Source organism: Macaca nemestrina, chromosome 20 (genome assembly GCF_043159975.1).
Source record: "Macaca nemestrina isolate mMacNem1 chromosome 20, mMacNem.hap1, whole genome shotgun sequence".
NCBI classification, from domain to species: domain Eukaryota; kingdom Metazoa; phylum Chordata; class Mammalia; order Primates; family Cercopithecidae; genus Macaca; species Macaca nemestrina.
In genome coordinates, this window is record NC_092144.1 from 8,301,375 (window position 1) to 8,589,732 (window position 288,358).

The window sequence follows — 288,358 nt, forward strand, 5'->3', positions numbered from 1 at the left end:
GCTGCTTGGGAGGCTAAGGCAGGAGAATCACTTGAGCCCGGGAAGCAGAGTTTGCAGTGAGCCAAGATCGCACCACTGCATTCCAGCCTGGGTGACAGAGTGAGACCCTGTCTCGAAACAAACAAACAAAAAGTAAAGAAAAGAAAAGCAAAAAAGATATCTGCTACCATGTAGATGAACCTTGAAAATATTCTACTAAATGAAAGAAGCCTGCCACAGTAGAGAGCATGTGGTATAAATTCGTTTATATAAAGTATCTGGAATAGTTAAATCCATAGAAAGAGAAAGCAGATTGATGATGGCTGGTTGTGGTGGCTCATGCCTGTAATGCCAGGAGACCGAGGTGGGTGGATCACCTGAGGTCAGGGGTTCGAGACCAGCCTGGCCAACATGGAGAAACCTTGTCTCTCCTACAAATAAAAAAATACAAAAATTAGCCGGGCATGGTGGTGCATGCCTGTACTCCCAGCTACTCGGGAATCTCAAGAGAATCACTTGAACTGGGAGGCGGAGGTTGCAGGGAGCCGAGATCACGCCATTGCACTGCAGCCTGGGTGACAGAGTCAGGCTCTGTCTAAAAAAAGAAAGAAAGCAGATTGATGGCTGTATGATCTTAGAGGTGGGTGCAGAGGGGATTTGGGGTTGATTACTTAATGGGCAAGAGTCTGATTTTGGGTGGCAAAAATGGCTTGGAACTAGAGAGAGGTGACAGCTGAGGCATCACTTCATGAATGTACCAGATGCCGCTGATTTGTTCACTTTAAAATAATTAATTTTTTATTATGTCAATTCCACCTCAATACAAAACATTATTTGATATTAGAAAAATAAAACTTAGAGCAAAAGCAGTAACACAAAGCAGTAAATTGATGGAGGAACATTTGTTTTTAGAATCATTTCTCTCCCGAAAACCTAGTGTGTGATAAGGATAGAATTTCAAAACAGCTCAACAATGATGATTTAATAAGAGGCTTGTGGACAATAGATCACACATGTGTAAAAGAATTTTGCTCAACTAACTTTTGCGTTTAGGAAAACTCCTAAATATATTAGAAATATTAATATATCATCAAGCTAATATTTAAACATTATAAAACTAACAAAACTCTGAGGAAGCAAGAAGAAAACAGAAACTAAATCATGGGCAACTTAGATATTTGATCAAAATATGCACATTTACAGTGTCTATCAAGTGATAAGTAAAATATAGAAATTAATTCAAAATACAGAAGGAGCTCAAACAACTCATTAGGACACAATCTTTTTTTTTTCTTTTTTGTGAGACTGAATCTGTTGCCCAGGCTGGAGTGCAGTGGCACAATCTCGGCTCACCCCAATCGCCACCTCCCAGGTTCAATTGATTCTCCTGCCTTAGCCTCTCGAGTAGCTGGAACTACAAGCACCTGCCACCATGCCCGGCTATTTGTGTATTTTTAGTAGAGACAGAGTTTCGCCATGTTGGCCAGGCTGGTCTTAGACTCCTGACCTCAGGTAATCTGCCCACCTCAGCCCCGCAAAGTGCTAGGATTACAGGTTTACAACACTGTGCTTGGCCCAATAGGACAAAATCTAATAATCTTATTTTTTAAGTGGGCAAAAGATCTGAATAGACCTTTTTTTTTTTTTTTTTTTTTTTGAGATGGAGTCTCACTCTGTCACCCAGGCTGGAATGCAATGGCACGATCTCAGCTCACTGCAAACTTCGCCTCCCAGGTTAAAGTAATTCTCCTGCCTCAGCCTCCCAAGTGGATAGGATTACAGGCACCCACCACCATGCCCGACTAATTTTTGTACTTTTAGTAGAGACCTGATTTCGCCATGTTGGCCAGGCTGATCTCAAACTCCTGACCTCAGGTGATCCACCCACCTCGGCCTCCCAAAGTGCTGGGATTACAGACACGAGCCACTGTGCCCAGCCTCTGAATAGATATTTTTCAAAACAAGACATACAAATGGCAAACGGGCATGTGAAAAGGTGCTCAACTTCATTGATCATCAGAGAAATGCAAATCAAAACTATGATGAGCTATCATCTTACCCCAGTTAAAACAGCTTACATCCAAAAGACAGGCAATAATACCTGCTGGCGAGGATGTGGAGAAAATGGAACGCTTGTACAGTATTGGTGGGAATGTGAGTTAGTTCAACCACTATGGAGAGCAGTAAGGGCCACATAGTGAGACACTGTTTCTAAAAAAAGAATTTAAAAAAGAAGCCTGGCGCCATGGCTCACACCTGTAATCCCAGCACTTTGGGAGGCACAGGCAGGAAGATCTCCTGAGCTCAAGTGTTCAAAACCAGCCTGGGCAACTTGGCGAAACTGAGTCTCTATTACAGCTAATGTAATATACAAACATTAGCTGAGTGTGGTGGAGCACGCCTGTAATCCCAGCTACTTGGGTGGCTGAGGCACACGAATCGCTTGAGCCTGGGTTGCCGAGGTTGTAGAGAGTCAAGATCGCACCACTGCACTGCAGCCTGGGTGCCAGGGTGAGACTGTGTGTAAAAAAAATAAATAAATAAAAAAATTGGTGAATAGAAGAATAATTGAATAACTGCCTCAGACATTTATACAGTTCTCATCTCATTCTGGCCACACAGAAGACCCTGCTGGCCTCATCTCCTTGATTTTAAAAGTAGCCATACTAAAATCAAGGAGACTAGATGTATCACTCCTAGGCCAAATCATGAAAGAAAATGTGTAAGAGTTTCATGTGCGGGTCGTCTCTGTGATCCGAATTGAAGAAGGCATGAGTTTTAGATGCTGCATCAGTGAGATCGTGGTGATTCCATCATCGTTACCTTTATAACTTGTGAGCATTTTTACTGCCAGTAATCATTATTAGATATACAATCTGAGATAGGAATTAATATTTACTGTTTTAATATCCTGGGCTGGGAGTGGTGGCTCATGCCTGTAATCCCAGTGCTTTGGGAGGCAGAGGCAGGAGACTCACTTGAGCCCAGTTTGAGACCAGCCAGGACAACATAGCGAGACCCCTATCTCTACAAAAAATTTAAAAAATCAGCCAAGTGTGGTGGTAAGTGCCTGTAGTCCCAGCTATTTGGGAGACTGAGGTGGAAGGATGGTTTGAGCCCAGGATTTCAAGGCTGCAGTGAGCTGAGATTGTGCCACTGAACTTCAGCCTGGGCAACAGATCAAGACTCTGTCTCAAAAATAAAATGTTTTTTCCTTTAGGCTTAAATTCTAACCCTCAAACCTCCAATGTGAAGGTGTTAGGAGGTGGGGCCTTGGGAGATGATGAGGTTACAAAGGTGGAACCCTTGCAGATGGGATTAGTGGCCTTCTGAAAGTGACAGAAGAGAGCTCGCCAGCACCTTCCATGTGAGGAGACAGGGAGGATATGCCAGTCTCCAACCTGGAAGAGGGTCCTCATCAGACCGGGATCATGCTGGCACCCTCGTCTTGGACTTCCAGCCTCCAGAACTGTGATAAACAAATGTCTGTTCTTAAAAAAAAAAAAAAAAAAAATGTGTGGAAAGCAATGTTAATGTTCCCAATCACTTTTAGTACATTCTTTCCTTAACTATGTCTTAATGCATAGTTGTGTTGGATGGCCTAGTTTGTAATGTTAGAATATGCATGTTAGTGAATTAATAAATACAGCAGTAAAGAATACTGTTCAGGTCGGGGGTGGTGGCTCACGCCTGTAACCCCAGCACTTTGGGAGGCCGAGGCGGGCCAATCACCTGAAGTCAGGAGTTCGAGACCAGCCTGACCAACATGGAGAAACCCCGACTCTACTAAAAACACAAATCAGCCGGTCGTAGTGGCACATGCCTTTAATCCTGGCTACTCAGAAGGCAGAGGCAGGAGAATCACTTGAACCTGGGAGGCAGAGGTTGTGGTGAACCGAGATCATGCTATTGCACTCCAGCCTGGGCAACAAAAGCTAAACTCCATCTCAAAAAATTAAAAAAAAAAAAAAAAAAAAGAATGCTGTTTGTTGACCATTTGATAGACTAGTCTTGGTGCTTCCTGGTGGGCGAGGTGAGCCCTGCCCCACCCTCCACCCCTTCCAGTAGACATGGCATAAGAGCGATTCTCACTTTCTGCTATAGCCTTTTATCCATTGGCTGAAATGATTTTTGTTTATGTCTTATAAATGTTTCCATAGTAAAAAAATGAATTGACTTTTATAGTGACTCTTTTGGGGATTGTTACCCATAATTTGTCTGAACTCCTAAAAAATGGAAGTAGGCCAAGCACAGTGGCTCATGCCTGTAATCCCAGCACTTTGGGAGGCCGAGGCGGGTGGATCACCTGATGTCAGGAGTTCAAGACCAGCCTGACCAATGTGGTGAGACCCCAACTCTACTAAAAATACAAAAATTAGCTGAGCACGGTGGTATACACCTGTAGTCCCAGCTACTTGGGAGGCTGAGACAGGATAATTGCTTGAACCCAGGAGGCAGAAGTTGCAGTGAGCTGAGATGGTGCCATTGCACTCTAACCTGGATGACATAGGGAAAGTCTGTCTCAAAAAATAAATAAATAAATAAATAAATAAAAGGAAGTGAAGGTAAATATGCAAGATGTTGTGAGAGAGTTTCTAATTGTGATTCCTCCATAATTGTCCAGACAGACCACCCCTGGGGGTCTATTCACAAAAGACTCTTTAGAAGTTCTAACTCATGCATTTGAGAAACACTGAGGGAAATTTGAAGATGACCTGTTGTGGGGGTATAAATGGATTCGTAAATGTGTTTTGTTATTGTGTGGGTCTGTGTGTGTGTGTGTGTGTGTGTGTGCTGTCATCTGTGGAGTGGGGGATACTCTTTTGCCTTAAGAAAGCTCATGTCTATCCACTTAGTGTGAGCTGTACCATCTGTGCCTTTTACCCAATAGAAATAAAACAATGTGCTGTAGAAATGGAGTTTTATTTTATTTTACTTTATTTTTTATTATTATTATTTTTAGACCGGGTCTCACTCTGTCACTCAGGCTGGAGTGCAATAGCACGATCTCAGATCATGGCAACCTCTGCCTCCTGGACTCAAGCCATCCTCCCACCTCAGCCTCTCGAGTGGGGAGATCCCACGTCTGCCTAATTTTTGCATTTTTTCTAGAGATGGCGTTTCCTCATGCTGCCCAGGCTGGTTTCCAACTCCTGGGCTCAAGTGATCCACTGGCCTCAAGCCTCCTAAAAAGCTGGGATTACAGGTGTGACCAATACTGCCAGGAGGAAATGGAGATTTCTTTTCTTTTCTTTTTTTTTTTTTTTTTGAGATGGAGTCTTGCAATGTCACCCAGGCTGGAGTGCAAGCCTCAGCTCACTGCAAGCTCTGCCTCCTGGGTTTACACCATTCTCCTGCCTCCCGAGTAGCTGGGACTACAGGCGCCTGCCACCACGGCCAGCGAATTTTTTTTTTTTTTTTTTTTTCAGTACAGACAGGGTTTCACTGTGTTAGCCAGGATGGTCTCGATCTCCTGACCTCATGATCCACCCACCTCGGCCTCCCAAAGTGCTGGGATTATAGGCATAAGCCACCAGGCAAGACCCAGAAATGGAGATTTTTGAGCAAACACATTAAAGAAAATAAACACAAATAGATGAAACTCATTTTAACATGTTTATTTCACCCAAGAAATACAGATATAATCAACACCAATACAATCTACATCACAATGATGAATAAGATACATGCTACAATGCTTCATTCTCAGTTGCAAAATCTAGTATGTGTTTTACAGCAAACCTCAATTGGAAACTGAATTTTGATCACACATGCTTGACGTACATGTCAATTTCATGAGAGTTACAATCTCAGGATAAGTCTCACATAGCCTAAGAGTCCAAACATACCTTCAAGTGTTGCAACAACTTATTCACTACTTATTCTTAGAACTGAATTTACAAACAAAAATCCCATCCCATTTATTGCTGAATTGCATCCCATTGAAAGAATGGGTCACAGTTTCTGTTTCTGTTCATAGTTGAATGAGGTTAAAGTCCCATCCATCTATTGGCGATGGTGAGGACAGATGCTAGAAGCCTCTGACCTCAGCCTTGTCAACATGAGTTCTAATTTCTTTAGAACAATTATCTCAGGGTGGGAAAGATGGTTCCAATGCTAAGTGCCTATTGTATTGATTATGAATCAATGAAACTCTCCTGGAGGTTGTCCCATTTGGATTCCAACCAGCACTGTCAGAGTGTTCCAGCTTCTCCACAAGCTCTGCAACCCTTGGGATGGTCAGTCATTGTCATGGTGGCTTTTCTAAGAGCTTCCTGGTTGTATTTCAAGGTGTATTTGATGTCTATTTCCCCAGTGGAGGGATGTTGAACACTTTTTGAAGTGGTTCTTTACATCCCCTTGGAGGAAATGTCTGTTCAAGTCTTTTGCTGGGTTTTGAACAGAATCATTTGTTTGTTCTCTTGGAGTTTTGACAGCTCTTTGTGTATTCTGAGTATGAGCAGTCCTTGCATGTATATGAGATTTGCAAATATTTTCTGCCCCAGTCTCAAGGTTGCTCTTCTATAGAAATCAAGAGCATCTGAGGCAGAGCAAAGGTTCAGGTGGAGGACGGAGCATTTCTCCACCTGTCCAGCATGCACAGCGCCTCTCTCCTCGGAGGTGCAGGGACGTCTGTGCAGGGAGACACCCTGAAAAAGCAGGTGTGCTTAATTCTGAACAGAGCATCTCTGATTTCCGTCTGGCGCCTGAGGGTTCATGGCCCATCAGCCTTAGAAGAGACGTCTTCGGGCCTTGCACATTGGCCTCCATAGAACCTTGTGGCAAATTCTGGGCTCTGGACTGGGTGAGGGAGGTAGAGGTCTGAGGGCAGAGCTGGGCAGGGGCTCCAGGACATGGAGATCCAACTTGAATTCTTCAGGCAGAGCCTGTCTCCAGGAATCAGGCTTGGGCATCTGGGATGAGCCCTGGGGGACAGCCGCTCTGTAGTAAGGTTTGAGGTAGAGGATGCGCCAGGAAGAAGGGCTGATTCCATGCACGAGGTTGGATGGGGGTCCCATCAGGGGCAGGAAGCCTTGGGGAGCCTCACCCTCTTGTACTGAAGGCGCCACGCACACATTCTCTGCTCTCTGGGCTCTCACAGATCCATTTCCAATGTCAATCTCCCAGACAGTCTCTGTACTCGTGAGCAGGAGCCAGCGGGCATGGGCAGGGAACAAGAGATCCTTCAAGGACATCAAGACTTGCTCAGGGACCACCAGGAGGAGCACATTCAGGAGGCTGAGTCGCAGGGCTCCCTGTGGATCCAGCACCAGGACCTCCTCTCCCAGGCGCAGGTACAGGACCATTCCTGGTTCCAACACCATGATGATCACCTTCGTCTGGGGAAGCTGTGGGTCCTGGGGGAGAAAAGCCATGGGTCAGTCATTGTCCTGTCAGGGAGGCTCCAACAGGGACAGACCAAGGCAGGGAGCTGCCAGCAACTTCCCCAAGCATAAATTAAACTCTGCAGGGACACCCAGAATTTGCACTTGTATTGACACCCCTTGGGACAGTCATTTCCTGGAAGTCCCCTAGGGCCTGGAGCTCAGGCAGACCTGTCTCCCCCACGCCCACCTAGGTGGTGTCATCTTACCTGGGGCAGCTCCAGGGGCAGCTGTGCAGGGTGGTGGGGACCTGGCTGCGCTCGAGCTGGTTCTGCACCTGTGGAGAGAGCAGAGTGTGCAGGTGAAAGCCCTTGTCATGCAGGATGCCCTCGAGGGTTAAAGGTGCCACCGTGAAAAGACCAAATGCAGAAGAAGCCAGGTACAGGACACCTGCCCACGGGGCTGCAGGAGGAAGCTCCAGACACTCTGGACAGCACAGCTGCTCGTCTCATGATGTGATGGGACACTGGCTTCCTAGCAGGGGACTCAGGATGAAAAAGACAAGATGCCTCACCTGGCTGAGGACCCAGCTCCTCCACTTTCTGGCGTTTTGGGGCATTTGATTGCGTGCTGGTGGAGCTGTAAGACAGAGGGACACAGTCAGATTTCGGGCAGTTACCTAATGTCCAATTCCCCGAATCCCCACAAATTCACTCCACTTCCCCCCGTTTCATTCAAGGTCACAGACTAGTCATCCACTTCCTGTGAGACCTGCTCCTAATCCGTTCTAACTCCCAGCTGTTCTTGCTCTCACCCCATCTACCTGAGCTTCCCTGGGTGAGAAAAAGGCAGGGAATGAGGGTCGGTGCCCTCAGGGACCAGTTTACCCTTTCAGGAGTTCATGCAGATGAGAGTTAGAAACCTCTCCTTGAGTGTGAGGACTTGGAGAAAGATGTTGAGATGCCAGAAATGTGGCACCTCTGTCTATACAGGTTAACATAGGAATGGGGTCTTAGGATTCTAATTAAAGCAAGAAAAAAGGAAGGAATTTGTCAGGTGTGGTGGCTCACGCCTATAATCCCAGCACTTTGGGAGGCCAAGGTAGGAGGATTGCTTGGGTCCAGGAGTTTGAGAGCAGCCTGGGCAACATGGTGAAACCTAGTCTCTACTAAAAATACAAAACATTAGCGGGGCATGGTGGTGCACGCCTGTGCTCCCACCTATTCAGGAGGCTCGGGCGGGAGGATCACCTGAGACTCAGAGGTGGAGCCTGCAGTCAGCTAAAATCACACCACTGCAATCCAGCATGGACGATCACAGTGAGATGCTGTCTCAATAAAATAAATAAGTAAATAATACAAATATATAAATCAGAAATTAAAAAAGGAAGAAACTGCTTTTTTTTTCTTAGTAGATCATGAACTCCTCACATCACATCCTACAATCTCCCTTCTTGCAGACCACAGAGCCCCTTCTCCGTGGAGCTGGTTGGGTGGATTGAAAGCGGGGCTGCCCTGAGATATGTGTGTGGTTGGGTTGTAGAAGCCTTCCCAGCACCTCGTGATCACTTACCCGCACCTCACTTCCTTCTTGCCCCAAATTCCAAACATCCAATCTCATGGCAGGTTCATGCATCTCTTTTCCTTTCCCCTCTCTCCAACACACACCCACACAGCCCACAGGCAGGTCACCCTGCAGGCGTCCCCGGCACACAGCACAGCTCACCCGCTCTCTCTCGCCTGGTCGCTCTTGGATCCTGTGCAGGAATCACTGGGGCTTCTTGGGCGCCGGGAACCTTTCATGGTGAAAATTTCCAGGGTTCTCCAAGTCAGCCAATGCCAGTGTTTGTCTGTGTCCTGCAAAGATTTCTTTTTGGCCTCTGGATCCTTTACTTCCTTTGAGACAGAGGTGTCAGCCCCAAAGCTGTGGAGCGGCGGGGCTGTGGCCAGCGGCAGGTGGATCAGGCTCTGACAACTGAGCTCTTGGGGGATTCCTTTATACCGTCAGCAGGGGGTGGAGCCAGGGGATTTATCACCAGGAACGGATGTGATTGGTTGTTCCTGGTATGACAGTGGGAGGGGCCCTCAAGGAGGATTGGGCATAAATCAATCAATAGATGAGCAATCAGTAGAACCTGCTTAATCCAGTCAACAGACAACCTGTTTCCTGCCCGCTCCCATCCTCTAGGTCTTGCCTAATCATGATAGACACTTTCTGTAATACCCAATTCATCTATCGCTGAAATAGTTTTTAATGTGTACCTGTTATGTTTTCATGCAATAAAAATATGTTAATTTTCATAGTGGCTATCCTGGGGAATGGTATGTATATGAAATGAAGCGTCAAGGGAACAGAAGCAGAAGGAAATTCCCAAGCATCTCTGAGTGTCTCTGCTTGAATTCCTGCCATGTTTTCTTTTTTTTTTTTTTTTTGAGACGGAGTCTCGCTCTGTCACCCGGGCTGGAGTGCAGTGGCCGGATATCAGCTCACTGCAAGCTCCGCCTCCCGGGTTCACGCCATTCTCCTGCCTCAGCCTCCCGAGTAGCTGGGACTACAGGCGCCCGCCACCTCGCCCGGCTAGTTTTTTGTATTTTTTAGTAGAGACGGGGTTTCACTGTGTTAGCCAGGATGGTCTCGATCTCCTGACCTCGTGATCCATCCGTCTCGGCCTCCCAAAGTGCTGGGATTACAGGCTTGAGCCACCGCGCCCGGCCTCCTGCCATGTTTTCTAAATAAGCTGGCTTCCTTCTTTCTATCTAAGTAAGAAGCTGTTTCAGAAGTTCAGTCTTACAGCATTTGACAAATACTGCTGAGAATTTCAGGATGCCGGGAGGAAATTTTGATTGGATTTGTGGATGTGCCTCTGAAAGCGTGTGTGTGTGTGTGTGTGTGTGTGTGTGTGTGTATCCAAGATGAAGTGGCTCTTCCTGGGGTGCAGACCCTTCTTTGTCTTGAGAAAGTTCATTGCTGTTAACTCATTGTGGGTTTTGCGGACATTTTCCTTTTTTTTTGAAATTGAGTCTCGCTCTGTCACCCAGGCTGGAGTGCAGTGGCACAATCTCAGGTCACTGCAACCTCGGTCTCCTGGGTTCAAGCAATTCTCCTGCCTCAGCCTCCTGACTAGCTGAGAGTACAGACGCCCGCCACCACTCCTGCTTATTATTATTATCATTTTTTGTATTTTTAGTAGAGACCGGGTTTCACCATGATGGCCTTGCTGGTGTTGAACTCTTGACTTCAAGTGATCGACCTGCTTCAGCCTCCCAAAGTGCTGGAATTTTAGGTGTGAGCTACCGCACTCGGCCTGTGGACATTTTCTGATATTTACACGAAGATATCCACTGTACATAACCATGTTTAAAGAACATCAGTTATTGCAGTCCTTGTTTTTTTCCACTTACCTTCTGCATCTTCCCTGCTCCTATTTCCGCTCAATAAATCTCTTCAAACTGCAAACCTAATCAGTGCACCTTTCCCCTCAAAATACTTTGTTTCCATGTCTAACAAATATTTATTGAAAACGATATGGTCCATGCCATTCACTCTTTTTTTTTTTTAACCTTTTTATTTTTATTTATTTATTTGTATATCTGTTGATTGATTGAATGATTAATTTGAGACAGAGTCTCACTCTGTCACCCAGACTGGAGTGCAGTAGTATGATGTCGGCTCACTGTAACCTCCATCTCCCAGGTTCAAATGATTCTCTTGCCTCAGCCTCCCAAGTAGCTGGGACTACAGGCGCACGCCACCATGCCTGGCTAATTTGTATATTTTTAGTAGAGATAGGGTTTCTCCACGCTGGCCAGGCTGCTCTCGAACTCCTGACCTCAAATGATCCCCCCGCCTCGGCCTCCCAAAATGCTGGGATTACAGACGTGAGCCACCATGCCCAGCCTCTTTTAAATTTCCTTTTGTTCTTCACTTTAGTTCTTAAAACAAAATAACTTTAATTACAAAAAGCGAGTCACTTCACAGTCTGATAATATTTGTCTCTTGGTGCAATACAACTTTGAATATAAAGAAGAAAATGATAACCTTCATCATACCAAGATTTATTTATTAGGAGCTACAATTCATCAAAATTCACCACTGAGAGAGGGAGTGGAAACCTCCAGAGTGGGCAAGTTATTTGCGTTAAATTTATTTGTTAAAGTACATCAAACCAGAATGTATATGACTTTTATCGAATTGTTAGCAAATATTGCAAACAATTAAAAATAGGTAGAAAACTTGAATAGGGTGTGCCACAAAGGGAATAAACAAATAGTCGGTAAAAAAAAAAATGTGAAAATAAATTATTTAATTTCTCTAGCTTCAGGGCAATGCTAATAAAAATCACCATGAGATACTCTTATACACCCATTGGTTTGGCCAACATGGAGAAGACAGCAACGCTACATCCTGCCAACAAACCAAATGCCCATCAAGAGGGATGAACGCTGTGGTATCTGCAACCACTGGAACTCTACACAGTGATAAGAATTCAACAATAACAGTTGACTCAAGAGTAAAGATGTATCTCACAAATCTAATGCTGAGCTGCAGACCACAGAGGGGTTTTTTGGGGTTTTTGCTGTTGTTGTTGTTGTTTTTTAGACAGTGTTTCATTCCTGTCACCCAGGCTGGAGTGCAATGGCATGATCTGGGCTCACTGCAACCTCCACTTCCTGGGCTCCAGTGATTCTCCTCCCTCAGTCTCCCCAGTAGCTGAGACTACAAGAAAAAATGCATATACAAGATCTCGCACTGTCACCTAGGGTGGAATGCAGTGGCACAATCCCAGCTCACTGTAGCCTTGAAATCCTGGGCTCAAGCGATCCTCCCACCTCAGCCTCCCAAGTAGTTGGGGCTACTGGTGTGGACCACCATACCCAGCTAACTTTCTTATTTATTTATTTATTTATTTATTTATTTATTTATTTATTTATTTATGTAAAGACGGGTCTCACTATGTTACCCAGGCTGTTCTTGAACTCCTGGCCTCAAGTGATCCTCCTGCCTCAGTCTCCCAAAGCACCGGGGTTACAGGTGTGAGCCACTGCACCTGGTCTTTAGTGTTTTATATCTTCAAGGAAATATATTTGCATTGTAGAAAATGATGAATCTTGGCTGAAGATGAAGAAATCCATTAGGTAGCTTCTATTTTTTGAGATGGGTCATTGAGGGGGGTTGTGGTGGGTGGTCTCACTATGTTGCCCAGGCTAGTCTCGAACGCCTTAGGGCTCAAGAAATCCTCCTGCCTCAGCTTTTCAAGTAGCTGGGATTACAGTCAGGAACCACCACGCCCAGCTCCATTAGGTAGATATTGAAGTAGTGTGTGGGAGCCAGAACTGAGGCATTAACCAGGAGAAATGACTTCATCCAAATTGTTTCAGGATCGACTGATTAGTGATACAGGAGCTAGAAAAAAAATTATTAAGGCAGATAGTGAGGGCAAGAGAGTCCAAGGAAAGGTTTTCCTTTTAACAAAAAGCAGCCCCCAAATCACTTATTTTCTAATAAAAAGCAGCCTCAAAAATTAAGCTGCAAACATAAATAGGCAAGCTAGAAGCTTACATAGGTAAATGCTAGCAGCTGTGCCAATAGAAAAGGGATACCTGGAAGGCAGGTATATCCAACATGGAGGCTCCCTTGTCCCTTTTCTTTGTCAACCACTGGTACAGTAAGGGGGCAGGCAACATGGCACCGGCCAGGTGGAGAACCATCTGCATAATAAAAGACTAGGGTGGGGCGGCCAGCGTCTTCACATGCTATGCAAATGACACACCGGGTCCAACCAGTCTTGTGTGCCCTATGTAAATCAGACTCCGCCTCCCCAAGCTCATCTATAAAACCTTCTGCATCTCTTGGCGACCCCAGAAACCTGTTCGGGACCCCTTCCTCTATTCGAGGAAGCTGTGTTTTTTCTTTCACCTATTAAGCTTCTGTTTTATTTATTTATTTATTTCGAGACAGAGTCTTGCTCTGTCGCTCAGGCTGTAGTGCAGTGGCGCGATCTTGAGTAGCTTGGACTACAGGCCCATCCCACCATGCCTGGCTAATTTTTGTAAAATTAGTAGAGACAAGTTTTCACCATATTGGTCAGGCTGGTCTCGAACTCCAGACCTCAGGTGATCCATCCATCTTGGCCTCTCAAAGTGTTGGGATTACAGGCGTTAGCCACTGTGCCCAGCCTAAACTTCTGGGTTTTATTTTTGTTTTTTTGAGACAGAGTTTCACTCTTGTTGCTCAGGCTGGTGTGCAATGGCGTGATCTCGGCTCACTGAAACCTCCGCCTCTCGGGTTCAAGTGATTCTCCTCCCTCAGCCTCCCGGGTAGCTGGGATTACAGGCGCCCGCCATCACGCCCAGCTAATCTTGTATTTTCAGTAGAGACAGGGTTTCTCCATGTTGGTCAGGCTGGTCTCGAACTCCTGACCTCAGGTGATCCACCTACCTGGGCCTCCCAAAGTGCTGGGATTATAGGCATGAGCCACTGTGCCTGGCTATGAGATACTTTTATACACCTATCAGTTAGCTAAAATGAAGAAGACAGCATACCAAGTCCTGACAGGACTATGGAGGAATCAGTCACTCATGTAAGAATAGTGGGAGTCTAAACTGGAATAGCCACTTTGGAAAACTGGCAGAATCTAATAAATCTCTGTGCACTTCTATCCTACTCCCCTGCCGACAAATAATTCCAAAGTTGAGTTGTGGACAGGTTACTTTTTTTTTTTTTTTACTACGACATACCTTCATCTATTTTAAATTAAAGCTATTTATTGGGTTTTATGTTGAGAACTGAAATTGAAAACATTAGAAACTTGAGGAGTGGACCGGAAGCAGTGGCTCACACCTGTAATCCCTGCACTCTGGGAGGCTGATGCAGGCAGATCACTTGAGGTCAAGAGTTCGAGACCAGCCTGACCAACATGGCGAAGCCCCATCTGTACTAAAAATAAAAAATTAGCGAGCAGTGGTGGCAGGCACCTCTAATCCCAGCTACTTAGGAGGCTGAAGCACGATAATCGCTTGACCCTGGGAGGTGGAGGCTGAACTGAGCCAAGATGGTACTACTGCACTCCAATCTGGGCAACAGAGCAAGACTCTGTCGAAAGAAAGAAAGAAGGAAAGAAAGAAACAAGGAAAGAAAGAAAAAGAAAGAAAGAAAGAAAGAAAGGAAGGAAGGAAGGAAGGAAGGAAGGAAGGAAGGAAGGAAAGAAAGAAACAAGGAAGGAAAGAAAGAAAAGAAAGAAGAGAGGGAGGGAGGGAAGGAAGGAAGGATGGAAGGGAAGAAGGGAAGGAAGGAAGGAGGGAGAGAGGGAGGGAGGAGAAAATGTCTGAAAGAAAGAAAGAAAGAGAAAGAAAGAAAGAAAAGAAAAGAAAGAAAATGTTCACAAAACCCACAATGAGTTAACAGCAATGAACTTTCTCAAGAGAAAGAAGGGTCCGCACCCTAGGAACAGCCACTTCATCCTTGCTACACACACACACACACACACACACACACACACACACACACACACACAAAATTTCATAGGCACATCCACAAATCCAGTCAAAGTTTCCTTTGGGTCATCCTGTAATTTCTCAGCAGTATTTGTCAAACACTCTAAGATTGAACTTCTGAAACACCTTCTTACTTGGATAGGAAGAAGGAAGCCAGTTTATTTAGAAAACATGGCAGGAATTCAAGCAGAGACACTCAGAGATGCTTGGGAATTTCCTTCTGCTTCTGTTCCCTTGACGCTTCATTTCATATACATACCATTCCCCAGGATAGCCACTATGAAAATTAACATATTTTTATTGCATGAAAATATAACAGGTACACATTAAAAACTATTTCAGCGATAGATGAATTGGGTATTACAGAAAGTGTCTATCATGATTAGGCAAGACCTAGAGGATGGGAGCGGGCAGGAAACAGGTTGTCTGTTGACTGGATTAAGCAGGTTCTACTGATTGGTCATCTATTGATTGATTTATGCCCAATCCTCCTTGAGGGCCCCTCCCACTGTCATACCAGGAACAACCAATCACATCCGTTCCTGGTGATAAATCCCCTGGCTCCACCCCCTGCTGACGGTATAAAGGATTCCCCCAAGAGCTCAGTTGTCAGAGCCTGATCCACCTGCCGCTGGCCACAGCCCCGCCGCTCCACAGCTTTGGGGCTGACACCTCTGTCTCAAAGGAAGTAAAGGATCCAGAGGCCAAAAAGAAATCTTTGCAGGACACAGACAAACACTGGCATTGGCTGACTTGGAGAACCCTGGAAATTTTCACCATGAAAGGTTCCCGGCGCCCAAGAAGCCCCAGTGATTCCTGCACAGGATCCAAGAGCGACCAGGCGGGAGAGAGCGGGTGAGTTGTGCTGTGTGCCGGGGACGCCTGCAGGGTGACCTGCCTGTGGGCTGTGTGGGTGTGTGTTGGAGAGAGGGGAAAGGAAAAGAGATGCATGAACCTGCCATGAGATTGGATGTTTGGAATTTGGGGCAAGAAGGAAGTGAGGTGCGGCTAAGTGATCACGAGGTGCTGGGAAGGCTTCTACAACCCAACCACACACATATCTCAGGGCAGCCCCGCTTTCAATCCACCCAACCAGCTCCACGGAGAAGGGGCTCTGTGGTCTGCAAGAAGGGAGATTGTAGGATGTGATGTGAGGAGTTCATGATCTACTAAGAGAAAAAACCAGTTTCTTCCTTTTTTAATTTCTAATTTTTATATTTGTATTATTTATTTATTTATTTTATTGAGACAGCATCTCACTGTGATCGTCCATGCTGGATTGCAGTGGTGTGATTTTAGCTGACTGCAGGCTCCACCTCTGAGTCTCAGGTGATCCTCCCGCCCGAGCCTCCTGAATAGGTGGGAGCACAGGCGTGCACCACCATGCCCCGCTAATGTTTTGTGTTTTTAGTAGAGACTAAGTTTCACCATGTTGCCCAGGCTGCTCTCAAACTCCTGGACCCAAGCAATCCTCCTACCTTGGCCTCCCAAAGTGCTAGGAATATAGGCGTGAGCCACCACGCCCGACAAATTCCTTCCTTTTTTCTTGCTTTAATTAGAATCCTAACACCCCATTCCTATGTTACCTGTATAGACAGAGGTGCCACATTTCTGGCATCTCAACATCTTTCTCCAAGTCCTCACACTCAAGGAGAGGTTTCTAACTCTCATCTGCATGAACTCCTGAAAGGGTAAACTGGTCCCTGAGGGCACCGACCCTCCTTCCCTGCCTTTTCCTAACCCAGGGAAGCTCAGGTAGATGGGGTGAGAACAAGATCTTAGCTGGGAGTTAGGACAGATTAGGAGCAGGTCTCACAGGAAGTGGATGACTAGTCTGTGACCTTGAATGAAAGGGGGGGAAGTGGAGTGAATTTGTGGGGATTCGGGGAATTGGACATTAGGTAACTGCCCGAAATCTGACTGTGTCCCTCTGTCTTACAGCTCCACCAGCACGCAATCAAATGCCCCAAAACGCCAGAAAGTGGAGGAGCTGGGTCCTCAGCCAGGTGAGGCATCTTGTCTTTTTCATCCTGAGTCCCCTGCTAGGAAGACAGTGTCCCATCATGTCGTGAGACGAGCAGCTGTGCTGTCCAGAGTGTCTGGAGCTTCCTCCTGCAGCCCCGTGGGCAGGTGTCCTGTACCTGGCTTCTTCTGCATTTGGTCTTTTCACGGTGGCACCTTTAACCCTCGAGGGCATCCTGCATGACAAGGGCTTTCACCTGCACACTCTGCTCTCTCCACAGGTGCAGAACCAGCTCGAGCGCAGCCAGGTCCCCACCACCCTGCACAGCTGCCCCTGGAGCTGCCCCAGGTAAGATGACACCACCTAGGTGGGCGTGGGGGAGACAGGTCTGCCTGAGCTCCAGGCCCTAGGGGACTTCCAGGAAATGACTGTCCCAAGGGGTGTCAATACAAGTGCAAATTCTGGGTGTCCCTGCAGAGTTTAATTTATGCTTGGGGAAGTTGCTGGAAGCTCCCTGCCTTGGTCTGTCCCTGTTGGAGCCTCCCTGACAGGACAATGACTGACCCACGGCTTTTCTCCCCCAGGACCCACAGCTTCCCCAGACGAAGGTGATCATCATGGTGTTGGAACCAGGAATGGTCCTGTACCTGCGCCTCGGAGAGGAGGTCCTGGTGCTGGATCCACAGGGAGCCCTGCGACTCAGCCTCCTGAATGTGCTCCTCCTGGTGGTCCCTGAGCAAGTCTTGATGTCCTTGAAGGATCTCTTGTTCCCTGCCCATGCCCGCTGGCTCCTGCTCACGAGTACAGAGACTGTCTGGGAGATTGACATTGGAAATGGATCTGTGAGAGCCCAGAGAGCAGAGAATGTGTGCGTGGCGCCTTCAGTACAAGAGGGTGAGGCTCCCCAAGGCTTCCTGCCCCTGATGGGACCCCCATCAAACCTCGTGCATGGAATCAGCCCTTCTTCCTGGCGCATCCTCTACCTCAAACCTTACTACAGAGCGACTGTCCCCCAGGGCTCATCCCAGATGCCCAAGCCTGATTCCTGGAGACAGGCTCTGCCTGAAGAATTCAAGTTGGATCTCCATGTCCTGGAGCCCCTGCCCAGCTCTGCCCTCAGACCTCTACCTCCCTCACCCAGTCCAGAGCCCAGAATTTGCCACAAGGTTCTATGGAGGCCAATGTGCAAGGCCCGAAGACGTCTCTTCTAAGGCTGATGGGCCATGAACCCTCAGGCGCCAGACGGAAATCAGAGATGCTCTGTTCAGAATTAAGTACACCTGCTTTTTCAGGGTGTCTCCCTGCACAGACGTCCCTGCACCTCCGAGGAGAGAGGCGCTGTGCATGCTGGACAGGTGGAGAAATGCTCCGTCCTCCACCTGAACTTTTGCTCTGCCTCAGATGCTCTTGATTTCTATAGAAGAGCAACCTTGAGACTGGGGCAGAAAATATTTGCAAATCTCATATACATGCAAGGACTGTTCATACTCAGAATACACAAAGAGCTGTCAAAACTCCAAGAGAACAAACAAATGATTCTGTTCAAAACCCAGCAAAAGACTTGAACAGACATTTCCTCCAAGGGGATGTAAAGAACCACTTCAAAAAGTGTTCAACATCCCTCCACTGGGGAAATAGACATCAAATACACCTTGAAATACAACCAGGAAGCTCTTAGAAAAGCCACCATGACAATGACTGACCATCCCAAGGGTTGCAGAGCTTGTGGAGAAACTGGAACACTCTGACAGTGCTGGTTGGAATCCAAATGGGACAACCTCCAGGAGAGTTTCATTGATTCATAATCAATACAATAGGCACTTAGCATTGGAACCATCTTTCCCATCCTGAGATAGTTGTTCTAAAGAAATTAGAACTCATGTTGACAAGGCTGAGGTCAGAGGCTTCTAGCATCTGTCCTCACCATCGCCAATAGATGGATGGGACTTTAACCTCATTCAACTATGAACAGCAGAAACTGTGACCCATTCTTTCAATGGGATGCAATTCAGCAATAAATGGGATGGGATTTTTGTTTGTAAATTCAGTTCTAAGAATGAGTAGTGAATAATTTGTTGGAACACTTGAAGGTATGTTTGGACTCTTAGGCTATGTGAGACTTATCCTGAGATTGTAAGTCTCATGAAATTGACATGCACGTCAAGCATGTGTGATCGAAATTCAGTTTTTAATTGAGGTTTGCTGTAAAACGCATACTAAATTTTGCATCTGAGAATGAAGCATTGTAGCATGTATCTTATTCATCATTGTGATGTAGATTGTATTGGTGTTGATTATATCTGTATTTCTTGGGTGAAATAAACATGTTAAAATGAGTTTCATCTATTTGTGTTTATTTTCTTTAATGTGTTTGCTCAAAAATCTCCATTTCTGGGCTGTGGGTGGTGGCTTACGCCTGTAATCCCAGCACTTTGGGAGGGCGAGGCAGGTGGATCACGTGGTCAGGAGATCGACACCATCCTGGCTAACACAGTGAAACCCTGTCTCCACTAAAATTACAAAAAAAATTAGCCGGGCGGGATGGCGGGTGCCTGTAGCCCCAGCTACTCGGGAGGTAGGAGAATGGCATGAACCCAGGAGGTGGAGCTTGCAGTGAGCTGTGGCTTGCACTCCAGCCTGGGTGATAGTGCGAGATTACATCTCAAAAAAAAAAAAAAAGAAAAAGAAAAAAATCTCCATTTCCGGCCCAGCACTGTAGCTCACACCTGTGATCTCAGCATTTTGGGAGGCTAGTGGCTCATTTGAGCCCGGGAGTTGGAAACCAGCCTGGACAACATGAGGAAACCCCATCTCTAGAAAAAATGCAAAAATTAGGCAGGTGTGAGATCTCCCCACTCGAGAGGCTGAGGTGGGAGGATAGCTTGAGTCCAGGAGGCAGAGGTTGCAGTGATCTGAGATTGTGCCATTGCACTCCAGCCTGAGTGACAGAGTGAGACCTGGTCTAAAAATAATAATAAAAAATAAAGTAAAATAAAATAAAACTCCATTTCTACAGCACATTGTTTTATTTCTGTTGGGTACAAGGCACAGATGGTACAGCTCACACTAAGTGGATAGAGATGAGCTTTCTCAAGGCAAAAGAGTATCCCCCACTCCACAGATGACAGCACACACGCACAATCACAAAACACATTTATGAATCCATTTATACCCCCACCACAGGTCATCTTCAAATTTCCCTCAGTGTTTCTCAAATGCATGAGTTTGCACTTCTAAAGAGTCTTTCGTGAATAGACCCCCACAGGTGGTCTGTTTGGACAACTATGGAGAATCACAATTAGAAACTCTCTCACAACACCTTGCATATTTCCCTTCACTTCCCCTTTTTTTTTTTGAGACGGAACGGAATCTCCCTCTGTCATCCAGGCTGGAGTGCAATGGCACCATCTCAGCTCACTGCAACTTCTGCCTCCAGGGTTCAAGCAATTCTCCTGTCTCAGCCTCCCAAGTAGCTGGGACTACAGGTGTACACCACCATGCTTAGCTAATTTTTGTATTTTTAGTAGAGTTCGGGTTTCACCACATTGGTCAGGCTGGTCTTGAACTCCTGATGTCAGGTAATACACCCGCCTCGGCCTCCCAAATGGCTGGGATTACAGGCATGAGCCACTGTGCTTGGCCTACTTCCATTTTTTAGGAGTTCAAACAAATTACGGATCACAGTCCCCAAAAGAGTCACTATAAAAGTCAATTCATTTTTTTACTATGGAAACACTTATAAGACACATAAAAATACTCATTTCAGCCAATGGATAAAAGGCTATAGCAGAAAGTGAGAATCACTCTTATGCCATGTCTACTGGAAGGGGTGGGGGGTGGGGCAGGGCTCATCTCGCCCACCAGGAAGCACCAAGACTAGTCCATCAAATGGTCAACAAATAGCATTCTTTTTTTTTTTTATTTTTTTTTTATTTTTTAATTTTTTGAGATGGAGTTTAGCTTTTGTTGCCCAGGCTGGAGTGCAATGGTGTGATCTCAGCTCACTGCAACCTCTGCCTCCCGGGTTTAAGTGATTCTCCTGCCTCAGCCTCCCTAGTAGCTGGGATTAAAGGCATGTGCCACTACAACCGGCTGATTTGTGTTTTTAGTAGAGTCAGGGTTTCTCCATGTTGGTCAGGCTGGTCTCGAACTCCTGACTTCAGGTGATCCACCCTCCTCGGCCTCCCAAAGTGTTGGGATTACAGGCGTGAGCCACCACACCCAACCTGATCAGTATTCTTTACTGCTGTATTTACTAATTCACTAATGAGCATATTCTAACATTATCAACTAGGCCATCCAACACAACTATGCATTAAGACATAGTTAAGGAAAGAATGTACTGAAAGTGATTGGGAACGTTAACATTGCTTTCTCCACCTTTTTTTTTTTTTTTTTTTTAACAACTGACATTTGTTTATCACGGTTCTGGAGGCTGGAAGTCCAAGACGAGAGTGCCAGCATGATCCCGGTCTGATGAGGACCCTCTTCCAGGTTGGAGACTGTCATATCCTCCCTGTCTCCTCACATGGAAGGTGCTGGCGAGCTCTCTTCTGTCACTTTCAGAAGGCCACTAATCCCATCTGCAAGGGTTCCACCTTTGTAACCTCATCATCTCCCAAGGTCCCACCTCCTAACACCTTCACATTGGAGGTTTGAGGGTTAGAATTTAAGCCTAAAGGAAAAATATTTTATTTTTGAGACAGAGTCTTGATCTGTTGCCCAGGCTAAATTTCAGGGGCATGATCTTAGCTCACTGCAGCCTTGAAATCCCGGGCTCAAGCGATCCTCCCACCTCAGCCTCCCAAATAGCTGGGACTACAGGCACTTACCACCACACTTATGGCTGAGTTTTAAATTTTTTGTAGAGATGGGGTCTCACTATGTTGTCCTGGCTGGTCTCGAACTCCTGGGCTCAAGTGAGTCTCCTGCCTCTGCCTCCCAAAGCACTGGGATTACAGGCATGAGCCACCACTCCCAGCCCAGGATATTAATACAGTAAATATTAACTCCTATCTCAGATTGTATATCTAATAATGATTACTGGCAGTAAGAATGCTCACAAGTTACAAGGGTAATGATAACGGAATCACCACGATCTTTGTGATGCAGCATCCAAAACTCATGCCTTCTTCAATTCTGGTCACAGAGACGACCCGCACATGAAACTCTTACACATTTTCTTTCATGATTTGGTCTAGAAGTGATACATCTAGTCTTCTTGATTTTAGAATGTCCATTTTTAAAATCAAGGAGATGAGGCCAGCAGGGTCTTCTGTGTGCCCAGAATGAGATGAGAACTGTATAAATGTCTGAGGCAGTTACTCAATTATTCTTTTATTTACTATTTTCTTTCTTTCCTTCTTTTTTTTTTTTTTTTTTTTTTTTTTTACACACAATCTCACCCTGGCACCCAGGCTGGACTGCAGTCGTGCGATCTTGACTCTCTGCAATCTCTGCGTCCCAGGCTCAAGCGATTCTCGTGCCTCAGCCACCCAAGTAGCTGGGATCACAGGCGTGCTCCACCACATCCAGCTAATTTTTGTATTTTTAGTAGAGACGGGGTTTCTCGATGTTGGCCAGGCTGGTCTTAAACTCCTGACCTTGTGATCCACCTGCCTCAGCCTCCCAAAGTGCTGGGATTACATGCATGAGCCACCGTACCTGGCCCAGGCCTGTTTTTAAAAGTTTTTTTTTTTAGAAACAGGGTCTCACTATGTGGCCCTTAGTACTCTCCATAGTGGTTGAACTAACTTACATTCCCATCAATACTGTACAAGCGTTCCCTTTTCTCCACATCCTCGCCAGCAGGTATTATTGCCTGTCTTTTGGATGTAAGCTGTTTTAACTAGGGTATGATGATATCTCATCATAGTTTTGACTTGCATTTCTCTGATGATCAATTATGTTGAGCACCTTTTCATACGCCTGTTTACCATTTGTATGCCTTCTTTTGAAAAACGTCTATTCAGAGGCTGGGCGTGGTGGCTCATGCCTGTAATCCCAGCACTTTGGGAGGCCGAGGTGGGCAGATCCCCTGAGGTCAGGAGTTTGAGACCAGCCTGGCCTACATGGTGAAACCCTGTGTCTACTGAAAGTACAAAAATTAGCCAGGCATGGTGGTGGGTGCCTGTAATCCCATCTACTTGGGAGGCTGAGGCAGGAGAATCACTTGAACCTGGGAGGCGGGAGGCAGAGATTGCAGTTAGTTGAGATCGTGCCATTGCACTCCAGTCTGGGTGACACAGTGAGACTCCATCTCAAAAAAATCAAATTATTAGATTTTGTCCTAATGGGCCAAGCATGGTATCTCACGCCTGTAATGCCAGCACTTTGAGGGGCTGGGGTGGGAGGATTACCAGAGGTCAAGCGTTCAAGACCAGCCTGGCCAATATGGTGAAACCCAGTCTCTACTAAAAATACACAAATTAGCTGGGCATGGTGGCAGGTGCCTGTAGTGCCACCTACTCAGGAGGCTGAGGCAGGAGAATTGCTTGAACCTGGGAGGTGGAGGTTGGGGTGAGCCGAGATTGTTCCACTGCACTTCAGACTGGGCAACAGACTCTGTCTCAGAAAAAAAAAAAAAAAAGATTGTGTCCTATTGAGTTGTTTAAGCTCCTTCTGTATTTTAAATTAATTTCTATATTTTACTTATCACCTGATAGACACTGCAAATGTGCATATTTTGATCAAATATCTAAGTTGCACATGATTTAGTTTCTGTTTTCTTCTTGCTTCCTTAGTTTTGTTAGCTTTATATTGTCTAAATATTAGCTTGATGATATATTAATATTTCTAATATATTTAGGAGTTTTCCTAAATTTAAAAGTTAGTAGAGCAAAATTCTTTTACACATGTGTAATCTATTGTCCACAAGCCTCTTATTAAATCATCATTGTTGAGCTGTTTTGAAATTCTATCCTTATCACACACTAGGTTTTCAGGACAGAAATGATTCTAAAAACAAATGTTCCTCCGTCGATTTACTGCTTTGTGTTATTGCTTTTGTTTTAAGTTTTCTTTTTCTGATATCAAATTGAGAATAATTTTTTGTATCAAGGTGGAATTGACATAATAAGAAATTATTTTAAAGTGAACAAATCAGCGGCATCTGGTACATACATTCATGAAGCGATGCCTCAGCTGTCACCTGTCTCTAGTTACAAGTCATTTTTGCCATCCCCAAATCAGACTCTTACCCATTAAGTAATCAACCCCAAATCCCCTCTGCACCCACCTCTAAGATCATGCAGCCATCAATCTCCTTCCCTTCCCTCCCTCCCTCCCTCCATTCCTTCTTTCCCTTCCCTCCCTCTCTCCCTCCCTCCCTCCTTCTTTCTTCTTCTTCTTTTTTTTTTTTTTTTTTTTTGAGGCAGAGTCTGGCTCTGTCATCCAGGCTGGAGTGCAATGGCACAATCTCAGCTCACTGCAACCTCCACCTCCTGGTTAAAGTGATTCTCTTGAGATTTCCGAGTAGCTGGGAGTACAGGCATGCACCACCACGTCCTGCTAATTTTTGTATTTTTTTATTTTTAGGAGAGATAAGGTTTCAACATGTTGGCCAGGCTGGTCTCTAACCCTTGACCTCAGGTGATCCACCCACCTCAGTTTCCCAAAATGCTGATTACAGGCATGAGCCACCACAACCGGCCATCATCAATCTTCTTTGTCTTTCTGTGGATTTAACTGTTCTAGATATTTTATATAAATGAATTTATACCACATGCTACCTACTGTGTCAGCCTTCTTTCATTTAGTATGTGTTTAAGGTTCATCTACATGGTAGCAGATAACTTTTTCTTTTTTTTGAGACAGGGTTTCATTCTATCACCCAGGCTGGAATGCAGTGGCATGATCTTGGCTCACTGCAACCTCTGCCTCCCGGGTTCAAGCAATTGTCCTGCCTCAGCCTCCCAAGTAGCTGGGATTACAGGCACGTGCTGCCACGCCCAGGTAATTTTTGTATTTTTAGTAGAGATGGCATTTCACCATGTTGGCCAGGATGGTTTTGATCTCCTGACCTTGTGATCTGCCCACCTCGGCCTCCCAAAGTGCTGGGATTACAGGCATGAGCCACCACGCCCGGCCAGCAGTCACAGTTTAATGTCTGATGGGACTCTCACTGTGTTTCTTGGTGGAAGTGTCCCCTCTGGAAACCAGGCCTTTTAGATGAATTATTTCTTCTGCTTTCCCCCCAACAGCCCTATCCCCCATCCTATACGGAGAACACTGGTGTTGCCAACTATTTTAGACTTCAGGTGGGAGTATCAATGCATTGATAGCACCCCAGGGTAGCACAGCAGCTGATGGAATTCCTGGGCAAAGATACGAACCTTCCTGCCAAGTGATGGGCAAAAGTAGATTCTGAGAAGCAAAGGGGTGACCAATACTGAGTATCTTCCATTGTCTCAATAAATCTACCTCCTCTATGAATGACATTGATAGGCTTCCTTGCCTTATGGCTTTTGCTTTGGTTTGGCTAATGGGGAGGCCGGGCATGAGATCAGAAGCATAAAGGAGAGTGAGGTCTGACCCTGGCTGTTTGCTGCAGGAGGACCTGGGGCTGGATGCTATGCCTGACTGACCTACCCTCAGCTCCTGGAATGCAGCCCTCTTCTCTCCTCTCCAGATTCAATTGTTCCCTCCCTTCATCCCTTCAAGCTCTGGGGTGTTAAAAGAGCTCTGCCCTGCTCAGCTACTGGGTGCTTTACAATCTTTTGTGGTTTCCCTGGATCCTGTCCACAGCACTGTGCGTAGACCCTTTATGAAACCTCTACGTGAATTGTCCTAGTCTGTGGGTGCCAACCCGAGTTCCTGCTGGGACTCTGACTGCTATGCCAACTCACTGAAATAAGGAAAAGTCCTAACAACGTCTCAGAAAACCCAACAAGATCAGGATCCACCATGTCTCTGACCACATCATCTTCTACTGCTCCCAATCACCTGCTTTGTTCCACTCCAGCTGTATTGGCCTCCTTGCTGTGGGCCTTTGCATGCCAACACGACTCGTGCAAGACAAATTCTTATGACTCACTGTCCCAACTTGTTGAGATCTCTGCTCAAATACTCCTTACCAAGAGGCTTTCTTTTCCTCATCTATATAAAATTATTCCCAACCCCCCTTAACTCTCTTAAAATGCTTTTTTTCATAACTCTGTAATACCATACTTTCTTGATTTTTCTATAATCTGTTCCTCCTCCATAAGGATGAAGTATTTCAATGGCAAAACTTTGCCTGGCACATAGAACATACTCTGTAAACAGAGCAGTGGTTAAGTGCATGGACTGTCTGGGTTCAGATCTTGGCTCTACCATTTACCAGTCAGTGAATGCAGACAAGTAACTTAAGTGTATCATACCAGTTTTCTCATCTGTAAACTGGAGATAATAACATTACATACTTATGTTTATAATGCATACTCAGTTAATATTTATATGGCATTTAGAAGGGGCCCTGACCTATGGAAAGTACTATATCAGGAGTTCAAGACCAACCTGGCCAACATGGTGAAACCCTGTCTCTACTAAAAATACAAAAAAATTAGCCAGGCGTGGTGGTGGGCACCTGTAATCCCAGCTACTCAGGAGCTGAGGCAGGAGAATCACTTGAACCTGGGAGGCGGAGGTTGCAGTGAGCCAAGATCGTACCATTGCACTCCACCCTTGGTGACAAGACCAAAACTCTATCTCAATAAATAAATAAATAAATGTTTGACCATTTATTATTAATGCATTACAATACTTTGCCATGTAAAAATATCATCTCCACGTAAAAAGGAACAATACAGAAGAAAATACATAATCCTTATGCATCTAGTTACGTAACATCAAAATATATAAAAATCACAAAATTACAATGTTAATACATAAACATAATGGAAGAGTTTACCACACCTCTATCACTAAATAAGGTTAGAAAAAGAAATCTGAACATATGTACTGTACTTGGAAATACAATTAAGTTGCATTAATGTGCATATACCCTATATCCAAATATTAGAGAATATACATTGTTTTCAAAGAAACAACATGGGTAAAATTTGACCAATTTATAGGTTTACCAGTTAGATTCTGCATCCTGCTGGAAGTTAACAGAACACCACCTCATAAACAAACAACAGATCATGTTGGCTTCAATCAGTTGTGTCTTTTTTTTTTTTTTTTTTTTTTTTTTTTTTTGAGACGGAGTCTTGCTCTGCCATCAGGCTGTAGTACAGTAGCGCGATTTCGGCTCACTGCAACCTCCGCCTCCTAGGTTCAAGCAATTCTCCTGCCTCAGTTTCCCAAGTAGCTGGGACCACAGGTGCGTGCTGCCATGCTGTGCTAATTTTTTTTGTATTTTTAGTAGAGACAGGGTTTCACCATGTTGGCCAGGATGGTCTTGATCTCCTGACCTCATGATCGTTAGGGGTTTCTTTTAGTCACTAAGAAGTGTAACAATAAGGAGTTCAGAGCAGATGCAGCCAATCGGAGGCTCTTGGAGAGTCCAGAGCATTGTGATTTTTGGCTGCACTTTTGGTTTCTGTCATCATGGTCATAAAGAAGTTCTTCAAACTCTAGACCTTGAGGCCACCTTCCAAGAGACAGAATGGGTGAGATGAATGGAAAATAAGCGAGAACGAGCCAGGAGATGTTCCCCACAGTGACTTCTACTTACTTCTCATTGCCAGGTGAGTGGGAAAAAACTTGCCTGGGCTTCAAGAAAAACTCTAAGATTGAGAACATTCGATACCATTCACAGACAACTTGAACATGTTTCTTTCTTTAAGCAAATAAATGGAGGAGAATGGACACTGGGAAAGAAGCCAACATATTTGGCATATCAAGAGAGAAAATAATCAGTATCATGAAGCTCATGTGCTCTGACAAAAACACCATTAAATTAGAAAAACGTGTATTACAAATACTAATTTCCATTATGATAAACCGAATCACTCAGAAGGTATTTGGAAATAACTTTTTGAATATGCAATATGTCTTTAACAAGCAAATTATAATAAATACATTGCATTAAAATTACGAAATATAAGTTAATGTTTATTTTAGGGAACAGCTATACACATGTTTATGTTAAAAGAAAAAAGACTAAAAAGTTAATGAGCTAGCAGTCCAATCTATAGATGAGACACTGATGTAGGAAATCCCACACTCAAAACAGTTATCATACTTTTTGTTCCCAGTGAAAATTGTGGCCACTCAGTGAAGAGTTGAGGCTGAGGCATCCTAATACTGATTGCATTCCTAGGGGTTTCTCCATGTAAGTTCTCTCATATACAAGAAAGAGAAGAATCACTGAAAAATGTTCCAATATTAATATACTCATAGGTTTTGCATCCAGGGCGAAGTTCCATATTTTCCATAACACAGAGGCATCACTGAAGGCTTTTTCTTTTTCTTTATATTTGCAAGTTTCTCTGCAGTGTGAATGCTCACAAGTTTCCTAACAAATGTGGAAAACCGGAAAGCTCTCCAATATTGATGATGTTCAATGGGGCATTCACCCCAGAATTAATCCGCAAGTCCCTTAAAAACTGAGAGAACATTCAAGGCTTTCCCATAGTCACTGCGGAATACCACATTACAGTTTGCTCAGAAATGTGAACACTTTTGCTGTAGGATATTCCGCATTTCTGAGTGTTGTTCCATTGTGTGATTTCTAATGTGTGTCTTAAGGGATGACTGTCCCTGAAGGCTTCTGCACTCTGATGACCTTCACAGGTTTTCTCTCTTAGTGTCAGCTGTCACACGAATCCCTGCTGATAGCACTGAAGGCTTTCCTACAGCTGTTCCATTCTTCAGGATTCTCTCAGTACATAACCTTCCGGGCCCATGAGGGTGAGAGTTTGAGCTGAGAGCTTTACCACACAGATTGTCCTCAAAAGGTTTCTCTTCAGAGTGAATTAATAGGAGTTATTGAATGCTATTTCATATTGATTAGATTAAAAGGATGATGTGCTGAGGGCTTTACTTCATTAATTCCATGGCAAGTTTCCCAGATGTTTCTGAGTGATCTGTTTCCTTCTGTAGTCTCTCACATTGTATCAGGATTGGTGTGTTGAGACCAACACAATAGGAAATAAGTGAAAGCTTAGCAGTCCTCCTGAGGATAGGTCATAAAAGTCATTTTGGCCTCTGTACTGGTCGCCTCTTGGATCACTAACCTTCGGGAGAACTTATTGCCAAATCAGAAAGGAACTCGGCCTTGTAAAGAGGCCTATGTGGAGAGGCCTGCATGGTAATGACTGAACGTCCCCTGACAACAACCAACACCAACTTTCCAGGCATGTGAATGAGTCATCTTGGAAGTGGACTGTTCATCAGTAAAGATGTTAGATGGCCACAGCTTTGGCTGACATCTTGACTGTAAGTAAGGGCATGAGAGATCCTGCCATGTAACTACAGAGATAAGCTGTTCCTGAATTCCTAACCTGTAGAAATTGTGAGATAATAAATGTTTGGTGTTTGTGGCCACAGAGTTTTGGGGGATCATTTGTTATGCTGCAACAAATAACTTATACATCCAGTGTGAGCTCTCTCAAACTATCTTAGGGATGAAAGATCAATGAGTGCTTTCCCCCAGAAGTTCCCGCAGTTAATTCATATCCACCTATTATGTATTCTCTTGTGTACAGAAAGGTAGGAGTTACTTGTGAAGGATTTCCCACAATGATTACATTCATAGGGTTTTTCTCCAGTGTGAGTTCTTAAGTGTTTCTTCACAGCTGAGAGATTATTAAAGGCTTTTCCACAGTCACTGCACTCATAGGGTTTCTCTCCGGTATGTATTCTCTTGTGCACAGTCAGAGAAAAGCTACTGCTGAAGGATTTCCCACACTCATTACATTCATAGGGTTTTTCTCCAGTATGAGTTCTTACGTGCTGTGTCAGATAGGAACTCTTCCTGAAGGTTTTCCCACAATCGTGACATTCGTAAGGTTTCTCCCCTGTATGAATGCTATTGTGCCCAGTGAGGGAGGACCTTGTGCTGAAAGCTTTTCCACACTGATTACATTCATGGTGATTCTCCCCCGTGTGAATCCTCTTGTGGCTTTTGAGGTTACAACTGGTGCGGAAGACGTGAAAACACTGGTTACATTCGTAGGGTTTTTCTCCGGTGTGAATTCTCACATGCAGTCTAAGGGATGAGGGATCACTAAATGCTTTCCCGCAGTGATTGCATTCATAGGGTTTCTCCCCATTGTGGATTCTCTTATGAATAGTAAGGTAAGATCTGCTACTGAAGGACTTCCCACACTGATTACAGTCATAGGGTTTTTCTCCAGTATGAATTCTCTTGTGCTGAGTTAGATTAGATTTTGTGCTAAAGACTTTAAAACACTGATTACATTCATTGAGTTTCACTCCACGATGACTTCTTTCCTGTGGATTAAGAGACGAATGATAACTATAATTTATAATATTTGAAATACTTAACGTTCTCATAGGAATTTTCTCTCCCAGGAATTCTGTTACATTATTATAATCGATATTTTGGCTACTTTCAGTGGTTGTATATGGTTTCTGTCCAGTTTTAGTGCTAAGCAAGTTAAAAAACATAGATGCTTTGCCACAAGTCCTTATCAGATTCACAAAACATTTTCTGATAACTTCTGGATGAAGTTTTGTTCCCAACAGTCAATATCTGAGCCACAGATAGGAAATATTTACTTGTGGGAACTCTCAGTGAAGAAATAAGTTTGAAGCTAACTCACACTTCTCTAAATATTTACAATTTTCACAGTGTCTCTCCAGGGACATGGCATTCTCAATTATAAATGACACTCTCCTTTAATCCCTCTCCTGGTTATTTTGTGCCCTTTCTAAACTTAGGGCATTCTCCTACTGTAGAGAACCAGAAATCACCCATGTTAGTCTTACCGTTTTTACACCTTTAGACTGTTCTTTTCTGAAAACATGCTTCTTAGGAGTTAACCATTTGACTTTAAGTAGAGTCTCCAAATCTGAAACAAAATGAAAAGAAATTTAGGTTGATGGAGAAAATAAATGGAAAAGTACACACATGAGTAAAGGCAGATTCTGAGGGATCAAGGTTTTTGAGGATGTTTTGCAACAAAGAGGATTTGGTTATGAAAATTTTAGGTATTAATTTTAAAAAAGATTCTAGACAAATTGAGATTGATCACAGATTGGCAAAAGGAGGAGTGATCAGGAATGCAAAGTGGGAAGGAACTTAACGGAAATTTTCAAAAGAGTTGCATCTTTGTTTCTTCCCTGAGCCCGAAGGGAAGTATGAGATGATGATGAGAGAGTCAGAGAGAAAAGAAGGGACATGAGGAAGCTCATACCAAATGTTCTTGTGCATCTTTGGCAGGAACAGGGTATTTTACGAAGTTCCCTGATTGACATTAACTAATGTAATACTCCCAACCCCCAAGTCACTGGCCAGAGGTATTTCTCACAAGGGCTCATATCTGCCTGGTGCTCACCTGGACAGGTGCTTGGTAGAATTCCTCTTTCTTCTGTCATCACCTTCTTGTCTTGTTCCAACTGGGATATTAGACTGGGTTTATTAACACGACATCCTATTTATGGAAAACGTACACATGATATAGGGAATGGTGCTGGGGACAACCAACTCCATGAAACAAATGCCAACATTTCTGAAGATGGAAAAGTGTGACTTTAGGAACGGTGAAATAAATAATCACTTTTTTTTTTTCTTTTTTTTTGAGATGGAGTCTTGCTCTGTGCAGCGGCATGATCTCGGCCCACCGCAACCTCCGCCTCCCAGGTTCAAGTGATTCTCCTGCCTCAGCCTCCTGGGTAGCTGGGACTATAGACGCACGCCACCACGCCTGGCTAATTTTTATATTTTTAGTAGAGATGGGGTTTCACCATGTTGGCCAGGCGGGTCTCCATCTCCTGACCTTGTGACCCACCCACGTTGGCCTCCCAAAGTGCTGGGATTACAGGTGTAAGCCACTGCTCCCTGCCAATTACACCTTAATTCTAGTGCATACGGTAACTCTCACAGGGAACAAAAATGCAAGCATATTCAACTAGATATTCAGGGTGACAGGGCATAAGCAGCTCCAGAAGCCCATGCCTGAGTTCAAATGCACACTTCGGAGGCCCCGACACTTTTAACCATGAAGAATATAAAGTCAGGACAAGAAACAGATCTTCAGTTCGTAAGGCAGGAATTAGAGACAGCCCATGAGGGTGTCTTCATCAGTGTCATTCATCACTGTACTCCCAAGCCCCTGCACAGACCTAGGAACACAGAGGTGCTTAAGAAAACTTGAGAGAAGTGATGACGGTGACAGTGGTGGAGGAGGGAGTTCCAGACGTTCATCCCTCCACAAAAACAGTGAGGAAACTGGCAAAAGCGGTCAGAATCAACTTTATTGGAATTGTGGAAAAGTATCCAAAGTCCATAGCCATCAGGAGCATGCCTTCTCAGAAAACCCAGCTGAATCGGGTAAGAGAGCTTTACGATACTTTAAATGGACCTCTTTCCCCCTGCTTTGTCTACAGCCTTGAAGACAACAGCCTGGATTCCTAGTACTCGCAGGGAGCAGAATAGACCTTACTCCGTGGTTGCTTTTCCTGGCCTAGCTGGTGGTTTCCCGAAGGACTGGCTCAAAGGGTTGCCTTTATTTATCTAACTCCAAATTCTTTCAGGGACTGAGCTGGTTACCTGGAACACATGTGATCAACACATGTGAAGGCAAATGTATTAGTCAGTACTGCCTGAGGCAAGAGAAGACAGTAGAAGCAAACAAAAGACTAACCAAAAAACCTGAAAGGAAAAATGGGGAAAAAGATGTTTGGGGAGTAGGACTTTGAAAATCTTCCTCATATTCTTAAGAACCTGTAATTCCAAGCACATACTCAGGGCTGGGAGCATGCCCAGAAAATACTTAGAAGGCACAAAAACCTCACCTTTTGGTGACCTTCAGGCTCTGCACATGCCAGAAATGAAGGTCAAGGCAGAGTTAACTGCCTATCTAAGTATTAAAGGCATGTCCCTATGTACACGTAGAGCCCGTGTAAAAAGACTGGAAGTTTTTTCCTTTCTTGTTCCAGGCCGTCAAATCACTATATGACCATTACGCTATCAGTGGCCACACAGGGCAGATACAGACATTACAAAGTTAGTTCTGAAATAGAACTACTGTATATCCTAACAAGAGTTTACAATATATAATATTCTAGAACTTTAGAATATATCAGAGTTCTATTTCAGAACTAACTTTAGAACTGTCATATGTTCTATAGATACATACAATACCAACAACAACAAGCAAAACAAACACTGGAGATGAGGAAAAGTCTCATTCCCAAATTGCTATATTATAATATTCCAAATGTGTAGTTTCCACAAAATAATTATGAGGCAAGCAAGGAAACAAACGTTGGGCCCATTACAAGACAAATGAAGCTGGTAGAAATTGTCCCTTCAGAAGTTCAAATACTGGACTTCACTAGACAAGTAAAATAAGTCAACCATTTTAAATCTGCTAAAAGATGTACAAGAAGTATGTATAAAGAACTAAAGGAAACCATGAGTACAAATTTTCATCAAATGAAAAACAGCAAAATAGGTACAACTATGGCATATGAAAAAAATACAAAAAAAATGGAAAACATAAAGAGAAACTGTGGAAGGCAAATAAAAAAATTTGAGTTGAAAAGTGTAATAGCTGAAATGAAACATTCAGAACATATCTGAGCAAGCAGAAGACAAAATTGGTGACCATGAAGATAGGACAACTGATATTATCCAGTCTGAGGAGCAGAAAAAAGAGAGAGGCCAGGCACAGTGGCTCATAGCTGTAATCCCAGCATTTTGGGAGGCCAAGGCAGGAGGACTGCTTGCATCCAGGAGCTGAAGACCAGCCTGGGAAATATAGTGAGATCCTGACTCTACAAAAAATAAAAAAATTAGCTGGGCATGGTGATACACGTCTATGGTCATGCCTCCCTGTTTGGGAGGCTGAGATGGGAGGATCACTTGAGCCCAGGAGGTCAAGGCTGCAGTAAGCCACAATCACTCTGCTGCACTCCAGCCTGACAGAGTGAGTGAGAACCTGTCTCAAAGATACAGACAGAGAGAGAGAAAGAGAGAGAGAGAATTTAAAAAAAGATGAACAGAGCCTGAGACCTGTAGGATACCATCAAACATATATATGATGCGGAGAAGACAGAGATGTGAAGAGAGAGAAAGGGGTGAGAAGGTTGAAGAAATGATGGCTAGAAACTTCCTAAAATGGGATGAAAGGCACAAATGTACAAATCCAAGAAGCTCAAGAAACTCAAGTAGAATAAATTTGAAAAAATAGAGATTCATACTGAAACACACACACACACACACACACGCACACACACACACATTTTTTGAGCCAGGGTCTTATTCCGTCACCCAGGCGAGAGTACAGTGGTGTGATCATGGCTCACAGAAGCCTTCATCTCCTGGAGTCAAGCAATCCTTCCACCTCAGCCTTCCAAGAAGCTGGGACCACAGGTGTGCACCAGCACATCTGGCTAATTTTTAAATATTTTGTAGAGACAGGGTCTCTTTACGTTGCCCAGGCTGGTCTCATATTCCTGGCCTCAAGGGGTCTTCCTGCCTCAGCCTCACAAAGTGTTGGGATTACTGGCGTGAGCCATTGCACCCGGCATCAAACACATATTAATCAAGCTGTTGAAAGACAAAGGCAGCATCCTAAAAACAGCAAGAGGGAGGTGAACTATCACGTTACACAGGATCCTCGGTAAGATTAACAGCCAATTTCTCAACAGAAACCATGGAAACCACCAAGCACTGGAGTGGTATATTCAAAGTGTTGAGAAAAAAGGGCAACCAAGAATTCTATGTCTGGCAAAACTCCCCTTCAGAAACAAAGAAATGAAGACCTTCCCAGAAACAAAGACTGAGTGTTTGTCACTATTACATCTACCCTACAAAAAATGATTGAGGGTGACTTCAGGACAAAATGAAAAGATAATAGATAGTAACTTGAATCCACAGAGAGAGGTGAAGAACACTGGTAAAGGTAAATACAGAGGTGAATATCAAAGTCACGGACAATGTGTTTTTGGTTTGTAACTTCTCTTTTATTACTACATAATTTAAAGACAAAAGCATAAATGATTATACATCTACATTAATGGGCACATAATGCATACAGATGTAATTTGTGACAAAATTACTAAACAAAACAGCTACAGTAAAACAAAGTTTTTATATACTATTGAAACTAAGTTGCTATTAAACTAGATTGTTGTAAATTAAAGTGCTTATTAAAATTCTCAGGGCAACCACTAAGAAAATAACTAAAAAGGATAAAAAGAAATGAGAAGGGAATCAAAATGGCCCGCTAGAAAATATCTAACACAAAACAACAATGAAAGAACTGAGGAACAAAAATGATATGACACATAGAAAAAAGTAAATAGCTATCTATAGCAAATAGTAAATAGGCAGAAGTAGCTCCTTCCTTATCAGTAATTACATCATTGCGAGGTGGATTTTGGCAGAATGGATTTAAAAAATAACCCAATTACAGATGGTTCCCAGCTTACAATGGTATGATTTTTTAACTTTATGATGGTGCAAAGGTCATACGCATTCAGGAGAAACCACACTTCAAGTACCCTACAACCATTCTATGTTTCACTTTCAGTACCATACTCAATACATAATTTATAATTGTTGAGCTATTCAATACTGTATTTAAAATACCCTGTTATGTTAGATGATTTTGCCCAACTGTAGGCTAATGTAAGTGTTCTGAGCATATGTAGGCTAGGCTAACTGATGATGTTCAGTGGGTTAGGTGAATTAAATGCATTTTTGACTTTTCTTTTTTCTTTTTTCATTGTTTTGCATTTTTGACTTATAGTATTTTTAACTTACAATGGCTTTACTGGGACATAACCTCATCAAAGTTGTGGAGCATCTGTACATACTGTCTATAAGAGACTTACTTTACATTCAAAGACACAAATATGGTTGATAGTGAAAGAATGGAAAAAGATTTCATTCAATAAATATTGTTATAAAACATAGAGAAAGACATTATAGATGTATAAAGCATCAATTTATGGAGAAAATGTAACAATTATAAACACATATGTGCCTAATAAGAACTCCAAAATGTATGAAGTAAAAACTGGCATAATGGAAGGAAGATATAGAAAGTTCTACAATAATCACTTGAGACTTCAATACTCCACTTTCAATAATGGGTAGAACAACATATTAGAAGATAAAAAGGAAACAGAGAGCTTAAACAATAAACTAACTAGACCTAACAGATACATAAAGAACACATCACCCAACAAGAAAACGCATATTCATCTCAAATGCACATGGAACATTCTCCAGGATAGATGATATGTTAGGCTATAAAAAAAGTCTCACTAAATTTAAAAACAATGAATTCCTACAAAGTATCTTCCTTAACGACAATGGAATGAAATTAAAAATGAGTAACAGGGCTGGGCATGATGGCTTACACCTGTAATCCCAGCACTTTGAGAGGTAGAGGTGGGTGGATCACAATGTCAAGAGATTGAGACCATCCTGGCCAACATGGTGGAACTCCGTCTCTACTAAAAATACAAAAATTAGCTGGGCGTGGTGGTGCGCGCCTGTAGTCCCAGCTACTTGGGAGGCTGAGGCAGGAGAATCACTTGAGCCTGGGTGGCAGAGGTTGCAGTGAGCTGAGATTGTGCCACAGCACTCCAGCCTGGCAACAGAGTAAGACTCCGTCTCAAAAAAAATTAAAAGGTTATGTATTGGAAGCCTTAACATGGTTAAGGTGACAACACTACCCAAAATTATCTACAGAGGTAAAACAATCATTATCAAAATTCTGATAGTTTTTTTTCCTTTCAGAAATGCACAAACTGATCTGAAAATTCATGGTGCTGCAAGGGATCTTGAACAGACAAGTGCTGAATAAGAAGAACAAAGTAGAAAGATTTACACTTCCTGTTATCAAAACTTACTACAATGTAACAATCATCAAAGCAGTGTGGTACTGACCCAAGGATGGATATACAGACCAATGAATCCAGGAGCGGTGGCTCACGCCTGTAATCTCAGCACTTTGGGAGGCCCAGGCAGGCGGATCACGGTCAGGAGTTTGAGATATATAGACCAATGGAACAGAACTGAGAGTGCGTAAATAAACTCCAGTGTGCATGGCCACAGAATTTCAATAAGGATGCCAAGGTCATTTGATGGGGAAAGAACAATATCTTCTATAAAGGTGGTGAGACAACTGGATATACACATGCAAAGAGTGAAGCTGGCCCTTTCTCTACATCATATGCAAAATTCACTCAAAATCTATCAAACAGCTAAGTGGAAGAGTTAACACTAGAAAATTCTTAGAAGAAAACAGGGGTAAATCTTCATGACCTTTTTTTTTTTTTTTTTTTTTTTTTTTTGAGACGGAGTCTCACGCTGTTGCCCAGGCTAGAGTGCAGTGGCGCGATCTCGGCTCACTGCAAGCTCCGCCTCCCGGGTTCCCGCCATTCTCCTGCCTCAGCCTCCTGAGTAGCTGGGACTACAGGCGCCCGCCACCGCGCCCGGCTAATTTTTTGTATTTTTAGTAGAGACGGGGTTTCACTGTGGTCTCGATCTCCTGACCTTGTGATCCGCCCGCCTCGGCCTCCCAAAGTGCTGGAATTACAGGCTTGACCCACCGCGCCCGGCCATCTTCATGACCTTGAGTTGAGCCATGGTTTCTTAGGTATCACACCAAGAGCACAAGCAAAAAAGAAAAACTAGATACAACGGACTTCATCACAACTAAAACTTTTTTTGTTGTTTGAGACGGAGTCTTGCTCTGTTGCCCAGGCTGGAGCACAGTGGATCTCAGCTCACTACAACCTCTGCCTCCCAGGTTCAAGCGATTCTCCTGCCTCAGCCTCCCGAGTAGCTGGGATTACAGGCACCTGCCACTATGCCCGGCTAGTTTTTGCATTTTCAGTAGAGATAGGGCTTCACCAAGTTGGCCAGGCTGGTCTTGAACTCCTGACCTCAGGTGATCCGTCCGTCTCGGCCTCCCAAAGTGCTGGGATTACAGGCATGAGCCACCGTGCCTGGTCACAATTAAAACTTTTGTGCATCAAAGGACACTATCAAGAAAATGAAAAGATACCCAAATAATAGAGAAATCACTTATGCATTGTATTTTGAATAAGGATTTGGTATCCGGAATATAAAATGAACTTTTAAAATCCGACAACAAAAATAAACAACTCAAATAAAACATGGGCAGAGGGTTGGGAGCGGTAGTTCACACCTGTAATCCCAGCACTTTGGGAGGCCAAGGCAGGCAGATCACTTGAGGCCAGGAGTTTGAGACCAGCCTGATCAACACAACGAAACCATGTCTATAAAAAATACAAAAAAATTCAGCCAGGCATGGTGGCGCATGCCTGTAATTCCAGCTACTTGGGAGGCTGAGGAATGAGAATCACTTGAACCTGGAAGGCGGAGGTTGCAGTGAGCTGAGATCACGCTGCACCATTGCACTCCAGCCTGGATGACAGAGGGAGACTCTGTGTCAAAACAAGCAAACAAACAAACAAACAAACAAACAACAATAACAAAAATGGGCAAAGGACTTGAATAGACACTTTTCCAAAGAAAAATACTCAGGAAGTACATGAAAAGATGTTCATGTCATTTGTCATTACAAAACTGCAAATCAAAACACGAGATAGCACTTCACACCTACTGGTATGACTATAACCAAAAAGGCAAGTGCTGGACAGATGTGGAGAAGCTGGAACCCTCATGCATTGGTGGGAATGTGCAGTGGTGCAGCTGCTGTGGAAAAGTCTGGCAGTTCCTAAAGAAGCTAAACACAGACCTAGCCTTCCACTCCTAGTATATACCCAAGAAAATGCGAAGTGGGCGTTTAAACGAAAGCTTGTACACAAAAATTCATAGTATTATAGCATTATTCCTGATAGTCAAAAAGTGGAAACAACTGAAATGTTTATTAATAGAAAAATGGATTGGGCAAAATGTGGTATGTCCATACAATGCAATATTATTCAGTCATAAGGAATGAAGCGCTGGGACAACATACAACATAGCTAAGCTTTTTTTTTTTTTTTTTTTTTTTTTTGAGACACAGTCGTGCTCTGTTGCCCAGGCTGCAGTGCAATGATGCGATCTTGCCTCACTGCAACCTCTGCCTCCTGGTTCAAGCAATTCTCCTGCCTCAGCCTCCTGACTAGCTGGGATTACAGGAGTGCACCACCATGTCCGGCTAATTTTTGTATTTTTAGTAGAGACGGGGTTTCACCGTGTTGGTCAGACTGGTCTTGAACTCCTGACCTCGTGATCCGCCCGCCTCGGCCTCCCAAATTGCTGGGATTACAGGTGTGAGCCATCGCGCCCGGCCCATAGCTAAGCTTTTAAAACACTGTGCTACATGAAAGAAGTCAGACACAAAAGGTAACGTATTTTATAATTCCATTTATATGATATATTCTGGATAGGCAAATTCCTAAAGACAGAAACCACATGAGTGGTTACCAGCAGCAGTAGGTAGGGATTGGCTGCTTCACAGGGACGAGGTTTCTTTGAGGGTGATGAAAATGTTGTGATATTAGATAGTGTTGATGGTTGCACAATACTATGAATATATTAAAAACCACTGGACTGGACATCTTCGAATGGTTAAAATGGTGACTTTTATGTTGTATGGATTTTACCACAATAAAAAAAACAAGAAAAGCCGGCAAGTCTTGCCACCGGAGCCATTAAATAAATGCAGGAATGATGTCAGGCTTACCCAGCGAGGCCAGGTTCCTGCAGTTCTCCAGCATCACGTCCCTGTACAGTGTCCTTTGGGCAGGGTCCAGCAATGCCCACTCCTCCTGGGTGAACTCCACGGCCACATCCTCGAAGGTCACCAAGCCCTAAAGCATTGCAAACATCACAGCTTAGCCAAGGACTACCCGCACCAACATGCACAGGAATAGGGCCCAGAAGAACACAGCCACGGCTAGGGAAACCTGAGCACGAGATGTGGGGTGGGGTTCCGAGCTCCCCTCCCTGGCTTCTGAGCTCAGCCCTCAATGCTTGTCTCCTTAGGCCACTCCCAGGCCCAGTGCCCAGTACCACAGAGCAGCCGTCTTTTCTCTCAGGCTGGGCGCTCCTGTGACCTCGTTTCCCTCAGTCTCCAGGGGAGCACGGGCCCGTGACACAGCAGAAATCGGAGAAATACTTGGTAAGTGAATGAATGATTTCCGTACGGCCTTCATTCATCGCTTGGGCTTAGAACATTGTCATGTCTTTACCTGGCTTTCCCTTAAAACTCGCAGGAGCACGTGATGTACTTAGGGACCCTGGAGGGGGCTCTGAACCTGTAGTAAACGTTGACACACACTGACATTTTCTGGGCAGCCCTCACCCTCCATCAGATGCCTGGAAATCCTGGGATGCCTGAGGACCTGGTTTGGCCATGAGGCTCCAAGCTGCTGGAAGGTACCAAATCTAACCTTCTAGTCAAAGGAGTAATGACTTGGGAAAAGGAGCATCCGACTCACCCGTAGCCAGCTTGTCAGGAGCTCATCAACCAGCTCTCCGCTCTCTGTGTGTCCTTTTTGCTGAGAGGCTGGGAACGGGGAAGATGGAGCTGGAGGAGGAGAAACGAGTCCCAGGGATTCAGGCTTGTCTAATGCCCACAGATCTGCCCATGATCAACCATATCCACCTCCCACACACACATGGATGAGGCACCCACACAGCGCCGACCCACACTCCACACAAACACCTACCCACAGCTCTCCTAAGATACCCGAACACAGCTCTGTCTCACCAACCAAAAACAGGGCTCAAGGTCTGACTGCACTTGGGGAAGGGATTATTCCCACTTCACAGATGAGGAAACCGAAGTTCCAAGGGTGTCACTGTGTTTTTATCAGGTTCACAGAAAGAACTAAAAGGAGAATTCAAAAGTTCCAGCACATTCACCACAGAGGCGACATCCATAGACATCCAAACGCCTAAGTCCCAAATCCCAAGAGCCGCCCGATCAGACACCGAGGACCTCTGGGCCCTGGGGCTCCACTCCTGCCTCACCTGCTCTGCCCAACCCTCTCCCGTCCCATGCTGTGGGTCAGAGCCTTTCAAGCCTGGACTCTGAGAAATGCCAGGACCCCACGACTCACCAGCAGTGGGGGGCAGGACGACGGCTGCCATCCTGTGACTCCCACAGCAACAGGGCAGCCGGGAAGCAGGACGCTCCTCCCTTATTCCACAGCGCTCTCAGGACGGAGCTCTGGAAGAAACGGGACCGCTCCAAGTCTCCATGGCCACCTCCCTCTCCGGCTGCTGCTGATGGGCCCTCCTCAGCCCATCCTTCCCATCCTCCTTCAAATGCAAGTTCTGGCTTCCACAATGGGCCTTTATTTTGCTGAGCAGGCAATCATTCAGGGCCACCTGATGGAAAACTTGCCTTCCTCTGTCCCCAACACAATGACCGGTACCTCCCTGCCCCACCCACTTTGAGAACCTTGGCTTCGCACAGTCTCACGGCACGTTCTTCCTATCCACAAACGCAATCCCGGCTACTTCCTCCTTCCCTGGGGACTCCGGTGCCTCCATCACTCCTCCCACCTCCAGTCCCAGTTGCTGGAGGATGTCAGAGACCCCCAGAGTCTCAGGAGTTCCTCAGTTCCAGGGCCCTTTGACCCTTCTCTCCTCATCAGCCACACGTTTCCACACGCCCCCTCAGCCTTGATCAGCACCGGGCACTGTCCCATCACCCAGAACAACGTTCAGAAACTCCCCTCTCTCGGAACCCACCTCCCTCCTCAACTTCCACCGCGTTCACTAATTTTTTCTGTCACTGCATGTCCTCTGACAACACACAGGCCTCAGTCACCTCCCCCACCTCAGTCACCCGCCTCCTGCCTCAGTCACCCCGATCCTGCCTCGGTCACCCCGATCCTGCCTCGGTCACCCCCTCCTGCCCATGCTCTGCCTCAGTTACCCCCTCTCCTGCCCTTGGTCACCCCCCTCCTGCCTGTGCTCGGCCTCAGTCACCCCCCTCCTGCCGCACTCAGCCCCTCTCCTACCCATGCTCTGCCTTGGTCACCCCCTCTCCTGCCTCAGCCACCCCATCTCTTGATTTCATCCTCACCCAGCTTGGATGTCACTGTCCCTCATTTCAGCTGATTTCCTCCTCCCCACCCCACACCGTCATGCCAGCCCAGGCATGACTCCAAACATCCACCGGCTCCAGGGGACATTTGGGCAGACCACCCTGTGCAAGGGCTGTGACGCTGCCACTCTGGAGTAACACGGTCACCAATGTGAAAAGAACCCTCAGCCTGCAGGGCGATCCCACAGGTCAGCGTGGCTTCCCACTCGTCAAACCTCCTCTTCCTCTTTAAACCTCACACCTTCTCCCCTGTCCTCTCTGTGGTAACTGCTTCCTAACGAGCCCCTGACGATCCCAGCCTCCCGGTGCCCACACCCTGTGTAGAAGACCTGACACACACACAGGATTAGGGCTGACCTGTGTGACCAGCAGAATATGGCTGAGGAGATAGCGGGGATGGGTACAGGGTTGACTTCCAGGGCCCAGGTCCTAGAAGGCACTGAAGCTGCTTCCGCCTTGGTCTCCTGGATGCTGCTCTAGGGGATGCCAGTTGCCATGCTGGGAAGATGCTCAAGTGGCCCTGTGTAGAGGCCTATGTGGAGAGGAACTGAGGCCTCCCACCGACAGCCAGCTCTGACTCGCAGGCCATGGAGTGGCCCCCGGTACCGGTTGAGCCTTCGGATGATACGAACTCAGCTGACAGCCTTCTGCAAGTTTCCAGCCAGAGCCTTCCAGCCAAGCCGCTCCTGAATTCCTGAAACACAAAAGCAGAGACAGACGATACACGGTCATTTTTTCAAGTGACTAAGGTTTGAGATCATTTGTTAGGCAGCAGGAGATGACACATCATCTCATTTTCAGCAGATAGTCCCAATCCCACTTCTCAGGGTAATGATCACGAGGATCTACTTTCCTGTGTTGCTGTCAGCACTGCAACCTGCACCCCGCTCTCCCGCCTCCTCCCATTGCAGACAAGGAGCTGCCTGCCTTCCCCACAGGACCTGCTGGGCAGTTCTGGCCTGGGATCCACCCGCCTGCTTTTGAGGAGCTGTCTGTGCTCGAAGCTCTCTCCTCCGCTAATTTTTGTAGTTTTAGTAGTCAGGGTTTCACCATATTGGCCATGCTGGTCTCAACCTCCTGACCTCAGGTGATCCACCCGCATCGGCCTCCCAAAGTGCCGGGATTACAGGCGTGAGCCACCACGCCCAGCCCGAAAATGAATTTTCAGTTGTGTTTCATTCTCATTGGTTTAACTGAAATAGCTCCATGTGGCTAGTGGCTACCATGCTGGACAGCGCCTAGACAAGCACAGGCCTGACTTCCTTGAGGATGCAGAGGCGAGGCCCTGTGAGTGGCAGAGTGAGGGTGGGCACATGGCCCTGGGCCAAGGAGGCTGCCTGCAGGTTTGCACAGACAGGAGCTGGGGCACAGAGAGTGCTCTGAGCCCTCTGACCAATGCATGGAGGAAAGCGAGCAGCATCACATTTTCTCAGCTCTAAATTCCCAGGTCTTTTCTTTCTACGTCCTTCCTACTCCGGGACCATTACTCAGGCTTAGGCCACAATCATCTGATTCCTAAATTACCTCCGAACACCTTCTCTTTTGCCTCTTAAATGTCCTCCTTCTGAATCCTGAAGTTCTTGTTATCTACACGCTTACACTACATGCAAATCGCATCACTCTCCGGCCCACAACTCTTCAGTGTATTCCCACTGGCCTGAGAACAGAGTCTGAAGTGAGGCCTCGCCTGGTTCTGCCTCTCTCTCGGTCTTGGTCACACCTCTTTCCCTGTTTTGTTTTTGTTTTTGTTTTTTGAGGAGTCTCACTCTGACGCTCTGGAGTGCTGTGGCGCGATCTTGGCTCACTGCAACTTTCGCCTCCCAGGTTCAAGCAATTCTCCTGCCTCGGCCTCCCAAGCAGCCGGGACTACAGGCGTGCGCCACCACACCCAGCTAATTTTCGTAATTTTAGTAGAGACGGGGTTTCACCATGTTGGCCAGGCTGGTCTAGAACTTCTGGTATCAGGTGATCCACTCACCTTGGTCTCCCAAAGTGCTGGGATTACAGGCGTGACCACCACGCCCGGCTTCTTTCCCTGTTCTTGTCTCAGCTTCAGCCATCCCTGTGTTCCCAGTGCAGGGAGCATGGCAGCCTCTCTCCTGCTGCGGGGGCTTTCCTTACGCAGCTTCCTTGACAGGCAGTGCTCTCTTGGACATATCCCTGTCCCCTCACTCCAGTCAAGCCCTATGACTAGCTACATCTGACCCCGACTTGGAGATGGAGCAGCAATTCCCTTTTTTAGGGGCCTGTGAACCCCAAATGGAAAAATAAAGGAAAATCTTGAAGTTCCTTTAAGGGAAATTCCAGGCAGCCAGCTAGCCCCAAAAGTAAATAAGGAACTTGTTAAACAAGAAGGTAACAGTAACCTAAACCAACAGCCAAAGAAGTTAAGGTTCCAGAGATGTTTGCTTTCCCCATGAAAACTAAAGATAATGCCTTAACATGCGTCCCTGAGTTGCCTTTCAGAGGCTGGGACTCCCACTGAGGACCCCCACCAAACGGAGCTGCTGGCTCAGAGACCCCAGATGAGGGGGGCGTGAAGGCTGAGCTTCAGCATCCTTTGGGCTAAGTTTCTTGCTGAGGGGCTTGGAGAAAGTCACTTCCCTCAGCCCGTTCACATTTTCCTACTGACTCTAAATTTTTAAACAAAGCTTCTTTTCCTTAACCAATTACAAATCAGAAAATCTTTGAATCTACCGTACGCTCCTGCTTCAAGACATCCTTGCCCTTTTAGGTCTAAACCAGCGTCTAACCTCCATGTATTGCTTTATGATTTTGCCTGTAGCTTCTGCTTTTCTGTAATTTACCGTTGCCTTCAGAAATCCTTGCCTAGCTGGGCGCGGTGGCTCACGCCTGTAACCCCAGTACTTCGGGAGGCCTAGGCGGGCAGATCACCTGAGGTCAGGAGTTTGAGGCCAACCTGGCTAACATGGTGAAACTCTGCCTCTACTAAAAATACAAAACATTTGCCGGGTGTGGTGGTATGTGCCTGTAATCACAGGGACTCGGGAGGCTAAGGCAGAAAAATCACTTGAACCTGGGAGGTGGAGGTTGTAGTGAGCTGAGATCGCACCATTGCACTCCAGCCTGGGCGACCAATAGAGATTCTGTCTGATAAAAAAAAAAAAAAAAAAAAAAAAAAAAAAGGCCGGGTGTGGTGGCTCATGCCTGTACCATCTCAGCACTTTGGGAGGCTGAGGGGGGTGGATCATGAGGTCAGGAGATCAAGACCAGCTGGGCCAACATGGTGAAACCCTGTCTCTACTAAAAATACACAAATTAGCCAGGTGTGGTGGTGGGCGCTTGTAATCCCAGCTACTCAGGAGGCTGAGGCAGGAGAATTGGTTGAATCTGGGAGGCGGGGATTGCAGTGAGCTGAGATTGCGACACTGCACTCCAACCTGGGTGACAGAGCAAGACTCCGTCTCCAAAAAAAAAAGAAAAAAAAAAATTCCTTGCCTAACAGCCACTTGGGAAGGCCAGGATTTGAACAATGAATGGTCTGGTCCTCTTTGCTTAGTGTTCTGCAATAAAAGCTTTTCTATCTGATGCAGCAACCCTCAACATAGACATCTGGTTTCACTGTACCACCAGGTGACAAGACCCCAGTTCGGTTCTATAACAACTTAAGCTCTCAAGCTAAATATCCTTCCCAAGAAAGCTTCCCTGTTCCCTCTGATCAAGTTCACTTGTGCCAAGCTCCCACACCACTCCTGTCATTCATTGTTTAATATTCATCTTCCCTGTTAGAAGGTAAATTTTACGGAGGTAGGACAGGGGCCATTTCAGGTCCTCTAGGGTCCCCGTGCATCTGACCCAGGACCTGACTCATGGAGGTGACCTGGTTTGCCAAGGATTGTCCTGGTTTGAACACTGGATGTCCTGTGCCCTAGCAAATCCCTTGGTACTGAATAAATGAGGATGGTTGGTCTCCATAAACTGTGTACGCAAATAATATCTATTGCAGGGTAAGTAAACATTCCCTCAAGAGTGTTGCAGGAAAGCTAGAATGGAAAAGGTACACACACACACACACACACACACACACACACACACACACAATCAGTAAAAACCCCACCATTTAATACAAGATTACTTAACATGATTCTCTGCAATATGAATCACCACACTGTTATTTCACAGAAGTTTTAAGAAACAAAGTTAATTCCTATTAGGAGGTGACATGGTTTGGTTCTGTCTCTCCCACCCAGGTCTCATCTCCAGTTGTAATAATCCCCACATGTCAGAGGAGGGGCCAGGAAGGAGGTGACTGAATCATGGGGTTGGACTTCCCTCTTGCTGTTCTGACAGTAAGTTCTCATGAGATTTGATGGTTTAAAAGTCTGACGCTTACCTCTTCTCTCTCTCTCCTGCAGCCATGTAAGACGTGCCTTGCTTTCCCTTTGCTTTCCACCATGATTGTAAGTTTCCTGAGGCCTGCCCCGCCACGCAGAACTGTGAGTCAATTAAACTTCTTTCCTTTATACATCACCCAGTCTCAGGAAGTTATTTAAAGTAGTGTGAAAACTCTCAGGTAGTTCTTTATAGCAGTGTGAAAATGGACTAATACAGGAGGCAAGGTGCAGAGGACAATCGTTTTGGAAACCAGTGCCCTACCCTTCAATTTATAAGTTGTTGCTTAATATTCTTCCAAATGGGGGAAAACAATCCCACTGCTCAAAACACATCTGGTTGCCAGTCAATTTAATTTTAAATTTGTTACTAATGTAAGAAACCTCAAATCATCCTTTTTATAAATGTCCTCATATTTTGAAGTTTGGTGAAGGCTGATATGCCTTTAGAAATAAAATCGACAGCCGGGCACAGTGGCTCATGCCTGTAATCCCAGCACTTTGGGAGGTTGAGGCAGGCGGATCACTTGAGGTCAGGAGTTCAAGATCAGCCTGGCCAACATGGCAAAAATCCGTCTCTACTAAAAATACAAACAAAATTAGCTGGGCGTGGTGGTACTTGCCTGTAGTCCCAGCTACGCAGGAAACTGAGGCAGGAGAATTGCTTGAATCTGGAAGGTGGAGGTTGAAGTGAGACAAGATTGCTCCATTGCACTCCAGCCTGGGCAACAGAGTGAGACTTGGTCTCAAGAAAAAAAAAAAAGTCAAATCAAACAGGCCTGAAGAATGTTGCTGAGTAGTCCTGCTAGTTGTTAGTGGGAAGACTTGTAACACTACATATACATGTAAAATTTTCTACATTTATACTTATATAAAATCCAGAAACTTTTAGCATTATAGCATATCAGAAAATCTGCATTTAGCTACAGTTACACATCTTTACATTATTTGTATGTCTGTTTTGTAGATACTTATTTGCATGTGACTGTATTTACTTATTTATACACATATAACCAAAAATACCTCTGTCTTTTTACCTTGAACTTTCCTTAAGATACCTTCACTCTTAGTGACTTCCATGTGGTTACAACCCCAGCACAGGAAAAGCCCGTGAGCAGTTCTTCTACACAGCAGAGCCTGCTGGAACCTTGTTGTAGGTTCCACACTGTACTCACCTGGTCACACACAAATCCACAACGACAGGTGGACCTTGCGGCAGGCTTCAACACGAATCTGAGCTTGAATGATGTTTTTCTCATCTGAAAAAAAAAAAAGAGGCACAAAGCTTTCTTTCCAGGATTTGTATAGGTTGTACAGTTGTTGGACACAGCTGTTGGAAACACCATCCCATTCACTTTTTTGGGTACTCAATGATTAAACGTGTAATAAGGGCCCAGCCTGTGGGCCGGGACTGGATTTACCTGATTCCTACCCGGCCATCTGCTCCTTAAGAGGGGAGAAAGCAGCTTAATGCTGTGTGCATTTGACTTGCTCAACTTATTAGACTGGAGAGAGCTTCTATGGTGACTCCAGAGGCTTTAAAAATATCTTGTCACTTAGAGGCCCTAGTAAGTGACTAAGCTGAATTTTTAACAATGTATACGGTTTATTCAGAACTGTAGGTATTTTTTTTTTTAAGGCCCTAGAGCAGGGTTTCCAAACCTGGCACTACTGATAATTCCTTGTTGTGGGGGACTGTCCCGTACAACGTAGAATCTTTAAGAGCGAGCAGAGTCCCTCTTCCCCGGCCTCCACCCTCTAGGTGACAGTAGCAGCCTCCCCTCCCCACAATTTGTGACAACCACAGCCGTCTCCAGCTACAGTCAAAAGTCCCCCGGGGCGCAGAATCGCCCTGGATGAGGGCGACTGGGGCTCTCTGAGGAGGTGACAACGGCGCGGGCCCCGATCCAGGGGCAAGCAGCAGCTTCGCGCTGACCTGCTTGCACACAGCCGGAGGCCTCATGGACAGAAACACGGCTACCGGGAGGGACGCAGGGCCCACGGCTGGCGGTGTCCGCGGCCCACGTCGCCCCCTGGACTCGGACCCGAGGCCCCGCCAGTCGCTCACCAAGCCCGGCCCCTCCCGCGGGGGCCAAAAGCGCCGACTCGCGGGGACCGAGGGACTCGCTCTCCGGTGCCCCACGCGCAGCCCCTCCCACGGCACCGCCCCGCGCTTCCGCTTCCGGCCTGGGAAGAGCCGCGCTACATGTTCGCTTCCGGCTCACACGGGCAGCCTCGCAGAGTCGAGCGTGTTGGGGGTTCGGCGCTTAGGCGGCAGGCGCGGCGGGCGGGAGCGGCGGCCGCGCACCCCAGCCTCGGGCAGAGGTGTTCTAGTTTGCTTAGTGGGCACAAAGTTGGGCCCCGGCCTGCGGCAGTAGTGTGGGCAGGGTTGGCCCTGGGGGCGGAGCCAGGCTGATTGTGGGCGGAGATTAGTTCCGGGGCGGGGCTGAAGGCGGGGAACCGGCTGCGGCCGTACCAGGCCTGGAGGGCGAGGCTGATTGAGCAGACACCAGTTCCAGGGGCGGGGCTGTGGGTGGGGCCCAGTTCTCGGGGCGGATGGTACAAGACTTGCAGAGCTGGGGTGACTGAGCAGAGACCAGTTACAGGGGCGGAGACCTCCATTTCCTGGGCGGGGCTGAGCGGGAACCAGGCGGTGGTGGTGCCAGCCCTGGAAAATGGGGCTGGCTGTGGGCGGAGATCAGTTCCGGGCAAGGCAGAGGGCGGGGACTAGGCTGTGGGTGTACCGGCCCTGGAGGGCAGTGCTGATTGGCAGAGATCAGTTCTGGGGCGGAGCTATGGGTGGCACCAAGCCTGGGGGCGGGGCTGGCTGTGGGCGGAGACCAGTTCTGGGGGCGGGACTGTGGGCTGCACCAGGCCTAGGGATGGGGCAGTGGGTGGAGACCAGTTCCAGGGGCAGGGATCTGGGTATGAATAAAACGGTGTCTGATGTGGGTGGGTTGGGATAGGCCTAGGAGCCGGGATTGTGGGAGATAAGATTCAGGGGCAGGGCTTTCCTTGTATCCCTAGATTTTGATACAGTTACTTCGCCATGTGCATACAACCCGATAGAATCAGATTATATATGCACATTTGTCTATAATTTGCTTTCCCAAGGCAGAACATAGTGATTTAACACTAAGAGTTTTGGGGAGCAGGAGAGGACTGAGTCATAGATACACATATAGGAAAACTTAAGAGTGGTACAAAGTCAGTCAAATATTCTCCCACCACTGTCTTCCAGTTCTTTTGCTCACAGGCAAACATAATTTTTATCTTTATCTTTCCAGATATAGTGTGGACATGTATGTGTGTGTATGTGTGTATGCTGTAGTCATATTCATGGAATAAATGCTATTACTCCCCCTCCTACACACACACACAAGTCACTGTTTTATACACCATGGATATGGACTGAACAAAATAGGTAAACGTACTTGCCCTCGGAGAACGTGCATTTTAGTTGTCGGGTGGGCAGGAGGAGTGAACAGTGAATGTGATAAATAGAATACATGGTATGTTGGTGTGTTAGATACTGGTAAGTGCTGGTTGGGCGTGGTGGCTCACGCTTGTAATCTCAACACTGTGGGAGGCCGAGGTGGGCGGATCTCCTGAGGTCAGGAGTTCGAGACCAGCTTGGCCAACATGGTGAAACCCCGTCTCTACTAAAAATACAAAATTAGCCAGGCATGGTGGCGGATTCCTTGTAATCCCAGCTACTCGGGTGGCTGAGGCAGGAGAATCGCTTGAACTCTGGAGGTGGAGGTTGCAGTGAGCCGAGATTGCAGCCACTGCACTCCAGCCTGGGTGACAAGAGCAAGACTCCACCTCAAAAAAAAAAAATAAATAAATAAATAAATAAAAACCAAAAACAAAAAAAAGATACTGGTAAGTGCAAACGGAAAAAAATGAGGGGAATGGTCTTGAGTGATCTTTCTGCTAGACAGTGAAGACTTTCTGCTGCCCCAGTTTGCCATGCCCTTGCAGACAGGCCACCAACGACATCCTTTTCCTCTTTCAGTACACAGGGTTTACCCTGATGATGGAAGTGGGGCTGTGGGGCTGTGGTGGTCCTGGCTGGGAAGCTTCAACAGCTGCAGATGTGAGTGATTGCTCATTTTCACAGAGATCTGGCTGTGATCTGCTGTTTTTCAGAAAGTTAGGTGTGCCATGAATGGATGTCCAGGAAGATAAGCAGCTGCTGATTGGAACTGTGTGAATTTTTCAATTTAGATTAAATTGGGAGAGAATGAACATTTAATTCTTTCCATCTTTGAAAGTGGCATAGCTTTTTGTTGACGTAGTTCTTTCCTTAAGCCATGATAATTTTAATTCTAGTGAAATGTTAGGCATTCTTATTGGGGTTGTTTTTAGACATGGTACATAGCTCTTTTTTGTTTTTCTGTTTTGTTTTAAAATTATTTTGATAAGATTCCAAATTTACAGAAAAGCTGCAAGAATGGCACAAAGAACTCCTTTATATCTGTATTTTGTGCGTGTGTCACCAAAAGTTAACATTTTACCCCGTTTGCTTTATCATGAACTCTGTCTCTCTTTACATACATTACAATTTTTTTTTTTAACCATTTGAGAGTAAGTGACAGACGTTGTGCCCATTTACCACCAAATCAGGGTGTATTTCTTAATAACAAGGACCTTTTCTTTCAGAACTACAGTAATTAGCAAAATCAGGGAATTGAACACTGCATGGGGCTGTTATCTAATAACATAATCCATATTCAGAATTGTCAATTGTCACAATAATGTTTTCCATGGCGTTTTTTTCTTTCTTTTAATTTTTTAGTTTTGTGACAGAGTCTCACTCTGTTGCCCAGGTTGGAGTGCAGTGGCACCATTTTGGCTCACTGCAGCATATGCCTCCTAGGTTCAAACAATTCTCATGCCTCAGCCTCCAGAGTAGCTGGGATTACAGGCACGTGCCTCCACGCCGGCTTATTTATTTATTTATTTTTTTGGTATTTCTAGTAGAGATGGTGTTTCACCATGTGGCTCACACATGTGTCTGGGGACCTCACAGTTCCATGTGACTAGGGAGGCCTCACAATCATGGTGGAAGGCGAAAGGCACGGTCTTATATGGCGGCAGACAAGAGAGAGCCTGTGCAGGGAAAATCCCCTTTATAAAACCATCATATCTCGTGAGACTTACTCGCTATCACGGGAATAGCACGGGAAAGACCTGTCCCCATGATTCAGTTACCTCCCGCCGGGTCCCTCCCATAACATATGGGAATTGTGGGAGCTACAGTTCAAGATGAGATTTGGGTGGGGACACAGCCACACCATATTAGATGTCCTATATTGGGCCACATTGGAGTCCTTCTTAAACTAAACCAAAGAAACAACAACAAAAAATAAAATAATATTATTTGAAAATACACCTAGGAATACCTGACATAATTTAAAGACATCAAACCATTTACACATAAAAGTAAGATCTTTTACAAATTACTCTTGCATCAAAGAGGAACACTAACTTCCACTAAAGACTATTTAGAATAAGGCATTTTTTTTTTTCACATTTCTTTTGGGAGACTTTTTATTAAAAAAAAATTGTAGGGTCAGGGGTACATGTACAGGTTTGTTACACAGATATACTGCCTGTCATGGAGGTTTGGTATACAGATTATTTAATCACCCAGGTAATAAGCGTAGTACCTGATAGGTAGTTTTTCAATCCTTGCCCTCCTCCCACCCTCCACCCTCAGACAGGCTTCAGTGTCTCTTGTTCCGTCTTTGTGTTAGAATAAGGAAAAAATTTGTACATGACACATAAATGTCTCTGAGAGGAGATCTGTAGCTTGATATGCTAGTAATCCCAAAGTGATGTATTCAAATGATTTATGCTTTTAATTTAACATGGGATGTGAGAAAGAAACTAAAACCCAGGGGTCTAGTAAGAAAGAAATAGAATATAAAATCAGAATAAAATGTAGCAAAGTTTTTTTTTTTTAATTTTTTTTAAAATTTTTTTTAAAAAATTTTAAAATGTAGCAAAGTTTTTTTTTAAATTTTTTTTTAAATTTTTTTTTTAAATTTTAAATTTAAAAAAAAATTTAAACCTTTTTTTTAGAATAAAGGTTTATTCTGAAAAAGCGGAGAATATCCAGAAATTGACATGGACTATTTACAGAAATTTTATATAAGAGAGTGGTAACATTTAAAATCAGCCAGGAAGAAATAATTTCAGTGAATGATATTGTTTCACACACCCATCCTTTCAGGAAAAAAGTTAGATCCCTACTTCCCAAAAATATCCCTAATCATTCTCAGATGGCTGAAGGAAGTTTAAGCAAAAATGGACACGTTCAAAATTCAATATACTAGGAAAGTTCACTGTGGAAAGAATGTTCTCTTCAACAAATTGTGCTGGGACAACTAGGTGCCAATATGCAAAAGAGTGAAATTGGCCTGGGCGTGGTGGCTCACGCCTGTAACCCCAGCACTTTGGGAGGCCGAGGCGGGCAGATCATGAGGTCAAGAGATCGAGACCATCCTGGCCAACGTGGTGAAACCCCGTCTCTACTAAAAATACAAAAATTAACTGGGTGTGGTTGTGGGCACCTGTGGTCCCAGCTGCTCGGGAGGCTGAGGCAGGAGAATCGCTTGAACCCAGAAGGTGGGGTTTGCAGTGAGCCGAGGTTGTGCCACTGCACTCCAGCCTGGGAACAGAGCGAGACTGTCTAAAAGAAAAAAAAAAGAAAAAGAAAAAAAAAAGAAATTGGACCTCTATTTTATACTGTGTATAAAAGTGAGCTCAAAATAGATCATAGAGCTACAGGTAGCAGCTAAAACTGTAAAGTTTTTGGAAGAAAACATAGGAGTCAAACTTTATGATCTTGGTTTAGGCAATTGTTTCTTAGATATGACATCAAAAACAGGTGACAAAAGAAAAAATAGATAAATTGGACTTAACATTAAAAAATGTTGATGCTTCAAAGGACACCATCAAGAAAAAAGACAACCATGGACTGGGTGAAAACATTTACAAATGATTTATCTGATATGTGACTTGTATTCAAAATATACAAAGCCTTGCAACTCAGCAGTATAAAGATACCCAATTAAAAGTGGACAAAGAGGTTTTTTTTGTTGAGATGGAGTCTCCCTCTGTCACCCAGGCTGGAGTGCGGTGGCACCGTTTTGGCTCACTGCAACCTCTGCCTCCTGGATTCAAGCGATTCTCCCGTCTCAGCCTTCCAAGTAGCTGGGACCACAGGCACTCGCCACCACGCCTGGCTAAAATTTTTGTATTTTTAGCAGAGATAGGGTTTTGCCACGTTGGCCAGGCTGGTCTTGAACTCCTGACCTCGACTGATCTGCCCTCTTTGGTCTCCCAAAGTGCTGGGATTACAGGTGTGAGCCCCTGCACACAGCCTGAAAAATGAACAAAGAGTTTGAATAGTCATGTCTTTTTTTTTTTTTTTTTTTGAGACGGAGTCTCGCTCTGTCGCCCAGGCTGGAGTGCAGTGGCTGGATCTCAGCTCACTGCAAGCTCTGCCTCCTGGGTTCACGCCATTCTCCTGCCTCAGCCTCGCGAGTAGCTGGGACTACAGGCGCCCACCACCTCGCCCGGCTAGTTTTTTGTATTTTTTAGTAGAGGCGGGGTTTCACCGTATTAGCCAGGATGGTCTCGATCTCCTGACCTCGTGATCTGCCTGTCTCGGCCCCCCAAAGTGCTGGGATTACAGGCTTGAGCCACCGCGCCCGGCCCCCTTGAATAGTCATTTCTACAAAAAAGATATACAAATGGCAAATATGTACATGAAAAGATGCTCAGCCTCTTTAATCATTAGGGAAGTTAATATCAAAACTTCCATAAAATATCACTTCACACCCATTGGGATAATTTAAAAGACAGCCAATAACAAGAGATACTAAATGTTTTGAAGGCTATGCAACTGTGCAAACAACCAAGCATGCACAGAACACAGGCTGTCTGGTGATAACTCCTAGGTAAGCACCGGTATAGCACCTCAGCCATAGATGGCATGCCACACACAATGAATTCTAAAAGTCTCTTTTAACCCATGGTAGCCAACATAATTCTCATTTGTGCATGCAATCAATGTAAAAAAATTATTGAGACGTTGTCGTTGTGACCGGCTGGGGCTGGCGTTGTGGGCAGTAAAATAATTTCCCAAGACAGTCGTAGGTAAAGAAAGATTTATTAGAGAAGGTATGAAGGTAGGTTGCGAGGATGCAACAGGCAGCACAGAAGAGAAGGGGCTGTTTGCAAACAGGAAGAGGTTGGAGGGAATTTTATAGGGTCGTGCTGGAGGTGGCCACGTGCATGTAAGGTGTGCAGATAAGGTCATGTTGCTGGGACTACGTGCAGACCGAGGTCTTTTGGAACAGGATGTCATACCAGTGTGTTGTTGGCAGTTAGCCATCTCTCAGAACAATTGTTCTCCCCCAGCCAGGGGCCCCTTCCTTGTTGTTGGTTACTTATTAGGACTCCACATGAGATCTTTGAAATGATTTTTGTTTTTTTGTAATGAGTTCCAGAAATCCAGTTTGTACTTTCCACTGATGGCACATCTCAATTTGCGAGTTGAATGTTATCAGTTGTACCTGCTCCATATTTAGATTTTTTTTTTCTTTTCTTTTTTTTTTTTTTTTTGAGACAGAGTCTCGCACTGTCGCCCAGGCTGGAGTGCAGTGGCGCGATCTCAGCTCACTGCAAGATCCGCGTCCCGGGTTCATGCCATTCTCCTGCCTCAGTCTTCCGAGTAGCTGGGACTATAGGTGTGCACCACCACACCCACCTGTATTAATATCATGGCTAATATTTTGTATTTTTAGTAGAGATGGGGTTTCACCGTGTTAGCCAGGATGGTCTCGATCTCCTGACCTCGTGATCTGCCTGCCTCGGCCTCCAAAAGTGCTGGGATTACAGGTGTGAGCCACCGTGCCTGGCCGTGTTTAGATTTTCTGGGGTTCACAGCTGTAAAGTAAGATTCACATGTCCAGGTTGTTCCAAGCATACTTCAAAGCTTTCCACTTCAAGAGTCATGTCAGATGAATAATGAGAATTTCTTTGGAATCTAACAACAAAGGGGTCATTGTGGCGTTAGCAACAGAAGCAGCTGTAGAATGGTGAAGGAAAACAGAAGTTTGGAGTGGCCTGAGGAGTTAGCTGGAGGTGAGGAGATAGGAGACATAGATATAGATGATCTTTTCTCAGTGGTTCATAGCTAAGGGGAAGGGATAGAGAGTAGTGGTGAAGGAGGGGATCCCAGGAAGTTTAGGAGAGGATTGTCTGTGTAGCTAGGAGAAACTTGAACATGTTTAAATGCCGAAGAAGGGATTCAGTAGAAAAACAGAAGTTAAAGATACGGAGTCGCCTGTAATCCCAGCACTTTGGGAGGTTAAGGCAGGCAGATCATGAGGTCAGGAGTTCGAGGCCACTCTCGCCAACATGGCGAAACCCCATCTCTACTAAAAATACCAAAAAATTAGCTGGGCATATAGGTGTGTGCCTGTAATCCCAGCTACTTGGGAGGCTGAGGCAAGATAATTGCTTGAACCCGGGCAGCAGAGCTTGCAGTGAGCCCAGATCATCCCACTGTACTCCAGCCTGGGCTACAGAGTGGGACTCTGTCTCAAAAAAAAAAAAAAAAAAAAAAGATGATACAAGGGTTACGTTGCAATATTGGAAGCATAAAATTAACAAGAAGCAGGAATGAGGCTCAGATCACTCTTGGTGGATAAAGGAAATATATTTATTTATTTAAGAGACAGGGTCTTGCTCTTTGGCCAAGGCTAGAGTGCAGTGGCCTGATCACCACTCACTGCAACCTCGACCTTCTGGGCTCAAGCTATCCTCCTCGCTCAGCCTCTCTCGTTCAACTAGGACCTCAGACGTGTATCATCACCCCCAGCTAACTCTTTAATTTTTAGTAGAGATGGGGTTCTCCCTATGTTGCCCTGACTGGTCTCAAACTCCTGGGTTCAAGTGGCCCTCACGCCTCAGCCTACCACAGTGCTGGGATTACATGCGTGAGCCACCATGCCTGGCAGGAAATCTCTTTAAATACAATTAAAGGAAATTTGGAAACATTCGATGCTTATCAGGGATATTTGCAGATTTGGCAACTCACGTCTTTGGGAACCATCGGGTAAGTTAAGGAAAATTAAATATCTATGAGGAAAAAAGAAATCTGGAGAAAATTTTGCAACAGGTTTTGGGGAAAATCAAGGGGTAAACATAACAATGCATACACAGAAAATAAAGTTTCTATGCATGATGGATTCTCCCCAGTTGATGGAGAATATTTTGTATTTACAGTGGCACTAAGACGTCATGTCATGTGATTCTTTTTTCAGCAGTGGTCATATGACGGTGGTAGCCATGGCGTCACAGATAATAGGGACCGTCCAAGCTTGAAGTTTTACAAGGTGGATATGATAAGTGGTAAGGAATTTTGGATTAATCTAAATGAATTTTTTTTAGATAGGGTCTCATTCTGTGCTCAGGCTGGAGTGCAGCCATGTGATCTCCGCTCACCACAGCCTCCACCTCCTGGGTTCAAGAGATTCTCCCACCTCAGCCCCCTGAGTAGCTGGGACTACAGGTGTGCACCACCATGCCTGGCTAATTTTTTTTTTTTTTTTTGGTAGGGATGGGGTTTCACCATGTTGGCCAGGCTGGTCTTGAACTCCTGGCCTCAAGTGATCCACCCACCTCGGCCTCCCAAAGTGCTGAGATTACAGGCGTGAGCCACCGTGCCTGGCCTCTAAGGGAAATATTGAGGTCACAGACTACAGAATCCAAGAGTGCTAGGAATCAGAGGAGGGAGAGGAAGGTGAAGATACGGAGGTCTGGAGTGATTCAAATATCCAAATCATAGATACCTGTTCCTCAAGGTGTGTTCTTCAAGAACAGGTGTCTATGGTATGGGTATTTGAATTAAAAAACCTGGAAATCAGAAATTTATAGTGAGTGAATAAGTTTTCTGGTTTATTTATTTATTTATTTATTTAGAGACAGTCTCGCTCTGTCACCCAGACTGGAGTGCAGTGGTGAGATCTCGGCTCACTGCAACCTCCAGCTCCTGGGTTCAAGCGATTCTCCTGCCTCAGCCTCCCGAGTAGCTGGGATTACAGATGCGCACCACCACACCCAGCTAATGTTTGTATTTTTTGTACAGATGCGCACCACCATGTTGGCCAGGCTGGTCTTGAACTCCTGACCTCAAGCGATTTGCCTGCCTCGGCCTTCCAAAGTGCTGGGATTACAGGCATAAACTGCTGTGCCGGGCCTGAATTATTTATTTTTGAGCATGGCCGTTTGGGTTGCTGAAAATGTCTGGGGTGTAGGATTAAGGCTCGAAGAGCAGAGCAGTTGATAATTTCATTATTGATTTACAAGCTGCAGGAACTGTGCAAACCAAGAGGTCAATTGTTAACCAGATGAATAGTCAAGTAATGCATAAGAATGGCAGGATTTGGGCTGGGCATGGTGGCCCATGCCTGTAATCCCAGCACTTTGGGAGGTCGAGGTGGGAGGATCATTGAGTTCAGGAGTTCCAGACCAGCCTGGACAAGGTGGTGAAACCTTGTCTCTACAAAAACCACAATTAGCCAGGCATGGTGATGCACGCCTGTAATCCCAGCTACTCGGGAGGCTCAGGCGGGTGGATCACTTGAGCCTGGGGAGGTAAAGGCTGCAGTGAGCTGTGATTGCACCGCTGCACTCCAGCCCGAGTGACGGAGTGGGACCAAAAAGAAAAGAAAACAAAACAAAACAAAAGGCAAGATTTGAGATTTAGTAAAAGACTGCCATGTGTGTCATGAGAGGGAGTATCAGGACTTGAGCATTTAAGAGTGACAAGGGCAGAAAGAGAATAAAATAGTACTCAAACAAGGAGGGGGTTTGCAGGATGATGAAGGAGAGTTTTGACCTTGAACTCTCTGTGCTTGACTCAAATCTGCCTGATGATGTCCCCGGAAGCAGGTCAGACCTATCTCCAGAGGGAGAGAGGAAGGATGAAAGTCCAAAACAGCTGAGATCCTTGTCCTGAGAAGGCAGGCTTCACTGATCAATTTCACCCCGTTTCATGGTTTATTTTAATAGTGTAAGAGGAAAAGAAGCGTGATGGGCAAGAGTTCACAGAGGAAGCAACGTGACTGTGTAAACCAATGCAAATCAAAGCCTGGCTTGAACACCTCAATCCCTCTGAGAATGTCCAATTACACATTCAAGAGGCCAGTTACGAGAATTACACCCCATCCTGGCAATGAGGTCAGATACCATCAATGGGAGGAGAGCTTGGAGAAGCCTCAGCAGGTGTGCTGGCAGAAGAGACTGCAAGGACTGCAGGCTTACAGCAGCGCAGGGGAACTTTTAAGTGCTTTGGATCTTGCCAATACTTTGCAAAAACTAGTCCCTAGTTACACAGGTGGATCTCTGCTGGGGGATCTTGCCGGTGGTCTGGAGCACTCCTGCCCCATGCCCCACCTTGCCTGCTCTTCAGATGTGGTGGAGATAATTCCCAGAGAGGGAGTGGGTATCTCGCAGCTCCTCTGCCAACAATTTCTGGTCACCGAGGAAGATATCAGGAAACAGGAATGGAAAGTGAAGACAGTAAGAGAGCGACTCGCAATAGCATTGATTGCGGATGGACTCGCTAATGAGGCGGAGAAAGTGAGAGGCCAAGAAGGCTGTCCTGAAAAAAGCTATGAAAAAAAGAGAAGATAGTGCAGATGAAATGAAGCGTAATCCTTTATTAACATCTCTTTACAGTGTTCACAATGAGGTTTTTTTTTTTTTTTTTTTTTTTTTTTTTTGCTTTAAGCTCTTGAAACTTTAAAATATGCCAATACTTAAAAAAGAAAAAAAAAATTAGGCTGGGTGAGCACCTAAGAGCACCTAAGTAAGTAAGCTCAGAACAGGGCGCAGTGGCTCATGCCTGTAATCCCAGCACTGTGGGAGGCTGAGGTGGGCGATCACTTGTGGCCAGGAGTTCAAGACCAGCCTGGCCAACATGGTGAAACCGCAGTCTCTACTAAAAATAAAAAAATTAGCTGGATGTGGTGGCAGGCACCTGTAATGCCAGCTACTTGGGAGGCTGAGGCAGGAGAATCGCTTGAACCTGGGAGGCAGAGGCTGCAGTGAGCCAAGATCGTGGCACTCCACTCCAGCCTGGGTGACAGATCGAGACTCTATTTCAAAAACAAAACAAAACAAAACAAATTTAAACTCCTTTGTGTGACACAGGGGACTAAAGACAGTAATTTCTTTTTCAGGTGAGAGATCGGGTTTCAGGTGGGCAGGGAAAGGAGATTTTTCTTTTTCATGTTATACTGATATTTATTTACTATGTATGTATGTATGTAGTCCAGGTTGGAGTGTGGTGGTGCCATCATAACTCACTGCAGATCAGGTATGGGGCCTCAAGCCTGTAATCCCAGCACTTTGGGAGGCTGGGATGGGCAGATTGCTTGAGATCAGGAGTTCAAGACCAGCCTGGCCAACATGGTGAAACCCTGTCTCTACAAAAAATACAAAACTTAGCTGGGTGTGGTGATATACACCTGTAGTCCCAATTATTTGGGAGGCTGAGGCAGGGGAATCGCTGGAACCCAGGAGGCCAGAGGTTGCAGTGAGCCGAGATAATGCCACTGCACTCCAGCCTGGGCAACAGAGCAAGACTCTGTCTCAAAAACAAAAAACAAAAAACAAACCCATAAAACAAAACAAACAAAAAACAAACCAGACAAACAAAAAATCACAAACAAACAAAACCTCACTGTAGTCTTGAACTCCTGGGCTCAGGTGATCCTCCTGCCTCAGCCTCCTGAGTAACTGGGACTATAGGCACATGCCATTACACTTGGCTAATTTTTTTTTTTTTTTTTTTTTTTTTTGAGACGGAATCTCGCTCTGTCACCCAGGCTGGAGTGCAGTGGCCGGATCTCAGCTCACTGCAAGCTCCGCCTCCCGGATTTACGCCATTCTCCTGCCTCAGCCTCCCGAGTAGCTGGGACTACAGGCGCCCGCCACCTCGCCCAGCTATTTTTTTGTATTTTTTAGTAGAGATGGGGTTTCACCGTGTTAGCCAGGATGGTCTCAATCTCCTGACCTCGTGATCTGTCCGTCTCGGCCTCCCAGAGTGCTAGGATTACAGGCTTGAGCCACCACGCCCGGCCTCGGCTAATTTTTTTCTATTCTTTGCAGAGACAAGGTCTCATTCTGTTGCCCAGGCTGGTCTCAAACCCCTAGACTCAAGCAATACTCCCACCTCAGCCTCCCAATATGCTGGGATTACAGGTGTGGGCCACCATGCCTGGCCAGTATTCTATCATTTTTAACACATCAATCTCAGAAACTGGTAAATCCATCAAACAAAAGCAAATAATGATAAAAAGCACTGGAATAATTCAATAAGCTTGATCAGCCAAGTAGACAAATAGACTTTAACTCTTAATCCCAATAAGCAGAACGATGGTACACTGTTAGATTTCATAACACTGAAAAGTCTCTCTGTCTTTTTTCTTTTTTTGAGACAGGGGTCTTACTCTGTCCCCCTGGCGTAATCCCAGCTACTCGGGAGGCTGAGGCAGGAGAATCGCTTGAATCTGGGAGGTGGTGGTTGCAGTGAGCTGAGGGCAACAGAGTGAGACTCCATCTCAAAAAACAAAACAAAAACAAAAAAATCCCCACATTCTAGGATTCAGATGATTACCACGTGGAAGCACAGAGCAGAAAAGATGAAATTTTAAGATAATAAATTTTTAGGGAAGCTATACATAATATAGATACTGCATTCTATATTTTTTTAGAGATGGGGTCTCTGTTGCCCGGGCTTGGAGTGCAGTGGTGCGATCATACTGCAGCCTCAACCTCCTGGGCTCGAGGGATCTTCCTGCCTCAGCCTCCCTAGTAGCTGGGACTATAGGTACATGCCACCACATCCAGCTATTTTTCCCTTTTAGTAGAGATGGGGGTCGCATTATGTTGCCAAGACTGGTCTCTAATTCCTGGCCTCAAGCAATCCTCCTGCTATGGTCTCCCAACATGCTGAGATTACAAGTGTGAGCCACTGTGCCTGGCCCAAAGAACCATTTCTGACCCGTGTATGCCTTCTTGGTCTACTTTCCATCGTAGAGGACCTGTGAAAGGGGTAAGATGCCACCCAGGGAACACTAATCTGGAAACTCTGGTGCATTCAAGTTTCAGAGAATGAAATAATAGAAGAGAAACTTGCAACTGCCAGGGTTTCTTGGGGGCGGGGGTATGGGAATATAAAGGAACAGGATGGTTGTGATGGCTGGTATAGGAGTCAAGGGTGGGCAAGTACTGAGTGACAAAGGATGGAGACCTCACACTGAAGTGGAATGTTGATTTTCCACCATGGCAATTTCTTTTTTCTTTTCTTTTTTTTGAAATGCATTCTTGCTCTGTCACCCAGGCTGGAGTGCAGTGGTGCAATCTTAGCTCACTGCAACCTCCACCTCTCAGGTTCAAGTGTTTCTCCTGCCTCAGCCTCCCGAGTAGCTGGGATTACAGGCACCCACCACCACACCCAGCTAATTTTTTGTATTTTTAGTAGAGATGAAGTTTCATCATGTTGGTCAGGCTGTTCTTGAACTCCTGACCTCAGGTGATCTGCCTGCCTTGGTCTCCCAAAGTGCTGGGATTACAGGTGTGAGTCACCATGCCCAGCCTCCACGATGGCAATTTCTATATCAGTGAAACAAGAGGATTCCCTGAGCTCCCTTGCAGGACATGAGACAGGGGTGTGGCTCATCTGTTTGGCTGCTGGGTGCACTGAAACTCCTTATGGGATGGCGAACACACAGACAGGCAGGTGCAGGAGCCGGGGCGAGTGCCCCTGGGCTCTGGCCCCACGGCAGTGTCCAGGGGTGTGTGTGTTACGGTGTGCTCCTTTAGCCTTGCTGTCTGTAGATGGCTTAAGTGTTAACCAGCTCAGTGCCCTCTTGGTACCCAGGTCCTTGTCCAGCATCCAGGAAGAATCAGGTCACACACAGACTTGAAGGATGAATGTGGGGTTTTATTGAATGGGGGAGGTGACTCTCAGTGGGATGGATGGGGAGCTGGAAGGGGGATGGAGTGGGAAGATGATCTTCCCCTGGAGTTTGGCCGTCCGGTGGCTGGTCTGCTCTCCAACTGTCCCCAGCTGAACTCCTCTTGGCATTCAGATGCTCCTTCTCTTCTCTCTGCTGTGTCGTTCTGCCATTCCTCTGCTTGTGGAGCCGGGTGTTTGGGGTTCATACGGGTACAGGATAGGGGAGCATGGTGGGCCAAAAGGTGACAAAAGGCATGAAAACAGGAATTGCCTGTTCCCATTTAGGGCCATGGGTCTCCCGGCTTGAGGGTGGGGTCTTTGCTGGGGAACCACCCTCTTCTACCCAGTATTCCCCTGTCTCCTGTCATCAGTAATGCAGTTTGGATATGTGTTCCCACCAAATCTGATGTTGACTTGCAATCCCCAGTGTTGGAGGTGGACCCTGGAAGGAGATGCTTAGGTCACAGAGGCAGATCCTTCGTGGTTTGATGCTGCCTTTGCAGCAGGGAGTCTGTACTTGTGAGATCTGGTTAAGTGTGTGGCACCTTTGCTCCCCCCAACTCTTTCTTGCTCCTGCTCTGGCCATGTGACATGCTGGCCCTCTCTTGTGACATGCTGGCCCTCCCTTGGTCTTCACCATGATTGGAAGCTTCCTGAGACCTCCCCAGAAGCTGATCAGATGCTGGCATCATGCTTTCTGTACAGCCCGCAGAACTGTGGGCCAATTAAACCTCTTTTCTTTAAAAATGACCCAGTCTCAGGTATTTTTTTTTTTTCTTTCTTTCTTTTCTTTCTTTTTTTTTTTTTGAGACAGGTTCTCTCTCTGTCATGCAGGCTGGAGTGCAGTGGTGCCATCACAGTTCACTGCAGCCTTGACCTCCCAGGCTCAGTTGATCCTCCCACCTCTGCCTCCTGGGTAGATGGGACTATAGGCACGCACCACCATGCCTATTTTTAAAAATCTTTTGTAGAGACAGCATTTTGCCATGTTTCCCAGGCTGGTCTTGAACTCCTGGGCTCAAGCAACCTGCCTGCCTAGGCCTTCCATAGTGTTAGGATTACAGGCGTGAGCCACCGAGCCCGGCCAGGTACTTTTTTTTTCTCTTTTTTTGAGACAGAGTCTTGCTCTGTCGCCCAGGCTGGAGTGCAGTGGCGTGATCTTGGCTCACTGCAACCTCTGCTTCCTGGGTTCAAGTGATTCTCGTGCTTCAGCCTCCTAAGTAGCTGGCATTACAGGCGTGCACCACCACGCCTGGCTAATTATTGTATTTTTTGTAGAGACAGGGTTTCACCAAGTTGGCCAGGCTGGTCTCGAACTCCTGACCTCAAGTGATCCATCCGCCTAGGCCTCCCAAAGTGCTGGGATTACAGGCATGAGCCACCGTTCCCGGCCAGGTATTTCTTTATCACAGTGCAAGAACAGCCTAATACAACCATTTTCACCAATTCTGGTGTTCCCAAGGGATGACATGGTGCGAAACCACAAAACACAACTGAGAGTTGCCTTCAGGACTTCACGAAAGGGGAAGATTGTTCTCTTAGTCCAACATGAACCAGTCAGGGGTCACGTCAAGGAAGGCTCAGAGACTGTGTCCGACCAATATGGTTTATTTCTGCCCCAGCCAAGCTACTTTGGACCCTGGCTGGGGAAAAGAGACCCCGGGCACCGGCAAGTTCCAGTCATTGCAGATCCTCCAGGTCTAGGTGTGACCGGTAGTAGCCTGGGCACTGTTGCCGGAAGCTGCATTCTTCCTTCTTCCGCCAGCGAGTGGTCGCCTATGAGGGTGAGGAGAAGGTGTGAGAATGGACTGGTCAGCCGTCCAGGGAGGGGAGGCCACAGGGGTGAGAATATGGCCAAAGCCAGAGGCCTGATGCTTCCTCTGTCTCCCTTCATTGTTTCATTTAATTTCTCCCTCAGTTCTTTTCCTCTTTTCACCACTTTCTTTTCTTCTCTCTCCTTGTTTCACTCTCGGTTTAAAAAAATTTTTCCCCCTCCGATATCCTCTTCATTTCTCTCTCCCCTTGCCCCAAATTTCTTTATCAATATATCACATATCTACCGATGAGTTATTTATCTATCATCTAGCTATCAATATTTATCTATCTGTGAATCAATTATCTATCTACCAATCAATAACTATCAATTTTCTCTCACCTGTCAATCATCTATTTATAATCTATCAATCATCTATCAATCACCTGTCATCCACCAGTCATCTATTTATCATCTACTTATCAATATCTATCAACTACCTGTTACCTATCAATTTATCTATCAATTATCTATCAAAAATCATCTATTTATCATCTATTTATCATCTACTTATCAATATCTATCAAATACGTTACCTATCAATTTATCAATTATCTATCAAAAATCATCTATTTATCATCTACCTATCAGCTATCCACCAATCATCTATCAACTATCAATCATCTATCTCCTATCTTCTGTCTAAATATCATTTCTCTCTCATCTCATTCTCAGTCTCTTTCTCTGGCTTTTGGTCCTGATCTCAGCCTCTCCCTCTCTCTCCCTCCCTTCCTCCTCTACACCTGTCTGGCTTAACTGAGGCATAACTGACATAAAATAAACTGCACAGATTTAAAGTGAATGTTTTGAATAAGTTCTGATCATAACTTACTGAACTATCACCACAGTCAACATAAGGAACGTCCATCCATCGTTCCTAAAACTTTCTTCCTGGCCAGGCACGGTGGCTCACACCTGTAATCCCAGCACTTTGGGAAGCCGAGGCGGGTGGATCACCAGAGGTCAGGAGTTCGAGACCAGCCTGGCCTACATGGTAAAACCCCGTCTCTACTAAAAATACAAAAATTAGCTGGGTGTGGTGGTGTGTGTCTGTAATCCCAGCTACTTGGGAGGCTGAGGCAGGAAAAACACTTGAACCTGAGAGGCAGAGGTTGCAATGAACCAAGATCATGCCATTGTGCTCCAGCCTGGGCGACAGAGTGAGACTCCGTCTCAAGAAAAAAGAAAACACACACACACACACACACACACACAACTTTCCTCCTGCTCTTTTACAGTTCCTTTTTCCCTGCCACTGCAAACAATTTTCATTGCCAGGCAACCGCTAATCTGATTCCTGTCCTTAGAGATTAGTTTGTCCTTCCTTCCTTCCTTCCTTCCTTCCTTCCTTCCTTCCTTCCTTCCTTCCTTCCTTCCTTCCTTCCTTCCTTCCTTCCTCCCTCCCTCCCTCCCTCCCTCCCTCCCTTCCTCCCTTCCTTCCTTCCTTCCGACAAACTTTCACTCTTGTTGCCCAGGCTGGAGTGCAATGGTGCAATCTCGGTTCACCACAACCTCTGCCTCCTGGTTTCAAGCGATTCTCCTGCCTCAGCCTTCCGAGTAGTTGGGGTTACAGGCATGTGCCACCAAGCCCGGCTAATTTTGTATTTTTAGTAGAGATGGGGGGTCTCTCTCCATGTTGGTCAGGCTGGTCTTGAACTCTCGACCTCAGGTGATCTGCCCACCTCGGCCTCCCAAATTGCTGGGATTACAGGCGTGAGCCACTGAGCCCAGCGATTAGTTTGTATTTTCTAGAATTTGTCTATAAAGGGAATCATATGGCATGTACTCTTTTCTTTGTCTGGATTCTTTCACTAGGCATAATTATCTTGCAATTTATACATGTTGCTGTATACTTTATTAATGTATTAATAATTAATTCCTTTTCATTGCTGAATAATATTCCATTGTCAGGATATATTTGTTAATGAACGTTAGGGTTGTTTTCAGAGTTTGGCTATTACAAACAAAGCTGTTATGAACATTTATTTATGTACAAGTCTTCATATAGACATATGTTTTTATTTCTTTTAAATAAATTACTAGGAGTGGGATGGTAGGGTCTTATGGTAGGTGTGTGTAATTTTCAAAGAAACGGCCAAGCTATTTTCCACTAGCACTTTATGAGAGTTCCAGTTCTGTCACATTTTCATCAACACTTGTTATAGTCAATCTTTTCAATTTTATCCATTCTTGTGCAAAGTGGCCTCTCATTGTGCCTTCCATGTATATCTCCCTAATGACTAATGTTGTTACATTTTTCTCTTATATTCTTTTGTTTACACTCTTTGCAATCACTTTTTCACTCAATATCTTGTAATCAGCATATAGGTTGTGAAGTTTTTGAGATGTGCACAACATAGTAACTATAGTTAATAATAACGTAGATTTCAAAATTGCTAAGAGTATAGGTTGCCAATGTTCACACCACGAAGAAATAATAACTATGAGAGGTGAGGGACATATTAATTAGCTTGATTGAGTCATTCCATAATTGTACATATACCAAAGCATCACATTGTATCCCCTAAATATATGCATCCATTATTTGTCAATTAATTAAAAATAAAATTATAGAAAGAAAATAGGAAAGCCACTGCATGAACTGGGAGAAAATATTTGCAAAACATATATCCAGCAAAGGACTTGTGTATAGCATAGTATGGTTTTGTAATATATTAAGCACTCTTACAACCCAATAGTAAGAAGACAAGCAACCCTTCCTTGCTCACCAGGAAGCCGCAGATCAGGCATGTGATGAGTCCCAGGAGTACTGCCAAGCAGATGAGGATGATGGCCCAGAAGGGAAGGTCTGGGGAGACAAGGGCTGGGGTGAGCCACCTCCTGCCATGTCCTAGGGCTCCTTCTTGGACCCTATGTGGCCTGAGGATGGGCACAGCCCTGGGGAGGAGGGCTTAGTGGCTCAACACCTCAAGCCTCTGATGCCCCCCAAAAAGTGGGTCCCCAGCAAGCCAGGATCCCTGCTATCCCTTCACGATGCCTCAATAGTCTTTGCCATGAGTTCGTCAACTTTGATCCTCATCCAAGACTCTGTGTGCCTGGTGCTCTTGGACAAGGCAAAGCACCATCAGGTTACCCCCTCCCTACCCTGGGCTGGGGCTTCTTTGAGACTTACCAGAATTCCCAGTTAAGGGCTCATTTCTGTTGGGAGAATACCCTAGAAATGAAAGAAATGGAGGGTGCATGTGAGTATGTCTTATTCTTTTCTTTTTTTTTTTTTTTTTTGGAGATGGAGTCTTGCTCTGTTGCCCAGGCTAGATTGCAGTGGCATGATCTTGGCTCACTGCAACCTCCACTTCCCGGGTTCAAGCAATTCTCCTGCCTCAACCTCCCAAGTAGCTGGGATTACAGGCACCTGCCAAAACGCCCGGCTAATTTTTGTATTTTTTTTTTAGTAGTGATGGGGTTTTACCATGTTAGACAGGCTGGTCTCAAACTCCTGACCTCGTGATCCACCCACCTCGGCCTCCCAAAGTGCTGGGATTACAGGTGTGAGCCACCATGCCTGGCCGAGTGTGTCTTATTCTTTTAAATACAATTTTACAAGCATACAAAAAAGCAGAGAGAAGAGTACAATAAATATTCATCACCTAGATTTAGTGATTTATATTTCCTCCAACTAAAACATATACATCCAATTTATGATTTATTAACATTTCAGTGAAAGTAAATGTTTTTGCTGAAGTTTTAGAGTTGAGTGGACATCATGACATCTCACCCCAAATATTTCAATTTGTATCTCTAAAAAAATGAGGACGTGTGGCTACATAAGCCCAAAGCCATTATCCCACTACAAGAGTGTCATAAGTTAAATTCATGCCTCTGGGCATGGTGGACCTAAATTGGGCTGGGCCCAATGGCGGTGGCGGTGAGAATGGATCATCGCAGTTGGAAACTCATGGGATCTCTCTAGGTTTATAAATTCTTACCCAAAAGCTTTTTCTTCTGCCTAAAAACACATTTAAGCTCTCCTTCACTTGGTGGTTTTATTGTCATCTTTTAGAATTTACCTTCAATGTCATTTCCTCCAGGAAGCCTTCCCTGATGACCACACCCATGTATGAATAGGTTCACATCAAATAATTTATAATTGACAACTGCCTGTTCTTGTTATTCCTCACTACAGCGCAAACTCCATGAAGATAGGGATGTAAAGCCACCATCAGGCATGGGGAGAAGGGTTACTGATTCCTCGACTTCTACAACTCTGTTATAGCCAACTTCTTTTTTTTTTCTCAAGATGGAGTCTTGCTCTGTCACCCAGGCTGGAGTGCAATGATGTGATCTCATCTTACTGCAACCTCCGCCTCCTGGGTTCAAGAGATTCTCCTGCCTCAGCCTCCCAAGTAGCTGGGATTACAGGCGTGCACCACCATGCCTGGCTAATTTTTTGTATTTTTAGTAGAGACAGGGTTTCACCATGTTGGCCAGGCTGGTTTTGAACTCCTGACCTTGTGATCTGCCTGCTTTGGCCTCCCAAAGTGCTGGGATTACGAGTGTGAGCCACCACGCCCAGCCTATGGTCAACTTCTTAAAGATGTGGAGTACATACCAATGACTAACAAGTATATGAAAAAATGCTCAACATCACTAATAATCAGAGACATGCAGGTTAAAACCATGATGAGATACTGCCTTACACCAGTCAGAATGGCTATTACTAAAAAGACAAAAAATAACAGATGTTGGAAAGGATGCCAGAAAAGCGAACTCTTACACAGTGTTGGTGGGAATGTAATTTAGTACAATCTCTACGAAAAACGTATGGAGATTTCTCAAAGAACTAAAAATGGAACTACCATTTGACCCACGAATCCCACAACTGGGTGTCTACACAAAGGAAAATAAGTAATTGTGTCAAGAAGACACCTGCAGCTGTGTGTTCATCACAGAACTATTCACCATAGCAAAGATATGGACCCAACCTAAGTGTCCATCAATGGAGGAGTGTATAAAGAAAATGTGATATATCTCTCTCTCTCTCCACACACACACACACACACACACACACACACACACACACAATGCAATACCACTCAGGCATAAAAAAGAAGGAAATAATGTCTTTTGCAGCAACATGGAAGGAAGTGAAGGTCAAACAACTCATATACAGGAAGTCAAATAGCACATGTATTTGACTAAATAATGCATAGACATGTCAGTGCCAAATAATGCATAGGCATGGACGTAAAGAGTGGAATAATAGAGAGTGGAGACTTGGAAGGGTTGGGGAGTGGAGGAGAGTGGATGATGAGAAATTACTCAATGGCTACAATGTACATTATTCAGGTAATGGATACCCTAAAAGCCCAGACTTTCCCACTGGGCAATAGATCCACGCGACAAAATTGCACTTGTATCCCTTAAATATATACAAATAATAATTTTAAAAAGTAGTGTGCAGTATGGAGCAGCCACAAGTGGCTTTTAAATTAAAATTAAATAAAATTAAAACTTCACTATCTCAGTTACATTAACCACACTTCAAGCACTTAGTAATCACACGTGGCTCTGTGCTGAAGTGCCCAGATAGAAACATTTTCTATCACTGCAGAAAGTTCTATTGGATGGGCTGATTCAAGGCAAGGTTTGGCAAACTACAGCCCTGCTGGGTCCATGGCCTGGTTTTAGAAAGCCTGTGAGCTGACGACAATTTTTATTTTTAAAAAGCAAATTGGTAAAACAAGAAAAAGGCATGTGAAAGGCCTGTTGATTCTGAAGAATCAACAGTGCTCTGTTGCACAACAATAAATCAGAACCAAGGACAGGGCACACAGGCATTGGAAGGTCCTAATACGTTGTTCACATTTGACTTGAAAAGAACCTCGTATGAAATCTAGTTATTTCTTCTGTAAATATGAGTTGAGTGTTTATTATGTGCCAGGCGGAATATGGGGTTCTTGGAATATAGTGGTGAAAAAGCAGACAGTTACTCTCTGTTATATTCCTGATACATGGTACAATGTGTGTAACTATTCTTTGAATGGGTAAATTTAGATATGGAAAGTTGAGTCACCTTGAAGCCATCCCTGGAGTTGGAAAATAGGTCCATCCTACCACATATGTTGAGGATGAATCACATACAACTTGAAACTGGAAGCCCTAATTGACCTGCTGAAGCAAGAGGATCACTTGTGGCCAGGATTTAGAGACCAGTCTGGGCAACATAGTGAGACCCTCTCTCTACACAAAATTTAGAAATTAGCAAGGTGTGATGACAAGTGCCTGTAGTCCCAGCAACTTGGGAGGCTGAGGTGGGAGGCTCGCTGGAGCCTGGGAGTTCAAGACTGCAGTGAGCTATGATTGCACCACTGCACTTCATTCTGGGTAACAGAGCGAGACCCTGCCTCTAAAAGAAAAAAACCAACACAAACAAACCAGAGCCAGGTGCAGTGGTGCATGCCTGCCTGTAATCCCAGCACTTTGGGAGGCTGAAGCAGGTGACATGCTTGAGCTCAGGAGTTCAAGACCAGCCTGGGCAACATCGCCAAACCCCATCTCTAGAAAAAATACAAAAATTATCCGGGTATGGTGGCACATGGCTATAGTCCCAGCTATCTGGGAGGCTGAGATGGGTGGATTGCTTGAGCCCAGGGGTTGAGGCTGCAGTGAGCTGAGATCATGTCACTGCACTCCAGCCTAGGTGACAGAGTGAGACCCTCTCTCAAAAACAAACAAATGAATAAACAACACAACAACAACTAATCAGGGTAATTGTTTAACACTGCAGCTGCCTGGGGGTGGAGGAGCAATACCATCTAGGGCAGGCAAGAAGGGAACCAAAAACCGAGTGACTTGCTAAGTACAGAGATAAGAAGTCCAGAGAGGAGATGTGACTAGCCTGAGGTCACAGAGCTGGCCAGAAGAGGGCAAATGCCTCCCGTATCCCTCGGGCATCCTTTTCTTTCCTTCAATGATGGGTAACGCCTAGGAGAACTAAGCCACTTTCTCCCAGTCTGAGAAAGTTCGATGATGAATCATCCCCAAGCCTTCAGATTCCCAGGGAAGGACCCAGGTGAGGAAGTGGGAGTTGCCACCCCAGCCCCAATGACCCAGGGAGCTTTACCATCCACAAGGACACTGCTCCTGTCCAGGGTGAAGTTCTGCAACTGGCTACCATTCCGGGTCATCCGCAGGAATTCCTCATAGATGGCAACTCTGTCTACTCTCCGAGCCAGTGGCGAGAAGTTACACAGGGAATCCACCCCCGTGTGGTGGTTGTTGGGGACAGACCTGGAAGGGGACAAGGGATAAGGAAAGATATCTGCAATTTTATCATGATTCTAGGCTTTCTCCTTCTAGAGTCTTCCTGTAAGAACTTTCTGCAATGATGTAAACATTCCATGTCGGCCAGGCACAGTGGCTCACGCCTGTAATCCCAAAACTTTGGGAGGCTCAGGCAGGCGGATCACGAGGTCAGGAGATCAAGACCATCCATACAAATATTAGCTGCATGTGGTGGCGTGTGCCTGTAATCCCAGCTACTAGGGAGACTGAGGCAGGAGAATCGCTCGAACCAGGGAGTAGAGATTGCAGTGAGCCGAGACCGTGCCCCTGCTCTCCAGCCTGGTGACAGAGCAAGACTCCATCTCAAAAACAAAACAAAAAACAAACAAAAGAATTCCACATCTACACTACACAATGCAGCCATTAGTAGCTTCATGTTGTTATTAAACACTTAAAATGCAGCTAGTGTGGGAGAAGAACTGAATTTCTAATTTTATTCTACTTAATTCATTTAAAAATAGCTATAGGGAGGCCAGGCATGATGGCTCATGCCTGTTATCCCAGCACTTTGGGAGGCCAAGGTGGGTGGATCACTCAAGATCAGGAGTTTGAGACCAGCCTGGCCAACACAGTGAAACCCTATCTCTACTAAAAACACAAAAATTAGCCGGGTGTGGTGGCACACGCCCATAATCCCAGCTACTTGGGAGGCTGAGGCAGGAGAATTGCTTGAACCTGGGAAGTGGAGTTTGCAGTGAGCTGAGATTGTGCCACTGCACTCCAGCCCGGGCAACAGAGGGAGACTCTATCTCAAATAAATCAATAAAATAAATAATTTTTTAATTTTTAAAATAATTATTTTAAAAATAATTATTTTTAATGTTGGGGTAACATTGGAATGTTGGGGTAATGACTTCTGAATACCCATAAAATCAATGAGAACAATGGCCAAAATAGTCCAAATCAATTTTTCCAGAAGTCTAGAAGTGAACCAAAGGCTTGCAAAACTTCAAGGGGTGTTTAGTAAAGGAAGGTGTTAAATCTCAATAAAAAGAGCAAGCTTTGTGGCATTTTAACTTGCATTATTTCCACAGTGCTCTTTCAAGATCCTCAGTATTTTATTATTATTATTATTATTGTTATTGTTATTATTGAGACAGGCCCTGGCTCTGTTGCCCAGGCTGGAGTGCATGGCCCAATATCAGCTCACTGCAACCTCTGCCTCCTGGGCTCAAGCCATCCTCCCACCTCAGCCTCCTAAGTAACTGGGGCTAAAGCGCACACCACTATGCTCAGCTGATTTTTGTTATTTTTTGTGGAGATGGGTTTTCACCATATTGCACAGGCTGGTCTCAAACTCCTGAGCTCAAGCGGTCCACCCACCTTGGCCTCCCAAAGTGCTGGGATTATAGTTGCGAGCCACTGCATCCAGCAAGATCCTCGGTCATTTTGAAAACCAGTAGCCTCACAATCATGATAGCTGCGAAAACCAGCCGCCTAGCAGTCAAAATAGCTTGAGAGTGCTGCAGACATCAATCCGCGGAACCTTGTCACTATCTGATCTGCTTGGCAGCTCCTTGAAAAAGGAGCCCTATTCTCAGGGCTTATCTTTATTTGTTCTGACTCAGAATTTGTTTAGTGAAGAAAGCCTGTTCTCAGGGCAGTTGTCAAAAAAAAAAAAAAAAAAAAAATCGTTGGTATTTCCCCATTGGAATTGATACCTCTCATTGAAAAGCACAGTTAGGGCCGGGCGCGGTGGCTCACGCCTGTAATCCCAGCACTTTGGGAGGCCGAGACGGGCGGATCACGAGGTCAGGAGATCGAGACCATCCTGGTTAACATGGTGAAACCCCGTCTCTACTAAAAAATACAAAAAACTATCCGGGCGAGGTGGCGGGCGCCTGTAGTCCCAGCTACTCGGGAGGCTGAGCCAGGAGAATGGTGTAAACCCAGGAGGCAGAGCTTGCAGTGAGCTGAGATCCGGCCACTGCACTCCAACCTGGGCGACAGAGCGAGACTCTGTCTCAAAAAAAAAAAAAAAAAAAAAAAAAAAAGAAAAGAAAAGCAGTTAGGCTGCTGGGATCTAAGTAATCTGGTTTTAGTTCCCTCCTTTCCCCCATCTTCCATGGGTCCTGATTTCAGTGGCCGATGTCTTAATGTAGTCGATTCTACACTCTAGAGTCCATGGCCTCAGCACCAGGTAGCTTTATGTCTGCTGAGATTTACACCAGCACTCTTGAGTGTTGGAGCCAGCTGGGTTCCAGCTTTAGGAAAAAGCTGGTTTTTAGTTAACAGCTCTCTATGTCTAGGGCTCTCTTCCATCAAAGCTATGGCTTGGGAACACTTCTATTTAAAGGACAGCAGAAGTTCCTAGAGTCATTAGGTCCTGAGTTAGAACTCACCTGAATGTTGAAACTTGACAGTCAGAAAAATAGCTCTTGATGCTGCTATTTCGGAAGAGTTGGTTGAGCTGAAAGACAGGGCGATGTTTCTTAGGTCAGAATCCTGGTCCTGGTAGCATCAGAGAATTTTCAGCCACTGAGCACACTTCTCTATCTATTTTGTTTCTTGTCATGACACCCACTTGCCCAGGTATGTATATCAAAGGACATGCTCTTCTAGGGTATGACTTAGCTGTGTGACCTTGGGTCAGCTACTGAACCTCTCTGTGCTTGCATCTTAAATGGGAATAAGAACCTGTCTTTGTGGATTGTTATAAAAAGTCACCCTGTGGCTACCCAGAATGCATAAGTCGATTTCTGCATGCAATAGAGTGGACACACCACCCCCCTCTCACCGCATCCTCAATATTCCTTTTGTTCCTCTGGTAATTGGTGGTGCTTGGCTGGGATATGTCCTGGGAATATGGTAGGTTGGTGATGGTGAAATTCAGGTAGAAGTGCTGGGTACTGGAACTGCTTGTTGGTTTTGTTGGTTGATAAACTGATGGCTCCATCTCTAGAATTTTAAAAAAAGGATGTAAAAATTCACTCTTAAGGCAGGGTTTTAAGAAAGAGATTATTCCAGCTAGCTTAACTTATTTCTGGCATTGTGAGCTGAGCTAGGTTTGTTTTTTTTTTTTTTCTGGAGGGGAGGTTGTTTGTTTTGTTTTGTTTTTTTGAGACAGTTTAACTCTCTTTGCCCAGGCTGGAGTGCAATGGCGAGATCTTGGCTCACTGCAAGCTCCACCTCCTGGGTTCAAGCCATTCTCCTGCCTCAGCCTCCTGAGTAGCTGGGATTACAGGTATGCACCACCACGCCTGGCTAATTTTTTTTTTTTTTTTGTATTTTTAGTAGAGACATGGTTTCTCCATGTTGGTCAGGCTGGTCTCAAACTCCCGACCTCAGGTGATCCACCCGCGTTGGCCTCCCAAAGTGCTGGGATTACAGGTGTGAGCCACTGTGCCTGGCTGAGCTAGGATTTTAAAGGTGGGATAGAGGGTTTTAGGTAACAGCTCTATATTGGATGGAGGATCTTCCTCCATCCATCTGTCCAACTTGCATCCATCCACCCATCTACCTGTCCAACTCTCTTTCTACCAAGCATTGTAAGAATTGCCTACAACCTGGGATGAAAGAGACTGGGTTTCTCTGGGGGTGTAGTCAGCAAGCGTAGGTGCTGAGCAACCCAGAGTCTTCTAACTGATGATCTTTGTTCGTAAAGGGTCTTCCTGACTCTGCTCTGCTCTCCCTGCACCCTCCATTCTGCACACAGCACCCAGAGGATAAGCAGAATTCATGTCACTTTCTTTCTAAAGCAGAGCTCATGAGTGTGTCAATTTCCTCCCCAAGCCATTCCAGTACCCAACGAAGTCTCTGCCCACATCTTTGCCTTCAACTGTCACCTCTCCAATATCAAAGTGGATGCTGCAGCTACACCAATCTTCTGAAACTTCCCCCAAAATGCCATATTCTTTTTTTTTTTTTTTTTTGAGATGCAGTTTCGCTCTTGTTGCCCAGGCCGGAGTGCAATGGCACGATCTCGGCTCACTGCAACATCTGCCTCCCGGGTTCAAGCCAGTCTCCTGTCTCAGGCTCCCAAGTAGCTGGGATTACAGGCACGCACCACCGTGTCTGGCTAATTTTTGTATTTTTAGTAGAGATGGGGTTTCATCATATTGGTCAGGCTGGTCTCGAACTCCTGACCTCGGGTGATCCACCCGCCTTGGCCTCTGAAAGTGCTAGGATTACAGGTGTGAGCCACCATGCCCAGGCAAATGCCATATTCTTTTTATCTTCTAGGTTATAGATGCATGGAGCTCTGTTCTCCATCTATTACCCCTGGCTAGGTCCCATTCTCTGTCAGATCTCAGCTTCTTCACCCCTTCCTACACAAAACTTTCCAAGACAAGGTTGTGTGTTCCTCCTTGGGGCTCCCACAGGCTCCTGAAATTCCCTTATCATAGCAATGATCACACTGTATCATCAGTATGTGTTTACTTCCATTGTTTATTGAATGAATGAATGACTTCTTCATTGATTGATTCATTCATTTAATTAATCAGCCATTTTAATTGATCAGTTACTCAATTAAATCAATACTCAAATCAATTAATCAATTATTAGTCAATTAAATCAATTAATCAATTAATTAATCACTTTTTAATGAATCACTTATTCTTTAATTAAAAGAATCAATAAATTGATTCAAAAAATGATTTATTGATTCATTCATTCAACACAATTTTTTTAATATGTAAAAATAGCTATTCTCTTAGGTGCAATGACTGAGTGTTCTGTTCCTGCCTCGTTGGATAATCTCCTGCCAGAGATCATCTACAAGGGTCTCCAGAAAGCCTCCCTTTCTCTCTCTGGAGCCTCCACCAATTTCACTGGTACCGAGAAGCCCCATCTTTCCTCATAACCCTACCTCTTCCAGTTATGAAACCAGCCACCCCAGCTTGTACCTGTCACATGGATGTCCACCAGCTGGTAGGTGGAGCCCAGCCAATGGGATGAGGCATTCAGGGTCTTATCCAGAAAGACTTGCTCCAGCAGGCTGGGGTCCAGATCGGAGGAGAACAATGCCTTGACAGTGACCAACATGGAGTCCATCCTAGGGACAGAGACCACAGGAATTCAGCCAGTACTCAGCATCAGCAGGGTCATGGGTTGCCATCTTTAAAGAGCCAAAGATCTAGAGGCAAGGTGGTGGTGGGGTGCCTAGCTGCCCCCACCCCCAGTCTAGAGAAGGGTCCTGATCAAAATGGGAGGCCTTCGGCTGGATGCAGTGGCTTACGCCTATAATCCCAGCACTTTGGGAGGCCGAGGCGGGCAAACTGCCTGAGGTCAGGAGTTTGAGACCAGCCTGACCAACATGGCAAAACCCCGTCTCTAATAAAAATACAAAACTTCACCGGGAGTGGTGGCACCTGCCTGTAGTCCCTGCTACATGGGGGAGCTGAGGTAGGAGAATTTCTTGAACCCAGGAGGCAGTTGCAGTGAGCCGAGGTCACACCACAGCACTCCAGCCTGAGCAACAGAGCGAGACTCCATCTCAAAAAAAAAAAAAAAAAAAAAAAAAAAAAAAAAGGAAGGCTTCTAGGAATTACATCTAGAAGCAATAACAGTAACAATAATCAACTTTTTTTTATAGATCAAGACCCCTAAGAAGTGACTTATGCATTCTTCATCATCACTCTGATGGTAGGTATTGTTAAAATTATCCCAATTTCTCCCACTTTTTCCCTCTTGATTTCTACTTTTTATTATATTTTATTTTATTTGTTTGAGATAGGGTCTCACTCTGTTACCCAGGCTGGAGTGCAGCCTCCTAGGGTCAGGTGATCCTCCCACCTCAGCTTCCCAAGTGGCTGGGACTACAGGTGTGTGCCACCATGCCTGGCTAATTTTTGTATTTTTTTGTAGAGACTAGGTCTCCCTATGTTGCCTAGGCTAGTCCTGAACTTCTGGGCTCAAGAGATCCGCCTGCCCTGGCCTCCCAAAGTGCTGGAATTACAGGCATGAGCCACTGTGCCCAGCCTACTTTTGATTTTATTTGTTTGTAATTTTTGTGGGTGCATAGTAGTTGTTTTTATATTTATGGGGTACTTGAGATGTTTTGATACAAGCATATAATACATAATAATCATCAGAGTAAATGGGGTATCCATCCCCTCAAGCATATATCCTTTGTGTTACAAACAATCCAAGCATACACCTTAGTTATAGATTTAAAATGTTTAAAATGTACAATCAAATTATTTTTGACTATAGTCACCCTGCTGTGCTAGCAAATACTAGGTCTTATTCATTCTTTCTAGTTTTTTGTTCCCATTAACCATCTCCATATCCCCAACAAATACAAAATCCTTGAAGTTTAGAAATATGCAAAGTCAGCCCTGTGTCCTGTAATCCTCCTCTTCCCAAGTATAGATATCTTTATTCCTTCATTCAGTCATCAGAGACCTGGGTTCAAATCCCAACTTTGACAGTTCTTGGGAAGTTCACTTTTCTGACCTTCAATTTTCCCATCTGCACCACAGGGATGATCTTTGCACTCAACTCATAGAGACTGTTGTCAGAATTAAATGAGAGGAGGCTGGTTGATGTTAAATATTATTATCGGGCTAATATTTTGAGTTCTACATCAGAACGTTACCTTTTCCCAAGTGTCCAGAAAAAAAAGAAGAAGGTGGATGTGGGGAGTTGGTGGCTCCATGAGGTTAATCCTCACTCCCTACCTTGAGGATTTATGGGAGGAGATGGTAGGATTAGCTAACAGGGATATAGGGGAGAATGGGTACCCCACTGGGGATGTCTAGTTCAAGGATGCTCAGAGACACAGCCACAAGCTTGGCCACTGCTTGTGACCTTCAGAACTTACGTCAAGTTGGTGACCAGGCAGTAGCGAAACATGTCATGTAGTCGGCTGCCTTTGTAGAGTGTGGTGACCTAGAAGGATAGGTAGGGAGAGTGGGTGAGATGGAGATCTCTTGGGGGTGGAGGGGCCGCTGATGCCAGTGGAAAAAAACACAGTACTTGGAGCAAAGGGGACCACAGTTCAAATCCTAACTCTGCTTCTAAAGTACTGTGTGACCCTAGGCACACCACGCCCCATTCTGAGCCTCAGTTTGCCCATCTGGGAAATGGGAACGGTAGTCAAGAGAGCACTTTTGGAAACTGAGAGAGAACTCAGAATACGTAGTGAAGTGAAGCATTTGAAATGATCACTTAATAGACAAATCAGGTAGAAGAGGCAGAGAAGCACACAGGGCAGGGAAGACGGGAGGGGTGAGAGATGCCCTACCTTGTCCTGGATGTCCCTCAGCAGGGCGATGTACTCTGAGGACGTGGGGTCTGGATTACTGAGGTTCCAGTTGACAATATGGAAATGTATCTGGTACTTGCCCTGGATTGATAAATTCTGGGGTGCATAGCCTGGAGCCACAGAGAAGAAGAAAATACAACATATAGTGAGGAAATGCTGATCACAAAATGCAGAGCCAGAATGGTCCAAGGGTCCCCTGCCTACCGTCAGAATCAGTCAATTTCAGATCCACATGCTGGGCATTGCAGGAGCTCTTAGACGGAAAGTTGTCCCAAAGAGAGGGAAAACTGGAATTTTACACAGATTCTCCTGAGCTGAGCTTTCCTGCATGTGCTATGCAGTTCCCGCTTCTAGGAATGCATCCTTTTCATTTCCTGCAAAACGCTTGAAGCTCACACTTCAAGAGCCCAATGAGAGGGAGCTCCAGCACAGCAGGGGCCCATGTCTGTCTTATTCATTACTGTGTCCCGGCACAGGGCCGGGTACATAACACCCTCCTCCAGGAAGCCCTCCTTGATTTACTGCTCCTCTCAGCTCCCTTAGTATCCTGTTAGTAATAGCAGTGGGGTCTTTATTGTACCCTTAATTTGTTGTTCACCTGAGTATGAGTTTTTCAGAGACAGAAAAATGTGTCTTCCATCTCCAGACCCAGCACAAGGCTTGGGGCAGAACAGCCACCCATATATGTTTGCTGAATGAATGAATGAATGAATGAATGAATGAATGAATGAATGTGAGTTACAGCAGAGACTCTAATCTTTCATTTGCTCACTCACGCAATGATTCTTTCCATACCACGAGGTGCTGATATACTGAGAACCGAGGGTACGGTGGCACTCGTAAAAGACTGTAATTTTGTTGAGCTCACAAGGTAAGGGGGAATCAGAAAATTTAATAAATAATTACAGTAGAGTGTGATAAATGTCAGCCTTGTGCCCACCTGGGAACTTTGGGACCATGTACAACAGGATTTCTCACCCTTGAATTTATTGGCATCTGGGGCTGGATCATTCCCTGGGGTGGGCGTCTCCTGTGCACTGGAAAATGGGCTACTGAACCACTAGATGCCAGTTGCACCCTCCTTCTCTGTCTGAGTTGTGATACCCAAAAATGTTTCCGTATATTGCCTAGAGTCTCCCGGTTGTGGGGGGCGGGGCGGAAGTGCAGAAGTGTCCCCTGGTAATAATCACTGACATAGAGGATCCTCATATAGAAGGCCCTGCTATCCTGTCCCAAAGGATGCCACGGCTCAGCCACTCGAGTTTTGAATTGAAATTCATTATGGATGAAACTGGGGAGGGGGGCGGGAATTATGCTAAGTGAAATAAACCAGGCAGAGAAAGACAAATACTGCATGACCTCACTTATATGTGGGATCTGAAGAAGTCAAACTTACAGAAGCAGAGAGTGGCATGGTGGTTATCAGGGGCTGGGGGCATGGGAGTGGTGATAGAGAAAATGGGGAGATGTTGGTCACAAAATACAAACTTTTAGTTATAAGATGAATAAGTTCTGGGGATTGAGTATAAAGCTTGGTGATTATAGTTAATAATACCGTATTGGCCGGGCGCGGTGGCTCAAGCCTGTAATCCCAGCACTTTGGGAGGCCGAGACGGGTGGATCACGAGGTCAGGAGATCGAGACCATCCTGGCTAACACGGTGAAACCCCGTCTCTACTAAAAAATACAAAAAACTAGCCTGGCGTGGTGGCGGGCGCCTGTAGTCCCAGCTAGCGGGAGGCTGAGGCAGGAGAATGGCGTGAACCTGGGAGGCAGAGCTTGCAGTGAGCTGAGATCCGGCCACTGCACTCCAGCCTGGGCGACAGAGCGAGACTCCGTCTCAAAAAAAAAAAAAAAAAAAAAAAATACTGTATTGTAAACCTGAAATTTTCTGTGAGAGTAGATCTTAAGTGTTCTCTCTCTCGCTCTCTTTCACACAGACGCACAAAAACGCACAGTAACTACATGACATAATAGCAGTGTTAACTAATTTGATCATGCTAATCATTTCATAAGCTACACATATATTCAATCACCACATTATACATCTTAAATAGATATAATTGTATTTGATAGTTATACCGCAACCAAGCTGGAAACAAAAGTGAAGGAGAAAGAGACAATGTATGACATTAATTTGGTCAAAGAATTTCATGCTATTTACTCAAAATAATAGGAAAGATTCTCCCCTTGATGGTTTGGGGAAGGGTGGCCCCCAGCCAAGCCTTGGGCTGTTTTTTTTAGAGAGGAAAGGGAATACAACAGGGAAAAATAATAGTCATGGTAGGCTAGGCACGGTGGCTCATGCCTGTAATCCCAGCACTTTGGGAGGCCAAGGCAGGTGGATCACCTGAAGTGAGGGGTTCGAGACCAGCCTGGGCAACACGGTGAAACCCTGTCTCTACTAAAAATGCAAAAATTAGCTGGGCATGGTGGCATGCACCTGTAATCCCAGCTACTTGGGAGGCTGAGGCAGGAGAATTGCTTGAACCTGGGAGGCAGAGGTTGCAGAGCCGAGATTGCACTATTGCACTCCAGCCTGGGTGACAGAGTGAGACTCCATCTCAAAAACAAAACAACCCACCAACCCCCAAAAAGTCACTGTAAATCCCAGTTCAGCCTGACACTCACCGTTGATGAAGAGGCTATCCCTGTCCAGGACATAGAAGCCCAGTTGGGTGACACCATGGGTCAGCTGACTCAGCTCCCAGTAAAGCTGCTGTATGTCCAGCCCAGGGCCCACAGGGTCAGTGTGGTAGGTGCAGGTGGTGTCCACGCCAGTGGCTGCTCCATTCTTCTCAGGCCTGGGGAGAGAGGCATTTGAGGACTCTAGAGAGGTCCTGGGACCTCTGCAGGTAGAGGGCAGAGGAGGGAGGAGCAGGGGAGGGCTGAGAAAGGGGTGGTCATTACTGGCAAATGGCCAGGAAGTGGTCTCACCTGAGGGAGATCAGTTGGCAACCCAAGTAGAAGGGACCCATGCTGCTCTTCTGGAACAAGGCTCTGAGCTTGAGAGGAAGGAGGAAGAGGGTAAGCCGAGGAACAGAGGTTGGGGGTAGGATTTATCCCACTGGGAGCTGCTGGGACCAGGGTCTCACCAGGTGCTTCAGGACCCTCTCGGTGGAGTTGAAGGCAGCTGAGCCATTGCCCATGTCTGGTGAATACTGGAGATTGGAGATGGTGAAGTTGAGTGTGAGGGTCTTCAGGTGGTACCCCATGGCTGCAGGAGGAGGGGAGGAGAGATGTCTGCAACTGAGGGCTGGTCTGAGACTAGATCAGACTGCACTCATTATTAACCAGTGTGGCCATCCAAGTCAGAAGCTACGTATCTTCTCCCCTCCAAGTCACACCAATTCCCTTGGCTGCATATTCATCACATATATCCTCTAACTCCTCCCCTATCCCCGTTAAGGTCTTATTTTTTCTCACCCTGATTAGCACCCTGGCAGACTCACTGGATGCCCTATCTAAAGGACATTCTCTATACTGAACACGAGAAGAATCTTTCTGAAATGACGATCTCACTACGGCTGCCCCTGCTCTAGTACCATCCACAGCTCCTTATGGCCTTCAGTATGAAGTTCAAATTTCTTGACTTGGCATTCAAGGTCCTTCCCAATCTGGCTCCTGCTGACCTTTCAGTCTCACTTATCCATCTACTCTGGGTTAAGCTGTATGTTTCATGCAAACCAAATTCCTCTCACTTCTCCCTATACTCTATGCTGTTTCTGGCCACTGAGGCTTTGTTCATGGACTCCCCTCTTTCAGTTATACTATTCATACCCTATTTGCCTGAATCACTCTTACTCATCCTTAAAGACTCAGTTCAGGTGAAACTTTCTCCAGAAAGCCCTCCTCCTTTCCAATTATGCCAGGTGTCTCACCCCAAAACATCTGATATTATGATGGTCTATTTATTTCATAAAATTGGGGGGCTCTACGAGGGCAGGTGTCTGATTGAACTGCTAGTCTAATCTTTGAGGAGGAAAAATGGACCCCAGATACCTGTTGTGGCTCCTGACAGAGGAGGCAGGAATGTGGTGGCTGGCTTGGGAGCTGTGGAAGGAACAGTCCATCAGAGAGGAACAAAGCCCATCACCTAGTGGAAGAAGCTCCCCTGGGCTTCATCAGTAGTCCTAGCCAGGACAACCATTCACAGGTGGGCCATAAATGAGACTGAGGGAAGGAGTGACTGTGTGAGTGGAGGAGTGAACAAGACTGTGAGTGAAATTAACCCGAGAGTGGGGGTGGGGGTGAACAAGAGAAAGGTTAAACAAAGAGGATAGGTGGATGGGTGGGCAGGAAAATGGAAGGGATCAATGAATGGGCAGAAGGTGCAATGTACAACTGGAGGGTCAAAAGAGAAGGCAAGATAGATAAGAACGAGGAAGAGAAGTTGGAGAGATGAAAGAAGGAAGGAAAGGAAGAAGAACAAACAGGTTAATTGGGCAGGAGGATGGGTAGACATATGAATGGATAGATGGATAGATGGATGGATGGATGGATGGATAAGTGAATGGGTAGAAGGATGAATTAACTGAAGGACAGAAGGAAGGAAGGACAATTGGGTGAGTGAGAAGAAGGGTGAGCAGAGAGATGGCTGGGTGGATAGATGGGTGGATGAAAGGACGGAAAGAAGGAAACAGGTGAATGAATACGAGGATGGATGGATGGTTAGAAGGATAGAGAGAAGGACAAACAGGTGAATGGGGAGAAGGATGAATGGATGGAAGATGGATGGATGGATAAAAGGACAGGTGGAAGGAAGGACAAGCAGGTGAATGGGCAAGAGGTTGAGTGGGTGGATGGGCAGATGGATGAATGGATGGAAGGACAGAAGGAAGGAGAGACAAGCAGATGAATAGGCAGGAGGATGGATGGAGAGATAGATGGATGGTTGGAAGGACAGAAAGAAGGACAAACAGGTGAATGGGGAGAAGGACAGATGGATGGATGATGGATGGATGGATGGTTGGAAGGAGAGAAAGAAGGACAAACATGTGAATGGGGAGAAGGATAGATGGATGGATGATGGATGGATGGATGGGTGGATGGATGGATAAAAGGACAGATGGAAGGAAGGACAATTGAGTGAATGGAGAGGAGAATGGCTGGAGAGATGGCTGGCTGGGTAGAAGGATGGATGGAAAGACAGAAGGAAACAGGTGAATGAAGAGGAGGATGAATGGAAAGATGGATGGATGGTTGGAAGGACAGAAAGAAGGACAAACAGGTGAATAGGGAGAAGGGTGGATGGATGGTGGATGGATGCAGAGATGGATAAAAGAGCAGACAGAAGGAAAGACAAGCAGGTGAATGGGCAGGAAGATGGGTGAATGGATGGACAGAAGGAGAGAAGGAAGGAGGGGCTAGCAAGTGAATGGGCATGATGGGTGGGTGGTGGATGAGTGGATGGATGGATGGATGGATGGATGGATAGATGTATAGAAGGACAGAAGAAAGGAGGAACAAGCAGGTGAATGGGCAGGATGATGGGTGATGGATGAATAGATGGATAAAAGGACAGATGGAAGAAGGATGAGGAGGTAAATGGTCAGGAAAATGGGGTGGATAGGTGGATGGATGGATGGGTGAATGGATGGATGGATAGAAGGAAGGATGGTGTCTGAGAGATGACTGGAAGGATAGAAAAATGGATGGCTGGAAAGATAGATGAGTGGATCACTGGATGAGGCAATGGGCAAATTTAGCCAAATTCACTTGAGTAGCCAGCAGAGTTTGCAGCTTGACCATGAAGCCCCTGCTGGGGCACTTGGAGGAGATTTTGTTATCAGGAGGTATGGACTAACAAGGTCATCATCTGACCTTAACCTCGATCCCTGTAGGGAATGCTTGTTCAAACTTCTTCTTCTAACCCAGAGGGGCGTGGAAAATTCACAAAGCCAAGACTATGGCTGCAGGTCTAAAAACAGGCCAAGGACTCAGCATTCTTCCTCCCACTGAGACGTTGCCCCTCACCACCTCAGGGGACCAGCCCGAATTTGGGGCAAGCTTCCTTTATGAATGAGGAGAAAAGCTTGAACCAAGACCCATGGAGATTGAAATGGGCACTGGATTCAAAGACACGTACTTGTAGGAGGCTCATCTGGACCAGGTTCATTGTAACCTAGAAACAAAGAGGTCACACATAAGAGGAGGTGGTCGAGCCGACCCAGACACTCCATGCCTTTGTCCATAAGGGGCGCCTGCCTGGATGCCTTTCCCTTTGTGTATCTAGAGATGATGGATACATTTATGTATCATCTAATATTTGACTTAAATGTGTTCACCACTAGAAAGAATTTCCTGATATTTCAATTAGCACTGACCTTCCCTACTCACGTCTCTAGCATGCCTCCAGTGAGAGGCTGTCATTATCTTTGTGTTCACAAGTCTATCCTCCTGTCCATCCACGCCCCCCGCCTCCCCTTCCAGGCCTCCTCCAATCTATTCCTCCACCCAGTGAATGTTTATTAAGGGTTTTCTATGTGCGAGCCTCCCTTTACATTTGGGGAATAAAGGGTAGAATAAAACAATCTCTGCCCCTCTGGAGATTACATTAGGACAGGATGCACACGTAACCTATCTCTGTCCCTGGGGCCAGGCACAAGACCTGGTTAATAGTAGCTGCTTGGTAAATCTAAATGAAGGAACAAAATGAAGCATAGAAGCTGTGCAGTTTACAAGGGGGAACAGCTCCCAGGAACAGCCAAGTCGAAGGGACTGTGTGTCAACTCAGATCATCAAGACGCAACCTGCACCTGTGTGTTTATCACAGCACTATTCACAATAGCAAAGATGTGGAATTAACCTACGTGTCCATCAACAGATGAATCGATACAGGAAATGTGGCATGTATGCACAATGGAACACTATTCAGCCATAAAGAGAAATAAAACCACGCTGGTGAGGTTGCAGAGAAAAAGGAGTGCTTATACACTGTTGGTGGGGGTGTAAATTAGTTCATCCACTGTGGAAAGCAGCGGGGCGATTCCTCAGAGAGCTAAAAACGGAACTACCATTCGACCCAGCAATCCCATCACTGGGTATATGCCCAAAGGAATATACATTTTTCTATCACAAAGACACATGTTCATTGCAGTACTATCCACAATAGCAAAGACGTGGAATCTACTTAAATGCCCATCAATGATAGACTGGATAAAGAAAATGTGGTACATATACACCATGGAATACTATGCAGCTATAAAAAAGAATGAGATCATTTCCTTTGCAGGAACATGGATGGAGCTGGAGGTCATTATCCTTAGCAAACTAATGCAGGAACAGAAAATCACTTATAAGTGGGAGCTAAATGATGAGAACACATGGACACATAAAGGGGAACAACACACACTGGGGCCTACCTGAGGGTGGAGGGTGGGAGGAGGGAGAGGATCAGAGAAAATAACTAATGGGTACTGGGCTTAATACTTGGGTGATGAAATAATCTGTACAACAAACCCCTGTGACACGAGTTTAACTATATAGAAAGCCTGCGCCTGTATGCCTGAACTTAAAAGTTAGAAAAAAAGAATGAATCCATGTCTTTTGCAGCAACATGGATGAAACTGAAGTTACCTTAAGTGAAACAAGTCAGACACAGACAGGCAAATATCACATGTTCTCACTCATAAGTGGGAGCTAAACAATGTGTGGACAAGAACTCAGAGAGGGGAATGACAGATAAAGGAGGCTTGGAAGGGTGAGGGGGTAGGAGAGGGGTGGGTGATGAGAAACGACTTAATGGATACAATGTATGTTATTGGAGTGGTGGATACTCTGAAAGCCCTGACTTCCTTACTATGCAATCTATACATGTAACAAAATTGCACTTGTACCCCAGAAATGTACACAGACAATGAGGATGATGATGATGATGATAGTAATTATAACAATAAAGAACATCAAGAACCAGACCAGCCAAGAACTTAGCATGGGCATGAGCAAGTCCCTTCCCCTCTCTGTGCCTCAGTTTCCCTCTTTGCTAAAATAAGAGTAATGAAAGTCCAGGATGTCTCTCCACATCCTGGTTCCTACCTAAAGGTACCTCATATAAGTGATATGGGGTGCCCACCTCATGGGGTCATGATGAGCACTGTTCTTGGGTTGGTGGTGGAGGGGATGAAAGGGGAGCTATTTTATCAATTCTCCATGGTCATGCTTTGCCTCTCAGAACCCCAGTTAGGGGATGCCTTCTTAAATGTCTTTTCCTGAGTTCTAGACCAGTGCTGAGGCCCAGTGTGCCTGAAGCTTAGATCCCCTAGATCTTCCTGGTATAGGGGCCTCACGTAGGAGAGAAGCCCATCCTTCCTCAATGGTAAGGAGAAAACAGGGAGGGGGCCGGGCGCGGTGGCTCATGCCTGTAATCCCAGCACTTTGGGAGGCCGAGGCGGGCAGATCACAAGGTCAGGAGATCGAGACCACGGTGAAACTCCGTCTCTACTAAAAATACAAAAAATTAGCCAGGCGTGGTGGCAGGCGCCTGTAGTCCCAGCTACTCAAGAGGCTGAGGCAGGAGAATGGCGTGAACCCGGGAGGCGGAGCTTGCAGTGAGCCAAGATCGCACCACTGCACTCCAGCCTGGGCAACTGAGTGAGACTCCATCTCAAAAAAAAAAAAAAAAAAAAAAAAGAGAAAACAGGGAGGGAAAATGTGTTTGTTGTTTTGTTTTGTTTTGAGACAGTCTTGCTCTGTCACCAGGCTGGAGTGCAATGGTGCAATCTCGGCTCACTGCAACCTCCGCCTCCTAGGTTCAAGCGATTCTCCTGCCTCAGCCTCCCGAGCAGCTGGGACTACAGGCGTGTACCACCACACCCAGCTAATTTTTGTATTTTTAGTAGAGACAGGGTTTCACCATGTTGGCCAGGGTGGTCTCAATCTCTTGACCTTGTGATCTGCCTGCCTTGGCTTCACAAAGTGTTGGGATTACAGGTGTGAGCCACTGTGCCCAGTGGTAAATGTGTTTTTTGTCCCCCAAGTGCCCCCACCAGGAAGACTCTTCTGTGAGTTAAACATGTAGAGTGGATCATAGCACTGAATGCTGACAAGTGGAGCTCATATCCTGGTTCCATCACCATCAAGGTAAATTGCTTAACCTGTCTAAGCCTCAGTTTCTTCATCTGTAAAATGGGATTAATCAAAGTCCAACCTTGTACGGTGGTTATGGGAGGGTCAGTGGTAACACCAAGACTTGAACCCCAAGTCTTTCCCTAGAGAACCGGCAAACAGACACCCTCCTGGGCTGCAGCGGGGGTTGGGGGTTGAGGCAGGGAGATGGGGCTGTGAGATGCTCACCGTTAAGGTAGAGGCTGTCTTTGTCCAGAAAGTAGGGGCCCAGCCGGGTGATGCCGTGGGTCTGCTGGCTCAGCTCATGGAACACCTGCTTGATAGGCAGACCTGGGCCACTGAGGGGCTGCAGGTAGGCGCAGAGGATGTCCACCTGTGTCTTAGCGCCGTTCTTCACAGACCTGAGGAGGGAGAGGTGCACCTTTTGGGGATGAAGGTCACCTGGCACCTCTCCACTTGTGGTCACTGTCACTGCACAACTCACAGTCCATATTTTGGTCTCATTGACAATTTGCAGTTTCTCCACCTGGCCTTATCTATCATCTCAGGATCTCTGCACTTGCTGTTACTTTTATCTGGAAGCTTCTCCCCATTTCTCCTTACCTGGATAACTTCCCGGTCATCCTCCAGGTCTCAGCTTAGAGGACTCCCTCCTCCTCCTCCTCTTCCTTCTCCTTCTCCTCTTCTTCCTCCTCCCCCTCTTCGTCCTCCTCCCCCTCCTCCTCCTCCTCCTCTTCCTCCTCCTCCTATCTTCCTAGGCAATTCCTAGGCAAGGTCAGGAGCCTCCTCTGGGTCCCACAATCCTCCACTCTTCCCCTGTCACTGCCCTGATCACCCTCTATGTAATCATAAATTATTTGTTCCTGTATCTACCAGAACATGGTCTCCACGAAGGAGGAAAAGAACCAGCTTAGCTTACTCTTATTGTATCGAAGCCCCAGAACCTAGCACCCCTTGACAACTCCCTGCAAAAATCGAAGTCCTAATGAATGGAGAAACAAAATATAGCATTTACATACAAGTGGAATATTATTCAGCCCTGAAAAGGAAGGGAATTCTGACACATGCTACGACATGGATGAACTTTGAGGACATTATACTTGATGAAATAAGCCAGTCATACAGTATAAACCGGGACATATACCATATGATTCCTCCATTCATATAAGGTCCTTAGAATCATCAGATTCACAGAGACAGAAAGTAGAACGGTAGGTGCCAGAGGCTTGAGGAGGGGGATGAGGAGTGAGTACTTCATGGGGATGGAGTTTCAGTTTGGGAAGATGAGAAAGTTCTGGAGATGGATGATAGTGGTGATGGCTGCACAGTAATGTGAATGTGCTTGATGCCACTGAACGGGAAATATGGCTAAAATGGTAAATTTAATGTGATGTGTATGTTACCACAATTTAGAAAAAAAAAATCCAGGCTGGGCACAGGGGCTCACACCTATAATCCCAGCACTTCGGGAGGCTGAGGCGGGCGGATCATCTGAGGTCGGGAGTTTGAGACCAGCCTGACCAACATGGAGAAGTCCCATTTCTACTAAAAATACAAAATTAGCCGGATGTGGTGGCGCAAGCCTGTAATCCCAGCTACTCAGGAGGCTGAGGCAGGGGAATCGCTTGAACACAGGAGGCAGAGGTTGGCATGAGCCGAGATCATGCCTGGGCAACAAGAGCAAAGCTCCATCTTAAAAAAAAAAAAAATCTAAGTCCTCCAAGGCCCTTAAACCCTGCTGATGTCTTGGGTCTCATCCTCTCTCTCTTTCCTTCTTGCTTTCTCTCTGCTCCAGCCACACTGGCCTCTTTGCTGCTTGTAGAACGTGCCAAGTTCATTTGCACCTCAAGACCTTTTCTCATGCTGTTCTCCCTGCCTGGAACAGTTTTCATGGCCATTTCGGACACAGCCCAAGATTCATCCTGGGTAAAGTTGCTCTTCCCATCACTCGCTATTTATTTATGCTTCGTATCACTTTACCCCATTTGAAGCCACTTTACTTAGACATTTATGTTCCTGTTTAGCATCTGTTCTCCACTGGGTGAGGGCAGGGATGGCATTTGTCTTATAACTCTAGTACCCAGCACCTGCCTCAGAGGAGCAGTGCCATGGGCATCAGTTGAATAAAAATATAAATGGAGAAGTAAATAGTAAATACCAAGAGAGTGCAAACTGACCCAAAGAAGTCAAGTTGGCAAGGATGCAAGAAAAGGAAACTCTTATACATGGTTGGTGGGAATGGTAGAGGAGTGGTGCCATGGGCATGGGTTGAGTAAAAATATGAATGGAGAAGTATCTAGTGAATACTAAGAGAGTGCAAAGTGACCCAGAAAAGTCAAGTTGGCAAGGATGCACGAAAAGGAAACTCTTATATACTGTTGGTGGGAATGTAAATTAGTACAACCTTGAATGAAAAACAGTATGGAGAGTTCTCAAAGAACAAAAAAAATTAGAACTACCATTTGACCCAGCAATCCCACTGTTGGAGATCTACCCAATGGAAAAGTTTTGGAAATAAACAGTGGTGATGGCTGCATGACATTGTGAATATAATCGACGTCACTGAATTGTACATTTAAAAATGGTTAAAATGGCAGATTTTATGTTACATGTATTTTTGCCACAATATAAAAAATTAATAATGTGATTTAAAAAAATAGATGCAGAAAAGGACCCTCTGAGAATAGCTCAACCTATATATAGCTAAAGGAAATGAGTCCAGATGTGGTGGTTCATGCCTGTAAAATCCCAGCACTTCGGGAGGCCGAGGCAGGTGGATCACTTAAGGCCAGGAATTAGAGACTAGCCTGGATAACATGGCAAAACCCCTTCTCTACTAAAAATGCAAAAAAATTGGCCGGGCGCGGTGGCTCAAGCCTGTAATCCCAGCACTTTGGGAGGCCAAGGTGGGTGGATCACGAGGTCAGGAGATCGAGACCATCCTGGCTAACACGTGAAACCCCGTCTCTACTAAAAAAAATACAAAAATTAGCCGGGAGTGGTGGCGGGCGCCTGTAGTCCCAGCTACTCGGGAGGCTGAGGCAGGAGAATGGCGTGAACCCGGGAGGTGGAGCTTGCAGTGAGCTGAGATCCGGCCACTGCACTCCAGCCTGGGGGACAGAGCGAGACTCCGTCTCAAAAAAAAAAAAAAAAAAAATTTAGCCTGGTTTGGTATTGGGCACCTGTAATACTTGCTACCTGGGAGGCTGAGGCAGGAGAATCACTTGAACCCGGGAGGCAGAGGTTGTGGTAAGTCGAGATCGCACTGCTGCACTCCAGCCTGGGTAGCAAAAGCAAAACTCCTTGGGAGGTTGAGGTACAAGAATTGCTTGAACTCAGGAGGCAGAGTTTGCAGTGAGCCGAGATTGCACCACTGCACTCCAGCTTGGGTGACAGAGTCTCACTGTGTCTCAAAAAGAAAAAAAAAAAAAAAGAAAAGAAAAGAAAAAGAAATGAAACCTGTATCTTAAAGAGATAGCTGCACTCCTATGTTCATTGTAGCACTATTCAAAATAGCCAAGATATAGAAACAAGCTAAATGACCTTCAGTGGATGAATGGATAAAGAAAATGTGGCATACACATATACAATGAAATATTACTTGGTCTTTAAAAAGAAGAAAATTCTGCCCCTTGGGATAACATAGATGGAACTGGAGGACATTAGGCTAAGTGAAATAAGCCAGGCACAGAAAGACAAATACCGCACGATCTAACTTACAGGTGGAATCTAAAATTGTCAAACTCATAGAAGCAGAGAGTAGGATGGTGGTTGCCAGGGGCTGGGAGGAGGAGCAAATGGGGTGATATTGGTCAAAGGGTACAAACATGATAACTATGTAGAGGTAATAGATATATTAATTAGCTGAAATGTGGCCATCGTTTTATAATGTATACCAAAATATCAAGTTGTACATTTTAAATGCAAGCAATTTTTATATGTCAAAAAATCAAATTGTCAGGAATAAATAAAAAAGTTATTTATACCAGTCAGAATAACAATCACTAAAAATACAAAAACCAACCAACCCACCAACCAGACCAACACCAAACAACCAGATGCTGGCAAGAATAAAAAAAAAAAAGGGAACTCTTATACACTGTTGGTGGGAGAGCGAATTAGTACAATCTCTATGGAAAACAGTATGAGGATTTCTCAAAGAACAAAAATATAAAACTACCATTTGATCCAGCAGTCCCACTATTGGGGATCTACCCAATGGAAAAGAAATCATTATATCAAAGAGACACCTGCACATGTTTGTTTATTGTAGCACTATTCACAATAGCAAAGATATGGACCTAACCTAAGTGTCCATCAACAGAAGACTGGATAAAGAAAATGTGATATATATATATACCACGAAATACTATTCAGCCATAAAAAGAGTGAAATCATGTCTTTTGCAGAAACATGGATGGAATGGGAGTCCATTATCTTAAGTGAAACAACTCAGAAATAGAAAGTACAATACCGCATGTTCTCACTTATAAGTGGGAGCCAATGGACTCCATGTCCATTAGCTCATGGTCAAATACCATACGTTTTCACTTATACGTGGGAGCATGGACTCCAGGTCCATGTAAACATGGACATGGAGTGTGGAATAATAGACACTGGATACTCAGAAAGGTGGGAGAGTGAGAGAAGGGTGGGGAACCTCACTTAATGGGTACAATGTACACTATTTGGGTGATGCGTACACTAAAAGCTACTGTCTGAAAGTCTACTGTCTGCAGACTTCACTATGCAATATATGCATGTAACAAAAACTGCACTTGCACTCCTTAAATCCATTTTAAAAAAAGAATGGGGCTGGATGTGGTGGCTCACGCCTGTAATCCCAGCACTCTGGGAGGCTGAGGAGACCAGATCACCTGGGGTCAGGAGTTCGAGATCAGCCTGACCAACATGGAGAAACCCCATCTCTACTACAAATACAAACAAACAAACAACAACAACAAAAAATAGCCAGGCATGGTGGTACACGCCTGTAATCCCAGCTACTCTGGAGGCTGAGGCAGGAGAATCACTTGAACCCAGGAGGCGGAGGTTGCAGCGAGCCAAGATCGTGCCATTGCACTCCAGCCTGGGCAACGAGAGCAAAACTTCATCTCATTAAAAAAAAAAAAAAAAAAAAAAAAAAAAGAAAGATGAAAAGACAAAAAAAATATAGCCCACCCCAACCCAAGAAGGCCCTCCCAGTCAGAACCCTAACTTCTTGGTGGTGGGCTGTGAGTGGGGGAGTTTCTCACCTTAGTGCAATGACCCTGCAGCCTGTGTACCGTGCACCCACGCTGCTCCTCTGGAACAAAGGGCTGAGCTGCAGAGGGAGAAGGGAGCCGTGGCTGGTCAGAGGCAGGCAGGCAACAGCCCTAGGATGGGCATGGCAGGGCTGCAGAGGGAGGCAGGCCTCTCACCAGGTGCTGCATGACATTGTCTGTGATGTTGAACTTGAGGGAGCCGGGTTGACCCATGTCCGCCATGTAGCGCAGGTTGTTGATGGTGAAGTTCAGTGTGAAGGGCTCCTCGCTGACCATCCCGGCTAGGGCAGGGGGAAGAGAGAGAGAGAGAGAGACAGAGAGAGAGATGAAGCTCTTGGGGAGGATGATGGGTGGGTAGGGGGTGGTGTGGGACAAGGTGGGGGCAGTGTGTTCCAAAGACCCTGGGTCCACCTCTCAATAAGCCCAAGGCTGACTTTTAATGGAGACATCTCCAGCAGCCAGTAAGGGTGTGCTTAATGATTTGGGATGTCCAGATGGGGTCCTATCCAAATGCAAGAAGGGAGGATTCTGTAAAAAGTGCCAGTGATTCTGATCTTTCCCAGGGGAAAGGCTCCGTATAACCACACTGATGCAGAAGTCATGCATGACTCCAGACATTTTTAAAAAAATGTATTCTCTCTCTCTCTCTTCCTGTCTCCCCCTTGATCCTTCTCTGCCTTTCTCCCATTTCTCTCTCTCCTTCACTCACAACCAGGTATGCTAATCTTCTATGCATTGGTTAACATGGCCAACAATCTTTGCAGCCATAACCAACCTCTCTGCACCTCAGTTTACTCATCTGTAAAATGAGATGACAATGGTTCACAATGATGATTCCTGCCTCAACAGTTGTTATAAAGCTTAAACAAGTTAATCATTGTAAAGCATGTAAGCACTGCTGGGCACACAGGTCAATATGGTGTACATGTTTATTATATAAAATATATCACAAATGCTTTCTAATCACTTCCTCTGTGTGGAACTTTATGGAAGTATGAGCTAAGGATTCTTTTTTACTTTTTTTCTTTTCTTTTTTTTTGTTTTGAGATGGAGTCTCACTCTGTCGCCCAGGCTGGAGAGCAGTGGTGCGATCTCGGTTCACTGTAAGCTCCACCTCCCAGGTTTTACGCCATTCTCCTGCCTCAGCCTCCTGAGTAGCTGGGACCACAGGTGTGCACCACCACGCCTGGCTAATTTTTTTTTTTTTTTTTTTTTTTTTTTTTTTTAGTAGAGATGGGGTTTCACCGTGTTAGCCAGGATGGTCTTGATCTCCTGACTTTGTGATCCACCCGCGTCAGCCTCCCAAAGTGCTGGGATTACAGGCATGAGTCACTGTGCCCAGCCAAGCTAAGATTTAAGATAAACCGCTAGAAGAAAAGTTTACCTCTCCTTCTCTCCCTGCCTTTCTTCTTTTCATCACTCTTGAATTTCCTTCTGTTCATTCTTCCTTCTCTCCTTCTCTGTTTCCATCCTTTCTTCTTCCCTTCCATCTTTCATTCTATTAATGCATCCTTTCTTTCTTGCTGACTTTTTTCCTTTCATTGTACCTTCTATCATTTATTTATCCTTCCTCTTCCTTCTCTCACTTTTTTCCTTCTTTTCACCCATCCATCCATCCATCCATCCATCCATTCATTTATCCATCCATCTATCTATCTATCTATCCACCTACCCACTCATCTGTCCATCCATCCATCCATCCATCCATCCATCCATCCACCTACCCATTAATCCATCCATCCATCCATCCATCCACCCATCCATCCATCCACCCATCCACCCACCCACCCATCCGTTCATCCATCTGTCCATCTATCCATTCATCCATTCACTCACTCACCCACCCATCTGTTCATCCATCCATCCATCCACCCATTCATCCACCCACCCATCCACCCATCCATCCATCATCTATCTTTCCTTCCTTACACCTCTCTTTTCTTCCTTCCATCCACTTATCCACCTTTCCTCCTCCTTTTCTTCTTTCATCCATTTTTTTATTTCTTCAATCCACTCATCCATCCTCTATCCCTTCCTCCTTCCATTCATCACGTCTTCCTTCCATCTATCCACTTTGCCTTCCTTCCATATATATGGAATTTGTCCTACACTGCTCCAGGAACATTTGAAGGGGAGCAGGGGGTGGGGTAAAGAAATATTCTGGCCCTTCAATAGCCCCGCCCACCATTGTCCCACCAATGCCTCTTATTGGCTGAACCTAAAGGCAGCTAGTTAGCATGGGAACCTGGGAAATGAAGTTTTCATGAGTCAGAACTCTATCCCACAGAGCACAGGAAGGTTGGAGAATGGATCCGAGGACAAAAACAAAACAAAACAAAACAAAAACCCACAAGTGGTATAATAGAGAAAGCCCATAAGAAGTTACATTCCTATAAAAGAGAAGCAGACAACAGAATATAAACCAATAAGTTCAAAAAAGTGAGAGAAGTATTGTGAAGGATTAACAGAAAACAAACAAACAAACAAAAAAACCCAGGATCTCATTTGGAAGTATGAGTGACACAAATTAGTGTAAGAAATTGACTTTTCCTTCACAGTCCACAGATTGAACAGACAACCCAGAGAGTGGGAGAAAATCTTCACAATCTATATATCCAACAAAGGACTAATATCTAGAATCTACAACGAACTCAAACAAAATAGCAAGAAAAAAACAAACAATCCCATCAAAAAGTGGGCTAAGGACATGAATAGACAAATTCTCAAAAGAAGATACACAAATGGCCAATGAACATATGAAAAAATGTTCAACATCACTAATGACCAGGGAAATGAAAATCAAAACCATAATGTGATACCACCTTACTTCTACAAGAATTGCCATAATCAAAAAATAAAAAAATAATTGATGTGGCTCTGGAGGCCAAGACGGTCGGCTAGAAGCAGCAGTGCTTGGAAGCTCCCATTGAAAAAAACCACAATAAGCATGTGAATCCTTCCCTGGCAACCAAGATATCCAGGTTCCCTCATCAAAATTTACTAGAAGGCTGGCAGTGACCCACGGACAGAAGGAAGAGCAGTGTGGTGTGGTGGCCCACCTGAGAGACACAAGGGGAAGGGGAACCCCTTCCCCCTAGCCAAGGAAGGTGGTGAGTGAGCGGGGTATCCAATCTGGAGAAACTGTGCTTTTTCCACGGAACTGTGCGACCCACAGATTGGAAGATCCCATTCGCGAACCCATGCCACTGGGACCTAGTGTCCCAACCCCAGAACGCGCAGATTCTTACAGCTGGAATCTACCTAAGCCTACGGAACTCCCCGGGGGAGGGGCAACCAGCACTGGCTGCAGCTGCCTGCTGTCTAAGTCTTTTGAGTTCCTTGGGGGAGGGGCAACAGCCAGCACTGGGACTCACAACTGCCTAACATGCTAAGCTCCCTGGGTGGGGGAAGGGCAGCACCCCTTTCTGTAGCTCCAGGCTGTGCTTTTTCCCTGCTGGAGCCAGTAAGGCTGAATGGCTTCGTCCCAAGGTTTGTCCCCACAGTCCAACACACTGGCTGTGGCAGTCTGCAGCCAAAGTGACTCTTCAGGGCTTACCCTTACCCAACCTTCCTCAGTGGGCAGGGCTTTCCTGTAGGATCTCCAATAATTCCAGCCAGAGGCTCAGGGACAGAATTCAGACTCCCTGGGCTTGAGCCCCTAGTGGGAGGGGTGGCTGCAGTCTCTGCAGACCAGCAGAGTTAGCCTCTCCTCCTGGTAGTTCTGAGGAATTCAGGCAGCCCAGATGTGTGGGTTTCCCCCCAGTGAAGCACCCCCTCTCCACCAGGGACAAAGGGCTTCATTAAATGGGTCCTGTTCCCCATGCCAGTCAACTGGGTGAGACCCTCCAACAATAGTTGTCAGACACCCTATACAGGAGCGATCCTCCTGGCATCAGGTTGGTGCCCCTCAAGATCAGAGGTCCCAGAAGAAGCAGGCACCTATCTTTGCTGCTCTCCAGCCTCCCTGTGTGACATCTCCAGGCATGGGAGTGAATCAGATGAATAGGACCTGAAGTGAACCCCTAGCAAACTGCAGCAGCCCTACAGAAGAGGGACCTGACTATTGACAGAAAAACAAGCAGAAAGTGACAACAACAGCATCAACAACAACTACAACAACAAAAAGTCCTCCACAAAAACCCCTCCAAGGATCAGCATCCTCAAAGCCTGAAACTAAAACTCACAAAGATAAGAAAGAATCAACAAAAATATGCTGAAAACCCAAAAGACCAGAGTGCCTCTTCTCCTCCAAATGACCACAACATCTCTCCATTAAGGGTGCAGAACTGGATGAAGGATTAGATGGATGAATTGACAGAAATAGGCTTCAGAAGATGGACAATAAAAAAGTACAATGAGCTAAGGGAGCATGTCCTAATGCAATGCAAAGAAGCCAAGAACCTTGATGAAAGGTTAAAGGAATTGCTAACTAGAATAAACAGTTTAGAGAGGAACATAAACAACCCTATGGAGCTGAAAAACAGCACAAAAACTTCGTGAAGCATACACAAGTATCAACAGCCAAATCGATCAAGTGGAAGAAAGGATATCAGCAATGACCAAGCTGAGCCTGAGTTGAGCCTTCTAGGAAAACCAAAGAGTCAACTACACATCATCAAGGAACCTAATTCTCTCGAATTCAGCCCCATAATCCTGAGTCAGCTCCAACTGGATTGGTAGCAACTGATTTTTTTTTTTTTGATAACCATTCTGAAGCTGTTTTGAACTGAGAGAAAATGAACGCTATTATCAATTGGTGATGTCTGCCATGAATGCTGCAATCAATTAATGATGTCTGTCATGGATGAGGGAGTGCAGCAGATGCCATATAGTTTTCCAGTGTAAACTCTGGCAGACACTAAAGTTGAACCAAGGCAGAAGAGGAAATTTTCCATACATTATAAGAAAGCATACTTCATTCTTTCCTTCCCCGGGAAAATCCATGTTTTCCTGTAGATCTAAATCTGTCAATCTACCATGTACAAGGTCCTGAAGTAGATACTAGGGAAGCACAAGGGAGTAAGACACAGTTGCTCCAATCAGCAGGTTTATGCACTATTGGGGTGACTGGATATAAACACAATGTTCAAAGCAGAGAAAATGTGTTTGCAATTGACTTAAAAAATATGCAACAGGACTTAGAATGAGTGACAAAATAAAAGGTTCCCATAATTCTTTTGCCTATAATAATTCAAGTTTTTTTTTCCTTTTTAGAAATCATATTAAATAGTACCAGTTAAACACTGAGCATAGCACTTTGGTGCATATTCAGGACCCAATAAGTTCATATATTATCTATTACCTTTGTTATCACCACCACCATCATAATTATCACCATCCCTGTCACCATCACCATCATTATTGTCATAATCACCACCATCATTACCACCATCACCATCATCATCATTACCATCATCACCACCACCATCACCATTGTCATCATGATCATCATAATCACCATCACCATCGTCATCATCATTGCCACCATCAGTATCATCATAAAAACAGCTCTTTGAGAGGAGAGATTATTAATTGTTTCATGATCCATGCCATATCCCCAGGATTTGGCAGAGCCCCAGGGCTTGGCACAGTACTCAATAAAGTTTGTTGGTTGGCTCATCATCACTAGATTTATAAAGAATTTCCATCTTTATTTGACTGAATAATGGAAGAGATGTTTACGCTCATCAGCCATGCTCTAACAGAGGTGCCATTGGCACATACTTATTCAAGGGACCAGTAGAAGGGATGGAGCCCCAGAATTTCCCAGGTCCACTGTGGTAGTCCCAAGAGCTACAGAGAAGCCCTCTTCAGCAGAAGCATCCAACCCTCTCATGGCAGAAAGGTCAGCAAATACAACTATTTACAGGCCTTGCTGCATATGAGGCCTGAGTTGAGTCTCTCTCTGGAGTTGGCCAGAAGGGAAAGGGAATAACTTGTGCCCTCCCAGCCCCTTTCCTTATGAAGAGGACATAGGGGCATAGGAAGAGGGGACAGCTCCTGCCCTGCTTGGCATATAATTGGGGCCACTGGAGCATCGGTTGAATACTCACTGCTGGTGGTGGGCACAGAGCTCCGATGGGTGAAACCTGCATAGAGAAGGAGGGAGGAGAGTGGGTAAGGGTTAAGGGAGAGGTGGGCAATCAAATAGGGGTCACAGATACCCTAGTGGAATGGAAGAAGTTTCAAGGAACAGAGGCCTTTGAAGATTCTCTATCAGTACTCTCAGATCAGGGAAGAAGGTACTTGGGATGAACTCAGTCCAAGATGAAGAAACTATGAAGTTCAGACATCAGTCATCACACAAAGACAACATAGCCAAGGCTTCAATGGCCAGGCAGGGAGTGTGACCTCAAGTCAGAGAGTAAGAGGCTGCCTAGCAAAGAGGAAGACTCTCCAACCACATCACAGTTGCTCACCATTGACAAAGAGGCTGTCATTGTCCAGGGTATAGGGGCCCAGCTCAGTGATGCTGTGGGTCAGCTGGCTCAGCTCCAAATACAGCTGCTCTCTGTCCAGCCCAGGGCCTGTGGGGTCAGGGCGGTGGGTGCAGATGACATCCACTCCGGTGGCTTCCCCATCCTTCTCTGGCCTAGGGAGGGCAGATAAGGGGAATGACATTAAATAGACTGCCTACAGGGAGGCATTATGAGATTCCTGAGGGCAGGACAGGAAGGGGACAGAGGAAATGAGACTCCTGGTGGACAGGTGAGAAGCCATACTAAGATTTTCTGAATGTGCTGACTTCCAGGCAGCCTGGGAATGTGAGTAGGGTCAGGAATACAAGAATTTTATAAAACTGCATTCTCATGGCATGGGGACAGGACAGCCCAGACTTGAGAAACATTAAGAGCTGGAATTGGGGATAAAAGCAAGTGGGTGGGGGATGTTTATCCTGAGAGAAACCTTGGAAGATAATTTAACACCTGAAGGAGAGGGAGGTGGGGAGAAGTAAGAAATTCAGAGGGATCACCAAGGTAGAAGCCTGATCTGGCTGATGGGCCCTGCAAGTTCTCTCGGTTGACGGGGGAGGTGGTCGGATCAGAAGATATGTTGGTCCTGGAGCCACCAATGCCTGAATTCCACTTGTGCTGAGGACTTCCATAGGGAGGGAAGGAAGAAAGCTGACCAAACTCCTTGGGCCTGGGAACACTTGGGGCAGCCAGACTGGTTATTCTCAGTTCTCACCTGAGCAAGGTCAGCCTGCAGCCAGAGTACAGAGGGCCAACACTGGTGTTCTTGAACAAGGGCCTTAGCTGTGGTGGAGGAAGAGGGAGGTGAGTAGGACAGCTGAGGACATAGGAGCAAGGAAGATGTAAGGTGGGAGGGGCTGTAATCAGGGGGTGAGAATTGCATCTCTCAGGTGAGGGGAGGTGGGTGAGATCTTCTTCCATGCCTTGGAATGGGTGATGTAGATGGAACGAGACAAGGTGGGCAGGGCAGAGTGAGGTGGGCAGGGCTCTCACCAGACCCTGAAGGACCCTCTCTGTAGTGTTGAACTTCCTGGAGCCAGGCCACATGTTCTCCTCATACTGCAGGTTAGTGATGGTGAAGTTGAGGGTGAATAGTATCAGGAGATGGCTGGCAGCTGTAGTGTAGGTGGGAAATAAACACTATGTTCAAAAGCAGAGAACATTTAAGAGTTTGTAATAGACTTATCTCTAAACATATGCAACCAGATTTAAAGAGAGTGATAAAATAGGTTTTCATGCCTCCCTTGACTATAATGATCAAAGTTTTTCATATAGCATGCTAAATAATAATAGTTAGATGCTGAGCACAACCTTTCACGCATATTCAGTGTTCCATAATACTAGATACTATCTATTACCTTTGTTATCACCACCATCATCATCATCACCAACACTGCGGCCATCACTTTCATTATTGTCATCACCACCACCATCAGGACCAAAACCAAGATCATCATAATCCCTATCATCCCCATCACCATCATCATCATCATCCACATCATCACCTGCACTATCACCACCAGGAACGCGGTCACCAGCACCATCACTATTTCATCCTTACCATCATAACGATCACCACCACCACCATCATCATCACAATCACCACCACCACCGCCACACAGCCATCATGATCCACATCACCACCACTGGTACCATGATCACCAACACCCTCATCACATCATCCTTAACCATCATAACCACCACCACCACCACCACCACTATCATCATCATCCTCATTGTCAGTATCACCATCACATTGTCAATCACCGCCACAATCACCACCATCACCACCACTGTCATCCTTCCTATAATCACCACCAACACTATCATCATCATCCTCATTGTCAGTATCACCATCACATTGTCAATCACCGCCACAATCACCACCATCACCACCACTGTCATCCTTCCTATAATCACCACCAACACGATCATCATCATCATCATCACATCATCATTACTGTCAAAACCACTACCATCATCAGTATCATCATCATCATCATCTTCATATTCACCATTATCATCACATCATGGTCATCAGCATCACCATCATCTCCAGCAACATCATCATCACCACTATCCCACCTCATCCTCAAAATAAAATAAGCTCTCTGAGGGCAGAGATTTTTAATCTCTTTTGTGTTCCCTGCTTTATCTCTAGGGCCTGGCAGAGAGTGGGTGCTCATAGAAGTTTGTTAGGTGACTCATCATCAGTAAATTTGCTAAGATTTTTAATCTTTATTTAAGTAAAAAGAACAGAGATGTTGACACTCATCATGCATACTCTAATAGAAGTGTCATTGACTGGAACTTACCTGAAGGGCCAAGTATCGAGGTTGGAGTCCTAGATACTCCCAGATACACTGTGGGGATCCCAGGAGCTGAGGAGAAGCTCGCATTAGTTAGAGCAGCAAGCTCTTTCATGGCAGAAATGCCAGCAGATAGGAGTATTTCTGCATACAGGGCTTGAGATTAGTGTCTCTCTGGAGCTGGGCCAGAGGGAAAGGGAATCATTTATACCCTTTCAGATCCTTCCCTCATGAAGAAGATATAGGGGCATAGGAAAAGCAGGTCAGCTCCTGTCCTGCTTGGAGTAGGATTTGGGCCACTGGAATGTTAGTAGAATACTCACTGCTGGTGGTGGGCACAGAGCTCCGATGGGTGAAACCTGCATAAACAGGGAGGAAGGAGAGTGGGTAAGGGTTAAGGGAAATGTAGGGGACTAAAAGGGGTCAGTGCTACCATGGTGCAATTGAAGGAGTTTCAGGGAACATGGGCTTTGAGGATTCTCTATAAGCACCCTCAGATCAGGGAAGAAGGTCCTGAGGATGAAGGTCTCCAGTACAAGATGAAGAAGAAACCATGAAGTTCGGATTAGTCATCAAACACAGACAACATGGCCAAGACTTTAATGGCCAGGTAGGGAGTGTGACCTCAAGACAGAGAGTAGAGGCCTGCTCAACAAGGAAGAAGAAACTCCAACCACATCACAGTTGCTCACCATTGACAAAGAGGCTGTCGTTGTCCAGGGTATAGGGGCCCAGCTCAGTGATGCTGTGGGTCAGCTGGCTCAGCTCCCAATACAACTGCTCTCTGTCCAGCCTAGGGCTTTTGGGGTCAGGGTGGTGGGTGCAGATGGCGTCTACTCCAGTGGCTGCCCCATCCTTCTCAGGCCTGGAGAGGGCGGGTGAGGGGAATAATAATAAAGTTTTGTCTAGGGAGGAGTCCCAAGATTGCTGAGTGAAGGACAGGAAGGGGCCACAGGAAATGAGAAGCCTGGTACACAGATGAGAAGCCACACTTAGATTCTCTGAGTGCACTGACTACTGTCCAGCTTGGGACAGTGAGCATACTTGTGGATACAAGAATTTTTCTAACATTGCCGTGTGGCTCTTGCATTCTCATGGCATGGGGACAGGACAGCTTAGACTTGAGACAGGTGAAGAGCTGGAATTGAGAATTAAACAAGTGAATGAGGCATGTTTGTCTTGAGAGAAATCCTAGTTAGAGAATTTAACACCTAAAGGCAGAGGAGGTGGGGAAAAAAGAGGGAATTCAGAGGGATGGCCAGGGTGAAAGTCCAATCTTTCTGATGGACCCTGTGGAAATTTTCAGTTGATTTGGGTGGGATGGCAGGGGGCAGTGGTAATATTGGGAGACACATTAGTCTTGGAGCCACTGTTCCTTGAGTTCCATCTTTGATGAGAATAACCACAGAGAGGGCAGGCAAAAAGAAGTGCAAACTCATGGAGACTGGAAACAATTGGGGCAACAAAGGTTGGCAATTCTAAGGTCTCACCTGAGCAAGGTCAGTCTGCAGCCAGAGTACAGAGGGCCAACACTGGTGCTCTTGAACAGGGGCCTGAGCTGTGGGGGAGGGAGAGGGAGGTGAGTAGGATGGCTGAGGGGGTAGGGGCAGGGGACTAGTAATTGGGGCTGGCACCAGTAGGTGGGCCTGGCATCAGTGGATGGGGGCTCATGTCTCTGGGTGTGAGGGGAGGTGGGGGAGATCTTCTTCTGTGCCCTGCCATGAGTGAGAGAGGTGGGGCTAGACAAGGTGAACTGGGCAGAGTGAGATGCTTGGGGCTCTTACCAGGCCCTGAAGGACCCTCTCCGTGGTGTTGAACTTCCTGGAGCCAGGGTGCTGCATGTTCTCCTCATACCGCAGGTTGGTGATGGTGAAGTTGAGAGTGAACGGCACCAGGAGAGGGCTGGCAGCTGCCATGGAGGTGGGAAAGAAATGACATGTTCAAGAGTAGAGAATTTTATACATTTCCAAAAGGCCTGCTTCTAAACATATGCAACGGGATTTAAAGAGAGAATAAAATAAAAAGTTTCCATGCGTCCCTTGACTATAACGATAGAAGTTTCTAACCAAGCCTACTAAATAATAGTAGTAGCTAGCATACCTCTTGGTGCATATTCAGAGTTCTATAATACTAAATATTATCTGTTACTTTTATTATCAGCATTGTCATCATCAATGTCACCAACACTGTGACCCTCACTATTATTATTGTCATCACCACCAGCATCAGCACCACTCACATCAGCACCAAAATCATGACCAAAACTGTGGTGATGGTCATGGGGATGCTAGAATCATCCCCACTACCATCATCATCATCATCACCACCACCACCACAATCATCATCATTTGCATCATCATCACCAGCACCATGATTACCAATGCCATTATCATATCATCATTACTCTCATCACCACCACCACCACCATCACAACCATCATCATTATAATCATCATTATCTTCATTGTAACCATCACAATCACTATTGTCAATCACTACCACAACCACCATCATCCTTACCACCATCATTCTTCCCGTAATCACCCCTACAACTATCCTCCTCATCATCACATGATTACCATCATAACCACCACCACCATCATCATCATTATTATCATTGTCAACATCATCATTAATATTGTCAATCACTACCAAAACCACCACCATCACCAACACCACTATCATCCTTCCCGTAATCACCACCACCATTGTCATCATCACAGCATCACCATTATAACCCCTGCCACCAACATCATCATCACCACCACCATCTTCATAATTATCATCCTTATCGCCATCATTATCACTAGCATCACCATTTTTATTGTCGTCATCTCCAGTAACCTCAGCACCAACAATCTCCATCACCCTCACAATAAAATAAGCTTCCTTGCAGCAGAGATTTTTAACTCTTTTGTGTCCCCTTCCTTATCCCTAGAACCCTGCAGAAACTAGGCACTCAAGTTTGTTAGATGACTCCTCATCCATAGATTCGCTAGGATATTTTATTTAAGCGAAAATGGCAGAGATGTTGACAGTCATCAGGCATACTCTAACAGAGATGCAATTGATTTGTATTTATCCGAGGGACCAGGTTTAGAAGCTGGAGTCCCAGATGTTCCCAGGTCCACTGTGGAGGTCCCAGGAGCTGAGGAGAAGGCCTCTTTAGTGAAAGTGTCAAACCCTCTCATGGCAGAAATGCCAGCAGGTAGGAGTATTCATGGACCTTGCTGCATGTGGGGCTTGAGCTGGGTCTCTCTCTGAAGAGACTTGGGCCAGAAGGGAAAGGGAATAACTTGTGCTGTCCCAGCTCCTTTGCTCATAGAGGACATAGGGGCATGTGAGGAGGGTTCAGTTCTTGCTCTGCATGGTGTAGGATCAGGCGCACTGGAACATCAGTGGAATACTCACTGCTGGTGGTGGGTACAGAGCTCCATTGTGTGAAACCTGCATAGAGACGGAGGGAGGAGGGTAGGTAAGGGTTAAAGGAGTGGTGGGGCACTATATAGGGGTGAGGGTACCCTGTTGCAATGGAAGGAATTTCCCAGAACACGAGCCATTGAAGATTCTCTATCAGCACCCTCAGATCCAGAAAGCAGATCCCCAGGAAGAACTCAGTCCAAGGTGAAATAGAAACCATGAAGTTCCAACCTTAGCTGTCACATACAGACAACATGGCCGAGCATTCAATAGCCAGGCAGGGAGTGTGACCTCAAGGCAGAGAGTAGAGGCTTCCCAGCAAGGAGGAAGAGACTCCAACCACATCACAGCTACTCACCATTGACATAGAGACTGTCCCTGTCCAGGGTGTAGGGGCCCAGCTCAGTGATGCCATGGGTCAGCTGGCTCAGTTCCCAGTATAGCTGCTCTCTGTCCAGTCCAGGGCTTTTGGGGTCAGGGCGGTAGGTGCAGATGGCATCCACTTTGGTGGCTGCCCCATCCTTCTTGGGCCTGGGGAGGGCAAGATTGGGGGAAGACAATACATGGATTGCCTAGGGAGGGGTCCTGAGATCCCATGGGGCAGGACAGGATGGGGCCAGAGGAAATGAGAAGACTGGTAGAGAAGTGAGAAGCCACACTTCCATTCTCTGAGTACACTGACTCTCAGCGACTATAAGCAGAATCATGGATGCAAGGATTTTTATAAAATTGCAAAGTGGAAACTTTTTAATAAAATTGCAAGAGGAGAACTCATACTTGAGACAGGTAAAGAGTTGGGATGAAAGCAAGTGGACAAGGCATGTTTTTCTTGGGAGAAATCCTGGGAACAGCATTTAACAGAATTTAACCACTTGTGGAAAGGCAGGTAGGGCAAAGGAGGGAATTCAGAGGGATGACCAAGGTAGAAGCCCAGTCGTGCTGATGGGCTCTGCATCTCTCAGTTGAGGTGGGAGGTGGTAGGATCAGGAAGCACATTGGTCTTGGAGCCACTGCCTGCTGGATTCCACCTGTGCTGTGGACATCTCCAGGGAGTGCAGAAAGGAAGCAGGTCAGACTTCTCAGATCAGTCAGACTGGCTGTTCTCAGTTCTCACCTGAGTAAGGTCAGTCTGCAGCCAGAGTACAGAGGGCCAACACTGGTGTTCTTGAACAAAGGCCTGAGCTGTGGAGGAGGGAGAAAGAGGTGAATGGGAGGACTGAAGTCATAGGGATGTGGTAGAAGGGAGGTGGGCAGGGCGGGCAACAGTTGGTGGGGCTGGCATCAGTGGTTGGGGCATGCATATCTGGGGGCAAGATGAGGTAGGTGAGCTCTTCCATGCTCTGCAACAGGTGAGGTGGGCAGGACTGAACATGGTGAGTGGGGTAGAATGAGGTGTGTGGGGCTCTTACCAGACCCTGAAGGACTCTCTCTGTGGTGTTAAACTTTCCAGAGCCAGGGTGATGCATGCTCTCCTCATACCACAGGTTAGTGATGGTGAAGTTAAGTGTGAATAGCACCAGGAGAGGGCTGGCGGCTATAGTGAAGATGGGAAATAAAGTGTTTAAAAGTAGACTAACATGTAAGAATTTGTGATAGAGGCTGGGCGCGGTGGCTCACGCCTGTAATCCCAGCACTTTGGGAGGCCGAGGTGGGTGGATCATGAGGTCAGGAGATTGAGACCATCCCAGTTAACAGAGTGAAATCCTGTCTCTACTAAAAATACAAAAAAATTGCCGGGCATGGTGGCGGGCTCCTGTAGTCCCAGCTATTCGGGAAACTGAGGCAGGAGAATGGCATGAATCCAGGAGGCGGAGCTTGCAGTGAGCCAAGATCGTGCCACTGGACCAGATCTAGCCTGGGTGATGGAGACTCCGTTTCAAAAAAAAAAAAAAAAAAGAATTTGTGATAGAATTGTTTCTAAACATATGCAACATGATTTAAAGTGACAAAATAAAAGGTTTTCAGGCCTCTCTTGACTATAATGATAGATAGTTTTCATAGAGCATACTAAATAATAGTAGTTAGATGCTGAGCATAGCTCTTGGTGCATATTCAGTATTCCATACTACTAGACATTATCTAATACTTTGTCAACATCACGATCATCAGCAACATCAGCAACACTGTGACCATCACTATCATTATTGTCATCACCACCAGCATCAGCACAAAACCATGACCATCACAATTCCTATCATCCCCACCCATTGCCATCATCACACCACCAGCACCCCAACCATCATCATCCATATAATCACCACTAGCACATGGTCACTAACACCATTATCATATCATTCTTACCGTCATAACCACCATCACCACCACCACCACCATCATCATCATTATCACCATCATCACCACTATCATTATCCTTTTTGTCAACATCACGATCACATTGTCAATTACCTTCAAAACCATCACATCACCACCACCACTGTCATCCTTCCCATAATCATCACCACCACTATCGTCATCATCACCGTCAAAACCACTACCACCACCATCATCATCACCATCATCATCAGCAATGCCATCATTGTTGTCATCATGTCCACCACCATCATCACCACCACCCCTATCATTATCATCATCATCATCACAATAATATAACCTTCCTGAGGACAGAGATTTGTATTTCTTTGGTGTTCCCTGCCTTATCCCTAGGGCCCTGAAGCAGCCAGACTCTCAATAAAATTTGTTGGTTGACTTCTCATCACTACATTCACTAGGACTTTTCATCTTTATTTGAGTGAAAATGGCGGAGTTGTAGGCCAGGTGCGGTGGCTCACGCCTGTCATCCCAGCACTTTGGGGGACCAAGGCAGACAGATCACGAGGTCAGGAGTTCAAGATAAGCTTGACCAACATGGTGAAGCCCCATCTCTAATAAAAATATAAAAATTAGCTGGGCTAATTTGGTGGCATGCACCTGTAATCCCAGCTATCCAGGAGGCAGAGGCAGGAGAATTGCTTGAACCCAGGAGGCCGAGGTTGCAGTGGGCCAAGATCACGCCATTGCATTCCAGCCTGGGCGACAGAGTAAGACTCCATCTCAAAAAAGGAAAGAAAAAGAAAAGAAAATAGCAGAGATGTTGACACTCCTCAGGCATGCTGTAATAGAGATGGCACTGAATGGTACTCACTCGCGGGTCCAGACAGGGAGGCTGGAGTTCTCGAGGTTCCCAGGTACATTGTGGAGGTATCAGGAGCTGAGGAGAAGGTTTGCTGTATTAGTGAAAGCAGCAAACCCTCTCACGGCAGAAACACCAGCAGGTAGGAGTATTTATGGCCCCTGCTGCATGTGGGGCTTGAGCAGGATCTCCATCTGGAGATGGGCCAGAGGGAAAGGGGAATAACTTGTGCTCTCTCAGTTCCTTCCCTCATGAAGAGGATATAGGGGCATAGAAGGAGTGGAAAGCTCCTGCCCTTTATGGTGTAGGATCAGGAGCACTGGAACATCAGTTAATACTCACTTCTGGTGGTCATCATGGAGCTCTGATGGGTGAAACCTGCATTGAGATGGAGGGAGGAGAGTGGGTAAGTGTTAACGGAGTGGTGGGGTACCCTGGTGCAACAGAAGGAATTTCCCAGAACATGGGACATTGAAGATTCTCTATCAGCACCCTCAGATTTAGAAAGCAGATCCTGAGGGTAAACTCAGTCCCAGATGAAGAAGAAACCACGAGGTTTTGACCTTGGCCACCACATACAGACAACATGGCTGAGCCTTCAATAGCCAGACAGGGAGTGTGACCTCAGGCCAGAGAATAGAGGCTGCCCAGCAAGGCAGAAGAGACTCCAGCCACATCAAAGTTGCCCACCATTGACATAGAGACTGTGTCTGTCCAGGGTGTAGGGGCCCAGCTCAGTGATGCCATGGGTCAGCTGGCTCAGCTTCCAGTACAGCCGCTCTCTGTCCAGTCCAGGGCTTTGGGGGTCAGGACGGTGGGTGCAGACAGCATCCACTCTGGTGGCTGCCCCATCCTTCTCAGGCCTGGGGAGGGCAGATGAAGCAAATAACAATTTAAAACTTGCCTCAGGGGGAGTTCTGAGATTTCCTGAGGCCAGACAGGAAGGGACCAGAGGAAATGAGAAGCCTGGGAAAGAGGTCATAAGTCACATTTAGATTCTCTGAGTGTCCCAGCTGCCAGCCAGCCCAGGACTGTGAACAGAGTCATAGATGCAAGAACTTTTTATAAAATTGCAAGGTGAAGCCTGCATTCTCATGGCGTGGAGACAAGAGTACTCAGACATGAGACAGATGAAGAGCTGGAATTGGGGATGAAAGCAAGTGGATGAGACATGTTTGTCTTACGAGAAATCCTGGGGACAGAATTTAACAACTGGAGGAAAGGGAGGTGGGTGGAAAGGAGGGAATTCAGAGGGATGACCAAGGTAGAAGCCCAATTCTCCTGATGGACTCTGCAGAATCTCTCTGTTGATTGGGGCGGTGCCGATGGTATCGAGAGACAGATTAGTTTTGAAGCCACTGCTTCCTGAATTCCATCTTTTGTGAGGACATTCACAGGGATGGCAGGAAAAAAAAAAACCAATCCAAACTCTTTGAGTCTAGGAACAATTGGGGCAGCTAGGCTAGCTCTTCTAAAGTCTCACCTGAGCAAGGTCAGTCTGCAACCAGGGTACAGAGCGCCAACACTGGTGTTCTTGAACAAGGGCCTAAGCTGTGGAAGAGGGAGAGGGAGGTGACTAGGAGGGCTGGGGACATAGTGGTGGGGCACAAGTGTGGCGGACGCAGCTGGCACCAGTGGGCAGGGCTTGTGTCTATGGGGTAGGTGGATGAGATTTTCTTCCATGGCCCTGGCATGGGTAATGTTGTTGGGACCAGGTAAGGTGAGTGGGGCAGAGTAAGGTGGGCAGATGTCTCACCAGACCCTGAAGGACCCTCTCCGTGGTGCTGAACTTCCTGGAGCCAGGGCGACCCATGTCCTCCTCGTACCGCAGGTTATTGATGGTAAAATTGAGGGTGAATGGCAGCAGGAGAGGGCCAGTGCCTGTAGTAAAAGGTGGGAAACAAACACTATTGCGTTTGTATTTTTAATCAGTTGCATATAGTTAAAATAAGTCTATTGAAAACTCCTCAAGGTTCTCGACTTTTGCAATAGACTTGAAGAGTGCAATAAATTTATTTTTAATCATATGCAACAGAATTTAAAATGAATGAAAAATAAAAGGTTGCTGTGCCCTTCTTGATATAAATTATTTTTTTAAAAAACATATTAAATAATACTTGTTAGATTCTGAGCTCAGCTTTTGGTGCATATTCAGTGCTGAAAAATATCAGATATTACCTGTTACCTTTGTCATCACCATTATCATCATCATAATCATGATCATCATCATCATTATTGTCAGCATCAGCACCACCACTATCACCACCATGACAATCCCCATCAATGCTATCACAAACATCATTATCACCATTGTCATCTCATCATTACCATCATAATCACCATCACTGTCATCATCTAAATAATCATCATCATCACGATCATTGTCATCATAATCACCATCGTCATCATTATTGTCATCCTCAGTAACACCACCATCACCAACGTCATAATCTACATCAACAACACCACAAACATCACCATCATCATCACCATAATCACATCATCATTACCATCATAACCAGCAACATTACTGTCATCATCCAAACAGCCATCATCATCTTTACCATCATCATCACCATTGTTATCATCATCACCACTCCAACATCATCCCCACAGTCAATACAACTGTCATCATCATCATTGTTATTATAATTATTGCCAACATCCCCATAATTATTGTCAATTGTAATCCCCACCACCACCACCACCATCATTCTTCCCATGATTACCCCCACCATAATCATCATTATCCTTACCATCATCACCACCACCACCACCACCACCACCACTGCAGTCATCATCACCGCCACCCCCATCAACATCATCACAATAATATAAGCTCATTGAGGGCAGTGTTTTTTCTTTTTTTGTTCCCTGATGTATATCCAGGTCCTGATACACAGGCAGTGCTCAATGAACTTAGTTGGTTGACCTATGGTTACTAGATTTACTATGAATTCCCATCTTTAGTTGAGTGAATAATGACAGAGATGTTTACACTCATCAACCATGCTCTAAATATCATTGACTGGTATTTACCTGTGGGGCCAGGGAGGGATGATGGAGTCTCAGAGGTTTCCAGCTGTACTGTGAAAGTCCCAGGAGCTGAGGAGAAGCCCTCATCAGTGAAAGGAGCAAGTGCTCTCATGGAAGTAATGCCAGCAGGAGGGACTATTCATGGGGATTTTTGCCTGTAGGGCTTCAGCTGGGATTCTGGTTAGCTGGGGCAGTGGGGATGGGGAATAATTTTTGCCCTCTATGTTCCTTTCCATATGGAAAGAACGTAAGGGCTTATGAATAGGGGTCAGCTCCTGCTAAGTTTGGTGTAGGATTGGGGCCACTGGAACATCAGTAGAATACTCACTGCTGGTGGCAGGCACAGAGCTCCGCTGGGTGAAACCTGCATAGAGAGGGAGGGAGGAATGTGAATAAGAGTCAAGTGGGAGGTAGGGAATCAAACAAAAGTCAGGACTACCCTGATGGAATTAAAGGAGTTTCATGGAACAGGGACATTTGGAGATTCTCTGTCAGAATCTGAGTATCAGGGAAGAAGGTACTAAGGATGAAATCAGTTCAAGATAAAGAAGAAATCATGAAATTGTGACATCAATCACCACATACAGACATGTCCTAGCCTTCAGTGTCCAGGCAGGGCATGTGACCTCAAGTCAGAGAGTAGAGGCTGCCCAGCTAGGAGAAAGAGACTCTAACCACATAACAGCTGCTTACCATTGACATAGAGACTATCCCTGTCCAGGGTGTAGGGGCCCAGCTCAGTGATGCTGTGGGTCAGCTGGCTCAGCTCCCAGTATAGCCGCTCTCTGTCTAGCCCAGGGATTTTGGGGTCAGGGCGGTGGGTACAGATGGCGTCCACTCTGGTGGCTGCTCCATCCTTCTCAGGCCTAGGGAGAGGTGGTGAGGGGAATGGCAATAAATGAATTGCCTAAGGAGAGATCCTGAGATGGCAGAGTGAAGGACAAAAAGGACAGAGGAAGTAAAAAGTCTATTACAGAGGTGGGAAGCATTACTTAGATTCTCTGAGTGCACTGGCCGGCCTGGGACTGTGAGCATAGTTGTGGATATAATAGTTTTCCCAAAATGGCAGGGCGGATCCTGCATTCTTAAAGCCTGGAAACAGGAGAGCTCAGATTTGAGACAGGTGAAGAGCTGGAATTGGGGATGAAAGCAAGTGGTTGAGGCATGTTTGTCTTGAGAGAAATCCTGGTTACAGAATTTAACACCTAAAGTCAATGCAGGTGGGGGGAAAACAGGGAATTCAGAGGGATGGCCAGGGTAGAAGTCCAGACCTGTTGATGGACTCTGGAATTTCTCAGTCTGTTTGGAAGTGGGGGCGGGGGCACTGCTAATAGCAGGAGACAGGTTAGTCCTGGAGCTACTGTTTCCTGAATTCCATCTTTGATAAGAATAATCACAAAGAGGACAGGAAAAAAGAAGTCCAAACTCATTGAGACTAGGAACAATTGGGGCAGCCAGGCAGGAAATTCTAAGGTCTCACCTGAGCAAGGTCAGTCTGCAGCCAGAATACAGAGGGCCAACACCCGTGCTCTTGAACAAGTGCTTGAGCTGTGGAGGAGGGAGAGAGAGGTCAGTGGCAGGGCTGAGGAGGCAGGGGCAGGGCAGAAGTGAGGTGGGTGGGGCTGGCTCTAGTTGGTAGAGCTGACATCAGTAGGTTGGATGGGGCTTTTATCTCTTGGGGTGAGGGGAGGTGGGTGAGATCTTCTGTGGCCATATAGATACATAGGTGGGACTAGGTAAGATGGGTAGGGCAGAGTGAGATAGGTGGGGCTCTCACCAGACCCTGCAGAACCCTCTCCGTGGTGTTGAACTTCCTGGAGCCAGGGTGACCCATGTTCTCCTCATACTGTAGGTTAGTGATGGTGAAGTTGAGTGTGAATGGCACCAGGAGAGGGCTGGTGGCTATAGTGAAGGTGAGAAATAAACACTATGTTTGAAAGTAGAGAACATTTAAGAGTTTGCAATAGACTTATTTCTAAATATATGCAACAGGATTTAAAATGAGTAATAAAACATAATGTTTTCATGCCTCCTTTGACTATTATGATAGATGTTTTTGATAGAGCACATTAAATAACTGTAGTGAGATGCTGAGCATAGGTCTTGGTGCATATTCAGTGTTCCATAGTGCCAGATACTATCTAGTGCCATTGTTAACACCAACTTCATTTTCAATATCACCATGATTATCTCCATGAGTATTACTGTCATCATCATCACCATTAGCACCAACCCCGCCACTACCAGCACCACCATCATCATCATCATCATTACCACCACAACCATCATCATCCTAATCATCACCTCCATCACCATTTTCATCATCACCATCATCATTGTCAATATCACCATGCTTATCACCATCAGTAGTATTATTGTCATCATCACCACCACCATCATCATTATCCTCATCATCCCCATCACCAGCAGTGCTATCATCATCGCCATCTTCATTACCATCAGTGTCAACATCACCATCATTTTTGTCAATCACCACCACCATAATTATTACTGTCTTCACATAATTATTATCATCATAACCACTACCCCCACCATTGTCATCATCCTCATCATTGTCATAATAATTAGCATCATCACCACCATCATCTATATCATGATCATTATCATCATCATCATCATCACCATCACCACCATCATCATCACCACCACTTACATCATCATCATCATCACAGGAATATAAGCTATCTTAAGCAGAGATTGCTATCTATTTCTATGTTCCCTGCTGTATCTTCAGGGCCTGGCACATAGTAGGTGCTCAATAAAGTTTACAGGTTAACTCCTCATCACTAGATTTACTATGACTTTTATCTTTATTTAAGTGCATAATGGCAGAAATGTTTATATTCATCAGGAATGCTCTAACGGAGATGCCACTGGCTGATACTTACCTGTAGTTTCAGGGAGGGAAGACAGGATCCCAGAGGTTTCCAGGTTCACTGTGGAGGTCCCAGGAGCTAAGGAGAAGCCCTTATCAGTGAAAGCAGCAAGCATTCTCATGGCAGAAATGCCAGCAGGTAGGACTAGTATGAGGCTTGCTGCATGTGGGTCTTGAACTGTGTTTCTCTTTGGGCACAAGGGAGAAGGAATAACTTGTGCTCTCCCAGCACCTTCTCTCATGAAGAGGACATAAGTGTGTATGAGGAGAGCTCAGCACCTGCCCTGCTTGGAGTAGAATTGGGGGTACTGGAACATCAGTTGAATACTCACTGTTGGTGGTTGGTATGGAGCTCCAATGAGTGAAACCTGCAGAGAGCGGGAAGGAGGATAGTGGGTAAGGGTTAAGGAGAGGTGGGGGGATGAAATAGGAATCAAGGCTACCCTGGTGGATTAGAAGGGGTTTCATGGAACAGGAGCCATTAAAGGTTCTCTATCAGCACATTCACTTCAGGGTCCAAGGTCTGGAGGATGAACACAGTACAAGATGCAGAAAAAAAATAATGAAGTTCTAACATCAATCATCACATGCAGACAACATGGCAGAGATTTCAACGTCCAGACAGGAAGTGTGACCTCAAGCCAGAAAGGAGGGGCTGCCCAGCAAGAAGGACGAGAATCCAACCACATCAAAGCTGCTCACCATTGACATAGAGACTGTCCCTGTCCAGGGTGTAGGGGTCCAGCTCAGTGATGCCATGGGTCAACTGGCTCAGCTCCCAGTACAGCTGCTCTCTGTCCAGTCCAGGGCTTTGAGGGTCAGGGCGGTAGGTACAGATGGCATCCACTCTGGTGGCTGCCTTGTCCTTCTCTGGCCTGAGGAGGTTAAGTGGGTGGAGGGGGTGACAATGAAAGGATTGCCCAGGCAGGGGTTCTGAGATTCCTGAGGGAAGGACAGGGAGGGGACAGAGGAAATGAGAAGCCAGGGAGAGAGGTGAGAAGCCACAATTAATTTCTCTAAATGCACCAACTCCTAGCCAGCCCTGGATTGGGAGCAGAGTCATGGACACAAGAATATTTATGAAATTGCAAGGTGAAACTTCCAGTTTTATAGCACGAAGACAGGAGAGCTCAGACTTGAGACAAGTGAAGAGCTAGAATCAGAGATAAAAGCAAGTGGAAAACCCACCTTTCTCTTAAGGGAGACCTTGGGAACAGAATTTTAAAACTTAAGGGAAGGGATAAGGAGGAATGGAAGGTATTAAGAAGGATGAGTGGAGTAAGAACCCAATCTTGATGATGGGCTCTGCAGAATCTGTCACTTGAGTGGGGAAGTGCTAGGATCAGGAGACACATTCTTTCTTGAAGCCACTGCCAACTGAATCCCACTTCTGCTGAGGACGCTCACAGGGAGGGCAAGAAGGATGCTGCTGGGGCCTGGGAACACTTGGGTAAGCCCTGATTGGCTATTCTAAGGTCTCACCTGAGCAAGGTCAGTCTGCAGCTGGAGTACAAAGGGCTGATACTGGTATTCTTGAACAAGGGCCCCAGCTGTGGAGGAGGGAGAGAGAGGTGATTGGGAGGGGTGATGAGGAGGGGCAGGGCAGAAATGAGACAGGTGGGGCTGACACCAGTGGGTACGGCTTGTGATTTGGGGTCAAAGGTGATTCACATGGGATCTTCTTGTACATCCCTGGCATGGGTGATGCAGGTAGAATCTGGTAAGGTGGGCCAGGCAGTTAGATGGGTTGGACTCTCACCAGACCCTGTAGGACCCTCTCCGTGGTGTTGAACTTCCTGGAGCCAGGGTGTCGCATGGCCTCCTCATACTGCAAGTTGGTGATGGTGAAGTTGAGGGTGAATGGCAGGAGGAGAGGACCAGGCACTGTAGTGTGGGTAAGAAACAAACACTATGTTCAGAAGCACAGAAATTATGGATTTGCAATAAAATTATTTTTAAATATACACAGCATTAAACGGGATGGACAAAATGAAGATTTTTGATCCCTCCCTTAACTATAACGATAGAATTTAAAAAGACACATAGCATATCATATCAGTTGGATGCTGAGCCTAGCTTCCATTGTATGTTCATTGCTCAATAATGTCATACCTCATCCCTTACCTTTGTTACCACCATCATAATCACCATCATTGTCACCTACAGCATCATTATTGTCATCATCATTGCCATCACCACCACCGTAATAATCCCCATAATCACCACCAGCACAACCATCACCACCACCATCATCATCATCACCGTCATTACTGCCATCATCACTGCCACCACCATCACCATAATCCCCATTGTCATCATCATCATTGTCACCCACACCATAATAATTGTCATCACTGCCACCAACACCACCACCATAACAATCTCCATCATCGCCACCAGCACCAGAACCACCATCATCATCATCACCATCACTGTCACCCACACCATCCTTGTCACCACCACTGCCATGACCACCACCGTGATCATCTCCATCACGACCACCAGCACTATCATTTATCACACTCAACACATCATCATCATCATAACCCCCACCATTGTCATCATCCTCACCACCTTCATCATTATTATCATCATTGCTACCATAAGCATCACCATCATCATCAAAACTGCCACCACTATCATCATCACCACCCGCCACAGTCATCATCACAAGAATATAAGCTCTCTGATGGCAGAGATTTTTATATGTTTTGTGTACCTGCTGTATCCCCAGGGTCTGGCACAGAGGAGGTGATCAATCACATTTGTAGGTTGACTTATCATCACTAGATTTACTATGATTTTTACCTTTATTTGAGTAAATAATGGCAGACATGTTTCTGCTCATCAGTCATGCTCTAATAGAGGTGCCATTGACTGGTGCTCACCTGTGTGGCCAGGGAGGGAGGCTGGAGTCCCAGAGGTTTCCAAGTGCACTGCAGAGGTCCCAGGAACTGAGAAGAAGCCCTCATTACTGAAAGCAGCAAACCCTCTCATGGTGGAAATGCCAGCAGGTAAAACTATTATGGGCCCTGCTGCATTTGAGGTTTGAGCTGAGCGTCTCTATGGAGCTAGGGCCCAGGGGAAAGGGAATAGACTGTGCCCTTGAAGCCTTTTCCCTCATGAAGAGGACATAAAGGGATAAGAGGTAATGCTAGCTCCTGCCCTGCTTGGTGTAGGACTGGGGGGACTGGAACATCAGTAAAATACTCACTTCTGGTGGTTGGCACAGAGCTCTGATGGGTGAAGCCTGCAGAGAGAGGCAGGGAGGAGAGTGGGTAAGGGTTAAGGAGAGGTCAGACCAAATAGGGGTCAGGGTTACCCTAGTGCAATGAGGAAAGTTTCATGAAGCATGGTCATTGAGAATCTTCACCAGCACCCTCATATGGGGGAAGAAGGCCTTGAGGGTAAAATCCGTGCAAGATGAAGATGAAACCGTGAAGTTCAAACCTCAATCATCACATATAGAGCACATCATCAAACCCTCAATGGTCAGACAGGGCATGTGACCCCAGGACAGACAGTAGGGTCTACCCAGCTAGGAGGAAGAGCCTCCAGTCACATCATGGCTGCTCACCATTGACACAGAGACTGTCTCTGTCCAGGGTGTAGGGGCCCAGCTCTGTGATGCTGTTGGTCAGCTGGCTCAGCTCCCAGTATAGCCGCTCTCTGTCCAGTCCAGGGCTGGTGGGATCAAAGCGGTGGGTGCAGATGGCGTCCACTCCAGTGGCTGTCCCATCCTTCTCAGGTCTGGGGAGGGCAAGAGTGGGGAATGGCAATTAATGGATTGCCTAGGGAGGGGTCTTGAGCTTGCTGGGTGAAGGACAGGAAGGGGTCAGAGGAATTGAGAAGCCTGGTACAGACGTGAGAGAAGTCACACTTTGATTCTCTAAGTGCTTTGACTCCCTGCCAGCCTGGGATTGTGAACAAAGTCATGGATGAGAGGATTTTTATGAAATCACAAGGTGCAACCTGCATTCTCACAGCAATGGGGAAAGAAGAGCTGAATCCTGAGACAGGAGAAGAACAGGAATTAGGGGTGAAATCAAGTGGATGAGGCATGTTTGGCAGAAATTCTGGGGACAGACTTTAACAACTGAAGGAAAGGGAGGTGGAGGGAATTTAGAGGGGTGATGAGGGTAAGGGCTCAATCCTGCTGATGGACTCCGAAGAATGTGTCAGTTGAGGTGGGAGGTGGTAGAATCAGGAGACAAACTGGTTCTGGAGCCATTGCCTCCTGAATTCCATCTGTGCTGAGGCCATCCCACGGTAGGGCAGGAAGGAAGGTGACCAAACTTTTTGGGCCTGGGAACAATTGGGGAAACCAGGCTGGAAATTCTAAGGTCTCACCTGAGCAAGGTCAGTCTGCAGCCAGAATACAGAGGGCCGACACTGGTGCTCTTGAACAAGGGCTTGAGCTGTGGAGGAAGGGGAAGGAAGTGAGTGGGTGGGCTGAGGTGTAGGGATGGGGCAGACATGAGGTAGGAGGGGCTGGCATCACCAGTTGGGGCTTGCGTCTCTGGGGCCAAGGAGTGGTGGGTGAGACCTTCCGTGGCCCTGGCACGGGTGATATAAGCAGGACTGGTAAGGTGGTGGAGCTCTTACCAGACCCTGCAGAACCCTCTCCGTGGTGTTGAACTTTCTGGAGCCAGGGTGTTGCATGTTTTCCTCATAATGCAGGTTAGTGATGGTAAAGTTGAGGGTGAATGGTATCAGGAGAGGGCCAGTGGCTGTAAAGGGGTTGGGAAATAAACACGATGTTCAAAAGTAGAGAAATATATAACAGTTTGCAATAGACTTATTTTTAAACATATGCAGCAGCATTTCATGTGGATAAAAAATAAAAGATTTTCATGCCTCTCTTGACTACAATAATAGAAGTTTTTCATAAATAAGCATATTATATAATTGTAATGAGATGGTGAACATAGTGCTTGGTGCATATTTAGTGCTCAGTAATGTCAGATGCTATTTTTTACCTCTGTTATTGCCATCTTCGTCATCAACATAACCATAGTTGTTGCCATGGCTATCATCGCTTTCATCACTATCAACGTCAGCACCACCACTACCACCATCCTCATCACCATCACCACCACAGAGATCATAATCAGCATCATCACCACCAGCACCATCATAATATTATTATTACCAGGATAATCACCAACACAATCATCATCATCATCATCATCATCATCTTCATTATCCTCATTGTCAACATCACAATCATCATTGGCACTCGTCATCACCACCATCATCATCACCACCACAATCACCTCAAATATCACCAGTATCACCACAATCATCCCAAACATCACCACCATCACATCATCATTCCTGTTATAATAAGCACCACTATTATCACCATCATCTTCATCACCATCTCCATAATCATCACCATCACCAACATCATCAGCAGCATTGCCATCTTTATAGTCATCTCCATGATATTATCATCATCTCCATCCCCCCCACTATCATCATCACTGCCACCCTTATCATCCTCATCATCACAAGAATATAAGCTCTCTGAAGGAAGATATTTTTATCTCTTTTGTATCCCCTGCCACATTCCACAGGTCTGGCACAGAGTAAGTGCTCAATAAAGTGTGTTGGTTGCATCAGCTGCACTAGATTTGATTTGCTATGATGTTTCATCTTAATTTGCATGAAAATGACAGAGATGAAGACACTTACCATTGACTGGTATCATTGACTGGTGCTCACCTGTGTGGCTGGAGAGGGAGGATGGAGTCCCAGAGGTTGCCAGGTACACTGTGGGGGTCCCAGGAGCTGAGAAGAAGCTCTCATCAGTGAAATTAGCAAGTACCCCCATGGCAGAAAGGCCAGCAGGTAAGACTATTATGAAACTTGATGCATATGGGGTTTGACCTAGATCAGTCTGTAGCTGGGGCAGAAGGGAGGATGAATCCCTTCTGCCTTCCCAGCTCCTTCTCTTAAGAAGAGGAGCTATGGTTTTATATGGAGAAGGGTCAGCTCCTGCTCTGCTTTGTGTAGAACCAGGGGCATGAGATTATCAGTTGAATACTCACTACTGGTAGTGGGCACAGATTTCCGATGGGTGAAACCTGCAGAGAGAGAGGGATTAACCTGAGTAAGGTTAAGGTAGAGGTGGATAACCAAATAGGGGTCAGGGCTACCCTGGTGAAATGGAACCGGGGCTGCTGGAGGTTTTCTATCAGTATCCTCACATCAGGGAAGAAAACCCTGAGGGTAAACCCAGTCTTCAACATAAAGAAGAAACCATGATGTTCTGACATCAACTATCAAATATAGACAACATTGTCAAGCTTTCAATGGCCAGGCAGTGAGTGTGACTTCAAGCCAGGGAGTAGAGGTTGCCCATCAGAGAGGAAGAGCCTCCAACCACATCACAGCTGCTCACCATTGACATACAGACTGTCTCTGTCCAGGGTGTAGGGGCCCAGTTCAGTGATGCTGTGGGTCAGTTGGCTCAGCTCCCAGTAGAGCTGCTCTCTGTCCAGCCCAGGTCTTTTGGGATCAGGGTGGTAGAGGCAGACAGCGTCCACTCCAGTGGCTGCTCCATCCTTCTCGGTCCTGGGGAAAGGAGGTGGGGAGAATGACAATGAAAAGATTACCTAGGACAGGTCTTGAGATTGCTGATGGAAGGACAGCAAAGGAGAAGGGAAAATGAGAAACCTGGGAAAGAGGTGAGAAGCCACACTTAGATTCTCTGAGTGCACGGACTACCAGCTTGCTTGGGACCATAAACAGAGTCAAGGATACAACAATTCTTATAAAAGTGCAAGGGTGAAATTTGCATTCTCATGGCATGGGAAAAAAGAGCCCAGACTTGAGACCACTGAAGACCTTGAAATGGGGATGAAAGCACATGGGTGAGGCATGATTGTCTTGAGAGAAATTCTGGGGACAGAATTTAACACCTAAAGGAAAGGGAGAGAGAGGGAAAGGTAGGGGCTCAATCCTGATGATGGACCACGCAGATTCTCTCTGTTGAGGTGAGGTGTGGGGGTGTTACTATCAGGAAACACACCGGTCCTGAAGCCAGTGACTCCTGAATTCCACCTTTGGTGAGGATATCCCTAGGAAGTGTATAAAGGAAGATGTGCAAAGTCTATTGGAGTGAGAATAGTTGGGACAGCCAGGCTGGCTATTCTAGCCTCACCTGAGAGAAGTCAGTCTGCAGCCAGAGTACAGAGGGCCAACACTGGAGTTCTTGAATATGGGACTAAGCTGTGGAGGAGGGAGAGAGAGGTGAGTAGGAGGGTTAAGGTCCCTGTGTGGGGGCAAAAGTGAGGTGGGTGGGGCAGGGCGCAGTGGGCATGGCTGGCCTCAGTGGGTGAGGCTTGCATCTCTGGGGATGAGGGCAAGGTGGGTGTGATCTTCTTCCATGGCCCTGGCACAGATGTTGTATGAGGGGCTGGGTATCTGGAGTCGGGGAGAGTGAAGAGGTCAGGGTACTAACCAGACCCTGCAGGACCCTCTCTGTGGTGTTGAACTTCCTTGAGCCAGGGTGATGCATGTCCTCCTCATACTGCAGGTTGGTGATGGTGAAGTTGAGGGTGAACGGCACCAGGAGAGGGCCAGCAGCTGTAGTGGGAGGGGGAAACAAACATTACGTTTAAAGTGGAGAAAATAGGAATTTGCAACAGACTTATCTTTAAACATGTGCAACATTTAAATTGAATGACTAAATAAATATTTACCATGCATCCCTTTCCTATAATGACAGAATTTATTTACTTATTTTTTTGAGATGGAGTCTCACTCTGTCACTAGGCTGGAGTGCAGTGGCACCATCTTGGCTCACTGCAACCTCTGCCTCACGGATTTAAGCAATTCTCCTGCCTCAGCCTCCCAAGTAGCTGGGACTACAGGCATGCACCACCACGCCCGGCTAATTTTTGTATTTTTAGTAGAGATGGGGTTTCGCCATGTTGGCCAGGATAGTCTCGATCTCTTGACCTCGTGATCCACCCACCTCGGCCTTCCAAAATGCTGAGATTATGGATGTGAGCCACCGCACCTGGCCTGACATAATTTATTTTTTAAAGGATGCTTTATAATAATAGTTAGATGCCGAGCATAGCTCTTGGTGCATATTCAGAGCTTAATATTGTCTGATGTTATCTGTTATCTTTTTTATTGCCATCATTATTGTTGCTATCATTGTCACCATCACCATCATTATTATCATCATCACCACCATGATAATCCCAAGCATGACCACCACAAACATCATCATCACCACAGACAACACATCACCATTATCAAAACCCCACGACCATCACTGGCATCATCCTCATCACCATCATTGTCATTTTCATCAACATCACCAGTCTCATCATCACCATCTCAAACAGCACCCCAAAAAAGAAAAAATAAAAATAAATAAACAGCACTACCATCACCATCATCATCATCACACTCAACACATCATCACAAATATCATAACTGTTACTGACATCCTCATGTCCATCATCATCATGGTCAGCACCACCACCACCATTATCACCAACAGCATCACTATCATCATTGTCATCATAATCATCATAAATAGCACCACCACCACCATCATCATCACACTCAACATATCATAATTAATATCATAACCACCACCACGATCATCATTATCATCACATAAACAGAAGCTCACTGAGGGCAGACATGTTTTTATTGGTTTTATTTTCCTTGTTGTATCCCTAGGGTCTAGTACACTATAGGTGGCCAATTAATTTTTTTGGTTCACTCACTATCACTAGACTTACTATGATTTTCTATCTTTATTTGAATGAAAATGGCACAGATGTTTACATTCATCAGGCATGCTCTAACAGAGATGCCATTGACTGGTACTTACTTGTGGGGCTGGGGACGGGGGATGGTGTCCCTGAGATTCCAAGGTCCACTGTGGAAGTCCAAGGAGCTGAGAAAAAGTCCTCATCAGTGAAAGCAGGAAGTACTCTCATGACAGAAATGGCAAGAGGGGAGACTATGGGGTCTGCTGCCTGTGTGACTAGAGATGGGTCTTTCTTTGGAGCTGGGGCAGAGCAGAGCTTGAGTAACTGCTGTCCTCCTATCTCCTTTGCTGAAGAAGAGGACCTATGGGTTTACGAGGAGGGGTAGCTCCTGTTCTGCTTGGTATAGAATCAGGGGCATGTGGACATGACTTGAATACTCACTGCTGGTGGTGGGCACAGAGCTCCGATAGGTGAAACCTGCATAGAGAAGGAGGCAGGAGAGTGCGTAAGGGTTAAGGAGACGTTGGCGACCAAATAGGGGTCAAGGCTACCCTGGTGCAAAGGAATGAATTTCATGGTACAGGGGCATTTGAAGATTTCCTATCAGCATCCTCACATCAGGAAAGAATGCCCTGAGGGAATACGTCCACAGTGATAAAGAAACTATGAAGTCCAGACCTTAGTCATCCCATGTAAAACACATGACAGAATTTTCAATTGCCAGGCAGGAAGCGTGACCTCTAGTTAGAGATTAGAGGCTGCCCAGCAAGAAGGAAGAGACTTCAACCACATCACAGCCACTCACCATTGACATAGAGACTGTTCCTGTCCAGGGTGTAGGGGCCCAGCTCTTTGATGCCATTGGTCATCTGGCTCAGCTCCCAGTACAGCTGCTCCCTGTCCAGTCCAGGGCTTTGAGGGGTAAGGCGGTGGGTACAGATGGCATCCACTCCAGTGGCTGCCCCATCCTTCTCAGACCTGGGGAAGGTAGGTGGGGAGAATGACAATGAAAGGATTACCTAGGACGGGTCTTGAGATTGCTGAGAGAAGGATGGCAAGTAACCAGAGGAAATGAGAAACCTGGGAAACAGGTGAGAAGCCACACTTAGATTCTCTGAGTGTGCAGACTACTGGCTTGTTGGGACTCTGAGCAGAGTCATGAGCACAACAGTTTTGATAAAAGTGCAAGGTGAGGCTGGGCACGGTGGCTCATGCCTGTAATCCCAGCACTTTGGGAGGCCGAGGTGGGTGGATCACCTGAGGTCAGGAGTTCGAGACCAGCCTGACCAACATGGAGAAACCCTGTCTCTGCTAAAAATACAAAATTAGCCGGGTGTGGTGGCCCGTGCCTGTAATTCCAGCTACTCGGGAGGCTGAGGCAGGAGAATCGCTTGAACCTGGGAGACACAGGTTGCGGTGAGCCGAGATCGTGCAATTGCACTCCAGCCTGGGCAACAAGAATGAAACTCTGTCTCAAAAAAAAAAAAAAAAAAAAAAGCAAAGTGAATCCTGCATTCTCACGGCATGGGGACAGGACAGCCCAGATTTGAGGCCAGTGAAGAGCTGGAAATGAGGATGAAAGCACGTGGCTGAGGCATGATTGTCTTGAGAGAAATCCTGGAGACAGAATTTAAGAACTAAATGAAAGGGAGGGGCAGGGAAAGGAGGAAATTCAGAGGGATGACTGGGGTAGGGGCTCAATCCTGATGATGGATCATGCAGATTCTCTCTGTTGAGGTGGGGTGTGGGGGTGTTACTATCAGGAGATACAGTGGTCCTGAAGCCAGTGACTCCTGAATCCCATCCTTGGTGAGGATATCCCTAGGAAGTGCAGCAAGGAAGCAGTGCAAAGTCTTTTGGAGTGAGAATAATTGGGACAGCCAGGCTGGCTATTCTAGCCTCACCTGAGGGAGATCAGTCTGCAGCCAGAGTACAGAGGGCCGACACTGGAGTTCTTGAACAACGGACCAAGCTATGGAAGAGGGAGAGAGAGGTGAGTAGGAGGGCTAAGGTCCCCATGTGTGGGTGCAGAAATAAGGTGAGCGAGGCATGGCCCAGTGGGTGAGGCTGGCTTCAGTGGGCATGGCTGGCCTCAGTGGGCGAGTCTTGCATCTCTTGGGGCAAGGACGAAGTGGGTACATTCTTCTCCCATTACCCTGGCTTGGATGTTGTAGGAGGCACCGAGTATCTGGGTCAGGGCAGAGTGAGGAGGACAGGGCACTAACCAGACCCTGCAGGACCCTCTCTGTGGTGTTGAACTTCCTGGAGCCAGGGTGATGCATGTCCTCCCCATACTGCAGATTAGTGATGATGAAGTTGAGGGTGAATGGCACCAGGAGAGGAACAGCTGCTGTAGTGGGAATTGAAAATAAATACTGTGTTCAAATTAGACAAAATAGGAGTTTGCAATATACTTATCTTTAAATATAGGCAGCATTTCAATTGACTGACAAAGTAAATATTTACCATGCCTCCCTTGTCTTCAATGACAGAATTTATTTTTTAAAGGATATTATATAAAATAGTAGTTAGATGCTGAGCATAGCTCTTGGTTCATATTCAGTGCTCAATATTGTCTGATGTTACCTGTTATCTTTATTATTGCCATTATTATCCTTGCTATCATTGTCACAATCACAATCATTATTATTATCGCCACCACCATAATAGTCCCCACCATGACCACGACAAACATCATCATCACCACACTCAATATGTCACTATTATCATCATAACCCCATGACCATCTCTGGCATCATCCTCATCACCATCATTGTTATTGTCATCAACATCACCAGTTTCTTCATCGCCATCATCAACAGCACCACCACCACCACCATCATCCTCACTAACATCATAACCGTCACTGACATCATCCTCATATCCATCATCATCGTGGTCGGCAACATCAACACCATTATCATCAGCATCACTATCATCATCATCATCATCATCATCATCATCAACAGCATCACTACCACCATCATTAGCAGCATTACCATCATGATCATCATCATGATCATCATCATCGTCATCAACAACTAGCACCACCACCGCTATCATCAACACATGAATAAAAAAGCTCACTGAGGGCAGAGACACTTTTATTGGTTTTGTTTTCCTTGCTGTATCCCTTGGGTGTGGTACACAGTAGGTGGCCAACAAGTATTTTTGGTCCACTCACTATTACCAGATGTACTGTACTTTTCCATCTTTATTTGAGTGAAAATGGCAGAGATGTTCACACTCATCAGGCATGCTATAATAGAGATGTCATTGACTGGTACTTACCTGTGGGGCTGAGGAGGAAGGATGGAGTCCCTGAGGTTCCAAGCTCCACTGTGGAAGTCCCAGGAGCTGAGGAAAAGTCCTCATCAGTGAAAGCAGAAAATACTCTCATGGCAGAAATGGCAAGACAGGGGACTATTATGAGGTCTGCTGCCTGTGGGCTTCAGCTGGGTCTGTCTTTGGAGCTGAGGCAGAGGGAAGCTTTAATAGCTTCAGCCTTCCCAGCTCCTTTGCTCATGAGGAGGACTTATGGGTTTATGAGGAGGGGCAGCTCCTGCTTTGCTTGGTGTAGTATCAGGGGCATGTGGACATGAGTTGAATACTCACTGCTGGTGGGGGCCACAGAGCTCCAATGGGTGAAACCTGCATAGAGAAGGAGGGAAGAAATTGTGTAAGGATTCAGGAGATGTGGGGGACGCAATAGGGTTCATGGCTATCCTGGTGCCATAGGACAGGGACCATTAAAGATTTCCTATCAGCATCCTCAAAACAGAGAAGAATGCCCTGAGGGAATGCAGTTCACGATGACGAAGAAACCATGAAGTCCAGAACTCAGTCACCCCATATAGAGCACATAACAGAATTTTCAACAGCCAGGCAGAGAGTGTGCCCGGAAGCCAGAGATTAGAGTCCTCCCAGCAGGGAGGAAGAGACTCCAACCACACCACATCTGCTCACCATTGACATAGAGACTGTTCCTGTCCAGGGTGTAGGGGCCCAGCTCTTTGATGCCATGGGTCAGCTGGCTCAGGTCCCAGTACAGCTGCTCTCTGTTGAGTCCAGGGCTTTTGGGGTCAAGACGGTGGGTGCAGATGGCATCCACTCCAGTGGCTGCCCCATTCTTCTCAGGCCTGGGGAAGGTAGGTGGGAGGAATGCAATCAAAAGATTAACTACGAAGGGTTTTGAGATTGCTGAGGGAAGGACAGCAAGGGACCAGAGGAAATGAGAAGCCTGGGAAAGAGGTGAGAAATCACAGTTTCTCTGAGTGCACCAACCACTGGTTTGCTTTGAACTGCAAGCAGGGTAATGGATACAAGAATTTTTATAAAAGTGCAAAGTGGCCTGGCACAGTGGCTCACACCTGCAATCCCAGCACTTTGGGAGGCCAAGGCGGGCAGATCACTTGAGGTCAGGAGTTCAAGACTAGCCTGGTCAACATGGTGAAACCCAGTCTCTATGAAAAACACAAAAATTAGCTGGGTATAGTAGCGGGTGCCTGTAATCCCAGCTACTCGGGAGGCTAAGGCAGGAGAATCACTTGAACATGGAAAGCAGAGGTTGCAGTGAGCTGAGACCAGTCTGGTGTGTAGTGAGACTACGTTTCAACAATGAAATAATAAAATAAAATAAAATAAAATAGTGCAAGTTGAAACCTGCATTCTCATGGCATGGGGACAGAGACGCCAGACTTGAGACCAATGAAGAGCTGGAAATGGAGATGAAAGCCTGTGGATGAGGCACGATCGTCTTGAGAGAAATCCTGGGGACAGAATTTAAGGCCTAAAGGAAAGGGAGGTGCAGGGACAGGAGGGAATTCAGAGGGATGATCAAGGTAGAGGCTCAATCCTGATGATGGACTATGCGGATTCTCCCTGTTGAGGTGGGGTGTGGAGGTGTTACTATCAGAAAACACATTGGTCATGAAGCCAGTGACTCCTGAATTCCACCTCTGGTGAGGATATCCCTAGAAACTGCAGAAAGGAAGCAGTGCCAAGTCTACTGGAGTGAGAACAAGTGGGGCACCCAGGCTTGATCTTCTAACGTCTCACCTAAGCAAGGTCAGTCTGCAGCCAGAGTACAGAGGGCCGACACTGGTGTTGTTGAACACGGGACCAAGCTGTGGAGGAGGGAGAGGGAGGTGAGTAGGAGGGCTAAGTTGCATGCTGGCTTCAATGGGCATAGCTTGCATCTCCTGGGGCAAGGGTGAGGTGGGTGTGATCTTCTTCCATTGCCTGGCATGGATGATGTAGGAGGTACTGACTGTCTGGGGTGGGGCACAGTGAGGAGGGTGAGGCACTAACCAGACCCTGCAGGACCCTCTCTGTGGTGTTGAACTTCCTGGACCCTGGGTGATGCATGTCCTCCTCGTACTGCAGGTTGGTGATGGTGAAGTTGAGGGTGAATGGCACCAGGAGAGGGCCAGCAGCTGTAGTGGAGGTGGGAAGCAAACACTATGTTCAAAGTAGAGAAAATAGGAGTTTGCAATAGACTTATCTTTAAACATATGCAGAATTTAAATTAAGTGACAAAATATTTACCATGCTTCCCTTGCCTATAACCATGCAATTTACTTTTACAAACATATATTATATAATAGTATTTAGTTGCTGAGCACTGCTCCTGGTGCATATTCAGTGCTCAATATTGTCTGATGTTATCTATTATCTTTATTGCCATCTTCATCCTTGCTATCATTGTCACTGTCACCATCATTATTATGATCATCACTGCCATAATAATCCCCATCATAACCACCACAAACATTATCATCACCACACTCAATGCATCATCATTATCATCATAACCCCGCAACAATCACTGGCATCGTCATCATCACCATCATTGTCATTGTCATCAACATAACCACTACCAACATCAATATCATCAGTACCATGGTCACCATCATAAACAGCATCACTACAATTATCATCATCATCACACTTAACACATCATCATTACCATCATAACCTTCACAACCATCACTGACAACATCCGCAAGTCCATCACCATAATCATTGGTAATATCCCCACCACCATCATCAACATCATCCCACTCAACATGTCATTATTACTATCATAACCACCACCACCACCATCATCATCACATGAACACAAGCTCACTGAGGGCAGAGATGCTTTTATCGGTTTTATTTTCCTTGCTGTATCCCTAGGGTCTGGCACACTGCTGGTGGCCAATAAATTTTTTTGGTTCACTCAGTATCACTAGATTTACTATGACTTTCCATCTTCATTTGAGTGAAAATGGCACAGATGTTCACATTCATCAGGCATGATCTAATAGACATGTCACTGACTGGTACTTACATGTAGGGCTGGGGAGGGAGGATGGAGTCCCTAAGGTCCCAAGGTCCACTGTGGAGGTCCCAGGAGCTGAGAAAAAGTTCTCATCAGTGAAAGCAGAAAACACTCTCATGGCAGAAATGACAAGAAGGTAGACTATTATGAGGTCTGCTGCATGTGGGCTTAAGCTGGGTCTGTCTTTGGAGCTGGGGCAGAAGGGAGCTTGAGTGACTTCTGCCTTCCCAGCTCATTTGCTCAAGAGGAGGACTTATGGGTTTAAGAGGAGGGGCCAATTCCTGCTTCACTTGATGTAGGATCAGGGGCATCTGGACATGAGTTGAATACTCACTGTTGGTGGTGGGCACAGAGGTCCGATGGGTGAAACCTGCATTGAGAAGTAGGGAAGAGACTTGTTATGGGTTAAGGAGATGTGGGAGATGCAATAGGGTTCAGGGCCATCCCGGTGCAATTAAATGAGTTTCATGGGACAGAGGCCATTAAGATTTCCTATCAGCATCCTCCCAAAAGGGAACAGTGGCCTGAGGGAATGCAGTTCACAATGAAGAAGAAACCACGAAATCTAGAACTCAGTCAGACCATGTAGAGCATATGACAGAATTTTCAGTAGTCAGGGAGGGAGCGTGACCTGAAGCCAGAGGTTAGAGGTTGCACAGCAAGGAGGAAGAGACTCCTACCATATCACAGCTGCTCACCATTGACATACAGACTGTTCCTGTCCAGGGTGTAGGGGCCCAGCTCTTTGATGCCATGGGTCAGCTGGCTCAGCTCCCAATACAGCTGCTCACTGTCCACTCCAGGACTTTTGGGGTCAAGATGGTGGGTGCAGAGGGCATCCACTCCAGTGGCTGCTCCATCCTTCTCGGACCTGACGAAGGTAGGAGGGGAAATGACAATGGAAAGATTGCCTAGGACTTGTCTTGAGATTGTTGAGGGAAACATATCAAGGAACCAGAAGAAATGAGCAACCTGGGAAAGAGGTGAGAAGCCACACTTAGATTATCTGAGTACACAGACCACTGTCTTCGTTGGGACTACAAGCAGAGTCATGGATATAATAATTTTTATAAAAGTGCAAGATGAAACCTGCATTCTCATGGCATGGGAACAGGAGAACCCAGACTTCAGACTAGTGGTGAGCTTGAAGGCTGATGAATGTATGTGGATGAGGCATGATTATGTTGAGAGAAATCCTGGGGACAGAATTTAACTCCTAAATGAAAGGGAGGGACAGGCAAAGGAGGGAATTCAGAGGAGTGATCAGGGTGGTGCCTCATTCCTGATGGTGGATCAAGAAGATTCTGCATGTTGAGGTGGGGCATGGGGGAGTCACCATCAGGAAACAACTGGTTCTCAAGTCAGTGACTCCTAAATTCTCTTTTTGGTGATGATATCCCTAGGAAGTGCAGCAAGGAGACAGTGCAAAGTCTTTTGGAGTGAGAACAATTGGGGCAGAGAGGCTGCCTCTTCTAAAGTCTCACCTGAGCAAGGTCAGTCTGCAGCCAGAGTACAGAGGGCCAACACTGGTGTTCTTCAACATGGGACCAAGCTGTGGAGGAGGGAGAGGGAGGTGAGTAGGAGGGCTAAGGTGTGTGTGTTAGGGGCAGATGTGAGGTGGGCAGAGCAGGCACCAACGAGGAGGGCTGGTCTCCATGGGCGGGGCTTGCATCTCTCGGGGGCAGAGGTGAGGTTGGGGCTACCTTCTTTCATCAACTTGGCATCTATGATGTAGAAGGGACTGGATATCTGGGGCTAGTCAGAGTGTGGAGGGCAGGGCACTAACCAGACTCTGCAGAACCCTTTCCGTGGTGTTGAACTTCCTGGAGCCAGGGCGACGCATGTCCTCCTCGTACTTCAGGTTGGTGATGGTGAAGTTGAGGGTGAATGGCACCAGGAGAGGGCCAGCAGCTGTAGTGGGAATTGAAAATAAATACGGTGTTCAAAGTAGAGAAAATAGGGGTTTGGAATAGACTTATCTTTAAACATATGCAAAATTTAAATTGAGAGAAAAATATTTACCATGTCTTCCTTGCCTATAATAATACAATTTATTTTTATACAAGTATATTATATAATAGTAGTTAAATGTTGAGCATAGCTAGTTGAGCATATTTAGTGCTCAATATTGTCTGATGTTATCTGTTATCTTTGTTATGGCCATCATCATTGTTGCTATCATTGTCATCATCACCATCATTATCATCATCACCATGATCATCCCTATCATGACCACCACAAACATAATCATCAGCACACTCAACACATCATCATTATCATAATAATCACATGACCATCACTGGCATCATCCTCATCACCATCATTGTTATTGTCATCAGCGACACCACTACCAACATCAACATCATCAGTACCATGGTCACCATCATAAACAACACCACCATCATAAACAGCACCACCAACATCATCATCATCATCATCACACTCAGCACCTCATTACCATCATAACATTCACAACCGTCACTGACAACATCCTCATGTCCATCATCATGATTGTCAGTAACATCACCACCACCATCATCAACAGCAGTACCACAATCATAAATCATCATCACCCTCAATATGTCATTATTACTGTTACCACTACCACCACCATCATCGTCACATGAACACAAGCTCACTGAGGGCAGAAATGTTTCTATTGCTTTTGTTTTCCTTGCTATATCCCCAGGGTCTGGAACACTGTAGGTGGCCAATAAATATTTTTGGTTCACTCAGTATCACTAGATTTATTATGATTTTCCATTTTCATTTGACTGAAAATGGCACAGATGTTTACATTCATCAGGCATGATCTAATACAGATACCATTGGCTGGTACTTACTTGTGGGGCTGGCGAGGGAGGATGGAGTCTCTGAAGTCCCAAGGTCCACTGTGGAGGTCCCAGGAGCTGAGAAAAAGTCCACATCAGTGAAAGCAGAAAACACTCTCATGGCAGAAATGACAAGAAGGTAGACTAGTATGAGGTCTGCTGCATGTGGGCTTGAGCTGGGTCTGTCTTTGGAGCTGGGCAGAGGGGAACGTGAGTAACTTCTTCTGCCTTTCCAGCTCATTTGCTCACGAGGAGAATATATGGGTTTAAGCGGAGGGGCCAGCTCCTGCTCCACTTGATATAGGATCAGGGGCATCTGGACATGAGTTGAATACTCACTGCTGGTGGTGGGCACAGAGGTCCGATAGGTGAAACCTATATAGAGAAGGAGGGAGGAGACTGGGTAAGGGTTAAGGAGATGTGGGGGACGCAATAGAGTTCAGGACTATCCTGGTGCAATTAAATGAGTTTCACGGGACAGGAGTCATTAAAGATTTCCTATCAGCATCATCACAACAGGGAAGAGTGTCCAGAGGGAATGCCTCTCATGATAATGAAGAATCCATGAAGACCAGAACTTAGTCATCCCATGTAGAGCATATGACAGAATTTTCAATGGCCAGGTAGGGAGTGTGCCCCCAAGCCAGAGATTAGAGGTTGCACATCAAGAAGGAAGAGACTCCTAGCATATCACAGCTGCTCACCATTGACATACAGACTGTTCCTGTCCAGGGTGTAGGGTCCCAGCTCTTTGATGCCATGGGTCAAGTGGCTCAGTTCCCAGTACAGCTGCTCCCTGTCCACTCCAGGGCTTTTGGGGTCAAGACGGTGGGTGCAGATGGCATCCACTCCAGTGGCTGCTCCATCCTTCTCGGACCTGGGGAAGGTAGGAGGGGGAATGACAATGAAAAGATTACCTAGGACTTGTCTTGAGATTGTTGAGGCAAACATATCAAGGAACCAGAGGAAATGAGAAATCTGGGGAAGAGGTGAAAATCTGCACTTACGTTATCTGAGTACAATGGCCACTGTCTTGGTGGGGACTGAGAGTAGAGTCCTGGATATAATAATTTTTATAAAAGTGCAAGATGAAACCTGCATTCTCATGGCATGGGGACAGGAGAACCCAGACTTGAGATTAGTGAAGAGCTTGAAAGGGGGATGCATGTATGTGAATGAGGTATGATTGTCTTTTTTTGTTGTTGTTGTTCTTGTAAATAAAGCATACTTTATTTTTTAAAATTTTTTAATTTTTAATTTTTTATTATTATACTTTAAGTTCTAGGGTACATGTGCATAACGTGCAGGTTTGTTACATATGTATACCTGTGCCATGTTGGCGTGCTGCACCCATCAACTCGTCATTTACATCAGGTATAACTCCCAATGCAATCCCTCCCCCCTCCCCATGATAGGCCCCAGTGCATGATGTGATTGTCTTAAGAGCAGTCCTGGTGACAGAATTTAACACTAAATGAAAGGGAGGGACAGACAAAGGAGGGAATTCAGAGGAGTGATCAGGATAGTGCCTCAATCCTGATGGTGGACCATGAAGATTCTGCATGTTGAGGTGGGGCATGGGGGTGTTACTATCAGGAAACAACATGTTCTCAAGCCAGTGACTCCTAAATTCCCTTTTTGGTGATGATATCCCTAGGAAGTGCAGCAAGGAGACAGTGCGAAGTCTTTTGGAGTGAGAACAATTGGGGCAGCCAGGCTGGCTCTTCTAAAGTCTCACCTGAGCAAGGTCAGTCTGCAGCCAGAGTACAGAGGGCCAACACTGGTGTTCTTGAACATGGGACCAAGCTGTGGAGGAGGGAGAGGGAGGTGAATAGGAGGGCTAAGGTGTGTGTGTTAGGGGCAGATGTGAGGTGGGCACAGCAGGCACCAATGAGGAGGGCTGGTCTCCATGGGTGGGGTTTGCATCTCTCGGGGGCAGAGGTGAGGTTGGGGCTACCTTCTTTCATCAACTTGGCATCTATGATGTAGAAGGGACTGGATATCTGGGGCTAGTCAGAGGGAGGAGGGCAGGGCACTAACCAGACTCTGCAGGACCCTCTCCGTGGTGTTGAACTTCCTGGAGCCAGGGTGACGCATGTCCTCCTCGTACTTCAGGTTGGTGATAGTGAAGTTGAGGGTGAATGGCACCAGGAGAGGGCCAGCAGCTGTAGTGGGAATTGAAAATAAATGCTGTGTTCAAAGTAGAGAAAATAGGGGTTTGGAATAGACTTATCTTTAAACATATGCAAAATTTAAATTGAGAGAAAAATATTTACCATGTCTCCCTTGCCTATAATAATGCAATTTATTTTTATAAAAGTATATTATATAATAGTAGTTAGATGTTGAGCATAACTAGTTGTGCATATTCAGTGCCCAATATTGTCTGATGTTATCTGTTATCTTTGTTATGGCCATCATCATTGTTGCTATCATTGTCATCATCACCATCATTATTATCATCATCACCATGATCATCCCCATCATGACCAACACAAACATAATCATCAGCACACTCAACACATCATCATTATCATCATAACCACATAACCATCACTGGCATCATCCTCATCACCATCATTGTTATTGTCATCAGCGTCAGCACTACCATCATCAACATCATCAGTCCCATGGTCACCATCATAAACAGCACCACCATCATCATCATCATCACCATCACACTCAGCATATCATTACCATCATAACCTTCACAACCATCACTGACAACATCCTCATGTCCATCATCATCATTGTCAGTAACATCACCACACCACCATCATCAACAGCAATGCCATAATCATAAATCATCATCACACTCAATATGTCGTTATTACTGTTACCACCACTACCACCATCATCGTCACATGAACACAAGCTCACTGAGGGCAGAGATGTTTTTATTGCTTTTGTTTTCCTTGCTATATCCCTAGGGTCTGGAACACTGTAGGTGGCCAATAAATATTTTTGGTTCACTCAGTATCACTAGATTTATTATGATTTTCCATTTTCATTTGACTGAAAATGGCACAGATGTTTACATTCATCAGGCATGATCTAATACAGATACCATTGGCTGGTACTTACTTGTGGGGCTGGCGAGGGAGGATGGAGTCTCTGAAGTCCCAAGGTCCACTGTGGAGGTCCCAGGAGCTGAGAAAAAGTCCACATCAGTGAAAGCAGAAAACACTCTCATGGCAGAAATGACAAGAAGGTAGACTAGTATGAGGTCTGCTGCATGTGGGCTTGAGCTGGGTCTGTCTTTGGAGCTGGGCAGAGGGGAACTTGAGTAACTTCTGTCTTTCCAGCTCATTTGCACAAGAGGAGGACGTATGAGTTTAAGAGGAGGGGCCAGCTCCTGCTCCACTTGATATAGGATCAGGGGCATCTGGACATGAGTTGAATACTCACTGCTGGTGGTGGGCACAGAGGTCCGATAGGTGAAACCTGTATAGAGAAGGAGGGAGGAGACTGGGTAAGGGTTAAGGAGATGTGGGGGACGCAATAGAGTTCAGGACTATCCTGGTGCAATTAAATGAGTTTCACGGGACAGGAGTCATTAAAGATTTCCTATGAGCATCATCACAACAGGGAAGAGTGCCCAGAGGGAATGCCTCTCATGATAACGAAGAATCCATGAAGTCCAGAACTTAGTCATCCCATGTAGAGCATATGACAGAATTTTCAATGGTCAGGTAGGGAGTGTGCCCCAAGCAGAGATTAGAGGTTGCACATCAAGGAGGAAGAGACTCCTAGCATATCACAGCTGCTCACCATTGACATACAGACTGTTCCTGTCCAGGGTGTAGGGGCCCAGCTCCTTGATTCCGTGGGTCAAGTGGCTCAGTTCCAAGTACAGCTGCTCCCTGTCCACTCCAGGACTTTTGGGGTCAAGACGATGGGTGCAGATGGCATCCACTCCAGTGGCTGCTCCATCCTTCTCGGACCTGGGGAAGGCAGGAGGGGAAATGACAATGAAAAGATTGCCTAGGACTTGTCTTGAGATTGTTGAGGGAAACATATCAAGGAACCAGAGGAAATGAGAAACCTGGGAGAGAGGTGAGAAGCCACACTTAGATTATCTGAGTACACAGACCACTGTCTGCAAGCAGAGTCCTGGATATAATAATTTTTATAAAAGTGCAAGGTGAAACCTGCATTCTCATGGCATGGGAACAGGAGAACCCAGACTTCAGACTAGTGGTGAGCTTGAAAGGCTGATGAATGTATGTGGATGAGGCATGACTATTTTGAGAAATCCTGGGGACAGAATTTAACGCCTAAATGAAGGGCGGGGGCAGGGAAAGAAGGGAATTCAGAAGGGTGATCAGGGTAGTGCCTCAATCCTGATGATGGACCATGAAGATTCTGCATGTTGAGGTGGGGCATGGGGGTGTTACTATCAGGAAACAACTGGTTCTCAAGCCAGCGACTCCTGAATTCCCCTCTTGGTGAGGATATACCTAGGAAGTGTAGCAAGGAAGCAGTGCAAAGTCTTTTGGAGTGGGAACAAGTGGGGCAGCCAGGCTGGCTCTTCTAAAGTCTCACCTGAGCAAGGTCAGTCTGCAGCCAGAGTACAGAGGGCCAACACTGGTGTTCTTGAACATGGGACCAAGCTGTGGAGGAGGGAGAGGGAGGTGAATAGGAGGGCTAAGGTGTGTATGTGTTAGGGGCAGATGTGAGGTGGGCACAGCAGGCACCAATGAGCAGGGCTGGTCTCCGTGGGCAGGGCTTGCATCTCTCAGAGGCAGGGGTGAGGTTCGTACTATCTTCTTTCATCACCTTGTCATCTATGATGTAGAAGGGACTGGATATCTGGGGCTAGTCAGAGTGAGGAGGGCAGGGCACTAACCAGACTCTGCAGGACTCTTTCCGTGGTGTTGAACTTCCTGGAGCCAGGGTGATGCATGTCCTCCTCGTACTTCAGGTTGGTGATGGTGAAGTTGAGGGTGAACGGCACCAGGAGAGGGCCAGCAGCTGTAGTGGGAATTGAAAATAAATGCTGTGTTCAAAGTAGAGAAAATAGGGGTTTGGAATAGACTTATCTTTAAACATACGCAAAATTTAAATTGAGAGAAAAATATTTACCACGTCTCCCTTGCCTATAATAATACAATTTATTTTTATAAAAGTATATTATATAGTAGTAGTTAGATGTTGAGCCTAGCTAGTTGTGCATATTCAGTGCTCAATATTGTCTGATGTTATCTGTTATCTTTATTACGGCCGTCACCAATTTTGCTATCATTGTCACCATCACCATCATTATTATCATCATTACCATGATCATCCCCATCATGACCACCACAAACATAATCATCAGCACACTCAACACATCATCATTATCATCATAACCACATGACCATCACTGGCATCATCCTCATCATCATCATCGTTATTGTCATCAGCATTACCACTACCAACATCAACATCATCAGTACCATGGTCACCATCATAAACAGCACCACCATCATCATCATCATCATCATCATCATCATCATCATCATCACACTCAGCACATCATTACCATCATAACCTTCACAACCATCACTGACAACATCCTTATGTCCATCATCATCAATGCCAATAACTTCACCACCACCATCATCAACAGCAATGCCATAATCATAAATCATCATCACACTCAATATGTCGTTATTACTGTTACCACCACTACCACCATCATCGTCACATGAACACAAGCTCACTGAGGGCAGAGATGTTTTTATTGCTTTTGTTTTCCTTGCTATATCCCTAGGGTCTGGAACACTGTAGGTGGCCAATAAATATTTTTGGTTCACTCAGTATCACTAGATTTATTATGATTTTCCATCTTCATTTCATTGAAAATGGCAGAGATGTTTACATTCATCAGGCATGATCTAATACAGATACCATTGGCTGTGACTTACTTGTGGGGCTGGGGACGGAGGATGGAGTCCCTGAGGTCCCCAGGTCCACTGTGGAGGTCCCAGGAGCTGAGAAAAAGTCCTCATCAGTGAAAGCAGAGAACACTCTCATGGCAGAAATGACAAGAAGGTAGACTATTGTGAGGTCTGCTGCATTTGGTCTTGACCTGGGTCTGTCTTTGGAGCTGGGGCAAAAGGGAGCTTGAGTAACTTCTGCCTTCCCAGCTCATTTGCTCAAGAGGAGGACTTATGGGTTTAAGAGGAGGGGCCAGCTCCTGCTCCACTTGATATAGGATCAGGGGCATCTGGACATGAGTTGAATACTCACTGCTGGTGGTGGGCACAGAGGTCCGATAGGTGAAACCTGCATTGAGAAGTAGGGAGGAGATGGCTAAGGGTTAAGGAGATGTGGCGGACGCAATAGAGTTCAGGACTATCCTGGTGCAATTAAAGGAGTTTCATGGGAGAGGGGTCATTAAAGATTTCCTATGAGCATCATCACAACAGGGAAGAGTGCCCAGAGGGAATGCCTCTCATGATAATGAAGAATCCATGAAGTCCAGAACTTAGTCATCCTATATAGAGCATATGACAGAATTTTCAATGGCCAGGCAGGGAGTGTGTTCCCAAGCCAGAGATTAGAGGTTGCACATCAAGGAGGAAGAGACTGCTAGCATACCACAGCTGCTCACCATTGACATACAGACTGTTCCTGTCCAGGGTGTAGGGCCCCAGCTCTTTGATGCCATGGGTCAGCTGGCTCAGTTCCCAGTACAGCTGCTCCCTGTCCACTCCAGGGCTTTTGGGGTCAAGACGGTGGGTGCAGATGGCATCCACTCCAGTGGCTGCCCCATCCTTCTCGGACCTGGGGAAGGTAGGAGGGGGAATGACAATGAAAAGAGTACCAGGACTTGTCTTGAGATTGCTGAGGGAAACATGTCAAGGAACCAGAGGAAATGAGAAACTTGGGGTAGAGGTGAGAAGCCACACTTAGATTATCTGAGTACACAGACCACTGTCTTGGTTGGGACAGGAAGCAGAGTCCTGGATATAATAATTTTTATAAAAGTGCAAGGTGAAACCTGCATTCTCATGGCATGGGAACAGGAGAACCCAGACTTCAGACTAGTGGTGAGCTTGAAAGGCTGATGAATGTATGTGGATGAGGCATGATTATGTTGAGAGAAATCCTGGGGACAGAATTTAACACCTAAATGAAAGGGAGGGGCACGGAAAGAAGGGAATTCAGAGGGGTGATCAGGGTAGTGCCTCAATCCTGATGATGGACCATGAAGATTCCGCATGTTGAGGTGGGGCATGGGGGTGTTACTATCCAGAAACAACTGGTTCTCAAGCCAGTGACTCCTGAATTCCCCTTTTGGTGAGGATATCCCTAGGAAGTGTAGCAAGGAAGCAGTGCAAAGTCTTTTGGAGTGGGAACAAGTGAGGCAGCCAGGCTGGCTCTTCTAAAGTCTTACCTGAGCAAGGTCAGTCTGCAGCCAGAATAGAGAGGGCCAACACTGGTGTTCTTCAACATGGGACCAAGCTGTGGAGGAGGGAGAGGGAGATGGGGAGGAGGGAGAGGGATGTGAGTAGGAGGGCTGAGGTGTGTGTGTTAGGTGCAGATGTGAGGTGGGTGGAGCAAGCACCAATGAGCCGGGCCGGTCTTCTTGGGTGTGGTTTGCATCTCTCGGAGGGAAGGGTGAAGTTGGTGCTATCTTCTTTTATCACCCTGGCATGGATGATGTAGAAGGGACTGGATATCTGGGGCCGGGCAGAGTCAGGAGGGCAGGGCACTAACCAGATTCTGCAAGACCCTCTCTGTGGTGTTGAACTTCCTGGAACCAGGGTGACGCATATCCTCCTCATACATCAGGTTGGTGATGGTGAAGTTGAGGGTGAAAGGCACCAGGAGAGGGCCAGCAGCTGTAGTGGGAATTGAAAATAAACACTATGTTCAAAGTCAAGAAATGGGGGTTTGGAATAGACTTATCTTTAAACATGTGCAAAATTTAAATTGAGAGAGAAAATATTTACCATGTCTTCCTTGCCTATAATAATACAATTTATTTTTATAAAAGTAGATTATATAATAGTAGTTAGATGCTGAGCATAAGTATCCATGCATATTCAGTGCTCAATATTGTCTGATGTTATCTGTTATATTTATGATGGCTGGTCATTGTCATCGTTACTATCATTTTCACCATCATAAACAGCACCACCACCATCATCATCATCATCATCACACTCAACACATCATCACTACCATCATAACCTTCACAACCATCACTGACAACATCCTTATGTCCATCACCATCATTGTCAGTAACATCACCACCATTGTCATCAACAGCATCACTACCATTATCAATCATCATCACACTCAACCTGTCATTATTACTGTCATAACCACCACCACCATCATCATCATCACATGAACACAAGCTCACTGAGGGCAGAGATGCTTTTATTCGTTTTGTTTTCCTTGTATCTCTAAGCTCTGGTACACTGTAGGTGGCCAATAAAATTTTGGTTCACTCAGTATCACTGGATTTACTATGATTTTCCATCTTCATTTGAGTGAAAATGGCACATACGTTCACATTCATCAGGCATGATCTAAGGGAGATGCCATTGACTGGTACTTACTTGTGGGGCTTGGGAGGAAGGATGGAGTCCCTGAGGTTCCAAAGGCCACTGTGGAGGTCCCAGGAGCTGAGAAAAAAATCCTTATCATTGAAAGCAGAAAATAATCTCATGGCAGAAATGGCAAGAAGTTAGACTTTTATGAGGTCTGCTGCATGTGGGCTTGAGCTGGGTCTGTCTTTGGAGCTGGGGTGGAGGGGAGCTTCAATAACTTCTGCCTTCCCAGCTCCATTGCTCAAGAGGAGGACTTATGGGTTTAGGAGGAGGGGCCAGCTCCTGCTCCACTTGATGTAGGATCAAGGGTATCTGGACATGAGTTGAATACTCACTGCTGGTGGTGGACACAGAGGTCCGATGGGTGAAACCTGCATAGAGAAGGAGGGAGGAGACTGGGTAAGGGTTAAGGAGATGTGGGGGGTACAATAGGGGCCATGGCAATCCTGGTGCAATTAAAGAGTTTCATGGGACTGGGGCCATTAAAGAATTCCTATCAGCATCCTCACAACAGGGAAGAGTGCCCTGAGGGAACACAGTTCATGATAATGAAGAAACTGTGAAGTCCAGAACTTAGTCATCCCATGTAGAGCAAACGACAGAATATTCAATGACCAGGCAGGGAGTGTGACTTCAAGCCAGAGATTAGATTCTTCCCAGATTCTAGAGGGAAAAAACTCCAACCACATCACAGCTGCTCACCATTGACATAGAGACTGTTACTGTCCAGGGTGTAGGGGCCCAGCTCTTTGATGCCATTGGTCAGTTGGCTCAGCTCCCAGTACAGCTGCTCTCTGTTGAGTCCAGGGCTTTTGGGGTCAAGATGGTGGGTGCAGATGGCATCCACTCCAGTGGCTGCTCCATCCTTCTCGGACCTGGGGAAGGTAGGAGGAGGAATGACAATGAAAAGAGTACCAGGACTTGTCTTGAGATTGCTGAGGGAAACATGTCAAGGAACCAGAGGAAATGAGAAACCTGGGAAAGAGGTGAGAAGCCACACCTAGATTTTCTGAGTGCACTGACTATTGTCTTGCTTGGAACTGTGAGCAGAATCACGGATACAACCATGCTTATCAAAGTGCAAGGTGAAACCTACATTCTCATGGCATGGGGACAGGAGAGCCCAGACTTGAGTCCAGTGAAGAGCTGGAAATGGGGATGAAAGCACATGGATGAGGCATGATTGTCTTGGGAGAAATTCTAGGGACAGAATTTAACACCTAAATGAAAGGGAGTGGCAGGGGAAGGAGGGAATTCAGAAGGATCATCAGGGTAGAGGCTCAATCCTGATGATGGACCATGCAGATTCTCCCTGTTGAGGTGGGGTGTGGGGGTGTTACTATCAGGAAACACATTGGTCCTGAAGTCAGTGACTCCTGCATTCCCCTTTTGGTGAGGATATCCCTAGGAGGTGCAGCAAGGAGGCAGTGCAAAGTCTATTGGAGTGGAAACAATTGGGGCAGCCAGGCTGGATCTTCTAAGGTCTCACCTGAGAGAGGTCAGTCTGCAGCCAGAGTACAGAGGGCCAACACTAGTGTTCTTGAATACAGGGCCAAGCTGTGAAGGAAGGAGAGGAAAGAGAGTAGGAGGGCTAAGGTGCATGTGTGGGGGGCAGAAGTCAGGTGTGTGGAGCAGGCACCAGTGGGCGGGGCTGGCCTCAGTAAGCAAGGCTTGCATCCTTTGCGGGCAAGGGTGAGATGGGTGCAATCTTCTTCCACAGTTCTGGCTTGGATGATGTAGGAGGGACTGGGTATCTGGGGAGGGGCAGGAATAAAGTGGGTAGGGCTCTCACCAGACCCTGCAGGACGCTCTCTGTGGTGTTGAACTTCCTGGAGCCAGGGTGATGCATGTCCTCCTCGTACTGCAGGTTGGTGATGGTGAAGTTGAGGGTGAATGGCACCAGGAGAGGGCCAACGACTGCAGTTGGAATGGGAAATAAACACTATGTTCAAAGCAGAGAAAATAGGAGTTTGCAAGAGACTTATCTTTCAATATATGTAGAATTTAAATTGAGGGACAAAATATTTACCATGCCTCCCTTGCCTATAATAATACAATTTACTTTTATAAAAGTATATAATAGTAGATGCTGAGCATAGCTTTTGGTGAATATGTATTGCTCAATACTGTCTGACATTTTCTGTTAACTTTATTGTCACCATCATCACCATCACCAAGATTGTCACCATCACCATCATTATTATCATCATCGCCACTGTTATCACCACCATGATAATCCCCATCATGACCACCACAAACATCATCATTCTCAACACATCATCATTGCCATCATAACCCCACCACCATCACCAGAATCATCCTCATCACCATCATCATTGTCATCAACATCACTACCACCATCATCAAGATCACCACTATCATCATTATAAACAGCAACACTACCACTATCATCATCTCACTCAATACATAATTACTATCATAACCTCTACTACCATCACCAGCATCATCCTCATCACCATCACCATCATCATCAACATCACTACCGCCATCATCAACAGAATGACCATCATCATCATCATCATAAACAATGTCACCACCACCACCATCATCATCCCACTCAACACTTCATTATTACCATCCTAACTATCACCACCATCATCATCATCACAAGAATACAAGCTCACTGAGGGCATAGGTTGTTTTAAAATTGATTTTCTTTTTCTTACTGTATTCCTGGGGTCTGGTACACAGTAGGTGGCCAAAACAAATTTGTCCACTCACTATCACTAGATTTACTTTGATTTTCCATCTTTATTTGAGTGAAAATGACAGAGATGTTTACACTAATCAGGCACGCTCTCATAGATATGTCATTGACTGATACTTACTCGTGGGGCTGGAGAGGGTGGATGGAGTCCCTGAGGTTCCAAAATCCACTATGGAGGTCCCAGGAGCTGAGGAAAATTCCTCGTCAGTGAAAGCAGAAAGCACTCTCTTGGCAGAAATGGCAAAAGGGGAGACTATTTATAGGGTTTGTTGCATGTGTGGCTTGAGCTGGGTTGGTCTCTTGAGCTGGGCAGAGGGGCGCTTGAATAACTTCTGCCCTCCTAACTTGTTTGCTCATGAAGAGGACTTATGGGTTTATGAGGAGGGGCCAGCTCCTGCTCCTCTTGGTGTAGGAACCGGAGCATTTGGACATGAGTTGAATACTCACTGCTGGTGGTGGACACAGAGCTCCGATGGGTGAAACCTGCAAAGAGAAGGAGGGAGGAGAGTGGGTAAGAGACAGGAGGGGTGGGGGACCAAACGGAGGTCAATGCTACCCTGGTGCAATGAACTGAGTTTCATGGTACAGGGACCATTGAAGATTTCCTATCAGCATCTTCACATCAGGAAAGAATGCCCTGAAGGAACACAGTCCACAATGATAACGAAACCATGAAGTTCAGACCTCAGTCATCCCATGTGGAGCATATGACAGAATTTTCAAAAGCCAGGCAGGGAGTGTGACCTCTAATTAGAGATTAGAGGCTGCCTGGCGGGGGGAAGAGATTTTAACCACATCACAGTCACTCACCATTGACATAGAGACTGTTCCTGTCCAGGGTGTAGGGGCCCAGCTCATCAATGCCATTGGTCAGCTTGCTTAGCTCCCAGTACAGCTGCTCCCTGTTGAGTCCAGGGCTTTTGGGGTCAAGGCGGTGGGTGCAGATGGCATCCACTCCAGTGGCTGCCCCATCCTTCTCGGGTCTGGGGAGGGTCAGTGGGAAAAATGACAATGAAAAGATTATCTAGGAAAGGTCTTGTGATTGCTGAGGGAAGGACAGCAAGGACCAGAGAAATTAAAAACCTGGGAAAGAGGTGAGAAGCCACATCGACTCTTAGTGCATGCACTATTGTCTGGCTTAGGTCTGTGAGCGGAGTCACGGATACAACTACTTTTATAAAAGTGCAAGATGAAACTGAAATTTTCATGGACAGGACGGGGGGCCAGACTTGAGCCCAGTGAAGAGCTGGAAATGAGGATGAAAGCACGTGGATGAGGCATGATTGTCCTGAGAGAAATCCTGGAGATAGAATTTAACACCTAAAGGAAAGGGAGGCACAGGGAATGGAGGGAATTCAGAGGGATGATAAGGGTAGGGGCTCAATCCTGATGATGGGCCATGCAGATTCTCTCTGTTGAGGTGGGGTGTAGGGGTGTTACTATCAGGAAACACACTGATCCTGAAGTCAGTGACTCCTGAATTCCACCTTTGGTGAGGATATCCCTAGGAAGTGCAGCAAGGAAGCAGTGCAAAGTCTTTTGGAGTGAGAACAAGTGGGGCAGCCAGGCTGGAAATTCTAAGGTCTCACCTGAGCAAGGTCAGTCTGCAGTCAGAGTACAGAGGGCTGACACTGGTGTTCTTGAACAAGGGCCTGAGCTGTGGAGGAGGGAGAGGGAGGTGAGTAGGAGGGCTAAGTTGTATGTAGGAGCCAGGCAGAAGTGAATTGGGCAGGGCTGGCTTCGGTGGGTGAGGCTTGCATCTCTTCTTCTTTTTTTTTTTTTTTTTTGAGATGGAGTTTTGCTTTTTAGCCTAGGCATGATCTTGGCTCACTGCAACCTCTGCCTCCCAGATTCGAGTGATTCTCTTGCCTCACCCTCCCAAGTAGCTGGGATTACAGGCATGCACCACCATGCTCAGCTAATTTTGTATTTTTAGTAGAGATGAGGTTTCATCATGTTGGCCAGGCTGGTCACAAACTCCTGACCTCAGTGATCCACCCGCCTTGGCCTCCCAAAGTGCTGGTATTACAGGCGTGAGCCACTGCTCCCAGCTGAGGCTTGCATCTCATGGGGCAAGAGTGAGTTGGGTGTGATATTCTTCCATTGCCCTGGCATGGATGATGTAAGGGGAACTGGGTATCATGAGCAAGGCAGAGTGTGGAGGGCAAGACACTAACCAGACCCTGCAGGACCCTCTCTGTGGTGTTGAACTTCCTGGAGCCAGGGCGACGCATGTCCTCCTCATACTGCAGGTTGGTGATGGTGAAGTTGAGGGTGAACGGCACCAGGAGAGGGCCAGCAGCTGTAGTGGGAGTGGGAAATAAACATTATGTTCAAAGTAGAGAGAATAGCACTTTGTAATAACCATATGCAGTAATTAAATTAAGTGACATAATAAATATTTTCCATGCCTTTCTTATCTATGATACAATTTATTTTCTAAAGTAGATTATATAATAGTAGTTAGATGCTGAGCATAGCTCTTGGCACATATGTAGTGCTCAATATTGTGAGGTGATATCTGTTATCTTTATTATCACCATTATCATCATCACTATCATAGTCATCATTATTATTATTATCATCATTATTCTCATCACAAGTACCACCAGCACCACCATGATGATCCCCATCATGGTCATGATCCACAAACATCATCATCACCATCATCACATTCAACATATCATTACCATCATAACCCCACCACCATCACCGACATCATTCTCATTACCATCATCATCATTGGCATGGACATCACTGTCACCATCATCAACAACGTCAGTAGCATAACAATAATCATCATCATCATCATCAACACTACCACCATCACCATCATCATCATCACACTCAACATATCATTACCATCATAACCCCACCACCATCACCAACATCATCCTCATCCCCATCATTGTAATTGTCATTGACATCACCATTACCATCATCAACATCACTAGCATAATAATAATCACCATCATCAACACCACCACCATCATCATCACACTCAACTTATCATTATTACCATAGTAACCCCCACCACCATCACCAGCATCATTTTCTTCAACATCATCACCATCACCATCATCATCATCAATAGCACCACCACCAACATCATCATCATGACAAGAAAACAAGCTCACTGAGAGCAGAGATTTTGTATCAGTTTTGTTTTCCCTGCTGTATCTCTAGGATCTGGTACACACTAGGTGGCCAACAAATTTCATTGGTCCACTCACTGTCAGTAGATTTGCTATGACTTTCCATCTTCATCTGAGTAAAAATGACAGAGATAGCATGCTGTAATAGAGATGTCATTAACTGGTACTTACTCGTGGGGCTGGGGCTGGAGGATAGAGTCCCTGAGGTTCCCACATCCACTGTGGAGGTCCCAGGAGCTGAGGAGAAGTCCTCATTAGTGAGAGCAGAAAGCACTACCATGGCAGAAATGCCAAAAGGTGACTTTTATAGGGTTTGCTGCATGTGGGCTTGAGCTGAGTCTGTCTTTGAAACTGGGGCAGAGAGGAGCCTGAATAACTTCTGCCTTCCCAGCTGCTTTGCTCAAGAGGACTTATGGGTTTATGAAGAGGGGCAGCTCCTGCTTTGCTTTGTGTAGGATCATGGGCATGTGGAAATGAGTTGAATACTCACTGCTGGTGGCGGACATAGAGCTTCGATGGGTGAAACCTGCATAGAGAAGGAGGGAGGAGTGTGGGTAAGTGACGAGGAGATGTGGGGGACCAATTAGGGGTCAGGGCTACCCTGGTGCAATGGAAGGAGTTTCATGCAACAGGGACCATTAAAGATTTCCTATCAGCGCCCTCATATCGGGGAAGAATGCCCTGATGGAATGCATTCCATGATGATGAAGAAACCGTGAAATCCTGGCCAGGTGCGGTGGCTCAAGCCTGTAATCCCAACACTTTGGGAGGCCAAGGCAAGGTGGATTATGAGGTCAAGAGATCGAGACCATCCTGGCCAACATGGAGAAACCCTGTCTCTACTAAAAATACAAAAATTAGTTGGGTGTGTTGGCATGCATCTGTAGTCCCATCTACTCGGGAGGCTGAGGCAGGAGAATTGCTTGAACCTGGGAGGCGGAGGTTGCAGTGAGCTGAAATCATGCCACTGCACCTCAGCCTGGCAACAGAGCGAGACTCCGTCTCAAAAAAAAAGAGATAATCTGAAGTCCAGAACTTAGTCATCCCATGTAGAGCACAGGGACAAATTTTCAATTGCCTGGTAGTGAGTGTGACCTCAAGCCAGAGATTACAGGCTGCCCAGCAAGGAGGAAGAGGAAGAGCCTCCAACCACATCACAGCTGCTCACCGTTGACATACAGACTGTTCCGGTCCAGGGTGTAGGGGCCCAGCTCCTGGATGCCATTGGTCAGGTTGCTCAGCTCCCAGTACAGTCGCTCTCTGTCCAGTCCGAGGCCTTCAGGGTCAGGGCGATGTGTGCAGATGGCATCCACTGCTGTGGCTGATCCGTCCTTCTCTGGCCTGGTTAAGAACCTACATATGCTTAGTCAATCCACCTCTCCATCATTTTGTCCTTCCTTTCCACTCTTTGTCAGCCCCTAATGCGAAATCTGGGGAAACCGTGGTTAACAAGAATGTGGCTCTCAGTCCGGGTGCGGTGGCTCACGCCTGTAATCCCAACACTTTGGGAGGCTGAGGCAGGTGGATCACGAGGTCAAGAGATTGAGACCATCCTGGCCAACATGGTGAAACCCTATCTCCACTAAAAATGCAAAAATTAGCTGGGTGTGGTGGTACGTGCCTGCAGTCCCAGCTACTCGGGAGGCTAAGCCAGGAGAATTGCTTGAACCCAGGAGCCAGAGGTTGCAGTGAGCCAAGATCACGCCACTGCACTCCAGCTTGGGCAACAGAGCGAGACTCTGTCTCAAACAAACAAACAAGCAAACAAACAAAAAGAATGCGGCTCTCATCAGAAAGATGCCTACCATAAACAAATTACTAGGATTATTAGTGGAAGCAGAAAGCATTATCATGGCAGAAATGCCAAGAGGTGAGACTTTTATAGGGTTTACTGCATGTAGCTTGAGCTGAGTCTGTCTTTGGAACTGGGGCAGAGGGGAGCTTGAATAGCTTCTGCCTTCCCAGCTGCTTTGCTCAAGAGGAGGGCTTATGGGTTTATGAGGAGGGGCAGCTCCTGCTTTGCTTGGTGTAGGATCCTAGGATAATAATGCCAGGGATCTGCATAGCCCCGAATAAGCCTCCTAAAGTACCAGATGTGCGACAGCTGTACTTAGGGTCAATCTGTAATCCGTGGCAGTGGCCCTTGTACTGGTGCACGTAGCAGTGGCCCTCCTACTGGTGCCCACGGCATGGTGTTTTCAAATGGCGGGATCAGAAGGTTCAAGTAATCGTCTCTAGATCCTATGGACCAGCAGGGCTAGGAGATTTGTTACGAAACTTAAAGGACCTGAATGGCTTGGGAAAAATGCCCTTTTTGGCTGGTCTGTCTGAAACTGTGGCTGGTCCAACAAGCAGTCAGAAGGTCTTCGTGTCTCAGCACCTGTTCCTGGCCACAGGACATGGACTCATCTACCTGCCCACCCACTATTGAGTGATTACAGGAAAAGGGGCTCCTATGTCCCAGGGTTGTGAGTAGCTCTATAGTACGAACGACTTTATAGTAACAACTACCATTTATTAAATACTTCCTATGCAGCAGGCCCAGCATTTTGTATTCATAATCACATATTTTCATCCTCGAAGCATCCCTATGGGTTGGTACTGCTCAATTGTCCCGGTCAGTACTATACTAATTATATTATGTATAACACAATTATATATAACATAAAATATATAAATATGTAGATCTGTAAATATAAGCTTAATATAAAATATATATGATGTTGTTTTGCATTTTATACATTATTATATTATATAGCATATGTAATATATATTATTATACCTCTTCCTAACATATATTAAATTGGTTTATATGTAACTATTTTATATAATTATACAACTATATAACTATTATATAACTATTTTTTATATAACTATCATATACCTCTACCTAACATATATTAAACTGATTTATATATGACTATTGTATATAACTACATAACTATTTTTATATAACTACCACATACTTTTAGACGCTTCTTGACTCATGATGGTATTATGTCCTGATAAACCCATGTTTTTTATTTTCTTTTTTTGTTTTTGTTTTCTTTTGTTTTTGGAGATGGAGTCTCACTCTGTTGCCCAGGCTGGAGCGCAGTGGTGTGATCTTGGCTCACTGCAACCTCTGCTTCCCAGGTTCAATCCATTCTCCTGCTTCAGCCTCCTGAGTAGCTGGGACTGCAGGTACCCGCCACCACACCCAGCTAATTTTTGTATTTTTAGTAGAGATGGGTTTTCTCCATGTTTGCCAAGCTGATCTTGAACTACTGACCTCAGGTGATCCACCAGCCTCAGCCTCCCAAAGTGCTGGGATTACAGGCATGAGCCACGCACCCAGCCTGTTGTTTTGTTTTTTGGAGACAAGAGTCTCCTCTGTCATCCAGGCTGCAGTGCAGTGGTGTGACCTTGACTCACTGCAACCTTCATCTCCTAAGTTCAAGTGATTCTCATGCTTCAGTCTCCCGAGTAGCTGGAACTACAGCTGTCACACCACATCTGGCTAATTTTTGTAGTTTTAGTAGAGACAAGATTTTGCCATTTGGCCAGCCTGGTCTCAAACTCCTGGCCTCAAGCGACCCACCTGCCTCAGCCTCCCAAAGTGCTGGGATTACAAGTGTGAGCCACCATGCCCGGCCCTGATAAACCATTGTGAATTGAAAATATCATAGGTCAAAAATGCCCTGTAGCCAGGCGTGGTGGCTCATGCCTATAATCCCAGGATTTTGGGAGGCCAAAGTGGGAGGATTCCTTGAGCCCAGGAGTTCAAGGCCACCTGGGCAACATGGCAAGACCCTCCTCTCCACAAAAAAATTGAAAAAAAATAGCCAGGTATGGTGACACACACCTGTAGTCCCAGCTACTCAGGAGGCTGAGGTGGGAGGATCACTTGAGCCCAGGAATTCGAGGCTGCAGTGAGCTATGATCGCACCACTGCATTCCAGTCTGGGTGACAGAGCAAGACTTTGTCTTAAAAATAAAAATAAAAATAAAAATAAAAATTGACTATACCTAACCTACAGAACATGATAGCTTAGCCTATCCTACCTTAAACATGCTCTGAACCCTTACATTAGCCTACAGTTGGGCAAAATCACCTAACACAGAGCCTATTTTATTATAAACTGTTGAATATATCATATAATTTATTGAATATTGTACTGAAAGTGAATGACAGAATGGTTGCATGGGTGTTGAAGGTATGCTTTCTACTGAATGCATATTGCTATGGCATTATCACCAAGTTTGAAAAATCGTAAGTTGAATCATTGTAATTCATGGACTGATTATATATAGAATATATACTAGATATATATAGTAGTTATATGTATCCACATGTATACTATATATAATATATGTATATATGATATGTATTTATACTTACATACTTTTATATATTATATATTTATACATATTATATTATTATACATGATATATATTATATGTAACAAATATATGTTAGATTATAATATATGTTATATGTTAATGTCAGATATGTTATATACATCACATATATGTTATATACATCATATATAACATATAAGTTATACATATATGTTATATAGGTATATATTATAACTATATATAATGTGTATGTTATATGTGGTACATAATACATAACAAATATAATATATACATTATACATAACAATTATATAATATATAATTACAATATGTCATATATAACATACATTATATGTAACATAATGTATATTAAACTGATTTATAACAAAATGTTTGTTATGTAACATGTAATATATGTTATAACATATTATAGCATATATCATATGTTAATGTCAGATATGCTATATACATCACACACATATATGTTATATACATTATATAACATAAAAGTTATACATATGTTATATATGTATAGGTTATATTATATATAACAATACATAATGTATACATTATATGCTATATATAATTTATAACAACTATAATATATACATTATATATAACAATTATATAATATATAATTATATATCATATATAACATATACATTATATGTAACATAACATATGTAACATGTTATGTACATATATGTTATATGTAACATATGTATGTTATAGATACATGTACTATATATGTTATAACATAACATGTATACAATATAACAATATGTATAATATATACATTATACATAACATATGATGTATATGTATATAGCATATGCATATAAAATGTCTATAAATATGCGTTTATAAAATATGCCTCAATATGTATATGCACTATATGTCTATATATGTATTTTGTGTATATAATATGTCGGGAAACAGGGCACAGAAGATGTCAGGCACTTGCTCAGGGTCACAGAACTCAGTAAATGGCAGAGCTGGGTTGGTTTAGAACTGAGGTCTGCCTGAGTTCACCAATGCTCTTAGCCACTAGGGCACCCTGTCCCCGCTTCCCCCTGGGAAGGAAAGGAAGCTGGAGGTAGATGACTGATAAAATGGGACTCTTGGGAGAGACACACTTGGAGATTCTGTGAGAGACGTGTGAAAGGTGAGAATGCCAGGCAGGAAATGATATCAACCAACGTCTACCCTAAAAGACCTGCCCTTTCCAGCACTCAGGTACAGTGCCCTCGGCGCCTCTCAGTCTCCCTCAGAGCGGCCAGGCCCTCTGTGGCTGCATTCTGAGTCACTCAAGAGCTGACCTCCTGTGTGTAAGGGCTGAACGCCTTCCTTTCTTCCCCTCTTAGATTTTCTGGGAAAGTTCCTTTAGAGGGAAGTCAGTTTGGGGTTTTCCACATGTTGCAAGGGAGCAGAAGAGGCAGTGCCACCTAAGGGATAGGAGTTTGGATCTAGAACCTGAAGTGCTGGAGTTGCTTCGTGTGCCCTGGCACAAGCCACTTAACCTGGGCCTCAGTTTCCCCTTCTGCTCCTGTTTCATGAGACTGTTGCAAACATTGATGAGGCATTAAATATAAAGTATATAATGCCCCTTGGGTCTTAGGAATAGTTAGCTGCTGCTGGTGGTGGTGATGCTTAGTATCCATGGGCAATAGTTGTTCCAAGTATGAACAGAATCAAGGAGCCCAGAGACTAGGGTCATATTCACCTGTTGGGTTGTGTTTTCTTGGGGAGGGTCTCACCTGAGTGAGGCTAGTCTGCAGCCTGAATAGAGGAATTCCAGACTGCTATTCCTGAACAAGGGTTTGAGCTGCAAGGAAGGAGAGGGGAGGTGAGAAACAGAAACAACAGCTGTGGGAAGCCAGGAAGAGTGGGGCACTGGAGGGGTGGACCAGGCTGGAGTGATGTGGGTGGGACAGGATGAGGTGGGTGTGACTGAAATAAGTGGGCATAGCATGGAAAGGTGAGCGTGGCTGGCATCAGTAGGCGGGGAAGGGTGAGGTGGGCTTGGCTAAAATCAGTGGGTGGGGCAGGGAAAGGTGGCTCGGGTTGGATGAGGTGGCCATGGCTGGCATCAGTGGGAGAGGTAGTGTGAGGTGGGCGTGGTTTGTCTAAGTGGGCGGGGGAGGAGTAAGGTGGGCGGGGGAGGAGTAAGGTGGGCGGGGCTCTCACCAGACCCTGCAGGACTCTCTCTGTGGCGTTGAACTTCCTGGAACCAGGGTGCCGCATGTCCTCCACGTACTGCAGGTTGGTGATGGTGAAGTTGAGGGTGAATGGCACCATGAATGGGACTGTGGCTGCTGCAAGGAAGGAGAAAAGAAGACCACGCCTGAGTCAGATCTGAACTGACTCTAAGTCAATTTCTGAGGACCCAGACAGAGTGCTTGAAGCAAGAGTTTGAAGCAGACAGGTGGGTGCTTTAGTTTGGACGGATAACGGAAAGCCAGGTAAGGAGAAAAGTGGGATGTTGCTAAAATGCATTACCTGGGCCCAGAAGCAGGTTAGGGGACCAGGGTGGGTGTATTGGGTCAGAATGTGTGACTACTGGAAGCTGAGGTCTCAGACTCTGCCAGGTGCCCATACCCACCCTAACAAACTCTAGCTGAGAAGTTAAAAGAAAAAAGGACCGGGACAGTCTCATGCTTTGGGGAACAAGAAGGAAAAAAAGAGTCAACTCAATCCCATTGAACATTGAACAACAACAACAAAACATCAAACAGCAGTCCTTAAAGCAGACCTTCTCTCACCTGCTTTACTTGGCTACCCTTCCCCACCCAATCCCCAAACTCCCAGAACTTGCTCTTCCTTTAATAAAGAGGAGACCACACGCTAGACAGACATAGTTACCATGGTTACGGCCACACTAGTGAGTCAGATTTGTTTTCAAATCCCCTCTCTGCCCCTCACCAGCCAAGTGACCGTGGACATGTTACCTGTCCATACCTCAGTTTCTTCCACTGTAATACAATGGGCATAATGGGCCGGGCGCGGTGGCTCATGCCTGTAATCCCAGCACTTTGGGAGGCCAAGGCGGGCAGATCACTTGAGGTCAGGAATTCGAGACCAGCCTGGCCAAGACGGTGAAATTCCGTCTCTACTAAAAATACAAAAATTAGCCAGGCTTGGTGGCATGCACTTGTAATCCCGGCTACTCAGGAGGCTGAGGCAGGGGAATCACTTGAACCCGGGAGATGGAGGCTACATTGAGCTGAGATTATATCACTGCACTCCAGCCTGGGCTACAGAGAGAGACTGTCTCAAACCAAAAAAAAAAAAAAAAAAAAAAAAGGCGACGAGGGGCATAATGATATTTTGGAGGGAAATTAGGAAGGTTACATGACTGTTAAAAAGAGCACATCTCCAGGACATTACACTGAGTGGAAAAGAAGCCAGATCCAAAGGTGACATGTTGGACATTTCCGTTTAAATAACATACTCAAAATAAAATTGTAGAGAGGGAGATGGAGATGGAGAGCAGAATAGCAATGGTTACTCTATTCAATAGTATTGGGCTCGGTGGGCATGATTATGAAGGGTAGCATGAGGGGAATCTTTGGGGGAATGGAACAGTTCTGAATCTTGATGGTGGTGGTGATTATAGGGCTACGCCCATGTGATAAAAATTGCATAGGGCTACCCACACACACGCACACACACATGCATGGACACACACGTGCACATGCACACACACGTGCAAAGACTCACACATACGTGCACACATGCATACACACGCACGCACACATGCACATGTGCACACACATGCATGCACACACGCACACACACGCAGGCATGCACACATGCACACACGTGTGCACACACGTGCATGCACACACACAAGCTGATATACGCACACACAGGTAAAACCAGTAAAATGGATTTTAACAACGTCAATTTCCTGCTTTTGATATTGTATTAGAGTTATGTAAGATGTAGCCACTGGGGAGAAACTGGGTGAAGGGTACAGGGGAACGCTACACTATTTTCGCAACATCCCCTGAATTTATTTATTATTTATTTCAAAATGAAAAGTTATTTATTATTTATTTATATTATTTTATTATATTTATTATTTATTTCAAAATGAAAAGTTATTTATTATTTATATTATTTATTATTTATTTTATTATATTTATTATTTATTTCAAAATGAAAAGTTAAAAATAAAAAAATAGCACATGGTATGCCATATAGTAAGTGCTCAATAACTTGGTTGTCTTTTATTGCTAATTGTAATTGCTTGTTCCATTTCAGTCTTCCTCAATACACTGTAAACTTGGTGAGGGGAGGGACTGCATTTGACTTAATCAACATCTTATCCCCTCTGCCTAGCCCAGAATAGGGGCCTGATAAATATTTGTTAAACCAAATTCCCTGGTAGCCCCCGTGCTAGGTGTTCTTACGTAGAGTTGCATTTAACATTTGCAACCAATTTATGAAATATTATTGTCCCCACTTGGCAGGTGAGAAAACTGAGGTACTGAGAGGGGAAGTAAATTGCTCAAGGTCAACATGGCTGGAGAATGAGGAGGACCCTTCTGTTCTTGATGAGTTCGGTGCGGAGCGGGGATGACCATGACTGCTCCAGGCTTCCTCATGCCATCTTTCCCCAGCATTTCTCAGTTATATATATAGTTTCTATAACTATAGGTATAGAAATATCTATAGTTATATACAGAGAAACATACATATATAACTATATACAGTTACAGATATAGAAACTCTATCTATAACCATATGTATAACTATAACTATATAGAGAGACACTATATATGTAACTATGTGTTTTATATATGGTTACTATATGGTAACTATATATATGGTTATATATAACTATATATAGTTTATATATAGTTATGGCTATATAAATAGCTATATATAACATATATGTTACATTATAATCATAAATATATTTTTATATAACATAATATATAATATATATGTTATAACATATATCATCTAATCTATCTATCTATCTATCTATCTATCTATCTATCTATCTATCTATCTATCACCAAATAGAAACTTTTGAACTGGAAGATAAAGTAACTGCGATAAAAAGAATTCAATGGACGGGCAGAATGGAGCTGACAGAGAAAAGGCTTGGTGATTGTGAAAATATTCTATAAAAATTATTAAACCTGAAAGTTGGAGAGGAAAAAAAGGTTGACAAATAACAAAATGAACAGAACCTCAGGGTCTCTTGGGGCAACATCATTTCATTGGAGGTCCGAAGGGGAGAAAGAATCAGAGCAGAAAACAAAGTTGAAGATATAGTTTCAGATCATTTCCCAAATTTCTTGAAAAACAAACACTTTGAGACTCAAGAAGCTGAGAAAACTTTAAGCAGGATAAACTCAAAGAAAACCATGCCCAGACACATCGTAATCAAACTACTGAAAATTAATGATGGGCCGGGCGCGGTGGCTCAAGCCTGTAATCCCAGCACTTTGGGAGGCCGAGACGGGCGGATCACTAGGTCAGGAGATCGAGACCATCCTGGTGAACACGGTGAAACCCCGTCTCTACTAAAAAATACAAAAAACTAGCCGGGCGAGGCGGCGGGCGCCTGTAGTCCCAGCTACTCGGGAGGCTGAGGCAGGAGAATGGCGTAAACCCGGGGGGCGGAGCTTGCAGTGAGCTGAGATCCGGCCACTGCACTCCAGCCCGGGCGACAGAGCCAGACTCCGTCTCAAAAAAAAAAAAAAAAAAAAAAAAAAAAAAGAAAATTAATGATGAAGAACAAATTTCAAAAGCACCTAGAAAAAGTGACATCGTTGATCATGGAATGACTTGCTTTATAATACACATTACATACGTACAAGCCCAGAGGAGTTAGGCATGTCACATAAATGGTTGAATTGATTAGGGCAGAGCAGTGAGGAAGTGGAGAGTGAACATCCTGTCTACAGCATGTAAAAAGTTTGCAGTATTGTGACTCACAAAACAGGAGGCCGGAAGGAAGAATTTAAATTACAGGACACCAGGTTCTATCCAATAACTCCAGAATCACAAGGCAGGGTTAAGGGTTAGGAATGCCCAACTTCTATCTTTTTTTTTTTTTTTTTTTCTGAGATGGAGCCTAGCTCCATTGCCCAGGATGGAGTGCAGTGGCATGATCTTGGCCACTGAGAAAATTTCCAGATGAGGCAGGAAAATTGCATGAACCCAGGAGGTAGAGGTTCCAGTGAGCCAAGAGCGTGTCACTGCACTCCAGCATGGGTGACAGAGTGAGACTCCATCTCAAAAAAAAAAAAAAATTAAATAAAAAAAAAATAGAAAGTTGAGAATATACCAACCATAGCTGGCCTCCAGGAATCGCTAGTGCAAAACTCCTGAGGCTGGACAGAGGTTAGGGTGCTAGAATACCACTCAAGTACCTGGGATGGTCAAAATTTAGAGAGTGGGCCAGGAGTGGTGGCTCATGCCTATAATCCCAGCACTTTGGGAGGCCGAGGCAGGTGGATCACCTGAGGTCAGGAGTTTGAGACCAGCCTGGCCAACATGGTGAAACCCTGTCTCTACTAAAAATGCAAAAAATTAGCCAGGCGTGGTGGCGCATGCCTGTAATCCCAGCTACTTGGGAGGCTGAGGTAGGAGAATCACTTGAACCTGGGAGGCGAAGGTTGCAGTGAGCTGAGATCATGCCATTGCACTCCAGCCTAGGTGACAGAACAAGACTCCGTGTTAAAAAAAAAAAAAAAAAAAAAAAAAAAGAATAAAGAAAAGGAAAAAAGAAAAAAAATTAGAGAGTGAGAGGGAGAGTGGAACAGGCCGAGGCTGGGTGGTCAGCAGGGAACAGACCGCGCAGTGTTAAATTTCATAGAAGCCAGAGAGGAGCTTCCTACCTGTGGAGCTGGGGATGGAGGATGTGGAAATCCCTGGGGAGAATGTAGAAGTCACTGGAGCTGAGAAAAAAAGAACGTGGAAAAATGATTGGGTGTCTTTCTAAAGGCATGTGGCACAGGAACTGCTAATTGGTATTTGGGCTTCTATCTTGGTTCACACCAAGACCTTGATGGGTTAGGGGCTGCTCTGAGGCTGTGGCTGGGCCCGCAGGGAGGGGAATGATCAGTTTCTTTTCTGAGGAATGCACCTTGGGGAGGAAGGATCCCAAGGCCATTGGAATATCACAGCTTTGAATACTCACTGCTGGTGGCAGGGGTCTGGTACCGATGGTTATAACCTGCAGATAGGGAGGAAAGAGTAAAGAAGGACTATTATGATGGGTGAGAGGTAGGGGAGGGGAAGATGGTAGATCTAGAAATGGAAATCATGGGAAACTTTCATGATGACCCCATCTGGGCTATCCCTCAGCCAGCCAGAGGGAGGGAAAGGGTTTCCACCTTAGATGCGTGACTTCAGCTCACAAGAGAACCTCTATCGTCTCAGCCCAGAGTTGCCAAAGTTGAACAAGTCATGGACATTTCATTGAGAAGAGGTGGGGCCAGGATCTTTTGTGAATAAAGGATAATGGCTACATTTTATTTGGTACTTATTTTGTGCTTTGTCCTTTGACAATAATGGTGGAGATCATCACTATTATTATTCCTGAAATAAAAATATCATAATAGCTGTCCCTATTTATGGGGAATCTAGTATGCACCAGCAATAATAATAAATACATTACAAGGGTGGAAAGACACATGTATGGATGAGTGAGCTTTCTGATCTTATTTGTATTGTCTCTACCCATAAAGATAATTTAGTTTGATTCTTACTCTGTCAGCTTACCTCCTTTCACAAAATTTCATGATAGTACAATTTTTTTCCAGCTTTGTTTCTCTCTCTCTCTCTCTCTCTCTGTGTGTGTGTGTGTGTGTGTGTGTGTGTGTGTGATGTGGAACTGACAAAAATGTGATGGGTGAATAGAGTGGTGTTTTTAGGTAAAAGTATAGAGAGATGAGGGATAGAAATGGTTCATATGGAGCCGGGTGCGGTGGCTCATGCCTGTAATCCCAGCACTTTGGAAGACCTAGATAGGTGGATCACTTGAGGTCAGGAGTTCAAGACCATCCTGGCCAACATGGTGAAACCCCCTCTCCACTAAGAACACAAAAATTAGCGTGGCATGGCGGTGGGCGCCTGTAATCCCAGCTACTCAGGAGGCTGAGGCAGGAGAATCGCTTGAACCCAGGAGGCGGAGGTTGCAGTGAGCTGAGATCGTGCCATTGCACTCCAGCCTGTGCGACAGAGAGAGACCGTGTCTCAAAAAGAAAAGAAGAGAAGAGAAGAGAAAAAGAAAGAAAGAAGAAAGAAGGAAAGAAAGAGAAGGAAAGAGAAAGAAAAAGAAAGAGAGAGGGAGGGAGGGAGGGAGGGAGGGAGGGAGGGAGGGAGGAAGGAAGGAAGGAAGGAAGGACGGAAGGAAGGAAGGAAGGAAGGAAGGGTTAGTAAGGTTTGGAATACTGGAGAAAATTTGGCAAAACAGATGTGGTGGTAAAAACAAGAGACTTCAGGATGACAGGAGTGGCAGTACCATTGGAGCAAGAAAGGAATTGGGGATAAGAGAAGTTGCCATGAGTGTTTCTCTAGGTCATGGATTGCATCTCCTTTGAGGCTCTGTGAGAGATACAAGGAAAGACGGAACCCAGGACGGCCCTGTAATTCACATGGGTTGTTCCTGAATTATCTCATTTGATTATCGGAACAATCCCACATGGTATTTTTATTCCATTCTACAGAGAGGACATTAAAGTCTAGGGAGGTTACATGGCTTGTCCTGCATCCAACAAAACAGACATCTGTCTGTCATTCAATAGTACCACACTGTTAAGCTGTGCCCTAAATTAGTCATAATCCTATGGACACAGAACAGGATGTGTACTTGATACTACAATGAAATACTTTGTGTGTATTATCTCCTATGTCAAGGATAGAGGAGTATATATCCTCTATTTCAAATCAGATATAAAGGAAATCTCCAAGTGGATTCAGAGGGGAAATAACAAATTCAGCATTAGGTTAGATCATTAGCACAGAGGCCATTCATGCCTCATTCCTGTCCTAAGATTGGGGCTTGCTGTATTTGGACGATCCACAGTGACGTCTTGTAGTTAGGGGCCTGGAGTTTTCATGAGTCTTTCATGAGTATTGCGGGATTTTAGCAAGTGTGGTATGTTCTGAAACATGAATTAGATCCTCTTTGGCGCTCTGTGAATAGTGCAAAGAAAATTTAGACTTATTTTACATTTGCTGGTTTGACTGGTTTTCTTGAAACTTCTGAGACTGGGCCAAGCGGAACCCTATCATTTAGGTTATGAGGTTTTTATCTTATTTGATCTTCACAATAATCTTAGCTGACATTTTAAAAATTAAAAAAAAAAAAAATCCATTCCGAAAATAGGGGCAGGTGAGGTGGCTCCCACCTGTAATCCCAGCACTTTGGGAGGCTTTTGGGTGGGTCACTTGAGATCAGGAGTTTGAGACTAGCCTGGCCAACATGGTGAAACCCCATCTCTACAAAAATACAAAAATTAGCCAGGCGTGGTGGCGGTCGCCTGTAGTCCCAGCTACTTGAGAGGCTGAGGCAGGAGAATCACTTCAACCTGGGAGGCGGAGGCTGCAGTGAGATAAGATTGTACCACTGCACTCCAGACTGGGCGCCAGAGGGAGACTCCATTAAAAAGAAAGAAAAAAAAAAACCTGAACCCTTTGGGCAAGATTAGTGAGACATAGCACATATGGCTGGGCACGGTGGCTCACGCCTATAATCCCAGCACTTTGGGAGACTGAGGTGGGTGGATCACAGGAGGTCAGGAGTTCGAGACCAGCCTGGCCAACATGGTGAAACCCCATCTCTACAAAATTACAAAAATTAGCCAGGTGTGGTGGCGGGCGCCTGTAGTCCCAGCTTCTCGAGAGGCTGAGGTAGGAGAATCACTTGAACCCGGGATGTGGAGGCTGCAGTGAGCCAAGACCACCACTGCACTCCAGCTTGGGCACTAGAGGGAAACTCTATCAAAAATAAATAAATAAATAAATAAATAAGGACACTGAATCCTTTTGGCAGGATTAGAGGATTAGTAAGACATAACACATATGGGCAGGCACGGAGGCGCACGCCTGTAATCCCAGCACTTTGGGAGGCTGAGGCAGGTGGATCACCTGAGGCCAGGAGTTTGAGATCAGCCTGGCCAACATGGGGAAACCTCGTCTCTACTAAAAATACAAAAAATTAGCCGGGCGTGGTGGCGGGCGCCTGTAGTCCCAGCTACTCGAGAGGCTGAGGCAGGAGAATCGCATGAACCCGGGAGGCGGAGGCTACAGTGAGCTAAGATTGTACCGCTGCACTCCAGCCTGGGTGCCAGAGGGAGACTGTCAAAAAAAAAAAAAAAAAAAAAATAGGACATTGAATCCTTTGGGCAGGATTAGTGAGACATAACACATATAAGAAGTTCTGTAAATATTAGCTTTTACAGTCAATATTAGCTTTTATTGTAGGTGTTCTTGTTGGTGATGTTGCTAAGAGCATTGTTCCAGAAGCCTAGAGAGGCTGCAGGACTCTCCCAGGGCCACACGGTCAGCAGCACCAGGACTTGGGATTCACCAAAACACACACTGTTAACAGCTACTTTTAAGTCACTCTCAATGACTTGTAATGAAATACAAGGCAGGTTGTCATCCAGGTATAAAGAAAATGTCTAAGGTGGTATAGTGAGGACAGAGTTAATCAAACTTTAGCTCAAATTGTTGTATTAGAAGCTCCTTGATAGGCTTTTCCATCCTGAGATGTGTGGGCTTATTCATGCTGGGTCTGCAGCGATGCTTAGAAGTTAGGGTGGTGGCCAGGTGCGGTGGCTCGTGCCTGTAATCCCAGCATTATGGGAAGCTGAGGCGGGTGGATCACCTGAGGTCAGGAGTTCGAGACCAGCCTGACCAACATGGTGAAACCCTGTCTCTACTAAAAATACAAAAATTAGCCTGGATTGGTGGCGTGTGCCTGCAATCCCAGCTACTGGAGAGGCTGAGGCAGGAGGATTGCTTGGACCCAGGAGGCAGAGGTTGCAGTGAGCCAAGATCACACCACAAGACTCTGTCTTAAAAAATAAATAAATAAATAGATAAATAAATAAATAAATAAAAAAGGAGAAGAAGTTAGGGTGGCTAGATTTTAGAGTCAATTTGGGGTTTGAGTCCCAATTCTACTACTTAGCTATCAAAACTTGGGCAAACAGATTCCCTGCCCTGAGCCTTGTTTGTTTCTCTGGTATGTATATTTTACAGCCTGCTAAGACTTTGGTAAGGTTAGTAAAACATAATATACATACGAAGTTCAGTATCACAGGAATCCCTCAATAAATATTAACCTTTATCACAGGTGTTCCTGTTGGTATTGTTGCCAACAGCATTGTTGCAAAGGGCTTTATTGCTAAACACATTAGTCAGAGTTTTTTGGTTTGTTTTGCGAGTGGAGTGTATAGTTCCAGCTGACCTTTGGAGAAAGTAAAGGGCCACCAGCTGCTATAAAGAAGAGAAAGACGAAGATGAGTGACTGTATTGGGAACCTGTTGCCTGTTGGGGAAGAATTATGTCCAGTCACCACAATGAGCCTGGCTTTTCCCTTCCTTCCTTGATTCTGCATGCTCCCCGTGGGCCTCTGAATGGTCATGGGGATGAGAAGGCTGTGGAGGGAATCCTTATTTCCACTTGAAAGAAGCTTCCTCTTTTTTGAGACGGAGTCCTGCTCTGTTGCTAGGCTGGAGTGCAGTGGCGTGATCTTGGTTCACTGCAACCTCTGCCTCCCAGGTTCAAGCAGTTTTCCTGCCTCAGCCTACTGAATAGCTGGGATTACAGGCACACGCCACCACACCCAGCTAAATTTTGTATTTTGAGTAGACACGGAGTTTCACCATGTTGGCCAGGCTGGTCTTGATCTCTTGACCTTGTGATCTGCCCGCCTCGGCATCTCAAAGTGCTGACGTGAGCCAGCGTGAGCCACCGTGCCCGACTGAAAGCTTCTTTTTAAGTGTGTTGAGTGGAGAGAAAACAGACCCCACACACCCTGGAAATTCTAGGTTGGCCCAGAACTTTGAACATAGGTAGAGGACTTGTACTACAGGGAGACCCATTTGGGGAGCAGGAGGAGCCTCCCCAACTGTAGCCCAAGTTACTCACCATTGTCAATAGCTACTCACCGTTGACATAGAGGCTGTTCCTGTTAAGAGTGTAGGGTCCCAGCAGGGTGACACCGTGAGTCAACTGGCTCAGCTCCCAGTACAGCTGCTCTCTGTCCAGCTCATAGCTGGTGAGATCTGAGCGGTAGGTGCAGATGGCATCCACTCTGGTGCTTGTCCCATCCTTTTCAGCCCTAGGGAGGGACATGGGAATACAGACATACAGAGATACTTGACAGCTGGTACTCTGAACAGCTCCTTTCTCCAGTGGTGCCCCTTGGTGGTTTTTGTTGTTGTTGTTGTTATTTAGTTTTCCTTTCATAATCATAAACTTAACTCTGCAATCCAGCTAGGCGTGGAAGAATATAAGGAAAATATGAAACCCAAAGAACAGCAGTGAGAGCACAGAGATTACAGGATAGTGTGAGCAAATGGGGTGGAGGGTGCTCCTAAGCTAAGCTACAGAACGAATGGTCTGGCGGTGAAGATAATACACAAGTCAAATTGATTAGTCATCACAGTCCAAAATGGTGATCTTTTTGCTCGTCTTGACTTTTCTTTTTTTTTTTTTTTTTTTTGAGACAGAGTTTCACTCTTGTCGCCCAGGCTGGAGTGCAATGATGCAATCTTGGCTCACTGCAACCTCCACCTCGTGGGTTCAAGCGATTCTCCTGCCTCAGCCTCCAGAGTGACTGGGATTACAGGTGCCTACCACTGTGCCCGGCTAATTTTTGTATTTTTAGTAGAGATGGGGTTTTGCCATGTTGGCCAGGCTGGTCTTGAACCCCTGACTTCAGGTGATTGGCCCACCTTAGCCTCCCAAAGTGCTAGAATTCCAGGCAAAAGCCACCATGCCTCGCCTTAATTATACACTTTAAAATAACTAAAAAAGTGCCAGGTGCAGTGGCTCACACCTGTAATCCCAGCACTTTGGGAGGCCAAGGCAGGTGGATCACTTATGCTGAGGAGTTCGAGACCAGCCTGGCCAAAAAGTAGAGACCCTGTCTCTACTAAAAATACAAAAATTAGCCGGGTGTGGTGGTGGATGCCTATAGTCCCAGCTACTCAGGAGGCTGAGGTGAGGTGGGAGAATCACTTGAACCCAGGAGGCAGAGGTTGCGGTGAGCTGAGGTCACGCCACTACACCCCAGCCTGAGTGACAGAGCGAGATTCCATCTCAAAAATTAAAATTTAAATTTAAAAAATTACTGAAAAAAAAACTCCAGTACTTAATAGCACAGCAGGGTGACTATAGGCAATAATAATTTAATTGTGTTTTTAAAAATAACTAAAAAAGTATAACTGGATTGTTTGTAACACAAAGAATAGATGCTTGATGGGATGAATGCCCCACTCTCCCTGAAGTGATGGTCACACGTTGCATGCCTGCGTCAAAACATCTCATGTACCCCATAAATACCCACCTACTGTGTACCCACAAAAATTAAAAATTTAAAAAAATATATTATTAGTGTCAAATAGCTAGAAGGAGGATACTGAATAGTCTCAACACAACGAAGTGATCAATGTTTGAGATAATAGATGTGTTAATTACCTTGATCTGATCACTATATACCACAGGTATTAAGACTATAAATATGTACAATCAATATATACCAATTAAAAAGTAAAATAAAAGGTAAATCTACGCAACATTAAAAGAAAAAGATTTGCAAACAACGCCCCTTTTTTTAAATGGGTTTTTTTTGGTGGAGGGGGGGTGGAATATGGCTATTATACCTAAAAATATGTTCTCTATGTTAACATGTAGTAGATTTATTATTTTTAGTGAATGAATGAATACATATTTGTACTATTTCTTAGTTTTAATTTTTTTTATTTTTATTTATTTTTTTTTGAGCAAGGTCAGGCTCTGCTGCCCGGGCTGGAGTGCAGTGGTGCAATCTTGGCTCACTTTAATCTCTGCCTCCAGGCTCAAGCCATCCTCCCACCTCAGCCTCCCAAGTAGCTGGGATCACAGGCAGACGCCACCACACCCAGCTAAGTTTTGTATTTTTTGTAGAGACTGAGTCTCACTTGCTCGTCTGGGCTGGTCGCAAACTCCTGAGCTCAAGCCTTCTGCCTGCCTCAGCCTCCCAAAGTGCTGGGATTACAGGTGTGAGCCACTGTGCCTGGGCTAGTTTTAATTTTGAATACAGTAAATATTGTTATATAAGCCCAAAGGCTCTTTGGAGTTCTGAATACTTTTTTTTTTTTTTCAGACAGAGTATCACTCTGTCCCCCAGGCTGGAGTGCGGTGGCGTGATCTCAGCTCACTGTAACCTCCGCCCCTCCAGGTTCATGCAATTCTTGTGCCTCAGCCTCCCGAGTAGCTGGGATTACAGGCATGCGCCACCACGCCCAGCTAATTTTTGTATTTTTAGTAGAGACGGGGTTTCGCTGTGTTGACCAGGATGGTCTCGAACTCTTGACTTCAGGTTATCCACCTGCCTCAGCCTCCCAAAATGCTGGGATTACAGGCGTGAGCCACCACGCTCGGCTATGAATACTTTTTAAGAATGCAAAAGGAGGAGAGAATGGGATAATGCTGGCCAAAGGGTACAAAGTTTAAACCATAAGGTGAATAAGTTCTGAAGATCTAATGTATAGCATGATTACGAAGGTTAACAATGCTGTATTGTATACTTGAAATTAGCAGAGAGGATTGATCTTAAATTAAATCTTCTCAACACACACACATGCGCGCACAAATGGTAACTCTGGAGAGGTGCTGGATGTGCAAATTACCTGCATTCTGGTGACCACTTCACCAGGTTCACACATGTCCAGACATCTAGTTGTACACCTTACATATACACAATGTTTACATGTCAATGGTATGTCAACGAAGTGGAATGTAAAAGGTTGTTGAACCCAGTGAGCTTGAGAACTGCTGGTGTCAAGGTTACAAGTAAAGATTCTAGAACCAGAACCCTTGGGCTTAAAGCCAGGCTTCTCTTAAGCAAGGAACTTGATTATTCTGAGCTTCAGTTGTCTCATCCACAAGATGGGATAAAAATAATGTGGTTGTGAGGATAAAATAAATGAAAACACGTAAACCACTTAGATTGCTGGTGGCATGTCGTAAGAACAACGTTATGACATTCCCCGATCCTATGGAGAGATGGGGGCGGGTGGGGTCAGGGGAGCTCAGCTGAGGACAGTTTTGATTTCTTTTCGTGGGGCTATGTGAGTAGAAGACCCACCCCTCTGGCAGGGGGATCTGAGTTGACTGAATGGAGAACCTCACAGAGAGGCTGCAGGGTTGTAAGGTGTAAGGAAAGGGTCCTGAATCCACTGAGCCCAGAGAACACTGAGGGGACACAAGCAGAGAGGAAAAGACAGGTCATTAAAACCTAGATGATGTGTTGATAGGTGCAGCAAACCACCATGGCACATGCATACCTATGTAACAAACCAGCACGTTCTGCACATGTATCGTAGAACTTAAAGTAAAATTAAAAAAAAAAAAAGGCCGGGCGCGGTGGCTCAAGCCTGTAATCCCAGCACTTTGGGAGGCCGAGATGGGCGGATCACGAGGTCAGGAGATCGAGACCATCCTGGCTAACATGGTGAAACCCCGTCTCTACTAAGAAATACAAAAAATAGCCGGGCGAGGTGGCAGCGCCTGTAGTCCCAGCTACTCGGGAGGCTGAGGCCGGAGAATGGCGTGAACCCGGGAGGCGGAGCTTGCAGTGAGCTGAGATCCGGCCACTGCACTCCAGCCTGGGCTACAGAGCGAGACCCCGTCTCAAAAAAAAAAAAAAAAAAAAAAGATAATGGATTTTTCCCTTTGATTCAGTAAGACTGACTTTGGCAAAGTGCCTATCTCTTTCCATGGAGCAAACTGCAGAGCTGTGGTGTCCGGAGCTTGACCCTAATGTGGTAGAGATGGGCTGGGACCAGGAAGCTGTCAGGGATTCTGGGGATACCTTTGGCAAAGATGCTACACCAATTGCTGCTATGAGTCCTAATTAAATGAGCATTCACAATGGTCCAGGCACTCTGCTAAGTGATTAAGAGTAAGAGACTGTTGGGAGGCTGGGGCAGGAGAATCGCTTGAACCTGGGAGGCGGAGGTTGCTGTGAGCTAAGATCATGCCACTGTACTCCAGCCTGGGTGACAGAGTGAGACTCCATTTCAAAAAAAAACAGAGAGAAAAGAGCAAGGGACTGTTACTATCACCAATAGAATAAGAAACTGTTATTATCATCAAGAGTAAGAGAATGTTATCATCACCATTTTATAAATAATATGATTGAGGAACAGAGAGGCTGTGCGTCTTGCCCAGGGTCACACAGCTAGCAAATTGTAGAGCCGGTGTTCAAACCGAGGCACTTTGGGTCTATTATGCTATACTGCCTCTCAGCAAAAGCCCAAGTCGCTGTGGCTGCTGGGGGTGTGGGAGGCAAAGAAAGGACTGAATCGGGGTTGCTGTAGGTGCCATGAAGGGGGGTCTCACCCGAGCGAGGTCAGCCTGCAGCCAGCATAGAGGGAACCAATACTGCTGTTCTGGAACAAGGGCTCGAGCTGGGAAGGAATGAGAGAGAGATGAGGAGGAGGAGGGACCGAAACATTGGAGGAGTGGGCATTGGCTGGGGGGGCTCTCACCAGCTGCTGCAGGGCCCTCTCGGTGGCATTGAATATTTCAGAGCCCAGGCGCCCCATGTCCTTCGTGTACTGCAGGTTGGTGATGGTGAAGTTGACAGTCAAAGGCATCAACAAAGGCATGCCAGCTGCAGAAAGGGAGGGTAAGAAGAGACCAGTCCTAAGTCAGACCCTGGGCAGTGGGGCATGGGAGGAAAGCCTCCGAGGACACATTTTAACTCCAGCATCCAGCTGGGGTCCAGCCTGGGCCATCCTACTTGAAATACCTTATGTAGCAGTCACTGTCTGAGACCTTCCTATGTGGGGTGACCAGTGATTCCAGTTTGCTCGGGCTGTACGGGCTGAGACGGCCAGGCGCAGTGGCTCACGCCTGCAATCCCAGCACTTTGGGAGGCCAAGGGTGGATCATGAGGTCAAGAGATGGAGACCATCCTGGCCAACATGGTGAAACCCTGTCTCTACTGAAAATACAAAAATTAGCTGGGTGTGGTGGCGCACACCTTGTAGTCCCAGCTACTCAGGAGGCTGAGGCAGGAGAATCCCTTGAACAGGGAGGCGGGGGTTGCAGTGAGCCAAGATTTCGCCACTGCACTCCAGCTTGGTGACAGAGTGGGATTCCGTCTCAAAAAAATAAAAAAAGAAAAGAAAAGAAAAGAAAAGTGAGACAGGGCTGGGTGCAGGGACTTATGCCTGTGATCCCAGCACTTTGAGTGGCCAAGGACGGTGGATCACCTGAGGTCAGGAGTTCGAGAGCAGCCTACCCAACATAGTGAAACCCTGTCTCTACTAAAAATACAAAAAATTAGCCAGGCATGGTGGTGTGCACCTGTAGTCCCAGCTACTCAGGAGTCTGATGCAGGAGAATTGCTTGAACCCAGGAGACAGAGGTTCAGAGGTTGCAGTGAGCCAAGATTGCACCACTGCACTAGGGAAAATGGGGAATGGGAAATTATTCCTTCAGTACTGTTTGGGGTGACAAAAAAAAAAGTTTTGAAAATAGATATTGGTGAGGGTTGCACAACAATGTGAATGTATTAGTACTGCTGAATTGTACATTTAAAATGTTTAGAATGGAAAATTTTATAGTATTTATATTTTACCACAATAAAAAAGTTATTCTTACTTGCTCTTGAGGTCACACTCTCAGAGACCAAGGTGGACATCCCAGGTGTGGTCAGAGGAGCAAAGGAGCTTCCAGCCAGTGTATTGAAGGTGGTTGTGGTCTTGGCCACAGTGGGACTGGAACCTGTGGCAGCTAAATTAGTGGTTTCAACCACCGTAGTTCTCAAGATAGTGGTTGGACTCACTCCTTCTCTATGACTGGGTTTACGTGGTGTTGGCGTCTCTGATGGTATCAAGGTCATAGGGGTGCCTGTGACAGTCCCGGAAAATTCTGGGGGTCCAGCTGAGGTTACAGATGATGAGGTTTTTGTGTTCCAGGAGGTCACAGTTTGGGTCTTACCAGTTGTTATGGAGGCACTGGGAAGCCCAGAGACAGCAGGGGAAACAGTCAGAGTTAGAGTACCGGTGCTGGTCTCTACTGAAGAGCTGGTGGCTAGTGAGCCTGTAGTCTCTAATAAACCAAGGGAAAGAGTTGAAGTTGGAATCATTGTGCTGGTTTCTGTCCCTGGATGGGTGGAAAGTGAGGCTGTTTTTGCAGAAACACCAGGTGAAGCAGTTGGATTTAGATCAACTCTGCCAGTTCCAGTTACAAGTAGGGTGAAGAGAGAGGATGTTGTCTGAGTTGAGAGAGCTGTGCTAGTCTCTGTGCCAGGTCTAATGGAGAGTGAGGCTGTGGTCCCTGATACTTGAGGAAACACAGTTGAAGCAGGAAACGTACTTGTCTCTGTGCTGGGATGGGTGATCAATAAGGCTGTGGTCTCTGGCATAACAGGAGAATGAGTCAAAGTTGGAATAGTTGTACTAGTTGCTGCCCCAGAACTAGTGATCTGTGAAGTCACCATCTCTGGTGCAGCAGGGGAGATTGTTGTCAGCCCAGCTGAACTGACTTCTGTCCCAGGACTGGTGGCCATTAAAGGTGTGGCATCTGGTCTACTATGGGAAAAACTGGGGGTTGTTCTCAAAACAGGTGTGCTGATCTGTGCAGGATGAGTGACCCAGGAAGCTGTTGTACCTGGCTCACTAGAGGAAACAGTCCGAATTGGAACAGTGAAGCCAGTCTGTGTCCCAGGATGGGCAGCCAATGAGGCTGTGGTCTCTGGTTCACCAAGAGAAGGAGTCAAAGTTGGAATAGCTGTACTAGTGTCTGTTGCAGAACTAGTGACCTGTGACGTCACTACCTCTGGTATACTGGATGGGATGGTTGTAATTGGAACAGCTGACCTGGCGTCTACTCCAGGACTGGTGACCATTGAGGGTGTACTGTCTGATCCCCTATGGGAAAAGTTGGGAATTGTCCTAGAAACCTTTGTGCTGGTCTCTGCAGGATGAGTGAGCCATGTGGCTGTAGTCACTGGTTCATATGGGGTCTCACTCAATGTTGGGAAGGTTGTACTGGTGTCTGTTCCAGAACTAGGGACCAGTGAGGTCACCAGATCTGACATATCAGGTGAGACAGTTGTCGTTGAAACAGCTGAACTGGCTTCTGGCCCAGGACTGGTGATGGCTACTGGGAGTGTGGTGTCTGACTCACTATGGGAAAACTTGGGGGTTGTCCTGGAAACCATTGTGTTGGTCTCTGCAGGATGAATGTGCTGTGTGGCTGTTGTCTCTGGTTCATATGGGGTCTCCGTCAGTGTTCGGAAAGTTGTAGTGCTGTCTGTCCCAGAACTAGTGACCAGTGAGGTCAGCATCTTTGATGCACCAGGGGAGACAGTCAGAGTTGGAATGGCTGAACTTGTGTGTGTCTCAGAATAGGTGATAAATGAGGTTGTGGTCTCTTGTTCATCAGGAGAAAGAGTCAGAGCTGGAATAGTTATACCGGTGTCTGTCTCAGAACTAGTGACCTGTGAGGTCACCATATCTGGTACATCAGATGAGGCAGTTATTGTTGGAAAAGCTGAACTGGCTTCTGCCCCGGGACTGGTGGCTATTGAGGGTGTGGTGTCTGGTTCACTATGAGAAAAATTAGGGGTTGTCCTGGGAACTGTTGTGCTGGTGACTGCAGGATGAGTAACCCATGAGGCTGTTGCCTCTGATTCATGTGGGGACTCAGGCACTGTTGGAAAAGTTGCACTGATGTCTGTCCCAGGGCTAGTGACCAGGGAAGTCAGCACACCTGGTATACCAGGTGAAATAGTTGTTGAAATGGCTGAGCTGGATTCTGCCTCAGGACTGGTGACTGTGGAAGGCATAGTGTCTGATTCACTATGGGAAAAGCTTGAGGTTGTCCTGGGAACAGTTGAGCTACTCTCTGCAGGATGGGTGACAAATGAGATTTTTGTAAATGGCTCCCCAGTGGAGACAGTCAAAGTTGGAACAACAGAGTTTGTTTCTGTCCCGAAATGAGTGATCCATGAGGCTGTGGTCTCTGGTTGACCTGAGACAACAGTTAGATTTGGAAATGCACTGGTCTCTGACCCAGAACTAGGGACCAGTGAAGTCACCAGCCCTTGTACAGTAGGGGAGACAGCTAAAGTTGGAATGGCTGAAATTGTCTTTGCCTCAGAATGGGTGACTAATGAAGTTGTGGTCTCTGGTTCACCAGAAGAAATAGCCAGAGTTGGAATAGTTGTACTGGCTACTGCACTAGAACTAGTGACCAGAGAGGTCATCACTCCTGGTACCTCAGGTAAAACAGTTGGAACAGTTGAGCTGGCTTCTGCCCTTTCTGTCCTATGACTGGTGGCCATTGAAGGTGTGGTCTCTGGTTCACCAGGAAAAAGAGTCAGAGTTGGAATAGTTGTACTGGTCACTGCCCCAGAACTAGTGACCAAAGGGGTCACCACTCCTGGTACCCCAGGTGAAACAGTTGGAGTTGGAACAGCAAAGCTGGCTTCTGCCCCTTCTACCCTATGACTGGTGGCCGTTGAAGGTGTGGTCTCTAGTTCACCAGGAGAAAGAGTCAGAATTGGAATAGTTGTACCTGTCACTGCCCTAGAACTAGTGACCAAAGGGGTCACCACTTCTGGTACCCCAGGTGAAACAGTTGGAATTGGAACAGCAGAGCTGGCTTCTGCCTTTTGACTGGTGGCCATTAAAGGTGTGGTCTCTGGTTCACCAGGAGAAAGAGTCAGAGTTGGAATAGTTGTACTGGTCACTGCCCTAGAACTAGTGACCAAAGGAGTCACCACTCCTGGTACCCCAGGTGAAACAGCTGGAACAGCTGAGCTGGCTTCTGCCTCATGACTGGTGGCCATTGAAGGTGTGGTCTCTGGTTCACCAGGAGAAAGAGTCAGAGTTGGAATAGTTGAACTGGTCACTGCTCTAGAACTAGTGACCAGAGAGGTCACCACTCCTGGTACCCCAGGTGAAACAGTTGGAACAGCTGAGCTGGCTTCTGCCTCATGACTGGTGGCTGTTGAAGGTGTGGTCTCTGGTTCACCAGGAGAAAGAGTCAGAGTTGGAATAGTTGTACTGGTCACTGCCATAGAACTAGTGACCAGAGAGGTCACCACTTCTGGTACCTCAGGTGAAACAGTTGGAGTTGGAACAGCAGAGCTGGCTTCTGCCCCTTCTGTCCTTTGACTGGTGGCCATTGAAGGTGTGGTCTCTGGTTCACCAGAAGGAAGAGTCGGAGTTGGAATAGTTGTACTGGTCACTGCCCTAGAACTAGTGACCAGAGAGGTCACCACTTCTGGTACCCTAGGTGAAACAGTTGGAACAGCTGAGCTGACTTCTGCCTCATGACTGGTGGCCATTGAAGGTGTGGTCTCTGGTTCACCAGGAGAAAGAGTCAGAATTGGAATAGTTGTACTGGTCACTGCCCTAGAACTAGTGACCAGAGAGGTCACCACTCCTGGTACCCCAGGTGAAACAGCTGGAACAGCTGAGCTGGCTTCTGCCTCATGACTGGTGGCCATTGAAGGTGTGGTCTCTGGTTCACCAGCAGAAAGAGTCAGAATTGGAATAGTTGTACCTGTCACTGTCATAGAACTAGTGACCACAGGGGTTACCACTGCTGGTACTCCAGGTGAAACAGTTGGAATTGGGACAGCTGAACTGGATTGTGCCCCATGACTGGTGGCCATTGAAGGTATGGTGTCTGATTTACTATGAAAAAAAATGGAAGTTGTCCAGGGAACTGTTGGGCTGGTCTGTGCAGGATGCGTGACCAATGAATCTGTGGTAGCTGGTTCACCAGGGGAGCTTGTCAGAGCTGGATTAGTTGTACTTGTCTCTGCCGCCAAACTGGTGACCATTGAGGTCACCATCCGTGATACACCAGGCAAGATAGTTGAAGTTGGAATGGCCGAACTTGTCTGTGCTTCAGGATGGGTGACTAATGAGGCTGTGGTCTTTGGTTCACCAGAAGAAAGACTCAAAGTTGGAATAGTCATATTTCGGTCTGTTCCAGAACTAGTGACCTGTGAGGTCACCAGATCTGCTGCACCAGGTGAGACAGTCATAGTTGGAATCGCTGAACTGGTTTCTGCCCCAGGACTGGTGGCCACTGAAAGTGTGGCATCTGATTCATGATGGGAAAAATTGGGGATTGTTCTGGAAATGGTTGAGCCGGTCTCTGCAGGATGAGTGAGCCATGTGGTTCTTGTCTGTGTTTCATGTGGGGACTTAGTCAGTGTTGGGAATGTTGTACTAGCATCTGTCCCAGAAATAGTGACCAGTGGGGTCAGTGCATCTGGTTCACTAGGTAAGATATTTGTTGGAATGGCTGAGCTGACTTCTACCCCATGACTTGTGGCTGTGGAAGATACAGTGTGTGATTCACTGTGGAAAAAACTGGTGGTTGTCTTGGAAACAGTTGGGATGGTCTCTGCAGGATGGATAACCCATGAAGCTGTTGTATCTGGCTCACTAGAAGAAACATCTAGAGTTTGAATAGCTGGACTTGTCTCTGCCTCAGAACTAGGGACCAGTGAGGCTGTGGTCTCTGATTCTCTATTGAAAACAGATGGGGTGGTCCTGGGAAGAGCTGCGCTGGTTTCTGCTCCCAGGCTGGTAGCCAATGAGGATGTTATTTCTGGAACATCAGGGGAAACATATGGGGTTGTGATCGTCATTTCTGTGGTACTTGTGCTGGCCATTTGCACTGATGCATTGAGGGGAGTCAGTGTTCCCAAAGTAGAAGTATAGACACTGGTGGTCAAGATGGCTCTGGAAGTGGTCTTCGGAGCTGTGGTGGTGGTCTTCAGAGCTGTGGTGGTGGTCTCCATTCTTTTTGTCCCTCCCGTGTGTAGTCCTGTGAATTGGGGAATGGGCACACAATTTGAACAAAATGATTTCACTTACTGGACTAGCAATAGCTTATTTATTCTCCATATGAGGAAAGGGAGAGAAATGTTTCTCAGTTACTAGGATGTGCCTGGGATGCTCCTGGAATGGGAAAAGAGACTGTGATTGGTATTCCCCTATCTTACCTTCGTCGGTAACTTGGTTGTATCTTCTATAACTCCTCTGTGAATTCTTGACCGCAGTAATCTATTCCCTCTTCCCATGTGTTTTCTGCACCGTCAGCCTCTGAGCCTTGCTCAAGCTCTTCTCTCTGCCTGAAGTGCCCACTTCTCATCAGATTCCTTAAGTTCTGCCATTCTTGTGTGCCAAGCCCACATTCACCTTTACAAATTCATGCCAGAACTCATCTTTGTTTCTCAATATTTCCTTATCACACTGTCTGAATCTGCATTGTGCCATCCTTCCCAGTCTCATTTGTAACAGCTATTCACGTCTGACTGTTTGGCATATGGTAAGGGCTCAACTAATATTTGTTGAATGGTTGAATGAATGAATATGTGGATGGATGTATACTTAAGTGGATCTCCTCTGACTTGAGAGAGATTAAGTATTGTGCATTGTGTTTGAGAGCTTGGGTTCTGGAATAAGATAGCCCTGCCTGGGATTCTGGCTCTTTCTCTAAAGAGAAGGATGGCTCTTTAAGTTAAAAAATATTGCTCGACCTCCACTTTTCCATCTATAAAGTGGGGATAAGTACAATGGCCATCTCAAAATGTTGGTACAAAGGCACCAAGCACAGTGCCTCCTGGGTCACAATAAGACATTACTACTATTACCATGACTATGACCTGCTATTGCTACTGTTATTACTATCACTTCTCCACCTACCATTACTGCTGTTATTGCTACTGCTACTACTACCTATTGCTATGGTTATTACTATGATTACTACTACTTACTACTACTGCTGCTACTACTATTGTTACTACTAGTATTATTTACTATTGCTACTGTTACTATTACCACTGCTACTACTACTACTGTTACTACTACCACCACTCTACCTACCATTACTGCTATTACTACTGTTACCACAACTATTACTACCTATCACTATGGTTATTACTATGGTTACTGCTACTTACTATTACTACTGCTGCTGCTATTACTATTGTTACTACTGCTATCACTTAATATTACTACTCTACCTACAGTAGAGTAACAGCAGTAATGGTAGTGCTCTACCTGCCATTACTGCTGTTATTACTATTGTTACTACTACTACTACATATTGCTATGGTTATTACTATGGTAATTACTATGGTTACTACTGTTACTACTATTGTTGCTACCACTATTACTTATGATTTCTACTGTCATGATTACCACTGCTACTACCTACTACTACTACTGTTACTACTCAACTCTACCTACCATTACTGCTATTATCACTACTATTAGTACTAGTATTACTGCCTATTGCTATGGTTATTACTACAGTTACTACTACTTACTAGTGTTATTGCTGCTATTGTTACTATCACTACTACTTACCATTACTACTGTCACTACTAATAATTCTACTACAAAATAAACATTTGCTAAATAGAATTCTCCACCAACCACACTAGACACTACCAGAGCTGGGCAAGGTGACTGGGATACCTCTGAAGAAGATTCCAGTAGCATTGATGAGACAGCAGCTGCTGACCAGGCTTTAGAAAATGGTTCCTATGGAAGAGGAAGAACGCCCTGGAGACTTCTCTATAAAGCCCACAAAGCCTACTGGAGTTTGGTAGAGAAAGGGGCTAAAATGAAGGGGATTTTGACTTTGATTGTGGAGCAATGTCCCTGTGTTGCTGGATATACTCTAAAAACAATACGTCTGAGAATGCACACTCTAAAGTGCTTCATGTGTATTTAACAATGATGGTGATAATGATGGTGATTATGTTGATGGGAAGGAGGAGGAGGAGCAATTGCAAAGCACTTGACATGCACTGTCTCTTTGATCCTCACAAGAACATTAAATGGCACATTTTGGCTGGGCACAGTGGCTCACGCCTGCAATCCCAGAACTTTGGGAGGATGAGGTGGGCAGATCACCTGAGGTCAGGAGTTCTAGACCAGCCTGGTCAACATGGTGAAACCCCATCTCTACTAAAAATACAAAAATTAGCTGGGTGCAGTGGCATGCATCTGTAATCCCAGCTACTCGGGAGGCTGAGGCAGAAGAATGGCTCGAACTCAGGAGATGGAGGTTGCAGGGAGCCGAGACTGCGCCTCTGCACTCTAGCTTGGGTGACAGAGCAAGACTCTCCTCAAAAAATAAAATAAAATAAAATAAAATAAAATGCACATTCTATAATTCTTGTCATTTTACAGGAGAGAAAGAGAAATCCAGAGACCACAATTTACCAAGGTCACACACAGCTATTGACAGGGTGACAACTTGAACATCATTGTATCTAAATGCTAAACCCATATTATTAACCACTGCTTCATATTAATTCCCTAAAGCAACTTCTGGATCTTGTGGGGACCAGAATGGAAAGAGAATGAAGTGAGGTGAAAACGCCCATATAGTAAGATGGATCTTAGGACACATTCTCCAGTTCAGTGGTTCTCAACCAGGGGCAGTTTTGCTTCCAGGGGACACTTAACAATGTCTGGAGATATTTTTGGTTGTCACAACTGTGTGTGGACGAATGGTATGGCATCGAGAACAGAGGCCAGAGACGCTGGCAAACATCCTACAATGCACAGCACAGCTCCCCACCGCAAAGAAGTATCTGCCCCAAATGACAATAGTGTCAAGGTTGAGAAACCCAGATTTTAATTTATTTATGTATTTCATGTTACTGCCTTTTAAAATGAAAATTTTATTTCAGACTTTATTCAAAACAGAAGAAGGAGGAATTACTAAATATTGTGACAAAGAAAACATGTAACAGTGATGTCATAAACCATCTTACATTTATATCATGTTTTTATTCCCCCCATTGTAGTTACATATTGTAATTTAGCTCTCCAGTGATGACAAACATAAACAACCCAGGAGCTCACCCATCTTCTTTATTTAAGTGAAAGTTAAAAAAAAGTACAGTTCTAAATTTTTCATCATGGGAGAGATATAATCCTAGGTGTTTTTTTTTTAAGTTTCTCTTACAAGAGAGTTGTGTCTGTTTTTCAACCAGGGCATACATAAAGGCTGTTAATTTATACTTCTTTTTCCTGCATTTGCTAGAACTATTGGGATGTATTTTCAGATATTTTACATATATATATGTAATAGATATATATATAATTATACATATATATGTATTTTTTATTTATTTATTTATTTTTGAGACAGAGTCATGCTCTGTCACCCAGGCTGGAGTGCAGTGGCACGATCTCAGCTCACTGCAGCCTCTACCTCCTGGGTTCAAGTGATTATCTTGCTTCAGCCTCCCGAGTAGCTGTGATTACAGGTGTGTGCCACCATGCCCGGCTAATTTTTATATTTTCAGTAGAGATGGAGTTTCACCATGTTGGTCAGACTGGTCTCGAATTTTTGACCTCAGTTGATCCACCTGCCTCAGCCTCCCAAAGTGTTGGGATTAAGGTGTGAGCCACTGTGCCTGGCTCATAGTAAGTTTTTAATGAGCATTGAAAAAAATTAGTTAATAAGGACAAATTTGTGAATATTTGATGTTGGACAAAGCTACTCAACATGCCATGAGAAGAAAGAGAAGTGGTAACATCTACCTGGTAACCATTAGACAAAGACCCAGTTCAGACAGGGAAACCTATGACAACCACACACAATTCTCTCTCTAAAGAATACAAGCATTTTGTCTCTCTAGAGGAGGAAATATGGTCACAAGTGGCATTATTGGGAGGCAAGCAAAGTTAAACTTACCTTTAGGACTGGCAGGCAATGTGGATGTCTGAGGACCTTTGACCGGTCTTATGGTACCTCTGTGTGCTGCTTCACTGGGTATTTTTGTGATGTGCTCCATAATGCCATCAGTTCCTGAAGATGAAGGTAGGGAGGAAAACTGGGGTAACTCATCTCATTCAGAAGAAGAGCACTGTCTAAATGAATCCACTTCATTGGCCACAAAAACTCCTCAAGTCCATTAACATGAACTGGAGCTGGGACTGTGTGCCATAAGTGGCCACACCAGTCCATAGATCCATTCACCTACCTATAGATTTGTCCATCCTTCCCTTCATTCATCCCTAGATCTGATCATCTATTCTTCCATTTTTTCATCCTTTTATTCCTTCCTCCTACCACCCATTCTTCCTTTCGTCTTTCCTCCCTTTTTTCCTTTCTCTTGCTTTTTAAATTTTTAATTAAAAAGTTTGTACTTCAATAGCTTTGAGGGTACAAGTGGTTTTTGCTTCTATGGATGAATCATATAGTGGTGAAGTGTGAGATTTTAGTGCACCCTCCTTTCTTCTTTCCACCCATCTTTTCTTCAATCTTTACTTCATTTCATCCTTCCACCCTTCTTGCCTTCAACCTGTATCCCCTTCAATCCTGTCTTCCATCACCTTTCTTTCTTTTCATCCTTCCTTCTGTGCATCTATCCTTCCTCCTCTTCATCTTTCCTTCCTTTCATTCATCCATCTCTCCATTCTTCCTTTTATCCATCCAACTACACTTCTACCTTCTCACCATGCCATTCATCCCTTCCTTACTGAACACCCATGACTCAACTACTGAGTCACATAGTAACATGTGGGTCAACAGCCACCAATGTGTCTAAATTTAGTGTGAATTACAAAACTAATATGAAGAAGGAGAAGGAACAAATCATTCTCCTGGAGAGATTGCTCAGTGAGGCAGAAACTCGAGTCGTTGGAGGGCCTCTTTGGATTTGTGTCCAGAACAAAAGTTAGTGCCAAGCTCAACCCTTTCAGAGGAATGGAATCCCCAAGAGGTTCCTTCCTTTATCTACTGACCTCTTGGAAGTAGTGTTTCCTCCTTCTAGGCTCTGGGTTCCTCCTACCTTCTTAGGTACTTTGTTCCCTCAATTTTCATTAACTTGCCTTTTCCTTTCACGTATCCCTTTTGTCTCTTGCTCAACTCAAAGGGAGAAACCCTCCCTTATATCTATGTAGTGTTTTAGCTGTTCTTCTAGTGCCCTATACCTCACTGATGCTCCCTTCATTAGAATCCCTGAGAACCCCCATGTTGCCAAAGCTCTTCTCACCTCATTTCAACTTGGCAATTCTGTGGTATTTAACAGAACTTAACATTTCTACTTCCTAAAACTCTCCCCTCCTATGGCTTTGGTGATGCCAGAACTTCTTGCTTTTTCTGTTACCTCTCTGACCACTCCTGTTTAGCCCAACAGTTAGGGGCATGAGTTCCTAGTGACACACAATCCGAGTTCTTATCCTAGTTCTGTTACTTTCTAGCTATATGACCTTAAGAAAGTTATTTAATCTCCCTGTGCCTAAATGTCTTCATCTTCAAAATACGCTTATAATACTCTCTACTTCAATAAGTGTTACAATTGAGGATCCAATAGCTTAATAAAACTGCACTTGAAACAGAATAAGTACTGTTATAAATATTTTCTGTTGTCATTATTCTTATTGTCATCATCATTACCAGTAGTAATATTAGAGCACCTATCATGATACTGTAATGATTCAATTATTTGCTTATTTTTGTTCCTCCAATTCCTAACCCAGTGCCTAGAAGTGAAATTAGATAAACACATGTTTGCTAAAAGAATTTCTGGTACAGGAATAAACTAGTTAACTTTTTTTTTTGCTTCTTAGGAAGGGGTCATTTCCTATGAGCTCCCAATAATGGGATTTTAGGGGCTGTGGGTGCTTACCTGTCAACCGTGTTGAGAGTGAAGGAACTTGATAAGCACTTGTCACTGTTCCCAGCTCAGCGCTCTCTGTCATTCTGGTATCCAAAACGGGTGATGAAGATGTCCTGGCTGGTTGGCTCGAAGTGTCCAAAGTACTGACCATAACGAAGTGTCCTTCAGTAGTGCTGCTCTCTGTCCCAAGACTGGTGTCCACTCTATGTGGAGTAGCTGAAGAGGAAGTTATCCCATGGAGGGCTGGGATGGTTGAAGAATCAGTGGTAGTGAAGGTTGAAGAGGAGAATGGCACAGGAGTGGATGAAGGCAGGCTCTCTGCAATGGTGGACAGAGTAGCATCCCCAGGGCCTGACTCTGTCCTAGAGAATGGACTACCTGAACCCGAGATGACTCGTGGAACTCCAGTGGTGGCAAATGAAGTCACAGCCTCTGATAGAGAAGGCATCACTGTGCCAGTGGAAATAGTCTCAGCTGAAGGCAGCAAATCTGTACTCAGATGATGAGTACTTTCTGTTACAGACATAGTAAACTTGGATTCTGGGAAGGAGGTTACTCCAGTGGACTCCATAATAGATGGAGAAGCATTAAAGGGGGTGATTATGTCCACTGGAATTTCAGTATACTGTGAGACTGGAGGCCGGTCTGGGGATGATGTTTTCACAGAAGAGGTGAAATCAGTCTTGGAACTCTGTAAAAGATGAGTAGACCCAGGAGAAGAAGGTGTATTTGTTGGTGTGACTGAGCTGGTGTCCAGGGACGTGTTAGTCTTCCTAAATGCAGAAGTCAAATGAGAAAATGGCTCTGCCTCAGATCTTGTGGTCTCAATATTGGCAGGCGTTGATGTGGAAATAGTGGTTTCGGCCATGGAAGAGGAAGTACCCACTGGGTATGTAGCCTTGGATGGCTCCAAGTGGATTGAAACAGAGGAATATAGTTCATGTCCAGAATTAGTGGTTCCCACATTGGTCACTGCCATGCTTGAAGAAGGGTGAATTTTCTCTGTATCTGTGGTGACTTCAGAGGCAGCCAGTATTTCAACTGAGGTGCTGCTCAGATTTGGAGATAAACTGGTTCCAGGTTCTGTGCTTATGTCTGTAGTCTTCACCATGCCTGGGGTGAGGAGCGAAGTCACAGGAAAAGAAGAGGAAGAGATACTCTGTAGTAATGTGGAAGAAACAGAAGGTGACGTCTTGACAGGTAAGGACAACAGAGAAGAGGAAGAGCTAGTTTTTTCCACAAAGGGAGAGCTCTTCCATGATGGATTTTCAGAACTCCTGCTCATAAGAGTTGTCATCTCTGAGTGTAAAAATCTTGGAGGAACAGTTGAATGGGTCTTTGCCAAGGGTGCTGTTGTTGTGGCCAAGGTAAGGGTACTCTGTGTTGTAGCCTCAGGAGAACTTGTTTGGGTGGTGATGGTCATTTCTGTTGATTCTGACATCATGGATGAGGAAGAGAGCCTGGTGATCACTTCAGTGATGATGTCTGGAGACATTGTGGACTGATCAGGGTCAGGGATGTGTGTTCTGTTAGAGGACATGATTTCTGTCACAGAGACCTCAGTAGTAGCACTAGTGGGCACTCCAAAAAGGACTGCACTTGTTTCTGTGATTGAGCTGGTCTCTTCAGAGGTGCTAGTCTCCCTGAATCCAGGAGTCAGTGAGAATGTGAGCTCTGTCGGAATCCTCCTAGTCTCAGAGAAGGCAGGAATTGATGTGAAAACAGTGGTGTCCTCCACAGGGGAGGTGATACCCATTGAAGGTGTGGTCATGGTTGTTTCTGAGTCAGCTAGGACAGAGGAATGAGATTCATGAACAGAACTGGAGGTCCCCACTTTGGTCACCGCTGTGTTTGAGGTAGGATGAATTTTCTCTGTATCTGTGATGATTTCAGAGGTGGCTGGTATTTCAACTGAGGTGCTGCTCAGATTTGGAGATGAACTGGTTTTAGGCTCTGAGCTTGTGTCCAACACTTCCGTAGTCTTCACCAGGCCTGGGAGGATAAGTGAAGTCACAGGAAGAGGAGAGGAGGGGCTACTCTCTAGTAATGTAGAGGACACAGGAGAAAGTGAGGTCGCGAGAGGTAATGATGTCAGAGAAGAGGAAGATCTAGTTGTTTCCACAAAGCGAGGGCTCGTCCATGACAGATTTTCAGGACCCCTGCTCATAAGATTGGTCATCTCTGAGTGTGAAAGTCCTTGAGACACAGTTGAGTGGGTCCCTGACAAAAAGGTCGTTGAGGTGCCCAAGGGAAGGGTAACCTGGGATGTAGCCAGAGAAGAACCTGTTTGGGTGGTGATGGTTATTTCTGCAGATTCTGTCATGATGGGGGAGGTAGAGAGCCTGGTGACAACTTCATCGGAGATGTCTGGTGACATTGTGGACTGAGCAGGGCCAGGAATGGATGTTCTGCTAGAGGACATAACTTCTGTCCTGGAGACCTCAGGAGTGGCATCAGAGGGCATCTTGTAAAGGACAGTGCTTGTCTCTGTGGATGAGATGATGTCCTGGGAGGTTCTGGTCTCCCTCAGTCCAGGGGTCAGAGATGACATTGACTCTATCTCAATCCTTGTAAGGCCAGAGGAGACAGGCATTGTTGTGGAAACAATGTTGTCTCTTATAGAGGAAGAGGTGACCATTGGAGATGTCACTTTGGTTGGCTCTGAGAAGCCTGGGGAGGAGGAATAGAGTTCCTCTCTAGCACTGGTGGTTTCCACATGGGACACTGCTGTGTTTTCAAAAACCTGAATTGCCTCTGTCTCCACAGTGGCTTTAGAAGTGGCCAGACTCCCATCTGAGGTGATATTCAAACTGGGAGGTGAAGTGGTCTCAGGTTCTAAGCTTGCATCCAACATGTCTGTGGTCTTCATCATGACAGAGGTGAAAAGAGAAGTGACAGGGACAGGAGAGGAGTGGCTACTCCCAGACGGCGTGGAATAAAGCGGCGAAGGTGAGGCTACTGTAGATAAAGACACCAGGGAAGATGGAGAGCTGTTTTTTTCCACAGATGGGAGGTTTGGCCATGACATGTCCTCAGGACCTCTGCTCATAGGAGTTGTCACCACTGACTGTGGAAATCTCTGAGTTGCAGCTGAGTGAGTTCCTGGCCAGGAGGCTGTGCTTGATGTGCCCAAGGTAAAGGTACCCTGTGAGGTAGCCCCAGAAGGACCTGTTTTGGGGGTGATGGCCATTTCTGTTGATTCTTTCCTGGTGAGGGGAGTAGAAATTCTAGTGATGGTTTCCGTGGAGGTGTCTGGTGACATTGTGGATTGAGCAGGGCCTGGGATGGATGTTCTGCTAGAGGAGATGGCTTCTGTCCTGGAGACCTCAGGAGTAGCACCAGTGGGCACACTAGAAAGGACAGTGTTTGTTTCTGTGGCAGAGGTGGTCTCTTCAGAGGTGCTGGTCTCCATCAACCCAGGAGTCAGTGAAAGCGTTGGCTTTGTATGAATGCTACTGGTGTCAGAGAAGGCAGGAGTTGATATGAGAACATTTGTATCTCTTGTAGGGTAGGTGATACCTACTGAAGATGTGGCTTTTGTTGTCACTGAGTCAGCTAAGGCAGAGGAAGGAGATTCATGTGTATAACCTGAGGTTACCACATTGGTCACCTCCAGTTTCTCTGTATCTGTGGTGACTTCAGTGGTGGCCAGTATTTCAGCCGAGGTGCTGCTCAGATTTGGGGGTGAACTGATTTCAGGTTCTGAGCTTGTGCCCAACAGCTCTGTGGTCTTCACCAGGCCCGAGGTGAGAAGTGATGTCACAGGAAGAGAAGAGGAATGGATGCTGTCCGGTAATGTGGAAGAAACAGGAGAAAGTGAGGTCATAGCAGGTGAAGACAGCAAAGAAGAGGCAGAGCTGATTTCTTCCACAGAGGGATGGCTTGGCCATGGCACATCTCCAGGAGTTCTACTCATAAGAGTGGTCATCTCTGAGTGTGAAAATCCTTGAGATGCAGTTGAGTGGGTCCCTGACATAAAAGTTGTTGTTGAGGTGTCCAAGGTAAGCGTACCCTGTGATGTAGCCCCAGGAGAACCCGTTTGGGCAGTAATGGTCATTTCTGTAGATTCTGTCTTGATGGGGGAGGTAGAGAGCCTGGTGATCACTTCCATGGAGATGTCTGGTGACATTGTGGACTGATCAGGGCTAGGTCTTCTGCTAGAGGACGTGACTTGTGTCCGGGAGTACTCAATCGTGGCACTAGTGAGTGCCTTGTAAGGAACAGTGCTTGGCTCTGTGGCTGAGTGGATCTCCTGGGAGGTCCTGATCTCCCTTGGTGTGGGGGTCAGGGTGGATGTTGACTCCATCTCAGTTCTTGTTATCTCAGAGGAAGCAGGTATGGTTGTAGAAACAATGTCTTTTATCGTGGAAGAGGTGACCATTGGAGATGTCACTTTGGATGGCTCTGGGAAGCCTGGGTAAGAGGAATAGAATTCTTGTCTAGCTCTGGTGGTGCCCACCTGGGTCACAGCTGTGTTTTCAGAAACGTGAATTGCCTCTGTGTCCATATTGGCTTTAGAAGTGGCCAGACTCTCATCTGAGGTGATATTCATAGTGGGAGGTGAAGTGGTCACAGGTTCCAAGCTTGTGTCCAACATGTCGGCGGTCTTCATCACGACAGGGGTGAAAAGAGAAGTCACCTGGAGAGGAGAGGAGTGGCTACTCCCAGATGTTGTGGAATAAAGCAGCGAAGGTGAGGTTACTGCAGATAAAGACACCAGGGAAGATGGGGGGCTAGTTTTTTCCACTGATGGGGGGCTTGGCCCTGACACATCCTCAGGACCTCTGCTCATAGGAGTGGTCATCACTGAGTGTGGAGATCTGTGAGTTGCAGCTGAGTGAGTTCCTGGCCAGGAGGCTCTGCTTGATGTGTTCAAGGTAAAGGTACCTTGTGAGGATGCCCCAGAATGACCTGTTTTGGGGGTGATGGTCATTTCTGCTGATTCTGTCGTGGTGAGGGGAGTAGAAATTCTAGTGATGGTTTCCACGGAGATGTCTGGTGACATTGCGGATTGAGCAGGACCTGGGGTGGATATTCTGCTTGAGGAGATGGCTTCTGTTCTGGAGACCTCCGTAGTAGCACCAGCGGGCATTCTAGAAAGAGAAGCACTTCTTTCTGTTGTTGAGCTGATCTCTTGAGAGGTACTGATCTCCCTTAATTCAGAGGTCAGGGAGGAAGTTGGCTTTGTCATCATAGTTTCTGGGAAGGCAGGAGTTGATGTGGAAACACTTGTATTCCCCAGAGTGGAGGTGGTAGCCATTGGAGATGTGGCTTTTGTTGTCACTAAGTCAGCCAAAACAGAGGAAGGGGATAGATGTTTATAAACCAAAGTCCCTACATTGATCACTGGTGTGTTTGAGGAGGGATGAATTTTCTCTGTATCTTTGGTGACTTCAGAGGTGTCTATTTCATCTGAGGTGATGCTCAAATTTGGAGGTGGACTGGTTTCAGGTTCCGAGCTTGTGCCCAACATGTCTGTGGTCTTCACTGGGCCAGGGGTGAGAAGTACAGTCATAGGATGAGGAGAGGAGGGGATGCTTTCTGGTAATGTAGAGGAAAAAGAAGGCGAGGTCATGGCAGGTGAAGACAGTGGGGAAGACACAGAGCTGGCTTCTTCCATAGAGGGATGGCTTGGCCATGACACATCTCCAGGAGTTTTACTCATAAGAGTGGTCATCTCTGAGTGTGAAAATCCTGGAGATGCAGTTGAGTGGGTCCCTGACCAAAAGGTTGTTGTTGAGGTGTCCAAGGTGAGGGTACCCTGTGATGTAGCCCCAGGAGAACCTGTCTGAATAGTGATGGCACTTTCTGCTGATTCTGTCATAATGGGGGAGGTAGAAAGCCTGGTGATCGCTTCAGTGGAGATGTCTGGAGACATGGTGGACTGATCAGGCCCTGACATGGATGTCCCCCTAGAGGAGATCACTTCTGTCCTGGAGACCTCAGTGGTAGCACCACTGGGCACTTCAGAAAGGACAGTGCTTCTCTCCGTGGTTGAGATGATCCTCTCAGAGCTGCTGGTCTCCCTCAATCCAGAAGTCAGGGAGGATGTTGGTTCTATCTGAATTCTGCTGGTCTCAAAGAAGTCAGAAGTGGATATGGAAACACTCGTTTTCCCCATGGTGTAGGTGGTACCCATTGAAGATGTGGCTTTGGGTATCTCTGAGTCAGCTAGGACAGAAGATTGTGATTCATGTCCAGAACTGGAGGTCCCTATGTTGGTCACTGCTGTGTGTGTGGAAGGATGCATAGCTTCTGTATCTACAGTGTCTTCCAAAGTGGACAGTCTCTCATAGGAGGTGCTGCTCAAATTTGAAGTGGAGCTGGTTTCAGTTTCTCTGCTTATGCCCAGCCTGTCTGTGGTTATCACCAGGCCAGGGGTGATAAAAGAAGTCACAGGAAGAGAAGTAGGGAGTCTGGTGATGGTTTCTGTGGAGGTCTCTGGTGACACTGTGAGCTGAGCAAGGCCTGAGACGGATGTTCTGCTAGAGGAGGTGACTTCTGTCCTGGAGACTTCAGCAGTGGCATCAGCAGGCACTCCAGAAAGGACAGTGCTCATCTCTGTGGCTGAGCTGGTCGCCCCAGGGCTACTGGTCTTTCTCACTCCAAGGGTCAGGGAGGATGTTGATTCTGTCCGAATTTTGCTAGTCTGAAAAAAGCCAAGAGTTGATGTGGAGACACTTGTATCCTCCATGGTGGAGGTAATAACCATTGGAGACGTGACGTTGAATGTCTTTGAGTCAGCTAGGACAGAGGAAGGGGATTCATGTCCAGAACTGGAGGTACCCACATCGGTCACTGCTCTGTTTGAAGAAGGATGAATTTTCTCCATATCTGTGGTGACTTCAGAGGTGGCCAGTATTTCAACTGAGATGCTGCTCAAATTTGCAGGTGAGTTGGTTACAGGTTCCGAGCTTTTGTGCAACGTATCTGTAGTTTTTGCCAGGCCAGATGTAAGGAGTGATGTCACAGGAAAAGGAGAGGAAGAGATGCTGTCTGTTAATGTGGAGGAAACAGGAGAAGGTGAAGTTGTGGCTGGTGAAGACATCAGAGAAGAAGAGCTAGTTTTTTCCAGAAGGGGAGGGCTCATCCATGATACATCCTCAGGACCCCTCTTCATAAGAGTGCTCATCTGTGAGTGTGAAAATCCTTGAGATAGAGTTGAGTGTGTCATTGTCAAAGAGGTTATGCTTGAAGTGTCCAAAGTACTGGTGCCTTGTGTTGTGGCCCCTAAAGGACTTGTGTGGGTGTTCATGGTTATTTCTGTTGATTCTGTCATGACAGGGGATGTAGAGAACCAACTGATGGTTCCTGTGGAGATGTCTGGTGATATTGTGGATGGAGCGGGACCTGGGATGGAGGTGATGTCTTCCTTGGAGATCTCAGTAGTAGCACCAGTGGACACTTTAGAAAGGATGATGCCCATCTTGGTGCCTGAGCTGGTCCCTTCAGAGCCACTGGACTCCCTCAATCCAGGGGTCGGGGAGGAAGTTGGCTCTGTCTGAATCCTTCTAGTCTCAACGATGGCAGGAGTTGATGTGAGAACACTTGTATCCCCCATGGTGGAGGTGGTACCCATTGGAGATGAGGCTTTGGATGTCTCTGAGTCACCTAGGACAGAGGATTGTGATTTATATCCAGAGCTGGTGGTCACCACATTGGTCCCTCCTGTGTTTGTGGAAGGATGCACAGCTTCTGTATGTGCAGTGTCTTTGTAAGTGGTCAGTCTCTCATGGGAGGTGCTGCTCAAACTTGAAGATGAACTGGTTCCAGGTTCTGTGCTTATACCCAAGTTATCTGTGGTCATCACCGGGCCAGAGGTGAGAAGTGAAGTCACAGGAAAGGGAGAGTGGGGGATCTGTGCTGGGAATGTGGTGGAAACAGGATGAGGTGAGGTCACAGCAGGTAAAGACAGCGGGGAAGATGGAGGGCTGGTTTCTTTCACAACGGGAGGGCTAGGCCATGACACACCTCCAGGACCTCTGCCCATGGAAGTGGTCATCTCTGGGTGTGGAAATCCCTGAGTTACTGTAGAGTGGGTTTCTTCCCAAGAGGATGTGGTTGCTGTGTCCGAATTAAGGATACTTTCTGGTGTAGACCCCGGAGGACCTGTTTGGGTTGTGATGGTCATTTTGGCAGATTCTGTCATGACAGAGGAGGCAGAAATCCTGGTGATGGTTTCTGTGGAGATGTTTTGTGACACTGTGGACTGCTCAGGGTCTGAGATGGATGTTCTGCTAAAGGAGATGGCTTCTGTCCTGGAGACCTCAGTAGTAGCACCAGTGGACACTTCAGAAGGAACAGTGTTTGTCTCTGTGGCTGAGCTGGTCTCTTCAGAGGTGCTGGTCTCCCTCAATCTGGTGGTCAGTGAGGAAGCTGGCTCTGTCTGAATTTTCCTCGTGTCAGATAAGGCAGGAGTTAACGTGGAAGCACTTGTATCCTCCATGATGGAGATGGTACCCATTGGCGATGTGGCTTTGGTTGTCTCTGAGTCAGGTAGGACAGAGGAAGGGGATTCACGTCCAGAACTGGAAGTTCCCACTTTGGTTACTGCTGTGTTTGAGAAAGGATGAATTTTCTCTGTATCTGTGGTGACTTCAGAGGTGGCCAGTATTTCAACTGAGGTGCTCCTCAAACTTGGAGGTGAACTGGTTTCAGGTTCTGTGCTTGTGTCCAACACCTCTGTAGTCTTCACTTGGCCTGGCACGAGAAGCAAAGTCACAGAAGCAGAAGAGGAGTGGCTACTTGCTAGTAATGTGGAAGAAACAGAAGAAGGTGAGATCATGGCAGGTAAAGATAGTTGGGAAGATGGAGGGTTGGTTTCTTCCACAGAACCTCTACTCACAAGAGTGGTTATCTCTGAGTGTGGCAATCTCTGAGTCATAGTCGAGTGGGTTATTACCAAGGAGGGTGTGGTTGATGTGTCTAATGTAAGGGTACTCCCTGGTGTCGATCCAGGAGGACTTGTTTGGGTCTTGATGGTCATTTCTGATGATTCTGCCATGATGGGGGAAGTAGGGAACTTAATGACTGTTCTTGTGGTGGGTATTTCTGGCAACATTGTGGACTCAGCAGGACCAGAGATGGATGTTCTGCTAGAGGAGGTGACTTCTGTCCTGGAGATCTCAGTAGTAGCACCAGCAGGCACTTCAGAAAGGACAGCACTTGTCTCCGTGGCTGAGCTTGTCTCCACAGAACTGCTGGTCTCCCTCAATTTAGGGGTCAGGGAGGAAATGGACTCTTTCTGAATTCTGCTAGTCTCCAAGAAGTGAGGGGTTGATATGGCAAGAGTTGTGTCCTCCTGTGTGGAGATAATAAACATTGGTGATGTGGTTTTGGATGTCTCTGAGTCAGCTAAGGTAGAGGAAGGGGATTCATGTCCAGAGCTGGAAGTCTCCACATTGGAAACTGCTGTGTTTGTGGAAGGATGCACAGCTTCTGTAACTGTGGTGTCCTTGCCAGTGGTCAGTCTCTCACCTGAAGTGTGGCTCAGCTTTGGAGGTGAACTGGTTACAAGTTCTGAGCTTGTGCGTAACATGTCTGTGGTCGTCACCGGGCCAGAGGTGAGAAGTGAAGTCACAGGAAAAGGAGAGGAGGAGATACTCACTGGTAATGTGGAGGAAACGGGACGAGGTGAGATTGTGGCAGGTAAAGACAGCAGGGAAGGGAGAGAGCTGGGTTTTTCCACAGAGGTAGAGCTTTGCCATGACATATCTCCAGGACCTCTGCTCATGAGAGTGGTCTGCTCTGGGTGTGGAAATCTCTGAGTCAAAGTTGAATGAGTCTTTGCCTGGGACTTTGTGGTGGATGTGTCCAAGGTAAGGGTATCCTGTGATGTAGACCCAGAAGAACCTGTTTGGGTAGGGATGGTCATTTCTGCTGATTCTGTCATGGTAGGCGAGGCAAAGAGCCTTGTCATTGGTCTGGTGGATATTTCTGGCAACACTGTGGACTGAGAAGGGCCAGGGATGGATGTTCTACCAGAGGAGGTGACTTCTGTCCTGGAGACCTCAGCAGCAGTACCAGTGGGGACTTCTGAAAGAACAATACTTGTGTCAGTGGAAAAGCTGGCATTTTGGGAGATGCTGGTCTCCCTCAGTCCAGGAGTCAAGGAATATGTTGACTGGCTCTTAATTTTTGTAGTCTCAGAGGAAACAGACATTGATGTGGAAACAGTTGTATGCCCCATGGTGGAGGTGGTATCCATTGGGGCTGTAGCCTTGGTTCTTCCTGAGTCAGCTAGGACAGAGGATTGTGACCCATGTCCAGAGCTGGTGGTTTCCACATTAGTCACTGCTGTGCTTGTGAAAGGATGCATGGCTTCTATAGCTGTGGTGTCTTCATCTGTCGTCAGTATCTCATGTGAGGTACTGCTCAAATTTGGAGGTGAACTGGTTGTAGCTTCTGGACTTGTGCCTAACATGTCTGTAGTCATCACTAGACTAGAGGTGAGCAGTGAGATCATAGGAGAAGGAGTGGCGTGAATGGTCTTTGGTAATGTTGAGGAACCGGGAGAAGGTGAGGTCATGGCTGGTGAAGGCATCAGGGAAGAGGAGAAGCTGGTTTTGTCTATGGAATGAGGGATTGTCTGTGATAGAATCTCAGGGTCCTTGTTCATGAGAGTGGTCATTTCTGAGTGTGGAAATTCCTGAGTCACCACCGAGTGTGTTCCTGCCCTGGAGGATGTAGTTGGTGTGTCCAAGGTAAATGTACCCTGTGATGTAGATCCAAGAGGAGGGCCTGTTTGAGTGATGATGGTCACATTTGCAGATTCTGTAATGCCAGGGGAAATAGGCAGCCTGGGGATCACTTCAGTGGAGATGTCTGGTGACTTTGTGGAATGATCAGGGCCCGGAATGGATGTTTTTCTAGAAGAGGCAACTTCTGTCCTAGAGGTCTCAGGAGTAGCACCAGTGGTCACCTTGTGAAGGACAGCATTTTTCTCTGTGGATACGATGGGCTCCTGGGAGGTGCTGCTTTCCTTCAGCTCATGAGCCAGGGTTGATGTTGACTCCATCTCAATCCTTGTAATCTCAGAGGAGCCAGACATGGATGTGGAAACAATGGTGTCCCTTATGGTGAAAGAGGTAACCATTGGAGAGGTGACTTTGGGTGGTTCTGAGTAGGCTGGGACAGATGAATAAGATTCCTTTTCAGAAGTAGTGGTCCCCATATCGGTTACTGCTATGTTTGTGGAAAGATGCATTTTCTCTGTATCTTTAATGTCTTCAGAAGTAGATGGTATCTTTTGTGAGGGGCTGCCCAAATTTGGAGGTAAACTGGTCACAGATGCCAGCATATCTGTGGTCTTCACCGGGCCAGAAGTGGGGAGTGAAGTCAGATGAACAGAAGAATAGGGCCTACCTTCTAGTAATGTAGTAGGTACAGGGGGCAGTGAGGTTATTGCTGGTAAAGATAGAAGGGAAGAGGGAGAACTGGTTTTTTCCACAGAGGGTGAGCTTGTCCCTGACACGTCCTCAGGAACTCTACTTATAAGAGTGGACACATCTAATTGTGAAAATCCATGAGTCATAGCTGAGTGGGTCTCTGCCTGTGAGGTTGTGATTGACGTGTCCCAGGTAAGGGTACCCTGTGAGGTAGCCCTATGAGGGCTTGTCTGAGTGGCGATGGTCATTTCTTCAGATTTTGTCATGCCAGCAAAGGTAGAGAACATGGTGACAGATCCTGTGGAGGTGTCTGGTGACACTGTGGGCTTCTCAGTGCCTTGGATGGATGTCCTGCTAGAGGAAATGAGTTCTGCTCTGGAGACCTCAGTAGTAGCAGCAGTGAGTGCTTTGTCAAAGACAGCACTTGTGTCTGAGAATGAGCCGATTTTCTGGGAGGTGCTGATCTCCCTCAGTCCAAAGGTCAGGGAGGAAGTTGTCTCAGACTCAATCTTTGTCATCTCTGAGGATCTGGGCATTGACATGGAAACTATTGAGTCCCCCATGGTGGAAGTGATAACTACTGGAGATGTGGTTTTATATGGCTCTGAGTCAGGTGAGACAGTAAAATAGAATTCGTGTGGTGAACTGATGGTCCCCACATTGGTCACTGCTGTGTTTATAGAAGGATGTATTGTGTGTGTATCTGTGGTGGCTTTTGAAGTGGCCGAGGTGTTGCTTAAACTTTGAGATGAACGAGTCACAGGTTCTAAGCTTGTGTCCATGTCTGTTATCTTCACTGGTGCAGGGGTGAGTACTGGGGTCACAGAAGCAAGAGAGGAGGTACTGTGCACTTGCAATGTGGAAGTTACAGGAGAAGGTGAGGTTGTCACAAGGAGAGGTGCCTGAGAAGAGAGAGAGTTCGCTTCTTCTACAGAGAAAGGGCTTGTCTTCGACACATCACTGAGATCATTGTTCATGACTGTGGTTGTTTCTGAGTCTACAAAATCCTGAGTTCTGGCTGATGGGGTTCCTGCTGGATTGGCTATGGTTGATGTGTCCAAGGTCAGCTGGCCAAGAGATGTCACCCCAGGAGGATCTGTTTGTGTGGTGATGGTCTTGTGTGTAGATATTGTCAAGGGAGGTGAGTTAGAATGTCTGCTGCTGGCTTCAGGTGAAATGTCTGGGGACTTTGTTGACTGAGCAGAAGCTGGCATGAATGTAGGATCATAGTAGGGGATTTCTGCCCTGGAGACCTCAGTAGCAGCACCCATGGACACACTGGAGAAAACAATGTTTGACTCTGTAGTTGAGTTCATCACCAGGACGGTGCTGTTCTCTGTCAGTTCAGGAATCAGGGGGGATGTTGACTCTCTGTCAATATTTATAGTCTCAGGAGAACCAGGTGTTGATGTGGAAACAATAGCGTCCTTCATCATAGACCCAGTAACATTTGGAGGTGTGTGTCTGGATGGCTGGGAGTGGATTGAGACAGAGGAATGTAGTTCATGCATAGAATTGGTGGTCCTCATATTGGTTTCTGCTGTGTTCTCTGAAAAGTGAATTGTCTTTGTATTTGTGGAGGCTTCAGAAGTAGGCATCTCACCTGAGAAGCTACTTGCACTTGGTAAGGAGCTGGTCACAGGCTCTGAGAGTGCGTCCAACATGTCCGTGGTCTTCCTCCTGCCAGAGGTGAGAAGGGAAGTCACAGGGAGAGGAGAAGTGGGGCTACTTCCTGATAATGTGGAAAAAAGAGGTGAATGTGAGGTTATTGCAGTTAAAGGCACCAGGGAAGAAGGAGAACTGGTTTCTTCCACAGAGGGAGAGCTTCGCCATGACACGCCTTTAGTACCTCTGCTCCTAGTAGTGGTATCCTCTGAGTGTGGAAATCTCTGAGTCACAGGTGAGTGCGTCCCTTCCCAGGAAGCTGTGCTTGATGTGTCCAGGGTAAGGGTAGCCAGTGAGGTAGTCCCTATAGGACCTGTTTGGTTGGTGATGGTCATTTCTGTGGATCCTGTTACAACAGGAGAAGTGGAGAGCCTGGTGATGGTTTCTGTGGAGATGTAGGGTGACATTTTGGAATGATCAAGCCCTGAGATGGATGTTCTGCTAGAGGTGATAACTTCTGTCCTGGAGACCTCAGTAGTAGTAGCAGGGGGCATTTCTGAAAGGACAGTGCTTGTCTCTGTCACAGTGTTGACCTCCTCAGATGTGCTGGTGTCCTTTAATCCAGGAGTCAAAGAGGATGCTGATTCAGTCTGAATTCTAGTCTCAAAGAAGGTAGGAGTTGATGCAGAAACACTTGTATCCCCCATGGTGAAGGTGGTACCCATTGGAGATGTGGCTTTGGATGTGTTTGAGTCAGCTAGGACAGAAGGTTGTGATTCATGTCCAGAAATGGAGGTCCCCACGTTGGCCACTGTGGTGTTTGTGGAAGGATGCATGACTTCTGTGTGTGCAGTGTCTTTGTAAGTGATCAGTCTCTCATGTGTGGTGCTGCTTAAATTTGGAGGTGAACTGGTTACAGGCTCTGGGCTTGTCGTGCCCAACACATCTGTGGTTGTCACCAGAACAGAAGTAAGAAGTGCAGTCACAGGAAGAGGAGATGAGGGGATGCTCTCTGAAAATATGGAGGAAACAGGAGAAGGGGATGTCATGGCAGGTGAAGACATCAAGGAGGACTCAGAGCTGGTTTCTTCTACAGAGGGAGTTGTCATCCATGAAACATCTCCAGGAGTTCTGCTCCTAAGAGTGGCTATCTCTGAGTGTGTGAATCCCTGAGACACAGTTGAATAAGTCCCTCGCTGGAAGAGTGTGGTTGATGTGTCCAAGGGAAGGGTATCCTGTGATGTAGCCCCAGGAGTAGTTGTTTTAGTGGTGATGCTCATTTCTGCAGATTTTGTCATGATGGGGGAGGTGAAAAGCCTGGTTATCACTCCTGTGGAGATGTCGGGTACTACTGTGGACCGATCAAGGTCTGAGATGGATGTTCTTCTAGAGGAGATTTCTGTTCTGGAGCTCTGAGTGATAGCACCCGTGAGCACGTAAGAAAAGGCGGTATTTGTCTCTGTCATTGAGCTGGTCTCCTCAGACGTGCTGCTCTCCCTCAGTCTAGGGCTCAGGGATGCTGTTGGCTCTGTTTGAATTTGGCTAGTCTGAGCAATATTAGGAGTTGATGTGGAAACACTTGTGTTCCCCAGGGTGGAGGTGGTACTCATTGGAGATGTGGTTTTTGATGTCTCTGAGTCAGCTAGGACAGAGGATTGTGATTCATGTCCAGACCCAGAGGTCCCTACGTTGGTCACTGCTGTGTTTGTGGAAGGATGCATGGTTTCCATATGTGCAGTGTCTTTATAAGTGGCTGGTCTCTCATGTGTGGGGCTGCTCAAACTTGGAGGTGAACTGGTTACAGGCTCTGAGCTTGTCGTGTCCAACACATCTGTGGTTGTCACCAGAACAGAAGTAAGAAGTGCTGTCACAGGAAGAGGAGAGGAGGAGATGCTCTCTGATAATGTGGAGGAAACAGGAGAAGGGGATGTCATGGCAGGTGAAGACATCAAGGAGGACTCAGAGCTGGTTTCTTCTACAGAGGGAGTTGTCATCCATGACACATCTTCAGGAGTTCTGCTCCTAAGAGTGGCTATCTCTAAGTGTGGGAATCCCTGAGACATAGTTGAATGAGTCCCTCCCTGGAAGAGTGTGGTTGATGTGTCCAAGGGAACGGTACCATGTGATGGAGCCCTAGGAGTAGTTGTTTGAGTGGTGATGGTCATTTCTGCAAATTTTGTCATGATAGGGGAGGTGAACAGCCTGGGGATCATTCCTGTGGAGATGCTGGGTGTCACTGTGGACTGATCAAGGTCTGAGATGGATGTTCTGCTAGAGGAGATGACTTCTGTCCTGGAGACCTGAGCAGTAGCACCCGTAGGCACATAAGAAATGGTACTATTTGTCTCTGTCACTGAGCTGATCTTCTCAGACGTGCTGCTCTCCCTCGGTCTAGGGGTCAGGGATGCCATTGACTCTGTTTGAATTTGGCTAGTTTGAGAGATATCAGGAGTCGATATGGAAACACTTGTGTCTCCCATGTTGGAAGTGGTACTCATCAGAGGTGTGTCTTTCGATGTCTCTGAGTCAACTAAGGCAGAGGATTGTGATTCATGTCCAGACCCGGAAGTCCCTACTTTGGTCACTGCAGTGTTTGTGGAAGGATGTGTGGCAGCTTCTGTGTGTGCAGTGTCTTTGTAAGTGGTCAGTCTCTCATGAGTGCTGCTGCTCAAATTTGGAGGTGAACTGGTTACAGATTCTGGGCTTGTAGTGCCCAATCCATTTGTGGTTGTCACCAGAACAGAAGTAGGAAGTGCAGTCACAGGAAGAGGAGATGAGGGGATGCTCTCTGAAAATATGGAGGAAACAGGAGAAGGGGATATCATGGCAGGTGAAGACATCGGGGAAGACACAAAGCTGGTTTTTTCAATAGGGGGAGTTGTCATCCATGACACACTCTCAGGACCCATGCTCATGAGAGTGGTCACCTCTGAGTGTGGGAATCCCTGAGTCACAGTTGAATGAGTCCCTCCCTGGGAAAGTGTGGTTAATGTGTCCAAGGGAAGGGTACCATGTGATGCAGACCCAGGAGGACTTGCTGGGGTGGTGATCGTCATCTCTGCAGATTTTGTCTTAATAGAGGAGGTGAAGACCCTGGAGATCTCTCCTGTGAAGGTGTCAGGTGGCATTGTAGACTTATCATGGTCTGGGGTGGAAATTTTGCTAGAAGACATGACCTCTGTACTGGAGACCTCAGTAATAATAGCAGTGGGAACTTTGGAAAGTAGAAAACTCATGTCTGCGGAAAAGCTGGACTCCTGAGAGGTACTGGTCTCCCTCAGTCTAGGAGTCAAGAAGTATGTTGGCTCTCTCTTAATGCTTGTAAGCTCTTTGTAAGGAACAGTGCTTGTCTCTGTGGATGAGGTGATCTCCTGGGAGATGCTGGTCTCCCTCAGTTTAGGAGTCAGGGAGGAAGTTGTCTCAGTCTCAATTCTTGTAGTCTTAGAGGATCTAGGAATTGATCTGGAAATTGTGGTGTCTTCCATGGTGGAGGTGGTGACATTTGGAGATGTGACTTTAGATGGCTCTGGGTCAGTTGAGACAGTAGAATGTGATTCAAATGCTGAACTAGTGGTCCCCACATTGGTCACTGCTGTGTTCATGGAAGAGTGTGTTGTCTCTATATCTGTGGTGGCTGGTGAAGTGGCCAATATGTCATCCAAAGTGTTGCTCATACTTTGAGGTGAACTGGTCACCGTTTCTAAGCTTGTGTCCACCTTGCCTGTGATCTTTACCAGTGAAGAAGTAGGAACTGAGGACATAGAAACAGGAGAGGAGGTACCATGCCATTGCAATGTGAAAGAAACAGGAGAAGGTAAGGTTGTGACAAGGACAGGTGCCTGAGAAGAGGGAGAGCTGGCTTCCTCCTCAAAGAGAGGGCTTGTCTGTGATACATCCTTGGCATCATTGTTCATGGCAGTGGTTATTTTTGAGGGGGAAAACCCCTCAGTCACCACTGATGGAGTCCCTGCTGAGGTTTCCAACGTTGATGTGTCTAAGGCAAGTGGAATCTTTGATGTAGCTCCAGAAGACCCTGTCTGGGTGGTGGTCATGTGGGTAGATATTGTCATGGGAGGAGAGTTTGAAAGTCTACTGCCGGATACTGAGAAAATATCTTGGAACTTTGTTGACCGAGCAGGAGTTGGTATGAATGTTGCATCAAAAGAGGGGACTTCCACTTTGGAGGCTTCAGTAGCAGTCCCCACAGACACATTGGAGAGGATGATGTTTGACTCTGTAGTTGAGTTCATCTCCTGGAGGGTGCTGTTCTCTTTTTGTTCAGCAGTCAGGGAGGATGTTGGCTCTCCCCCAGTGTCTGTGGTCTCAGAACGAGGTGTTGATGTAGAAGCAAGAGCATCCCCCATAGCAGAGGCAGGAACCATTGGAGATGTGGCTGTGGATGATTCTGAGCTGACTGGGAGAGTGGAATGCAGTTCATGTGCTGAACTGGTGGTCCCCATATTGGTCACTGCTTTGTTTATGGAAGGATGAATTGTCTCTATGTCTGTGGTGGCTTCCAAAGTGGCCAGCATCTCATTTGATGTGTTGTTCAAACTTTGAGGTGAATTGGTCACAGGTTTCATGCTTGTGTTCAATGTATCTGTGGTCTTCACCAGTCCAGAGGTGAGAACTGAAGTCACAGAAACAGGAGAGGATGTACTTCGCCCTCGTAATGTGTAAGTGGCAGGAGGTGAGGCTGTGACCAAGATAGGTGTCAGGGAAGAGGGAGAGCTGGTTTCTGCCACAGAGGGAGGGCTTGTCCATGACACATCCTTGGGACCTTTGCTCATGAGAGTGGTCTTCTCTGATTGCATAAAATCTGGAGTCAAAGTCAATGGAGTCTCTGTCAAGTAAGGCATGCTTGATGTGTCCAAGAGATATGGACCCTGTGTTGTAGCTCCAGTAGGACCTGTCTGGGTGGTGATGGTCACTCCTGAAGATTCTGCCATTATCAGAGAGGTAGAAGGGTTGGTGCTCACATTTGTAAATGCATTGGTAGAAGTTTTGAAGTGATGAGGGCTTGGAATGGATGTTCTGCTAGAGAAAGTGGCTTGTGTCTTGGTGACATGAGTAGTAGCATCACCACTAGATGCATGGGTAATGACAGTGCTTGTCTCTGTAGCAGAGCTGGCCACCTGGGATGTGCTTCTCTCCTGAAGTCCTGGGTTCACAGAGGACACTGTCTCAATCTTTGTGGGCTCGGAGGAGCCAAACACTGATGTGGAAGCAGTGATGTCCCCCATGATGTGGGAGGTAACCAATGGAGATGTGGCTTTGGATGGCTTTGTATGGACTGGGACAGGAGAATGTTCAGAACTAGTTGCCTCCATAGTCGTCACTGCTGTGTTTGCAGAATGATGAATTGCCTTTGTATCTCTGGAAGCTTCATAAGTGGATAACACCTCACCTGCTGTACTGCTCAAATTGGGAAGTAGACTGGTGCCAGGTTCCAAGCTTATCCTTGACATGTCTGTGGTCTTCCCCAGGCCAGAGGTCTCAGACCAGAAAACTGAGGTCACAGGTGGAGTAGAGGAGGGACTGTGTCCTTGTGATGTCAACAAAATATTGGAAGGTGAGGTTGTGGCATGGATAGGTACCAGGGAAGAGGAAGAGCTGGTTTCTTCTACAGAGGGAGGGCTTGGTTGTGATGTATCCTCAGGACCTTTGCTAAAGAGAGTGGTCTTCTCTGAGTATGTAAATCTCTGAGTCATAGCCAGTGGAGTCCCTGTCCAGGAGGCTGTGGCTGATGTATCCAAAGTAGGTGCACTTAGTGATGTAGCGCCAGGTGGACTTGTTTGCATAGTGAGGGTCATTCCTCCAGATTCTGTCGTGGCAGGGAAGTTAGACAGCCTGGTGATGGTTTCTGAGGGGCTGTCTGATGACCTCACAGACTGGGCAAGGAATGAGCTGGATATTCTCTTAGAGGAGGTAATTTCTGTTCTAGGCCCCTTGGTGATCGCAGTGGAACCTGGGGAAGAGATAATACTTGTTTGTGTGGTTGAGCTGGACTCCATGTAAGGGCTGAAATCTTTCAGTTCAGTAGTCAAGGAGGAATTAGGCTCTGTTCCAGTCCTTGTAGACTCTGGCCTTGTGGTTGCTGATGCAGAAACTATTGCTTGGTCCCTGGTGGAGGCAGTAACCACTGGAGATGTGAGTTTGGATGACTCTGAGTGAGCTGGGACAGTAGAATGAGAAGCATGTTCGGAACTTGTGACCCATGCTCTTGTCTCTACTGTGTTTGTAGAAGGGTGAATTGCCTCTTTGTCTGTGGTGGACTCAGAAGGGGCAATTCTCTCATACGGGCTGCTTTTCCAACTTGGGGATGAAGTCATCGCAGATTCCAAGCTTACGTCCAGTGTATTCAGGCTCCTTAATACACTGGAGGAGCTGGTAACCTCCTTGATGGTCTCTTGTGAGACAGAATTCATCATCTCAGTGATCCAAGGTGCACTTGAGGTTGATTTTTCTTTCTCATTCCAGGAGTCAGATGTAGCTCTTGCCTCTGTTGTAAGAGCCCTCTGCCCTTGTCTCTGAAGAGTTGGATCTGGAGTTTGTGCTGTGTGTGGGATCACATCCAGAGTTGTTGCTGCTGATCTGGGCACCGGCCCTGGATGTGCAGAAATTGTGGTGGGAAGCTGAGTAGAAGGCTGCTCTGCCTTTTTGCTTGTCAGATCTGGTCTTGAAAAAGTAACTCCAGAGCTCCTTACCATTGCAGCTGGTGTGACTACACTTGTAACGTCCCCTATAGAGAAGGGCAGCTGTGAGGTAGCTGAGCTGATGATGGTCTCCAAAATGAGTTCTTGAGGAGTTGTGGCCCCGTGAGGAGCTGAGGTAGTGGCTGTGGCTGATGACACAGATCTCCCAGGGTCCCAGTCAAGAGTGGACCGAGAATCAAACAGAAAAGTAGACGGCGGCATATTTGAGTCAGTCGTTGTACTAGCATGATCTGTAGAAACCATTGAAACAGGCACATCTTCTGTTTCTGTATTACTGGGAGTCCAACTTGTACTTAAAATGTCAGGAACTGAGATGCTCAGCCTCTGGACAGGAGAGAAAGTTGAGATGGGAGTAGATGCAGTTGTGTCTGAAGGACTCAATGTTCTTTCACTGGTACTGGTCTCTGTCTTTACAGCTGAAGCATCAGAGGATGGAGTGACCAGGCTGGTTCCAGTGACAGTTATAAGGCCATAGGGAGTAGACATGGAGTCCAATTCAGTGCTTGAGGCTAAGAATGAAGTTGTATGCATTGTAGAAATTGTTCCAGGAGAACTTGCGACTTTCAAGTTTGAAGCCATGTCTGTGACAGTCCAGGAATCTGATGCAGCTGTGGAGGACCAGGTGGGAGGGTGCTCTGTAGAAGATGTGTGCCTCTCTGTGTCCGGGGTGCTGTCCATGGTACTCACACCCACTTCGGGGCTGGGTGTGGTAGTCACGATTGAGTTGGTTCCCATGGTGGTGATGGTGGTGGAGATACCTGGAGTAGGAGCTGTGGTTACATTCATGATGCTCACTTCCACAGGGGATGTGACAGATGACGCAAAGCTTCTTTTTTCTCCTGAGGGACTGGTGAGGCTGGTAATGCTTTGGTCTCCAGAGGGCAGAGATGCTAGTGAGGTGGTTTGTGCTGTGGAGGTGATGTATAATGTCTTTGTGACATCAGGAGATGCACCAAGGGTGATGTCACTCCCAGATGTCTGATCTGACCATGAGCTAGTTGATGAATAAGCCTCATCCACAGATCGACTTGTCTGTTCTTCAGCTGCCATTGTCTTGTGATTCAGGATTGTGGAGGGAATGGCTGTGGTGCTGACCCATGACTCGGTTTTATGTTTGGATTTATTTGTGACTGAGCTCACAGAGTTTGGGCTGGTTACACGGTCTTCAAGGATATTGGGAGATGTGCTCAGAGAGACATGTGTGTCTACTGTGGCCCCTCCAGTAGAGCCATGCCACATAGAGGATTCCATTCCAGTTGTCTTCGAAATCAATTCTGGACTGCTTTGCTGACCAGTCCCTGTCGTGCTTCTAGCAGTTGGTGATTCTAAGGAGACAGAGAGCGTTGTGGCCAGTGACTGCCTGGTCCCTCTTGGAGTTCCAGAATAAAGATTGGTCCAAGCCTCAGGTGGGGATGGGGAGAGGGAGACCCTTTCTGTAGCCATCATATTTTCTGTTGGTGACTTGGTTGGTGATGTGGCTCCTGTGGGCAGGTGAGAGAGGCTGGTGCTGCTACTTCCTAGGGCTGTGGACTGAAGGGTGACTGGTTCCACAGTGGTCTCCATGGGAACAGTTGTTTCTGCAGTCTTCCAAGGAGAAATTCTCACAGTGGACCTGATCTCTGGGCTGATGCTGGGTTTCTTGGAGCTCATGATTTTGAGAGCTGTAGACATTTCTGGGCTTCCTGGGGATGTGCCTGTGATTAGAAAGTATGTCAGTAGAGTATATGCAAGTGGTACAGAAGATGAGGTTTTTTTGTTTGACACTATCATTCATTTCCTCCTGGGATTTCGATTAAAACTATTTCCTCCTTCCCTGGGAAAGAAAATGTTGAGCTTTTAATTCTCACACTTTAAGCCTCTGGACACCAGGGAACACATTCAACATTTCAAGGGAGATGGTGAGGTTAGAGGTTTGACCATCTGGTTTGCTCAGGAGAAATTGTCATCTTTAGCTCAGTTTTTCCCCATGCCCCATATAAAAGGGCTTTCCGTGTAAGGGAGGATGTGATGAACTAGGGCTTCACCCATGCAAGAGGCTACCCCTAAACTATTTCCACTTTTGTCTTTGGAGCTCGCCCTTGCTAAACCAGTTTTAGCTTACAACTTTCAGCCTCCTCTAGGTTCCCCCAAATCTTAGTTCAGTGCAAAGCTACTTAAGGATTTTAGAAGAAAGAGGATAAGGGAGATGAGCTCATTCTTTCTCTTCACCTTCATTTTCTTTCAAATTCATTCCTTCCTCTGAATCCTTTCCCTGTCCTTCAGGAAAGTAACATCTACCTGCTACAGGAGTGAGAAAAATGTGATGTCCCAAGAGCACTCCTAGGGACCCTTTTGCACATTTTTCTAAGCAACTTGGCACTGCGAAGGACTTCAATCCATAATCCCTTCTTCTGTAGTAACAAAGGCAGCGTTTGCCATCTCAAGTTCACCTGTGCCCTTCCTGTGAACACAGTGATGGTCTCTGATTTAGAAAGATCCTTCACTCTGGAGCAGAAGAAAGTACAGAGAGAATCGACTCTGTAGTATTCTCTCCTGCTGAATTAATTGGCTATTGATCATGTAAATTAGTAAGCTGAAGCAACAGAAGTGTTCAGTTAGTAACATCTACGGGGAAAAATGACCAATAGCCTCAGAGAAGAGTGTCAAGAAGTCAAAGGAACCTTTTTTTTTTTCAGATGGAGTCTTGCACTGTCATCCAGGCTGGAGTGCAATGGCATGATCTCGGCTCAGTGCAACCTCTGCCTCCTGGGTTCAAGCGATTCTCCTGTCTCAGCCTCCCGAATAGTTGGGATCACAGGTGTATGCCACCATACCCAGCTAATTTTTTGTATTTTTAGTAGAGATGGGGTTTCACTATGTTGTCCAGGCTGGTCTCGAACTCCTGACCTCGTGATCTGCCCACCTCGGCCTCCCTAAGTGCTGGGATTACAGGCATAAGCCACCGCACCCAGCCTAGGAACCTATTTTAAAACCTAGTCCTTGCTGGGTGTGGTGGCTCAAGCCTGTAATCCCAGTGTTTAGGGAGGCCGAGGTGGGCGAATCGCTTGAGCCCAGGAGTTTGAGACCAGCCCAAGCAATATAGTGAGAACTATCTCTACAAAAAAATTAAGAAACACACACACAATTAACCAGTCTTATTGGTGATGATCACCTGCTGAAGTTTCCCAGCTTGCTCCAGAGGTGGTTGTAGTTGGGGTCTGTGATGAAGAATGAATGGTTTTGCTTTCAGTCATAGTGAGAAGACTGGCTTCTGATGTAGCACTGGATCCAGTGACCACTGTCGCTGAGAGATGGGGAGTGAAGGCAGTGGCTGGTTCAATAGTTGATGCTGGAAGTGAGTGTGTCTCTCCTGCAGGACTTGTCTTGAGAGAGCCCATGGCGGGTAAGTCAGTAGTGCTGTCTACACTGGTCCATATACCTGGTGCTGGAACAGAAGTCACCACAGAATTGCTAGAGGTAGGATTTTCTCCGGTGGCAGTGTCAGTGCTGACCATGGTGCTGAAAGTTCCTACTGGTCTAGACCAGGTTAACAGGGCCGAGCTTGTCTTGACAGGGTGGGTGATTGTAAAGGGTGGTAAAGTGGATGGCGTGCCACCCACATTGGAGCCTCTATCAAGAGAATAGGTGTTACTGGAAACAGATGGAGAGGTGGCTGTATTTGTCTCTATTGTAGATGTGGGAACCTCGGATCTATCTGAAGAGAAGAGAGATGGAGAGGAACTTGCTGTCCTTCCTGAGATGCTAGTGGGACTGATAGAGGCTGTTTTAGTGACATCCATAGTTGAAGAAGCTATGGAGGTGTTGATCAGATCAGAGGAAGAACTGCTATCTGAGGGGAGCTCATTTGTTGTCTGTGCCTCAAGGATATCTGAGATTTTTACTGTAGTTTCATTATCCAGTGAAACTGTGCTGGTCTCTGTGAAACTAACAGTGAGAACTATGGGGGAAGTGGTTGGAGCAGCAGAGGTGATTGTCATTCTCTCTCCCAGTGTAATGGAAGAACTGACTTCTGTGGGCTTTGTGGACACAGCTGAACCGGTCCAATCCCCAGGAGTAGGTGTCACTCTTGAAGTCAACTCAGGAGTGAGAGATGAAATGGTTCTAAATGAATGAGTTGTCTTTTCTGGGAAATGTGAGATAGTTGTCACTTCATTATCAGGGGAGGGGGAAAAGGAGACAGTGGGAATACTTTCAGCCCCATCTGAAGGTGTGTCAATTACATCTGATGCTACTGTGGACAAGCCAGGTGAACCTGCACTGTTTACTGGGAAGCTTGTTTCTGTATTAATAGTTGGATGGGACCCCAAAGGGATTGACACTGTCCATGGATCCTTGTTCATTCTAAAGGAAACCAAAGACTCTGAAGTGGGCAGGGATATTGTCCTAGTTAATTTGGTCCCTCTTGAAGAGGCTGTGCCTAAACTCAGGTTAGCAGTACTCTCAGACATAAGGCCAGAAACATCTGATCTGGAAGTTACGGTCATTGGAAGAAGGACTTCAGAGCTGATAGATGCCCCCACAGAAGTCTCAGAAAGACCTGTGCCTGAGGATGCATCAGTGTTCAAAGTACTCAGGGCTGTATTCTCGGGGCCATAGGTCTCTGTTTCTGGATTTGTTTGCTTAGCAGCAGATGTGGATGCAGCTGAAAAGAGTGGAAATTCAGTCATAGTTGAACTTGGGTTTGAAACCCCAGAATGAGCTGAGGACAATGCCTCAGATAAACTAGTACTGATTGTGGAATCCAAGGATTCAAGTGAGGCTAAGGAATATGGAACGGACGTGCTGCTTCCAGAAGAGACTGAGTTCTCATGGGTAGGGGAAGCAGACACTGCCACAGCATTGACATATGGAGTTGGCTGTGTCTGCCCAGAAACGTTTTCTGAAGAAACTGCATGTAGTGGTTGAGTGAACTGTTCAATTGTGCCTGTACTGGTCCATGCAATTGTTGGTGGGGTGATGGGAGAATGTGTCATGGGTGCTGAGCTGATGTCTAGTCCTGAGGTTATGCCTGTAGAAATGACTTCCTCCACTGGAATGGATGAAAAAGGCAATGTTAAGCTTGTGGCCTTGTTTCCAGGAGTGGAAGTCAAAGTGGTCTCTGCTTCAGGAGCTGAGGTCTCAGGTTGGGGACGTATTGAAGAAGGCACTTCACTCTTCTCTATGTAAATCATGGATGTGTGAGTGCTGGTTCCCACAGACAGGGACTCAGAAGAGGTGCTGGAGCTGTTTTCCAATCTGAAGGCTCTAGTGACACCAGTATTCAATGGCCTGTCAGTGACCAAAGTCCCTGTAGAGCTGGTGTGCACCCCATGGCTGAGGTCAGGTGAATCTGTGGTCTTGGGGGTGTTACTGAGAGTGAGAGAACTCCATGGTGTCACCTCCATTGATGGAGTTGGAGATGGAAGATCCATAGAGGCAGTTCTGAGTTTTTTTGTATTTTCAGTGCTTCCCAAAGCTGTGGACATAAGGGTAGCTGAGCTGGACTCTGTCCTTGATGAAGACTTGGAGATGTCTGAGGTCATAACTGTGGTGACCTCCTTGGTCCAAAATGTACTGCCCCCTATGAATTCCACATCAGGAGTTGGAGGAGATGAGGGTAGAGGGATGCTTGTGCTCATCTGGCTTCCTTCAGCAGAGCTGGGTTCAAGAGAGGAGGAGGGAGCTGTATTTCCCTGTGTGTTCAGCCTTGGACTGCTTCCCTTACTAGAATCTGTGACTCCTTCAGTAGTTGACTCAGAAAGGACAGAGGAAACTCTTCCTAATGACTGGTTGATGCTTCTTCCTGGAGCACTAGTAACTAGGAGTCCCACAGTCCCAGCCATGGAGACAGTGGCTGTAGAACTTCCTCTTTCCAGTGCTATGTTTGTGGATGTCTCAGCTGGGGATGATGTTCCTATGGGAAGGTGGGCTGTGCCCAGGGTGACTCCACTACTACTGCTCCCTGTTGTTGTGTTGTCCATGGGTGGAGTGGATTGAACGTTTGTTGGGCCAGTCTCAATCTCTCTGGAGAGTGTGTCTATAGATGGTTTCCAAAAAGTGGTTGTCTCAGAGGAGCTTCTCCCTTGTGTCCCGAGCTCAGGGTAGACTTCAGTAAGATGGGGAGGGGATGCTGAGGCTGGTAAAGATGTTTGATCTTTGAGTGATTGTGCCACATGAGTAGGACTCATCGTTGCAGAACGGGTGTCCTGTGCTTGTGTTGAGTGTTCAATCACATTGGTCCACGTGGTTGACAGTGGGGTGATAGGAACAGTTGTTAAGTCTCCAGTTGCGCCCAAACTCCTGATTCCTAGGTGCTGATCCCATGTGGTTGAATCTGTATTTCCAATGGCACTGGTATCTGCCTCTGACTTTGAAAGTTCATGAGAAGGTGTGGACATAGGTGGAAAAATAGCAAATGTACTCATGAGTGAACTTGGACTTGAAATATCAAGGTCTGTTGAAGGCATTTCCTCTGTCAAACTGGTACTCAGCCATGTTGCCATGGGGAGAGTGATTGTGGTCTGCTCACTGGTAGTGAGGACCACAGGTTCCCCTGGGACATCAGAAGTCAGTTCCAATGTGCTGCTTCCAGTGGTAGGGGAGGTAGGGATTACTACAGAGACAGGTCCTGGAGTTGACTGTGTCTCAAATCCAGATGGTTTTTCTGCCAAATTTGTGTAATGTAATTGAGTGGAGTGTTCAGTTGTGTCTGTGATGGTCCATGCTTTTGTGATCAGACTGGTGGGATCGGGTGAACTTGAGATTTTAGGACTTCCAGAGTAAGCAGCTGGGGTGGTGGACTCTGTCTTTGGATGGTTTTCTGTGGTTCTGAGTGTCCTCACCGAGTGGGGTGTAGAGACCTGAGCTGAACTTGTATCCTTAGGATCCGTAGTGGTGATGTAGGTGGTGGGGGCCCAGGTACTATCAGTGTTAGTCTCTCCAGGAGCTGTCATCTCAGGCGAAGACCCAGAAGAGTAAGCAATTTCATTTGTCTCCATTCTGGCTGTTGATGCATGAATGTGGGTTTCTATTGAGGGGAAGGCGAGAGGTGTGTAAGAGCCAGTTTTTACTACTGAAGTCATGGTAAGGTTGATGGTGCTTGGACTTTCTGAACTAGCGTGTGTTCCGAGGCGGATGCTGGGTGTGTTTGCTGATTCAGGGTAGGTGCTCAGGGTCGGAAGTCCCCCTTCTGATGCCTCCACTGATGTGGCTGGAGATGGAGTGTCCAAGGGAACCAGGGTGCTTTTTCCTACAGCACCACTTGTTGGAATATTACTTGGTGTCGAGGAAGTCATGGAAGGTAAGTTGGGTGTGTTCCGTTCACTAGTTTCAACTGTGTCCATTGTCATGCTTGGGGTGACTCTCTGGGTTGAAAATGTGGAGCTCATTGTGACTTTGGGAGTAGGAGAAGAAGATGAGGACAAGATGCCAAGCCAGGTGCTTCTAGCAGAGCCAGGCTCAGGAGATGGAGGGTGAGTTGCAGTCATTTGTGGAGTCAGAGCTGAACTGGCTCCACCTCTAGGCACTGGAATTTCTCCAGATGTTAAATGATAGACATCATCAGAAAATGTGCCAACCAATTGGCTTGTCCTTCCCGGAGTGCTTGAGCCAACAGCATCCATGGACTGAGATGGAGATACTGACATTGAGACACTTTCTTTGGCCATGGTAAAATCTGTAGATGTCTCAGAGGAAGTTGAGGTTCCAATGGACAGATGAGTTGTGTCCAGTGTTCCTTCAGTAATGTAGCCCTTTCCAATTGGGATGTTGGTAGAAGCCATAGCCACAGTGCCTGGGCCATTCGTGGTCTCTGTTGTGAGGATGGTTGTTGATGGTTCCCTGATAGAAGTTGCTTCTGTGGAACCAGTTGCTGGAGAAGTGAATTTAGAGACCACTACAGTAGTAGAGAGAGAAGTGGCAGAAGTTGAAACAGTGGTTGTTGCTGAAGGTAACGCTGTCTTGAATCTGGGACTAGTCTCTGGCCAAGTTGTGCTTTGGGGTGCAACAGAGTCATTAAACGTGCCTGTATTGGTCTGTGACATTGCTGCTGTCCCAGAGAGGTGAGATATTTTAGGAAGAGCTGAACTGGTTGAGTTTGTAGCTGAGGTACTGCTCGTGGCTCTGAGCTCACTCACTAGGTGGGATGAAGAGAACTGAGCTGAACGTGTAGTCCAGGTGTCCATGCTGGGGAATACTGGGGTGGGGACAGAGGTGCTGGCCAAGGTGGTCCTTACTCTGGAAACAGAAGTCTCAGGTTGAGACACAGATGGATTCAAAGTTTCCTCTGTTTCTTCTGCACCAGTAAATAGATGAGTGGAAGGAGTAGATGAAGAAAATGTAGTTTTCACTCCAGAGACACTTGGGATGCTGAGAGTGCTAGGACTCTCTGACCATTCTGAAGCCAGTGTCCCAATTGGGTGGATGCTAGGTGAGTCTGTAGTCTCAGCAGAGGTGCTGAGGGTGAGGACACTCCCTGCTGTCCCTTTCCCTGATGCAGATGGATAAGTCAGAGGGGAAGTTGCATTTCTGACTCTTTCAGGACTTGTTGCTGCATTACTTAGGGTCATGGAGAAAAGAATGGCTGAGCTGGGCTTTGTCTTTGTTGAGATTTCAGGAGTCCCTGTGGTCATAGATGAGGTGACTCTGTGGTGTGAGAATGTGCTGGTCGCTGACACTGTATCCTCAAGAACTGAAGCAGATGACAACAGAGGAACGCTGGTGCTTATCTTGGTAGGTCCTGCAGAGTCTGGTTCAGGGGAAGAGGAGGGATGTCTAGTGTTTAATGGAGTCAGTCCCAGGCTGGTTCCTTCCCTAGAAGCTGGGGACTCTAAAGATGACATCTCAGGGATGACAGAAGAAACCATTGTATATGATGGATTTGTCCCTCCTGGAGGACTTGAGCCAGCAGCCATCTTGCTAACTGCTGGAGTCATGGAGATTGGGACACCGTTCGTGGCCAGAGTCAAATCTGTGGATGTCTCAGATAATGCTGTGGCTCTTTTGAGTGGGTGGGTTGTGCCCTGCCTTCCCCTTGTGATGCTGCCTCCTGTCATTGAAATCCCAGTGGGAACAGCAAACTGATAGGTGGTTGGGCCAGTTGTGGATTCTCTGATGAGTGTGTCTGCAGATGTTTCTTTAAGCCAAATCCCTTTAGTGGAGCTGGTCTTCAGGGTGGTGAAGCCAGACACCACTGAGGGAACAGGAGAAGTGGTGGCACGGGCTGCCACACTGGTTGATGCTGGGGGTCTCTCTGTTTTCATGCTAGGACTTGTCTCCACCCACTGTGTGTGCTGGGGTTCACTAAATTGCTGAGCTGTGCTTTCACTGGTCCATGATGATGCTGTTGAGGTGCTGGAAGCGGTTGCCTTCAGGATGTCAGAGCTCCTGTGGGGAGCTCTACTGGAACTCTGCCTCCCAGAGGTGCTGCCTGCGGTTCTGAGCTCTCTTGTTGGGTGTGATGAAGAGACCTGAGATGGACTACTAATCTTGCTGTAAAGAGTAGTAAAACCTGGGGTGGGGACCAAGGTGGCAGTCATTTCGGTCTCTTCTCCAGGAGCAGAGGTCTCAAGTGGAGTCATGGATGTATTCAAAGTTCCTTCTGTTTCCATTCTACTCATGGAGTGATGGGTGTTGGTCTCCTCTGAGACTAAAGTGGTAGATGGAGATGTGGTTGTCAACGCTGAAGTGCTGGTGCCACTGAGGGTACCTGGACTCCCTGACCATTCTGAAGCCAAAGTCTTGGCTATGTGGGTGCCAGGTGTATCCGTGGTCTCAGCGAAGGCACGGAAGGTAAGGATAGTCTCTGCTGTCTGCTCTGTGGATGTAGATGGAGTCCCCAGAGAGGAAATTGTACTTCTGACCTTTTCAGCACTTGTTTCTACATTGCTTAGTGTCATGGAAAAAGGGATAGCTGAGTTGGACATTGTGCTGACTCTGGCCTCGGGCACCCCAGGAGATAGAGGGGAAGTGATACTCTGGCCTGAGAATATGCCGGTCTCTGATATTTTATTATCGAGAACTGAAGCAGATGATGACAAAGACGCACTGGTACTTATTCTGCTGTGTCCTGTGGAGCCAGGTTCAGGAGAAGAGAAGGGATATCCAGTGGTTGATGGAGTCAGTTCCAGGCTTGTTCCACCTCTGGAATTTGGGGTCCCTCTAGGCGATAAGTCAAGGAAGGAAGAATAAACTGTCCCAAAGGATGGGGTTGTCCTTCCTGGAGTATGTGAGTCAGTAACTGTGGACTCAGCTGGAGTCATAGACACCGGGACATTATCCTTGGATGCAGTTGAATCTGCAAATGTTTTCATTGGAGATGTGATTTTTGCAGGGATATATCTTGTGCCCCAGGGGGTCCCTGTGCTGTCACCTTCGGTTGTTGAGGTCTCAGTGGGGACTGTGTACTTCTCAGTGACTGGGCCACTTGTGGTCTCTACAGCGAGTGTGTAGGTAGATGATTCTTTGGTAAAATTTCCTTCTGTGGAACTGGTCCTGGTCCTTGGGGAACTCAATCCTGAAACCACGCTTGTAGCAGGAGAGTTCCTAGAGGGAGTTCCATTGACCTGGGGACTCAGCGATGAGCTGGTTCTTTGCTCGGAGTGTGTAATTCCTCTAGAGGTTGACTCAGGGAGAGCAGAGGACATCGCCCCCAGAGAGCGGGTGGTTCTTCCCACAACCGAAGACGCAGGACTGGCCAAGGTCTTAGCTGGGGAAGTAAAGGGCAGAGTATGTTCCGTCATTATGATTGCATCTGTAGATGTCTTATGTGACAAGGTGGCTCCTGTCAGTCCTGAATCCATTTCCGGTGTGGCTTTACTGCTCCTGCTCCCTGTCATCAAGGAGTGGGTGAGAGAAGATGACCCAGGAAGGCCTGTGGGTTTCAGCATGGACAGGTCAACACTTGCCTCTGGATGGAAGTCTAAGAACAATCCCCTCAGAGAGGGTGGCCTCTGCAGAGCTTCTGAGCTCCCGGAACCTCCAAAATTTCTCAGGGTGGGAGATATGGCTGGGGTCCCTGCATTTCTCCTGAGAAAATCTGTGTCTAGAAGAGCTGCCGTATGTATGGGGGTTGGGGGAATTGTGCAACCCTTCTGATTGAGAAGACTAAATCTCAGGGAGAGAAAGGAAAGGATGGCGCAACCACAGACAATTTCCTCAAATAAACACTGACAATCTCAATTCTTCCCTACAAACTTGTTAACAGATTCTTACTGTCTGCAGGATAGAATGTCTCAGTGTACCATGTCTTAATGATCCTCTCTCTCTCTGAGTGTGTGTGTGTGTGTATGGTCTTAGAAACCAGGAACTAGGCCGGGCACGGTGGCTCACGCCTGTAATACCAGCACTTTGGGAGGCCAAGGCAAGAGGATCACCTGAGGTTGGGAGTTTGAGACCAGCCTCCTGACTAACATGGAGAAACTCCGTCTCTACTAAAAATGCAAAATTATTTTTAATTTTTTAAAACTAAGTAAAAATTTTTTTTAATAAAAATAAATATTGAGTGTGGTGGTGTGTGTCTGTAATCCCAGCTACTTGGGAGGCTGAGGCAGGAGAAACGCTTGACCCTGGGAGGCAGAGGTTGCGGCAAGTTGAGATGACACCACTGCACTCCAGCCTGGGCAATAAGAGCTCTGTCTAGGAAGGAAGGAAGGAAGGAAGGAAGGAAGGAAGGAAGGAAGGAAGGAAGGGAGAAAGGAAGAAAGAGGGAGGGAGGGAAGGCAGAGAGAAAAAAGAAAGGAAGGAAGGAGGGAAGGAAAGAAGAAAGAAAGAGAAAGAAAGAGAGAGGGAGAGAGGGAAGGAAGGAAGAGAGAGTAAGAGAAAGAAAGGAAGGGAAGAAGGAAGGAAGGAAGAAAGAAAGAGGGGAGGAGGGAGGGAGGGAAGGAAGAAAGGGAGAGAGAGAGAGAGAGGAAGGAAGGGAGGGAGGAAGGGAGGGAGGAAGGAAAAAGAAAGAAAGAAAGAAAGAAAGAAAGAAAGAAAGAAAGAAAGAAAGAAAGAAAGAAAGAAAGAAAGAAAGAGAGAGAGAGAGAAAAGAAAGAAAGAGGGAGGGAGGGAGGGAAAGAAAAAGAAAGAAAAAAAGCAAGAAAGATGCAGATAGAACCCCTACCTATACCCCCATGAGATGGAGTTAACCCTCGGTGTGTGGAACTGGCAGATACTAAGGCTCTTGAATTGAGAAGTAGAGGTCAGAGAACACATGGCACTTCTGTTCAGATCAGAGCAGGGGCCCACAGATGCACGCTCAGAAATCAGTGGAAGTTGCTCTTGATTCAAATCTCACGACCCTGGCCGGTCGAGCAAGGTGGCTCACGCCTGTAATCCCAGCACTTTGGGAGGCCGAGGTGGGCGGATCACGAGATCAAGAGATGGAGACCATCCTGGCTAACATGGTGAAACCTCATCTCTACTACAAATACAAAAAAAAACATTAGCCAGGCATGGTGGAGGGCGCCTGTAATCCCAGCTACTCGGGAGGCTGAGGCAGGATAATTGCTTGAACGTGGGAGGTGGAGGTTTCAGTGAGCCAAGATCATCACACCACTGCACTTCAGCCTGGGTGACAGAGCGAGACTCTGTCTCAAAAAAAAAAAAAGAAAAAATAAATAATAATAAAGAAAGAAAGAAAGAGAAAGAAAGAAAGAAAGAAAGAAAGAAAGAAAGAAAGAAAGAAAGAAAGAAAGAAAGAAAGAAAGAAAGAAAGAAAGAAAATCTCATGACCCAGAGGGTGAAGAGGATGAGGCTGAATCATGTAAAGTTCTATCGATGGTAATTTAGGACAGAAGAGGCAAAAAAAAAAAAAAAAAAAAAAAAAAATGTCCTGGAAGCTCACTATTTCTGGCTGTTTTTATTGAGGGAAAAGTGCAGGGAAAATTTTTCACTTTGGGTTAGCCAGGCTGGTCTCAAACACCCGACCTCAGGTGATCCACCTGCCTCAGCCTCCCAAAGTGCTGGCATTACAGGTATGAGCCACTGCACCTGGCTGAGTTAACAGACTTATCTTTAGAGAGTTAACAATATTTTTAAAGTAAAGTTAACAATATTTGAACAGTATGATATGAAGTTAATACATTGTTTTTAGGGATGGGGTCTTGCTCTGTTGCCCAGGCTGGAGTGCAGTGGTGCGATCCTAGCTCACTGTAGCCTCGAACTCCTGGGCTCAAGTGATCCTTTTGCCTCAGCCTCTCAAGTAGCTGGGACTACAGGTGGGTGCCACTATGCCCAGGGAATTTTTTTTAATTTTGAGTAGAGATGAGGTCTCACTATGTTGTCCAGACTGGTCTCGAACTCCTGGCCTCAAGTGATCCTTCTGCCTCAGCCTCCCAAAGTACTGGGATTACAGGCACTAGCCACCACACACCACACACAGCCAGAGTTAGGATTTATTATTTTATTTTATTTTATTTTATTTTATTTTATTTTATTTTATTTATTTGACATGGAGTCTTTTTCCGTCACCCAGGCAGGAGTGCAGTGGCATGATCTCAGCTCACTGCAACCTCCGCCTCCTGGGTTCAAGTAATTCTCCTGCCTTAGCCTCCCAAGTAGCTGGGATTACAGGCACGCACCACCACACGCAGCTAATTTTTTTTTTTGAAACAGAGTCTCACTCTGTCACCCAGGCTGGAGTGTGGTGGTGCGATCTCGGCTCACTGCAAGCTCCACCTCCTGGGTTCACGTCATTCTCCTGCCTCAGCCTCCTGAGTAGCTGGGACTACAGGTGCCCGCCGCCACACCCAGCTAATTTTTTTTTTTTTTTTTTAGTAGAGACCGTGTTTCACCATGTTAGCCAGGATGGCCTCTATCTCCTGCCCTCGTGATCCGCCCACCTCGGCCTCCCAAAGTGCTGGGATTACAGGTGTGAGCCACCGTGCCTGGCCTAATTTTTGTATTTTTAATATAGACGGGTCTTCACCACGTTGGCCAGGCTGGTTTCGAACTCCTGACCTCAGGTGATCGCCTGCCTCAGCCTCCCAAAGTGCTGGGGTGACAGGCCTGAGCCACTGCGCTAGGCCCAGAGTTAGGATTTAACATTAGTAGTCTTTATAGATGCTGCATCACACGAGGGAGACATAAGTGCCCCCTGCTGACCAATCCTTTTAGTTTATCTTCTTGTATATATCAGATTTAGTTATTATTTACGTAGCTAAAAGAATCTCGGTCTATTTGGTTACTTTGGTCACCTAATACTTGAACTATTTGGAAATAGAAAAGGACGTTTCCTGTTTCTTTAGAGGCATTCCAAAGGTTCTACAGACAGTGATATTTCACGACCTAGTCGTAGCCTTGTCCATATCAAGTAGTTCAGGTGATTTCTTACCTTGGGTCCTCACACATTCTTAGTGCTTAGCTGAATCTTCTATTTTTGAAACAGGGTCTTGCTCTGTCACTCAGGCTTGAGGGCAGTGGTGTGATCATAGCTCACTGCAGCCCCGATCTCTTGGGCTCAAGCAATCCTCCCATCTCGGCCTCCTGAGTAGCTGGAACTACAGGCATGCACCACCATGCCTGGCTAATTTTTCTTTTTTCACTGTAGAGATGCAGTCTTGCTATGTTGCCTAAAGTGGTTGCGAACTCCTGTGCTCAAGCAATCCTCCCTCCTCGGCTTCCCAAAGTGTTGGGATTACAGGCATCAGCCAGCACGCCTGACCTCAGCTAAATCTTTTCTATCTTTGAAAATTCTACAGTACCCGATGTTTGCTAGAATTTAGGTGGCAAGCTGTATCATAGGGAGATCTCGTGCAGTAGGGGAAAAGGGTGAAGGCATGACACATTGCTGAACAAGACTAGTAGTAATACTTAGGGGAGTCTTGAAATTTATGGCCGGGCGCGGTACCCCACACCTGTAATCCCAGCACTTTGGGAGGCCGAGGTGGGTGGATCACCTGAGGTTGGGAGTTCAAGACCGGCCTGACCAACATGGAGAAACCCCATCTCTACTAAAAATACAAAATTAGCTGGATGTGGCGGCGCATGCCTGTAACCCCAGCTACTTGGGAGGCTGAGGCAGGAGAATTGCTTGAACCTGGGAGGCGGAGTTTGTGGTGAGCCGAGATCGAGCCATTGCACTGTAGCCTGGGCAACAAGAGTGAAACTCCGTCTCAAAAAAAAAAAGAAAGAAAGAAAGAAAGAAATTTGGAAAGCCATTCCCAAGGGCAGGTAGCCCTAGATGATTTTCCAGGGAGACTGAAAGGCAATACTCATGAAGATAGTTTCAAGTGGAGCCTGAAAGGGCAGCTGAACCTCTGGGGAGGCAGAGAATGGGGTACTTCTGTCAATCAGCACCACACTGGGAGATGTGTCTGCCCCAGTTCCTGTGGGTAGGTGGGCCCTGTATGTGTGGAGTCAGGGTTGGTGTTTCTCTAGTTTGAGGAACTGAACGGAGAGAGGAAGGACTATGCTCCCCATTGCCCCTCCCCAGCCCTTGGCACTCATTATTCTGCTTTCTGTCTTTACGAATATGATGACTCTAGGAACCTTACATAGTGGGATCATACAGTATGTGTCTTTTGGTGACTGCCTTATTTCACTTAGCACACTGTCCTCAAGGTTCACTCACACTGTAGCATGTGTCACAACATCCTTCCTTTTTAAGGCTGAATAATATTCCATTGTGGGGGCCAGGTGCGGTGGCTCACGCCTGCAATCCCAGCACTTTGGGAGGCCAAGGCAGGCGGATCACTTGAGGTCAGGAGTTCGAGACCAGCCTGGCCAACATGGTGAAAGCCCAAATTAGGCTGGGCACGGTGGCTCATGCCTGTAATCCCAGCATTTTGGGAGGCCAAGGTGGGCGGATCACCTGAGGTCAGGAGTTCAAGACCAGCCTGGTCAACATAGTGAAACTTTGTATCTACAAAAATACAAAAATTAGCTGAGCATGGTGGCAGGGACCTGTAACCCCATCTACTTGGAAGGCTGAGACAGGAGAATTGCTTGAACCCAGGAGGCAGAGATTGCAGTGAGCCAAGATCTCATCATTGCACTCCAGCCTGGGCAACAGAGGGAGACTCTGTCTCAAAAAAAAAAAAAAAAAAAATATATATATATATATATATATATACACACACACACACACACACACACACACACATACATACATATATACACACACACAAAAATTAACTGGGCGTGGTGGTGCCCTATAATCCCAGCTACTCAGGAGGCTAAGATGGGAGGATCGCTTGAAGCCGGGAGGCGGAGGTTGCAGTGAGCTGAGATCATGCCATTGCACTCCAGCCTGGGTGACAGAGTGAGACTCCGTCTCAGAAAAAAAAAAAAAAAAAAAAAAATCCATTGTGGGGATGGAACACGTTTTTTTAAATCCATTTGTCTGCCGATGGACATTTGAATGTCTTCCACATTTGGGGCACTGTAAATAATGCTGCTGTGAGCACTGGTGTGTAAATACCTGCTTGAGTGTCTGCTTTCAATTCTTTTGAATATACACCCAGAAGCAGGATGGCTGGATCATCTGGTAATTCTATTTCTATTTTGTTTTTTTTGTTTTTTTTAAAGAAGCATCATCCTCTTTTCCACAGTTGTGGCACCATTTGCATTCCCCCCACACGGTGCACAAGTGTTCTAATTTCTGCACATCCTCAGCTGCATTTGTTATAATATTTTTCTGTTTTTCTGTGTTGCTTTGCTTGTTTTTGTAGCAGCCACCTAAATGGATTTCACATCTTACAGTGCTCATCTGGTGAATAATCTCTCCCTCCTTCAGAAGTCACACTTAACTAGTCAATGTAAGTTACATTCACATTGAAACAATTCCAGCTTTCACCAGGGGTAGGAGGAGGGGCTTTGCTGTGTGTCACTGGCACCCACCCTCCTATTTCTGACAACCAAAAATGTCTCCAGATATGACAAATGTCTCCTGGGAGACAAAAATCACATTCAGCTGATAACCACCATTTGGAGGCATCATCTAACTTAATTCAGATTTTACAGTTACTCGGTCACATAGGACATTTATTCCCAAGACACTGGAGGCTCAGAGAGGTTTCCTTATTTATCCAGAAAGTAGCAGAGGCGGGACTTGAACCCAAGCCGTCCAATACCAGTGTCTCCTCTGTTAACTGCTCTGTTTTGCTGCTTATAAAGTCATCATGCCAATACAAGGTCGGGCGCGGTGGCTCACGCCTGTAATCCCAGCACTTTGGGAGGCCGAGGCAGGCGGATCACTTGAGGTCAGGAGTTCGAGACCACCCTGGCCAACATGGTGAAACCCTGTTGCTACTAAAAATACAAAACTTAACCTGGTGTGGCCGTGCGTGCCTGTAATCCCAGCTACTCGAGAGGCTGAGGCAGGAGAATCCCTTGAGCCCGGGAGGCGGAAGTTGCAAGTGAGTCGAGATCACACCACTGCACTCCAGCCTGGGCGACAGAGCAAGATTCTGTCTCAAAAAATACAGGGAACAGAACTAGACTCCTAGGAAAGGGAGGACCTTTCACCCAGAGGCAAGGAGCAGGAGGCAGCAGGAAGAACCTCCACAGGGCTCCTGCCTTGAACCCCCTCTCCCTGCCTGGGCTGGTTTCCTCCAAGGAGACACCTGGGGAATCATCTCCCAGCAATGGGAAACCTCCCTGTTTACATGACAGGGTTGGTGGCCACACTCACAGTGGCCCCATCAATGCCATCTGCCTCTAGGACACTGTGGATATGGAGAGAGAAGGTGAGTGGGTAGATGAGAGGGTCGGAGGGAGGATGAGGACCGGGCTGTCTCTCCCGACTGCTCCTGAGGAAGCCAGTGTTTGTTCATTTTTTTTTTTTCCTCTTGGGGCAGAGTCTTGCTCTGTTGCCCAGGCTGTAGTGCGGTGGTACAGTCGTGGCTCACTGCAGCCTCCAACTTCTAGGCTCAAGCAATCTGCCCGCCTCAGCCTCCCCAGTAGCTGGAACTATAGGTGCATGCCACCACGCCCAACCGATACATATATATTTTTTATGGAGACGGGGTTTCACCATGGTACCCAGACTAATCTCAAATTCCTGGGCTCAAGTGATCCTTCTGCCTCAGCTTCCCCAAGTGCTGGGAGTATACCATGAGCCACTGTGCTTGGCCTGTTTTTTGTTTTTTGTTTCTGGGACAGGGTCTTTCTCTGTCAACCAGGCTGTAGTGCAATGGTGCAATCATAGTTCACTGCACCCTCCAACTTCTGGGCTCAACCAATCCTCCTGCTTCAGCCTCCTGAGTAGCTGGGACTACAGGCATGCACCACCATGCCAGCCTGCCAATATTTGTGAGTGAGGCAGAAGACACAGAGGCTACCTACACAGTCCTCAGTGTCAAATCACCTCTCTCTTTTTTTGTGGGGGGCAGGGGATGGAGTCTCACTCTGTCACCCAAGCTATAGTGCAGTGGTGCAATCTTGGCTCACTGCAACCTCCCACCTCCCGGGTTCAAATGATTCTCTTGCCTAAGCCTCCCAAGTAGCTGGGATTACAGGCTCGCAGCACTACACCTGGCTAGTTTTTGTATTTTTAGTAGAGACGGGGTTTCCCCCATGTTGGCCAGGCTGTTCCTGAACTCCTGACCTCAAGTGATCCGCCCGCCTTGGCCTACCAAAGTGCTGGGATTACAAGTGTGAGCCACTGTGCCTAGCCCAAAGCATCTCTTGAAGACTAATTTTCTTTCCTTCCTAAAATCAAACCAGTTGCAATCTTCCCAGAGCAGGAAACAAAATGCACAGTGGAAGGAGAATGGAAGAAGTGGACTCAGTGGGACTCAAGTCCTAATTACTCGCTGTGTGATCTGGGTCAAGTCACTTAACCTCTCGGAGCCTTGTCTCCTCACATGCCCGATGGGGATAACAGCACAGGGCTGTTGTGATGATGCAATGATGTGATCCACCATGTAGTGTGAGGGAATAAGGACTTAATAAACTCCTGTTACTGTTTTACTGTTATTGTTGTTGTTTTCTTTTCTTTTTTTTTGTTTTTGTTTTTTGTTTGTATGCTTGTTTTGAGACAGAGTCTTGCTCTGTCACCCAGGCTGGAGAGCAGTGGCATGATCTCGGCTCACTGAAACCTCTGCCTCCCAGGTTGAAGCAGTTCTCCTGCCTCAGCCTCCCAAGTAGCTGGGACTACAGGCGCCCGCCACCACGCCTGGCTAATTTTTGTATTTTTAGTAGAGATGGGGTTTCACTGTGTTGGCCAGAGTGGTCTCAATCTCTTGACCTCATGATCTGCCCGCCTCGGCCTCCCAAAGTGCTGGAATTACAGGTGTGAGCCACCATCCGGCCTGTTACTGGTTTTTATTATTTATTATTATTATTATTATTATTTTATTATTACCTACCCACGGAGCTGATGAGTGATGCCGGGGAGGAATGGTCACGTGTCAACTGTCTGGTGGTCCCAGGTGTTCCTTGGTCTGTGGTTTGGGCAGAGACCACTGCATCGAAAGGCAGCCCTGTGGAGAAACAACCAGGTTGGTTATCCCAGAAGGAAGTAGAACGAAAAAAATTTAAAAAAATCTTTTCTTCTGGACTTGCTCTTCTTTCCGTAGGAATCTCTGCATAATGACTCATTCATTTACCATTTCATTTATGTAATATTTATTTCAGACCCTCACTCACTCATTCATCCAGTCAGCAAATATGTCTTGAGCACCTTTTATATGACAGCTGATTCTGAAACCAATCCCAATAGTCATAGACAGTATTTATATATATATATATAAATACTTGAAACTGACATTGGTTATTGTTTACTTCTTATTTTAGGTTCAGGGCTACATGTGAAGGTTTGTTATGTAAGTAAGCTCACATCATGGGGGTTTGTTGTACAAATGATTTCATCTCCCAGGTATGAAGCCTAGCACCCAATAATTATTTTTTCTGCTCCTCTCCCTCCTCCCAACATTTACCGTGAAGTAGACCCCAGTATTTGTTATTCCCTTCTTTGTGTTCATGAGTTCTCCTCATTTAGCTCACACTTCTAAGTGAGAACATGCAATATTTGGTATTCTGTTCCTGAGTTAGTTTACTAAGGATAATGGCCTCCAACCCCAACCATGTTCCTGCAAAAGAAATGATCTCGTTCTTTTTTGTGGCTGCATAGTATTCCATGGTGTATATGTATCACATTTGCTTTATCCAGTCTGTCTTTGATGGGCGTTTAGGTTGATTCCATGTCTTTGCTATTGTGAATAGTGGTGCAATGAACATTCACGTGCATATGTCTTTATGGCAGAATGATTTATATTCCTCTGGGTATACACCCAACAGTGAGATTGCTGGGTCAAATGGTAGTTCTACTTTTAGCTCTTTGAGGAATTGCCACACTGCTTTCCACAATAGTTGAACTAATTTACACTCCCACCAACAGTGTATAAATGTTCGATTTTCTCCGCAACCTTGCCAGCATCTGTTATTTTTTGACTTTTTAATCATAGCCATTCTGATTGTTGTGAGATGATATCTCATTGTGGTTTTGATTTGCATTTATCTAATGATCAGTGATAGTGAGCATTTTTTTCATATGCTTGTTGGCTACATGTATCTCTTCTTTTAAAAGGTATCTGTTCATGTCCTTTGCCCACTTCTTTTTTTTTTTTTTTTTTTTTTTTTTTTTATACAATGTCTTACTTTGTTGCCCAGGCTGGAGTGCAATGGCAATCTTAGCTTACTGCAACCTCCGCCTCCTGGGTTCAAGTGATTCTCCTGCCTCAGTCTCCTGAGTAGCTGGGATTACAGGCATACACCATGTTGGCCAGAATGGTCTCAATCTCTTGACCTCATGATCTGCCCGCCTCGGCCTCCCAAAGTGCTGGAATTACAGGTGTGTAATGCCCAACTAAGTTTTGTGTTTTTAGTAGAGACAGGGTTTCACCATGTTGGTCAGGCTGGTCTTGAACTCCTGACTTCAAATGATCCACCCCCCTCGGCCTCCCAAAGTGCTGGGATTACAGTTGGGAGCCACCGTGCCTGGTCTTTGCCCACTTTTTAATGGTATTGTTTGTTTTTCTCTTATAAATTTACTTAAGTTCTCTGTAGATGCTAGATATTAGATCTTTGTCAGGTGTATAGTTTACAAATATTTTCTCCCATTCTGTGGGAAACTTACATTTGTTTTATCTGAGTTCCTTCCTCATTAAAGGACCCCCAGGCCTCTCAGAAAGTATCAAAGAACAGAAACTCAGCAGATCATCACATCCAGATGATGAGATGTCAGACCCCTCATTCGTCATGATTGCTTCCTGACCCCTCCTGATTTCCTGTTTTATTACACATAGTCACATTTCTTCCCTGCTATATAAACCTCTAATTTTAATTGGTCAGGGAGACGGATTACACCATACATGAAAATCAACTCAAGATAAAGATATAAATGTAAAACCTAAGACTATAATCTCCTCGTCGCAGCCAAGGAGATTAAAGCCTTCTTTGTGGGCAATAATGGTTGTCTCAGTGATTGGCTTTCCATGTGGTGAGCAGCAGGACCTAGCCTGGACCCCTGGTGTTTTGGCAACAATTCCAAGTTTGGGGCACAGAGTGAGAAACAAGACAAGTCTTTACTGCCTAAAAAAGTTTATGTCCAGAGCAGAAAACCAAACACCGCATGTTCTCACTCATAAGTGGGAGCTGAACAATGAGAACACATGGACACAGGTGGGGTACATCATACACCAGAGCCTGTCGGGAGTTGTGGGGCTATAGGGGAAGTATAACATTAGGAGAAATACCTAATGTAGAGGACGAGTTGATGGGTGCAGCAAACCACCATGGCACATGTATACCTATGTAACAAACTTGCATGTTCTGTACATGTACCCCAGAACTTAAAGCATTAAAAAAAAAAAAAAAGTTTACATCCTAGTGGAGAAAGCAGATAGCAGTTCATTCAACAGATAAATAAGTAATGTCCTTGCAGAGAGTAAAGGGAATTTTGAAGTCACTCTACCAATGGGAGAGAAGCACAATTTTCCATAGAGTCATCAGGGAAGACTTCTCTTAGGAGGTGATATTTAAGGAGGGCCCTGAGAGACAAGAAGGTACTTATCACAGGGTAAGCGTGTTCATGATGGAGTGACCAATATATGCAAAAGCCCAGAGGCTGGAATAAACCTGACACACTCGAGGAATTTCAAGAAGGCCTGAGTAGCCACAGTGCATTGAGAAAGCATGGCTGGGCCGACCACAGTGGCTCACGCCTATAATCCCAGCACTTTGGGAGGCCGAGGCGGGCGGATCACAAGGTCAGGAGATCAAGACCATCCTGGCTAACTCGGTGAAACCTCGTCTCTACTAAAAATATTAAAAAATTAGCCAGGCGTGGTGGTGGGCGCCTGTAGTCCCAGCTACTCAGGAGGCTGAGGCAGGAGAATGGTGTGAACCTGGAAGGCGGAGCTTGCAGTGAGCCGAGATCACACCACTGCACTCCAGCCTGGGTTACAGAGTGAGACTCTGTCTCAAAAAAAAAAAAAAAAAAAAAAAGAGAGAAAGCATGGCTGGAGTATAAGGCGAGACCAGCCAGTTAGCAGAGGTCAGACCTAATGAGGAGAAAGAGGAGAAAGGATTGCAAACCAATAATATATGAAGTTTAGATTTTCTTGGAAGTGCAATGGAAAGTCACTGGAGGATTTGAAGTAAAGGGTGAGGTCTGTGACCAGGTTAGCATTATTAAGAGATAATTCTGCCAGAAAGCAAGGAAGTGCTCAAAGACTAAGGAGATGATATTACAAAGACAAAGAAGAGGCTATAAAGTCCTCAAAATCGGCCGGGTGCAGTGACTGACACCTGTAATCCTAGCATTTTGGGAGGCTGAGGTGGGTGGATCACCTGAGGTCAGGCGTTCAAGACAAGCCTGGCCAACATGGTGAAATCCCATCTCTACTAAAAATACAAAAATTAGCTGGGTAGTCCCAGCTCCTTGGGAGGCTGAGGCTGGAGAATCACTTGAAACTGGGAGGTGGAGGTTGCAGTAAGCCGAGATCACACCACTGCACCCCAGCCTGGGTGACAGAGCCAGACTCCATCTCAAAAATAAACAGATAGATAGATTCCTCAAGATAAGAGGCTATCACTTCAAACTATACTACAAGGCTACAGTAACCAAAACAGCATGGTACTGGTATAAAAATAGACACACAGACCAATGGAACACAATTGAGAACCCAGAAATAATGCCACACACCTACAACCATCTGATCTTCAACAAGCTAACAAAAACAAGCAAAGGGGAAAGGATTCCCTATTCAATAAGTGGTGCTGGTATAACTGGCTAGCCATAGGTAGAAGATCCAAACTGGGCCCCTTCATTATACCATATACAAAAATCAACTCAAGATAAAGACTTAAATATAAAACCTGAGACTATAAAAACTCTGGAAGAGAATCTAGGAAATGCCATTCTAGACATAGGACCTGGCAAAGATTTCATGACAAAGATACCAAAAGCCATCACAGCAAAAACGAAAATTGACAAATGGGACTTAATTAAACTTCAAAGCTCAGCAAAGCAAAAGAAACTACCAACAGAGTAAACAGACAACCTACAGAATGAGAGAAAATAATTGCAAACTATGCATCTGACAAAGGTCTAACATCCAGAATCTATAAGGAATTTAAGCAAATTAACAAGCAAAAAAATAAACAACCCCACTAAAATGTGGGCAAAGGACATGAACAGACATTTCCTGTTCATTAGACACATGACGAGGGCTTAAGCCCAGGAGGGAGGTTGCAGTGAGCTGTGATTCCCCACTGCACTCCGGCCTGGGTGACAGAGCCAGACCTTGTCTCGAAATGCACCTCCACCCTCTTTCTCTTGCTCCTACTCTCGACATGTGATGTGCTGGCTCCCCACGTGCCTTCCGCCAGGATTGTATATTTCCTGAGGCCTCCCCAAAAGCCAAGCAGATGCTGCCATGCTTCCTGTACAGCCTGTGGAACCGTGAGCCAATTAAACCTCTTATCTTTATAAATTACCCAGTCTCAGGTATTTCTTTGTAGCAAAATGAGAATGGACTAATTCATCTATAAAACCTCTTATTTTAAAGGTAATACTATTTAGGATAAGGCAATCATAGGTACTTAAATAGCTATTGAATATAATAGGTACTTTAAGAAATGAGCTACTTTAAAGAAAAGCTTTAGATTCATAATATAACACGTGCTACAAGACTATTTTAAAATGACCCTGGGGCCGGGCACTGTGGCTCACACCTGTAATCCTAGCACTTTGGGAGACCGAGGTGGGTGGGATGACCTGAGGTCAGGAGTTCGAGACCAGTCTGGCCAACATGGTGAAACCCTATCTCTACTAAAAGTACAAAAAAATTAGCTGGGCATGGTGGTGTGTGCCTGTAATCCCAGCTACTTGGGAGGCTGAGGCAAGAGAATCACTTCAACCTGGGAGGTGGAGGTTGGAGTGAGCTGAGATCCGGCCACTGCACTCCAGCCTGGGCGACAGAGCGAGACTCCGTCTCAAAAAAAAAAAAAAAAAAGGAAAAAAGACCATGGGATGTGAAGATGTGAATGACTGAAATTTGGGGGAAACTTTTCTCGGATGTGTATTTTCATAGCTACAGCCCTCACCAAGAAAATACACACACACACACACACACACACACACACACACACACACACACACACATATACAGTCCTACTGAATGGCACTAAATTTTTCACATACTACTGATAGATTATTTCACTCCCTACAAACTTCTGAGATGGAAAAAGCCAGCTTCCTAGGACTCCAGAGAGGAGAGGAATTTATCATAAGATAGAGCAATCCCAGTTTCTTAGACTAACTAGCCAAACCCCTGTCAACCTAAATAGCAAACAGAGAGACTCTCTAAAGGAAAGTATGTGCATTTGGGAATAGAACATTGCAGTGGGAATATGCATGCTACTGTAAACTACGTGCATATTCAGGAAGGCAAAGGAAGACAAAGCTTTTTAAAGGAAAAATTGAGAATTGCATAATAGTTTTTAAATATTTGTCCTTGGCTACAAAGATCAATAACAAGGGTAACACCTTTTCTGTAGAGACAGCGTCTTGGAAGGCTGGGCACGGTGGCTCATGCCTGTAATCCCAGCACTCTGGGAGGCCGAGGCGGGCAGATCACAAGGACAGGAGTTCGAGACCAACCTGGCCAATATGGTGAAACGCCATCTCTACTAAAAATACAAAAATTAGTCAGGTGTGGTGGCGGGAGCCTGTAGTCCCAGCTACTCGGGAGGCTGAGGCAGGAGAATGGTGTAAAACCTGCAGGCGGAGCTTGCAGTGAGCGGAGATGGAGCCACTGTACTCCAGCCTGGGCAACAGAGCGAGACTGTCTCAAAAAAAAAAGAAAAAGAAAAAAGTATTTTCCGGCCAAGTGTGGTGGCTCACTCCTGTATTCCAGCACTTTGGGAGGCCGAGGCAGGCAGATCACCTGAAGTCAGGAGTTTGAGACCAGCCTGACCAAAATAGTGAAACCCTGTCTCTACTAAAAATACAAAAATTAGCCGGGTGTGGTGGCACATGCCTGTAATCCCAGCTACTTGGGAGGCTGAGGCAGGAGAACTGCTTGAATCCAGGAGGCAGAGGTTGCAGTGAGCCGAGATCGCACCACTGCACTCCAGCCTGGGTGACAAGAATGAAACACCTTCTCAAAAAAAGAAAAGAAAAAAGTATTTTCATCATGCATCTATAAGCAAAACTAGTCACAATTGCACACTGGTACACAACGGTACAATGGAACTACTACACTGGTACACAATACATTGCACACTGGTACACAATATGTAATGTATTTCTTACCATGGATCCCAGTCTAAAAAGACTATATTAGCTCCTGCATCAGCTCATCCTCTGATAGACAGCACCTGCCTTCCTCCCCTCCCTCATCTCTTTGCCTCCTTCTCTCAGTACTGGGGGTCGCTAAGAAAGAGGGTGTCTCAGACCACAGGGGAGCTGGGTCAGAATCACTAGGGTCTTACAGACCCAGTCTGCCCAGGGTCAAAGCCCAGCCCTACCACACAGCAGCTATGTGCCCTTGGACAGGCTGCGTAACTATGCCTCGGTTTCCTTTTCTGCAAAATGGAAATGATAATAGGACGTACGTCCTATTATTCTCCAAGTTATGTTATGCTGTGTTATGTTAAGTTACTTTACGTTACGCTACACTACGTTACGTTACGTTACGTTACATTACGTTATGTTATGAGGATTTAATGAATTCATACGTGCAAAGAGGTTAAAAGAGTGCCTGATCCATGTTAGTGCTCCCTGTTAGCTATTATCATTATCATGACTTGCTCTACAATAGCCCTTATGCCAGAGTGTAATTCTTTTTATGATTAGGGGAAGGGGGCAATATGGGTTCAGAGTGACTGAGAGGGGGTGGATCAGAGCCAGAAAAAGCACAGGGAGCCCAGCTCAGATTCACTGTGTGTTGGGGGCAGGGTGGGCAGAGCTGCAAGCGCTAGGACAAGTGTCCCAGAACAGGTCTGACAAAGGGTTAAATGAAGCAGATGGAATTGTTCAGGGTGAGATGAAAAGTCCAGGGAGGGTGGGGACAGTAGGCAGCCTGCCTCACTGCACCGCACTGTTTGTTTCCTTGACAGGTGGGAGGCCCAGTTCCACTCAGGTATGTGGCCAGACCAGCCAGGGCAGCCCCCTGGACCTCTCATCTCAGGCAGAGATGAGGAGAGGGACAGGGTGGGGCCCCCAAGCCCAAGATGGCCTCGGCCCACCTCCTCTCTCCCACCCAGGAGGGTCTGAGCCACTTTGGACAATGGGCTGAGTCCCCTGACCCCACTCAGCCCCACTGGCCCGTCCTGTCCCCACAGGGACTGCTGGAGGTCCTTGGGGGATGTTGGCACCAACTGCGCCTTTGTTTTGCTACCTGCCCTAGAAAGAGCAAGCAAAGGGCTCTCCTTCCTAACTGAGGAAAGGAAGCTATTTTGCCAGGAGTGGCAAAGGAGGACCCCTGCTGCCCCAGAGGAAGAGGAAGGAACATATATGTACCCACACATGCACACACACAAACATGCACACTCTGCCGCACTTATGCACACACAAAAACTCGTTTGCACGCACGCACATGCATGCCGTTACACATGGACACGCATGCACGAATACAAACACATGCACACACTCAAACTTATGTACATACATTCACAGTCTCACACATGTGCAGACTCAAACACAGTCACTCATGCACACACTAATACACACACAAACACACATACATATGTATGCACTCTCTTGTACATATGAATACACACACAGCTACACACTCACATGTAAGCATTCAAACACACCCACACATAGATGCACATGCTGAAAAACAAGCACACATTCATGCACACCCACACACCTATGTACACAGGCATGCACATATTCACACTCACACACATATTCACACACACTTATGCACACAGTCACACCTGTGCAAACTCAAACACTCATTGCACACACTTGTAGACACACAGGTGTATGCACACACTCACGAGTATGCACACAAGCACTAAGTTGCGCTCGCACATGGACACGTGCACACACATACTTGCATACACTTATGCACATTCTCTCTAACACACACATGCTCATGCAGACACACACAAAGCACACACAGACACACAATCACACATTCATTCACGCACACACTCACTGGGCAGGAACTCAAGTCCTAGAGCTCTGGGTTTCATCCTAGTTCTGCCCCAACTCGCTTCACTGAGCCTCACTTTCCCCACGGTTAAAGCAGAAATAGCAGCGTACACCTCTCCAGGCACTGCAACAAGGTCAACCTGAGATGAGCTAGTCGTGAATCTGTAACAAGAACCCCACCCCTCAAGTCTTAGCTTCTCAGTGAGGCCTTTCCTTGAACCCACTTTACTGGAAACAGCAACGTGCCTCACAACATACTCCAGCACCCCTGGGTCTCCATCCTGTTTCTTTTCTCCTTATTCTCTTTTTTTTTTTTTTTTTTTTTTTTCTGAGACGGAGTTTTGCTCTTGTTGCCCAGGCTGGAGTGCAATGGCTCAATCTCAGCTCACTGCAACCTCCACCTCCCGTGTTCAAGTGATTCTCCTGCCTCAGCCTCCCGAGTAGCTGGGATTACAGGCACGCGCCACCACACCCAGCTAATTTTGTATTTATAGTAGAGACGGGGTTTCTCCATGTTGGTCAGGCTGGTCTCGAACTCCCGACCTCAGGTGATTCGCCCACCTCAGCCTCCCAAAGTGCTGGGATTACAGGCGTGAGCCACTGTGCCCGGCCCCCTTATTCCCTTTCTAATACTGCATCATGTACTTACTCTGGCTACGGTTTAAGGTCATCCCCCTTTGCTAAGAGCATCAGCTCAGCAGGGATCTTTTGATTTGCTCACAGCCATCCCCTCATTGCCCAGAACAGTGCCTGCAGACAGTAGGTGCTCAATAAATACTCATTGAACAAATTGAATGAATGAATCTCTTCAAAACTATTGACTAAAAAGGTAAAGGGCCCTTCTTGATAGAGTAAAACTGCAAAGAGGACCCTTCCTTGATATCAGTGTGCAAAAACTCACATCAAGGGACCTCCTCACCACACACACACACACACAAAAAAGAATAATGAAGAGTCCTTATTTTCCAGGTTGAGAAAGGAGGGGGATGTCTCCTCTGCTGGGAAGAGTGACAACATCTCTAGAAGCCAGGCATGAAAGAAGAGAACGAAAACTCCATCCGGTGTGGATTGAGACAGTATCTCCAAGAGACATATGCACCTCCCCACGTTCATTGTAGCATTGTTCAGAGTAGCCAGGATATGGAAACAATTTAAGTGTCCACCAATGGATGAAGAAACAAAGAAATCGTGGTTTATCTACAGTGGAATATTATTCGGTCTTTGAAAAGAAAGAAATTCTGCCATATATGACATCATGGATTAAATGGAGAACATTTTATGCGAAGTGAAATAAGCCAGAAATAAGTGAAATAAGGACAGAAAGATAATTACTGCATGATTTCACTTACATGTGGAATCTAAAACAGTCAACCTCACGACCGGGCACAGTGGTTCATGCCTGTAATCCCAGCACCCTGGGAGGCCGAGACAGGCGGATCACCTGAGGTCAGGAGTTCGAGACCAGCCTGGCCAACACAGTGAAACCCTGTCTCTATTAGAAACACAAAATTAGCCAGGCATGGTGATGTACACCTATAACTCCAGCTACTTGGGAGGCTGAGGCAGGCGAATTGCTTGAATCCGGGAGGCGGAGGTTGCAGTGAGCCGAGATCGCGCCATTGCACTCCAGCCTGGGCAAAAAGAGTGAAACTCCATCTCAAAAACAAAAAAATGCTAAAAGAGTTGATCTTAAATGTTCTCACAACCTCGTAATTTTCCCCGTGCCGGCACTAACCAAGACTCAAACTCCTCGTCATCGTTATTTGTCGGAATAGTAAATTTGTTTGTGCGGCATGACCCCTCCGTCTGCAAGACCTCAGCCCCTAGCCGGCAACCTCCGAGCAACTCCCAGCAGCACCAAGTATAAAGTTTTAGTTATGCAGGATGAACAAGTTCTGGAGACCTAATGTACGGCATGGTGACTATAGGTAGTAACACTGTATTATATGCTTGAAATATGCTAAAAGAAGGCCGGGGGCAGTGGCTCATGCCTGTAATCCCAGCACTCTGGGAGGCCAAGGTGAGCAGATCACCTGAGGTCAGGAGTTCGAGACCAGCCTGACCAACGTGGTGAAACCCCATCTCTACTAAAAATACAAAATTAGCCTGTAATCCCCAGGTACTCCAGAGGCTAAGGCAGGAAAATTGCTTGAACCCGGGAGGCAGAGGTTGCAGTGACCGAGATCACGCCATTGCACTCCAGCCTGGGCAACAGGAGTTGCTCTGTCTCAAAAAAAAAAAAAGAAAAAAAGAAATACCCTAAAAAGAGTTGATCTTAAATGTTCTCACAACATTAAAAAAGGTAATCATGTGAGGTGATGATGGGCGTGTTAATTAGCTTGATTGTGGTAATCATTTCACAAGGTGTACATATATCAAAACAGGGTATTATACATGTTGTTTATAAATACAGGCAATTTTTATTTGTCAAGTGTACCTCAATAGAACTGGGGGGAAAAGTAGTCTATTACCTTGTTCATTCATTCATGTAACAAATATGTCGTGCACACTCACTATGTGCCAGGTACTGGGACAGGCTGAAAAGAGGAAGTGTCAGGAAGGAAATCCGTATAGGAGAGCGTCCGGGATGGACGAGTGACCCTCATGTCCTGGTCTACTCAGGGCTCTCTTAGTTTTACTGAAGTCCCTCAACCAAGGAACTGCCTCAGGCTCAAGCAAACCGGGATATTCTACTGGTCATCCTACTGAGGTCTGTGTCCTCCTGACCTGGCATTTGTCCCTGTGGCTCTGGGACTGTGATAAGGTCCCTAAGCACAGCTCTGAGTTGCAGGAGTGAGGAGTTTTTGGGAGCACCTCCAGGGAGGAGAGGAAGAGGCTGGTACCCGGATTAGAAGTCGGGCCTGGATAATGGCAGGAAGATAAAGAGAATGGGTTCAGTTCTACCCTGGTTACCGGGCGGTCTTCCTCTTTCAGCATTTTCTTTTTTTTTTTTTTTTTTTTGAGACAAGGTCTCACTGTGTTGCCCAGGTTGGAGTGCAGTGGTGCGATCTTGGCTCACTGCAGGCTCTGCCTCCAGAATTCAAGTGATTCTCGTGCCTCAGCCTCCTGAGTAGCTGGGGCTACAGGCGTATGTCACCACACCTCACTGATTTTTGTATTTTTTGGTAGAGACAGGGTTTCACCCTCTAGGCCAGGCTGGTCCCGAACTCCTGACCTCAAGGATTCCGCCTGTCTCTGCCTCCCAAAGTGCTGGGATTACAGGTGTGGGCCACTGCTCCTGGCCCTTCCTCTTTGAGCTTATGTCCTCTCATCTGTAAAACGGGGATAGTCATTTGGACCACTGAATCTACGGTCAGCATGAGTATATTCCTGGATAAGCCGCTATGTCTGGCCTTCTGGCCCTTGGGTCCCCAGGAAGGCAGAAGAGTCTCCTTCACTTGCTCATCCCACCCTGGGAGAACCAACTGACCAGAAGAATCCATTAAGCATAAAGAATGCCCAGGCTGGCCGGGCACCGTGGCTCAGGCCTGTAATCTCAGCACTTTGGGAGGCTGAGGCAGACAGATCACTTGAGGCCAGGAGTTTGAGACCAGCCTGGCCAACATGTTGAAACCCCATCTTTACTAAAAACACAAAAATTAGCCAGGTGTGGTGGTGCATGCCTGTAATCCCAGTTACTCAGGATGCTGAGGCAGGAGAATCGCTTGAACCTGGGAGGTGGGAGGCTGCAGTGAGCCGAGATCACGCCACTACACTTCAGCCTGGGCGACAAAGACTCCATCTCACAATACACACACACACACACACACACACACACAGAGAGAGAGAGAGAGAGAGAGAGAGAGAGAGAGAGAACGCCCAGGCCTGCCCCTCTTGAACCCACTGTCTTCCTTTGCTACCCAGAAACTGCAGCAACTGGGAAGAAAAGTAACTTTCTCTCTCCAGGATTGGAGGAAACAGTAAGCAAACCTTTCTGCTTTTTGGTGAACCAAAAGTGGTGAAAGATAAACTGTCATTCTAAGGGCAGGTTAGACTCAGGAACCCACCTCACAGTTCTACCCACCCCCAGTACACACACCCGCTCCCACCAATGCCCCCTTTCCTTGATAATCCAACTCCCTTAACTTCACATCTTCCTGGCCAGGCCTGGGCTGGGACAATGACCACTGTTCAGGGACCCAGGAAGGGGCCCAGCAGGGCACGATGAGATCTTGCTAGGTTCTGTGTCTTCACAGCCCTTCTCCTGGGACGGGTGGCACAGAACTCATTTCCTCGGCGGTGGGGGGACTCATGTACCCAGAAACTGCCAGGAGAGGAGAAATCCTCAACCTTCAGTCTCTTCCCAGGCAAAGGATAAAAACCAGTGTTTAGGATCATCTGGAAACTGGAGTTGGCATCCTGGCTGTGTGACTTTAAACAAAAGGCTTAGCCTCTCTGAGCCTGCTTTCTGCAAAATGAGGGGTAGTGGTGCCTCTATGTTCACCCATCAGGCAGGTTCAATTGAGACAATACAGGTAAAGTGCAAGCACATATTATACAGAAGGTGGACCATATAAAATGATGGTCGGCCGGGTGCGGTGCCTCATGCCTGTAATCCGAGCACTTTGAGAGGCTGAGGCGGGCAGATCACCTGAGGTCAGGAGTTCGAAACCAGCCTGACCAACATGGTGAAACCTCCGTCTCTACTAAAAACAGAAAAAAAAAAAAAAAAATTAGCCGGGCATGGTGGCAGGCACCTGTAATCCCAGCAACTCAGGAGGCTGAGACAGGAGAATTGCTTGAACTGGGGAGGCAGAGGTTGCAGTGAGCCAAGGTTGTGCCACCGCACTCCAGACTGGGCAACAGAGTGGGACTCCGTCTCAAATACATAAATAAATAAATAAAATAAAATAAAATAAAATGATGGTCACAGAGGTCCTTTGGGCGTTTGGAGTTTCTCAGCCAGAGGGTGGAGGGAGAAGCGAATGGGAGGTGGATTTCTCCAGTTCTGGAATTCTTTTAAAACTTGCTCTTTGGGGAGATGGAAATTCAGAGAGGTTAGGTGTCTGGCCCAAGGACGCCCAGCTTGCCAGCAGTGGGCTCAGATTTATAGCCAGGGATTAAGAGAGTCTCCTCCAGCGTTTTATGTGAAAAGTCCCGCATGGTGTCTGGAATGACTCCAAGGGAATCCCTTGGGGAGGGACTGATGTGGCCGGAGGAGTGATGGGGATAGGGAGGGGTGTCAGCCCAAAGCCCAGTCCTCCCTGAAACAGGAGCAGAGGTCTGCCCAATGCAAACAGCCCCCAGCAGCAGACCCTGAGTGAACCTTGGGGACAAACGCAGTTAACAGCCTCTGTTAGTGGTGACCTGCTTTGAGGACAGGTGGGGGGACACGCCCCACTGGAGGTGGTGGGGTTGTCCTATATAAACCCGCCCATCATTCAGGCCATTGTGCGGAGGCCTCACAATGGTGTCCAACCACAAAGCTCTCCCTCCGTCCCCAGCTGCCCGGCCTTGGTGACTCAGGGCTGGGGGACTAGGGCGCCTTTCCCACCTGCTCCTCAGGCTAGATCTGGGGCCTGGGTGGGGAAGGGCATGGGGGCAGGTGAATCACAGGTTGCCTGCATTCCGGGGACCCCCCTTCCCCTGATGGGGGAGGTGGATGGGCTTCCCCCAACCCCAACCCCTTGAGGCCCCTCACGGCCTCCGTTTCCAGGCCAAGCCAGGAGAAACAGCCCATCCTCCTCCTCTGAGTAAATGACCAGACATCTAAGCACCCAGCGCAATATAGATCTCCTCTTCTGCAAGCCTCAGTTCATCTTGCACACCAGGGCTTTTTGGTGAAAAAGCCCCAACTTCTTGCCCCCAGAGGCAACCAGAGTAAAATGAGTCCTGGGTGGGTATGGGCAGCCCCGGGTCCAGGTATGAACAATCTTGAAACTTCCCTGTAGGGAAGAGAGGCTGGCTCCCTTAACCCTGCAACAACACACAGAAACACCAAGCTGGATGCCAGCCCTTCCCTGAGCCCGGGGTCTTTTCTCTGGGCAGTAATGTCCAGGCTAATTTCCTAAAATGACCAACAGTCCTTGAAAGACCCCTTTGGACCCAGGAACACGCCACCCACAACGCTCCACACTGCGTTTCTGCTTCCAGTCCTTCCCTCAGTATCTCCCCATCACACAGCCCAGATACACGCAGCTCACACAAAACGACGCAGATACACCCGTCGGCTCCCTGCCTCCTAGCCTATGCCCACTCTGTCCCCGCTGCCAGGAACGCCCTTCTCTTTTGCTCCTAACTGTGCCTGTAAAACTCCAACCGTATACAATTTAGATGCCACCCTGCAGTTTAAGACCCACCCCCGCCCGCCGCCACCCTCACCCCATCAAGGCATTTTAGCAAAGTTCCTGCTCAGCCCTGTACCCCGAGTGACTGGACGCCCCAGTCTCTCGCACCCACCAGACAGGAGCTCCTGGAACCCTGCAGCGGCGACTTGCTCATTTCTGTCCCTGAGAGCTGGGCACAGGTACCAGGACTGGAGGTGTCGCTAAAACCCCCTCAGGGAGTGAGTGTGTGAGTGAGCCCGTGATGGAAGGAATCCCTGGGCGTTTCCACACCCATCTCGGCAGATACTCAATTCACAATACAGTGGTTTTGTGAACTCGCCCACGTCAGTCAGGTAAATGGTCGGGGGGCGGGGGGGAGGAGGCATTTACAGAAAAGCAAAAGCAGACCTCCGGGCCGTCCCTGCTGGGGCTTAGGAAGCGCAAGGCACCTGTCATACCAGCCTCTCTCCTGTAGGAATCTGTCCAACTCCTCAGTGAGCCCCAGCCCAGTCCCGCTTACCTGGCCAGCAGGTGAGGAGGAGGCTCACAACCAGCGCCAGCAGCGGCCTGCGTCGGTGCCCTGGGTGTGCAGGGCGCTCCCGGCCCATCCTCCTGCCCGCCCAAGCTGTGCTCCTCACCCCTGGAGAGAGTCCCTGAGACTGAACCCAGCCCAGTCTAGCCCCGGCTACAGGGAGGGTGGCGAGGACACACCTTGCTGAGCTTCTCAAGAGGGGCAGGGCTTGCCCTAGAGGGAAGCAGTGGGTGCCTTCCTGGCAAAGGTCAGCTGGCATGATTCAGTACACTCAGTGACTGACACCTGCAGACTGATACCATCCGAGAGCAGCGGCCCGAGGGAGCCCCCACCGCGGACAGACACAGCCTGACTCCAGAGTCTGCTGCCAAACTGGGGGTCCCTCTGGGTCTGAAGGAAAACAGGGACCTAGGCATAGACGTGTCCTGTTCTCCAAAACCCCCAGGCTCTACCTCACCCCCTCCTATGCAGGGAATGGCACCGCCAGACTGGAGTTGGGTGGACCCTCCTTGGGGGAGGCACGGCTGCCTCTGGAGGGTTTTGGAATGTTGAGGAGTGTAGGGGAGGCTGCATTCCCACACAGGAACTCCCTGGCTGCCAGGGGAGCTGAGGGCCGGCCTTCTTCTACCCTTCCAAAGCCCCACAGAGCCACACCCGCTATACTCCTACCGCGCTCTGAGCCCTACAAAACCACCTTGGGGCTACAGTCCCTCATTCCCCAGTCAGGCTCTTCGGCTGCCCTTGACAGCAGCAGAGAGGCAAGGAAGGGGCTGGTGTGGGGTACAGGGAGGGGCTTGGGGGTTCTTCCTCCTCCTCACCAGCCCTGCAACCTCCACCGGCTTCTTCTCACCCCAGGCCTTGGTGATGACAACAGTCATTCCAGAAGTAGGCTCTCCCCCGGCAGATCGGCCCAGCACGGATTGCAGGGTGATCTTTCTGAAGTGCCATGCCCCTCAAGTCATCCCCTTGCTGTCCCCCTTTGTCCAGGCACTCAAGAGACCCCCCACCCCTCCAGCCTCTAACAGTCAGAGGAAGTGGGTTTATCATCACCCATCTTCTTTTTTTGAGATGGAGTCTCACTCTGTCACCCAGGCTGGAGTGCAATGGTGCGATCTCAGCTCACCGAAACCTCAGCCTCCCGGGTTCAAGAGATTCTCCTGCCTCAGCCTCCCAGGTAGCTGAGATTACAGGTGTGTGCCACCATGCCCGGCTAATTTTTGTGTTTTTAGTAGAGATGGGTTTTTGCCATGTTGGCCAGGCTGATTTCGAACTCCTAACCTCAAGTGATCCACCCGCCTCGGCCTCCCGAAGCTCTGGGATTACAGGCATGAGCCACCGTGCCCGGCCTGTCATCACCCATCTTCAAGATAAGGAGACACCTGCAGGTGCCCAGTGTGAAGGAGGCAGGCAGTGGATCTGGACACCCTCAGTGTACCACACATCCCCATGGGGCCACCCACTTCTCCTGGGTCTTGTACCTGGAGCCAGACTCCATGGCCCTGTGGCTGGGCTCATGGCCCAGGGAAGTTTGTCGGCAACCCCTGGGGCTTATGCTCTGTGCAATTTCCTATTAACCAATTCTCTTCTCTCCTTGCTCTGTAGCCCTTCCTGTCAGCCTAGATACACTTTGAGTGCCAGAAAACACCCTGGGTATGCAGTCTGGCCAAAACAGAGAAATGAACACGTACAGATGATCAAGCTGGAATCGAGAGGTAGGTGGGAGATGCCAAACCCAGACTGGGAGGGGGCAGGGAATCAGGGAAGCCTTCCTGGGTGAGGTGGCACATGCATCAAGATGGAAAGATAGGCAGGAGTCCTCCAGACCAGGGGAGGTGGAGCGAAGGGAAGGGAAGGGAGTTTCCCAAGGAGGAGATAATGGCTGGAAGCAACAGAAAGGAAGGCAGGAAGGTGAAAGTTGAGCCTATGTTTTGTCCAAACTCCCACTCTAGTTCTCTCCCAAGGCACCCATCCCTCACTTAAAAAAAATCATCGCAGAGAAACAGAAGGCAAGCCAGTGAGTTTTCTGGGCAATCACTGGATTCAATTTTCCCTACCTCAGAGATGGGAAAACTGGGCCCCTAAAAAGAGTACCGCCTGTAATCTCAGCACTTTGTGAGGCTGAGGCAGGTGGATCACCTGAAGTCAGGAGTTCGAGACCAGCCTGGCCAATATGGTGAAACTCCATTTCTACTAAAAATACAAAATTAGCCAGGCATGGTGGTGCACACCCATGATCCCAGCTACTTGGGAGGCTGAGGCAGGAGAATCGCTTGAACCCAGGAGGTGGAGGTTGCAGTGAGCGGAGATCGTGCCTTTGCACTCCAGTCTGGGAGACAATAGCAAAAATCCATCTCAAAAAAAAAAAAAAAGGAGCACCAGAATCTGCAAGATCAGCGATAGAACTGGAAACAGGCCCCAGAACTCTAGACTCCACAACCAGTGCTCTTCTCGAGTAAGCAGTGCAAATCTTTCTCTAGCACATAGCAGCAAGCATCCCCAAGCATCACAGTACATCATGCCTTAGGTCCAGGGGTTGCCCGTTCTTACAAGGAGTGCATCTGGGAAAATGGGCTTAGATTCCAGATAGGTCATCGTAGCTCCTGGTTTTTTTTTTTTTTTTTTTTTTTTTTGGTGGTTGTTTTTGTTTTGTTTTTCTTTGTTGTTGTGTTGTGTTTTTTTTTTTTTGAGATGGAGTCGCCCAGGCTAAAGTGCAATGGTGTGATCTCAGCTCACTGAAACCTCTACCTCCCGGGTTCAAGCAGTTCTCCTGCCTCAGCCTCCCAAGTAGCTAGGATTACAGGCAAGAACCACCATGCCTGGCTAATTTTGTATTTTTTTTAGTAGAGACAGGCTTTCACCATGTTGGCCAGGCTGGTCTCAAACTCCTGACCTCAAGTGATCCACCCACCTCGGCCTCTCAAAGTGCTGAGATTACAGGCATGAACCGTGTACCTGGCCCTAGTATCCTAAATGAATAACCCAAGGACAGAAAACCAAATACTGCATGATCTCACTTATAAGTGGGAGGTAAACAATGGGTATGTATGGACGTAAAGATGGGAACCAGAGACACTGGAGGGTACTAGAGGTGGGAGGCAGGAGGCGGGGCTAGGGTTGAAAACCCACCTATTGAGTACTATGCATGGTATCTGGGAGACAGGTACATTCGTACCCCAAACCTCAGCATCATATAATATACCCACGTAACAAACCTGAACATAATTTGTACCTCCTGAATCTAAAATAAAAGTGGAAATTATAAATAAATAAATAAATAAATGTTTTTAAAGTATGCTTAAAAAAATTAGGCCAGGCATGATGGCTCACGCCTATAATCCCAGCACTTTTGGGAGGCTGAGGCAGGTGGATCACTTGAGGCCAGGAGTTTGAGACCAGCCTGGCCATCAGGGTGAAACCCCGTCTCTACTAAAAATGCAAAAAAATTAGCTGGGCATGGTGGTGCGCGCCTGTAAATCCCAGCTACTCACTGAGGCAGGAGAATCGCTTGAACCCAGGAGGGGGAGCTTGCAGTGAGCTGAGATCGTGCCACTGCACTCCAGCCTGGGCGACAGAGTGAGACTCTGCCTCAAAAAAAAAAAAAGGAAGAAAGAAAAGCCTCTGACTGTTGGTGGGAATGTAAATTAGTTCAGCCCCTATGGAAAACAGTATGAAGATTTCTCAAAGAACTAAACATAGAACTACCATTCAACCCAGCAATCCCACTACTACCCAAAGGGAAAGAAATCTGCCCAAAGGAAAAGAAATTGGTTTATCTAAAATACACTTGCACCTGTATGTTTATTGCAGTACTGTATACAAAAGCAAAGTTGTGGAATCAACCTAAGTGTCCATCAATGGATGAATGAATAAAGTAAATGTGGCATATATATGCCATGGAATACCATACAGCCATAAAAAAGAACAAAATCGTGTCCTTTGCAGCAACATGGATGGAGCTGGAGGTCATTATCCTAAGTGAAATAACTCAGAAACACGAAGTAAAATGCCACATGTTCTCACTTAAAAGTGAGAGCTAAACAATGAGTATACATGACCACAAAGATGGAAATAACAGACACTGGTAACTCCAAAAAAGGGGAGGGTAGGAGGAAGAGGGAGGGTTGAAAAATTACCGATCGGCCAGGTGCAGTGGCTCATGCCTGTAATCCCAGGACTTTGGGAAGCCAAGGCAGGTGGATTACCTGAAGTCAGGAGTTCGAGACCAGCCTGGCCAATATGGTGAAACTCCATTTCTACTAAAACTACAAAAATTAGCCAGGCATGGTGGCGTGTGCCTGTAGTCCCAGAACTCGGGAGGCTGACACAGGAGAATCGCTTGAACCCGGGAGGCGGAGGTTGCGGTGAGCCGAGATCGCGCCATTGCACTCCAGCCTGGGCAACAAGAGCAAAACTCTGTCTCAAAAAAAATGTTTTTAGGCCGGGCGCGGTGGCTCAAGCCTGTAATCCCAGCACTTTAGGAGGCGGAGACGGGCGGATCACGAGGTCAGGAGATGGAGACCATCCTGGCTAACACCGTGAAACCCCGTCTCTACTAAAAATACAAAAAACTAGCCGGGCGAGGTGGCGGGCGCCTGTAGTCCCAGCTACTCTGTAGGCTGAGGCAGGAGAATGGCGTAAACCCGGGAGGCAGAGCTTGCAGTGAGCTGAGATCCGGCCACTGCACTCCAGCCCGGGCTACAGAGCAAGACTCCGTCTCAAAAAAAAAAAAAAAAAAAAAAAAAGTTTTTAAATTAAAAAAAAAAAACAAACTTGGATGCTGAAACAATTTGTACAACAAACCCCCATGACATGAGTTCACCTTTGTAGCAAACCTTCCCATGTACCCCTGAACTTAAAATAAAAGCTTTTTAAAAAAGGAACTGGGGGAGAAGGGTACAGATTTCTGGGTACTCTCTTCTCAAAGGTCTGCCTGCCCCTCTGTGGGAAAATGGAGAGGACCAGAGCAGAATCAAAGAAGGAGCAAGGCAACCTCTGGCTCCTGCTGTCCCCAGACTGACCCAGCCTGAGCCAGCTTTGCTTATCTGATAACATCGCTGGGGGCAAAGAAGAGACGTCAGGGCTGGGTGGGGCTGGCCGAGCAAGACAGAGGGCTGAGGGACACTGCCTGAGTAGAGAAGAGGCAGAGACAGAGGAGGCAGGGGCAGAGAGGCAGGAGGAGAAACCCACAGTCATCATTAAACAGCAAGGTGGAGCGGGGTTTGTTTGTCTGAGGTTTTCTTTTTTGAGACAGAATTTTGCTGTGTCACCCAGGCTGGAGTGCAGTGGCGCGATCTCGGCTCACTGCAACCTCTGCCTTCCGGGTTCAAGCGATTCTCCTGCCTCAGCCTCCCGAGTAGCTGGGGCTACAGGCGCCTGCCACCACGTCCGGCTCATTTTTGTATTTTAGTAGAGACGGAGTTTCCCCATGTTGGCCAGGCTGGTCTCGAACTCCCGTCCTCAAGTGATCCGCCTGCCTCGGCCTCCCAAAGTGTTGGGATTACAGGCGTGCGCCACCGCACCCAGCCAAGGAGTGGGTTTCAACGGCACGGGAGAGTCTCCCAGGGCAAACATCATAGAAAAGGAGGAACTAGAGGAAACTCAGAAAAGCTGTTGGCATTTCTTAATAAGATGGGGTTTCCACGTAGGAGAACAGAAGAGGCTGGACTGTCAGGTTTAGACATCACAGGGGACACTGGGCCTGGTGGCTTATGCCTGTAATCCCAGCACTTTTGGAAGCCGAGCCCAGAGGATTGCTTGAGCCCAAGAGTTTGGGACCAGCCTGGGCAAGTGAGACTCCATATCTACAAAAAATAAAATACAAAAATTAGCCAGGCGTGGTGGTGCTCACCTGTAGTCTCAGCCTACTCGGGAGGCTGAGGTAGGAGGATGGCCTGAGCTCTGAGCCCAGGAGGTCGAGACTGCAGTTAGCCAAGATCACACCACTGCACTCCATCCAGCCTGGGTGACAGAGTAAGACCCTGTCTCAAAAAAAAAAAGCCAGGCATGTTGGCTCATGCCTGTAATCCTAGCACTTTGGGAGGCTGAGATGGGAGGATTGCTTGAGGCCAGGAGTTCAAGACCAGTCTGGGCAATATAGTGAGACCCCATCTCTCTAAAAAAAGAAAAAAAGAAATCACAAGGGAATGACAGGAGAGTTGGAGGTAGTCTAGGTTCAAATCCCCACAGCAGAAGAAATGAACATGACCCTAAAAGTGTTCACCGAGCACTTAGTGTTTGCCAGGCATCCATCCGCGAAACCAGAAGAAAGGACACTGACATTAAATCATAGCATCGACAAATGACGTGAGTTCAATATTTTCTCTGAGCCACACCCTTCCCAGAAGTGAATGGCTCTTCGTTCTCAAGGTTTCTCTGTGAAGTGGTGCGTTTCACTGACCCATTTTACAGTGGGGGAAACTGAGGCACAATGAAATTACATAACTCGCATGAGATTGCACAGCTGGGCCCTGTATGTTTCCATTTGTAACGTGTTCAAGGACAGGCAAGAGGAATTGAGGGGAAACAAGCCAAAAGAGTGTTCTGAGGTGGGGTGTGGTGTCTCATGCCTGTAATCCCAGCACTTTGGAAGGCTGAGGCGGGCAGATCCTGAGGTTAAAATTAGTTGGGGGTGGTGGCACACGCCTGTAGTCCCAGCTACTCGGGAGGCTGAGGCAGGAGAATAGCTTGAACTCGGAAGGTGGAGGTTGCAGTGAGCCGAGATAGCGCCACTGCACTCCAGCCTGGCGACAGATCGAGACTTTTTTGACTTTGGGTCAAAAAAAAAAAAAAAAAAGTTAGCAAACGACCAGGCACTGGGAGAGAGAGACATAGAACATATCCTTCCCTCCACAGCCCCAGAGGAACCAACTCTGTCCACACCCTGATCCTGGACTTCTGGCTTTCAGAACGGTGAGACACTAAATTTCTGTTGTTGAAGTCACCTAGTCTGTGATACTTTGTCACTGCAACCCTCGGAAATTAAAACACGCTGTACATAGCAATAAGGAAGCTGGTGGTGGGGCGGGAGAAGAGGGGGCAATGACTCAGTTCACACTGTCAGATTTTTGCTGGGGGCTGACAGGTACCAGGGAGAGTGTCAGGTATGAGGATGTGAGAGTGACTGAGAGTTATAGCCCCTGCCCCCAGGGGCCTCAGAGTGACACTGCCAAGGCAGGTGATGAATAAGAAATAGGTGCATGCCCCTTAGGTGACAGCAGTGGGTGGGACCGCAAGGAGGGGGTGCACTCTGATCTGGGTTGCATGCCAGCTGAGGTTGGATGCCTAAAAGGTGGGTGACGTTGGCCAGGTGCAGTGGCTCACGCCTGTCATCTCAGCACTTTGGGAGGCCAAGGAGGGAACATCACTTGCGCTCAGGAGTTTGAGACCAGCCTGGCCAACATGGCGAAACACTGTCTCTACTAAAAATACAAAAATTAGCCAGGTGTGGTGGTGCGTGCCCGTAATCCCAGCTACTCAGAAGGCTGAGGCAGGAAAATCACTTGAGCCTGGGAGGTGAAGCTTGCAGTGAGCCAAGATCTTGCCACTGCACTCCAGTCTGGGCAACAGAGCGAGACTCTGTCTCACAAAATTAAAAAAAAATATGCTGGGCCTGGTGGCTCACGCCTGTAATCCCAACACTTTGGGAGGCCGAGGCGGGCAGATCACTTGAGGTCAGGAGTTTGAGACCAGCCTGACCAATATGGAGAAAGCCCGTCTCTACTAAAAATACAAAATTAGCCAGGTATGGTGGTGCATGCCTGTAATCCCAGCTACTTGGGAGTCTAAGGCAGGAAAATTGCGTGAGCCTTGGGAGGTGGAGGTTGTAGTGAGCCAAGATCATGCGATTGCACTCCAGCCTGGGCAACAAGAGTGAAACTCTGTCTCAAAAATAAATAAATAAATAAAAATAAGAAATAAAGAAATAAATTACCCAGTCTCAGGTATTTCTTTATAGCACTGCAAGAATGGCCCAATATGCCTTGCCTCCCAGGGGGTGGCAATATGTTCAGCCTCCCTTCATTGGGCTGAACCTAATGACTCAGTTCTAAGGAACAGAAACTGGCAAAAGCAATAGTGTGTCACTTTTGTGATTAGGTTACAAAAGACTGCGATTTCCATCTCACTGCACTCCAACTCCTTCTTGGCTTGCATGCTTTGAAAAAAACAAGCGGCCACCTGGGAGAAAGCCGTGTGTCAGTGACACTGAGGGTTTTTTTGTTTTGTTTTGTTTTGTTTTGTTTGAGACAGTCTCGCTCTGTCGCCCAGGCTGCAGTGGTGCGATCTCTGCTCACTGCAAGCTCCGCCTCCCAGGTTCAAGCGATTCTTCTGCCTCAGCCTGTTGAGTAGCTGGGACCACAGGCGCGTGCCACCACACCCGGCTAATTTTTTCTTTTTGTTTGTTTGTTTGTTTTTGAGACGGAGTTTCGCTCTTGTTGCCCAGGTTGGAGTGCACGGGCGCGATCTCGGCTCACTGCAACCTCCACTTCCCAGGTTCAAGTGATTCTCCTGCCTCAGCCTCCTGAGTAGCTGGGATTACAGGCGTGCGCCACCACGCCCGGGTAATTTTTGTATTTTTAGTAGAGACGGGGTTTCACCATGTTGGCCAGGCTGGTCTCAAACTCCTGACCTCGTGATCCACCTGCCTCGGCCTCCCAAAGTGCTGGGATTACAGGCGTGAGTCACTGTGCCCAGCCTTCTTTTTTTTTTCAATTGTTTTTTCTTTTATAGAGGTGAAGTCTTGCTATGTTGGCCAGGTTGGTCTTGAACTCTTGGCCTCAAGCAATCCTCCCACCTCGTCCTCCCAAAGTGCTAGGATTACACGCATGCGCCACTGTGCCCGACCTCCAAATGAATTTTTGTTGTTTATGTGAAGTCACTTCAAAGAGGCTCTTACTGATCTCTGCAGAGTCAGATAAGTTGGACTTTTCTGTTTGGATTTCATAATAGTAAGTGAACCTGCCACTGGGCATTGCTTTTGTTTTAGTGTTTTGAGACAGGGTCTCCCTCTGTCACCCAGGCTGGAATGCAGCCGTGTGACCACAGCTCAATGCAACCTCGACCTCCCAGGCTTAAGCCATCCTCCCACCTCAGCCTCATGAGTAGCTGGGACTACAGGTGCATGCCACCATCCCTGGCTAACTTTTGTGTTTTTTTTTTGAAGAGATGGAGTTTTGCCATGTTGCCTAGGCTGTTCTCGAACTCCTGGGCTGAAGCAAATCCTCCTGCCTCGGGCTCCTAAAGTGCTGGGATTATGGGTGTGAGCCAGCACACTGCACCTGGACTTCTTAACTAATATCTAGAAGAGAGAGCTGTTACTTCGGAAAAAACCCTCAAGCTATTTTTGTTGTTGTTGTTGTTGTTGAGACAGAGTCTCGCTCTGTCACTTAGGCTGAAGTGCAGTGGTGCAATCTTGGCTCACTGCAACCTCCGCCTCCCAGATTCAAGCGATTCGCCTCCACAGTCTCCTAAGTAGCTGGGATTACAGGCACGCACCACCACGCCCAACTAATTTTTGTATTTTTCGTAGAGACGGAGTTTCACCATGTTGGTCAGGCTGGTCTCAAACTCCTGACCTCAGGTGATCTGCCTGCCTACGCCTCCCAAAGTGCTGGGATTACAGGTGTGAGTCTGTGCGCCTGGCAAAAATCCACAAGCTATTTCAAGGAGAGGGGAAACCAAGATGTTCTGAGTGAGTAGAAGAAGAAGTTGAGGAGGGAGCTGAGCTGGACCAGGGAGCTGAGCTGGACCCCGGATGAGAGCATTTCAGGAAACTCTGAACCCCAAAAAATGACCCCAGTGGGCACACTCTCCCCAGTGCTGCAGACACTGGAATAACCAAATATCTAACTAATCATGTGAAATCTTCAGAGTTAACAATTCCCTAAGATGTTGACATTTTAACTAAAAAATTTCTAATCTACTCCCAGCACGTTGGGAGGCCAAGACAGGTGGATCACCTGAGGTCGGGAGTTTGAGACCAGCCTGACCAACAAAGTGAAACCCTGTCTCTACCAAAAATACAAAAATTAGCCAGGCGTGGTGGCGCGTGCCTGTAATCCCAGCTATTCAGGAGGCTGAGGAAGGAGAATCGCTTGAACCCAGGAGGCGGAAGTTGTGGTGAGCTGAGATTGCGCCACTGCACTGCAGTCTGGTCGACAAGAGCAAAACAACTCCGTTTAAAATAAATAAATAAATAAAATAAAATAAAAAGAAGTTTAACTGACACATATTGTATGTATTTACAGAGTACAATGTGTTATTTTGATCCATGAACATATTGTTGACAGATTAAATCAAGCTAAATTTTTGTTTTTGTTTTTGTTTTAGATGGAGTCTTGCTCTGTCGCCTAGGCGGGAGTGCAGTGGCACTTGAATCGCTTGAACCCGGGAAATGGAGGTTACAGTGAACTGAGATCACGCCACTGCACTCCAGCCTGGGTGATAGAGCAAGACTCTGTCTCAAAACAAACAAACAAATGGATACCTTCACTTGTAGGTTTATCACAGCACTACGCACAATAGCAAACATAAGAAATCAGCCTCAATGTCCATCCACAGAGGACTGGCTACAGAAAATGTGGTACATATACATGGTGGAATACTACACGGCCATAAAAAAAAGTCTTTGAGCCATGAAACCATGCCTTTTGCTGCAACAGGGATGGAACTGGAGGTCATTATCTTAAATGAAACAGGTCAGACACACAGACAAATATTGCATGTTCTTACTCACATGTGGATGCTAAAAAATGTGTTCATGTGGATATAGAGAGTGGAATGAGAGAGCAGACATGGTAGGGTGATGAGAAACTACTTAATGGCTATGATGTACATTATTGGGGTGATGGATACCCCAAAAGCCCTGACTTCACCACTATACAATTTATGCATGTAACAAAATTACATATCCTCTATAGAGTTATATTTATTTATTTATTTATTTATTTATTTATTTATTTATTTACTGAGACAGAGTTTCACTCTCATTGCCCAGGCTGGAGTGCAATGGCGTGATCTCGGCCCACTGCAGCCTCCGCCTGTAATCCCAGCACTTTGGGAAGGCCGAGGGGAGCAGATCACCTGAGGTCAGGCGTTCAAGATCAGCCTGACCAACATGGAAATACCCCATTTCTACTAAAAATACAAAATCAGCCAGGCATGGTCACGCATGCCTGTCATCCCAGCTACACGGGAGGCTGAGGCAGGAGAATCACTTGAACCCGAGAGGCGGAGGTTGTGATGAGCCGAGATCGCACCATTGCATTCCAGCCTGGGCCACAAGAGTGAAACTCCGTCTCAAAAAAAAAAAAAAAAAAAAGATGGGGTCTTGCTATGTTGCCCAGGCTGCAGTGCAGTGGCTATCCACAAGCAATGATCACAAACTACAGTCTCTAACTTCTGAGCTCAAGTGATCCTCCCACCTCAGCCTCCAAAGTAGCTAGGACTAGAGGCACATGCCACCACCTGCAGCTGCATAAATTTTTTTTACAATCTTTATCTTCTTAATTTTCTGCCTGGGCAAGGGCAGAAGCCCTGACCACATTGTTTACTGTACATCCCATGGGTGTTTGACACAGGCATTACCACCCAGCAGATGCTCAATAAATATTTGCCAAACAAGCGAGGGAAAGAATGAAGGAAGTTAGTGGCCACAAGACATGCCCGCTTCACCCTTTGAGTTTGGAAACAAAGCAGATGACAAGAGCTGGTGGCACGTACACTCCCAAATGTCCAGTGCTAACACCTCACCCTGCTCTTATTGGCCGGCCAGGTGGGAGCTGACTCGTACTTTCTCCAGTTCCCCAGCAGAATCTGTATGGCACTTCCCAGTTGCTGGGAGGACCCCCTCTCATTGCACAGTTGGCCTCATGGCAGCCTCGCCCTAATGCTCTTCATGGTCTCCTGGGCACACCTGTGGTGTTAGCCAACTCAGGTAACATCATGACCGGCTGCTAATCTCAAGTGTTCACAGAAGCAGTTGGGAAGGGCAGCAAGGAAGCGTTCCCGCGGGGCCAGACCGGGAAAGCCCAGAAGGCTAAATAAGGTGCTCTCCTGAGCTCTCCTGAAATATGCAAAGAGCACATTTGGGTCCAGGAGGTAGTGACTTGGAGGGTCTCCAGCAAATGACTTAAAAGAGGCATCCTCCACCTGATGCTTTCAGTGAGCCAGGCATTGTGTTAAGTGTTTGCTTTGTGCTATCTCTCTCTCTCTTTTTTTTTTTTTTCACATGGCGTTTCGCTCTTGTTGCCCAGGCTGGAGTGCAATGGCGCGATCTCCACTCACTGCAACCTCCGCCTCCCGGATTCAAGCGATTCTCCTTCCTCAGCCTCCTGAGTAGCTGGGATTACAGCCATTCGCCACCACATCTGGCTAATTTTTTGTATTTTTAGTAGAGACCGGGTTTCTCCATGTTGGCCAGGATGGTCTCGAACTACCGACCTCAGGTGATCCACCCGCCTCGGCCTCCCAAAGTGCTGGGATTACAGGTGTAAGCCACCGTGCCTGGCCTTTTTTTTTTTTTAAACAGGGTCTTGCTCTGTCACCCAGGCTGGAGTGCAGTGACGCCATCTGGGCTCACTGCAGGGAGGGGTTAACCAGGCCGAGGTTGCAGTGAACTGAGATCCCGCCACTGCACTCCAGCCTGGCGACAGCAAGAATCCGTCTAAAAATAAAAAAAAAAAAGGAGGTGGAAGAAGAAGAAACATCCACTAAACCCTTACATCATGTGGATGCCATCTTTGCTGGATAACTCTTCCCTGCAGCTTAAATTTCAGTTACTAGCAGAGAAACTCCTGATTCCCTTCCCCTAGGTTCAGCCTACTTGCCTGAATGCTACATACTTCCCTCATCCTCCGAATCATCCTGTTTTATTGTGACAATTTGTTTCAAACTTCTCTTCACTGGTTGACTCTGAACTGTGTGAAGCTGCAACCAATTTGCCCATCCTCTGGCATCAGGCACAGTTTCAACATCTACTAGACCAATGAATAAAGAATCAAAGACAATTAATCACTGGCAGGGCCAATGTCTAGTTAGAAGATTAAAAAGGCAAGGACTTACTGTCTCCGGTCCTAGTGGGGGAATGTGGCCGGTGCTGTAGCCCTGAGTGTGCAGGGTGTGACTGCTCAGGGGGCACGGGATACACTGGGGTCCTGGGGCCTCCGGGGTCCCATCCCTGGCCTCTGGCGTCCAGCGTCCAGGAAGTCATAGGACCCTCTGGCCTCGAAGGTGACCTTGAAGGAACTGGGCTGAATGGTGCCCTTCTGACCAGTTTTCTCTTGTTTGGCTGCCTCTTGGTGTCCAAAGAAGCATCACTCATGTTCCTGACTCTGGACAGTGAGCATATCCCCAGGGTTCTCCCACAGGAGATGGGTATATTAGGGCACAGGTCTTCTGCAGAAGGCTGAGATGTGGGTACATGGTGACCACCCAGGATTTCTGTGGCTGCAACCAGGCTTAGCAGGAGTCTGGTGTCCAGATGAGTAATTCCTCCTGGGGAGAGGAGAGAGAGAAGAGAGGATCGGTGTTACCTCTTCAGTGATTTAGAAAACTCAGAGCCATAAGTATACTTCAGAAGAGGCAATCCTCTGTAAGTCATCCCTGAATAAGACCCCAAATTGCAAACAAACCTTGCAAACAAAGAGCTAGTCTAGGCCGGGCACTGTGGCTCACCCCTGTAAATCCAAGCACTTTGGGAGGCCGAGGCGGGTGGATCACCTGAGGTCAGGAGCTCAAGACCAGCCTGGCCAACATGGTGAAACCCCGTCTCTACTAAAAATACAAAAATTAGCTGGGCATGGTGGCGGGCACCTATAATCTCAGCTACTCGGGAGGTTGAGGCAGGAGAATCACTTGAACTTGGGAGAAGGAAGTTGCAGTGAGCTGAGATCACGCCGTTGCATTCCAGCCTAGGGGACAAGAGCAAAACTCTGTCCCAAACCAAAAAAAAGAGCTAGTCTAGTGCCGATCTGCCCAATTCTGGAAGTTACAATAATTAAAATTGAAAATAGTAGCCCTACCATTTATGGAGTCACCAGTGTATGCCAGCGTTGACCATGCTTCCTCCCAGTCTTTACAACTCTTGTCAATATTGGTAATGTTTACAGCAGTATCCCTCAAGATTTGATTCACATGGGAATCATTTGTTAAAATGCAGATTCTGATACAGAAGGTCCTGCTGAGATTCTTCATGTCTAACAAGACCCTAGGTGATCATTCTGCTTCACAGACCTTGCAAAGAGTTCGAGTAGATACATTTGGGCAAACTGAGCATTTAATGACTACTTGCTGGACGAATGAACGGATGGGTGGATGAGTGGACAGGCAGATAGATGGATGCATGAGCAGATAGATGGATTGATGAGTGGATGGATGGGTGGGTGGATGGATGGAAGAATGAATGGATGAATAGATGGATGAATAGAAGATGGATGGATGAATGAAAGATGGCTGCTTGGATGGAAGAAGAGGTGGGTGGGTGAGTGCATGAATGGATAGATGGATGAGTGAATGAATGAACGGGTGAGTGGATGAATGAATGGATCGGTGAATGGATGAATGGGTGGGTGGATGGATGGAGGAATGAGTGGGTGAATAGATGGATGAATAGAAGATGGATGGATGAATGAAAGACAGTCATCTTTATTAAATATCAGATGAATTAAAGAGGCAATTTTCCCAACAAGCCTCTGAAATGTGGTTATTAGAAAATAATTATGTCCTGGAAGGCCAGCTCAGGGCCAGGCATATCATAGGTTCTTAGTAATAAACAAGCACCTTGGCACTTGAAAAAAATATCCAAGGCATGAAGGTTATTCTCACGTTTTTCTTTTCTCTCCTAAAGGAGGCTGTAAGTCTCTCATGTGAGACCAGCCCTCTCTATCTCTGGAGGAGAGGAACACCTTATCTCTGAAGACACAGCACAGAGAGAAGAATCTGAACAAACAGGCCTGGTTAAGTTCTCCCATTTTCCTGGCAGAAGATCCTTTTTTAATTATTATGATTATTGTTTTGTTTTGTTTAACCCAATTCTACTTTTCTTTTTTTTTTTTTTTTTTTTTTTTTTTCAGACAGAGTCTTGCTCTGTCGCCCAGGCTGGAGTGCAGTGGCCAGATCTCAGCTCACTGCAAGCTCCGCCTCCCAGGTTCATGCCATTCTCCTGCCTCAGCCTCCCGAGCAGCTGGGACTACAGGCGCCCGCCACCTCGCCCGGCTAGTTTTTTTTTTTTTTGTATTTTTTAGTAGAGACAGGGTTTCACCGGGTTAGTCAGGATGGTCTCGATCTCCTGACCTCGTGATCCACCCGCCTCAGCCTTCCAAAGTGCTGGGATTACAGGCTTGAGCCACCGCACCCAGCCCCAATTCTACTTTTCTATGACTATCCACCTCTTTATCAGACCTAGCATAAAAAAATTACACAGGTTGGCCGGCCACAGTGACTCACCTGTAATTCCAGCATTTTGGGAGGCCGAGGTGGGCGGATCATTTGAGGTCAGGAGTTCAAGACCAGCCTGGCCAACATGGTGAAACCCCATCTCTACTAAAAATACACAAATTAGCCAGGGATTACAGGCATCTCAGCCCTTTTAGATCATGCTCACCAAGCATCCTCCCTGGCCACTGGATGGTTTCAATGACCTCCCTCGCACTTGGAACATCCAAACCTATAACTCCAGACCCCTCCAGAATCAAATACTCAGCTAGCCCTTTGGAGATAGCTGACCCACTCCAAGCCTAACATGGGTGCAACGGAGCTGATCACTGCTCTAGGCGCCGCTTTTCCTCTCTCTTGCTGAATGATTCCAACATCCACTTATTTGCCCCAAACACCTAGAGATTACCCCATCTTCTTCCCTCACCCTCAGCCCCAAATACTATATTTCCTTCATATAACACCTACTGTCATTTATAGTAATCATTTACTGGAGCCCCTACCCCCCAATACCCTTAGAGCTCTGCAAACAAACAGATGTGGGGAACCAGGTCATGCCACGCCAAAATATGCTCCTTTAGCATAAGGACTGTTGAACTGAAGGCAGTTAAGAAGTGGGCATGGGCTGGACGCGGTGGCTCACGCCTGTAATCCCAGCACTTTGGGAGGCCAAGGTGGGTGGATCACTTGAGATCAGGAGTTCGAGACCAGCCTGGCCAATATGGTGAAACCCCATCTCTACTAATAATATAAAAATTAGCCAGGCATGGTGGTGGGTGTCTGTCATCCCAGCTCCTCGGGAGGCTGAAGCACAAGAATTGCTTAAACCCAGGAGGTGGAGGTTGTAGTGAGCCAAGCCTGCACCACAGCACTCCAGGATAGAGTGAGACTCCTTCTCAAGGAAAAAAAAAAAAAAAAAAACAAGTGGGTGCAGGAAGGCTCCCTGCCCTATTTGCCCAAAAACAAATAGAGACACAGGACAGAGAGCTGACTGTACTTGGAAATTGATAAGAGAGTAGATTTTGGGGGTTCTCAAAAAAAAAAGTATTTGAAGTAATATATATGTTTTGTTTTGTTTTTGAGACAGAGTCTCATCCCGTTGCCCAGGCTGGAGTGCAATGGCACAATCTCGGCTCACTGCAACCTCCACCTCCTGGGTTCAAATGATTCTCCTGCCTCAGCCTCCCAAGTAGCTGGGATTACAGGCCCTCACCACCATGCTCAACTAATTTTTGTATTTTTAGTAGAGACAGGGTTTCATCATGTTGGCCAGGCTGGTCTCAAACTCCTGACCTTGTGATTTGCCTGTCTCGGTCTCCCAAAGTGCTGGGATTACAGGCGTGAGCCACCGCGCCCGGCCAGTAATATGTATGTTAATTAGCTCAATTTACTCATTTCACAATGTTTACAGATTTCGAAACATCATCTTGTACATCATAAACATATACAATGTTTTGTCAATGTGAAAAATAAAAAAGTGCCAGGCGCAGTGGCTCATGCCTATAATCCCAGCACTTTGGGAGGCCAAGGCGGGCAGATTATTTGAGGTCAGGAGTTTGAGACCAGCCTGGCCAACATGATGAAACCCTGTCTCTACTAAAAATACAAAAATTAGCCAGGCATGATGGTGGGCACCTGTAATCCCAGCTGCTCGGGAGGCTGAGGCAGGAGAATTGCTTGAACCCAGAAGGTGGAAGCTGCAGTGAGCCCAGATCATGCCACTGCACTCCAGCCTAGGCGACAGAATGAGACTTCATCTCAAAACAAAAACAACAACAACAACAAAAACAACAATGAAAAAAAAAAAAAAAAACCAGCGAAACCCTAACTCACTGCACTCCAACCTGGGCAACAGAGCAAGACTCCATCTCAAAAAAAAAAAATTAAAATTACACACATGACTCACATTATATTTCCACACTGGGTACTGCTATCTTGTAAGTATCCACATTTTACAGTGAAGAAAATTGAGACACAGAGAGTCTAAGTACATTCCCAGTGTAACGCAGCTGATAAGTAGTACAGCTGGGATATAGTGCTGAGTGTTAAGGCCTCCATATCCTTCATAAATCATTGTGGGAAGGGTTAACTGAGGATCAGATACCTGCTTCCCAAGGAAGCCCTTTCACCTCAATTGTCCACCCTGGACAGGAGGTGAGCAACATGTTCGGACTTGTCTGCCTCTCCCCTGCAGATTCTCAACCAGGGCCGGTGTCAATCTGCTTCATTCCCGTCACACAAGCAAAAGGAAACTATTTGTGAGCATCAGGTGGAAGAAAAAGTAAGGTGTGGAACAAAAAACAATTGTATTTCTGGATGATTGCATTTCAAATAAACGAAACTCACTCTCTGTGAGTGTGGCCTGAGGGACAGAACCAGGGTCACCGCCCGGCTTCCAGAAACTCCTATTTCCAGCAGAAGGGCCCTCAACGGATCAGGGTCACTGTGACTTAAGACCTGGCCCCTTCCTGGGACTTCAGGAGCTGGCTTCCCAGGGAGAAGATAGAAGTAGGTGAGCTTTTTTATTTGTCTTTTTTAGAACACTTCTATCTGGAGCGACATGCCCTTGTCACTAACGCCACGCTGACCCACGGTCAGAGTTACTCATGGTCAGACTCACCCACCCCAAACCTATCCTACATGCCCAGATGCAGCCATTCCCAAGCCCTTACCCACTGTGGTATGCTCCCTCAGGGACGTGCAGCCTCAGAGATATACTTCAATAGCATCTTCACACAAACCCCCAGACCCTCTGAGACCCACCTGCTTACAAACATACCACCAGTTATTTGGCCCTGCAACAGCATCATGTTCTTTTCTTTCCTTTTCTTTTAATTTAATAATTGCAGAGGGGTTTTGTGGTTCTGTTTCTAGTCACATATTCCCTTGAAAATCATGCCATAAAGGCCGGGCGCGGTGGCTCACGCCTGTAATCCCAGCACTTTGGGAGGCCGAGGCAGGTGGATCACAAGGTCAGGAGTTCAAGACCAGCCTAGCCAACACGGTGAAGCACCATGACCTCCAGCCTGGGCAACAAAGAGAGACTCCATTTCAAAATAATAATAATAATAATAATAAAACAAAAGCTTTAAGGAAAAAACCACCAGATGGGTAAACCTTATGTTCTTATGTTCAAATAAACCAGTTATAAAAATATATATTAGAGATAATGGGGGGTTTCAAGGTGAACTGGGTGTTAGGAGACATTAAGGAGGCATCATCAGTTTTGTTGTATGTGGCAATGACAAGGTTGCTGCAGTGGAGTTGTAACAGCCACAGATCTTCCCTTCCATTGAAAAGTGGAATCTGCTTCCCCTCACCTTGAATCTGGGCTTGGCCATGTGACTTGCTTTAAGCATTTTAGGACATGGCAGAAATGGTCTTGTGGGATTCCTGAAGTTGAGCCTGAGAACATCTGGAGCTTCCCCTTTTGGGGGTTTGGAATGCTCCTTTTAGGAATCCATCTGCCATGCTGTGAGAAGCCCAAGCTATGTGGAGGAGGGTCAAGAGCTCCAGTCAACAGCACCAGCAAAGCTCCCAGTCAACAGACAGCATCAGCTCTCAGCCATGAAAACAAACCACTTAGAAGGTCCAGCCCAGTGGGGTCTTCAAATGACTGCAGCCCCAGGCAACATATCACGGAGCAGAAGAACTTCCCAACTGAGCCCAGCCAATCTATGGAACCATGACCAATACTAGATGGTCATTGTTGTTTTGCTTAAACCAAGAAACATTTGGCTGGGCGTGGTGGCTCACGCCTGTAATCCCTACACTTTGGAAGGCTGAGGCGGATGGATCACCTGACGTCAGGAGTTCAAGACCAGCCTCAACATGGAGACACCCCGCCTCTACTAAAAATACAAAATTAGCCGGGCATGGTGGCACATGCCTGTAATCCCAGCTACTCCAGAGGTGAGGCAGGAGAATTGCTTGAACCTGGGAGGTGGAGGTTGCGGTGAGCGGAGGTTGTGCCATTGCACTCCAGCCTGTGCAACAAGAGCAAAACTCCATCTCAAAAAAAAAAAAAAAAAAAAAAAAAAACACCACCTTGAGTACAACTTCTCTTGATCTAAAGACCAATAAATCTGCCTTCACTCACTCTTCTTTCTTTTCAAAGTTCCGGGCTTCTCTTTGATATCATTTCCCTTCAGCCTCAATAACTCCCTTTACTGTTTCTTTTAGAGCAATTCTGTTGATGATGACTTCTTTTCATTTTCTTTTACCTGATAATTTATTTATTTTACCATCATTCCTCCTAAGATATTTTCACTGGCATAGAATTCTTAGTGAATCATCATCTTCTCTCAGCATTTTAGAAACATGGTTCCATTGTGTTCTAGAGTCCATGGTTTCCGATGAGAAATCCAGTCATTCAAATCATTGTTTGCTAGAGGGTGGCTGGTGTTTTTGTGTGTTTTTTTTTTTTTAGAGATGGGGTCTCATTATGTTACCCAGGCTGGACTCAGACTCTTGGGCTCAAGCGATCCTCCTATCTCAGCTACCCAAATAGCTGAAACTACAGACGTGTGCTGGGTTATTAATTTAAGCCTCTGCATTTCGGGGTCGTTTCTTCTATAACAATAGATAACTGGGCCAGGTGCTGTGGCTCACACCTGTAATCCCAATACTTTGGGAGGCTTAGGTGGGCGATCACCTGAGGTCGCGAGTTCAAGAAGAGCCTGACCAACATGGAGAAACCCCGTCTCTACTAAAAATACAAAATTAGCTGGGCATGGTGGCGCATGCCTGTAATCCCAGCTACTCGTGAGTCTGAGGCAGGAGAATCACTTGAACCCGGGAGGTGTAGGTTGGTTGAGGTGAGCCGAGATGGCACCATTGCACTCCAGCCTGGGCAATAAGAGCAAAACTCTGTCTCAAAAAAAAAAAAAAAAAAAAAAGGCCAGGTACGGTGGCTCAAGCCTGTAATCCCAGCACTTTGGGAGGTCGAGACAGGTGGATCACGAGGTCAGGAGATCGAGACCATCCTGGCTAACATGGTGAAACCCCATCTCTACTAAAAAATACAAAAAACTAGCCAGGCGGACGTGGCGGGCGCCTGTAGTCCCAAGCTACTCGGGAGGCTGAGGCAGGAGAATGGCGTAAACCCGGGAGGCGGAGCTTGCAGTGAGCTGAGATCTGGCCACTGCACTCCAGCCTGGGCAACAGAGCGAGACTCCGTCTCAAAAAAAAAAAAAAAAAAAAAAAGGATAACGGAACAGCAATGATATAAACAAGCTCTTACTCTCAGATGTACACACAGACATTCATCCTCCCCAAACTAAACACACACGTTCCCAATAGATCTTCTACAGAGGCACCCATAGTTCCCTGAATATACACCTACAAATGTGCAACCCCAGGAATTGACCCCCCAAAATACTGGAAATTCCAAAGGCAAACAATCCATACTCACCAATGGACCTGCCCACAGATTTAACCACAGAAATGCACAGGAGTGTATGTTTAACGACAGAAACACAGGCGTGTGTGTATTGACGCACACAAGTTCACGGACATACCCACACACACCCTTAACTACCCATAGATATGTCTAGACCTTATCGAGGAAACAAATATGCTTAAGATCAAGGGTGCAGGCAGACAAGTACAGAGTGTCCTCTTACCTCTGAAGTCCTTGTCCCTGGCTCAGTTCTCTGCCAGATTATTTTGGGCCTTGTGTCTTTAGGACAAAAGATACTGCATGGAGTCTGCCTGAAGCTGAGTGTGGACGTGTCCTCCCTAAAGGAACTGCATCTTCTTTTTTTTTTCCCTCTCTGTCTCTTTTTTCTTTTTGAGACAGGATCTTGCTCTGTTGCCCAGGCTGGAGTGCAGTGACGTGATCTTGGCTCACTGCACCCTCCACCTCCTAGGTCCAAGCGATTTTTGTGCCTCAGCCTCCTGAGCAGCTGGAATTACAGGCACCCACCACCATGACATCCTAATTTTTCTTTTATATATATATATATATATATATATATATATATATATATATATATATATTAGATGGAGTCTTGCTGCAATGCCTAAGTTAGAGTGCGATGGTGTGATCTCGTCTCACTGCAACCTCCACCTCCTGGTTTCAAGTGATTCTCCTGCCTCAGCCTCCTGAGTAGCTGGGATTACAGGTGCGCACCACCACTCCCAGCTGATTTTTGTATTTTTAGTAGAGATGGGGTTTCACCATGTTGGCCAGGCTGGTCTCAAACTCCTGAACTCAGGCTGTTAACTTGAGTACATTTCTTCTGCTCTCTGACTTAGTGTACTCATCTGGAAAATGGGGGTGAATGTGCTCCCACACTGCCGAGCTGCTGTAGAGGGTATTACATGAGTTGAGTTAATCTCTCCCTGAAATCTCTCTGTGAATGGCCCAACCTTAATCGGACTCCATAAAAGGCAGCTGTGGTCATTCTTCTTTTTCCCTCCTCCCCTCTCCCACTCATTCTGGTGACCCAAGTTCTTTACCTATGACTCACCCCACCCCAGGACTTTTTCTTTTTTTCTTGAGATGGAGTCTTGCTCTGTCACCCAAGCTGGAGTACAGTGGTGTGATCTCCACTCACTGCAACCTCAGGCTCCCAGGTTCAAGCAATTCTCCTGCCTCAGCCTCCAAAGCAGCTGGGGTTACAGGTGCATACCACCATGCTTGGCTAATTTTTGTATTATTGGTAGAGACGGGGTTTTACCATGTTGGCCAGGCTAGTCTCAAACTCTTGACCTCAAGTGATTGGCCCAGCTTGGCCTCCCAAACCAAGCTTTTTCTTTTTGCCTTTTTTTTTTTTTTCTTTTTTGAGACAGAGTCTCACTCTGTCACCCAGGCTGGAGTGCAGTGGCATGATCTTGGCTCACTGCAACCTCCACCTCCCGGGTTTAAGCAATTCTCCTGCCTCAGCCTCCCAGGTAGCTGGGATTACAGGCAACCGCCACCACACCTGGCTGATTTTTGTATATTAGTAGAGACAGGGTTTCACCATGTTGGCCAGGCTGGTCTTGAACTCCTGACCTCAAGTGATCTGCCCACCTCAGCCTCGCAAAGTGTTGGGATTACAGGTGTGGGCCACCACGCCCAGCCCAGAGCTTTTCCTTACAGGGCTCTTGGACCGCCTGACCCAGATACTGGACATTTTCTACAACTCCAAGGCAAAATCCCCTTCTTCCTGCCTCTGCGGAAATGACAAAGAGAAAGTAACACTAGCTGTTTCCTTTCTTCCAGACCCTTCTGAAAATTCTAATTCCAGAAAACTCATCCTATAAACCAAAATAAAATTCTAAGCCCCCTAACCGACTCAATGGACCCCTCTCTTGCCCAAGAAGGTCCCAAAGGAACCTGCAAAACTAGTTCAGCCCATGATAAGAAGAGGATTTGGACATCCCTCAGTGTACCCCCTCCCTTTGGAGTTTAAGCACAACTGACCAGCATTCACATTAAAACAGGCCCAGTATATTGTCTTTTTGTTTGTTTGTTTTTGAGACAGAGTTTCGCTCTTGTTGCCCAGGCTAGAGTGCAGTGTCTCGATCTCAGCTCACCACAACCTCCACCTCCCAGATGCAAGTGATTCTCCTGCTTCAGCCTCTTAAGTAACTGGAATTATAGGTGTGCACCACCATGCCCAGCTAATTTTGTATTTTTGACAGAGACAGGGTTTCACCATGTTGGCCAGGCTGTTCTCAAACTCCTGAACTCAGGTGATCCACCTACCTTGGCCTCCCAAAGTGCTGGGATTACACGCGTGAGCCACCACGCCTTTTTGCCTTTCTAACTGAGCTCCTGGCAAATTCAAAAACTGTTTTTCTCTCTCTGCGAGTCTCCCTGGCAGATCCCTCAGTTATATTCACACCCGCCCCTTGAATGCTGTGGCTTCCAGAGATCCACCGGAAGACCAAAGACTTCCATTCTCAATCACCTGAATCTCCGGAATCCCCTGCACCCACCTCCTCTCCCAGTGTTTCACGAATCAGCTAATCCTTCAAGGTCTTTAAAATCTATCCACATCTTCCTCCTGGATTATTGCCTCCTGATAACCTCTCCGATTTCTTTCCACCTTATGCCCTAATAGTCTGCTCTTTGTACAACAGCCAGAAGGAGCATGTGAAAAATAAGAGTCCAAGGATGGGCTGGGTGTGGTGGCTCGTGCCTGTAATCCCAGCACTTTGGGAGGCCAAGGCAATAGGATATCTTAGGCCCAGGAATTCGAGATCAACCTAGGCAACATAGTGAGACCCTGTCACTACAAAAAAAAAATAAATAAATAACCACCTTGAACCCAAGAGGTGGAGATGGAGGTTGCAGTGAGCCGAGATCGTGCCATTGCACTCCAGCCTGGGCAACAGAGCAAGACTCTATCTCAAAAAAAAATAAAATAAAATAAAAAATGAGCCAGGTATGGTAGTGCACACCTGTAGTCCCAGGTATTTGGGAAACTGAGGCGGGAGGATCACTTGAGCCCAGGAGGTTGAGGCTGCAGTGAGCCATGATCAGGCCACTGCACTGCAGCCTGGGGTACAGGGCAAGACTCTGTCCAAAAAAAAAGAAAAAGAAAATGATAGACCAGACCTTAATGTCTTTCCATGGCTCTGCATGTATGTCAGAATCAAAACTAAATTCCCTCGAAGGGCCCATTGCTTTGTCCCCGCCCTCATGACCCTCCCCAGATTCCTTCTCTTCCCGCCTCGTTCACTCTGTTTCAGCTGCTCTGGTTTCTTGGCTGTTTTTTCAAATTCATTCCTGCCTCAAGACCCTTGCATTTGCTGTTCCCATTGCCTGGAACATCATTCCACCCACCGAAATATCTAAATAGTTCCATCCTCACCTTATTAAGTCCTCTGCTGAGATGCCACCTTTTCAAAAACTGCCCTACCTCACCTCCGAACCCTGACGCCCACTATCTCTCTTGGCACAGTGAGTGCTCAGTAAATGTTTGTGGGACGAAAACATGATGGAAAAGAGCTTCTGCTCAAAGTTTTTTCTCCTTTTCTCTTTCCTTCCTTCCTTCCCCATCTTTTTTTTTTCTTTTTTTTTTTTTTTTTTTTTTTTTTTTTTTTTTTTTAAAGATGGAATTTCACTCTTGTTGCCCAGGCTGCAGTGCAGTGGCACAATCTCGGCTCACTGCAACCTCTGCCTTCCGGATTCAAGCGATTCTCCTGCCTCAGCCTCCTGAGTAGCTGGGATTACAGGTGCCCACCCCCGCACCCAGCTTATTTTTTGTATTTTTAGTAGAGACGGGGTTTCACCATGTTGCTCAGGCTGGTCTTGAACTCCTGAACTCAGGTGATTCACCCTCCTTGGCCTCCCAAAGTGTTGGGATTACAGGCGTGAGCCACCATGTCTGGCTCTTCCTTCTTTCTTTTCTTCCTTTCTTCCTTTCTTCTCTTTCTTTTTCTCTCCTTCTTTCCTTCCTTCCCTCCCTCCTTCCTTCTCTCTCTCCTTCCTTCCTTCTCTCTCTCCTTCCTTCCTTCTTTCCCCTTCTTCCCTCCCTCCCTCCCTTTCATCCTTCCCTCCTTCCCTCCCTCCCTTCCTTCCTTCCTTCTCTTCCTTCCTTCCTTCAAGGGATCCTCCCACCTCAGCCTTCTGAGTAGCTGAGACTATAGGCACGTACAACCATGCCTAGCTAATGTTTTGTATTTTTAGTAGAAATGGGGTTTTCCCATGTTGCCCAGGCTGGTCTTGAGCTCCTGGACTCAAGCACTCTTCCCACCTCTGCCTCCAAAAGTACTAGGGTTACAGGTGAGAGCCACTGCGCCTCGCCCTCTCTCTCTCCCATCTCAGATTTTTCTCTCCACCTTAGCCACTCCCAAACGTTCTCCTCACTCCAGTCTCCTTCCGTTGAAAAACCACCTTCAAGCTACTGGTGGATGAAGGGTGCGGACCACCCCACTCCTGGATCAAACCCCCAAGCCCCACCTCTATCACCCACGGCTATATTTCCTTGAACAAGCTGCTTAATCTCTCCAGGCCTCTGTTTCCTCAACTACAAAACATATACAAATAGAAAGTGATACGTGACTGCTTCACTGCAGTAACCGTTGCACCATCTGCGCGCGTCCCACAACGTCACGTAGCAAACAACAAAAATTATTAAAGAGAAAAAAAGACGATCTGATCTCACAGATCTGTTAAGAGGATTAAATGGGATTGTTCATGTAAAGCTCTCCACATGTGATGTCATAGTGTAAATATCAAATTAACGGTGGAATGAGCTGTTGCAATCAATTCTTATCTAAATATGGCCAATAATGACAATGTTTAATGTGATTACTACTAACCGTAGTTGTATTACCTCTTATATTAACCTCTCAGTCTCTCCTTACTATATTATAGATCGTCAATAAATATTTATTGAACAAACAATTGAATGAATGAATGGTTACTGAATTTTTGTAAGGAGGGAAAGATCATGGACCTCTTGTAAAAAGTATAAAAGTCAGGCCGGGTGCCATGGCTCATGCCTGTAACCCCAGCACTTTGGGAGGCCGAGGCAGGCAGATCACTTAAGGTCAGGAGTTCAAGACCAGCCATGGCCCACATGGTGAAACCCCATCTCTACCAAAAAGTATAAAAAATTAGCCAGATACAGTGGTATGCCCCTATAATCCCAACTACTCAGGAGGCTGGGGCAGGAGAATCACTTGAACCCAGGAGGCGGAGGTTGCAGTGAGCCGAGATTGTGCCACTGCACTCCAGCCTGGGCAACAGAGTGAGACTCTATCTCAAAGAAAAAAAAGAAAAGTATAAAAGCCAGGTCTGTGGCCAGGCATGGTGGCTCACACCTGTAATCCCAACACTTTCGGGGCCAAGGCGGGCAGATAACTTCAGGTGAGGAGTTTGAGACCAGCCTGGACAACACAGTGAAACCCTATCTCTACTAAATATACAAAAAATTAGGCCAGGCGCGATGGCTCACGCCTGTAATCCCAGCACTTTGGGAGGCCGAGGCAGGCGGATCACAAGGTCACGAGCTCCAAAGATGGAGACAATCCTGGCCAACATAGTGAAACCCTGTCTCTCCTAAAAATACAAAAATTAGCTGGGCATGGTGGGGCGCCTGTAGTCCCAGCTACTCGGGAGGCTGAGGCAGGAGAAGTGCTTGAACCCAGGAGGTGGAGGTTACAGTGATCCGAGATCGCGCCACTGCACTCCAGCCTGGTGACAGAGCGAGACTCCGTCTCCAAAAAAACAAAAATTAGCCAGGCGTGGTGGTATGTGCTTGTAATCCCAGCTACTCGGGAGGCTGAGGCAGGAGAGTTGTCTGAACCCAGGATGCAGAGATTGTAGTGAGCTGAGATCACACCACTGCACTCCAGCCTGGGCGACAGAGTGAGGCTCTGTCTCAAAAAGGAAAAAAACAAACACAAAACCGGGTCAGGCGAGGTGGCTCACACCTATAATCCCAGCACTTTGGGAAGCCAAGATGGGAGGATTGCTTGAGGCCAGGAGTTTGAGCCCCACCTGGGCAACATGGCAAGACCCCAATTTCTACAAAAGTGTAAAAATTAGTGCCCGGTGCAGTGACTCACGCTTGTAGTCCCAGCACTTTGGGAGGCCGAGGCGGGCAGATCTCCTGAGGTCAGGAGTTTGTGACCAGCCAGCCTGACCAAAATGATGAAACCTCGTCTCTACTAAAACTACAAAAATTAGCCAGGTGTGGTGGCATATGCCTGTAATCCCAGCAACTTGGGAGGCTGAGGCAGGAGAATCACTTGAACTCAGGAGGTGAAGGTTGTGGTGAGCCAAGATCGCGCCATTGCCCTCCAGTCTGGGCAACAAAAGTGAAACTCCATCTCAAAAAAAAAAAAAATTAGCTGGGTGGCCAGGCACAGTGGCTCACACCTGTAATCCCAGCACTTTGGGAGGCTGAGGCAAGCGGATCACAAAGTCAGAAGTTCAGGACCAGCCTGGTCAACATGGTAAAACCCTGTCTCTACTAAAAATACAAAAATTAGCTGGGCGTGGTGGCAGGCACTGTAATCCCAGTTACTCGGGAGGCTGAGGCAGGAGAATTGCTTGAACCCGGGAGGCAGAGGTTGCAGTGAGCTGAGATCATTCCACTGCCCTCCAGCCTGGGCGACAGAGTGAGTCTCCATCTCAAAAAAAAAAAAAGAAAAAAAAGAAAAAATTAACTGGCCATGGTGGCGCGTGCCCGTAGTCTCAGTTACTTGGGAGGTTAAGGCACGAAAATCGCTGGAACCCAGGAGGAGGAGGTTGCAGTAAGCCGAGATCGTGCCACTACACTCCAGCCTGGCTAAGAGAGAGACTCTGCCTCAAAAACAAAAACAAAAATGGTTCTTGGCCTGGCATGGTGTCTCACGCCTGAAATCCCAACACTTTGGGAGGCCAAAGCAGGCAGATCGGATCATCTGAGGTCAGGAGTTAGAGACCAGCTTGGCCAACACGGCAAAACCCCATCTCTACTAAAAAAAAATGCAAAAAATAGCCGGGCATGGTGGCATGTGCCTGTAATCCCAGCTACTTGGGAAGCTGAGGCAGGAGAATTCCTTGAACCGGGGAGGTGGAGGTTGCAGGGAGCCGAGATTGTGCCACTGCACTCGCCCAGCCTTAAAATTTATATTTTAACTTAAAATATATTTACAACTAGAGATGGGTCTCACTATGTTGCCCAGGCTGGTCTTGAAGTCCTGGGCTCAAGTGATCCTCTCACCTTGGCCTCCCAAAGTCCTGGGATCATGGATATGAGACACTGCCCAGGCCAGTGATAAGCGTTTGTGTATCAAGACGTATTTAAACATAGAGAAGGGACAGTAAAAATATAGTATTACAATCTGTTGGGACCACTGTCATATATGCAGTCTATCATTGACTGAAATGTTATACAGCATATAATGGTACTGAATGAGGATTAAAGCTAATGGGACATTTAGCCAGGTGCAGTGGCTCATGCCTGTAATCCCAGCACTTGGAAGGCCGAGGTGAGCAGATCACCTGAGATCAGGAATTTGAGACCAGCCTGGACAACATGGCGAAACCCCCATCTTTACTAAAAATACAAAAATTAGCCAGGCATTGTGGCGGGTGCCAGCTACTCGGGAGGCTGAGGCAGAAAAATCACTTGAACCTGGGAGGCAGAGGTTGAAGTTAGCTGAGACAGCACCACTGTACTCCAGTCTGGGTAACAGAGTGAGATGTTGTCTTAAAAACAAACAAACAAATAAATAAATAAGCCAGGCACAGTGGCTCACTCCTGTAATCCCAGCACTTTGGGAGACCAAGGTGGATGGATCACTTGGGGTCCAAAGTTCAAGACCAGCCTGGCCTACATGGTGAAACCCTGTCTCTACTAAAAATACAAAACATTAGCTGAGTGTGGTGGCAGGTGCCTGTAATCCCAGCTACTCAGGAGGCTGAGGCAGGAGAATCGCTTGAACCCAGGAGGCAGAGGTTGCAGTGAGCTAAGATCGCACCATTGCACTCCAGCCTAAGGGACAGAGCAAGACTGTCTCAAAAATAAATAAATAAATAAATAAATAAATAAATAAATAAATAAAGCTAATGGGACATTCATCTGAGCCAGGGAGGTACAAAAATAATAATAATCATTATTATACTAAAAATAGTAATGTTATAATAGTAGATATTAATCTATTATTATAGATAATAGAAATGGATAAATGCTATAATACTGATAATATAATTACAATGGCCAGGCATGGTGGCTCACGCCTGTAATCTCAGCACTTTGAGAGACCAAGGTGGGTGGATCATGAGGTTAGGAGTTCAAGACCAGTCTGGCCAAGAGGGTGAAATCCCATCTCTACTAAAAATAGAAAAATTAGCCCAACATGGTGGCGGGTGCCTGTAATCCCAATTACTCGGGAGGCTGAGGCAGAGAATTACTTGAACCTGGGAGATGGAGGTTGCAGTGAGCCAAGATTGCACCACTGCACTTCAGCCTTGGCAACAAAGCGAGACTGTGTCTCTCTCTCTCTATATATATAAATATATATTTACATAATATATATTTTATAATATATATTTATATATATATTTTATAATAATAGATAATAGTATTAATACCATGATATAAATATTAAGGACTTAATATAATGTTAGTAAGGACCATGTCAGGCATCCTTCCAAAAACTCTAAATATATTAAATCACAGAATTCTCACAACTTTTTTTTTTTTAAATGGGGTCTCACTCTGTCACCCAGGCTGGAGTGTAGTGGCACGATCTTGGTTCATTGCAACCACCAACTCCTGGGTTCAAGCGATTCTCCCACCTCAACCTCCTGAGTAGCTGGGACTACAAGAGTGCACTACCATGCCCAGCTAGTTTTTGTATTTTAAGTAGAGACAGAGTTTCACTATGTTGGCCATGCTGGTCTCAAACTCCTGACCTCAAGAGATCTGTCTGCCTTGACCCCCCAACATTCTTGGATTACCGACACCACGCCCAGCTCATTTTTGCATTTTCAGTAGAGATGGGGTTTCACCATATTGACCATGCTGATCTGGAACTCCTGACCTCAAGCGATCTCACTGTCTCAGCCCCCCAAAGTGCTGGGATTACAGGCATTATCTACTGCACCCGGCCCTCACAACAATCTTTTGATAGTACTATTTTTAAGCTCGTTTCACAGATGAGGAACCTGAGAGGTAAGGAGAGGTAGAATAATCTGCCTAAGGTGGTCGTGGAGCTAGTGATTGACTAAGCAGCACCTGGAAGTCCCGTTGGAGAGTGTCACTGTTTAATGGACCGTTGGACATTTCCAAAGCCTTGGGTGTGTTTTACATCATCCCCTAGCCGTGCACAGCTAGTGAGCTCTTGCAATGCAGTTACTGAGGCTACCATCGTTGTAGCCATAATGCTATGTACTATGGGTGAGGAACTTAATATTTTTTTAATTTGTATTAGCCAAGCATGGTGATGTGCACCTGTAGTTCCAGCTACTTGGGAGGCTGAGATGGGAAGATTGCTTGAGCCTAGGAGGTGGAGGCTGCAGTGAGCTGCATTGGTGCCATTGCACTCCAGCCTGGGTGACAAAATGAGATCCCATCTCAAAACAAAAATCAGGTCATACTTAGATGGTTGTATTCCTTTGAGTTTCTGATGAGCCTCTCCAAAGGAGCCAATCTAATACATTAGATTGTGAATGTATCTAAGTGAGCAGAGGAGGGACTCTGAATAGAATGAGAGGCAGGTTGGCCCTGAGCAGTTCCCAGCTTGACTTTTCACTCTAGCTTAATGATTTTGAGAGGTGAAGCTGGCTGTGCTTCTGGGTAGGGTGGGGACTTGGAGAACTTTTCTGTCTAACTAAAGGTTTGTAAACACACCAATCAGGACTCTGTAAAAAGCACACCAATCAGCGCTCTGTGTCTAGCTAAACGTTTGTAAACGCACCAATCAACACTCTGTAAAAACGCACCAATCAGCACTGTGTCTAGCTAAAGGTTTGTAAACGCACCAATCAGCCCTCTGTAAAAATGGACCAATCAGCACTTTGTAAAATGGACCAATTAGCACTCTGTAAAATGGACCAATGAGCAGGATGTGGGCGGGGTCAAATAAGGGAATAAAAGCTGCCTACGCAAGATAGCAGTGGCTACCTGCTCTGGTCATTTCCCACGTAGTGGACTCTTTGTTCTTTTGGTGTCCATAATAAATCTTCCTGCTGCTCACGCTTTGAGCATGCACTACCTTTATGGGCTATAACACTGCCAAGGTCTGCGGCTTCACTCCTGAAGTCCGTGAGACCAGGAACCCATCAAAAGGAAGAAACTCTGGACACATATGAGCATCTGAAGGAACACACTCGGGGCACACCACCTTTAAGAACTGTAACACTTGGCCGGGTGCGGTGGCTCACGCCTGTAATCCCAGCACTTTGGGAGGCCGAGGCGGGCGGATCACAAGGTCAGGAGATCGAGGCCATCCTGGCTAACACGGTGAAACCCCGTCTCTACTAAAAATACAAAAACTTGAGTCAGGAGAATGGCGTGAACCCGGGAGGCGGAGTTTGCAGCGAGCCGACATCATGCCACTGCACTCCAACCTGGACTATAGAGCGAGACTCCGTCTAAAAAAAAAAAAAAAAAACTGTAACGCTCACCGTGAGGGTCCATGGCTTCATTCTTTAAGTTAGCAAGACCAAGAACCCACCAGAAGGAACCAATTCCAGACATGATTTGGGGGGTCCCGAAATTTACTTTTCCTTCACAGTTCCCTCCCTCTTTCCTCTTTCTCCTCTTCACTTCCTTTGTCTCTCTGAGAGCCGCTTTCCCTTTACTCTTCTGTCATCCGATTCTCTCTCCATCTTTTTCCTTTTTTGTTGTTGTAGTTGTTGTTGAGATGGAGTCTCACTCTGTTGCCCAGTGTGGAGGCCATTGGCTGTGATCTTGGCTCACTGCAACCGCCGCCTCCCGAGTTCAGGCAGTTCTCCTGCCTCAGGCTCCCAAGTAGCTGGGATTACAAGCACGAACCATCAGGCCTGGATAATTTTTTTTTTTTTTTCTGGTAGAGACGGGGTTTCACTGTTTTCCAAGCTGGTCTCGAACTCCTGGCAGCAAGTGATCCTCCCGCCTCGGCCTCCCAAAGTGCTGGGATTACAGAGGTGAGCCATCGCACCTGGCTCCATCTCTTCTATCTGCGGCTTCTCACCCCTTCCACCCAACCAGGGCGGGGAGGGAGCGGGAGGGATGACAAACTCCCTCTATTTACTCTCAAGCTTCTCTGTCTCCACCTCCACTAACGCTGGAGCCCTGAAGCGCCCCAGGCCTGCAGTGTGTAAATGCCTTCCTGGCAGGCGTTGCTATGACTTGAGCTCAGCAGTCCTCACCCTCCTTAATCCTAACCAAACAGTATCTGTCACTAGGCTCAGCGTGCAGAGGACGCCTCGGGTCCTTTTCCTCCTATGAAACCATAGAAGCAGCCCTGGGGCAAACAATAAAACAGTGTGGAGGGCTGGGGGCTGAGGGCGGGAGCTTGCCTGGCAGGGAACCTTTCTTTTTTTCCCACCTTCAAAAATTGGAGGGGAGGCCGGGCACGGTGGCTCACTCTTGTAATCTCAACACTGTGGGAGGCCGAGGCCGGCGGATCATCCGAAGCCAGGAGTTGGAGACCAACCAGACCAATATGGTGAAACCCCATCTATAGTAAAAATACAAAAATTAGCCAGGCGTGGTGGTGGGAAGCTGTAGTCCTAGCTACTCAGGAGGCTGAAACAGGAGAATTGCTTGAACCCGGGAGTCAGAGGTTGCAGTGAGTGAGCAGAGATCGCTCCCGTTGCCCTCCGGCCGACAGAGTGAGTTTCAAAAAAAAAAAAAAAAAGGAAGGAGACAAAAATGTCGGTTGGGACAAATAGAGGCTTTACTATGGTAATTTTCTGGCTTTGAGCCAAGGACTGCACCCTCCCCAGCGAGCAGCCCTGAGAGCTGAGTCAGCCAGGATGGTCTAAGATTAAACTCAATTTTCAACATTGTAACTCCTCACAGACAAACACAATTGTGTTTACTAACATCATTTCTCGGTTTTATCTGACTTTTGAGTTCTGAAGTCAGGAGATGTGGAGGCTGGAAGTATAAACTGAAAAGAAGTGGGCAGAACAGCTGCCTCCTGGCTCCCCCGTCCCCAGCCAGCCTCTCTGATTTTCTTTTTCTTTTTTTTTGAGATAGAGGCTTGCTCTGTCACCCAGGCTGGAGGGCAGTGGCTCAATCTCGGCTCACTGCGACCTCTGCCTCCCAGGTTCAAGTGATTCTTCTGCCTCAGCCCCCCAAGTAGCTGGGATTACAGGCACGCGCCACGATGCCAGGCTATTTTTTTGAATTTTTTTTTCTTTTTTTTTTAAGTAGAGACGGTGTTTCACCAAGATGGCCAGGCTGGTCTCGAACTACTGACCTCAGGTGGTCCACCCCCCTTGGTCACCCAAAGTGCTGGGATTACAGGTGTGAGCTCCTGCACCTGGCCCAGCCTCTCTGATTTTGACCCAAGTCATGCCCAAAGCTTGGAAGCGGCTTTACACAACCTTTCTCTGGTCAAAAATTTGCCATCCGTCTGTCCATGCAATAAATACCTACTGAATATCTAACAGAAGCTGAATTCTGTGCTAAAAGCTAAGGATTATAGTTTTATTTATTTATTTATTTATTTATTTATTTTGAGACGGAGTCTCGCTCTGTAACCCAGACTGGAGTTCAATGGCATAGTGTCGACTCACTGCAACCTCCACCTCCTGGGTTCAAGCAATTCTTCTGCCTCAGCCTCCTGAGTAGCTGGGATTACAGGCGCATCCCACCATGCCCAACAAATTTTTTTTTTTTTTTTTTTTTTTTTTTTTTTTTTTTTTTTGAGGCGGAGTCTTGCTCTGTCGCCCGGGCTGGAGTGCAGTGGCGCGATCTCGGCTCACTGCAAGCTCCGCCTCCCGGGTTCCCGCCATTCTCCTGCCTCAGCCTCCCGAGTAGCTGGGACTACAGGCGCCCGCCACCTCGCCCGGCTAGTTTTTTTGTATTTTTAGTGGAGACGGGGTTTCATTGTGTTAGCCAGGATGGTCTCGATCTCCTGACCTCGTGATCCGCCCGTCTCGGCCTCCCAAAGTGCTGGGATTACAGGCTTGAGCCACCGCGCCCGGCCTCCAACAAATTTTTATACTTTTAGTAGAGATAGGGTTTCACCATGTTGGCCAGGCTGATCTTGAACTCCTGACCTCGTGATCCACCTGCCTCGGCCTCCCAAAGTGCTGTGATTACAGGCATGAGCCACCACACCCAGCCCTGTTGTTACTATTACTACTATAACAACAAAAGCAGCAATTTATTAATATTTATTTATTTATTGTGAGGCATAGTCTTGCACTGTTGCCCGGACTGGAGTGCAGTGGCAGATCACGGCTCACTGCAGCCTCAACCTCCCAGGCTCAGGCTATCTTTCTGCCTCAGCCTCCTGAGTAGCTGGGACCACACATGTGTGCCGCTATGTCTAGCTAGTTCTTTAATTTTTGTAAAGATGGGGTTGCCAGGGCTAGTTTTGATTTTTTTCTTTTTCCTTGTAGAGATAGGGTCTTGCTACATTGCCCAGCCTGGCCTCGAACTCCTGGGCTCAAGTGATTCTCTCATCTCAGCCTCTCAAAGTGCTGGGACTTTGGCTGGGATTACAGGTGTGCACCATCATGCCTGGCTAATTTTTGTATTTTTTGGTAGAGACATGGTTTCACTGTGTTTTCCAGGCTGGTCTCGAACTCCTGGCCTCAAGTGATCCTCCTGCTTCGGCCTCCCAAAGTGCTGGGATTACAGGCACGAGCCACTGTGCCCAGCTCCATCTCTCTCTCCTATCTGCTGCTACTCCTAGAATACGTAGTGGGCACAGAATAGGGACTATTTAAGTGTTTGCTGGCCAGACATGGTAGCTCATGCCTGTAATCCCAGTACTTTGGGAGACACATAGCCCCTATTCTGTACCCACCCACTAGGTATTCTAGGAGTTGTTTATTAGTCCTTCTAGAAACTTTTCAAACCAGATATGGTGGCTCACAACTGTAATCCCAACACTTTGAGAGGCTGAGGCAGAAGAATCGCCTGGACCCAGGAGTTTGAGGCCAGGCTGGGCAATGTAGCAAGACCCTATCTCTACAAGAAAAAAAAAAATCAAAAAATTAGTCGAGCACAGTGATGCACCTCCATGGTTCCAACTACTTGGGAGGCTGAGGTGAGAGCAGTGCTTGAACCCAGGAGGTTGAGGCTGCAGTGAGCTGAGATCACCTTGCCATTGCATTCCAGCCTGGGTGACACAGCAAGACCCTGCCTCAGAAATAAATAAATAAATAAATAAATAAATACCTGTCTACATCTCCCATTTTATAGAGGAGGATACAGAGGCTCAGAGAGGCCCCCAAGGCATATGGCTGAGCTGGGATTTGAACCCACAATGATGGGTGCTCTTCACCACCTTGCAGCTTGCCACTCATGAAAAACATACAGTCTAGTGCGGTACACATAATAATTATACAAACAAGGTAATTCGGATATTTAAATGCTCTAAAGATTCTATATCAGATTATTTCCAGTATTATTTTCCTGCTCATCCCAGAAGGATAAGGAGGAGCCAACCTTCCGAAGAGCTGCAGAGAGAACGCCCAGAGTAAAAAGCAAGTGCAAAGGCCCTGTGGTCCAAACCACTTAAAAAGGTTTAGAGGCAGCAGAGGTCAGAGTAGCAGGAAGGAAGAAACAAGAGGCAACAGGGCAGGATATGATGATTTCAGGCCACAGAGGAAGTTCGGGTTTCACTGTTTCTTTTTTGAGACAGGGTCTGGCTCTGTTTCCCGGGCTGGAGCGCAGGGTACAATTTCAGCTCACTGCCTATCTTCACCTCCTGGGTCAAACCATCCTCCCACCTCAGCCTCCCAAGTGGCTGGGATTACAGGCATATGCCATCACTCCTGGCTAAATTTTTTTTTTTTTTTGAGACAGAGTTTTGCTTTTGTTGCCCAGGCTAGAGTGCAATGATGTGATCTCGGCTCACTGCAACCTCTGCCACCCGGGTTCAAGCAATTCTCCTGCCTCAGCCTCCTGAGTAGCTGGGATTACAGGCATGTGCCACCACGCCTGGCTAATTTTGTATTTTTAGTAGAGACAGGGTTTCTCCATGTAGGTCAGGCTGATCTTGAACTCTCAACCTCAGGTGATCCACCCGCCTCGGCCTCCCAAAGTGCTGGGATTACAGGCTTAAGCCACTGCGCCCAGCTTTAATTTTTTTTTCTTTTTCTTTTTTGAGATGGAGTTTTGCTCTTGTTGTCCATGCTGGAGTTCAATGGCCTGATCTCGGCTCACTGCAACCTCCGCCTCCCGAGTTCAAGGAATTATTTTGCCTCCACTTCCCGACTAGCTGGGATTACAGGCGCCTGCCACCACGCCTGGCTAATTTTTTTGTATTTTTAGTAGAGACGAGGTTTCGCCATGTTGGCCAGGCTGGTCTCGAACTCCTGACCTCAGGTGATCCGCCCACCTCGGCCTGCCAAAGTGCTGAGATTACAGGCATGAACCACCACGCGTGGCCGCTAATATTTGTATTGTTTGTAGGGGCAGGGTCTTGCTATGTTGCCCAGGCTGGTTTGGGTTTTATCCCCAGTAGGACAGGATTCTAAGAGCACAGCTGGGACCAGGGAGGCCGTTTTTCGAGCACTCCGGGGTGGGGCTGGTAAAAGCTTCACGTCCCAGCTGCTCTACCTCTAGGATGTTTATCACCCCGTCCTGCAAGATCTAATTCTGTGACGTCTTTGCTGTCCCTGAATGACAACAACGAGGCAGATTACCCCAACTCTTTCCCCTCTGCTGCATATTTAAGCACCTCCCCTTTGACTTTACATCCTGAACTTGTCTGTGTAAAGACAAAGAAAAACGAGAAACAAGAGGCTTAATCCTTCCTGTATTCTGGTTTCGGGGGAGGGTCAAAGTATAACTTCAGTGGATGCCTTGCTCCAAATTGCAAAACTCCCTCCTGTCATGATGAAAGATGTGTTTCTCCCCTGGGATAAAGCCAGTTAGCTCACACAGTCGTCACAATGACTAGGTGGCTATGCGTTTGATAAATGGTGCTGTCAAGTTCTATTACTGGAGAACTAATGATTGTTTATCATGAGGCGTGAAGGTGATGGGTTGTATCTGCTTGGCTATAGAAAAAGGGTGAGATGTAGGCTGGACACGGTGGCTCACGTCTGTAATCCCAGCCCTTTGGGAGGCTGAGGCAAGTGTATCACTTGAGGCCAGGGGTTTGAGACCAGCCATGGTGAGACCTCGTCTCTACTAAAAATACAAAAATGCGGGCTGGGCGTGGTGGCTCAAACACCTGTAATCCCAGCACATTGGGAGGCAGAGGTGGGCAGATCACTTGAGGTCAGGAGTTTGAGACCAGCCTGGCCAACACGGCAAAACCCTGTCTCTACCAAAAATTTAAAAATTAGCCGGATGTGGTGGCAGGCACCTGTAATCCCAGCTACTCGGGAGGCTGAGGTGGAAGGATCATTTGAACCGGGGAGGGGGAGGTTGCAGTGAGCCAAGGTCGCACCACTGCACTCCATCCTGGGCGACAAAGCGAGACTCCGTCTCAAAAACAAAACAAAAAATTAGCTGGGTATGGTGTCTCCTGCCTGTAATCCTAGCTACTCAGGAGGCTGAGGTGTGAGAATCGCTTGAGCCCAGGAGGCAGACCTTACAGGGAGCTGAGATCACTGGCCTGCACTCCAGCTTGGGCGACAGAGCAAGACACTGTCTCAAAAAAATGAATAAAATAAATGAAAAAGGGCGAGATTTCTTTCTGCCTTTGCAATGTCCTAGGCCTTATCTACGATGTGCACCACATTCTGGATGAATGCTTATTCAATGATAAAATTGAGGGGTATTTTTTTCCTTTCCCTTCTACTTTTGTGGAGAGGTGTACTGAGTTGGAAGAAGATTCTTGCATTTAGTTGTATTTCCACAACATCAGCACGTCCTACATTTCTTTTCATCCGCCCAGTCAGCCTGAGTTTCAGGAAGCCAGAGAGGCCCTAGTTTGTTGCTATTCTGTATTTACTTAGAGACAGAGTCTCACTCTGTTGCCCAGGCTGGAATGCAGTGACGGTGATCTCCACTCACTGCAACCTCCGCCTCCTGGATTCAAGCAATTCTCATGCCTCAGCCTCCTGAAGAGCTCGGATTACAGGCACTGACCACCACACCCAGCTAATTTTTTGTATTTTTAGTAGAGACAGGGTTTCACCATGTTGGCCAGGCTGGTCTCGAACTCTCAACCTGAGTTGATCTGCCCGCCTCGGCCTCCCAAAGTGCTGGGATTATAGGCGTGAGCCACTGCGCCCGGCCTGTTGCTATAATTTTAGAGAAACACAGTGGACTCTATCATGAGTCCTGGGTTCAAATCCTGTGTGGCCCAGGGTAGGCCACTCAAACTCTGCCTAAGTTTCCTCTCTAGTAAATTAGGGTTACCTCTGACAGCATCTGTTTTGGAGAGTCATTGCCAGGACTCATGGTGACAAAGAGCTTAACACAGATCCTAGCCCAGATCAAACAATTTTAGTTAATAGTAATAACCACCTTGCTTTTAGGATAGGTGACACTCACTGGGCCAGCACCATACCAAGCTCCTATCTTCGTAACAATGAAATGATGCCTAGCTTTGCAATAAAAGCTAACATAATAGTGTTGGCCATGTGGCAGGCACTGGGCTAATTCCTTTTTGGTTTTTTAAATGTTTTAGAGGTAGGATCTGGCTCTGTCACCCAGGCTGGAGTGCAATGGCATGATCTCAGCTCACTGCAACCTCTGTCTCCCGGGCTCAAGTCAACCTCCCACCTCAGCCTCCCGAGTAGCTGGGACTACAGGGGTGCGCCACCACACCTGGCTAATTTTTGTATTTTTTGTAGAGACAGGGTTTTGCCACGTTGGCCAGGCTAGTCTTGAACTCTTGAGCTAAAGTGATCTGCCTGCCCTGGCCTCCCAAAGTGTGGAATTACAGGCGTGAGTCACTGCGCCTGGCTGTCTGCCTTTACTTTCTTTCTTTCTGTCCTTTTTTTTTTTTTTTTTTTTGCTTTGAGACAGAGTCTCAATCTGTCACCCAAGCTGGAATGCAGCAGAACAGTCATAGCTCACTGTAGCCTCGATCTCCTGGACTCAAGTGATCCTCCGACCTCAGCCTCCTGAGTAGCTGGGACTACAGGCATGCAACATCATGCCTGGCTAATTTTTATTTTATTTTTAGTAGAGAAGGTTTCGCTGTATTGCCCAGGCTGTTCTCAAACTACTGAGCTCAAGTGATCCTCCCATCTTGGCCTCCCAAAATGTTGGGACTGCAGGCCTGGCTAATTAAAGAAAATATTTTTTTGCAGAGATGGGGATCTCATAATGTTGTCCAGGCTCGTCCTGAACTCCTGGGCTCAAGCGATTCTCCCACCTCAGCATCCCAAAGTCCTGGGATTACAGGCAAGAACCACTGCGCCCGGCCTCTCTTTGCATTTTTCTTTTCTTTCTTTCTTTCCTCTCTCTCTCTCTCTCTCTCTCTCTCTCTCTCTCTCTCTCTCTCTGTCTCTTCTCTTTTCTGAGATCAAGTCTCACTCTGTTGCCCAGGATGGAGTGCAGTGGCGTGATCTTGGCTCACTGCAACCTCCGCCTCCCAGGTAGCTGGGACTACAGGCGCAAGCCACCACACCTGGCAAAATTTTTTTTGTATTTTTAATACAGATGGGGTTTCACCATGTTGGCCAGGCTGGTCTCGAACTCCTGACCTCAAGTGATCTGCCCACCTCGACCTCCCAAAGTACTGGGATTACAGGCATGAACCACCTAGCCCGGCCTGCATTTTTCAAGAGTACAATAAACTGTCATTAACTATCATCACCCTGCTATACAATAGATGTCTTGAAATTTTTCCTCCCATATAACTGTAATTATGTGTCCTTTCACCACCTCTCTTCATCCCTCTTCCCCAACAACCTTCTCAGCCTCTGGTAACCACCATGGTAACCTGCAGACACCTTGATCTCCAACTTCCAGCCTCCAGAACAGAGAGATGATACATTTCTGTTGTTGAAACCTCCAGTCTGTAGTACTTGGTTATGGCAACCTCAGAAAACTAATGCAACCTCCAAATCCCTCATAGCTTCCTCTGGGTGTCTGTCTACTTTTTCTTCAGTGTTTCCTGTTAAGTCCTCAAAGCCTGCAGGGGCACATAGCAGGGGCTCAATGTACAAATGCCCATTGACTGACTACATGATCCTCCCCGGGGAGGCAGGAGAAACACGACCAAGTTAAAGAAGAAGAGAGACTGGGCTTGGGCGCCATGGCTCATGCCTGTAATCCCAGCACTTTGGGAAGATGAGGTGGGAGGATTGCTTGAGTCCAGGAGTTCAAGACCAGCCTGGGCAACATAGGGAGACCCTTTTTCTCTATTTTTATTACTTTTATTTTTTATTTTTTTTTGGAGACGAAGTCTTGCTCTTGTCCCCCAGGCTGGAGTGCGATGGCATGATCTCGGCTCACTGCAACCTCCTCCTCCCAGGTTCAAGCGATTCTCCTGCCTCAGCCTCCCGAGTAGCTGGGATTACAGGTGCCTGCCACTACACCCGGCTATTTTTTGTATTTTTAGTAGAGACGGGGTTTCACCATGTTGGCCAGGCTGGTCTCGAACTCCTGACCTCAGGTGATCCGCCCGCATCGGCCTCCCAAAGTGCTGGGATTACAGGCGTGAGCCACCGCACCCGGCAATAAAATTCTTAAAAAAAAAAAAAAAAAAAAAAAAGAGAGAGAGAGAGAGAGAAGAAGAGATTGGGAACTGGTCCCATGTCTCCTGCTGCAGGACCTTGGGAAAATCCTGAACCCTTTGAACCTCAGTTTGCTCCTCCGTAAAACAGGGCCGTCAGAACATCAGCCAGTATCTCTAAGTTCCCCGTGGGATTGTGAATCCTACATGCCCCGGTTTACCCCAGGCTTGCATGAAAAATAAAGTTTCTCTTGGGTGCCACACAGAGACGATCCCTTCTGTGTCCCTCAAGCCATCTGTGACCTTCCCACTTCATAAAAGCAAAGGTCACTTGCTCATTGAAACTTCCTCTGTGCCAGGCAAGAGTTGAATAATCATTTTGCATCCCCCCAACAGGCCCCTCAGGCAAGGTGCTCTTATCATCATCATGATGCCCATTTTGCAGATGGGGGAAAGTGAGGCTCAGAAAGACCAAGTCTGCAGGCCCCGTCTCTACTGAAAATACAAAAACATCAGCGCCTGTAATCCCAGCTACTCGGGAGGCTGAGGCAGGAGAATTGCTGAGATCGCGCCATTGCCCTCCGGCCTGGGTGACAAGAGCGAAACTCCGTCTCAAAAAAAAAAAAAAAAAAGAAAGTACAGTGGGAGAAAGAAAGGGAAAAGTTGGTTGGGGACATGGAAGAGGTGACAATTGGGTAGGGACTCAAGGTGGAAAGGGGTACAAAGTGCAAGCTGGGTGCAGTGGCTCATGCCTGTAATCCCAGCACTTTGGGAGGCCAAGGCAAGAGGATCACTTGTGCCCAGGAGTTCTAGACCAGCCTGGCCAACATAGAGACACCTTGTCTCTACAAAATATTTAAAAACAATTCGCTGGGTTAGGTGGCGCACGTCTGTGGTCCCAGCTACTTGTGAGGTTGAATTGGGAGAATCACTTGAGTTTGGGAGGTCTAGGCTGCAGTGAGCTGTGATCGTGCCACTATACTCCAGTCTGGGCAACAGAGCAAGATCTTGTCTCAAAAAAAAAAAAAAAAAAGGAAGGAAAGAGGGAGGGAGGGAGGGAGGGGGGTTGACATGCAAGGCCATTTGAGGATGGGCTGGGACCTTGTACACTCATTTCCCTCCTCCCCAGAGGACCAGAAGGAGCAAGAGATCCCCTTACCTGTGGGCACCAGGTATCTCAGCATTAGTAACACCAGGACCCACCGCCGGCCTCCAGGGGCACCCTGCTGCGGGCCGGCCATTCACAGCATCAGGAAGATTTGGGGGCTGCTCTTTGCCCTCGTTCCAACCCCTCGGCCAAGCCCAGAGGCATGTCCAGCAGCCCCGGGCGGCCAGGTGGCTGAGATCTGGGGGGTATCAAATGTGCCCAGTCGGCCTAATCCCTGCGAGGCCGGGCGGGGCTGGGAAGGATCCCCTCGCCTATTCCCAGGCCCCGATTGGCTCCCTGGGCCCTTGGTTCAGCCTGCCTGGGCTCCCAGGAAGACGGGGCTCCCTGGACATTGAGGGGAGCGGGAGTTTCAGCTGCCAGGCTCAGCTGTGGATGTCAGGAAAAGTCTCTCTAGAATGTTCCCCAGACCCAGAGCCGAACTGCGACTTTCGTGGGCCACAATCACCAGTGCAATTAACCCATTAAATTGTTTTTGGTTTTTTTTTTAAAGCGAAGTCCCATTATGTTGCCCAGGCTGGAATGCAGTGGTGCCACCTTGGCTCACAGTAACCCCCTCCTCCCGGTTCAAGCGATTCTTGTACCTCAGCCTCCTGAGTAGCTAGGACTACAAACACGCGCCACCATGCCCAGCTAAGTTTTGTATTTTTTTGGTAGAGACAGGGTTTCACCATGTTGGCCAGGCTGGTCTCGAACTCCGGATCTCAAGTGATCTGGCAGCCTCGGCCTCACAAAGTGCCGAGATTACAGGCGTGAGCCACCACGCCTGGCCTATACTTACATTTTTGCCTCCAGCTTTATTGAGGAGTGATTGGCAAATAAAAAATTGAGTGTCTTATACTTTGTAATAATTTTTGAGTGAAGGGGCCCCCGTTTTCACTTTGCACTGGACCCTGCAAATCTCACCTCTGGTCCTGCTGCAAGAGGTCGTCTCTGCTATTCCATAGCAGCCTCATGTTCCCTCTCTGTGACGCTCTGAATTGCATCCCCCTCAAATTCACAAGTTGAAGCCTTTACTTCCGATGTGACTGCATTCAGAACCAGTTTTCAGGCTAGGCGCGGTGGCTCTCACCTGTAATCCCAGCACTTTGGGAGGTTGAGGCAGGCAGACCATCTGAGGTCAGGAGTTCGAGACCAACCTGACCAACATGGAGAAACACCATCTCTACTAAAAATACAAAATTTCCCGGGCGTGGTGGTGCATGCCTGTAATCCCAGCTACTCAGGAGGCTGAGGCAGGAGAATTGCTTGAACCCGGGAGGCGGAGGTTGCAGTGAGCAGAGATCAGGCCATTGTACAAAAAAAAAAAACAGAGTTTTCAGGGAGGATATTGAGGATATTTTAAGGTTCAGTAAGGTCATAAGGGTGGAACTTTGACAGGACTGTTGTCCCTATAAAAAGGGGAGGAGCCCAGTGTAGTGGTTCACACCTGCAATCCTAGCACTTTGGGAGGCCAAGGCAGGAGGATCGCTTGAGCTCAGGAGTTTGAGACCAGACTGGACAACAGAGCAAGAGTTCATCTCTATTGAAAACAAACAAAAATGGCCGGTTGCGGTGGCTCATGCCTGTAATCCCAGCACTTTGGGAGGCTGAGGTGGAAGGATCACCTGAGGTCATGAGTTTGAGACCAGCCAGGCCAACATGGTGAAACCCCATCTCTACTAAAAATACAAAGATCAGCTGAGTGTGGTGGTGGGCGCCTGTAATCCCAGCTACTCGGGAAGCTGAGGAAGGAGAATCACTTGAACCCAGGAGGCAGAGGTTGCAGTGAGTCAAGATCATGCCACAGCACTCCAGCATGGGTGACAGAACGAGGCTTCATCTCAAAAAAAAAAAAAAAAAAAAAGAGAAAAAGTTATCACCTGTCTGTAGTCCCAGCTACTTGGAAGGCTGAAGTGGGAGGATCACCTGAGCCCAGGAGGTGGAGGTTACAGAAAGCTGTGATTGCACCTGTACTGTACTACAGCCTGGGTGACAGAGCGAGACTTTGTCTCAAAAATATATATATAAACTGGGCACGGTGGCTCACACCTGTAATCCCAGCACTTTGAGAGGCCGAGGTGGGTGGATCATCTGAGGTCAGGAGTTTGAGACTGCAGGAGTTTGCCAGCATGGTCAAACCCTATTTCTACCAAAAATACAAAAATTAGCCAGACGTAGTAGCAGGCGCCTGTAATCCCAGCTACTCGGGAGGCTGAGACATGAGAATCACTTGAATCTAGAAGACGGAGTTTGCAGTGAGCCAAGATCACACCACTGCACTCCAGCCTGGGCAACAGAGTGAAACTCCATCTCAGAAACAACAACAACAAAATATATATATATGTAATTAAGCACCTCCTGTGTGTCCATGTTTTGATTGGTTGGCAGGCGGGTAGGCAGAATTGCTCTAGGTAGAAAGGACACAGCAACCAATACACAAAAGAAACAAACATCCGGCCAGCTGTGGTGGCTCACACTTCTAATCCCAGCACTTTGGGAAGTCGAGGTGGGTGGATCACGAGGTCAGGAGATCGAGACCATACTGGCTAATGCGGTGAAACCCCGTCTCTAGTAAAAAATACAAAAAACTAGCCGGGCGCGGTGGCGGGCGCCTGTAGTCCCAGCTACTTGGGAGGCTGAGGCAGGAGAATGGCCTAAACCCGGGAGGCGGAGCTTGCAGTGAGCTGAGATCCGGCCACTGCACTCCAGCCTGGGCGACAGACTCCGTCTCAAAAAAAAGAAAAAAAAAAAAGAAAATTTAAAAGTAAGCAATTGCCCACCGGGTTCTTCTTTCTTTTTCTTTCTTTTTTTTTTTTTTTTGAGACAGTGTCTCACTCTGTTCCTCAGGCTGGAGTGCAGTGATGCAATCATAGCTCTCTGCAGCCTCAAACTCCTGGGCCCAAGCAATCCACCTGCTTCAGTACCCTGAGTAACTGGGACTACAGGCATGTACCATCGCGCCCAGCTGAGTTTTACTTTTTTTTTTTTTTTTTTTTGTAGAGACTGAGTCTGGATATGTTGCCCAGGGTTTTTCTTTTCTTTTTTTTTTTTTTTGGAGGGAGGTCGGGGGGTGAGGACCGTGCCTTGCTCTGGTACCCAGGCTGGAGTGCAGTGGTGTGATCTCGGCTCACTGCAACCTTCGCCTACCAGGTTCAAGTAATTTTCGTGCCTCAGCCTCAGTAGCTGGGACTACAGGTACTCGCCACCACGCCTGGCTAATTTTTTTTGTATTTCTGATAGAGACAAGGTTTCACCATGTTGGTCAGGCTGGTCTCGAACTCCTGAGCTCAGATGATCTGCCCGCCTTAGCCTCCCAGAGTGCTGGGATTACAGATATGAGTTCAGCTCCAGGCTGGATCTTGAATTCCTGGGCTCAAGCCATCCTTCTGCCTCAGCCTCCCAGAATGCCGGGATTACAAAGCTTGAGACAGCACCTTGGCCACCAGGCTCCTCTTTTCTTTTTTTCTTCTTTTCTTTTCTTTTCTTTTTTTTTTTTTTTTTTTTTTTTTTTGAGACTGAGTCTCGCTCTGTCACCCAGGTTGGAGCGCAGTGGCGCGATCTCGGCTCACTGCAACCTCTGTCTCCTGGGTTCAAGCGATTCTCCTGCCTCAGCCTCCCGAGTAGCTAGGATTGTAGCTGCCCACCACCATGCGCCGCTAAATTTTGTATTAAAAGAGAGGGAGTTTCACCATGTTGGGCAGGCTGGTCTGGAACTCCTGACCTCATGATCCGCCCACCTTGGCCTCTCAAAGTTCTGGGATTACGGACGTGAGCCACTGCGCCTGGCCAGGTTCCTCTTTTCAAAGGCGGCTCCTGGGGGCATGACTGACTTGTGTCTGGTAATATTTGTGGTTTTTTTTTTTTAAGGAAAACCATCTAGATTTTTGGGAAAACCAGACTCAGAGCTCAGAGGATCTGAGCAGAGATTTAGGCTCCTGGGTCCTCCAGCTCCTTGAACCCACGGGGAATCCAGCGGCGGTTGTTCCCTTCCACCCTGAGGAGTGCAGGAACCCTGCCCAGAAGTGGCATTAGCAACTGAGCTGTCCCTTTCTCCCTAAGCTGCCATTCCATTGTCTTCTCCCAGTGACCGTGGAAAAGGTCCCGGAGGGTGGAAGAGAGGTGCTCAGAATGGAGGAGGAGGAGGGGTGGTGAAACTGCTCAGCTCTTCCTGAAGTAAACGCCTGCTCTGTGTTCCATAAGCTGGGACCCCAGGGTCAGGCCAAAGGGAAATGGATTCCCCGGGTTTGAGTGGTCTCAAATTCTAATGCATTTGCTACGTACATCATAGACCGTCCCCAAATAAGCCCAGTGGTTAAGCATACAGTTTCTGGAGTCTGGTGCCAGAGTTTGAAACTGCCTTTGCAATTTTTTTTTTTTTTTTTTTGAGACAAGGTCTTACTCTGTTACCCAGGCTGGAGTGCAGTGGCATGATCTCGGCTCCCTGCAACCTCCACCTCCCGGGTTCAAGCGATTCTCCTGCCTCAGCCTCCCTAGTAGCTGGGATTACAGGCGACCCCAATCATGCCTGGCTAATTTTTTATTTTTAGTAGGGATGGGGTTTCACCATGTTGGCCAGGCTACTCTTGAACTCCTGACCTCAGGTGATCCACCTGCCTCGGCATCCCAAAGTGCTGGGATTACAGGCTTGAGCCACCACACCTGGCCTAATTTTTTTTTTTTTTTTTTTTTTTGAGACAGATTTTTGCTCTTGTCGCCCAGGTTGGAGTGCAATGGCACTATCTCGGCTCACTGCAAACTCCACCTCCCAGATTCAAGTGATTCTTCTGCCTCAGTCTCCCAAGAAGCTGGGATTACAGGCATGCACCATCACACCCAGATAATTTTGTACTTTTAGTACAGATGGGGTTTCCCTGTGTTAGTCAGGCTGGTCTCAAACTCCCGACCTCAGGTGATCCGCCCGCCTCAGGCTCCCAGAGTGCTGGGATTACACGCGTGAGCCACCGCGCCTGGCCCTCTTTAAAGTTCTAAAATGCTTGTAAGCTTTAAGCTGTCCTTGTTCATTCCTGGGCATAGGCCGGACTAACTTTGGGAAGGAATTCAGTTCATAGTTTGACTCTGAAGCAAAATTGGTAACAGCCCTTTCCCTAAAAGTCCCGCTTCTTGCCTGGGGACCCGTCTGCCTTTGCAGGACTAACAAATTAGCTACAAAATTAGACATTGCAGTTTAGGAGTCATGCAGCCTCTGGCTCCAAGAGTCTGAATGTCCCCAAATTGCTCCCAGAGGTAGCACCACTATTGTAAAACCTAAAATCAGTGCTTGAGATAGTTTACAGACCCTGCACTCGATGGATTAGCTGACACCACCCAGACCATCAGACCAGGCCACCAAAGATCACGCCATTGCACTCCAGCGTAGGCAACAAGAGTGAAACTCCGAGAAAGAAAGAAAGAAAGAGAGAGAGATAGGCCGGGCGCGGTGGCTCCAGCCTGTAATCCCAGCACTTTGGGAGGCCGAGACGGGCGGATCACGAGGTCAGGAGATCGAGACCATCCTGGCTAACAAGGTGAAACCCCATCTCAACTAAAAAATACAAAAAATAACTAGCCGGGCGAGGTGGCGGGCGCCTGTAGTCCCAGCTACTCGGGAGGCTGAGGCAGGAGAATGGCGTAAACCCGGGAGGCGGAGCTTGCAGTGAGCTGAGATCCGGCCACTGCATCCCAGCCTGGGCGACAGAGCGAGACTCCCTCTCAAAAAAAAAAAAAAAAAAAAAAAGAAAGAAAGAGAGAGAGAGAGAGAAAGAAGGAAAGAAAGAAAGAGAGAGAAAGAAGGGAGGGAGAGGGGGAAGGAAGGAAGGAAGGAAGGAAGGAAGGAAGGAAGGAAGGAAGGAAGGAAGGAAGGAAGGAAGGAAACTCTACACTTCCTGTCCTTATTCCTGGGAATTTATTTAACAATTTAATTTCTCACCATACCCAAGGGAAGGCACAGCCTATTGCAAAGTCATTTCGCACAGAAGGCAAACTGGAGCTCAGAGATCCAGGCCTCGGGTCAGAGCTGGTGTCATGGACAACCAGGCCCGCGGTGGAACCTGTTTTATGACGTGGTTGCTCTCCCTGAAGCCAGTGAGGCACAAAGCCTAGGGGAGTAGACAAGGGACAGGAAGGCCTGGGTTTCCATCCTGCTGTGTGACCTTGGGGAAGTCCCCTAACCTCCCTGAGCCTTGGTTTTCTTTCTTTTTTCTTATTTATTTATTTTGAGACAGGATCTCGCTCTGTTGCCCAGGCTGGAGTGCAGTGGTGCGATCTCAGCTCACTGCAACCTCTGCCTCCTGGATTCAAGCGATTCTCCTGCCTCAGCCTCAGAGTAGCTGGGATTACACACGCGTGCCACCACACTCGGCTAATTTTTGTATTTTTAATAGACATGGGGTTTCTCCATGTTGGTCAGGCTGGTCTCAAACTCCTGACCTCGTGATTTGCCCGCTTTGGCTTCCCAAAGTGCTGGGATTACAGGCATGAGCCACCGTGCCCGGCCTTCTTTTTTTTTTTTTTTAATTAAAAAAAAAAATGATTATTATGGCCGGGTGCAATGGGTCATACCTGTAATCCCAGCGCTTTGGGAGGACAAGGTGGGTGGATCACCTGAGGTCAAGAGTTCGAGACCAGCCTGACCAACATGGCAAAACCCCATCCCTACTATAAGTACAAAAATTAGCCGGGCGTGGTGGCATATGTGTGTAATCCGAGCTACTCGGGAGGCTGAGGCAGGAGAATCACTTGAACCCAGGAGGCGGAGGTTGCAGTGAGCTGAGATTGTGCCACTGCACTCCAGCCTGGGCAACACAGCGAGACTCTGTCTCAAATAAAAAAAAAAAAAAAAAACAGAAGAGATGTGTGGTGCATGCAAAATACACATGAGATTTTGAAGGCTGAGTATGAAAAAAAGAATGTAAAATATCTTGGCCATAATTTTCATCAGAATTACTTGATTTGTATTTAAACTTCATGGCATTTAGTTTATGAGGTTTTTTTGTTTGTTTAATTTATCTTTTTTTTTTTTTTTGAGCAAATGCTTAACATCCAAAGTTTATGGTTATATGTTTGAGATGGGATCTCATTCTGTCGCCCAGGCTGGGGTGCAGTGGCTCACTGCAGCCTCTACCTCCTGGGTTCAAGCGATCCTCCCACCTCAGCCTCCCGAGTAGCTGGGACTATATAGGTATGCGCCATCACTCTTGACTAACTTTTAATTTTTTTTTTTCTTTTGAGATGGATTCTCACTCTGTCACCCAGGCTGGAGTGCAGTGGTGCAATCTCGGCTCACTGCAAGCTCCGCCTCCCGGGTTCACGCCATTCTCCTGCCTCAGCCTCCCGAGTAGCTGGGACTACAGGCGCCCGCCACCACGCCCGGCTAAATTTTTTTGTATTTTTAGTAGAGACCGGGTTTCACCATATTAGCCAGGATGGTCTCGATCTCCTGACCTCATGATCCGCCCGTCTCGGCCTCCCAAAGTGCTGGGATTACAGGCGTGAGCCACCGCGCCTGGCTTAAATTTTTTGTAAGAGGCCGGGCGTGGTGGCAAATGCCTGTAATCCTAGCACTTTGGGAGGCCAAGCCAGGTAGATCACTTGAGGTCAGTAGTTTGAGACCAGCCTGGCCAATATGGTGAAACTACATTCTACTAAAAATACAAAAATTAGCTGGGGGTGGTGGTGCACGCCTGTAATCCCAGCTACTTGGGAGGCAGACACAGGAAAATCTCTTGAACCTGGGAGACAGAGATTGCAATGAGCCAAGATTGTGCCACTGTACTCTAGCCTGGGTGACAAAGTGAGACTTTGTCTAAAAAAAATGTGTTTTGTAGACACCGAATCTCACTACATATGTTCCCCAGGATGAACTTGAACTCCTGGGCTCAAGTGATCCTCCCATTTCAGCCTCCCAAAGTGCTGGGATTACAGGTGTGAGCCACCACGCCTTACCCATAGACGCTTGTTAAGAGAGAATCCCAGCACTTTGGGAGGTCAAGGAGGGTGGATCACCTGAAGTCAGGAGTTCGAGACCAGCCTGGCCAATATGGTGAAACCTCATCTCTACTAAAAATACAAGAATTAGCTGGGCTTTTTGGCGGGTGCTTGCAATCTCAGCTCCTTGAGAGGTTGAGGCAGGAGAATCACTTGCCTGTAGTACCAGCTACTTGGGAGACTGAAGTGGGAGGATTTGCTTGAGCCCAGGAGTTCGAGGCTGCAGTCAGCTAAGATAGCACCACTGTACTTCAGCCTGGGCAATTGAGTGAGACCCGGTCTCTTAAAAAAAAAAAGTCATTTCTCAAGAAGGCCTTCTACCTTCCTTCCTTGCCTTTGAAAAACCTGGGAGGGAGTTATAGATGTTACTGTTCACCAGCTGTATCCTAAGGAATTCAGGTTCTGTCCTAAAGGAAAATGCCTTTTCCCCTTTCCTCATCTCGTTTTAGATACTCTCTGGAGGATTTTCCTTAGATTCTCGCTGAAACCTGACTCTCTCCTGATAATGCAAACATTCCTGGGCTCTCTGTCGGGGAGCTGCAGCCCTGTGCCTGACCCCAAGGTGTTACAGGAAAGAGGTCCCAATCCAAACCCCAAGAGAGGGCTCTTGGATCTCACGCAAGTCCGTAAAGTGAAAGCAAGTTATTAAAAAAGTAAAGGAATAGAAGAATGGCTACTCCTTAGACAGAGCAGCCCCAAGAGCTTCTGGTTGCCCATTTTTATGGCTATTTCTTGAAGATATGCTAAACAAGGGGTGGAATATTCATGCCTCCCTTTTGTAGAGCGTCTAGGGTAACTTCCTGATGTTGCCATGGCATCTGTAAACTGTCATGGTGTTACTGGTAGAAGGTGTCCAGGTTCTTGGTATCTCAAACGATGAATCGGACAAAACACACCAACAAAGCAAGGAAGGCAGAAGCAGGTTTGTTGTTGTTGTTGTTGTTGTTTTTGACACGGAGTCTCGCTCTGTCACCCAGGCTGGAGGGCAGTGGCACCATCTCGGCTGACTGCAACCTCCACCTCCCAGGTTCAAGCATTCTCCTGCCTCAGCCTCCTGAGTAGCTGGGATTACAGGCGCCTGCCACCATGGCCGGCTAATTTTTGTATTTTTAGTAGAGACGGGGTTTCACCATGTTTGTCAGGCTCGTCTCAAACTCCTGACCTCGCGATCCGCCTGCCTCGGCCTCCCAAAGTGCTGAGATTCACAGGCGTGAGCCATCACACCCGGCCTTTTTTTTTTTTTTTTTGACATGGAGTTTCACTCTTGCTGCCCAGGCTGGAGTACAATTGAGCAATTATGGCTCACCGCAACCTCCGCCTCCCGGGTTCAAGCGATTCTCCTGCCTCAGCCTCCCGAGCAGCTGGGATTACAGGCATGTACCACCACGCCTGGCTAATTTTGTATTTTTTTTTTTTTTAGCAGAGTCGGGGTTTCTCCGTGTTGGTTAGGCTGGACTTGAACTCCCAACCTTAGGTGATCCGCCCGCCTTGGCCTCCCAAAGTGCTGGGATTACAGGTGTGAGCCAGCACGCCCTGGCCAGAAGCAGGGATTTGTTGAGAATGAAAGTACACTCCACAGTGTGGGAGTGGGCTGGAGCTTAGGGGCTCAAAGCCCCCGTTACAGAATTTTTCGGAGTTTGAATACCCTCTGCTTGGGGCATGCCCTATGTAAATGGAGAGGATGAAGTAAGGTTACAATGTCATTGACTTGGCTTCCGCCTTATGGAGAGTGTATTTCCTGTCATAGCTGAAGTGTGAATCGGCCTTATGTTCTTGGCCTCCAGACCCTATTTTCCTGCCTCGATGACACTGATGGGAGTGTAGCAGTGAGGACCACCAGAGGTCACTATCGGGGCCATCTTGGTTTTGGTGGGTTTTGACCAGCTTCTTTTGCAACCTGTTTTATCAGCGAGGTCTTTATGACCTGTATCTTGTGCTGACCTCCCCTCTCATCCTGTGACTTAGAATGCCTTAATCGTTTGGGAATGCAGCCCAGCAGGTCTTGGCCTTATTTTACCCAGCCCCTACTCAAGATGGAGTCGCTCTGGTTCAAACGCCTCTGACAAAGGCATTCGGAGAGAAAGTCTGTCCACATGAACACTGTCTCCTAAGCTTGCCGGGTGCTCCAATCACAGCCATGGGCAGGACGTGGGGCAGCTGGTCTCCCCCTCCGAGACTCCCAGATTAGCGGGCAAATCTGACACTCCAGAAATCCTTAAATAGTTCATGAATGACACCTGAAACCTGCATTCTGCTGGGGGAGGCGGGGACGTGTCTTGGCCGTGTCTGGGAAACAAGATTTTTAAAGCTCAGGCCTGAGCTGGAAGAAAAGACTGGAGGAAGAGGGGAGGGGATGGGCAGGATTCCAACTCCCCGGGGGAAGTTCCAGGCCGGGGCAGCATGAGTTTCACTTTTTGAAGCGCAGGGAGGTCTCTGTCTCCTGCTGACACCCTCCCCACCTGGGCCTGGCTGCTACCCGAGGGTGACACCTGCAACCAGCCATGCACCGCACCGCACCGCCGTTCCCACTGCCCATGACTCACTCGGCCCCCGGTGCGTTCTTTGTTCTTCCCCTCCCTTCCCCCGCCTCCCTGCAGGCTTCACGCTTTGCAGGCCTAGGTCTTAGTCATCTCTGGGAACTGCTCCAATTTTCTTACAATGATAAGCAAATGGATCATTCTTTAGCTGGGCGAGAATGTCCCCATCTTTATTCTCAGAGCAATTCCTTGCACATAGCCTCACGCCCTCATCGCAGGGACTTTGCCCTGGCTGCCATCTTGCCCTCCTTTGGTTCCCTGTTTCATATTCGAAGGTCTTTCTTCTTTGAGACAGGGTCTCGCTCTGTCCCCCAGGTGAAGTGCAGTGATGCGATCATAGTTCACTGTAGCCTCAAACTCCTGGGCTCAGTCGATCCTCCAACCTTGGCCTCCTGAGTAGCTGGAACTCTAGGTGCCTGGCTAATTTTTAAAAATTATTTTCAGAGACAGGGTCTTGGCTGGGCATGGTGGCTCACGCTTGTAATCCCAGTAGTTTAGGAGGCCGAGGTGGGTAGATCACCTGAGGTCAGGAGCTCCAGACCAGTCTGGCCAAAATGATGAACCCCCGTCTCTATTAAAAATACAAAAAAATTAGCCGGGCATAGTGGTGCACGCTTGTAGTCCCAGCTACTCAGGAGACTGACGCAGGAGAATTGCTTGAACCCAGGAGGCGGAGGTTGCAATGAACCGAAATTATTCCATTGCACTCAAGCCTGGGCGACAAGAACAAAACTCCATCTCAAAAACAAAACAAGCAAACAAACAAAAAGAACTCAAAAGAGACAGGCTCTTGCTTTGTTGCCCAGGCTGGTCTCAAACTCCTGGCCTCAAGTGAACTTCCTGCATTGGCCTCCCAAAGTGCTGAGATTACAGTCATGAGCCACCACACCTGGCCTCATTTTGAAGGTCTTGAATCAAATATTACCTTTTCCTTGAGGCGTCCCTTAACCTCCCTATTTAAAAGTGTAATCTTGTCTGCATAAAAACGCACACAAATGTTCATAGGGGCATTATTTATAACAGCCAAAAAGTAGAGGCCTGGCACGGTGGCTCACGCCTGTAATCCCAGCATTTTGGGAGGCCAAGGTGGGTGGAGCATGAGATCAGGAGTTCAAGACCAGCCTGGCCAACATGATGAAACCCCTTCTCTACTAAAAGTACAAAAATTAGCAGGGCATGGTGGCTCACACCTGTAGTCCCAGCTACTCGGGAAGCTAAGGCAGAAGAATCACTTGAACCTGGGAGGTGGAGGCTGCAGTGAGCCAAGATTGCGCCATTGTACTCCAGCCTGGGCAACAGAGCAAGACTCTGTCTTAAAAAATAAATAAATAAAAAAGAAAGAAAAGAGGCCAAGTGCCATGACTCATGCCTGTAATACCAGAACTTTGGGAGGCTGAGTGGGGAGGATCACTTGAGCCCAGGAATTTGAGACCAGCCTGGGCAACATAGTAAGACCTCATCTCTATGAGAAATAAAAAATAAAAAATAAAAAATAAACTAACAGGGCTTAATGGCGTGTGCTTGTGGTCCCAGCTACTGGGGAGGCTGAGGCAAGAGGGTAGCTTGAACCCTGAAGTTCAAAGTTGTAGTGAGCTATTGTAGCAGGACAAGCTGCAGACAAACGCCTCAGACACCGAGTTAAAGAAGAAAGGGCTTTATTCAGCTGGGAGCTTCGGCAAGACTCACGTCTCCAACACCCGAGCTCCCTGAGTGAGCAATTCCTGTCCCTTTTAAGGGCTCACAACTCTAGGGGGGTCCCCATGAGAGGGTCATGATCGATTGAGCAAGCAGGGGGTACATACTGGGGGCTGCATGCACCAGTAATCAGAAGGGAACAGAACAGGCCAGGGATTTTCACAATGCTTTTCCATACAATGCCTGGAATCTGTAGATAACATAACCAGTTAGCTCAGGGGTCGACAGGTTAACTACCAGGCCCAGGGTGCGGCACCGGGCTGTCTGCCTGTGGATTTCATTTCTGCCTTTTAGTTTTTATTTCTTCTTTCTTTGGAGGCAGAAATTGGGCATAAGACAATATGAAAGGTGGTCTCCTCCCTTACTATGATTGTGCCCCTGCACTCCAGCCTGGTCAACATAGCAAGACCCTGTCTCAAAAAGAAAAGGGATCTAACATCTTTTTAAATTTACTTATTTATTATACCTGTAGACTCTTAACACTAGAATGTCGGG

At 46.6% G+C, this 288,358-nt stretch overlaps 5 protein-coding genes across 11 annotated transcripts; 2 read left to right on the forward strand and 3 right to left on the reverse strand.

Moving 5' to 3' along the window:
- Window positions 1-5,425: 5,425 nt before the first annotated feature.
- LOC105481729 (proline-rich protein 23D1-like) lies at window positions 5,426-8,011 on the reverse strand. Its single transcript, XM_011741528.2, has 3 exons — window positions 7,879-8,011; window positions 7,574-7,641; window positions 5,426-7,337 (listed from the first exon to the last, which is right to left on the reverse strand). Exon 3 carries the CDS (start codon window positions 7,302-7,304, stop codon window positions 6,711-6,713), a length of 594 nt encoding a protein of 197 aa, XP_011739830.1. The 5' UTR covers window positions 7,305-7,337; window positions 7,574-7,641; window positions 7,879-8,011; the 3' UTR covers window positions 5,426-6,710.
- Window positions 8,012-14,637: 6,626 nt separating this feature from the next.
- On the forward strand, window positions 14,638-18,023 carry LOC139360523 (proline-rich protein 23D1-like). The gene is made up of 4 exons (XM_071088031.1): window positions 14,638-15,652; window positions 16,739-16,803; window positions 17,041-17,108; window positions 17,345-18,023. The coding sequence occupies exons 1-4, from the start codon at window positions 15,576-15,578 to the stop codon at window positions 17,969-17,971; spliced, it is 837 nt and encodes a 278-aa protein (XP_070944132.1). The 5' UTR covers window positions 14,638-15,575; the 3' UTR covers window positions 17,972-18,023.
- An 8,433-nt stretch (window positions 18,024-26,456) lies between these two features.
- LOC105481351 (zinc finger protein 558) lies at window positions 26,457-42,422 on the reverse strand. Of its 2 annotated transcripts, XM_011740969.3 has the most exons (7): window positions 42,284-42,422; window positions 40,932-41,041; window positions 40,308-40,396; window positions 39,551-39,677; window positions 31,208-31,303; window positions 30,639-30,721; window positions 26,457-30,140 (listed from the first exon to the last, which is right to left on the reverse strand). In XM_011740969.3, exons 2-7 carry the CDS (start codon window positions 40,960-40,962, stop codon window positions 29,358-29,360), a joined length of 1,209 nt encoding a protein of 402 aa, XP_011739271.1. In that variant the 5' UTR covers window positions 40,963-41,041; window positions 42,284-42,422; the 3' UTR covers window positions 26,457-29,357. The 2 variants fall into 2 exon arrangements, with proteins under 2 accessions (XP_011739271.1, XP_024647734.1); XM_024791966.2 differs by lacking the exon at window positions 42,284-42,422 and having other exon boundaries at window positions 40,932-41,717.
- Window positions 42,423-48,574: 6,152 nt separating this feature from the next.
- Window positions 48,575-59,032, forward strand: LOC105481487 (methyl-CpG binding domain protein 3 like 1). Of its 6 annotated transcripts, none has more exons than XM_071088038.1 (3): window positions 48,575-48,603; window positions 56,625-56,712; window positions 58,375-59,032. In XM_071088038.1, exon 3 carries the CDS (start codon window positions 58,396-58,398, stop codon window positions 58,996-58,998), a length of 603 nt encoding a protein of 200 aa, XP_070944139.1. In that variant the 5' UTR covers window positions 48,575-48,603; window positions 56,625-56,712; window positions 58,375-58,395; the 3' UTR covers window positions 58,999-59,032. The 6 variants fall into 6 exon arrangements, with proteins under 6 accessions (XP_070944139.1, XP_011739493.1, XP_011739561.1 ...); XM_011741259.2 differs by lacking the exon at window positions 48,575-48,603 and adding an exon at window positions 55,396-55,440; XM_011741343.2 differs by lacking the exon at window positions 48,575-48,603 and adding an exon at window positions 55,419-55,440 and having other exon boundaries at window positions 56,628-56,712.
- Window positions 59,033-63,921: 4,889 nt separating this feature from the next.
- On the reverse strand, window positions 63,922-233,986 carry LOC105481272 (mucin 16, cell surface associated). The gene is made up of 112 exons (XM_071086180.1): window positions 233,870-233,986; window positions 218,777-218,894; window positions 217,103-217,136; window positions 202,661-210,641; window positions 179,811-201,272; window positions 177,872-177,985; window positions 168,779-173,974; window positions 167,659-167,783; window positions 167,510-167,577; window positions 163,069-163,241; window positions 158,085-158,120; window positions 157,783-157,842; window positions 153,110-153,237; window positions 152,680-152,747; window positions 147,751-147,923; window positions 147,073-147,108; window positions 146,754-146,819; window positions 145,605-145,729; window positions 145,017-145,084; window positions 144,238-144,410; window positions 143,875-143,910; window positions 143,549-143,614; window positions 142,492-142,616; window positions 142,189-142,256; window positions 141,402-141,574; window positions 141,035-141,070; window positions 140,709-140,774; window positions 139,858-139,982; window positions 139,535-139,602; window positions 138,749-138,921; window positions 138,385-138,420; window positions 138,060-138,125; window positions 137,000-137,124; window positions 136,696-136,763; window positions 135,922-136,094; window positions 135,559-135,594; window positions 135,235-135,300; window positions 134,191-134,315; window positions 133,889-133,956; window positions 132,855-133,027; window positions 132,490-132,525; window positions 132,163-132,228; window positions 131,106-131,230; window positions 130,804-130,871; window positions 130,018-130,190; window positions 129,654-129,689; window positions 129,329-129,394; window positions 128,305-128,429; window positions 128,053-128,120; window positions 126,961-127,133; window positions 126,610-126,645; window positions 126,286-126,351; window positions 125,220-125,344; window positions 124,899-124,966; window positions 123,800-123,972; window positions 123,436-123,471; window positions 123,114-123,179; window positions 121,719-121,843; window positions 121,419-121,486; window positions 120,657-120,829; window positions 120,304-120,339; window positions 119,978-120,043; window positions 118,856-118,980; window positions 118,601-118,668; window positions 117,828-118,000; window positions 117,465-117,500; window positions 117,139-117,204; window positions 116,010-116,134; window positions 115,733-115,800; window positions 114,953-115,125; window positions 114,583-114,618; window positions 114,264-114,329; window positions 113,132-113,256; window positions 112,835-112,902; window positions 112,048-112,220; window positions 111,683-111,718; window positions 111,358-111,423; window positions 110,075-110,199; window positions 109,802-109,869; window positions 109,009-109,181; window positions 108,661-108,696; window positions 108,331-108,396; window positions 106,598-106,722; window positions 106,303-106,370; window positions 105,547-105,719; window positions 105,180-105,215; window positions 103,554-103,678; window positions 103,260-103,327; window positions 102,462-102,634; window positions 102,093-102,128; window positions 101,776-101,841; window positions 100,454-100,575; window positions 100,176-100,243; window positions 99,407-99,579; window positions 99,041-99,076; window positions 93,144-93,268; window positions 92,979-93,046; window positions 87,952-88,124; window positions 84,746-84,781; window positions 82,660-82,710; window positions 81,753-81,874; window positions 81,595-81,662; window positions 81,289-81,461; window positions 78,637-78,767; window positions 78,214-78,281; window positions 76,295-76,443; window positions 74,185-74,345; window positions 73,790-73,857; window positions 71,227-71,393; window positions 67,276-67,317; window positions 66,872-66,951; window positions 63,922-64,105 (listed from the first exon to the last, which is right to left on the reverse strand). Exons 1-112 carry the CDS (start codon window positions 233,955-233,957, stop codon window positions 64,010-64,012), a joined length of 45,057 nt encoding a protein of 15,018 aa, XP_070942281.1. The 5' UTR covers window positions 233,958-233,986; the 3' UTR covers window positions 63,922-64,009.
- Window positions 233,987-288,358: the final 54,372 nt, after the last annotated feature.

What these genes read in the sequence shown, in the direction of transcription:
- LOC105481729 (XM_011741528.2), bottom strand. Translation starts at nt 7,304, where the DNA reads ATGGTGTTGGAACCAGGAATGGTCCTGTACCTGCGCCTGGGAGAGGAG.
- LOC139360523 (XM_071088031.1), top strand. Translation starts at nt 15,576, where the DNA reads ATGAAAGGTTCCCGGCGCCCAAGAAGCCCCAGTGATTCCTGCACAGGA. An exon ending in GACCAGGCGGGAGAGAGCGG is followed by an intron (nt 15,653 to 16,738) that starts GTGAGTTGTGCT and finishes TCTGTCTTACAG; the next exon opens with CTCCACCAGCACGCAATCAA. An exon ending in GGAGCTGGGTCCTCAGCCAG is followed by an intron (nt 16,804 to 17,040) that starts GTGAGGCATCTT and finishes CTCTCTCCACAG; the next exon opens with GTGCAGAACCAGCTCGAGCG.
- LOC105481351 (XM_011740969.3), bottom strand. Translation starts at nt 40,962, where the DNA reads ATGGCAGCCGTCGTCCTGCCCCCCACTGCTG. An exon ending in TCCTGACAAGCTGGCTACGG is followed by an intron (nt 39,678 to 40,307) that starts GTGAGTCGGATG and finishes GCAATGCTTTAG; the next exon opens with GGCTTGGTGACCTTCGAGGA. An exon ending in AGTCTAAAGGTGTAAAAACG is followed by an intron (nt 30,141 to 30,638) that starts GTAAGACTAACA and finishes CTTAATCCACAG; the next exon opens with GAAAGAAGTCATCGTGGAGT.
- LOC105481487 (XM_071088038.1), top strand. Translation starts at nt 58,396, where the DNA reads ATGGGCAAGAGTTCACAGAGGAAGCAACGTGACTGTGTAAACCAATGC.
- LOC105481272 (XM_071086180.1), bottom strand. Translation starts at nt 233,957, where the DNA reads ATGGGCCGGGAGCGCCCTGCACACCCAGGGCACCGACGCAGGCCGCTG. An exon ending in CTCTGTGCCCACCACCAGCA is followed by an intron (nt 123,180 to 123,435) that starts GTGAGTATTCAA and finishes ACTTTTTCTCAG; the next exon opens with CTCCTTGGACTTCCACAGTG. An exon ending in CTCTGTGCCCACCACCAGCA is followed by an intron (nt 93,269 to 99,040) that starts GTGAGTATTCAA and finishes CCCCTGCCCTAG; the next exon opens with CCGGGATGGTCAGCGAGGAG.